The following is a 288,358-nucleotide window of genomic DNA, read 5'->3' on the forward strand; positions in this document are numbered from 1 at the left end:
ATGGAGCTATTAATAGCAAAGTTTCAACATTCTGTTGGCCTCCGTGCTAGTACTTGTTGCTCAGTGCATCATTTTACAAATGAGAACCTTCTGGTTTCTACTATGAAAGAAACTGGTGCTTCGAAGAATTCCTTGTTAACCTACAGATGATTCCACTATTCCTTGATTTTTAAAAAATGAATAAATGTGGCATGTAACACTGGTAAGTTTAAGGTGTATAGCTTACTTACTTTGATGCATTTATATATTGCAACATGACTGTGATGGATTTATAGCATAACATTATTATCTATATTCATCATACCGCACATTAGATCTCAGGTTTATTTATTACTCATTACAAGTCTGTACCCTTAAACACCACCACTCTTATCCAACACCCTGGTTAACCACCATTATATTACATACATTGGTGTTTCCTTGTTTTTCTTTTTTTTTTTTTCACCCAGTTAATTCATCCAGTCATTCAATGAAAGACTCTTCAAATCCTTTTTTGGAACCAAGTAGGATACAAATAAAGGACTAACAGAGACAAAACTTTCTGTGATCTCATATTCTTCCAAAGGCAACTTTGAAGTTGCAGAAATATCCTCCAGGGACTCTTTCTTTTACCTACTTCAGTTTTAAGAATTCAAAGATCTGGAGAAATCATAGGGTGCACACCGAGAGTATTAAGGATCCTAGGACTGTATCAAATGCCCAGATCCAGTTTTTTCCCCCTAAAATATAAGGAATTCTAAAACATGTTGAATGGGAAAGCATATGTGACACACTAGAAGCCAAAAATCAAAACCCTACATTGAATGTCACAATGAAAGAAAATTCATGTGTGAGTATAACCAATTATTATTAATTCAAGCAGGTATTTTATAGTTTTGCTACTGTTTTAGGCATCTGTATGTTTTATGCATTATTACAATTGATCACAAGGGTGGTTATTACCAACGTTATTTCTAAACTACCGCCAAACCCACACTGGTGGTAAAAACATTTTTAATTATCTTGAAGCTATGCCACATTTTCTCCTTCCCTCAAGAAAAACGTGTACCTTTTAGATGGAGATAAATATAAACAACTGGTCAATGAGCACTGTTTTTTTTCCCCCTTTATGGGAGCTTCTTCTTATATTCAAAACATACTTAAAAAACATACTTTTAACCACCAAAACTACCTGTTTGGCATCAATAATACAGAAAAACTCTGACCCAGAGTATTCACACCTATTATTTGCTTAATGCTACTTGGGAATTAGCAGGTTACTTAGAAATTGAGAAGTAATTTCAAATATTTTATTGCTGAATCCCCAACTAAAATTTTATTTCCTTGGGCTAAATAAGACATATACAGATCCATTAAAAAAAAATAGTCATCCTATTAGGCAAATTCAAATCTGCCAACCTAGTTTTAGTCCAGAACCAAATCAACAAATATAGTCAGCAACTACATAGCCCTGACCAGGTGAGCCTTCTTGATGGTTTTTTGTGGAATGAGAGAAAGAAGGTGTCTAGGTACCAGTGGAACAATTTTCTTCCTAATCCAAGTTAGCCACTGGTAGTCATCTTGTCCTAGTTGGCTCATTAGATTCCTGTGTGTTTGTCTTCTCTGAGAAAAAAATCTTACCATCAGTTCTTATTTCAGACGTGTCAGGTGACTATTTTCCCACAAATACTCATTATTACTGGGGGAAAAAAAAATTGTTCCCAAAGCTTTTAGTCATGAATGAGTACACAAACAACACTTGGATATTAATTCCATGGTGCAAGGATTTCCTGCAAGTACCTTTAATATGTTTGCATTGGCAGCAAGCATTAGGATGTGCTAATTTGGCACCGTAAGTTATATGTGTAGCACAACACATTCGATAAAGTCACCCCAACCAGTATTTATCCATATGAAGAGAAAAACTGAACAAAAACATAGTTCTGATAAAGGCTGCATTCATACACCCAATACAGTTTAATTTTTTTTCACAATCGAGGGCGCTATTTAGGACTGTTTTGTTAATGATAAATAAAGACAAGAATTATTTAGAAAATAAAGTACTTCACTGTTCTTTACTGTTATATATTAAGTGTCTTGCTATATAAAATATACCCTCAGGAAGTCAAAATATTTGAAATCAGTGTTTCAAATAAAAATCGTAGCTATGTTACTGTTCAGCAACTCCATTCAAATAAACAATGGTACTGCATTCTCAAAAAAAAAAAAAAAAAAGTAGCTGAGGCAAAAGCTTAGAAGTTTGCATTCTGGGCGTATAAAACACCTCATTCCGCATCCTTTAAGACTGCCACCCTGCTTCAGTAATTTGAATCTGCCATATCTTCAACAGGTAAAGCACTGTGCTGAGAATATAAAAAGTTATAAAAAGGCAATCATAAAAGATTAAATCTTGGTAGGCATGTCAGCTTTCTTTTAATAAAAACAAAAATAGTCATTGTTATCTAGTTAAATAAGTAAGTCTCTTTTGTATAGAGTGTTCCAGTTATTGAAAAAGGGCCCTTAAAAAACCCAACTGCCTAGATCTTAAACCCTACCCCCTCTTGCCCCATAATACATGTTTGAGGGAAGAGTCATTCAATGTGCAAATTGGCAAAAACAAATGTGGAGGAGAGGGGACTTCTTGAAATGACATGCCCGATCAAGTCTTGGTTTATTCTTTTACAATATCAACTTCCAAAAAGTAAAATAACCAAAGTAGTCCTAAAAATACACAAAACAGACCTTCATCTTTGCATTCCTTTCCCAATAAACACAAAAAGTATGTACAGCATGTTTAATATGCAATATGCAAAAGCTTTGTGTTGCTGTTAGCAACATCTATACCCACCCACCCTCCTTATTCACAAGTGTACCTCTACTAAACACAATTACATCACTAAGCCTGTTAGTTTGAAAGGGTCTTAAATTTGTTAAAACTGGAAAATCTTTGTATAGGGGCTCCACTCATTTGACTCAAGGTTATAGACTTCCACCGTATTCAGAAATTCATTGCCATCAAATCCTCCCACCGCATAAATGGTGTTCCCTACAGTTGCAATCCCAGCATTGCTCCTTGGTGAAGTCATGTTTCGCATCATCTTCCATTCATTTCTAGTTGGGTCATACATCTCCACACAACTGATGGCATGAGAACCATCGAAGCCCCCACCTACAAACAATTTTCCTAAAAGAGAAAGGAAAGGAGGTAAAGCTAGAGAGAGTAAGAGAAAAACTACTTAATCTGTTTTTCGCTAAAGTCAGTGGTTCTTAGTAGAAATGCCTGCTCATTCTATCAGAAAATACTCCTTAAATGCCTCACTAGGATGGCAAGCGCTCTCTAGGAGCTACGGATACAAACAGAATAAAACTGATAAAAACCCATTCATACCTGGAACTCAGGCAATTTGAAAGGAGAGGGGTAGCATCTAACTGAAGTGTAATTCCCACAATTCTTTGTGGTAGCTACTATTACTGCCATTTCACAGATGAAATGAGGCACAAAGAAGGTGGACAATTCACCTAAAAATGCAGCTAACTAGTGGCAAGCCAGAGTAGTTCTGTGCACTGGAAATTTTGTATTAGTCCTTCAAAAGAAGTTAAAGAAAAGCAGATTTCAGATAACTGAACATTTTCTTGAGCTTTCCAACTATATAAAATTATTTTGGTACAAAAACTTCTTGGAAACAGACCAGGAGTCATCACTTGCTTTCAAATATATATGCAGAACAGTTAATAAGTTATTTTCAAACAGATAAAAGGTTAGCATTTAAAAAAAAATTCATGGGGCGCCTGGGTGGCTCAGTTGTTAAGTGTCTGCCTTCAGCTCGGGTCGTGGTCCCAGGGTCCTGGGATCGAGCCCCACATCGGGCTCCTTGCTCCGCGGGAAGCCTGCTTCTCCCTCTCCCACTCCCCCTGCTTGTGTTCCCTCTCTCGCTGTGTCTCTCTCTGTCAAATAAATAAATAAAATCTTAAAAAAAAAAAAAATTCATTATTTCCTTATCTGTCACAACCTGTCTGCATCTATATATTTAGAGAAGAACGGACAAGGCTTGGGGGTGGGGCTGCAGGCTACAGGCCAGTAGGCTACTTGCTGGCATGTCTACACATCTGTGCTTTCAGCAGTTGAGCCACAGCTTAACTAAGATTCTGCTTTATTGCCAAGACAATGTTAACTAAACTCATTATTATAATTACATAATTAAACATGTAAATCAGTAAAATGGATGTGAAAAGAAAGCTGTGTCTATATAAAACCAAGTTTAATGCTTTGGAAAGACTTTTTAAAATAGTCTTAAGTACTGCTTCCAATTAGGTATGGAGTAGATAATTAGAAAAGACTAGATCTAGATGATCTGCACTTATTTTTGCTTTTTGCAAATCAAATTCTTCGAATTCTTGCTCTAAAGGAACAAACTCCAAGATGATACATTTTGCATATGGTTTATGGAAGGAAAAGACTTAGAACTTCATTTAGTGAACTCATCAAAAGACCAGTGTGTTGATATATTAAGTACTGAGTCTCTATTAGAAAAGACTTCTAAAAGACAAACCATCAATCCCTACTGCATCAGAAAAGATGGCTGCTTCTGAATTCTAATTATACAAGTATATAGTCTAAGTATCATTGACATTCTCTTGGAATTTTAGAAGGAACTCATCACTCCCTATTCCTCACTTTTCCAAATCCCAACACTCACCATCAAGAACAGCTACGCCAGCTCCTCGTCTAGCCACATTCATGGGAGCGATTAAAGTCCAGGTGTTATTTTCAGGATTGTAACGTTCTACCGTGTTCAGGCAATTCCAAGACTCTGCGCCTCCAATTATGTACAAATAACCACCAAGCTCACAGACTGCAGCCTGGTGTCTACCTATAAAATCAAGTCGAACCAAATTATTTTATCTCCCAAAACTCTAAGTCGTATACTACATATACTGTTGATTCAGAAGTTAAAATACACACACACACAAACCCCCAAAACAAAAAACATGACACAAAAAAACTTACGAATGTTAAGAGGAGCACAGCTTGTCCACGACTTTGTTACAGGATCAAATACGTCACAGTTTTTCAGTCCTTTTTGACCATATGGATCAGAGCCACCAACGATGTATAATTTCCCATTCAGAGCGCATACTCCTATGTGAGTATAAAATAAGGTTATATCTTGATAATTTAATTATCATACTTAACTACTGATTTATCCCAGAAGAAAAGTAATTTTACCTGCATTACAACGGTTAGTTCTCAATTCTGGAACAGGAGTCCAGTCATCTATGCTTGGATCATACATCTCTCCACAACTCAGGTCATCTGAGTGGCCATTCGATCCCCCTACCACATAGAGTTGGCCCTATATCAAAAGTGAGAGATTAGAATTTCTGCCATTCTGAAGTATGAGAAACAGTTAAATATGGATTGCTTCTTCCTGCAACATAATGCGCTTACCATGAGTACAGCCATTTGAAATCGAGCCCTTGGTGTTCTCATGGGAGCAAGAAAGGACCAGTGATCTGTATGTGGATCATAGCATTCAACTGTTCGAAGACACTCCTCTCTGTTATAGCCACCTGGTAAAAGGAACATCAAGATTTACGTTTATTAAACTGGACCAGGCTTTCTGGTCCAGAATGATTTAAGTAATCTGCACTAGGAGAAAAGGAATTTTTATCCATAAATTTAGTAAGGCCCCACTAGTTGATGTTTTAACTAACTGCTTACAATAGCCAAACAACATTAGCAGTATGAGTAAATTGCTTAGTCTTGGCTTGAAAATAAGGACAGAATAATTCAGCTACGTTATAGTTTAAGAATTAGAAACAGACATTTACTTAAAGGTTAGGCAACACAATAGTATTTACTTTTTATTTCTTAGTCTTTTTAGAATGTGGTAAAGTAGAATGCCAAGGAAGAAGGCACATTAAACCCTGTCTTCCAAAGTTCACGTGTCACTAGCAAGCACAAACGTCCATTTGAGAGGCTTAGCCAGTTGAAAGTTTCCAGTAAGAAAACACTCATTGTTCTGTTCTCACCTGCTGCTATGAGCTTGCCGTTCATCTCTGCTGTCCCCAGACCAGATCGTGCATACTGCATGGGCGACATGGGCTTTTCTATTAGCTCATCTGGTTGCACCTCAAAGCTTAAACTTTTAATTAGTTTTGGAGTACTCGTTGGTGAGCTCTGTGGGCTGTTTCGCCCGTGAAGGAAAATTACACAGAATACACCATCCAGCACAGCCAGGCACAAGTAAGTGTTATCTGTAAGCACAAAAGTTCTATGTTTAAGATGCAATTATTATTACTTTTGGTTGCTGCGTGATCCTGAACTGGACTCCAGATTCCAGAGTGGAATGATCTGCTACTCTTTTCCAAATTTAGTTGCTTCTCAGTTTTTTCTCCACAAACCGTCACTTTCAAAGTTATTAAATGGTTCCACTCAACACTCCTTTAAAAATAAAAGACAATCTGACAAATGTAATACACTTACTTGAAGTCTTTTCCGAAGCAACGATTTTCCACTCATGCTTAGGGCTTTGTACTGTAGCATTTGGAGAAGAGAGACATCCAGTGGAACTGCTACTTATCATCGGCTTATGGCCATTCTCACGTGGTGGCTTTTTCTGCAAAATCAAAAGGCAGCTACAGAAACCTAGCCAAAGACCATACCTGGTGTACCTTTGTTCCTGAGCTATTCCACAACACTGAAAAAACAGTATCTTTCACCTATGTATGACGTTTATATCATAACTAAATTTAAAACAAACCAACTTTCCAATTGACACAAATTACTGGCATGCTTCCATCTCCACTTGTAAAGAAACAACTATACCTACACAAGTAGCCTGGTCAGGAAAAGCTCCATTTAAACAATTAAAAAAACATGTTGTAGATCAAATATCAGATACCTCGGGGGGGAAGGACCCCCCCCCAAATCTACATAAGCTCACATACTCTTTATACTAAGTGTAGAATCATCTTCCAAAAGAGCTTATTAATTTAAAAGGGTGAATTATCTGAAATAATACATTTAACCCACTGTCTCCAAGAAACGGTCAAATGTAATTAAATCATATGTACTCTGATACCCTTCATACAATGCCAGCAAAGAGTGAGCAGACATTTATCCAATCCAGTCCCTCTGAGAAGTATTTTTCAAGACAAAAGTGGCAGTTAACAAGAAACACTGAAAGGTATATTTCTTCAGGACCACCTTATAGGTGTTATAGAGTGCTTTTCTAGACAAATCAAACTACATCAAAACACAAAAAATAGTAACCAGAAATGGAACAGTAATACTAAAAAAACCAAACATTCACAGAAGTAGAATACACAGGACCACTAAAAGAGGGAGAAATGGGCAAAGCTATAAATTTTCAAATGATTGTTAAGAGAATTACATTGTGTTCTTGTGTATGAGTTCCCTTTGATGGTTTTCTTCCAATTACTTTAGCCCTTGACACTTCTAAAGGCTATGATCACATGGAATTAGAGGAGTCAAAGACACCCTAAGAGGAACTACCAAATGAACAGGTACCATGCTGAGTCCCTAACCAAGTCTGCTTATCCACTTATTTCAGTCCCCAGGGCCAGAGACACATGGGTAGGTAAGATTTATAGTAGAAATTTGTCTCTTGTGGCAACAAAAAGCCACGTAACAACTCTTAGAGGAGAAGATTTTGGTAGCTACTTGAAGCTGTGAAAAGTCTGGTCTGTGCCATTCAACAAGCGTGGTTACAGCATATGAGGCTATTTTGAGAAGAGGCAGAGAATGCACCATGTTAATGGTTACCATTAAATTCTACTTAGACATTTGTTATATACCTAGGTATTACTAGGCACTTTATTCACAACATCTCTTTTAATCCAGTAAGGGCAGTACTGCCCTTTTATCCATTTTATAGGTAACAATACTCAGAGAAGATATTCATTGCCTAATGCAATACAACTAAAAGAAAGATTAGAAGTTCTGAGTATAAAGCCACTCTTTTTGTACTATGACAGACTTGTGTCCTCTGCTACTAGAAATTACAAGTTACATAAAACGCCATCCCAACCTGTGGGAAGAAGGGATCCAAAGTATCACAAGTTGATGATGCTTACATTAAGAGCTTTTATCACAATAAGAAAACTGTTCTAACATATGGACTATAATTGAGAAAAAAAAAAAAATCAACGTGAAAGAGAAAAGCATGGTAACAACGAAGACTATTTGGGTTTTTTTTTTTTAACAAGTCGTACAGAAGTGCTGGTAAACTCCTTTATACTCCTTCCGGAACATTTCAAACACAATCCTTTCCTCTCCTTTATCTTCAAACTTTCCTGTATCAACTCCTCCCACCCAGCCACCCACTGGCTCCACTTTCTTTGCCTCTGGCTTGCCAGGGGGTAATCTCTGGTGGCTGTTTCTTTTTCAACCACTATTACTTCTCACGCTAAGGGATTCTTGACCTTAATACTCTTTGGAACTTACACCCACTAAAGGTTACCAAGGGGCCTCCCAAAACTAATGTAGAAGACATGGTATCTATAACCTTCTTTTACATGACCTCCCGAAGAATGATTTGACACAGTTAACAATTTATTGTCCTCCTTCAAACTTTCTCTACCGATGTTAGCTAGCTTTTTAACATATTTTGATTCTAATTTCTTCCTTCCTTTCTAATGGCTTCTTCTCAAACTCTTTTCCTATTCCTCAAGCCTAATGTGTCCCCTCATCCTGTTTTACTTCATGATTTTTATCCAGGGAACCACCTTCTAATGAGTCACATATCAGAATCCCATTTTCTCAAATTCTTCCTTTTTCCTTAACTTTCTTACTCTAAATGATTACTAAGAACTCACTCAACCTTTGAAACTATAAATGTCTAGAGTCCACTCTTCCTCCTTCAGGCCCTTGGATCAAGTCGTCATTTTTTTTTTTTTTTAACGACTACTTCTAAAAGTCTGTAAATTGGTCCCACGAACTTTAATCTACCTTCTATACTTGGGTCATAAAAATTGAAGGGTTTAATGCAATCACTTACTAGGATAAGAAAAACAAAAGGAAACAAACCACAGATCAGTTGGGAGTCCCATGACCTAGAGACTGCCCATATGATAGTTAACCACTTGTCTTCAATATGACTAATGTGTGGATTTTTGCTGTACAGAAATACAGTAATTTAACCAATCCCCCTATTGTTGGGCTATTGCCCAGTTTTACACTATTACTAAAGTTGTGAAATATCTCTCTTCATATCACTCTCCTCCCTGGTCTAAAAATCTTTGAAAGTTCCCCACTACCTGTAGGATCAAATGTAAGCCCCCATCAGGTGGCATTTCCCTATTTTCTCAATCTTGTGACCAGCCATTCTAAGCCTATCATCCTTGCACAGGTATTGTTTGTTGACACACTTCCCTCTGCTATGCAAACTCATCTCAATCCTAGGACTGCTCAAATGTTGCCTCCATTTCCCTAGTTTCTCTCCTGTTCCACCATGCCCTCCCTTTTATGCCTTTTGCAGATACCTCTTGTAAGACTGTACCACTGCAATCTACGGCTGTAAGGTCCTGCACGCAGAAACTGTCCCTCACACACCTAACATCACGGCCTGCCACTTATTGGGCCCTCAAACTTCGCTTGTTTAAAGAGTAACTTTTAAAAAAAATGTTAACATTGGGGCGCCTGGGTGGCTCAGTCGTTAAGCTCTGCCTTCGGCTCAGGTCATGATCCCGGGGTCCTGGGATCGAGTCCCGCATCAGGCTCCCTGCTCAGCGGGAAGCCTGCTTCTCCCTCTCCCACTCCCCCCGCTTGTGTTCCCTCTCTCGCTGTGTGTGTCTCTCTCTCTCTGTCAAATAAATAAAATCTTTAAAAAAAATAAAAATAAAAAAAATGTTAACATCTTTAGAGTTATGAGGAAAAATATTCTAAATGTTCAAAATGCACAACTATGAACAAAGTTCTCAACTCAAACCCTGGCACTTTTTGTGAAAGTAAAGATCTCTGGCCACTACTGCCACAGAATACCTGAGAACTTCACCAATCAGGTTTATCATTTACTTTCTATTAAAGAAAACCATCCCTTAAAACTGGGTTAACTCAGCCTACTCTATAGTTTATCCCTCACAAATACAACGTTGAGCTGAAGGCCAAACAAAAAGAATGCATACTATATGACCACTTATGTTCACTTCAAACACAGGCAAACTAGCCTATTGTTTCAGAAGTTAGAATAATGGTTTCCCCTGGGGGATTGTGTAGGGAGGTGACTGGGAAGGGGCAAAGAAAGGCTTCCAGGATGGTAGAAATCTCTTCTTCTTCTTCTTTTTTTTTTTTTTTGGTAGAAATCTCTTCTTGACTCAAGTAGTGTTTAAATTAGTGGGTTCACTATTTGACACTTACGATTTGTATACTTTTCTCTCAATTATTTGTCCCTAGACTAAAAAAGTTTATACCTGAGATTAAAAAAAATAATAATAATAAAAAATAGGGTCTAACAACACTCTTCCTGTTGCAAAGTATTTTTTTGTAATCTAACCCCAAAAAAATCAATTTCTACTTTGCTTCATCTTACTGGCCTTTCTACCTGTAAATCCTATTTCACTGAGAAAAAAATCTAAATGTGTTGAATTCATTTCTTTTTATGTGGCAAAAACAGTAACTGTTAAGAAAGATAGGCTTGTTTTGTCCCAAAAATGTTTCTGTGCAGTTATACCAATGAAATTCTTCCACTTTCCTTTATTAAAGGAAAATTTCAGTATGCTATAAAATGCTCTAATCCCATTTTAACCTGCGGTTACCTCAGATGTGCAATGTGTACCTGCACAAACTGAATGTGGTCATCATCACTGCCAAACACCTCAGCCTGTCCATCTAGTAGGTTCCCATCAAGCAGCTTGTGATCAGCTGAGTAGTACAAGGTTTGAACCTGCAAAACAGCAACAGAACACCCATGTGGCTACCGTCTCCATGGCTACTCCACTAGTTTGCAGATCACACAAACGCCTCAAGGGAACCTCCAGTGTGCTTCGTGAACTTCTTGACATCTTGCTCTGGCAGGATCCCGAAGTAAAGAAAATACAGGTCATGGTTGTAAAAATTTAAAAAACAAAAATCAAATACAGAATCTTCTAATACTGGCCGGAAGAGTCCTTGGCTTGATTGGCTTGAAAGAAATCTTCATTTTCTCATAGCTTCTATTATATGGCATTAAGAAAAAAGGCACTAGTACAACATATAGAGGCTCTTAAAGAATATACATATTTACAATAAAATGTGGAGTATGGCTTACACCTTTGAAGTGGTCTGATTTGCATTAACATATTTCTGTCCTGTAGGCAACGCCAAGAAAAACAGATAAAAAGCAAATGCAAAACGCAAACAAGCTGTAGAGATACCTCCCTTAGCAGATGCAAACACATGGTTAATGCACCTGATTTTCAAGTGGGAAATGATATAAAACTTAGGGAGCACCTGTTGGCCTTCCTAGAACATGATAACAGTATGTTTCAAGGCCTAACAGATCTGGTAAGCCTTTAGTGGGTGTGAAAGGCTCAAGTGGAATGACAGATGCAGGGTCACTCTACTGCTCCATCTGCATATGTTTTAATTCCCATCATTTCTCCATCAAATTTTTCTTGTGTGTTTTTAAAAAGTAGCCCAAGGTAAGTGAGTGACTATATGTATGAACAACACCATTGAAAAACACAAAGCTTTAAAGAGAGAATCCTGTAAAGGAGTAAACACCATTAAATCATCATCGCTCTCTGCCCACAGCGGATTTTTCTTAGGAGAACTGGGGCAGGACTGCTGCTTCTTTACGTGTCAATACACTTGAGGTTTCTTCTTGTTTCTTCAGTCTTGGGTATCCTAGTTTTGTTAATAAACCTATGGGGAGATAAATCAATGGGGAGGAACAACCATTAGAAGCTTTTACCTACTTTCAAATTTAAAGCAAAAACCTGTGAAGAAAAACTTAGAATCTACAGAAAATTTCAGTACCACCTCCCATTTCTAAAGCAAATTACATGCTACTTTAAAGGAAGTTAACAGCACATAATAAGCGAAGAAATAAAAAAAGAAAAGCAGAAGACCAAACTGAACGGTTCATTCAGCTCACCTGGACACCCCCCCTGTTTCTCAGCTTAGGGGTACCTATAGCAAAATTTAAATTCTTTAGGGTCATGGTTATAAAATAAAAGTGAGAGGGAATCCTTCATGTTATAGCAAAATAAATTTTAAGAATTGTTGAATCCCATTTACTTTAAAACTAACCTCTTCCATCAGCTCTTCCAGACTGTCTCCATTCTCCCAGATGCTACGCTGCACCCAGTTGATTACCTTTGTATACAGTTTGCCATTGCTGGGCAAGCAAACATTATCTTCAAGCATTACCTCCAACTAGAGTTAGGAAAAAACAGTGACACATAGATCAGTGTTGAGTCTCTAATCCTCAGCTAAATGCTCAATTTCATAATAAAACGGTCATAGATGCCCAATCACATTCCATATATTTACTCTAATTTATAAGAAAATCAGTAGCCAAAAAATACACAAACGGGTAGGCAGAAAACTGTTACACTGCTAAAAATAACAGTATCATTTCGATGTACTGTCTTTTTCCCAACCATTACTTACATGCTTGAAACATGGGACAAAGATTCCGTGCCTGGAACTAAGTAGTATATATCTCTTGATAGATTTTTACTCCTTACCTTTAGCCGTGGAAGTTTAAGAAACTCTTCCTCTTCTGAAATTTGTAACAAATGCTCCTGAATATAAGCATCAACCTTATTCAACAAACGGGAGTCTCCCATACAACTTGCAAAATTTCGGTAAGAGATGCAGCTGGTAACATCCATTCTAGATAGTAAATAATCACCACAAACCTTGGAAAAGAAATACACAAGCACCAACACTTACATATATTTTATTTAACAAATATTTAATACTCAATGTGTAAGCATTATGTGAAGATATAAAGATGAATCAAAAATCACTGCCTTAATCAAACAACAATGGGAAGAACATACATATACAAACAAACATCGAAGAATGCCATTCAAATGTCTAAGTTGTTTAAGGAAAGATGCAACAAACTGAAATGCTGTGATAATGCATATGAAATGTTCAAATAAGTATTTCCAACTAGAATAATTAGGTAAGACTTCATCGTGAAGGCAGTATCTGAACTGGGATCTACACGGGAGATGATGCTGAATGCACAATAGAGGAAAGCAGGGAAGAAAGATGTTGCGAACGATTTAGTTTGGCTGGAGCAAAAGACAAGACAGGTAGGAAATAATTTTGGAAAAAGAGCAACATTAGGGAAAACCTGCACTGCAAACTTGAGGAATATGTGCTACAAATCATAGAAGGATGCAGAGACGTGACATTATAGGAGGGGCCAGGAAACGTCCTCTTAAGGCTAAATAGTATTTTAGGCTTTTGGACCATACTGTCTTTGTCACAACCACTCCACTCCATCACGACAGGTGGAAAGCAGCCAGAGACCTTATGTAAATGAAAGCTGTGTTCCAATAAAACTTTATAACAGGCAGCTGGCTTATAGTTTACTGACCCCCAAATTAGAGAATTAAATGTTTTTTGTTTTAAAGATTTTATTTATTTATTAGAGAGTGAGCATGCGAGCGCACAAGTGGAGAGTGGCGGAGGGAGAGGGAGAAGCAGGCTCCCCACTGAGCAAGGAGCCTGATGCAGGGCTCGATCCCAGGACCCTGGGATCATGACCTGAGCCGAAGGCAGACGCTTAACCAACTGAGCCACCCAGGCACCCCAAAAATTAAATGCCTTTTATTCTATGAATTATTAAGCAGCTCTCACTGGCGTTAAGGTCTAGGAGACCTTTTTTTTTTTTTTTTAAGATTTTATTTATTTATTTGACAGAGAGATAGAGAGAGAGCACAGATAAGTCAGAGTGGCAGGCAGAGGGAGAGGGAGAAGCAGGCTCTCCGCTGAGCAGTGAGTCCGATGCGGGGCTCGATCCCAGGGCCCTGGGATCACGACCTGAGCTGAAGGCAGACGCCCAACTGACTGAGCCACTCAGGCGCCCCTCTAGAAGACCTTTTAAAGAGGAACTCCAGAATGAAGAACAAATGAACTGAGAGAATATAAGTTATATGATTAATTCTTGAGAAAAACAGGAGTATTTTATTTTACATCCTGCTATCAGTGACTGATACAGCTACCCAACCAAGAAGACTACTGGAAGAGCATGGGTTTAGCTCAAATTATCTGAGTGAAATATGACTTTTCTCTATAACTATAGCTAAATGGTTAATAAATGGTTAAAATAACATTCAGTTCTCTAGGGGATGGGGCCATTTTCAAGTTCTTGAAACTAAAAAATGGCTTATGACAAATTATGCATTCTAATCATGTAAAAACAGACTTGCTAGTAATAGTCCTCCTTATATATGTTAACTTCTGGTACTCTACCTGCTTTACTCGGTCCATCTTCAGCTTTTTTGCCGCAGAATAAACATCTTTTACCAATTCTTTATCGGCTTTCAACCTTTTAAAAAAAAAGTTCTTTATCACTTAGGATACTAAGGCCTTAAAACACAAATACTTAACTGAAATAAATTCAGACAGACTTGGAATTTCCTGATGACATCCCCTAATTATACAATTTATAAAGTACTTACTGAGCAGTGTAGGCATAATTCAGTAAGACTTCAACAGCTTCTGGATTGAGATCATCAAATTTAACATGAGAAATTCCATGAGGATCACTATCACTATTAAAGATTTCAAATAAATAGGGACTGCAGCAAGCCAGGACTGCTCTGTGTGCTAACATCTCATGGCCACAGACCTGAAATTATGAGGAATTAAAATTAGAAGTACTGTGGACTATGTATAGCTAATTACCACACTGGATTCTTTAATATTTAGAAGTAAATCATTGTTTTTTAAAGTTATTTCATGAAATGCCTACCATGAAAAAGAAAATAAGCAAATCTAAGAACTTACTGCTTTTAGTAATGAAATATCAATTCTGTAGGTTTCCAATTAAGTTTTAAATACCTGAAGTCGAACATCACAGAACTGGCCACTTTTCCTCAGGGCATTTAATTTGGCAACAGAAGACTCAATAAAATTTTCGTCTTCAAACATTAAATATCCATTGGGAATCATTTTTCCTTATAAATTTGGCTAAAGGGCAGAAAGAAAGCAGTGTTATTTTACTTGTGAATGAGGATTTTTATAATTATACCTTAAAGAGTAATATGGTATCTTTATTTTCAAATTCTATCCTATCAACACAAAAATGTTATTACACAAAAAACATTGCTGAAACACTGGCACTGAATGTCCAAGTCTTTGTACCCCTGTACTTTGGTCCTAAGTCTTTGAGGATTCATACAGCGGTGAGTATCTCAACGCTTCTGTTCTAGGTTTCCATGCACATTCATTGCGAAGGGTAAGAAGTGTCAACCCAGCCCTGCACAAACCCAAACAAGGAGCAATCTAAGAACCCTGGAAGGATGTAAAGTGGTCATCACTTATAGGCTTCCATCTTCTGGGCTGCTGTCATTGCTTTACTCCCAAAGCAAAGATATACAAGACAAATGTAAATTCTGTTCCCTTTGCAAGGTTCAGATATTAGAAATCACTTATCTCCTAAGAATACATGCTAGAAACTTAATGTTCTTTAAAAAAAAGCTCCATTTCACCTTTACTTGTGAACAACTGACTAATGGCTATACAAAATCTATCATTAAAAAGCAGCAATAGGAGATTTCAGTTTGAGCTGATTAAATTCAAAATAGTTTATAGAAAGAAAAAATAGAAAAATGTTTTTTTCTACAAATGATTACTGACTTTCCCTTTAAGAAAATTATGAAAGGCTGTTAGTAGACCGGACACAGTCTTCAGAAGAACAATGTGTCTTAATGTTGCACTGAGCCCTGAATATTCACTTACCTACTGAACTGGTGAGAAATGGATTTCTGGGACGTCTTAGATAATCCAAGGACAAAGGAGTGTTAAAACTCAGCACTTCCTCAAGGTATGAAGACAGGTGGTTGAAGTGAAGGCAGAGGTGTCTTAAGCTCTAATGGTGATTCCAAAACTATCAGGCTTGAAATGATGTAATCAAGTCCTTAAAAGCTATAGACACGAATTTCTTCTGTGATAATCATGCATCATAATCTGTAATAATGACAAATTTTAGATACTCAGAATGATCAAAGACTGTCATTGATCTAAGTGCATTAGATCAAAGTCCTTATCTTGAAGACATCTTATTGTCAATGACAGAAGTACAGAAAATAACACAAATGCAATTATACATAAACATTTTTCATTTGACCTACAACTATTCAGGTGATTAAAACAAACAAACAAACAAACACTTTCCCTGGAAGACAGGAGCTAATAACGTGTATCATTTGAGTGAGATATACAAGCACAAGATTAGAGAACAAATACAAATATTGGTTAACTCTAATATTCTTTACTATTAGGTTACAACTAACATACAAACATAGGATCTGTCCATTTTCACCAGCCAGCAAGCAACCTTTGGGCATTATTCCCAGACACGTATACAATGTTACAGTCAAACCGGACACACTGTTCCCCAAAATGTGGTCTGCTCTTCCTAGCCTCTATACCTTTGTTCAAGTTCTTCTCTCTTCTTGGAATACCCTTAATGCAACCTCTGCCAGATGAAATCTTACCTCCATAGAGCCCCTGCCAAATCCCCCCAGTTGAGAGAAGTTTCTCCCTATCTTCCACATACTGAACACTCTCTGAAAGCCATGTGTAATCTTCTAGCTGGTCTGTTGAGTTGGGCTTCTGTGGACCTCCTTATCCTCCTTGATTCAAGGCCCTGTAAGGCAGAGCCTCTGTCTTGTTCATCTTTGTATCCATCCCATCTCCCCACTACCAAAACAACTAGCCTAGAAACTTAAATACAAAGATGAGTACTAAGAAGTGAACTAAATAAACAAAAAGGGAAAATACTGATGCCTGTTCTTTGTATGGTCCTTTTGCTTATATACAGTAATAAACTACCAACGGAATAATTCTAGTTCAGACCACATCTTCAAAGTAATCATATTCAGTCCTCCTACCTCCATTTCCCCCCTTCATTTTCACGTGTCATCAACTCCAAGTGTCAAATTCAGATGGTACTTATTTTTTAATCACCTGAACTGCTATGACACCACTGTCATTATAATTCAGGAAACGAGAACTAAATAAATTATTTGAAAGATGTACACACTTTAAAAAATGGACATCTTAAAATTACCTGGATTTTCCTGATACATCAATCAAACCCAGAATTCTAACAATTATGTTCAGGTGAATGAATAATGACTTAACCCAGAACCCACTGAAGGCTGGTCCAGCTCCAACTGAACAAACTGTTAAGTTCAACACATGCACAATCTGTAATGGAGCTGGATCCCACATGCCCTAACTGGTTTCTCTATAATTTAAATTCTATTCTATTTCAAGGACATCCTGAGTAATTGTGACTCAGGTTGGGGCTGTGGTCAATGCTTACCCTGCAACAAAACTGTATCATACTATTATGTAATACTGATTTCCTCTGCTCTAGAGTTGCATCTAGACCAGTTAGTTCAGCCTTTAAGAAATAAGTTCTGGGGCGCCTGGGTGGCTCAGTCGTCTGGCATCTGCCTTCGGCTCAGGTCCTGATCCCAGGGTCCTGGGATACAGCCCCACATCCGGCTCCCTGCTCAGCGGGGGGCCTGCTTCTCCCTCTCCCACTCCCCCTGCTTGTGTTCCCTCTCTCACTGTGTCTCTCTCTGTCAAATAAATAAATAAATCTTTAAAAAAAATTAAGTTCTAACAAATGATTTCCAAATACCACACAATTCTATGTACACAGAGAGAACACACCATCCTAAGAAAACCTTCAGACATTTTCAGCCAAGACCCAGCTCAAATTAAGAAAATCTTTGTATATATGATACATACTTGGGTGGCCAATCCACAGACATAGTTGGTAACTCCTCACTTCAGTTTCATAAGCTGCTCTTAAAAGGGTGAAGAGGGGAGGGAGAATCCCTCCATGCAAATTAGATTGATATAATTAAAATGTGCTTTTTGAAAAACCATACCAGTTTTAATTATTATTCATTGTTTCTCTGTAAACTAGTCTTGAGCTAACCAAAAGTAAAAATGACATCTATTTATATTTGATAAATTGGAAGTTCTACTTAAATTTTTTTTTTGGGGGGGAGATGGTTAAAATCACTTCAGTCCTTTGGAAGAAAAACTGAAAAATTTCTGGAGCAACTCTAGGTATACAAATTTGTACAATATTATTAGTTTTGCAATAAAATGAGTTCTTCTATATTTAGAACTTGAAGATTTTTCTAGTACCTCAAGGTCTTAATATGAATCTCATCTCTTCAATGATCAGTATAACCCTACTTGATTTTAAGAGCTAGCCCAAGTCCACTTGACATTTAAATTAATGCAACAAACTTACTTTACTCAATTACTGTCCTCATATTCTGTAGGTCCCTACTCTCAACTCCCCCACCCCCAAGTTGGAGGAGGTTATATCAACTCCTGCCTGCATAACCATGTCTTTGAAAGTTCACAATCACTTTCACTCAAGTAAGCATTGGGCAAATTGAGTTTCAAATGATTCTAAAAATTTGTAGATCTTAGTTTGGTCTGTGAAGCTCAAACTCAGTAACTGATGGAACAAAAATGTGGGCAGAATTTTTTTTCCTTGAAAAGCCAAACCAAAAGCCCCAACAATCTCGAGTTATACAAAAGTGTAAAACTTAAAATTTTCTTTGGTATTTAAAGAACACGAAAACACTAATCCAAAGGGATATATGCACCCCTATGTTTACTGCAGCATTATTTACAAGAGTCAAACTATGGAAGCAGCGCAAGTATCCATCCATAGATGAATGGATAAAGAAGATGTGGCATGTACACACACACACACACACACACACACACAACGGGATATTACTCAGCCATAAAAAAGAATGAAATCCTGCCATTTGCAACAACATGGATGGATCTAGAGAGTATAATGCTAAGCAGAATATACCAGAGAAAGACAAATACCACATGCTTTCACTCATATGTGAAATTTAAGAAACAAATGAACAAAAGAAAAAAGAGACAAACCAAAGAACAGACTCTTAACTATAGAGAACAAAGAGATGATTACTAGAGGGGAAGTGGGTAGAGGAATGAGTGAACTAGGTGGAGGGGATTAAAAGTACACTTGTCTTAATGAGCACTGAGTAATATATGGAACTGTCAAATCACGATATTGTACACCTGAAACTAATACAATGCTGTATGTTAACTACACAGGAATTAAAATCTAAAAAAAATTTTCTTTGCTATTTAAAATATACATTTGACTAATTCACTTTAAAAATTAAAACTGGGGGGCGCCTGGGTGGCTCAGTTGGTTAAGCGACTGCCTTCGGCTCAGGTCATGATCCTGGAGTCCCTGGATGGAGTACTGCATCAGGCTCCCTGCTCGGCAGGGAGCCTGCTTCTGCCTCTGACCCTCCCCCCTCTCATGTGCTCTCTCTCTCTCTCTCATTCTCTCTGTCTCAAATAAATAAATAAAATCTTAAAAAAAAAAAAATTGAAACTGGGGTCAAATACAATATATTCTGGTAAATACACTTCAGTTCCTTAGTATCGCCAGTGCAAGAAAATGGAGACAGAAGACTCATAAATGAGTAATTAAACTGCTTTAGTAACACCCAGAAGTTCACACGTTATGTTACCACAGGCCCCAAAAAGATTAGCTTAACTGAAATACAATTCAACAGGTCTTATCCAAGAGTTGTAAAAAAAAAAAAAAAAAAAAAGGTAGGCACAATATGGCCTCCCCTCCAAATTCTTCTCGGGCCTTCAGTAAGTGCAAGATAAAATGTTATCATCAAACTTTCAAAGCATCCTTAAAACCTCAAGGCAAATTACAAATATTATTTAAGTTTCAAGGCAATCTTTTGAGGGCAGCCAACTCACAAAATAGGAATGAACTCTATTTTTAAAGGACAGGTTTTATAATTATACAAAGGAAATCAATCTCTGTAAAACCAGAAGTTATACATTCCCAACGTCACCTTTCAAACTACCATCTCAAAACTCACCAAACTCATTCACTTCCTCCATCCTCATTGTTCTGAAATTCTTACGTTCCCATTTATGGCACCAAACATATGGCAGGCACAATTTGGAATGGGATGCTCCTAATACCAATGGAGTTAACTCCAATCCCCCAGCCCTGAAAACTTCACAGACCAACCAGAAAGACAGATAAATCAAGCAGTGAAAATAGTTCAAACAAAAGAGGAAAGGGGTATGACAGCATACATATTCCAGAAACTGCAGCTATTTCTGTTTCAATGCATTATAGTCTGCAGGATGCATATGGTAAATAGTGGGAGAGGAAGTAAGAAAGATCAATGTTAAGGTTTAAACAATGCTGGAGAGCAGAAAAAGATTATTAGCAAGAACGCTCTAGCAGAACTGTGGGGAATGGTCTGGAGGAATAAATAAAATATGGAAGCAGAAACATTAAGATATTATATACCCTTGCTTATCCTATACTTTAGCTTGGATATGTGTGGCATCATTATCAAAATCAGTATCAAAATTAGAATTCCAAAAAGCTTAACAGTTATTTTGAGTTTGCTGCATGCTCAAAGTCAGTAAAGAAGGAAAAGAGGAATTTGCTTTGGGACATTATAATGCGGAGGTACCTGCTGGGTATTCAGGTTGATACCAGAAGTGCTGGAATACTGATCTGACAAAAAAAAAAAAAAAAAAAAAAAAAAGAATACTGATCTGATAGGTAGGAATATACTAATAGGTTTAGAAATCACAAGCGGTAATTCAAGTTTACAAGTGAAGATAAGCATGTATTTTCTGTGCTTCTAACAAAAGCCCAGAGATCACCCCCTTGTTCATAATTCCTCCATTTACACTCTCTAAAGATAGGAGGATCTCCGACCTTTTAGAATTCCTTCATTGAGATCTTTGACTATAAAATCATATTGTTGAAAAGTCAATGAAATGATTTTCAGGAGTACTTTATCTTAGTATCAGCAATTAAGACATTTCCCTAATGAGAAAACATTTTACATTAAAAAACATTTGCAAAGCTACATTCAATTGCCATCTAAAATATACCTCAACTACGAAAAAGCCCCCACTCCAAAGTAAGTAGCCCCAAAGATACCAATTTAAAACTAAAACCAAAACCTGGGATCCTCTGGGGTTTTTTGGCGGGGGGGGGGGGGGGGGGGGGTGGGGGGGGTGGGGGGGTGTTTAGAAAAACGGTACAAATGAAGAGGTCAATGGTTCTAGTCCGGTTTACCACCAACTACCAAATTATAGACATTTGATAAGCAGCCTGCCAGCTAGCATTAAATGATACTATTGTTAATCCAATTTTATTTATTTTTTAAAGATTTTATTTATTTACTTGACAGAGAGAGACACAGCGAGAGAGGGAACACAAGCAGGGGGAGCGGGAGAGGGAGAAGCAGGCTTCCCGCAGAGCAGGGAGCCCGAAGCGGGGCTCGATCCCAGGACCCTGGGCTCATGACCTGAGCTGAAGGCAGACGCTTAACGACTGAGCCACCCAGATGCCCGTTAATCCAATTTTAAATAGTGTTTGCCTTATCTCCAGATATACAACTGCTCTCCTCAGCATCTTTAAGATGGAAGTTTCAGCACGATTATGCCTAAAACTATTCATCAGTATTTTGTTATCCTTAAATCAAATGCCAGTGTTAGAATTATTAAACGAAAATATGGATTCTGGTAGTTTAGTCAATGCTGTACTTGTTCAACTGTTAAGAGTAGTACTAGGCTTCCAAAGTTGTTATTACTAGACCGAAGATCACCACATAAAGTCCTTAAAGAACAGTTTGATAGCAGGGTATTCTAATCCTCCATCACTGGTTAACAGACATTAGGAAACAAAACTGCGCCCTTGAAGCATATTTCTAGTTGCTATAAGTTTTGAAACGTCAGCTGTTTCAAACAATAGCTCTGTCTACTATGTATTGAGCAACAATCTATTTCTAAAATATTTGTGGTCCAAGTCTTCTTACATTCAACTCTCAATGCGGTATTGCCTGATACTTTGTACCATCAAGAACTTACAACCAAACACCGTTTTGCAAGATGCGTTTAAGAATAGAAAAAGAGCAAACCTCTCCGCCGATTTCTTTTGTAAAAAGGAAAGTGGCGATCGCCCCAGAGTGACTGAGGAGCCCCGCAGCCCCAGGCCTTCCTCCCCGCGCGGCCGGGAGGGCGCCCACTCCCAAGGCTGGAAGGCAAGGGGCCCAGCGCCCGCACACCCCCGGCTGGGATTGGCCGGCCACGCAGTCATTCAGCGCCGACACGTCAGGGCAGCTGCTCCCTCCCTCCTCCCGCCCCCTTCTCCCCGCGCTTGGCAAGAAAAGCGGGCAACGTGGAGCGGGAACAAAGGACCCCGCGGCCCACGGCGATCCGGGACGCGGTGCCACCCCACTCCGGGCCCGAAGCACCGATGCAGCCTGGGGCCGGCTCCCCGCCCACACGCGCCGGGTCCTGGGAGGTCCCAGGGAGGAGAGTCCAGACCTCGGTTAGACCGAGACACTAGGAGTCGGTTCCTGACAGCGGGAAAGGAGATTCCCGCGTCCTCCTTCCGGCAGTCATCCTTGCCCCGTGGCGCCCTGACCCAGGCCCCCGAGGATCCCCCGGGCAAAAACTCCCGCCCTACTTCCTCTGCCCCAGCTCTCTCTGAGGCGGCCGGCACCCGCCTCGGCCGCCAACGCGACCCGGCAACCATGGCAGCGCCAGGAGCGTCCTTCCCCGGGACCAGAACGCTGCTCCGCGCCTCGCACCGTCTCCCCAGCCGCCCGCGCCATCCCTCTGCTCGGACTCCGGGCGCCCTCTTCCTCCTCCACCGTCTAGGTCCTGCGCGTATTACCTGGTTCATCTCTGAAGAGATGGAAAAACTCATGTCTGGAGCTTCGATGGGGAGCAGGAGGAAGCGGGCGGGAATCGGCCCAACGGAAAGCGCCTCGAGGCCGCGGAGGGGGGGAGCGGTCGAGCGGGAAGAAGACGAGCGGTCCGTCCGCGGAGGCTGCGAGGAGGGGGGCCGCGCCACCGAGGGTTCGCGGGGACTCGCTCGCTCGCTAGCACTGCCGCGCCGAAGCAGCAGGCGGAGAAACTGTGCCGAGCAGCTCGGAGCTCCCGACCTGCACGCGCGTCCCGGAGACACTGCCGCCGCCGCCGCCGCCCGCTCGCGCCGCACCCCCTCGCACGTCACCACGTGCGCCGCCGCCGTCGCTGCCGCCGCCGCCGCCGCCGCCGCCAGTGCCTCCCGGCAGCTTCCGGCCCGAATCCGTCGGCGAATCACAAGCGAGCACGAGAAAGCTCCCGCTCGGGGCCCCGCCCACCGCTCGCCCAGACTCTCCTTCGCCCCCTTGGGTTCCTTCCTGCTCGGCTCAACTAGGTCAAGGCAAGGTGATCCCAGGGAGAGAGGCAGTGTTTAGGGCGCGCCTCCTTTTATTTATCGCGTTGTCGTCTCCTTCCCTAGCCTCGCACCCTCGCTTCGCCCTTTCGGACTGTGCCGGAACTGGTTTCCTCCAGCCGCCCTCACCTGTTTTGCCTCCCCCTAGAGGCACAATAACCGGAGATCAGACGTGGGAGATTAGATCTCTCGACGTCAAATTTACATCTAGGCAACTGCCCTAGACTGGAGCTGGCCGCCGCGGACCTTAGAGCCCGCAGTTGGCCGTGGGCCCTCACCTTTGTTGAAGGGTGCGGGGAGGGGGCGTGAGCGTTGTGAGTGAGAAGAGAGGCACGCTGGGGGAAGGGGTGAAAGTGTTCAGTAACTGAAAAAATCATAGGCGAGGTCAGAGAAGGCCTTCTATTAGTGTTGCTGTAAAAACCTGTTTACTTCTCCTTTTGGTCCCCCGGATTTCTGTTTTGTCTGAGCGCGGCTCTCCTTTCGGAGACAGTCCTTTCTTTGCTGGTCTTGCCCTCTTTGGGAAAAAGAAAAAAGCCTGGAGAATCAGCAGTCCCTGTCCTAACCTTCTGGGGCCTCTTAGACCACATGCCAAACTTAGTTACCCACCCTGCCTCTTTGCCCCAAGAGGCAAACCTGTTCCGGGGACACACGAGGTATACTGGGCTCTGACGGCAACTTCATGTGACTGAAGGGCATGCTGGAAAGTTTCCTAGATTAAAGGTGAGGGGATTTGCCGAGGTAAAGTTTAGAGTTTGGCAGAGGCTTCCAGGCTAACGTCCTGTTCGATTATCCTGATTTGGGGAGGGCACTTTAAGCGGTCTAGGCCCGACCTTGTTTGTATTTGACCACTCAAGTTAGTTTATAGACATTTCTAGGAGCCTACCGCTCTTTATCATGAACTATTTATGCTTATGGGAGCGGGAGAAGATGAATGTTGGGGCCCTTCATCTGCAATAGAAGCTTTACAACTTTTCTTTCTAAAATCTTGAGGCAAAGAGTCTTGTTTTTTCACCCCTGTTCAGTTGTGGGAGGAAACAGGAACTAAGATATCTATTAGTATGACTGTTCTATCTTGAGGAGAAAAAGACTGACATTTGCCACTGGGCTCTTGTTTTTTGTTTTTTTTTTTTAAAGATTTTATTTATTTATTCATGAGAGACAGAGAGAGAGGCAGAGGGAGAAGCAGGCTCCCAAGGAGCAGGGAGCCCGATGCGGGACTCGATCCCAGGACCCTGGGATCATGACCTGAGCCGAAGGCAGACGCTTAACCATCTGAGCCACCCAGGCGCCCTGGGCTCTTGTTTTTGTCTTCTGATAATTAATAACGATAGCAGTGTTCACGTTTATTGCAAATGAAGCTATTAGAGTACATGCCTCTTAAGTTTTTTTTTTAATATCATGGGCTTCATTCTTTCAGTGAGAGAGTATGAATTGCCTACTTTGGAGAGGCACATGACTGTGTGGCCTGCTGGACACATGGTCCCTCTTGCTGTACTCTAAATAGTGCCTTTGTGACCTGAAACAGTCAACACTTTTCTTAAAGCTACAGTGTGATCAGTCCATGCATTTTTGCCTTGTATGGAATTTCACATTTACATATTGCCTTTTCTATAGATAATGGCATAATTAATTAATTCCATTTGTCTTCTAGTCAACTCCAGACTCAAGCATATCTATTCAAGTGCTATATAATCCAGATGAAAACTTGAAAATGGAACACTGGCAATTTTAACCTTATAAAGTCACAAATTATAAGATGTTATTCTTAATATTTAACTTAGACAAGATATATGTGGAGAGTGCTTAATAAAAATAAAAACTATCAACTTCTATTTTAAGTTAGGCACTGAGAAAGGTAAATCGGGAATTGGGGACCATCTGTAATCTTTCCATTTTTCTCTCTGATCCTGCTTCAAATGTTCCAGTGCTAAACTCTGACTTGTGTTTTATTCTTTATTTATTAGCTTGCTACGGCTTCTCTAACAAAGTACCACAAACTGGGTGGCTTAAACAACAGAAATTTATTGTCTCACAGTTCTGGAGGCTAGAAGTATTAGGTCAAGGTGTCTGCAGGGCCATGCTCCCGCCATGGAAGTTAGGGAAGAATCTGTTCCAGCCCTTTCTCCTGGCTGCTGGTAGTTCTTTGGCTTGCATGTCATTTTCCCTGTGTGCCCATCTCTTGGGTCCGAATTTTTGCTTTTTATAAGGATGCCAGTCATATTGGGTTAGGGGCCCATTCTAACCAAGTATGACCTCATCTGAACTAAATCTCAATGACTATTTCCAAATAGGATCACATTTTGTTTGAGGTATTGAAGGTTAGAACTCTAACATATGAATTTTGGAGGGGACATAATTCAACACATTAGTTCAGTGTTTCTCAAGTTTAGTCCACTGACCAAAACCACTTGGATATTCTTATTAGAAATGCAGTCCATAAGCTTCACCCTAACAAGTGATTCCCAAAGGAGGAGAGTGATTTGTGCCCCCAGGGGACATTTAGCAACATCTGAAAACAGGCCCAGGGGAAGGATGCTATGGTATCTAGTGGACCTGGAATGCTGCTCAACCACCTGCAAGGCACAGGGTGTCCCCACAGCAAGAAAATCATCTCTTAATATGTTAATAGTGCCAAGATTGAGAAACCCTCCTGTAGAACTTCTAGATCAGAATCTCTGGGAAAGGGACTTGGAAATCTACATTTTGATAAGCATCCCAACAACTTGTGCCCATGCTGAAGTTTGAAAACCACCACAGATACAAAAACCTTTTTTAGGCATATGAACATGAACCATTTTGTTCTAGATATTAGTCACCCCTCTTCTTGTTTAGCCATGTGAACTGTGATAAGTGAATCTAAGTAAATATTACTACTTAGCAATTCACACAATTTACAAGTCTCACCCTAACGTTAATCTTAAACTGGAAACTTGTTTACATTTTAATACTTTTATGCCATGTTGCATTGTTTTTGATCGACTGTCTACGTATTCTGGATGTCCTTTGCCAAATGAAAAAAACCATTGCAAATTTATGGTTTGGCAAGGCAATGCTTTGCCTCCTCCGGTCCACTAATTTCTGTTGTACTCTTGAGTGACCGACTGACTTGTCTATTTCATATATTGCTCTCATCCCTTGCAGTCTATGTTTGCTGTTCCTTCCATTTTTTTTCTCTATTGGCATTTGAAAATATTTTTGTGGTGCATTAGTGGTGCCTTAACAGCACAAACAAGAAAATGGTAGTGTCATAAAAGGCACAAGAAGCACAGGGAAAAATCCTAAAACTTCCATTAAAATAGGTCATTGGAAACTGTTATGTATTGCAGTATATAACAAATGGAGAACTTGATGCCTTTCTAAAAAATTGCTTTAAGTGTTCCCTTTTAGAATCTTCCATTTTCCTGGTAAGACTTCCATAGAGAGTTTGCATCAGAACAGATTATATAATCAGAATATTTTGATCCTGCATTAGCCTTGTTGACTATTATCTAAGCCAGCTGTTTTACTAATGACCTTTTGCTGGTTTTCTAAAGTCATCACTGATAAAATTTTGAGAACAACTCTAGCCTCCTCCTCCAGTAACCAAAACCCCCTAATAGTTTCTTTCTCTTTCAACAATTTCTTAGGAATTAAAACTTCTCATGTCATTCAGACGTTGTTCCCGTGACATTATGACCTTCAAGCCTGCTACCTTTTTGGACTATGCGGCCAACAACTGTATATTCAGCTCTTGAATTCTAATGTGTAACCTAAGCTTTACTAAGCCTTCATGCAAAACACCTTTAAAAAAAAAAAAATTAACTTAATTGTTGAAAATAAGCAAGGCATGGAATAAGCAGCCTTTATACTAAGCTGAGTTTTTAATGTAAACATTAACAATCAAATGTATAAACAAAACTGTGGTAACATAAGCGCAATCTATACAGTTCAATCCAAGAGAGATCTTTTGTTGTGTTCACATCCAAAACTTGATACCTAAATGGATGGAAGTTACACACTATAGTTCAGCTGGACTAGCTGCCAACTGTTGCTAGTGTAAACTGATCACTTAACAAATGAAGTCAAGAGACTTCTTTAGAGAAAGAAACAGACAAGACAGAACAGTGGTGTTGTAACATCAGTTCTCCCTTTTTCTATAATGTGTTCTACTTTCCGGAGGAGACCAGAATGAGGGACAATGAGATAATGATGAAATTTTACAAGATTCTAATGAATTGGGCTTTCTAAACTACTGAAGAAAGTCATAAACTTGTTATCTAAGGGTTCCCACCCTTGAGAGTGATCCCTCGAGGCTCTGGTCCTCCTAAATTGGTACCCTCAGGAACAGAACTGTCAAGTAAGAGGTTTTCGTTCTCAGTTGTCTCTTCTCTAATGTCTTACTAGAGAGAAAAATGTGAAAGAAAATCTAGTGGCAATGTGTTCTACCAATACCCTTAAGGGCGACCAGGCCTGAGACACACTTCTCTTCCTTCTGTACTTGTGTCTTCTCACTACCTTGCTCCTATCTATCTTTCAAGACCCAGTTAGCACCTCGCCACTTCCAAGAAGTGGGCTAGTGTTAATGGAAAGAGTGCTGGACTGGAAGGTCTAGGCCCATGTCTTAACTAATTAAGGAAAATCTCTTGTCTTAATAATTGTGTTTTCTAATAAAATGGGAATGATAATACCTGCTTCACAGAATTATATACTTGGCGCATGGTGGGTGATAAGTAAATATGTGTATATGTATTTATTTAAATGCCTCCCCCAGTTACTCCAGCATACATAATTTCTCTTTCATCTTCCTGAGCCTGGGCACATCACTTGTAACACACACTTAATTCACCACAGGATACTTTTATACTTGCAGACCTAAGAGATGAGTGAATTGAATTTTTGAATACATAATAGCAACTCAGATTCTTAAGTCAGTTGCTCTTCTGCCCTCAGGTATCTTTGAAGTGTTGGAAGAATGAATGTCAAAATCACATGTACCTTTCATGGCTCTTTCTGTCAAATGGATGTTTCCAAATAATGATGGTAAGTGGTGGAGGGCCAGGGTGTGCTAGAGGAGTAGGACCATGAGAAAGGGGGTGGTTATTGAGGCATATCACCTCGCAGAGGGAGTAAAGGTACTTCAAATGACTTAGAACGAGGACATTGGATCTCCTTACCTAATATCCCTTCCTCTTCTCAAAGAGATTTCAACTATGCTGAAGGGGATAGGATGTAAGATTGTCAACTCCACTTCTTCACCTAGGTTTCTTGTGGTCCAGACTCAAGAAATGTTCTATTCCATTAGTGGTGGGAACCTGAAAATCCATACTGTTATGGAGAGAGGGTAATCTGTTCCACTTTGTGCTTAGCTCTATGGGGATCAGGACCATGGTTCATTTTTTTTCTGATCGTAGCACCTAACCTAGTATTTTTGTGAATGATTTTTGTCTTCTAAAAATATCTATTGAACTTTTGGAAATTGTTTTCCTTGTGTCAGTGGAATAGGAAATTTGAGAATTTTCTCTCTGCAAAGTACTAACATTTTCTTTGCTGTTAAGGGGATTCTGTCAATTTATAAGCTTCTTTCTTCAATAACTTATAGTGTTGTAAATGATTTAAAGTCTGCTGAATCATGAAAATTTTATTGCTTTTACTCTATCGGGAATGAATTTATGGATATCTGATTTGCATATTAACCGTAAATGAAAGAGAAAAATCCTTTAGTTATATGCATTTTTTAAAAGTACTAGATTACTGGGGCACCTGGGTGGCTCAGTCGTTAAGTGTCTGGCTTCGGCTCAGGTCGTGATCCCAGGGTCCTGGGATCGAGCCCTACATTGGGCTCCCTGCTCGGTGGGAAGCCTGCTTCTCGCTCTCCCTCTGCTGCTCCCCCTGCTTGTGTTCTCTCTCACTGTGTCTCTCTCTGTCAAATAAATAAATAAAATCTTAAAAAAAAAAAAATAAAGGTACTAGATTGCCTACTGAGAAATTAGCTTCATTGATTGCCACAGTGTCACTCTGCAGAGATTTCTGGATAATCTTTTAGTGTTGCATCAATTCTTATTCATCCCATTAAGTTTATGAAATGTGATGGGCTCTCTCACCTAAAGGAATAGTAATATAGACATACCTTATAATTAGCCTAAACTTCTTTGAGGGTCTACATCAAGGAAACAAGTTAAATATGGATTTAAAAAATTTTCAAAGACACTGCAGAATCATGGTCATTTCTTTACTGTGTTATTATTTTTTTCTTAAAGATTTTATTTATTTATTAGAGAGATAGCAAGAGAGAGGGAGAGAGAGCAAGTGCACAAGCGGAGGGGAGGGGCAGAGGGAGAGATAGAGAGAGAAGCAGACTCCCCACTGAACAGGGATCCCAGGACCCTGAGACCATGACCCGAGCTGAAGGCAGATGCTTAACCGACTGAGTCACCCAGGCGCCCCTAACAGGTTATTTTTGAAGTGGTATAAAGAATGAAACCCAAGCTACTAAAAGGTTGAGCACCTGTAATGAATTGAAAAGCTGTTTAGAATATATGTACACAAACAGTATACTGCTTTTCCTGTGTTTCTTCTACATGGAAAAGTGACATTATGTAGCTGTTTCTCAGAATTTTACATAAAATTATTTTCTGCCATAACAAAATGAATCCTGTTTTGTTTGTTTGTTTTTTCTCTGCATTTCCTAGAAAATTAGGAGAAGCCTATGAACTGAATCATCACAGTGGGGATCAAGGTTCTTCACAGTATGTGTCTATGCTGGGACTGAATCCATCCCTTCCTTAATATACCATTCCCTTTGCACCTGCCCTTTGCACTGACTGAAGCGCCCTTCGCTTGGTTAATTTCTACTCATCTTCTAGGCCTCAGTGTAGAACTCACTTCCTCCAGGCAGCGTTCCCTCACTGGCCACGGCTAGGTGGGCTGTCCCCTCCCATGAACTTACATCGCACTCCGGGATATCTCTCCTCCCCATAGCACTAATCACATGGTAATGAAAATTCCACTTGTCTGTGCCCCTTCTGTATGCTACATTGTGGGAGGACAGATGCCATCCTGTTCATCTTTGCAACCCCAGTGCCCACCCTAGGCCAGGCATGTAGAGATCTTCCACACACATCTCTATAAAGGAAGTGGGGACTAGATAGTGCATCATTCCTATTGCCTTGGGCTTTGAAGACATATCAATGTAAAGAAAGTGACTTTTGCCTGAATTTTTTGTAGGGTGATGATCAATTTGTTTTAGCTTTCAAATTCTAACCTAAAGTAATATGTGATGTTCACAAAGTAGTCAAAAGAGTACCATGTAGGTACTTCTCTGTCACTTGTCAGAAAAATGTCCCAGTGGGGCCATTGCAAGCCTTTCATGTGACCCTATTTACCTAATGGGGTGGCCCACATGTCAGTGCTTGTTACTAAACAGCAAATCAAGCACACGGATCCTTAACAGATTGAATCATCCCATTTTCTGGAAGATAATGTATCTGACATTTTGATATCAGTCAAGGGAGGTGTCATTCTAATGTTGCACGTATGTAAAACCTTTCCTAATCTGCAGAGCTTGTTTCTAGGTGTCTTAAGCTCCTGCATTACACCACAAGCTTCCTGCATGTCTTCTTGAGGCTTTAAGAACCACAGTGTCAAGTATGGCACCTAACACATTGCAGGTGCTCCGGGAACAATGAACGAATTACAGAATAATAATTTTGAGTGCTATAGGTGCGTATGGTCACTTTTCATGTTATTTCATTCATTCCTCATAGCGGCTTCAGGAGGTATTTATTATATCATTCTTGTCTTATGAAGAAGGAAGTGGGAATTTAGAGATGCTGGAAGCTTACCCAAAGTTGTTATTTGAATGTTGGAGGCAGGAGTTCAGTCCAGGAGAGTCTGATCTGAAGCCCACCCTGTTCCACCACCACACTCTGCCTTTCATGACGTGCTTACTGACTCAATTTATTAATAATTTCCATAGGAGACAAATGTATCATCAGGCACAGCCAATTCATTGGTGGAGGGCTGGACAGGGAGGATGTTGATAGGTTATATAACTGAACTTTTGTCTTTGGAACTAGTAGAATTAGCTATTAAGGATAATCAGAAGTACAATATAACCAGTAAATAGAGCTGTGAACACACTAACTTAACATGCAGCCTTAAGAAAGGGGGTAACTCTTCTTGATAAAAAGCGTCCAATCTAACTTCACCCACAGGTCTTTAAGAGAAACAAGATGAGGCAGAAATGACTAGTTGACTATGTCTTCCATCCATTCTCCTTTTTCTCCTTAGAAATACAATACTAAAGGTCATGGTTCCTAACCTCCCTTGCAGCTAGTTTTGGTAAACTGAATTTTGTGAGGCCTTCATGGAAATATCCTTCAAAGGAAAGAGGAATACCCTTCTTCCTTCTTTTTTCTGCCTGGCTGGGATGCAAATGTGATGGGTTGAAATCAAGTAGCCATTGTGGATCAGGAGGTGACAGGCTCAGGACTGACCAAGGTAGTGCCATAGGAAGAGTCTAGCTTCTGCTGACCTTGGACCTGCCATTTCTGCTCTGGACTGCCAAATTCTGGACTTCTTCTATGTGAAAGGGTAACAAACTGTCATCTTGTTTAAGCCCAAAAATGGAAGTGGAAATAGCCAATTTAGTGATTTCCGTCATTTAAAAAAGTGTCGCTTCTGTGTGTTATTCTGTTTCTGTTCAATTTATTTCATCTTACAATCCTGCAGCTGTTTCTACTTCCTGGACCCTACACTGCACATTAAAACTAGCAAGCAGCAAATATCATTTCTGTGTCATAGGCTGTGCGGGTATTGATCCTCTCTAACAAGTTCACATTGAGTCCTTTGTAGGTGACTCTGATTAAAGGTCAGGAAGCCACATGTAAACCCTACAAATAATCTCAAGTTTTGAATTATACAATTTATAAAATTAGGCCCTACCTCAGCTTTCCCTGATCTGACCATTATCTAGTGCCACATCATCCCCCCCCCAAATGGAATATTATACTACTCGATACTTAGCAAATGTTTACTGAGTTTGCACATAATAATGTGTAAAACATTGTGTTGTATACGGTGAATTCACAGATAGATTGTAAGGGTTTTGATTCTTTTAGAAAGTAATCAGTTTATTGAATAAGGTAAACTCTGTGAGGTACACATAGGGAACAGCTTTATTTTTCTGTAATCCTCAAACATGCACTTACCTTCTCATTCCTGCCCTGGAGATAACCCTTCACATAGATCTCATGGCTTTCCAGCCGCTTTAATACCTGAAAAGTAAGGGTTACTTTTCTTACTTTATTTTTTTACTTTACTTTCAGGTATTAAAAGACAAATACAGGTCAGTCTAAATCCAAACATAATATCTAATTTTATAATCCAATTACATCTAATCTCACATATAATTCAAAGTTTCCCTGGCCTCCTCCAGCCCCAAGCCCAGGCCTGAGCCAAAGCTCAGGGCGCACAGCACGCAGGGTGTGGTGTGTGGTCTCTTACACTCCTCCATTACTTTCCACCCATGTAGTAAATGCAACTCCATTCTAATCTCCGCCCTTTATTCCTGCCACATTCCCTCTTGCTCACTTCTCTCCAGTCCTGTTGGCTCCTTTCCACCCCAGAAAATACTAAACATGTTCTTGCTAAGGGCCTTCCGGTTTTCTATTCTCTCTGCGTGGCTTTTTCCCTCACTTTTAGGTCTCAGCCCCAGTGTCCTCTTATCAGTGAGGTCTTCCCTGATCTCTCCATCTCAAGCAACACACAGCCACACCCATCACTTACTCTGCTTTGTTTTTGTCATCTCACCATCTGGTAAGTTACACTTCTGCTAAGAAGCAAGGCGCCTGTCTGCCCTTCTGCAGATTCCTTCCATCTTTATGGGAGAGGTTGGGAGGTAACTTAACCTTTCTCTCTGTGTGAGAAAAGAAGGAAAAACAGCCCAAACACTCTCCACTCTGAATTCCTGCTCTCCTTGAGCTTCTTCAATGATCTTTCACAATTTAGCCAGGTCCTATAAAAACTGGAAGTGAGGGTTTCATAGATACCGGACTGATTTGTTTTCTTTTTTTTTTTTAAGATTAATTTATTTTATTTTATTTTTTTTAAGATTTTATTTATTTATTTGACAGAGAGAGACGCAGTGAGAGAGGGAACACAAGCGGGGGAGTGGGAGGGGGGAAGCAGTCTTCCCGCAGAGCAGGGAGCCCAGTGCGGGGCTCGATCCCAGGGTTCTGGGATCATGACCTGAGCCGAAGGCAGACACTTAACCACTGAGCCACCCAGGTGCCCCAAGATTGATTTATTTATTTGAGAGAGAGAGTGTGTGGTGAGTGGGGGTAGGGGCTGAGGGAGAATGTGAGAGAATCCCAAGGAGACTCCCCGCTGAGCGCGAAGCCCACGCAGGACTCAATCCCACGACCCATGAGATCATGACCTGAGCTGGAATCAAGAGTTGAACGCTCAACTGACTGAGCCACCCAGGCGCCGCTGGTATGTTTTCTTTTATTAAGTCTGGCCTGGATGTTTCAGGCACTCTTTAGAATGGGACAGGGGATGGGGTGGTGGAATTGTCTCTTCTTATTCTTAGCTTTGGGACTTCAGCTACGGTGTAGAGGCAACACGCCGAGTAGATAGGAACCTTCTCACAAACTAGTGTGCTCTATTCCCACAAGACCATTTGAATTTGAGGTAATCTTATGATATGAACAGATGGCTCTAAGAATTCAAGATGTCCCAATTTTAGGAAACAGGAACCTAGGCATTTACACAGCTGAAAAGCAATATAAACTTGGTTATGCCTTACTAGGGTAGAAAGCTACTGGTTCTGTCTGTGTAGCATTCACTCTTCTTTCTGCTTGGACCAGCACCCTTTGGCTGCAGTGAATGTTCATGGGTGGGTGTGTGACCAAATTTGGTCCAATGAGAACAAATACTTGGGCATTGGCTGGATAGGAATCTGGAAGATACATGCCTAGTGCTATTCGGGCTGTCACAGGGAGAGAACTTGCCTTAGAGTGAAGGCAATAAAAAGGAAAGTGGATGTGAAAGATGGGAAGAGATCAAGGTGCAGTGAAGTTGCACTGGATCCAGCCATGCTTGAAGTCAATGCCTAGACTTTTTATATGAGTCAGTTAATTTCCTTATTTCCCCCCATAAGCCAAGTGATTTGGCTTTTCATCCCTTATAGCCCAACAGTGCTCGTTGTTATGCCATTTTTCAACTTAAATCTTTGCCTGTACATTGTCATCAGAGCTGGTACATCCCTGGCATATTTTCTCAAGATGGACTTTTTCCAGGGAGTGATGATAATTAAAAGGACCTATTAATGTCCCACTCTGGGATTCTTCTGGCCACAGGGCACACTAGAAGAACTATTGTTAATAATTGTTTTGACAACTACAATAATGTTATATTTGGATGCATAGTTGTGTTTGTGATTTGAATTTTACTGTTCTACGTATGGCTGAAGAAATTTTCTTTCCATAATAATTCAGCAGGAAAGGCTTATATTTTTATTCATCATTTTATTAATCTTTAGAGAAACTATCTAAATATCTTTAGGTTACTAATCTTTTATGTTCAGGTATAAAGTATATAATTAACTCTGAAGGTACCAAAACTCTTTAAGGAAACTAAAATTCTTTAACATTCAAAAAAATGTATTCTCTCTAGTGCCTGAGACATTCTTCTAATAAAGAGATTTAAAAGTAATATATAACCCAGGCAAAGTGGTTTCATCTTTGAGAACTCTTAGCAATGTTATTGTTGGGAGAATTAATTTTTTGGACGAAATCAGAAATTATTCCTTTTACTGTGATTTTATACACACTAAAGTTCTTTTTTTTTTTTTTTTTTTGAGAGAGAGAGAGCACAAACAGGGGAAGGGGCAGAGGGAGAGGGAGAAGCAGGCTCCCCACTGAGCAGGGAGCCTGATGTGGGCTTGATCCCAGGACCCTGGAATCATGACCTAAGCTGCAGGCAGATGCTCAACCAACTGAGCCACCTGAGAGCTCCAAGTCTGCCAATATTAAATGACAACCAGGCAATGGTTAGTTTTTAGAGCCCTTATTTTAAGGATGGATAAATCAGATAAAATATGAACATATATGTTGGCCTTAAACACAAATTAAACTAGAATCCCAAGGGTCAACTTAGTAGACAATCTGGGAAACCAAAGCTCTACTCATTTCAAAGAAATAAAATAGGGAGTAGATAATCTGTTCCTTATCTCCCCATCTGAAATTAATTCCTGATACAACTCAAAACTCAGAATGGGAGTTAAAATTCTAATGTGTAAAAACAGAGATAGAACTTTTGAGTCATCTAAAGAACATTACCACTAGGAATATGACATTAGGTGGCCAGACATAAGATTTGGGGTGTTCAAAGAAACCTCTCAAGAATAGTTAGATTTTCTAGTGATTTAATTTAATCCTGGGATTGCTAATAGATTTCCATTTAGATGTCAAGTCCAATTAGTTGACAGTGTTGTTTGCAGTGTTGGGCTGTGAAGAATTAAGACTAAGTCTCAATACAGTGGAATAAGTGTGGCAATTGATGAGCAGTATCTGCCTTGTATGGGGAAAGAGAGAGGGAAGCTCCTCTTCCTCATGGTTGCCAGCCCCCTTTTAAGTTATTTTTGGAGGTATGTTAAGTCACAAAGGGAGCTGGTGAGCTGGATAGGGTCAGAAAAAACTATTTGGGAAATATAGGTTATTAAAAAATGATTCACGGGGCACCTCAGTGGCTCAGTCAGTTAAACGTTTGCCTTCAGCTCAGTTCATGATCCCAGGGTCCTGAGATTGAGCCCCACTTCAGGCTCCCTGCTCAGCGGGGAGCCTGCTTCTCTCTCTCCTCCCCACTCATGCTCTCTCCCGCTGTCTCTGTCTCTCTCTCAAATAAATAAAATATTTTTTAAAATGATCAGAAGATCTTGTCAAATCACCCAGTGTATATAACCATATGGGTCTGAAAGGGAACCATATTACAATGATTTGGGTTAGAAATGTGAACTTTTCAGAAATATGGTACAACACCCGACCCCATAGACAGAGGTCCTTGACAAAGAAGTCTACAAATCTCTTTTAACACATAAAGTGTAAGTCTTCAAATTTAGTAAAGTGTGAGAATTTCTGTGGGGAGACTGCATAGTTGATCTTTTCTGTGAGTACATCAAATTCATGTTCATTACCTATTTTGCCACTCGGCACTGTAAATCTTTAATGGAATTCTAAATATAAAGAGGAAAGAAGTTTCTTTCCTTTAGCAAATGGGGCCTCTGTTATTCACAGGGAACCCAAAGTCCCTCCAATGGGTGACACTGTCAAATCGAGGGATACTTCACTGAGAATGGAGAAGGAAAATAGTGATGTGTCCTTGTTGATCACACTGCATCCAGACAAATCCCAGTGCACATCTCTCAGTGGGGCTCATCCTGTTGGTGGATGAGCTGCCACCCAACGAGGGTGACACACCTGGTGAGTCAGGACAGTGACTACTTCTTACCCAGCTTCCTGCCCAAACCCGAGCCAATTTTGTTTCTTAGCCAAATGACATAAAAAACAACTTGAGGAAAATACAAAGTTATGTCCTTCCGAGACAGTCAGTTTCCAGTAGTGTCTGGTCTGTGGCTAAAATTCTAGACTTGAAATTAGGAGAGCTCAGAACCTTTGACAATTCAGCTTCCTTGCGCCTTAGTTTTCTCTTATTTTTAACTGGGAAGAGGGGGAGGCTAGAGGTAGAGACAGTGAAGAAAGGGATTTCATATTTAATGAGTTCTAGACATTTTATTTAAAGAGTTCCCTGCTTTCCCCAGACTACACCCACGGGTTCCTGAGAACAGCAGTAAGGTGCTGATCCTACAGATCAGAGGAAATAGAAGGAGCCCCTCCTCACCCTCCCACCTGCTGCAGGAAGTCTCAAAGGTTTGTTGCACAAGCGATTTGACCTGTGGTCTCCCTGGCTCCCTTGTGGTTTCAGATATTTCCATGGCCCTGTGGCTCTTGAGATGGGCACAGTCATGAAGGTAGTACCTCATTCCTCACTTGTAGTCTGTCTTCCAACCTCCTTGAGCAGTTTCCCACATATGTCTGGGTGATGTGGCCCCATGTTATGATTTACCAGCACTATCGTGTCTTTTCCCTGGGAATGAGCAGAAGTTCCTGAGGATCGGGCTGAGAACAATCCAGCTGCATTCAAACTCACCTTTTCCTATAGAAGGCCTGTGCTTGTCGCTTTATCGTGCATATAAGCTAGCATAGACCTTCTTTCATTGGGTTAAATTCTTTAAACCAGTGGTCTTCAAAATTCTGTAAAACTCTATGTCTTTGCACATTTGCAAGTTAACATCTGAACACGTACAAATAATATATTTTACATTATCTTCATGCTTTAAAATCTTTTCCTCAAAATCTGGTAGTTGCTGATTTCCCTTATTCCGATCAGACATTGTTCCTAAAGTGAGAGCAAATTATTTTTTCTCCACATCCTCGCCAACACTTGTTTCTTGTATTTTTTTTTTTTAAAGATTTTATTTATTTATTTGACAGAGAAAGACACAGTGAGAGAGGGAACACAAGCAGGGGGAGTGGGAGAGGGAGAAGCAGACTCCCTGCCGAGCAGGGAGCCCGATGCGGGACTCGATCCAGGGACTCCAGGATCATGACCTGAGCCGAAGGCAGTCGCTTAACCAACTGAGCCACCCAGGCGCCCTCTTGTATTTTTTATTTTAGCCATTCTGACAGGTATGAGGTGATATCTCATTGTAGTTTTGATTTACATTTCCCTGATGCTGAGTGATGTTGAGCATCTTTTCATGTGTCAGCCATCTGTTGGTCTTCTTTGGAGAAATGTCTGTTCATGTCTTCTGCCCATTTTTAAATTGGATTATTAATTATCTTGGTGTTGAGTTGCATAAGTTCTTTATGTATTTTGGATATTAACTGCTTACTAGATATGTTGTTTGCAAATATCTTCTCTCCCATTCAGTACATTTTTGTTTTGTTGATTGTTTCCTTTTCTGTGCAGAAGCTTTTTATTTTGATGTAGTCCCAATTGTTTATTTTTGCTTTTGTTTCCCTCGCTTCAGGAGACATATCTAGAAAAATGTTGCTACAGCCAATGTCAGAGAAATTACTGCCTGTGTTCTTCTCTAGGATTTTTAGGGTTTCAAGTCTCACATTTAGGCCTTTAATCCATTTTGAGCTTATTTTTGTGTATGGTGTAAGAAAGTGGTCCAGTTTCATTCTTTTGCAGGTAGCTGTGCAGTTTTCCCAACACCATTTGTTGAAAAGACTGTCTTTTTCCCATTGCATATTCTTGAGTGCCTGGCAACTTATTGGTCCCCAGTAGACATTTGTTGAATGAGTGAAAGAAATGAAGTGTCTGCCTTTGGTTACTGAGTTCCCTTTGACAAGTTTAGAAATGAAAACTTTGAATAGTTTCAACATCCCTCTGAACATAATGATTGGCTTGGTGGACTCTTCATCTTGCCCCCTTTTTGCAAACCACATTGGCAAACAGAGCACAGGCTAGGATTCCTGCCCTCACTGAAGTTACATTAGAATCTGGGTGTTGAGGGGCACCTGAGTGGCCCAGTCAGTTAAGCATCTGACTCTTGATTTTGGCTCAGGTCATGATCTCAGGGTCGAGAGATCGAGCCCCGAGTCGGGCACCATGCTCAGCGGGTAGTCTGGTTGGGATTCCCTCTCTCCCTCTCCCTCTGCCCCTCCCCCTGCTCTCTCTCACTCTCCCTGTCTCTCTCTCTTAAATAAATAATCTTTTTTTTATATAAGATTTTGTTTATTTATTCGACAGAGAGAGACACAGCGAGAGAGGGAACACAAGCAGGGGAATGGGAGAGGGAGAAGCAGGCTCCCTGCTCCACGGGGCTCAATCCCAGGATTCTGGGACCATGACCCGAGCCGAAGGCAGACGCTCAATGAAAAAGTAATCTTTTTTTTTTTAAAAAGAACCTCGGTGCTGAAATGTAATAGGGTTAAGTAGCAGATGTCACTCATGTTTCTCTAGTCATATTTCTATTATACATCTCCTTACAGGTTTTTAAGAATGCCTTTGCAATTATAGATATATATGGTCATGGAACCCAGTCCTGCAAGAAACCAAGCAGCTGTCAGTGTGGGATCTGCTGATGTGCTTTGAGAACATGTATGTGTGTATATAATTTCTTGCTCCTTCTTTTCCGTGGAGCCCTCTGGAGTCAGAGCTCAGGGACAATGAGATCGTCAGTGTTTGCTGATAGATCAAGGCCAAGGAATTCAGTTTATAGTGTATAGTGTGTGAAATCTCAGGATGGTAGGAGCACAGCTTCCCTGAAAGAAGAAAATATTATGTATTTTGAAATAGTTTGATGTGTTAGATTTATATTTATGTCATTTTTCATTGGCTCTTTTCAAAGCCATATCACTCAAGTCATTTCAATGTATTGAAAATGTGTGTTGTTAAAAAAAAAAAAATTTCTTTCCTGAAGGAAAAGCTATATCCACAATAGCAGCCTTTCAGTTTTTGGTTTTGTGTCAAGTTCAACCCTATAAACAAGTTCTATGCAAGTGAAAATGCAGACAGAACTTTCCTCCCAATGGTTCATCCCTAAAGGTAAGTCCCTTTGGGACAGCCCAACTAGGTGCTAGCTCTTAGCTTCCTCTTTAGGTGTATGTGCTCTGTGAGATCCTGGATCCCGTAGCTGATCCACAGTAGATAGTGGGGCACACCAGGAATCTGAGCCATGCAGGTGCATATCCTGAACCCAAGCAAGGAGGATTTCTGCAGGACATTGTTGTGCTTATAATTAATCAAAGTTAATGATTCAGTTTTACATTTCAAATTTGCATTTATATTAGTCAAGCAAAGAATCCCTCGTGAAACACTAACTTTAGGGCTCCTTACCTCTTTGCCTGTGTTGTTGTCCTTGTGTCCTGACTGGTATATCTGCTTCTGTTCTCAGGGAACTTGAACACTGATTAGAATCACAGATAAAATACAGAAGGCCCTGTTAAATGTAATTTCCAGAGAAGCAAAATAATTTTTTTTTTGGTAAATGTTGTGTCCCAAAAGATGTAGTGTATTTTGCCCCCAAATATTACATGGCATCACTATGAGGTATGATGGGATTACTTGTCATGAAATCTTCAACAATTTTTTTTAAATCTATCGGTGCTGACCAGTTCCAGATCTCAGTATCTGGTCTTATCATGTGCTCTAAACTAAGTATCTCCACTGTGATGGCTTGCAGGTAGTATGTTGAAATCTAAGCTCATTATCTTCTCTACCCATAATCTCAATTTCAGCCATCCATCCTGTTGCTGAACTGCCCTGGACCATTCATTTACCCCTAGAACCCATTAGGTAGGTCCACGAGAGCTTTTGCAGGGCTCTTTGTTTCTCTCTCTCTCGTCTCAGTGACCAGAGATACCTTTAAAAAGATTCCAGCATATTCCCTCTACTGCTGTCCCTCTTTTTATGTCTTTCCTTCTAATCAAGTGACTTTCAAACTTTGGACAATGACAAACACACACACACACACACACGAATATATGTATATACAGAATCAAAAGTTCCCTGCCACTATCCTTACCCTTAAAACCTGAAGGGCATTCTGATGTTTTCTATTCTATTTCATTTTTAAAAAATTGCAATCTGGTGATCTCCTGAATTGGAGTCATGACCTGTGGTTTAAAAAACCACTACTGATTCCATTTTATGAATAACAATCTGACAGTTGTTATAAAACATTGAACGGGGGCACCTGGGTGGTTCAGTCTGTTAAGCATCTGCCTTTGGCTCAGGTCATGATCCTGGGGTCTTGGGATGGAGTCCCACATCAGGCTCCCTGCTCAGCAGGGAGTCTGCTTCTCCCTCTCCCTCTGCCTGCCACTCCCCCTGCTTGTGCTCTCTCTGTCAAATAAATTAAAAAAACAAAAACAAAAAAAACATTCAACCGATTGTGTCACTCCCTTGCTTAAAGTCTTCCAATAATTAGACTTAAGAGAAAGTAGAAGATGCTCACTGTGGCATTAAAAGCTTCCAACTGGCTGTTTTCTCTCATCAGCTGGTCCTCGTGTTGGGAGAGAGCTCCTCCCTTTTCCCTCGCGCTAACTCCCCACAGTAAACAAATTCTTCAGGCTCAAATGTTATTTGCTCAGGAGGCCTTCACTGCCCTTTTAGCCTAAGTGAATCCCTTTACTAGATGGTCTGCCATACTTGACACTTTCATAGCAGAACCAACCTTTAAAAATATTGGTTAGTCTCTCAACTGCTCAAAATCCTTCAGAGACTCTTCATTTCATTCAGACTAAAATCCAAAGTCCTTACAGTGGCCTACACTATCCAACATGATCTCTCTTCCCACCTCCCTAGACTTCTACTACCCTTTCTCCTTGTTTACTCCAGACATACTGGCTTCATTATTATTCCTCCAGGTTGGCCAGGTACCCTCCTACCTCAGGACCTTTGCATTTGCTGTTCCCTCCACTTGGAACACCTCCCACCCTGCAATATTTACTTGACACACCCTCATTTCTCAAATGATACATTGTAAATGAGGCCTTCTACAGTCACCTTATTTAAAATTGCATCTCCTATTCTGTCATTCTCTATTTTCTTCTGTTTTATATTAATTTATTTTACTTATTTATGTTGCTTGTTATATATCTCTCTCCACTAGCATGTAAACTTTAAGATGATAGGGATTGTTTTTTTACTGCTAAAATCCCAGCCCTTAGTATAGTGTTTAGTTTGTAGTAGGTGCTCAATAAATTTATTTGTGGAATAAATGAATGAGTCAATCGGTACCTCTTGTATATCCACTTTCAAATTGTTTTCTTTTTTTAATCTTTTTTTTGTTTTGTTTTGTTTTTTGTTTTTAAGATTTTATTTATTTATATGACAGAGAGAGATAGAATACAAGCAGGGGAAGCAGCAGAGGCAGAGGGAGAAGCAGGCTCCCTGCTGAGCAAGGAACTGGATGTGGGACTCGACCCCAAGACCCTTGGATCATGACCTGAGCCAAAGGCAGACACTTACCCAACTGAGCCACCCAGGCATCCTGTCAAATTGTTGTTTTCTTATAGGAGAAGATACCTGTTCTAGTCACCAGTATACCCACCGTATTGCCTAGCACATGGCAGAGTCCCAAAAAATGATTTCCTGAATTAAATTCATTATTTAAACTGGGTGTGATAACAATGGAGAGAGAATAGGGTGTGCCACTTTAAGAATAGTTACATTTGTATTCATAATGTTTGTAACCCAGACATTTCTGCTTTGTACACAATCCTTAAAAGAGAAAACTGTTAGTACAATGTATTCGCTTCTTTGCTGGAGCAAATGTTAGCCTCATACTGTTTGCAAACACTAAAATATTGGAGGAGCCCCATTTTATGTGGGAACCTGGTAGTAAAAGAAGTTTGCTGGCTTCAAAGTAGTGGCACCTGCAATCATAACCAAATGGAATGTAGGTCCTCAGTCCCTTGCTGAAAACCTTTAGGACGAGCTGGATTCAGGATTCATGTTTCCCCCCCAGGTCCCGGAAGGTAGAATGTGATCACTTATTGCATACACAGCAGGCTCTGGGGCAGGGCCCCATACTCAACCATGTTAATACTTCAGAGAAAAGTACAGTTGACTCTTGAACAACATGGGTTTCAACTACATGGGTCCACGTATATGTTGGATTTTTTTCGATAATTACAGTTCAGTACTGTAACTGTATTTTCCCTACCTTATGATTTTCTTTTTTTTTTTTTGCACTCTCTCTTTTTTTTTAAAGATTTTATTTATTTATTTGAGAGAGAGAGAATGAGAGAGCACATGAGAGGGGGGAGGGTCAGAGAGAGAAGCAGGCTCCCCGCTGAGCAGGGAGCCCGATGCGGGACTCGATCCAGGGACTCCAGGATCATGACCTGAGCCGAAGGCAGTCGCTTAACCAACTGAGCCACCCAGGCACCCTTACCTTATGATTTTCTTAACATTTTCTTTTCTCCAGTTTGATTTATTGTAAAAACATAGTATATAATACATATGACATACAAAATGTGTGTTAATCGACTATGTTATCAGTAAGGCTTCCGGTCAACAATAAGCTATTAGTAGTTAAATTTGGGGGGAGTCAAAAGTTATACGTGGGGGGCACCTGGGTGGCTCAGTTGGTTAAGTGACTGCCTTCGGCTCAGGTCATGATCCTGGAGTCCCGGGATCGAGTCCCACATCGGGCTCCCTGCTCAGCGGGGAGTCTGCTTCTCCCTCTGACCCTCCCCACTCTCATGCTCTCTCTATCTCATTCTCTCTCTCAAATAAATAAATAAAAAAAAAATCTTCAAAAAAAAAAGTTATATGTGGATTTTCCACTGTGCAGGAATTGGTATTTCTAACCCCCACGTTGGTCACAAGTCTACTATAGGACTAGTCACACTTGGTAGGATAAAGACCACAAATAGTCTACATCCATTCCATTTGAGTTATTCCACAGAAATGAGCTTCGATGCCAAAAGCATGGAAAAAATTGGTTTTCAGAACTTTCAAGTTGTTCTTCTGGCTTCGGGATATTGTTTGTTGTTGCTGGGTGGTAACACGGCTTGTGGCCAGAGGGCTGTTGGCCTCAGGAAAGGTCCTGTTCCTTCTCAGTTTCAACACGAGTGTTAGAACAAATGACACACGATTCTGATCGAATGACAGTTCGGTGTCCCATCCAATAAACCGATTGTCTAATAGTGAATGATTTCGTCTATAATAATTCAAGCAAAAAGATAGAGGAAGGAAAATGTCCTTTTCTATTCAATATCCCAGAACCATTACTAGAAAGAAGAATGTGGTCACCTCATTTGCTATGCAAAAACCAAGGTTTTGCTCTGATTGCCCCTAGAGTTTGAAATCCTTAAGGCAGAAGTTCTCAAAGGTCAGTGTTTAGACGCTATAGCAGGGGTCAGCAAACTTCTTCCCTACAGGGACAGATAGTAATATTTTGACTTTGCAGTTTACTTATCTCCTTTGTATGCGTGCATATTTTCAATACCTCCTCTGCCTCACCACCTCATTCCCCACCCAGAGAAGACTGCCTGACTTTGGAACCGTCAACATGTTTGGATAAAACTGTCAGAAGAATATCCTGTTGGCATTCGGCATTTGGATTTATAAAGTGTTTTGTAGGAGTTAGCCTTGATCATATAACCAGTTTTCTCACTCCAATAGACAGGCGGTAACCAAATCATTTCTGGCTCCTGGGAAACAGCTTCTCAATGAAAATGAAAAAGCCATTCCTTGGAAGAGATTTACCTCCAGCAGGAGGTGGCCTGAATGAAGATTGTGTTGCCATTTAAGGGCTGGCTGATATCATAATCTGCCTTGTGAGTTCTAGATTTTTTTTCCCTAAGATACTGTTTGGGTATCCCTTGTTGGATTCATATCATCTAACAAAATTCTGGTTTTTTGCTTATTATAAATTAACTGCCCGCCTGGTATATTATTATTATTATTATTATTATTATTATTATTATTATTATTATTATTATTAAAAGGTGCTTTTAACACCTAAGCACTTTACATCCATTCTTCTGGGTAATCCCTTATCACAACCCTTGGAATAAGTACTGTTAGGAAACCAAGACTTAGATCTAATGACTTGTCCATGGTCACCCAGGTAGTGTCAGGTTGAGTTTCTAGTCCAGGTCTTGCAGAGTTAGCCTCTGTACTTCTGAGTATTCTAGAGTATGACCTCATAAATATATATAATTTTTGCATGAGAAGAGGACAGTCATATTGGTTATGTCTTGATGTTTGTATAGATGACCCTACCATGAGAAATATTTAAAAAATTGTTTTTGCATATAGTATAGTGGATGCCATTCTTTTTGTCTGAAGGATGGAGACATGGACATTTTTTTTTTAGGGATATTGGCTCTTTTTTTTTTTTTTTAAAGATTTTATTTATTTATTTATGAGAGACAGAGAGAGAGAGAGAGAGAAGCAGGCTCCCAAGGAGCAGGGAGCCCGATGTGGGACTCGATCCCAGGACCCTGGGATCGTGACCTGAGCCGACGGCAGACGCTTAACCATCTGAGCCACCCAGGCGCCCGATATTGGCTCTTTTTAACATAACCTTCTGGCAGGTGGTTGTTGAGATTTTCAATGCGGTTTTTAAAAAATTAGTTTGAATTTTGTCATAAAGATGCTATTTCCAAGGGAGTGTTAAAACCCTTGTGACATTTTTCCATTTAAGTAATTAAGATGGTTTTAATAAGGTTTGAACCTTCCCTTACATGCATGAAAACAGTGAAGAAATAAAAAAATTGTTAATTTAGGACCTGTGCTGTGACTAAAGTCTTTTTTCAATTAACTTCTGATGAAAGTCTTTACATTTTTTGTTTCCTATGTTTTCTGTATCTAGAGAAGCGATATCAGTACTGATTATTTTAAGCTCATTGAAGTCTTTAGGAGTCTGTATTTTTCATTAGTGCATGGGCTGAAGACTGTTTTTCTCATTATATGAGTGAAGACTGACTGTACCTAGAAAAGCAACAAACATCCCTTTGGAGACTTTCTCCTAAGAGAGGAGGTAAGAAGCTGTATCATAAAGGTAATGCATTAATAAATACCCTGTTGGAGAAAGTGATGAAAGAGAAAGAAAGAACATCTATGCTCCTTTTGTCTTTTGTGTCAAATGCAGGGAATTCCAGGTATCAAAACCAACGGAAAGTATTTTCCGCCCAAGTCTCCTTCTGCAGAAGCAACTATTTTAAACTCTGCTTCTAATTTCTATTCTTGATATATCAATTCTGGGCAATATGTACTAACTACTTACTGTAAAGAATGGGAAGAATTCTCGTAGAAACTTCTATTTAAATTACTATCTTTTGCCTCCTGATATTTGTTGCCTCTAGTAATATATCCAGTTCTAGAGGCTGCCTTTAATGACTGGACGATATAGATGGTCCCTATTTTCTGACTGATTTTTAGATGTATCTGTTGACTCCTAGCTATGAAAGTTGAGGAAATTAGCATAGGTATCCACTGTTCTACTCTTTTCCTCCCAATTTTCCTTAATTATGTTTTTATTTTTATATTGCTATGGTTTATAATATTCATATTTAACACATGCTTCCTTATTTTCTAGCAGCTCTATCAGGTCCTGGCTGCTCTCAGGATAAAGTCCAAATTCTCTACCATAAATAAAATCCATAACCACATGGCCCGTCCTATCTCCCTAGCCTAAACTGCAGTTCAGGGTTCTCACTGGTTTTTTTTTTTTTTAAGATTTTATTTATTTATTTGACAGAGAGAGAGACAGCAAGAGAGGGAACACAAGCAGGGGGAGTGGGAGAGGGAGAAGCAGGCTTCCTGTCGAGCAGGGAGCCCGATGCAGGGCTTGATCCTAAGACTCTAGGATCAGGACCTGATCTGAATGAAGGCAGAAGTCCAATGACTGAGCCACCCAGGTGCCCCCCTCACTGTTTTTATTACACCGTGAACTTTTATCTTGCTGAGACCTTGCACATTGATTAACTCTAACTCTGGAAATCCAACTGCTTTCCTTTCTGGCAAATTCCTGCTCATGAATCCCATGTACTCTTTGACGGAAGCCTTCTGGATTCCCAGTTTTTTAGGTGGTCAACTCCATGGACTCCCGCCATCCTCTTCCTACCTCCATTATAGCATTTGCCTATTAACCTAGGATTTCAGGTTTGTGTATCTGTGTCCTGGCCTTGCAGGTAAACATTAGATTGGACATTTCATTTCTGTGTCCCTAGCATTCGGTGTCATGTAGCATATAACATAGAGTTATATTAGTTTCAGGTCTAAAATATCGTGATTCAACAATTCTATATGTTACTCAGTGCTCATAGTGATAAGTGTACTCTTAATCCTCTTCAATTATTTAATCCATCCCCCACCCCACCTCCCTGCTGGTAACCATCTCTTTGTTCTCTATAACTAGGAGTCTGTTTGGGGGGTTGTCTCTTTTTTTAATTTGTTCATTTGCTTTGTTTCTTAAGTTCCACATATGAGTCAAATCATATGGTATTTGTCTTTCTTTGACTTATTTCACTTAGCACACTTAGCATTATACCCTCTAGATCTATCTATGTTGCAAATGGCAAGATCTCATTCTTTTCTATGACTGAAAAATATTCCGTTATATATATATATATCTTCTTTATCCATTCATCTATCGATGGACACTTGGGCTGCTTCCATAATTTAGCTATTGTAAATAATACTGTAATAAACATAGGGGTGAATATATCCTTTCAAATTAGTGTTTTTGTATTCTTTGGGTAACTACCCAGTAGTGGAATTACTGGAACATATGGTAATTCTATGTTTAATTTTTTTGAGGAACCTCCATACTGTTTTCCACAGTGGCTGCACCAGTTTGCATTCCCACCAACAGTGCAGGAGGGTTTCTTTTTCTCCACATCCTTGCCAACACTTTTTGTTTCTAGTATTTTTGATTTTAACCTCTTATTCTGACAGGTGTGAGGTGATACCTCAGCTTGGTTTTGATTTGAATTTCCCTGATGATTAGTGATGTTGAGCATCTTTTCATGTGTCTGTTGGCCATCTGTATGTCTTCTTTGGAGAAATGTCTGTTCATGTCTTCTGCCCATTTTTAAATTGGATTATTTATTTTTTTGGTATAAGTGCTTTATGTATTTTGGATACTAACCCTTTACAGACATGCCATTTGCAAATATCCCCTCCCATTCAGTAGATTGTTTGTTTGTTTGTTTTGTTGGTTGTTTCCTTTGCTGTGCAGAAGCCTTTTATTTTGATGTAAACTATTGGGAAATAGTTTATTTTTTGCTTTTGTTTTCCTTGCCTCAGGAGACATATCCAGAAAAATCTTGCTATGGCTGATGTCAGAGAAATTACTGCCTGTGTTCTCTTCTAGGATTTTTATGGTTTCAGGTTTCATGTGTAGGTCCTTGATGCATTTTGAGTTTATTTTTGTGTGTGGTATAAGAAAGTGGTCCAGTTTCATTCTTTTCCATGTAGCTCTCCAGTTTTCCCAACATCATTTGTTGAAGAGATTATCTTTTTCTCAGTATATATTTATTCCTCCTTTGTTGAAGATTAATTGACTGTATAATCATGGTTTATTTCTGGGCTCTGTTCTGTTCTATTGATCTACAGGTCTATCACTGTGCCAGTACCATACTGTTTTGATTACTACAGTTTTATAGTATATCTTGAAATCTGGGATGGTGATGCCTCTAGTTTTGTTCTTCTTTCTCAAGATTGCTCTGGGTATTCGGGGTCTTTGTGGTTCCATACAAATTTTAGGATTATTTGTTCTAGTTCTGTGAAGAATACTGTTGGTATTTTGATAGGGATCATATTAAATCTGTAGATTGCTCTGAGTGGTATGGACAATATAACTATATTCTTCCAATCCATGAGCATGATGTCTTTCCATTTCTTTTTTTTTTTTTTTTTTTTTTTTTAAAGATTTTATTTATTTATTCATGAGAGACAGAGAGAGAGAGAGGCAGAGGGAGAAGCAGGCTCCCAAGGAGCAGGGAGCCCGATGTGGGACTCGATCCCAGGACCCTGGGATCATGACCTGAGCCGAAGGCAGACGCTTAACGACTGAGCCACCCAGGCGCCCGTCTTTCCATTTCTTTACAGGTCTTTCACCTCCTTGGTTAAGTTTATTCCTAGGTATTTTATTATTTTTGGTGCAACTGTAAATGGGATTATTTTCTTAATTTCTATTTCTGCTACTCCATTATTAGTTTATAGAAATGCAATGGATTTCTGTATATTGATTTTGTAACCTGCGACCTTACTGAATTCCTTTATCAGTTCTAGTAGTGTTTTGGTGTAGTCTTTAGGGTTTTCTATATATAGTATGTCATCTGCAAATAGTGAAAGTTTTGCCTCTTCTTTACCAATCTGGATGCCTTTTATTTCTTTTTCTTGTCTGATTGCTGTGGCTAGGACTTCCAGTATTATGTTGAATAAAAGTGTTGAGAGTGGACATCCTCATCTTCTTTTTTTTTTTTTTTTTTAAGATTTATCCATTCACTTGTCAGAGAGAGAGAGCGCACAAGCAGGGGGAACAGCAGGCAGAGGGAGAAGCAGGCTCCCCACCGAGCAAGGAGCCTGACATGAGACTCAATCCCAGGACCCTGGGATCATGACCCAAGCCGAAGGCAAACGCTTAACCGACTGAGCCACCCAGGCGTCCCTTCATTCTCATCTTCTTCTTGACCTTAAAGGAAAAGCTCTCAGTTTTTCACCATCGAGTATGACGTAGCTATGGGTTTTTCATATATTATGTTGAGGTATGTTCCTTCTAAACCTATTTGTTGAAGGTTTTTTTATCATGAATGGATGTTGTACTTTGTCAAATGCTTTTTCTGCATCTTGAACAGATAGTTGTTATCAAGTACTCTAAATGAAAATAATTTGTCTTTTATTTTTGCTTTTTTTTTTGGTTTACTAAGTCCATCTTTTTAAAAGTTACTAAGTATACATTTGAGAAGAAAACCAATTCCCAGAAGTAGTATTTATTTAAAGCGATTCCTTAGAAAGTTCTGTAACTGCATGATCTACTTTGAGTAAACACTGCATGAAGCCCCAAGTTCAGTTGAACTGGCACAATTTCAGTTCTCTGTTGACTAAAATCAACCCACATGTTGCTCCTCAATACACTTATTAGATTTGTTATGCTCTTAACTCCTACTGATGTGAAACTGATTCAAGCCATAGGAGGAAAGCTGCTAATGAATTGAGTACCCAGATATAATTCTGTGTGTTCTAAGATAATATAATTAAGAAAAAAAGGTATTACACGAACCACCTTATAAAAGGAAGAATAAGTGAAGTGGTGAGGACCTGGAGTCTCTCTGCCTGAATTAGAATCCTGGCTCTCTATCGCTTTCTACATGCACAGCCTTGAGAAAGTTACACTTCTTTTGAGCTCCTTTCTTATCTGCCAAAAGGGGAATACCAATGTAACAATACATAGAATGAGCTTAAACAGTGCCCAGCATTTCATAAACACCCAGCAACTACTAGCAATTATTATTTTCATTATAAAGGATACATAAAAGAAAAAGCAAATGGTTATTTCCCTCTGATAATCACTATTAGCTGGTTAGAGTATATCCTCCCAGAACATTAAATATGTAGTTTTTAAAAAGATTTTATTTATTTATTTGACAGAGGGAGAGAGAGAGAGAGAGCACAAGCAGGGGGAATGGCAGAGGGAGAGAAGCAGACTCTCTGCTGAGCAGGGAACCTAATTGCGGGGCTGAGATCATGACCTGAGCCGAAGGCAGATGCTTAACTGACTGAGCTATTCAGGTGCCCTTAAATATGTAGTTTTTTTTTTTTTTTAAGATTTTATTTATTTGCGAGAGAGAGAATGAGAGACAGAGAACATGAGAGAGAGGAGAGTCAGAGGGAGAAGCAGACTCCCCGCCGAGCAGGGAGCCTGATGCGGGACTCAATCCTGGGACTCCAGGATCAGACCTGAGCCGAAGGCAGTTGCTTAACCAACTGAGCCACCCAGGCGCCCAAATATGTAGTTTTTTAAAAAAAGATTTATTTATTTATTTTAGAGAGAGACAGAGACAGAGACAGAGAACATGAGTGGGGGGAGGGGCAGAGGGAGAGGGAGAGAGAGAGCATCTCCAGCAGACTACCCGCTGAGTGCAGAGCCAGATGTGGGGCTCAATCTCACAACCCTGAGATCATGACCTGAGTCAAAATCAAGAGTTGGACACTTAACCGAATGAGCCACCCAGGCGCCCCTAAATATGTAGTTTTAACCAAAAAAAGCAGTATTGCGACAGGAATGTTAATGCTATGTTAGCAATGACTCGGTTCAACAAAACCTAAGTGTACAGTTTACAAATAGTTTTTCTAAGGAAATTTGCTTCAAAACCTGGTTTCTGTATTACTTCATGGTTTCTCGGTATTAAGAAAGATACTGGAAGAAAATACAAGATGATATAGTTACTGAAGAATTCATGATCAAATATATTCAGAATTCACACACTGTCAGTATGAATTCAATATTCATGACAATCATTCTGGGTGAACAACCAAACTATGGGGCTGGGTTTCTCTTTAACTCCATATATATATATATATATTGTATTTTAGAGATTGCCCTTCTATGTATTCTATTTCTGGTCATTGAGAGGAAAGCTGTTGCTTAGCAACCAGTGGTTTCTGTTTGGCTGATGTGTAAAATGGAAAGCCGTGCAAATAAGAGGCAAATAATTCTGTCCATTAGGAGTGCTGACTTACTAGTTTTAACAATTAAGTTGGCTCCCAACTTAGTTTATGGTTCCTTGTGTGGAAAATATAAAATATGAGATGGAAGTTGTATCATGATATTTACTAATTATTTTTAAAGAACACAGATTGATTCACAAGATGTAAATTAATGTATAAAAAAGGAATAATTCAAGGATAGTAAAATTACCTAAGTTTTGAAGTATATGTTTAATGTTTCAAACAGAAAATATTTACATCTTAAAACAAAAAGGAAGAAAACTAAAATATATACACTGACTTCTCAAATTGCAGCCAACAAAAAAATATGTTTATACTCTTAAAAAACTTTCAGCATGATTTTATATTATTTTCTCTTTTTCTTTCTAAATATTTTATTTATTTATTTGGGAGAGAGAGAGAGAGAGCCAGAGAGAGAGCATGAGCAGAGGGGAGGGGCAGAGGGAGAAGCAGACTCCCCACTGAGCAAGGAGCCCAATGTGGGGCTTGATCCCAGGACCTGGGGATCATGACCTGAACTGAAGGCAGATGCTTAACCAACTGAGCCACCTAGGTGTCCCTCCTTCATTTATTTAGGTTTTTAGCATAGATTATGCACTAGGAAAAGAGAGGTCATGTCATATGGTGATAAGACATTAAATGGTGGTGAGAGTCCCTTGTCTGCTGCTAACAAACACTGACTCTAAAGCTAAAGAATATTTATTGGAATGAAAGGATTTGGTGGTGTTGATGGTGAACTCAGGATTGATAGGATATTGGGGAATAAGGCTTGGAAATGTCCTTAATTTTAGCTACTTCAGAATACTTCTTGTGGTGATTGCTGTTTCCTTCTGTCTTAATGTTTTATTGATTGATTGATTGATTTTTAAAGATTTTATTTATTTATTTGACAGAGAGAGAGCACAAGTAGGCAGAGTGGCAGGCAGATGGAGAGGGAGAAGCAGGCTCTCTGCTGGGCAGGGAGCCGGATGTGGGGCTCGATCCCAAGACCCCAGGATCATGACCTGAGCCAAAGGCAGCCGCTTAACAGACTGAGCCACCCAGGCACCCCTGTCTTAATGTTTTAAAAGCCCAGGTGAGAGCACCTGCTGGCTAATTCCTCATATGCCTGCTCTTTGGCTGGGCTGAGTGGGGGACCAGGAAGGATCTGGTGTTTTCAACTTCCATGGAAGTATGCAACTGGATTTATAGGACTGAATACTACTCAGGAGACTTCTCTTCCCCAAAAGTAAATCTGGGTGCTATTAGAAATGAATGTTGGAGATATATATATGGCTATAAACATATACATATTTATGGGTACATATATATATATATATATACACACAGAGAGAGAGAGAGAGAGGAAAAATGTTGTGTAAGACTCACAGTAAGTCTCTAGGGTCTACAGATCAACTCATCTATGACCTAATCGCTTCTGTCTTTTGATGTTACTCACCTCTTAAGTATATAAAAATCATCAACTTCATATATTTACTAGGTACTATAAAATTATCATTGAGTTAGTGGTATCTAGGTCATTTTAGAGAGGTAATACGTAAATACAGTTAGAATTTATAAAACAGTAATGTTTGCATATTTTTGTATGCAATTTAAGTCATTAATTTTTATGATTTGAAGTCTTATTTATCTTTATACTATCACTGAATATCAAGGACATTGAAGAAATCTGTAGAATCACAGAAATTAAAACAAGAATTAATTAAATCAAGAATAAAATTAAACCAAGGTTATTGAATGCAACTTTTTATACGATGTGGAAGTAAACTAAGAGGCAATATGCCAAATAATTCCTTTACATAACTGGATTTTTGATTCAAAGAAAAAGCTCATTAGATGGTGAAAGAGTTTGCACATATTTCTCTGGTAAAATATTTTGGCTTTGACTTACTTGACTATTAACAAAATTCCTGTCCCTTAACCTAAAAAACCCTCTATTACAATTTGATCTGTCAGTTGGATTATTTTGGTAGTGGCCAGTGAAAATAGTTAAGCTCCCCAAATCTTCCGTATGTGTTAGGATACCAGGTCAGCTCCTAAAACAAAGGTCCAAATAATGGTCTCAAACAAAATAGAACTTTGTTTCTTTCCCACAAAATAATCAAGCTTAGGTAGACTAGGTCTGATTTGGCAGTTTCATGGTACAAGGAACTAGGCTTTTTCTGTTTAATTGCTCTATCATCTTCAACATAAAGTTGCCATCTGTGGTCTAATACGGCTGCCCTCGCAACTGCCATATCTGCATTCCAACAAGTGGAAAGTGGAGAAGGGCAGGGGGAGGGCACATAACCCTTTAGCTTACATACCATTGGCCAGAACCTAGTCACATGGCCACACCTACAGCGCTGAGAAACAGAGCTCTTAGTTGGTGGGTAAGTTCTATTGTTATAGAGCTTACTATAGGGTAGAGTGGAGGTTTTCTGGCATATCATCTCATCACGAACTTATTGCTATCTTATTGTGCTAAAATAGAAAATGTCTACTTATTTAAAAAATAACAGTAGCAACCCAAATGTCTACTCAAAGAAACAAGCCCTGGAGGAAATTAAGTAATGTTATAAAATGATGAGTAAAATTCCTACGGAGTGTGTTATCTACACATAAACTGTTGTCTTTCAAACTATTAGGATAATATATATTGTACCAAAGAATTAATTAACCTACTGGCACCCCAGACGGAGTTCTAATATCCTTAGAGAGCAAGTGATTAAGGGCATCTTAGGTATGGTTCTGCTACTTTCAGACTCCTCATATCATTGGCATGTTCCAGAAATTCTATATAAATGTTCCAAATGGTCCTCAGAAAAAGACATGGTCTTATATCAAAACCCTTAAAAATATATATTCCCTGTGATCCAGAAATTCTACTTTTAGGAGTTTATCCTAAGGAGAACACTGAGGATGCAGAAAAAGATTCATCTATAAGGATATTTATTGCAAAACTTTTTGTTGTAAAAAAAAAAAAATCAGAATAACCTAAATGTCCCCAAAAAGGAAAGTGTGTACACAAGTTGTTATGTCCATACAATAGAATAGCACACCACCTTTACAAATGATAGATGAGAAAAAAAATGATAGATGAGAAATATGTTTATTGACATGGAAATTTGCTTACAACAAATTGTTAAGTGAAATATGCAGATTAGAAAACAGTATGCACGGTGCTATCCAAATTAAAGGTATACATTTTTATAAAGTGTTATAAATTAAAACTGTAAATATTTTTTTTTAAAGATTTTATTTATTTATTTGACAGAGAGAGACACAGTGAGAGAGGGAACACAAGGAGGGGGAGTGGGAGAGGGAGAAGTAGGCTTCCCATGGAGCAGGGAGCGCGATGAGGGGCTCGATCCCAGGACCCTGGGATCATGACCTGAGCCGAAGGTGGACGCTTAATGACTGAGCCACCCAGGCACCCCAAAACTGTAAATATTCTTGAAGAAGGCTCACCAAAATACAAAAAATGGTTATTTCTGGGTGGTGGTATGATAGGTCATCGTTGTTTAATTCTTTTTGCTTCTTCAAATTTTTGAAAATTAGAAAAAAAAGAACACATATCATTTGTATAATCATATGTTTTGTTTTGTTCTGTTTTTAACATAGGAAGAAATTAAAAGCTGTGTTCTCTTAACTCTCAGCCAGACTCAGAATGGCGCAGGAAGACAAACCTTCTCCCAGCCTGATCTCCAGGGAGTCTCTTGTTATGGAAACAGTCCTTCCCCAAACCTCTTTGGCAGTTTGGTCACCCCAGGAATAATCACATGTCCCACAGACAGGGCCAGATTTTAGATGACCTTAAAATCCAAGAGCATGGGTTTTATTCTGTAAGTAAATAAACACTGAAAGTTTTTAATAAGGATATATTTCCTCCCTCTATCTGTCTCAAGATTTTCTACATCATAGGTACTTAGAAAACCATTGCTGAGTGAATAAAGGAGTGATCAGATGAGTGAGATAATGAAGAGAAGAGAAACTATTTTGATGGCCTAGAGCAGAAGATCCATGGAAGTACACTGGCAGGATATGGCCAGAGACAGTATGGAAGAGAGTTGGCGTCTAAGACAACTTTGGATTTGGTGTTTAGGGGCCAGAAATGAATGACCAAGAGAAATTGGAAGTCAGAAGCATTAGTTTTTACTTCTTAAAGGTAATGTTATTTGGTTATCTATGAATAAGGATACATGGAGCATGGAGTTGGAAATGAAAGATTGGAAATCCAGTAAGAGGACTGAGATCTTTATGGAGCATTAAGAATTATGCCACAGGCAGGCTGGTTGAAATCTGGGAGTGGATGCTTAGAGAGAAGGATCTGGGGGGATTAAGCTCACCTGCATTTAGGAGGGAAGGACCATAAATGGGGAGCTGATGAAGCAAACAGGGAGACTGGCCAGTGAAAAGGACCCTTCTCTTCCTTCCTCCAGGCCTGAGATGGCTGTGCTCAGGTGCTTTTATAGCATCTTGTACACTATCACCAAATTCTCCCACAGAGAACTTAAAATACTAATGGGGAAAATTTCAAACATATCCAAAAAGTTGAGAATAAGATCATGAACTCAGTGTACGAATCGCCCAGTATATCAGAACTCAATAAATAAAGCAGAACCACCCGGATGTGTGTGTGTGTGTGGTGTGTGAGTGTGTGTCTAAATATAGGTTTCCCTAGCTATCCAAAAGTAGAGCATTCCTATGAAACGATTCGCAAGGCAAAATGGTGTAAAGTGACAAAGCCATTACCTTTCATTTATATGGAAAATTTTTGGAGTGTTCCCAGACCAAAAAAAAATAACCTCTCTTAGGCTTTTCTGATACCTCTGGCCACATCTTGCCAAAGGATGCACAAAATAAATCAAGATAAATCACAGGTGCTCACAGACACAGTTCAAAGCTATGGCGGCTTGATGAGATGCTGAGTGTAGTTCCCCAGGGAAGGAGCTTGGGGACGCCACTCTGGCTGCCTGGGGTGCGTACTGCCTCTGTAATGGCTCACTGCAAGACAAACCCTGAACGTTATTTTTGCTTTTTGCCTTTTTTTTTTTTTTTTTTGCCAAAAGCGAAAATCTTCTTAGGATTTCTTTCCGTTAACCAAAACAGGTACTGTTGTAGGTCTTTCGTCAAAGCAAAGTGGCACAACGTGAACTTTCAAAAGTGGGGGATACCTGTATACATATATATGTGTGTGTGTGTGTGTGTACAGTCTTGTAACTATGGGACCATAGCATCTGTAAGGCTGTTGTCCTTGCACCTGCTACTGGAATTTGAAGTGCCCGGGACGGGCAATCAGGAAGGGAAGATGGGTGCAAAGTGGAGGAGAGCAAGAACAAGCTGGAGCTGGGAACTTGGAGGATGGACTGAAACTCGTCTTGCCTCTGACCTTGGTGGTGTGGGTGTCCTGCTGAACTCAGGTCCCTTCATCAAAGAGCTAGATACCCACACCTTGCCCTGGAGTTGGAGAAGCTGAAGAAAGTTCAAAGAGTAGTTGGAACAGAGGTAGGCCTGTCCACGGTCTCCTGCCAAGTTGGTGAGTGAGCAGATAAACAATATGTATGGCTATAAAAATAGCTGCAGCTTGACTTCTATTCCCCACATTCCACATAAGAATGGCCCTGGTGGACCACCCTAACCAGAAACATAGAGGGAAGAGAGTTCTGGGAAGTAAAGTTCAGTCTAGCCAGGCTGACGCATTGCGAAGCCGCCACACCTCATTGCAACAATTATCATCCCACGGTGAGCCTTATTTCATCAGTTCCTCCACCGCCTTCCTGTCCCCCATCCATTTTGTGGGGAGAAAATCCTAGGCACCATATCATTTTATCTTCTAATCATGTTGTACTTTAAAGTTGAGATTTTCTGCCTATAAACCATGAGCTTCTTAAGAAAAGGATCCTTGTCTTATTTAACTTGCACCTCACATGTATAGGTATTTATAAATGCTTGTTGACTGAGTGATAAATGCTTTTCGTGTGAATGAGTGGAAGTCTAGCAAGAACAAGTTTGATGTTGTAAGGCAGTCTTTGCCCCGAGGAATTGGATTCATGTGTTGCTACCTCCATAAACTCGGTCCTTCTCTCTAATGCCTCCAGGTTGAAATAGGCACTTTTCTGTGCCCCATGGTGTACCTTGTTCATACTTCTACCACAGTACTCATATACTTTGTTTTTAATTTGTTTACATGTCTTCCCCTTCTATTAGATCTAAGCGTCTTAAAAGAGAGAACCAGGCTATTTGACCTCTCTGGCTTTTATTTTTTTTAATTTTCAAACATAAAACTGATAATATTGGCCTCCCTCACCAGGATTCCTGTGAAAATTTCTCATGAAGGGAAAGAGTTGGACTTTTCTGTTTTTATTTTTCTACTGCTTTGGGTTCATAACAATTACTTATATATAATTTTCCATTATGCCTGGTATCTTCAAGGTCAGTGCATGGGGTAATATACATAGGGAGTTAGAAACTCTCATCAGGACAATGGAGGTGTTGCTTTTCTCACAAGAATTTAAGGATCATGAGTCCTTCTACCTTTCACAGTAGTCAGGACTCTTGACTGCAAGTGACAGAATCTAACTTGCACCAGAGTAGACAAAATGGCAACCATATTAGCTCATATAATGAAACCACAGAGCCCAGGGATTTGATGCCATAAGGACTCATGTCTCCCTTCTACTCATCCTTATATACCTTTGTATGCTAACCTCATTCTCTCAAGCCTGCTTTCCTCACAAGGTTGACATAGCCCCAGCTTCTCTATCTGAGAGGAAAAGCCTCATTCCTCTAGACCTTAGTTAAAAAATCCTGAGAAAGGTGCTCATTTCTGTGGGAAAGGTAGGGAGAAGTATGGGTTATATGAGAAGGTACTGTGATTAGCAATCATCATCAGAACCACAGAGTTGGGGTGAGGTTGGCGCAGTTCCCCCAAAGAAGTGTAGTATGGGGTCCCCAAAGCAAAAGACAGCTGCTACACCTGTGCACCTTTTAAGTGCAAAGAGATATGAAGTGCTAAACAGCAAATAAAATTCTGTTGCTAATTTTACAAACATTTATCCCTGTGCTAGGTGCCACAAAATAAATGAAAGTGAACAAGAAATAATCTTTATCCTTAAGAAGTTTATAATACATGGAGGGATTAAAAATGCATAGGTAATCATGATTCAAAGGAGAATACTGTTATCGCCAAAAGTACATGAAGTGTTATAGAAAGTTCTGTGTAGAGGGAGAGACCATATTGACTTGAGCAAGGTAGTTGGTTTGGACTTCATGGAACATCAGAGTTCTGATAAGCATAGATGGAACTTTGGACAGGTGATGAGCAGATACTTCATCTCGCTGAAGCTGCATGTGGAAGTCTCCTACTTGGGAGAGGTGTGCAGAGGGTGTTTGGGGGACCTGCAGGGAATCCAGCTGCAAGCTGGAGGATTGATTTAAAGTCATATTATGGTGGCCCTTGACTGCCGAGCTAAGGAATGTGTACTAATAAATCCTATGCTTTCTCTCCCTGAAACCAATGGGAGCACTGAATGAGTCCATGGAAGAAAAAATCTGGTCTCTGGATATATCTCACTGCAGAGCTCTAATAGTGAGAAGAGAGCATGGCAGTAACTAAAGGAGAAACAGGTGTCAACTGTACTGTTATTGTCAACATGTCTGATGTTAGAATACATGCAAAAGGCCTACAAAATTGGATGACCTACAGCTTGAGGTGGGAAGATTAAACCAGAAGATAATTTTCAAAGCACGGGATAACATAAGCTAGTGGTTCTCAGAGCGTGAGCTTGGGACCAGCCTCAGCAGTATCACCTGGGAATTTGCTAGCAATTCAAAATCTTAGGCCCCATTCCCCGCTTACTGAACAGAAACTCTGGGGAGCAGGTTTCAGCAATATGTGTTTTAATAAGCCTTCCAGATGATTCTGATAAATGTTGAAGTTTGAGACCTTCTGTGTACTAGGCTGAAAATGATACCCCAAAAGATCCACGTTCTAATCCCTAGGACCTGTAAATGTTACCTTATGTGTGTGATTAAAGATCTTGAGACAAGAGATTACCCTGGATTATCCGGGGCGGGGGCGGAGAGGGGTGGTGCTAAATGCCCTCACAAGTGTCCTCATAAGAGACAGGTAGATTATACAAAAGAGGAGGAGGTCCTGGGCCCAGGAGGCAGAGACTGGAGTGAAGCAGCCAGGAGCAAAGTAATGCCCACAACTACACAGAAGCTGTCAGAGGCAAGGAATGGATTTTCCCTCAGAGCCTGTGGGTGGAGTGCTGGGTGGCCTTGCAGACACTTTGATTTCAGCTTGATGACATAGATTTCAAACTTCTGGTGTCTAGAACAGTGAGGCAACAAATTTCTGTTGTTTTGGGCTACCGAGTTGTGGTAATTTGTTAAAGAGCAGCCACAGGAACTCATACACACCAAAATGAGAAAAAAACGTTCGGATAAAGTACTTAGAAATTCGCTGGATTCTTATAATAAGAAAACGTACTTGCTATGACTTTTAAAATTCTAAAAATAGTTGATTCTTTCGTGTTTAGTAAAATTTGCCACATCTAAACCATTTTCCTAACACAGTTTGCTATTGATTGTTAAAGTGTAATAGTTTTCATAATGTTAGCATCAAAGATGGCCTTTATATACCTTGATTTCCCTGTGATAGCTAATCCTGCAGGAAACCAAACAAATTCTGTTGGGTTGAAGGAAAAAAAACAAACAGGAGACATTTTGCTTATATGTACGATTTGCATGAGTTACAGAGCTGTAATAAATCTTCCTTCATGGATAAGACAATGTTCTTGGAAAATAATAGTGACATTTATTTATGGAAAATGCTTCAGAATAAATATGAGAAGATTTTCTATCTATAATTATGCTACTTGATAAAATATTCAAGCTCTCTTTAAAATACCTGGAACATTGTAATACTTGTAATAACATTTTTCTTGTGCACAATGCTTCTCAGATCACTTTCATATATATATACATATACATATGTATATATATATGCAGAAAGCCCCCCCTTATCCACTGTTTTGCTTCCACAGTTTTGTTACCCACCATCAATCGCGGTCAGGAAGCCGATGATCCTCCCCCTGACAAATCATTGGAAGGTCAATAGTAGCCTAACTTTACATCACAACGCCTGCGTCATTCAGTCTTTTTGCTTCATCTCATCCCATAGGCATTTTATCATCTCACATCATCACAAGAAGGGTGAGTACAGTACAATAAGATATTTTGAGAGAGAGAGAGCACTTTACATAACTTTTATTACATTTATTGTTATAATTGTTCTGTTTTATTATTAGTTATTGTTAATCTCTCACTGTGCCTAATTTATAAATTAAACTTTATCATAAGTGTGTCTGTGTATAGGAAAACATATCATATATAAGATTTGGTATTATCCATGGTTTCAGGCATCCACTAGGGGTCTTGGAATGTGTCCCCTGCAGATAAGCGGGGGACTACTGTATTCTCGTTTAATCCTTGCAACTACTAGGTGAGCTGTGCAGAGCAGGAGTTTTATTTTTCTTATTTTACAAATAGGAAACAATGATGCTCACAAAAGTTAAATGACTGGCACAAGGTCACAAAAAAAAGGATGCTATTGGATTTGAGATTAGAAACTACCAAAATCTGTACAATGCTATTTCTGGGGATCTGGGTTTCCTTAGCTGCCCTCAACAAGGTGTATTAGTATTTGTGGTTAATTATGCTATGGCTGATTACACCGTGGTTCTTGTGGTCTGTTTAATTCCATCCAATAGGCATTTGCTGAGCATCTATTGCATGTCTAGAACTGTGCTAGTTAATATGGGGTCCTTTGTAGAAAGTGCTGGATACAGTCCTTGCTCTCAGAGAATGCATGTTATTAGGGAGGAATACCTATGTAAGTGGAATGGATAGTCGGAGAAAGAATAAAATCAAAGGCCACAATCTGGGAGACTTTATACAGAAAACCTTAAAGAATGGATCTGATTCAGAGAGGTGAAATGTGGAAAAGCATTCCGAGAGGCAACAGGATGTGTGTGTGTGTGGTGGGGGTGAGAGTGAATGAACAGAAGTGTAGAGGCTGAAACAGCACGTGGACCTGGGGAAAGTGATAACCTGAGCTGTCAGAAGCACAAGGTGTGTGTGCTGAATAATGGGAGTAGGCTTCGTGGTGCCCACCTGGCCTCAGACTTAACACAGTGGCTGAAATCTTTAATATTTCCAGTGAGCACTGCACCCTAGAAAAGTAAGGAAAAAGCCGTCCTCATATCTAGACATTAAAACACAACTTAAAAACCTCTCTTTCTGTTCAATTCTCCTATTCTAGTCCTATGGACATAGCTCCTCAGAACTTACAGTTCCGATTCTGTGTTTTCTGAGGATCACAGGGTGTGTGTGTGTGTGTGTGTGTGTGTGTGTGCGCGCGCGCGCGCGCGCGCGCACGCAGGCTCATCCATGTCTGTAGGTGTGTATAAATGTATTTGAATACTGGGTCATAAAGTTCCTCTTAGGGAGATGTTTTCAGAATGCAAGGTGAAGACACAGTCTGCAAATAGACAGGGAAATCAGACTTACATAATAAAGTGACAATTTAGGAGATGGCGTTAGCAGGAGAAAGAGGGCAAGGGAGGAAGTAGAGAAGGGAAGGGAAGAGCAGAGGAGGGCAGAGCCTGAGGAGAAAGGACAGCAGGTAAGAAAACTTCGAGGCCGGGGCGGTTGAAGGACTCTCAAGAACAGGGCTTAAAAAAAAAAAAAAGAACAGGGCTATTTAATTTTTACTTTTAAATTATTTTTGATGCTTCCATTTAAATCTTTGCTATTGCCTCGAATCTTCCACAAAAGTTAGTTATACCCAGAGCCTTGAGTCAGTGATACTTGGGAAAGCACATAGAGGGAGGTGTGTGTGTGAAGGAATCAGGGTCCTGTCTAGCATGAGGCAGCAGGAGTGTAGCTCTCAGGCAAAGCCAAAGTGGATGGCAGACCAAAATAAGTCGGAGCCATTGGTGCCGAAGAGAAATCTAGGTACGTTGTTCTCCTTGCCCCAGTCCCTGGAGAAACTGGGAAGGATATGGAGTTTTCCATTTCATGGAGCTTGGGGTTCCAGCCAATTTCATCTGAGCTATACAGGACTTGGTTACCCCTGCGTATATGTGGGTTACACCAGCTTGTGGTCAGTCACAGCGACGCTTCAGTCTCTGCTTCACTGGGCTCCTCTGTCACCAAGGAAAGGCCTTTCTGTTTGCTGAAAATCACCAGGTGAGTTAGCCAGCTCCTGGAGGAGGAGGTAGAGTTAAATGGGCTAAGGGTAGAGTCTTCAGAGAGTGTCTCAGGTTTGGCTTCTCTTGGCTCCACAGCCTATTTTCTGTTTACCAGGGGATTAATCATGGTTTCCAAATTGGTCTGCCAGGATGCCAGCAGGACTGGTTAAAGAAAGCAGAGGTGCTGAATTTGGGATTTTTCCATGCTCCGATCAGTGATTTTCAGCAGGAAAATGAAGGGATGAGAGTCTTCCTTTTTAGCCTCACAATGAATTATTGAGGGTCCTATAACTCCTCTGCTTCTGGTCACTTGTCCCAGAGTAAACTCACCAGATTTATAGCAACTGAGGTGAGATGCCTGACTTCTTTCTTTTTTGGTCAGCGTAAGAGTGAATTTATAGTGTTTATTAACCAGATTTGGTAGATATTTGATTTAATTCACCCTAGCAACTATTTAATAAATAGCCAGCATGTGCTAGGCTATAGAAGGCTAAAGCTGGTATTTACAAGGATCAGGGAGGGTTTGGAAATACATAGAAAATAAAAAAATAAAAAGTAAATAAAGGAATGAATGAATGAACACTTATATACATACATACATACATACATACATACATACATCTTTAGTACTTAGAAGGGTTTGAGCCTTTTTGCTATATTCACTAGAACACTTTTAGGATATGCTTTTTCATATATTTATATATAAGCAATATGTCAACAAAACATCTTTTTGCACTTGATGATGATATCATGGAAGAAGTCTTTTTAGAAGCAATAATGATCTTTCTCTCATTTGTTGGGTTGTTTACCATAGGAGGTGGTTTGATTGCTTTGCACTGTTACTACTTCCACAGATACCAAGAGAGATCCCATTTTCCCAACGAGGGCAAAGAAGCTCTTGAAAACACCAGAGATCATTTTTAAATGGAGAACTTATTTTTCAATTAGCTGAAATGACTTTAAGTAATTTGTGATAATGTGCTTCCAAATTTAATATATAGGTGTTTATCCTTATATTGGCAAGAATAATCTCTAGCTGGGGAAAGTTGTATTAATCTCACAAAAAGATTTATATTGTGAAGTAGATTGGTAAAAAGAAACCTGTGACAGATTCTGTTATGGTATTTTTTGCTTTATCAGTTTTTTCTTTCAAAGTAGTAAAAAAATTAGGATAAAGAAACAGGTTGCAGTATTATAACATTGCTATTTGGGTCCTGATTAACCTGCATCCCTTTGACTGCTTGCTTTATATAAATTTGCATTTGTAAAACATAGGTATTATGATATATATGCTGTGATTAGAACAAAGACAGACAGATAGATAGGTAGACAGATGGACAGACAGCAAAGAAGTACTCTTGCTAACTTAGTCTCCAAACCCTACTGATGCCTGAAATCCCCCTTCCTCCATAATGTTGAGCATAGTCCCTTTCCCCAGTGTTTTGTGCATGTGCTTCAGACAGTGATGCTACCTTAAGGAGCACTAATCATCAGGAAGTGTGGCATATTCAAGGAGCATGTTTTCACCTTTTCTGACACCTTTCCTCTGTGCCGTTAATCTGGCACTTCTTATTAGGCAAGAATGATGATAACCAAAAGTCTGTTCAATATTCCCAACTGACGAGATAGAGAAGAAAGAGCAACAATGGTAAATATCGGGATAACCATTCTCACACTCTCTTCTGGATCTGACCTACGCTTGCAGAGATCAAGCACACAGAGCAAGTGAGGACAAAAATGGCACAGCAACTTGAATTCCTGAATCTGGGGTTGAGAATTAAGGAGTCTAGCTTCCAACGACTCTGTGGACTTGCTGAACCCTGGGGCTCTGTGATGACCAAGTGAAGGGAGGATGGGATGACATCAAAGTTAGAAGGCTCCTGGAGTGCTTTCCTTAGGAACTGTAAACTGGGGTGTTTTAATCAGGCTGTTCGGAAAAGCTTCAAGAGTTGCCTGCTGTAGTGACAGTGCCATGGAAGCAATAGTTAAACAGGAGTATTCATTTAAGGCAAAGCCTTTTAAAAATCATTTTGAAATCTAGAGTTGGAAGGGCTTTGAAGGTCATCTGATCTACCTCCCCATCTGCTGTAAGAATTCCTCTACAGCATCTCTCAAGGGTTATCATCCACTTTCTGCTTGAACACCTATCATGACATGGAATATACTTAAATACCCATTTTGGTAGTAGCCTTTCTAGGCATATTTACATATTCCCCTCACATAATTATAATCATCCAGAAACATCCCCTTCAGTGTGGTAGCCAAATAACCTTTTCCTTCTAGATTTCCTTATCTTTGTGCAAAAGCACATGCTAGATACTATGGAGAGTGGGCAGGATTGAATAACATAGAATAGGATCCTGGCTTTAAGGACATTTCAGTCTAGTGGATGAATTTAGGCACAAGATGCACTTTGCCTGAGAGGAATAATCAGGGAAATTTCAAAGAAGAGATAATATGTGAACTTAGCCTTAAAGTGTGGGTAAAATTTGGAAAGACTTTTCCAAGAATGGCCTAGAAAATAAGCAAAATTTTATCATATGGGAAAATAATGCAGTAGAATTCAGGTTACTTGCTTAAGGACTCTATTTCCCAGAAGACAACAGCGGGAAGCTTTCCATTAAAGGACTTGCTTTTGGAGATGTAGATTATTGCACCCTTTGATTTTTCAAAGATGATGTTAGTTGTTCTCTTTTTCAACAGAAGTTTCCTACTAAAACATATTTCCTATCCCCAGAGTGATCTTATACTGAATAGAAGAAAGGAAGTAAGTAGAGTTCCAGAAAGCAACCTTAAACCATATTTATTTTGAAGAAATATCCAAAGGAGACATTTTTAAAGGTACTTTTATTCAGAATTTAGAAAAAAAAGGAACAAAAAGGCAAGTAGCCCAGATATTGTCCTATAGAATACAAATGTCAGCTAAGAGGGAGAGCCTTGGCATACTTATATGGCAGAAGTTTGAAGTATGTTTTTTGATTTGCATTCCCTGGATGTGCCATATGGGTTACTCACGGCCTGAATGTAAACTCTTTTGTTCATTGCCCCCTTCCCTGGGCTAGTCCAGACCCAGATCTACTATGTCTCTTTGGGTTTGCTTACTGGGCACAGAGGAGGGATATGGTCAGTGGCTAAGCCACGGGATAGAACGCTGCCTCTTTCACCACTGACTCACAAGATGAGTGGGCCAGCTCACTTCCTTTTCTGATGTTTCTGTTCCTTTGTGTATAATGGACGATCTTCACTTCACTTCATTCCACAGAAATAAATGTGTATATTTGTGAGTGTTTTTTGAGACAAGAATGGAAAGGAGAGTAGTAGCAAAGCACAGAATCACTTTCAATTCTATTACTGTTGCACCAGCAACAGCCATGGGATATTCCATCAAAGATAAATAGCAGCTTTCTCAATGTTGGCTTGTTTATTGCAGGGTAAGAATGAAATCTTGGGCTAACCAACTTATATTCCCAGGTTGACTCACTTCCTTACCTTCTTCCTAGCTGCTAGAGCAATAGGGTCAGTTGCCAAAGGGCTTATTTTGCCTTCCCCAAACAGGGTTGGTGTTTCATCCTTGAGTTCAGTCCACAAGATAGAGTCTTATTCTTCTACAGATACAGAGGTACATTGCTTTCTGATGAGTTTCGTGAATAGTAAATATTTGCAAAGAAATCAAATCTCTCCCCTAGTTGGAGTTATTATTTCAGAAGAGTTTCTTCTTTGTTTTGGGTTGGCTTCTCAGCCTGGTAAAGTGGGAAGAGCATAGGAATAAGAAGTAGATTAAGCTACCTATTCTAATTGTGCCCTTAAGTAACCATGTGACTTTGGGCAAATGGCACTCTAAAGTCCCACTAGTTTATGACCTGGCCATGTAGGGCCTCAGTTTTGCCATGTCTAATATTTTGGATTCAGATTAGGTGATTTTTATAGTCTAAATATGGAATTCTGTAGCAATTTCAGTCATCTATGTTACTGTTGCTATGAATGTCTTGTTTTTAGTCTTAAGGAATTTGTAACAATAATTATTTACTTTTGAGAATTAAGTTGAAAGATGAACATATGGAAGTTAAACAGCAGTAATACATTTTACAAGCAGGCTTCCTATTGAAAATTATAACTTGTCCTTTTTTTAAGATTTTATGTATTTATTTTATTTGAGAGACAGAGAGAGAGAGAGCAGGAGCATGAGCGGGGTTAGGGGCAGAGGGAAAGGGAGAGAGAGAATCAAAGACTCCGAGCTGAGCAGAGCTCGATCTCACAACCCCGAGATCATGACCTGAACGCAAGAGTGGGTCACTTAACCGACTGAGCCACCCAGGCGCCCTGTAACTTGTCTTTTCTTTTTCTTTTTTTAAAGATTTTATTTATTTATTTGAGAGAGAAAGAATGAGACAGAGAGAGCATGAGAGGGGGCAGGGTCAGAGGGAGAAGCAGACTCCCCTCCGAGCGGGGAGTCCGATGCAGGACTCGATCCCAGGACTCCAGGATCCTGACCTGAGCTGAAGGCAGTTGCTTAACCAACTGAGCCACCCAGGCACCCTAACCTGTCTTTTCTAACAAAATATTTGACCATATACTTTTAGCAGTTTGATGCATGTTCTGCATAACGTGGGCCACCTGCTTAGTTCTCCAGTCCTCAACCAACTGAGCCACCCAGGCACCCTAACCTGTCTTTTCTAACAAAATATTTGACCATATATTTTTAGCATGTTCTGCATAACGTGGGCCACCTGCTTAGCTCTCCAGTCCTCAGACTTTTCTCCATACTCAGTTCCATAGTGATTTGTATACCTGTGGCTTTAGATACCAACTATTCATCGATTAGATACCAACTATTCATCGATTCCAATAGATTTACATATCCAGCCCAGGCTTCTCTCCTAAAATCCAGACTCATATTCTACCATTGGTGACATCCTCATTTGGATTTCTGGTAGGGATCTCAGACTGAACGTGTCCAACACAGAATGCCTGATCTCCACTGCCTCCCAAATTGCCCTCCACACTCCTGCTTCTCCCCATCACGGTGCATGGCAACTCAGACCTTCCACATGCTCACGCCACAGTTTGGTTGTCATCCTTACCACCTCTCCTTCTCTCACAATCTACTAACTGTCTCCCAGTTGGTCTCCCTGCTTTCCGCCCGCGTTCTTTTTATGAATCATTTTCCAAATAGCAGCCAGTGCGTTCCATTTACAAACGAAGTCAGAAATTGTGTCACTGCTCTGCCCAAAGCTCCTTAACTGATCTGAGTTAGTAAATGATTCTTGATCACTCAGAGCACAAGCAGACACTCTGGCCACGGTGTCCTTTTCGATTTCATCTCTGTTCCTCTCCCCTTGCTCCCTAGGCCCTGCCACATCACTCTCCCTGGAGCTTGCCAGACGTGTCCATCCCTGAGGCCTTTCCATTTGCTGTTTCCTGTCCTGCAATGTTCTTCCTCTATATATCCTCATGGCCCACTGCCTTGCCTCATTCAGGTTTTTGTTCAGGTGTTATATTCTTACCGTGTTCTTCCCAGAGCTGCTTCCCTGCCCTGTCCTCATCCCCCCATGCCCTGCCCCTGTTTTCTCCTATCACCTTTCTCTACTTTTTTCTCCATAATTCTTGTCACCACAAAATGCTTCGTTTCTCCACCTTGGCACTGTTTTTTTTTTTTTTTTTTTTTTCCCAAGGTTTTATTTATTCATTTGAGAGGGAGAGAAAGCAGTAGGCAGAGGGAGAGGGAGAAGCTCCCCGCTGAGCAGGGAGCCCGATGCGGGACTTGATCCCAGGACCCTGGGATCATGACCTGAGCCAAAGGCAGACACTTAATTGACTGAACAACCCAGGCACCCCACCACTTTGGCACTATTCTTTTGGAATAATTCTTTGTTGTTGGGGATTACTCTGTGCTTTGTAGGATGTTTAGAAGCATCCCTGACTTCTTACCCACTAAATACTAGCAACTCTTTTCTTCTTCCCTATTGTGACAACCACAAATATCTCCAGACATTGTTAAATGTCTCCTGGGGAGAAAAATCATCCCTGGTTGAGGACCACTGCTCTAATACAATATGTGTTTTACCTATTTATTTACCTCCCTTCCCCACTGCTAGAATATAACTTCCATGAGAATAGGAATTTTTGTGTGTTGTTCACTGCTCTACTGTGAGTCCCCAGAATAGAGCCCAGTGCATAGTAAGTGCTTAGCAAATATCTAATGAATGAATGAATAAATGAAATGGGCTCCTACCTTGTGCCTCTGTCCTCATTAAGCTGTAGTCATCCTAGCCTTTCTTCTGCCTCTTGTACATCCTGAACTCATTCTCACCTTCCTGTCTTTTTCTTTCAGTTCCTGCTTCTGGAAAGCTCTATCCACACGTCATCACATGGTGGACCCCAGCTTGTTACTCAGTTCCCTACTCAAATGTAACTTGCTCAGAGAGGCCTTCCCTGATAACTCTCCCTGCCTGCCAGAGATACTCTGTATCATGTTACTTCACTACATTTATCTCTGCAATTATTTGTTTCATGTATGTCGAATTATTCTTTGTTTACATGGTGAATTTCTGTCTTTCTTAAAAGAATGCTCTCTGAGCCCTCAACCTTATCTGCTTTATTTATCATGGCAGCCCCATAATTAGAACAGTTCCAGGCCCATAGTTTGTGGGCTGATTGAATGAATAAGCCTATCTCCTAAGCAATTTCAATGTGGAAGAGATTCTCAGTAGTTAGGAGTTAAGGATTGTGTCTGTCAGGGTTCAGTTGCAAAGAATAGAATCCATTTTAGCCGGCTTAAGCAGAAAAGGATTAACTATTGCATGTGGCTTACGGAATCCCTGAGAGGTCTGAAGAAACAGCCTCCAGGTTGAGCTTTCAAGAACAACCTGGAAAGCCACACACTGACTGGACCACCAAGGGAGAGACTAGATTTTGTTAAGGAGACCTCTCTCCTGCTAAACCAGGAAGCTGAGGTGCCAGCTACTGGCTCTGAGACCAAACCACCACTGTCAGGACCACAAAGCTAGCATGAAAAGGTCAGCAGGAAACTGCCCCAGAAAAACCAGGTACCATCACCTCAGCGTTGGCCAGAAGAAAGAGCAAAACAACCAAAGCTTGTCCTTCAGCTTACTTGATCTTTCAGCTCTCGTGCTTCTGATTAGTGGAACAAATTAAAACTAAAACCCTGGCTGCTAACAGGTCTGGGAGATGTGGCTTTTTGCTCTCCAGTCTCTGCAGCACAAGAAGGCACTTTGCAAGGTGGTTAGAGTGAACGCTGAGGGCCAGTCCACCTAGAACACAGGTGTGGTGGTAAGGCAGGATGGAGAGACGAATGATAAAAAAGTAAATGAATCTTCAAGTTGATATCTGCCAGGCAATAAGTATTCATACTAAAAAACCAGTCAAATCGTCGAGAGTCTCTTGTACACAGTAGTATTCACACAACTTCAGAAATAATTACTTTTCCCCAAAGATGCGGTGGCATGTCTGTGACCGTGAGTAGCATCATGGCCCTAAAACATCAGTCGCAGACAAACCAAGCTCAATAAAACCATGATCTGAGATCTCCTGGAGGGCAGAACTGTTTATACCTTACAGCTCGAAAAGTGTGAGATTCCTCAGCCTGAGCACTGTTTTTCATAGCTGGCCATGTACATTTATTTCCAGTTTAGAGCAGTGGTTAAAGGGAAGTCTTAGAAAAGGCTTATATCGCACAGAATCGCAGATTGGCAATTTTGGTATTGGCTAAGCAAGAAATCCATTACTTGATTTCTTTTTATTATTTGAAATCTATAAAGGTTTATTTATTTGAATGAATCTATTTTTTATTTTTATTTTTATTTTTTTAAGATTTTATTTATTTATTTGACAGAGAGAGAGAGATAGCGAGAGCAGGAACACAAGCAGGGGGAACAGCAGAGGGAGAGGGAGAAGCAGGCTTCCTGCCGAGCAGGGACCCCAGTGCAGGGCTCGATCCCAGGACCCTGGGATCATGGCCTGAGCCGAAGGCAGACACTTAATGACTGAGCCACCCAGGTGCCCGAATGAATCTATTTTTATAAAATATATTGTGTACATCAGTCATCTCTCACCATGTGGTGGATATATATGTATTATTTAATTCATTTTATTGGAAGAATAAAACCCACAAATTCTTTCTCATCTTAACTCTACATCTGCATGCTTTTCAGTATTTAAGACCTCATTGCAATGATAGATGTCATTGGTTTTCACCTGTTTTACACACTTAAAAATCTAACTTTAAATAGAATTAGTATGAGGTCGGATAACTGGGGAGCCCTTGCTCAATTAAAAATACAGAGATACAGAAAAACCTGAGCAAGATTTTAGAATATGCTTTATCACATTATATTTTATTTTATTTATCACATTTAGGAAACTTAAAACTCTCTACAACTTTTAAATTCTTCCTTTTAAGTACTTCACACTTAAAGATAGCTTAAGAATTTCTTCCATTCTTTCTCTCCAATTTTCCTGTGAAGGACTTTTTAAACAGCTACTCTTTTTGAGTACGTGCTGTGAACTAGGCCTTGGACATTCTCTCATTTAATCCCCATGGCTTCCCTTTGAGGTGTAGATATTATTTCTGTTATGCGAACGTGGACCCCGAGGCTCAGAGAAATTGCTTGTTCAAAGACACCTGGCTACAAAGAGCCAGAGCTGGGATCACAAACTGGAATTTGACAGCATATCCTCCCAACTTCAAAGCTCACTCCTTCTTCTGCAACATTTCTTTATTTATTCGTGCATTTATTCATTTATGCAGTTAACGCTGCCCTAGTGCTTACTATGGGCCAGACATGTACTGTTTGCTGAGATTAAAATGATGAACCCAAAAAGGGGCACCATCCCTGCCTGTGTGAAGCCGAGAACCTCTACTCCCTCCAGGTTAGTTGCTCATTCAGGATTTATAGATGAGGATTAACTTTCTGCAAAAACAGTCAAGAATGTAAAGATTGCCCTTTTGGTTTTATGGGGGAGATGACCATTTTATAAAATATTCCCAAGTGAAAGAATATTAAAATTGATTGCAAGCCCCAGGTTACATGTGTTTGCCTAGAGTCCTTGATGACTTCAAGATTAATGAAGCACAGAAATTAATTAGAGAGGCTGAAACTCAAGAAATCCCTGGTGAGGAAAATAAGGTTTATCTGATTTTTATATGAGACAGAAGCAATGACAGAAAATGAGTTCCTGTCACAATGGATCAAGAATACAAGACGTGGTTTAATAATGTTTCTGGGGTGCTAGTGGCCTGAGCATGTAGGAAAACACTGCTGAATTCCTGAGTAAAAGTACTAAACTCACCAGCCATCAACTAGAAATGACAGAACCTATTATGCATGTCAGGACGTCAGCGCCTAGAGGGTCCAGTTGGTCCTGTACTGGGTGTGGAGGGCCAGGTCTATTAACAGGTGGGAGTATTCTTCACTTCCACACACAAGAATGTGTTTTCTCCTATTGGGAGGTCTTTCATTTTGCCCCTTCTGAGAGAGACATAGATATAGGGAACATTTCACTTTCTACTTTACCATAAGAAAAGCAATGGCCCCAGGGCAGTGATGACTGGCTGGTGTTCAGCCTCTGGGGAAATAGCGTGGAGTGCCAAGGCCTGTGGCACCCTGGAAATAACATGACTTATCTGATGGGGCAGCAGTTACTCAGCTTCTGCTGATTGTTGCCCGGGAAGAGGGCCCAATGGTGCCAGACATTTTATTTTCTTAAAGAGAAATCTGGATTTTTCTATGAAACCACCTGATAATTACATCTTGGCAACTAATTAAAAAAAAAAAAAACCCAACTTCTCAGGCAAACACTTTTATTTTTTATAAAGATTTTATTTATTTGTTTAGGGAGAGGGGGAGGAGGGGCAAAGGGAGAGGGAGAGAGAATCTCAAGCAGACTCCATGCTGAGCATTGAGCCCAATAGGCAGCTTGATCCCACAACCCTGAAATCGTGATCCAAGCTGAAATCAAGAGTCAGACACCCAAATGACTGAGCCACCCAGGCGCCCCTTGGGCCAACATTTCTAATTAGGTGATCAACCATCCTGGTTTGTCGGGGACTGAGGGGGTCTCCTGGGATGTGGGTTTTTCAGTGCTAGAACAGGGAGCATTCTGGACAAACTGGGATGGTTGGTCCTTCTAGAATGCAGAAGTTAATGGAAACATTTTGTAGGCTGAACCAAGTCTGTGGGTGGTCAGTTTATAATCTCTGATGAATAGGACAGGGAGCTAGAATAGGGTTCATACAGTCACATTTTCAAAGGAGGGGAAGATATTTGATGAACAGAGAAGGACCACATATACAGGAACCAGAGCACGTCCCACCGTTCACTTCTGTTCTCCTGACGGTTCATATAGGATGGCCATGACCAGAGGAGAAACTACTGTAATAAATGATTGCAGTGCTATAGTGTTCCATTTTTTTTTTCAGCTGTTCATCTTGAACTTTGTTCAACCAAGAAACCCACTGGTGAGAAAGCCCTTCCTTGGAGAGTGGGAGATCCAGAGGGTGGGAGGAAGAGGTTGTGTTCTCCAAAAGGACGCAGACAATCAAAGGGCATGTTGGAAGGTTATCTATAGAAGTGTCTTGGGCTAGACTATTTTTATTCTACCTAAGTTTTGTAACTGTAACTTCAAGGGTTAATTTTTCACAAGCTTTTCTTTAGAAAAACAAACAAACATTTTTTTGGGGGGGGGGTGCGGATTGGAGAATATTACCATGGAAAGGAAACCTAAACACCATGTAATCCAAAACTTCCAGTATTGGAGAAGTTGAGAGACAGTGTCCCATAGCTAGTTAGTGGCAGAATGGTTCAACCTGGATCTGTTTGGAATGCTGTAGATGAGTGCCAGTAGCATGGTAAGGGGAGGCAACACAGCTTCTCTACGTTGCATTGCCAGCTGTGAAGGAAGTTCTATGGCACAAAGAAACATAACCATCAAAATCTAAAAACAACAAAAGTTATCTCATACTCTGCCTTTTGTTTAGGAAATTAAATGATACTGAATCACTAAATGCTCATATTTTTGAAACTCAGTGCAAATTGTTTAAGATGAAGGGCAGTAAATAGGAGGCTCCCCCATCAAAAGAGCTACTAGGTTGTATCTGGGTCATTTCATGTGGGCAGCACACATTTCAAAGTAAAAACCTATGATTTGAAAAACACAGTCAAGGAAGTTTAAAGAAAAGGTCTTTCCAACCCTCATTATATACTAGTATATATTTAGCTTCATTCTTCAGTTCCAAAGGCATCACTTCTTCACAACAGAATTTGCTTTGAAGTCTGAGAATGAACTCTGTGGTGAGGATATGCCCCCAGGCCTATATGGAGCAAGTGAAAACAAGACTGATTTTTATCTTATTACACTGGCATCCTGGACCAGCCAAAGAACTGACTGCTCATATTTAGAGTCACAAAGAGTTATCATTAAGGTCCAAAGGTTCACAGATTTCTTGTTTGAATAATTAGAATACTCCTTGCTTCATTCTGGGCCAAAATGACATACATGGTTTGTCTTTGGCACCTGTTTTTGTAAATTCCTAGAAAACTTAACAGAGTAGGATAGAAACAATGGCCCAATAGCATGAATGTCACGCCAACAGACCATATAGGCCAACCTAAATTCCTTGCAGACTCTAAGAATCTTCTAGAGACTAGAAATCAGTGGTCACACTGTCTTTATTGTGGGTAGATTCCATGTAGCTATAGGCCACTTTAATATAAGCTTGGTGAATAGAACAGGGTCAGAAGATTTGATTTGAGAGGCCAACACTCAACAATGAGTTTATGGTTAAAAACCAGACCCCTAGCTGTCCCAGCACTTAGCACTTATCATTCCCCTCCTGATTAGATCCAGGAGGGCAGTGAGAAGGAAGAGGTATGTTAGTTCTTGATAACCATTTAGGGGTTGATGAAATAGGGACAGGAGTCAACAAGACACAACTATAAAACACTGTTTTAGTGTCCAGATCAGATTTCTTTCCAGGGCAAATCTCTGAGGGGGTGGTTTGGGCATTCATTCTAATTTCAGGGGCAAGTCCTAGTAGTGTTATTGCTGGTGTGTGTGTGTGTGTGTTTAAGCTCAACACAACAAACATTACTATCTCACATGATTTCTTTTTTTTTTTTTTAAAGATTTTATTTATTTATTTGAGAGAGAGAATGAGAGACAGAGAGCATGAGAGGGAGGAGGGTCAGAGGGAGAAGCAGACTCCTCGCTGAGCAAGGAGCCCGATGCGGGACTCGATCCCGGGACTCCAGGATCATGACCTGAGCCGAAGGCAGTTGCTTAACCAACTGAGCCACCCAAGCGCCCACTTCAATGCAGTTTTGAGAACCAAAGGGATAAAAGTTCTCCCAGGTAGGAATAAGTGCACATCGATTGCGAGCTTAATGCCTTGAAGAAAAATTATAATGGCAACAACAATAATAGTAACAACAATAGAATCAGCTACCACTTACTGAGTTTAACGTAGGGTTATTTCTAATCATCACAATAATCTCACAAGGTTGCTATCAACAGCCTCACTTGACAGAGAGGAAATGGGTCTCAATATAGATAGGAGGTATTTTGGAGCCTTTGTGGGGCTCACAGAGGGCAAGGCAACTGAACTGATCTTAATCAGAAGTTTCCAAAATTTTTTTATTATGTACCCCCATTACTAAAACCTTTTATATAATGTAATACTAATATTATGTGTTTATATTTATACATTTATTCATAAATTATTTACATGTACCTCCATGTTAAATATCATATATATTATAATACAAAATAGAAATTTTAAAAAGATCATAAAAATTTTAGTATTTGCTTCTCATAACCTACTGGATCATATGATATACCCTTTGGGATTCATACTCCCTAATCTGGAGACCACTGGCCAAACCATAAATGATCGCTATGGTTGTGTTTATTCAATTACCTATTAAGCAAACATTTACAGAGTTCCTTGCAAAGACGCCAAGGCCTCACTGTGAATGATCATCTCCTGTCGTATTGAAGCGCTAATAACATCACTACCTCATTGTGTGCAAACACTTTGTCACTTCTGGGTTCTGTGGGTAGGAGGGTTTAGTTCATCTCCTCCAGGCAGGAGAGTGGTGCTGCATCTAGTTCAAGGCTATATTCAAAGTCACAAAAATGTAACTTAACAGAATATTTGGGATTGGGAGAAAGTCCCAGATAGTCTTGGTACATCATTAAGAATCTAAGCAACAAACTAAAACAGGTAAATGGCCCTCCTGAATTAGATAGAGTACCGTGTTTGGCAAGGTTGTGTGGCACTGTGTGAAGAACACTGGACTTGGTTTTGGAAGACCTACGTTGGTGTCTGTGCTTCTTTCCTTACTGGCTGTGTGCCCTTCTATAAATTATTTACCCTCACTGAGCTTCTGTAAATACTCCTTTTTTTTTTTTTTTAAAAAGATTTTATTTATTTATTTGAGACAGAGAGAATGAGAGACAGAGAGCATGAGAGGGAGGAGTGTCAGAGGGAGAAGCAGACTCCCTGCCGAGCAGGGAGCCCGATGCGGGACTCGATCCCGGGACTCCAGGATCATGACCTGAGCCGAAGGCAGTCGCTTAACCAACTGAGCCACCCAGGCACCCCTGTAAATACTCCTTTTTTTAAAGATTTTACTTATTTACTTGAGAGAGAGAGAGTGAGTGAGAGAGAGTACAAGCTGGCGGGGGGGGGGGGAGAGGCAGAGGGAGAGGGAGAAGCAGGCTTCCCGCTAAGCAGGGAGCCTGATGTGGGGCTCAATCCCAGAACCCCAGGATCGGGACCTGATCCGAAGGCAGACACCTTTTTTTTTTTTTTTTAAAGATTTTATTTATTTGACAGAGAGAGAGAGAAAGAAACAGGGAGAGAGGCAACACAAGCAGGGAGAGTGGGAGAGGGAGAAGCAGGCTTCTGCGAAGCAGGAAGCCTGATTCGGGGCTCGATCCCAGGACCCTGGGATCACGACCTGAGCCGAAGGCAGACGCTTAACGACTGAGCCACCCAGGTGCCCCTGTAAATGCTCCTTTGTAAGATAAGGATCATCACACCTTCTCTGCCTATCTGACCCAATTGCTATCACAACCAAACCCTCCTCAAATTTGATGATGATCTCATAGAATTCCAGGCTTGATCAATCAGCTGTCAATCACTACACATGTATTGAGTGCCTGATGGATATTCCAAAGTGCCATCAGGTAAGTAGAGTTTCACTGGTCTTGATTTTGCAAGAACAAGCAAGTTTTTATTCCCCTGAATTCAACAACTTCGCACCTTCTATCTGTGACACTTCTACTCCCACAGAGGTTAAGAGAAGTGACTTCAGAGCCTGGCTTTGCCTCTTTGACATTCCATTTCCTTAAGCCTTTGTTCCCTCAGCTGTGAAATAAGGATAATGATATTTACCTCCCAAGTTACTGGGAGGATTATATGAGATAGTTATGTGAAATGCTTAGTGCAATTGAAACAGTGAAAACTGAATGATGATTATTACTTAAATGGCAAATAGGGCAAGGTACTCTTTCAACATCAACATTTTGGTCAATGAAAACGGCAACTTAATATATCTGTTCAGAACTGGATTTCACTTGGTGATTCCAAAAAACCAAGTGGTTTGACCTTTTATCTTTCATATAATTAACCTTTTTATAGTGGTCTTCGAGAATGAGTTAAAAGATTTAACATTCAGGTAGGGAATGAATAATGACTGGCTTGACAGAATGGAACTTTCTACGAGACTGTTTTAGACGGCTGTAGATTTACAACTGTCCCCAAATGAAGACTTAATATTTACCAGACATAAAAATAAAAGGAAAAAATATTTTTAAGGTAATAACATATAATCATGAAGTAATGAGCTGGTAGTTTGCATGCGTCACAACAAAGTTGCGATCTTGACTTTTAAACTATGTGGCAGAAGTCTTACCCTAATATTTAACAACAATGGATTTTTTTTTTCTTGTTACACAAGCTATTGACATAGCTTAAGTGACTCACTTAATGACTCATGATGCAATGGACTGGCATTTCCTTCTCCTTACTTGTACAAGGATGATTTGATCGTACAGGCACATTTCAGTTGACCATAGCTTACCTTCGTAATAGCCCTGCAGCTTAAGAAAGGCCCCAAAGACTGACCAGTATTTGTTTCTGAGTGAACTTAAATGCAGTTTTCCTAAATGTCCTAAGTACAAACTTCATCTTTAAAACAGGGGCTCTTCTCCTGTTGCCTGAGTTTGAGGCTGATCTTCTGTGTTGTAATTTCTCTTGGTATCTTACTCTGCTTTTTCTATCATGGTAGACTCATAGTGGCCTAGCATATAACAGGAAAGAACCTTAGAGATCTTCTAACTCTACTCCCTCATTTTTTTACATGTGAAAACTATGATCCAGGCAAGTCAATCATTTTCATCAGCTTCAGAGTGGAGAATAGACTAGGTCATAACTCTGAGCTCTCTGTTCATGGTTTATATTTCTACCCAACTCAACTTCTTTCAATTTCTCTGACTCCTGATTAATTTTTTTTTTTTTTTTGCTTCAGATGTATAAAAGTGTGGGAAAATTAGATTAATCTGAAACATTATGTTCAATCCTTTCTCTAGAACAAGTCTTGATATGTGAGTGGGAACACTGGTATTTCAAGATTCTCACCACTGAGGTGTGGCAATTTGGCCATGGACATGCTGTTGGATTTGGCTGTACTCATCCTATTAGATGTCTGGCATTGCAACTCTTACAAACTGTGTGCAAAATTGTCTCCAATTTTAGTGAATATTCACATTGAGAAATCATGTTTATTTCTCCTTTTGCATTGCAGTATGACTTAGATAAAGTAATCCTTAGTGAATTAATTTACACTGTAGTACCTGACCCAAATTCAGGATTTATATATATTCTAAAAGGATTTTTAAAGACCTAAAATATTGATTAATAAGTTAGATATTGGAGACCCAAACTCTTTATTGAACTTCAGTTGAAGAGAGCTAATCTGATATCCTGGGAGTTGTAAATATTTTATAGTAATGGCATATTTCATATTATTGAAACAGAAGATGATATTTAGCAAAAATAGAAGTAAAAAATTTAGCAAAAAAGACAAAGTAGGTATATGAGTGTAACATCAGAATGGCATAAGACAGGCTCCTAGAATTATGGGTTAGAGAAAAATGGTATCATGGAGATTTGGATACACCAGATGAACACAGCCTAGACATTGCAATTTCAGGGTAGATAGTTGTGAATAAAGAAATCATCCCAGAACCAAATACACATTTTTATATATTAGGAGCAGCGTGAAGTGTGAGGATCTGAGATTTCTAGAAAAATGTTGATTGTATCCAATTCCTTATTTTTTTTTTAGCCTCGGTACTTAAGTTTCTACTCCTTCACTCTCCTGAAACTGCTTTCAGGAAAGTCACTAATGAACTGCAATTTGCCAAACGTCCTTCTTCAAGGAATTTGACATTTGACACATCGTCTACTTCTTCCTGTATACTCTCTTCCTTTTAGTGTCTCTGATATTGCTGTTGCTGTGGAATAGTTTTCTGCTGCTTTTTTTCTTTCTTTCACTCCCATCATCAATATTGAGATCCAGTATTCCATACTTGGTCCTTTTTTTCCTGCAAAAAGAAATCATGAACATACGGTATGAACCAAATAACACGCGCCCAATAGCAGACACTACAAATTGATTTTGGCAATTTCCTCTCATCCCTGATGCTGTCCTAGAATTCTCAAAAACCCTTCAGGAAACCACCAAATGATCAGAGTTCACATATGAGAAGAAAATTTTTCCCCATGCCTGTTTTACATACCCATCTCGGAAGAGCTCATCTGTAGTCATGACTTTAATTCCAGAAATCCCTGGGCTTATTCATTAGGGTCTCCAGCACCTTGCCCAGTGCCTGGAGAGCATGGTTTGGGCTAGATAAATATTTGAAGAATAAATGATGCAATGTTTGATTAGTTAACAATGTCTAAGTATATTCTGACATATTTTTGGTGCTTGAATGCAATTAAAATTGAAATGTAGTGATCATAGAGAATATACAAAATAGTGACAATATTACAGTGATGTATGTGCATGTTGAGACATTTTATTTCTGAACAAAAATTACTTTCTATATGAGATTTTATAATTATTTTCAAATAAGTAAACTTAAGATCTGTTCAGTAATAAGAAATGCAGGGGAGCTGTGAAAGCTTAAATTGGGGTTTAAAGAGATAGTAGTAGGCTAGTTCAGTGGGATATTATCCTCAAATTTGTAAATTTCAATCCAATGGCCAGTGAGAATAAAATGTGCTATTTATTTCTAATCAAGGTTAAAGTAGTAACATATAATTTTGCACTGTACTTTATAACCTTTTGAAAGAATTCTAAATCTTCAATTAATCAGGGTTGCAGCCTGATACCTTTTTCTGAACATTAATAATGTAAATGAATCACTAAAATGTTTACTACAAAGATGCTTCCAATACAACATGTTTAAAGAAGTAAAGTATTATAAACATGGAGCCTAATTTTTCTGCTTCCTCATTTTCTCATTTTTAGATTGATCAATAAAAGAGAATTATTATACAATAGGGAGTATTATCCACTGAGGTAATATCACCTAAATTTATTTTTTTGTATTTCACCTTTATCATTTTTTTTCTGTTTTATGCAAGCACAATAGTACCTAGCATATAGTGCTAAATAAATGTTGGATATTACAATTGCATATTATCAAAGATGTTTGGCTCAAGTTGGGGGTGGGAAGTGTATGTTTTTCAAAGCATGTAATAATGTGGTAGTTCTCAGGGGCTGGGTTTGGAGGCCGGAAGTGTGAGCTACCAACTCATATTGCATTTACACTAGTGTGCCTTCAGTTTCTAGGGTATAACCAGAAAGTGGAAGCACAGAGGTGGGGTAGAAGAGCCCAGGACGGGAGGGCCAGCTTGTTTGTGATGTATTAATTTTCTAATGCAGGTGTGGGCAAACTTTTTCTGTAAAGGGCCCCTTGGTAAATATTTGACACTGATAGGCCATATGATTTCCGCTGTAATTACTCAACACTGCTGTTGAGACAATACATGTTCCAATAAAGTTTTATAAAAATAAGTGGTGTCCTAGGTTTGTTCCAGGGGTCATAGTTTGTGGACTCCTATTCCAGTGGTGAGGTTTTGGTGCTCAATTAGTTTTCTTAACTCAACAAGTTATTTCTGAATCTTATTTTATTTTTTGATCCTCTGTGTGTGTGTATGTGTTTGTCATTGCTAACCTGTGAATTTTTATCTTTCAATGTGGTGAACTTTAGTTTGCTCTGATGTAGGTGCATTCTTCTGGACACTTTCCACCTCATCTGAGATTTGTTTCTCTTCATTCAGAATACGGTTTATGAGCTACATAATGAGATTAGAACTACATGCAGTCTTTATTGGAAGACCTGAGCCCCGTTCTCTCATCTGAGATTTTGTTAAATATTCTGTACTAAAGATTAGTTAAACTGTTTGGGAGTGCATTTTATTCTTGGACAGATTCTCTCAGGCATTAGTTCATTTTCCAGTTCTTTATGGAGTCCTCGAAAATGGTAAAGCCTGGAGTGTTAACCAAGCCTATGCACTCCTTCGGTTTACATGTGTCTGAATTTGGGGGTGGGTGGGGTGGGGAGAGAGGAGAAAGGTGTTAGCAAGAATTTTCTGGATTTGTTTGACTCAAAATATTTAATATTGTTTCTGGTAACTAGAAACAGGACTAGTAGACACTCTCAATTCCTTTTATTTCTATTTCTTTTTAGATTTATCTTTTCACAGTTTATGACATAAGCTTGGACTCTTTCCTTGTCTGGTACCTGAGGGCTTTTTTTTTTTTTTTCCTTCTTGCTTTCACATTGCTTACATGCCTATTTTGTCTATTTGAGAGCAGAGTAGTATATAAGTTAAAGATCTAAGCTCTGGATTTATATATATATATATAAGTAATATATAAGTTAAAGATATAAGTTCTGGATTTAGACTGCTTGGGATCAAATCTCAGGTCTACCAGTTACTACACCTAGGATCTGTGCTTCAGTTTCTACATCTGTAAAATGGGGATGATGGTAGTATTGGTTTTCACAAAGATATATTATCAAATGAGTTAATATGTATAAAGTCCTTAGAATAATGCCAGGTAATGCATAGTAAACACTATTTACATTTTAAGTATTATTGATACATATTTTTGATTTTTTTTTTTCTCAAATACTGAGATGGGTGATTGTGCTATTTGGTTCCCTCTGCCATATTGGCCTTCAAATTTACTATTCTTGAAGCTCTATAGTCATTCTTTATCAGAAATTAAACCTAAAAAGCTGATAACAAACTGTATTATAAGCACTTATGGACAGTAGAAGAAGCAGAAAGAAAAGAGGGCATTTAACATATTTAATAGATAAGTAAATTGGAAAGGGTTAGTCCTACAACTCTGTTTATAAATGAGATTGCTTCCTTTTCAGCTCTGGGTTAGCCTTGATTTATTCTGCTGGCCTGGCTTGTGTGTGACTTGACTTGCCACAGAGCATACACTTCCTACTTTGTTTTGTCTGTCTGTCTCACCTCAGGCTCTTTCAGATCCCCTCCCTGACCTTTGTCTTTTGGCTACAAATGCCTTTTCTCATCTCTTGCCACCTGGAATGATACTGTTTTCACTCTACCCATTACTTTCCATGTAAAGGAAGTGTTTGTATTCTTGGCTCTAAATGGCAGAGAGATTGGTCATTGCTTGCTATGTTTTCACCCAACATGTTAGGACAGACTGGGTTTTTCATTTAATTAGATTGTGGGGTTTAGGGTGAAAGGATCCTATCAAAACCAGGAACACTAGCTCCTTAGAAATCTCTTGGCATGTAAAAATTAGTGGAACTTTTTCAGCAGGTTGCACTAGGGACTTGGGATTTATGGATGGTTTTTTTTTTTTTTAAGTAATAGTAAAGATTTTAATTTTAATTTTTTAATTTTGTATAGTTGACACACAATGGATAGATCTAGTTTTGCATAGATTCTTTATAAGTTCTCCCAATCCTCTTACAGTATGAAATTTTTTAATCTTGGAATTATATTGCAGCAAAATTGAAATAAACAACTCTATTTTTTTCTGATAATTAACTTCATTCAAAAGTTTTCAAAAATTTACACCTGACAGAAGTCAATGCAGAAGTTCAAATCTTCCAGATACTTATATTGACTATAGGTGAACTCAGTCTTAATTTAGCTAAGCAATGCCCATGGTCAACTGTGAGGGCCTCACATGCATTCTTTCATCTTCACCAAAACCCTCTTCCTTGTGATTCAGCAAATATGCCTGTCTGTGTGAAGCTTACATTCTAGCAAGAACCAGGGGAAAAAAAGAAAGAACAGAAAGAAACAACTCTTTCAATAAAAGGAGCATGACCACGTGGGATGCCCAGTGAAATTAATTTTTTGGTAAAATGATGATCAAAGAGAAACCCATTTTTATCTCAGCCTTTGATGAAAATATTTCTCAGTAGTGTACTGCTACTCTCCTACCTCAATACTGAGCATGAGAAGATTAGGTTGACTCAGTACTGACGCTGGTACTTAATCTGAAAATCAAAGAATATCTTTGATAACATCTTGTCTTTGTTTCCTCTCAAAATAGATTTCTTTTTTCATGAAAGAAAATATGTTTCTTGAGTTCTTTTTTTTTAAATTTTTTTTTAAAGATTTTATTTATTTGAGAGAGAGAGAATGAGATAGAGAGAGCATGAGAGGGGGGAGGGTCAGAGGGAGAAGCAGACTCCCTGCTGAGCAGGGAGCCCGATGCAGGACTCAATCCAGGGACTCCAGGATCATGACCTGAGCTGAAGGCAGTCGCTTAACCAACTGAGCCACCCAGGCGCCCTGTTTCTTGAGTTTTGATTAATTGAGGGTTTGATATTTTTCTCATAGCTTGTTTATGTGCCACCACAGAACAGAATGGGATGTGACCATAATAGTCTGAGTCATGGTGGCTCATGAGGTCAGGAACATAAGTCAAGGTTTAACATCTCCAAGTTTCTGTGTAGCTAAGTCTACATGAGATCCCAGTGATGAAACAAATCTTGTAGTCATGTCTTGTTCTACTCTATTCATATGAATATGTCAAAAATTGAAAGAATAGTAATGTGCTTCTTTAAACAAATTAGGCAACGTTTCAAGCATTCAGAGTAATTCTGAAAATAATATAACAGACTCTCAAGTTACTGCCATCCAGATTTTACACAGGATTGAGGATTTTAGATCCTTAAACAATTCAGTGTAAAAGGTAAAGGTGTCTGCCTCTCCTTAATACTCTTTCCTTCCCTTTCTCCTAAGAGGTCATTGTTCTGAAGATAGTGTATGCAGCATTTAAGCTATTGCTGTGTGTGAAAATTACTGCAAGCACTTAATGGCTTAACACAACAGCCAGTTATTATTTATTGCTCATGAGTCTACAGGTCAGCTGGGTGGTTGGTTGTACTGATATGAGATAGGGTGGGCTGATCTTAGTGAGTCGTGCTCATGTGTCCATGGTCAACTGGCAGGTCAGCAGGGAGCTGGCTTCTTGTGATACGGTCTTAATCATGTGTCTAGTGGTTAGCTGATTGTAGGCTGAAGCAATAGAATTGGCTGGCCTTGGGTTGCTCATTAATCATCAGCCTAGCTCAGGCTTATTCTAAGGTTCTAAGAGGGAAAGTGGAATGTAAATGTGTAGGGCCTCTGGCAAAACATTGCTTCTATTGCAGTCTGTTGGTGAAAGTGAGTGTCAACAAAGACACCAGAATGAAGAGATGGGAAAATAGACTTTGCTTCTTGGTGGAAGCAGTGGTAAATATTATGGGGGGGGGGTGGATTTCTAGGAGGGGAGGAAGATTGTGTCTGTTTCTGTAATCTTCTACAAAGCATATGTATTTTTTCCATGTATGTGGCTTACATTTTTAGATGTTTATATTTATAAGTAATATTTTGTATTATAAAAATTAGCAAATGTATATTCTATTCAATATATTGTTTTGCACATTGTTTTTTTTTAAATTCACAGTGATGTTTTTGAAATTTACTGTTATGATGAGTTTAATGCATATCTCACATCACAATTTATCTATACATTCTCTTGATGGCCATTTAAATTATTTCCCATTATTTTTTGCAATCACAAGTAAAGCTGCAATGAACATGCTTGTATGAAATTTTGTGTGTATACATTGAGAGTTTCTCCAGGTACATTTCTAAAAATGAACCTATAGGTTATACCTTACATACATTTTCAGCTTTATTAAATATTGCCAAATTATTCTCCAAAGCTGTTAGACCAATTTACGTACCCCATCATGGTGTATAAGTTTCACTTACCCCTACATCTTTATGAGTTATACTTTGCATTATTAGATTTACTTTTATTTTATGTGGAGCCAGTTAAATATCATTATCATTTTAATTACATATCATTTAGTAAGATTGAACATATTTCATATGTACACTGGCCAGATAAATTTCCTCTTCTGTAAATTAATTGCCTATTCATATATATCAACATTTAAATTTTATTTATTTATTTATTTATTTCGAGAGAATGCATGAGCGTGGGGGGAGAGGGGCAGAGGGACAGGGACAGAGAATCCCAAGCAGCCTCCATGTCCAGCATGGTCGCGGGGTTAATCTCATGACCCTGAGATCATGATCTGAGCCAAAATCAAGAGTCAGACACTTAACTGACTGGGCCACCCAGGTGCCCCTAAATTTTGTTTTATTTTATTTAAATTCAATTAATTAACATATAGTGTTATTAGTGTAAGAGGTAGAATTTAGTGATTCATCAGTTGCATATAACATCCAGTGCTCATTACATTAAGTGTCCTCCTTAATGTCCATCACCCAGTTACCCCATCCCCCCACCCACCTCCCCTCCAGCAACCCTCAGTTTGTTTCCTATAGTTAAGGGTCTCTTATGGTTTGTTTCCCTCTCTGATTTCATCTTATTTTATTTTTCCCTCCCTTCCCCTATGATCCTTTGTTTTGTTTCTTAAATTTCACATATGAATAGCATCATATGGTATTTGTCTTTCTCTGACTGACTTATTTTGCTCAGCATTATACTCTGTAGCTCTATCCATGTCCTTACAAATGGCAAGATTTCATTCTTTTTTATGGCTGAGTAATATTCCATTATATATATCTCTCTCATCTCTATCTATCTATCTATCTATCTATCTATCTATCTATCATCTATCTATACCACTTCTTCTTTAGCCATTCATCAATCGATGGACACTTGAGCTGTTTCTATATCTTGGCTATTGTAGATAATGCTGCTATAAACATAGGGGTGCATGTATCCCTTTGAATTAGTATTCTTGTATTCTTTGGGTAAATTCTTTGGGTAAATCTTTGTGTATTTACCCACAAAGTGCATAGTGATTATAAGATAGTTCTACTTTTAACTTTTTTTTTTTTTAAGATTTTATTTATTTATTTGACAGAGACAGACACAGCGAGAGAGGGAACACAAGCAGGGGGAGTGAGAGAGGGAGAAGCAGGCTTCCCGCTGAGCAGGGAGCCCAATGTGGGGCTCGATCCCAGGACTCCAGGATCACGACCTGAGCTGAAGGCAGACACTTAATGACTGAGCCACCCAGGCACCCCTATTTTTAACTTTTTGAGGAACCTCTATACTGTTTTCCACAGTGGCTACACAGTTTGCAATCCCACCAACAATGCCTGAGTGTTCCTTTTCTCCACATCCTCGCCCAAACCTGTTGTTTCTTGTGCTGTTGATTTTAGCCATTCTGACAAGTGTGAGGTGATATCTCATTGTAGTTTTGATTTGCATTTCCCTGAATTGAATGATGTTGACCATCTTTTCATGTGTCTATTGGCCATCTGTATGTCTTCTTTGGAGTAATGTCTGCTCATGTCTTCTGTCCATCTTTTAATTGGAATTTTTTGTTCTTTTAGGTGTTGAGTTTGATAAGTTCTTTATATATTTTGGATACTAACCCTTTGTTGGATATGTCATTTGCAAATATCTTCTCCCATTCCATAGGTTGCCTTTTAGTTTGCATTTTTTATCTTTTTGAGAAAACTTTCCCTACCAGGATGTCATAAATATATTTTCCTATATTTTATTCTAAGGTTTGAAAGTTTTTCTTTTTGTGTTTAGCCTCTTAATCCCTCTGGAATCTACTTTGTGTATGATGTAAAATAGACATCTAATTTTATCTTTTTCCAGATAGAAAACCAATTGTCCTGGCACAAATTATTAAAGAATCTTTTCTTTCTCAATGATTTGTGATGATAAAATGTCATATCCCAAGTTCCTATGTAGGCATGGGTTTATTTCTGGGCCCTTATCCTATTTGATTGGTCCTGTTTTTTCCATCTCTGCACCATTGCTGTACCCTTTTAATGACTTCAGCTTTATAGTAAGTTTTATATCTGGCAGGGATAATATCCTTCCTCATTCTCCTTCAAAATTATTGTGGCTCTTCTGTGCCCTTTGCTTTTTCCTATTAAATTTAAGAGCAGCTTATCAAGTTAAAGAGTGGAAAATGCTATGCAATGAGAAAAGTAGAATGAGGTAAGGGGGATTGAGAGTGCAGGGGGGAAAATCTAATCCTAATCTAATCTAATCTAATCTAGTCTAATCTAATCTAAACAGGGTGATGTAGGTAGGCTTCACTGAGAAGTAAGACTTGAGGAAAGGCTTCCAGGAGATAAAGAAATTAGGCAGTTTCCTGGGGAAGAGTTTTGCAGGCAGAAGGAACAATCAGTACTGAGGTTCTGAGCCACGTGTATTTGAGGAAGAGCAAGGAGGCTAGTGAAACTGAAGCAGAGTGAACAAGGGGAATAGCACTTGGAAATGAGGTCTTATGGGAACCACAAATGCTCCTGGGGAGCACATATGGGGACCAGTGAGCCACTGTCAGGATATTGGCTTTTGTTTTGAGTGAGATGGGAAGCCATTGCAGGGTTTTGAGTGGAGTCATGACATAGTCTGGTTTAAAACGTAAAAGAATCACTCAGGCTCCTGTGTTGAGGACTGAAAGTAGGGAGGAAGTATAGGAGCAGGAGAGAAGTAATGGGACTATGGCAGTTATCCAGGGGGCAGATGTGGTGGCTTGAACCCAGCTGCTAGCAGTGTCGGCATGAGAAGTAGCTGGATTCTGGTTGTAGTTTACAGGTAGGGCCAATAGGATTTCTTGGTGGATTGGGTGTTGGGGTGTGAAGAAAGAGAGGCGTCAGGATGGCTCCCAGGGTTTTGGCATTGGCAACTGGAATAAAGAATTACTATTAACTGGGTAGGATTGTGGGAGGAGCAGTTTTAGTGAAAGATCAAAACTCAGTTTTGGGCATGCTGAGTTTGAGATGCCTATTAGACATCTAAGAGGAGATGAGTCTAGAGTTTAGGGGAGAGGTTCAGCGTGGGGATATAGATTTGGGAGTCATCAGTATACATCTGGTATTTAAAATGTGGAGACCAGATGAGATCATCTAGGATGTGAGTATAAAGAGCAGTGGTCCAAGACTAAGCTCCTGGCTAAGAAAGACATGCACACAAGGGACCTTTTTGGAGTGATGGAAATGTTCCAAAACTGGATTGTGGTAGCGTGGAAAAATCACTGAATTGGACACTTAAAACATGTCAAGTTTATGGTATGTAAATTATGTCTCAATTTAACAGCATTAGCTATTAAAAAATACATTAGAAAAGGGAGTCAAAGAGAGGAACTAGTAAAGGATATTTGAGAAATGGCCAGGATTGAGGGAAAAATAACAAAGAATCATGGAATTCCAGCAAATGACTCAGTATAATCTTCATTCTTTTTGTTAGTCCTTCCTGGTATTTTTCCTAGCTAAAGTTGGGTAAAAGAAATGAAAAATCATGTAACTTGCATTTGCTTGAATATGTTCTTAATCCAGGTTGACATCCTTGTTTTGAGAGCTTTTTTTGGAGCTAGTAAAAAACTGAAGTTTTGCTAGACAGATTTCTCTCAGACTAAAAAAAAGAGTGGTTATGAGAAGAAGAGGTGACTTCACCCAGAAGCCTCTTTGCTAAGATGCTCTCTCACAGGTGCGGAAGTAATAACGGAGGGTAGAGTGATCTGGGTCTGAGTCCTAGGGCCCCAGGAGATCTCTGTAGAGGTGGTGGGCGGTTTTGTAAGTAGAGAAGCAAAGCTGACAACAGTTTACAATGGCATTAAATGTAGCTGATTCCATGGCAGTGGTCTTCCTGCATTTATAGAGAGCCCACAACATGTAGGTCATGCTTTGTACCTTTGGGAACTGATAGGATAAGAGGCACTGGCAGATGCCTATCTTCTTTCTAATATAAGGGCTCGGGGAGCATTGTGCAAAGAAGCACAGGGCTTTAGTCAGCACTCCAACGAAGCCTCCACTTTATTTTTTTTATTTTTATTTTTTTTAAAGATTTTATTTATTTATTTTAGAGACAGAGCACAAGAGGGGGGAGCGGGAGAGGGAGAAGCAGACTCCCTGCTGAGCAGGGAGCCCGATGCGGGACTCGATCCTGGGACTCCAGGATCATGACCTGAGCCGAAGGCAGTTGCTTAACCAACTGAGCCACCCAGGCGCCCCGAAGCCTCCACTTTAAAGGGTGCGGTGTGTTGCAAGATGCATGAAGTCACTTCTTAGAAGTATACTTAATAAGGGAGGATTAAAGAGAAGCAAATACAATTCTCAGGATCAGAATAACCTGTGAGCAAGCATATATTTTAATTGTTTTTTTTTTCTTTTTCTCCATGCCAAGAAATTATGTCAAAATCTGAGGCCCAAATCGGGAAACTCAAAAATGAACTCCATATATTTGAACAGAAAATGTAACAGGTGAAGAAGCAACCATGTGATAAGTGACAAAGTCAATCAGAAAAATTCATGCCAACCTTCTATATCTTTTACTAGGTAATGTGAATATGTTTCTTGAGGATGAACATAAAGGAGATCTAGAAAATAAAGATCTAGAGCAGGGCCCGGATAAAATACCTATGTTTTAATAGATCCGTGTTGGGAGCATTTCACCTTCGCTGCTGCATTAGCATGAAAGAGACTATTTATTTTAGTGCATCTCATCCAGGAACCTCAAAACTAATATGGGGTGGATTATTTTGGCTAGAAAAACATTTACTGTTTTTGCTATTAGAAATCACTATAAGTCACAGAATCCTTTTAAAATTAATTTGAACATACTGCCATTTCCTTTTATCTGAAGAGGACCTGCTACCACAGGGGAGTAGGAGAGCCGGCCTGCTGGCCTCTCACGCAGGGTTTGTCTGCATGGGGGGCAGGCCGGAAGGAGTGGATGGTTGAAAATGCTTGGAGGTGTTTCTAGTAGGGAGGTGGTAGTTGAAGGGTGGGGGAGGTTCCTTTTGAAGAGTAGTGGTTTATTCCTATTCTTGCGGTCCAGGGAGGTGCAGTTGCATAGTGGCAGCATAGGAACCCTCCGAGAGAAGTGGCTGCTTTGTTTCCTAAGGGAGTAGTCAGTCCTTCTGGGGGCACTCAACTCCTAAGTAGATTTCTCCTCTGCACCACGCCCTAGGGACAATAAACAAACCCGCCCGGGGTACAGGCTGCACCTGACCATGAGTGGGCTGCCTGAGACAGTCAGCAGGGTCAGGCAGCCATTTGCTCATCCATCCATTTAAAAGATGTTATTGAGTGCCATCTATGTGCCAAGAACAGTATTAGGAGCTACAATGTGGTAATGAACCCCGGAGACATGGATCCGGCCTCCATTATGTAGTAAACTAATATATAATTGGAACTTGTGCTAAGTGCTATAAAGGAAAGACACAGGAGTCTGTGATAGAGCACATGGGGTGGGGCAGGGCAGGGCAGGACCTAGCTAGGGAATAGGGTGGCTAGGGGTATAAAGGGGAAGAAAAAAGGCACAGTGAAGGGGCCGTGGGGCCAGGCAGTTATGGTGGCATTGCCCAATTTCCCAAGAAGTGTTGAGGCCTGCTCTGAAGGAGCAAGAATCTAAGAGGAAGGGCCACTGTGGTGGCAGAAATTGCCTGGGTCCCTACCAGAAGGAACATGGGGTGGGGGTGTCTTACATTTTCTTATTTTTCATCATTTGTCTCAAATTCCTTTGATACCTCAGGCCACTGAGTCCTCTCACCCATTCTTCTTCCTTTTTACGTTTTGAATTTCCACACGAGAGTTCGTGACCCACTCCTCCCTCCTCCACAGGCGGTTGTGGCCGAGCAGAGATTTTCATCACGGACTGGAAGAATTTATCCGTGCCTGAGTGGCGGCTCTCCTAATGGACCATGGCCCTCTTGTGCGGTTCTCCTATCTCTGAAATGCAGGGTGAGGCCATAGTTTTTCCCATATTTTATTGACAGATAAATTAAAGTGATAAAGATTAAATAGCGTTCCCAGGAGCAAACAGTAAGTCAATGATAAGTGTTTCTCCCAACTACCTACCCATTAGAAGTTGGTCCACTGACAATATTCTTCTTGTATAATTCTCAAACATAATAAATACTCTTCTAAATGCAAATGACAGCTTCTTGAAGACCCCAATGCAGGTTCTCAGGAGGATTCCCTGTTTCTCTGCCCTCCACGCCCCCAGAAGCATCCTCTTTTATCTCAACAGGCTCAGATGCTTAGCCTCCTCTCCTTTCTAAGCTGAGATCCTATGACCTACTTTCTCCTTCCCTTTAATAAAAGGAGTGTCAGACATTAGAGTTTCCCAAAGATTACTGAGCACTTAATTTGTTTATGCACACTTTGCTGATGCTCTCTATTATCTCCGATTTATACATGTTTAATATCCTATGTTTAAGGCCAGTATCAAGCCCTGGAACGGTATCTCTTGGTTCTCCCTGTTCTGTCTTTTAAAATCCCATAGAATATACCTCTGGGTTCACCTGTTCCTAGTTTAGATGTCTTGGCTGTTCTGATGGTGCAGTCAGCGTGGTTGTGTCTGGACGCTGGGTATTTCTGTGTGACCAGACAGGAGTGTTGCCTGCGGAATGGACAGGTCTATTTTCCCCATCCCTGGCTAGTTCGTTGCTGTAAACGTTTCGCCCTTCCACTCCAGAAGTTTCACGAAGAATGGTCCCCTCTCTGTTCACAATGCAGGATCTATTTCTGCCGTGCGCGTCAGTGGAGGTTGTTTTATAAACTTAAAAATAGCCTCCACCTTTTATTCTCATTCTTCTCTTACTCCAGCCCTCTACTCTGTTTATTCTCTTTTCCTCTCTTAGCAAGTTATTGTATTTGCTAAAGGATAGAGAAGTCCCAGCATAGGGGGCGGTGAGGAGGTGAGACTATAAATTAGAAACACAGCAACAGAATAGAGGGAGGTGAGGACAATGATTTCCTTTATTTAAAAAGGCAAAACTGTTTCAAGTTTTCAAAACTGATGAGATAGCCATGCTTATTGCTCATTATAATGATACAACTATTAGTTAGCAAAGCACCATGTGCTTTACACATCTTAAATCCTAGATTTAAGACGTATCTTTCACTTTTTAAATCTCCATTTTACAGGTGAGAAAACTGAGGTTAGAGAATTTATATAGCTTGTCCAAAGCCACACAGCCAATAAAAGGTGCAGCAGGTTTCAGACCCAGATGAGGAGGCACCCAAGCCCATACCGTGCCACTTCTCTGCACTCAAATGTGGTCTGAGAGGTCCAATGGGAAGAACTTGTTGCTATAAAATAAAGCATATATAATAAATGCACAAAATCTGTGCAATCTGATATCATGTACAATAAATGTAGATGCAAGCACACAGATAGTTTTAATTAATATTACTCTTATGCAGTCAAATCAATTTTTTACTGTTTCTTTTCTCATTTTGTTAGTTTTCAAATATCTTCAATCACTGTTAAAGTGAATATTTTCCCTGATGCCTGGAAGGTCATTTCAAGGTCTTCCACATAATAGGCATGTTGTGACAAGTCAAAGGCTTCCCCCCCCCCACCGATGTTGCCAGGCAGTTCTCAGTTCATCCTTTCCAAGATCAAACTGTAAAAAAATCACCATCCCAATACAAACGTATTGAAGGTTTATCATGCTACTAGATTTTTACAGTGCATTGATTCAGAGGTTGAATTTTGGCATTTCATAGGTTGCTTGCAATTCCTTCGCTGCCATTTTCTAGTTCTGGGAACTTAGCTGTCTGTGTTCTAAACTTTGTTTTTCCATCTGTAAAATGGGTATAACTAAGGTACTTAGTAGAGTTATTAGGATTAAATGAGCTAAAGCTGAAAAGCACTTAGTACAATCCTTGATATAGTAAGTGCTCAATAAATGTTAGCTGTTACTATCAAGAGTAAAATACTAATCTTGAACTTTCCTCTATATACAATGAAAGAAGATAAGAAATAGCTGAATGAATTCCCTGAATTGTGTGATATTAATTTAAATTTTTTTCAGGGACAGTGTTATGTTCCATAAATCCCATAATGTAATAGAGGTATCTATTCTGAATGGATCCTTCTGAATTAGGACATTGAAAATATCAGCAAATGGCTTTCAGATAGATTCAATTCATTTTGTTTTCACTTTTATTTCTATTTTCTCCTATTATTTATTTTTCCCCAGCTATTGACATATAATTGACAAATAAAATTGCATTATTTAAGTACACAGTATGATGATTTCTTCATAACCATATATTCACTACCATTGGCAAATAAAATTGTAAGATAAAGTGCACGTTGTGATGATTTGATATATGTACGTATTTTGAAATGATTACTACAATAAGGCTAATTAATACATCTGTCACTTCACGTGGTTACCTGTTTTGTGTGTGTGTGGTGAGAATGCTTACATAAGATCTATTCTTTTTTTTTCTTAAGATTTTATTTATTTATTTGAGAGAGAGAATGAGAGAGAGAGAGAGAGAGAGAGCATGAGAGGGGGAGGGTCAGAGGGAGAAGCAGACTCCCCGCTGAGCAGGTAGCCCGATGCGGGACTCGATCCCAGGACTCCAGGATCATGACCTGAGCTGAAGGCAGTTGCTTAACCAACTGAGCCACCTAGGTGCCCCCATAAGATCTATTCTTTTAGCAACTTTTAAGTATACAATACAGTATTATCAACTATAGTCACTATGCTGTGCATTAGATCCCCAATACTTATAACTGAAGGCTTGTATCCTTTTACCAACATCTCCCCATTTCCCCTTCCCCTCTAGCCCCTGGTAACCACCATTCTAGTCTCTGTAACTATGAGTTCAACTTTTTTTTTTTTTTTTTAGCTTCCTCATATCAATGAGGTCATACAGTGTCTGTCTTTGTCTGGCTTATTTCACTTGGCATAATGCCCTCTAGGTTCATCCATGTAAAGGGCAGGATTTCCTACCTTCTTATGGATGAATAATATTCCATTGTGTGTATATACCACATTTTCTCTCGCCTTCCATCTGTCAGTGGACATTCATGTTTTTTCATTACTTGGCTATTGTGAGTAATTTGCAATGAACGTGGGGTGCACATAGTGCTTTGAAATCCTGATTTCATGTGGATAGATACCCAGAAGTGGCATTGCTGGATCATCTGGTAATTTTATTCTTAAATTTTTGAGGAGCCTCTATACTGTTTTCCATAGTGGCTGCACCAATTTACATACCCACCAACAGTGTGCTTTTTTGTGTCTGTGAGTGCCAAGTATTTTGATGTGGATATGAGAGGATTTCAAACTTAAGTTTTAAGTCTTGCCAAGCACCGCTCTTTCTCCTCAGAGTTTAGGGTTAACATGAAGAGAAACTTTATTCTCTATTCTGGATAGTTTTTTGGGAAATGTTTCCAGGCTTGTTTCTATGTTTCAGAACCAGCCACAAAGTTTGTCTTTCCATTCTCACAAACCAGCAGACGTCATCTCCAACGTCATCTCTAAACAGAGACCTAGGGGACAATTTTGGTGAACAGCTAAACCCAAATATGTATGAGAGGCGTGTGGAAACATGCATGAAACTTTCAGGAAGCTATAGGAGGAACTTAAAACACAAGGCTGGATGTCTAATGCAATCAGAAGGCTGTGCCTTAAGCAGAAAAGAGAAATCTCTGTTTTAAAGTGAACTGACTGAGGGGTGCCTGGCTGGCTCCGTCTGTGGAGCGTGTGACTCTTGATCTCGGGGTTGTGGGTTTGAACCCCACGTTGGGTGCCAGAGATTGCTTAAAAATAAAATCTTTAAAAAATAATAAATAGATAAGTTGTACTGATTGTTTTCAGTGTTCTTTTAATTTTACCATCCCATTCCTTGTGTCATCTGTTAAGTTCTGCCAGTCTGATATCTGAAAACAGTTGCTCTAGGGCTATTTGTGTCTGGTAAGAGATCATAAGGTCCTTGGAAGTATCAGGAGGGCCTTATTCATGATAAATCCTTTTGAAATTTTCATTCAGAATTCAATTGATTACTTTAAAGATTTTTTTTTTTAAGGGAGCATGGATAAAAGTACCCTGTAAACTGCAGAGTTATGAATAACCCTTAAAATAAACGATAGAAGGGTCTTAGCCTTAAAGGAATGATTAAACTTATTCTGAATCACCAGACTAATGGGAGAGCAAAGGGAGGGTGACAGAGGGAGGATCTTTCCAATCCCAGTGATGTTTTGGGGGAGTGGTAGGATTTCTGGGGAACTAGGAGTTTCTAGTCACTGGGCATGCTCCCGTGTGATCTGAGCATCTACTAGTCATGGGTGTTGTAGAGAGCCTTGATGAGATCTGTGACCTTTTTCACTGTCTTACAAGTGTATCATGGAGTTTCTCAGAAGCTACCTGATTTGTGATTTCACAAGTGATTAAATGCAGACATATATATGAGAATCCATTTATCTACCATTAAATTAGGCATTAAAAAGATTTGTAAAAATATAAAATGATGCCATTCTTGTAACTAATTTTTGTTTTGCGAAGTTGTTATTTTTGATAAAAATGTTATCTACCTTAACACGTACTATATATATTTATCACTGCTGTTTTCAATGAACTAATACACAAATATTTTTAACATTCTTCAGTTTTAATTTCTAATAGGGTAAATACAAACAGTTATCATTCCCATCAATGCAAATTGTTTGAGGCCTCCTATTTATTATCTATTGCTGTGTAACAAATCACCCCCAAATTTAGTGGCTTAAAACAACAAACATTTATTATCTTACAGTTTCTATTTGTGTGGAATTCTGGGTCTCATGAGGTTGCAGCCAAGGTGCTGACTCCGGAGGGCCCAACTGGGCTGGAGAATCTATCTCTAGAAAGGCTCACTGGCTGTGGGCAAGAGGCCTCCGTACTTTTCCTTGTGTGTCCTCACAAACTGGCTTCCTCTAGAATGAGTGATCCGAGAGAGAGAGAGAGAGAGAGAGAGAGAGAGAAATGGAAGCCACATTTTTATGACCTTTCATGACCTAGCCTCAGAGGTCACACCTCACCATTTTGCCACATTCTCTTGGTTAGAAATGAATCACTAAGTACAGCCCACACTCAGGGAGAGGGGAATTAGGCTCCACTGAAGGGATGAGTATCAGAGAATTTGTGGACATCTTTTAAAAATGTAAAGTCCTCCTTAAGAACCATTGAACTAGATGATCTTCAAGGGTATTTTTAACCCTGAGTTTCCATGGGGAAGGGAAATGAGGTCAATGTTTAGGTCAGAATAGAGATCCAAGAGGCCCTCTTGAAAGGATTTCCCTCATTACCTACCTGGCAGATTTCCACTAATTCTTTGAAACTAAGTTCAGAAATCACTTCCTTCAGAAAATGTCTAGGTCCCCTTCCTCTGTGCCATCTCTTTTCCTACGTATACATCTGTGATTATGCTTTTCACACTGTATTGCAATTCTTTTGTTTTTTGTTTTTTTCTCTCTTCTTATTAGACTGCGAGCTTTGGAGGTCAGGGATGTTTTTTCTTTCTCCAGTACCTCGTGCTGTGTCATACTTATCCATCTTCTGTAGCCACATTTAGTCTACATTCATTTATTCTTTCACATCGTTCCATCTTTAGTGTCTGTCACACACTGTGTTAGCATTGGGCAAGATTCCTGCTCTCATGGTGGATTTTAGTAGGAAGACACACAATAAGCAAGTAAACCAACAAAAAAGATCATTTCAGCAAGGGATCCACGCCATGGAGTAAATAAACCCACAGTACTGAGTTATGTGGTTTGTGGTAAGTGCTCAGTATTGTCACCTTCAGGCGCCAGAAACTGTTACATCCCAGGTGCCACGTCCAAGTGAGAAATAGATCTGAGGTGAAGAATCTGTAGGTCAGTGTGGCCAGAAGTGGTGCATCTGTCACTTGCCTGTGACCATATCTATAGACACAGAGAGAGTCAGGCTGTTTGGGTAGAAGTGTGTCCACAAAAGAGGCTGGGAATTACCCAGGGTCATACAGAACCCACAGTCAGTAATGGAGTTGGGCCTCAAACCCAGGCCAGGGGTTCAGTAGTTATATCATTGTTCTCCACTGAATGCCAGAACTTGCTGGAGGGAGATGAAGCACACCTATTTTAAAGAACCAGAGAACACAGGTAGTAGGTGTCCCTGTGGTGCACGTGGGACATGGAAACGCAAAGCAAGGTGTTGGTGAGTGTGGGAGTAGCAGAGCTCGGTCTGGCCTTTCAGGTTTGCACTTGTTCCTGGCTTCCTTGTTGTCCCATCCCTTCAGGCCCAGGTGCCCTCATGCAATACCCGCCCCCCCCCCCCCCCCACCGCCCCCATCCAGATCTGCTCTCAGGGAATGTCCCCAGTACTGGAAACCCTCAGCTGGTGCATAATAAAGGCGTGGTCCAACTGGTTTCCACGGAACAGAGGTGCTGTGTTTGGGAAATCTAGTTGGGGTAAGATTCCTGTACGTTTCTCTTGACTTGGCAAACATTTGCAAAATTAAGTCTTAATATCCTAAAAATAAGCAATTGACAAACAAACAATAAAAGCCCCCAAATCCTCAAATATTGACTCCTCCGTGAAACCTTCTCTCTCTATTGTCATATATTGTGCAGTTGTTTACAGGTCTCTCTCTTTTGAGGGCAGGAACTGATTTTTATTCATTTTTAATGTATTTTACATGGGTAGATGCTCAATAAAGTTTTTTAAAAAAGAATCTAAAACCATGTACACTGGGGTATAGGGGCTGGTGTTTGCTTGAGATACTGGCCCTTCCCCAGATAATATAAATATAGAGTAATAGGAGGGTGGTTGAGTGCATGATGACATATCTTTCTTACAAAGAGTTTCTAATAAGGGAAATGCTTATGTTATAATGTTAAGTAGAAATAGAGCTGATCAAATATAATGTAATATATAATCATACATAGGAGAAAGATCTGGAAGGAAATGAACTAAAATGTTTAAATGATGATCTCTAATTATAGCGTTATCAATTATTTTAATTTTTACCTAATTTTCTGTATTGTCTGAAATTTCTAGAATGAACCTTTATTAACATATATCAGATAAGGAAATTTGGTTTTCTCCCAAAATATTTCCCTCAGAAAGGGGGAATTGCCTTACATTCTGATCCTTCCAGAGTGTTCTGCGTTTTGGGATGCTCTCTGACTTTTTTTGAACTACAAAGTACTATTTGGAGAAAACACATTAGCTTGAAATGACATCAAGAAATCATGAAATTGGGTGCCTGGGTGGCTCAGGCAGTTAAGTGTCTAACTCTTGATTTCGGCTCAGGTCATGATCTCAGGGTTGTGAGATCAAGCCCTGTGTCGGGCTGGGTGTGGAGCCTGCTTAAGATTCTCTCTCTCCTTCTCCCTCTGCCCTTCCCCACCCCTCTCTGTCTTTCCCTCTCTAAAAAAAAAGAAAAGAAATCATGAACTTTTAGATGAATATGGTGGCCTTTTGGTTAAAAAAAAAAAGAGCAAAGAAATATAACATGAATTTAATGAATTTGTTCTTTGGAATAAGATCCCTAAATTGCAAGCCTTAGATGTCATCATAAACCAGCTTTCTGAAAGTCCTTTACATAGTGGTACTGTAAGTGATTCCCTGTGAAGATCATGAATATACACTTGTAGGGTGAATAAGACAAATCATTGTCTTAGTGTTTTTTGAATGGGTACTTGTGGCTTGAGATAAAAACTTCAATGGCAGCATTATAGTTTAAAAAAAATACAAATTAGATGTGAGGGAGGATGATGTTTTCCGACTGGAAAACTCAGATGGCTCAAAAAGTGACTCTAGTGATATGGAGAGTACTTGCCACTAGACACATATGGCTAATGTGAATCAAATACATTCACGGAACGCAAGAGTAGAAGAAAGAAAGACTTCTAAATCAAAAGTTGTTTTATATAATGTTATTTTAAATATGTATGCTTAATTGAATTAATCAATTAAACATTTGAAATTAGATACATAACTGTTTCATTGGTGTCCCTCCTCAAAGGCTTATATTCAAACTGGTCAAAACCATTAAAGACATTTTTTTTCTCTTTGGGAAAGTGACCTGATGTTAGGGTCACTTTCTATTCCTGTATACTTTTATAATAAGAGCAAAATCAAAAGCACAGAAGTTGTTATCCCTTCCAGGGACTCTTAAAATTTAACAGACATTTATGCTTTTATGTAAGTAATTAAACTTTAATGGCATCAGCCAGTGGATGGGGGAAGTACTTAGGGAGGCAGCTAGGTCTTTGTACCCTTAGAGGGCATCATCTTTTTTTTTTTTTTTTAAAGATTTTATTTATTTATTTGAGAGAGAGAATGAGATAGAGAGAGCATGAGAGGGGGGAGGGTCAGAGGGCGAAGCAGGCTCCCTGCTAAGCAGGGAGCCCAATGCGGGACTCGATCCCAGGACTCCAGGATCATGACCTGAGCTGAAGGCAGTGGCTTAACCAACTGAGCCCCCCAGGCACCCTAGAGGGCATCATCTTAAACCTGAGTGAGGCTGGCTTTGCAGGGCAAGTTTTCATCAGGGAAAATTTCTTGGAGGAGTGACTTTGAAGTTCAGTCTACAAGAAGGTGGTAGACATATTAGGAAGAAAGGAATAAAAAAGCATGTGTTAGCATATCTACTGCTGCATTACAAACCACTCAAAACTTAAGGGCTTAAGATGTCACTCATTTGTCACTGTTCTTTGGCTTGGCAATTTAGGCAGAGCTCAGCTAGGATGGTTCATCTCACTCTGCATGTGTTTGCAGTTGTTGGTGGGTCAACTGGCCATGGATGGCTTTGCTCACAGTCTGGAGCCTCAGTAAAAGGTTCTGTAATGGCTGGACTGCTGGGCTTCTTCATGTGGTCTCTCTCATCCTCACAGATGGGCTTGTTCTCATGACCGCAGTCTTCAAAGAGAGTGAAAGCAGAGGGTTCAGGGCTTCTGGAAGCCAAGGCTTGGAAATCGTAGGATGTCACTTCTGCCACGTCCTGTTGGTCAAAGCAAGTGACAAAGTCAGCCCAGATTCAAGGCAGTGGGGAAATAGCTTCCACCTTTTTATGGGAATTGCTGTAAAAAAATCTGTGGCCATATTTAACTTCTTGCATGGTATTTCAGATGGGGAGGACAGCTTCTGGAAGGGAAGAGAGAAAAGAAAATGTAAACTCCATAGTAGGAATTTTAAGGAGTTCAACCTGATTAAAATAGAGAAGGCCTGTTGGTGAGCATCTGGAAATCAACCAGGGGGGCTGCCCGAGAGGCCCAAGGGTTGAAAGCCTAGAATCAGAACTTTGATGTGAGGGTTAGTAAACCTCAGTGCACGTACCCTGGCCACTGCCTCAAAGGGTTCATTTTCATTCATTTTCATTCTAGTTTCTACTTTTTTTTTAAAGGTGGTTTTGTTTTGTTTTTGAGAGAGAGAAAGGGAGAGAGAGAGTGCAAGCAGGAGGAGGGGCAGAGAGAAAATCTCAAGCAGACTTCCTGCTGCGCATGGAGCCAGTCACAGGGCTCCATCTCATGACCTCGAGACTGGGACCTGAGCTGCAATCAAGAGTCAGGGGCTTAACCGACTGAGCCACCCAGGCATCCCTTGTTTCTACTCATTAAAGAATTTTTGCCTTGAGATCTTAGAAGACCCTGTATCATGAAACTGCCAATTCCAGAAATGGACATTACCAAAGACCTTTGTGACTCTCAGAAGACAAGAGAGCACAGAGACAGTGAAGGACAGTGGTTAAGCACCTAAGCTCTGGAGCTGGACAGACCTTAGTTTAAATCCTGTCTTCATCATTTGAAGTCATGTGACATCTGATCAGTCACTTAGCCTCTCTGGGCCTCAGTTTCCTCCAGTATCATATGGGGCTAAATTCGCACCTTCCTCACAAAATCAGGGTGAGGACTGGTTACACACTTACGGATTTACCTTAGGGTCTTGAGCATTAAATACATAATGTCAATTAATATCAGTTATAATTATAGCCTTTGGATTTTAATTCTTCATCTGTAAAATGAGGTACTACTGCTGAAATTCCAGGGTCTCATTTTTAAAATAGCTTATTTTTAGGGTGCCTGGGTGGCTCAGATGGTTAAGCGTCTGCCTTCGGCTCAGGTCATGATCCCAGGGTCCTGGGATCGAGTCCTGCATCGGGCTCCCTGCTCCTTGGGAGCCTTCTTCTCTCTCTCTCTCTCTGTCTCTCATGAATAAGTAAATAAAAATCTAAAAAAAAAAAAAAAGATTTAAAATAGCTTATTTTTAAAATGGAGCATCAGGAAATTTGCAAATGAAAGGCCTACTCCCATTCCCAGGGATAGAATTCTGTCTTGTGATTTGTATCCAAGAAGGTCTTCTTCAAAGCTAATGGCTTCTCTTCTCTGAAAAGAAACTGACCCCTTGGCAAGCATATCTTACAAGCAGTTGATGCTTTGAAGAATAAATGCATTTATTCTCTATTTGAATGTATTATATAAGATAAATCAGGATGCTGGAAACTGTTCACTTTTTTTTTTTTTTAAGATTTTATTTATTTATTTGAGAGAGAGAGACTGAGAGAGAGAGAGAGCACATGAGAGGGGGGAGGGTTGGGAGGGTCAGAGGGAGAAGCAGACTCCCTGCAGAGCAGGGAGCCCGATGCAGGACTCGATCCAGGGACTCCAGGATCATGACCTGAGCCGAAGGCAGTCGCTTAACCAACTGAGCCACCCAGGCGCCTGGAAACTGTTCACTTTTAAACACATATTTTTTGCCTATTTAACACATACTGTAAATCTACTGTGTTAATAGATTCTATGCTAGGTATTGGAGACATAATGATGAGTGAAACCAACATCGTGGCTCTCAACAGCTTCTTTTAATAGTCTGCACTAAATAAGGCCTAAGTAAAAATATCCATAATTTTTTTCCCAGGGAATGTTGACAAATAGGTTGCCTAATTTTTTGTCCTTAATCCCAGGCCATTATTCATATTAACTTAATAGAAATAATTTCATCTGTTTGGAAAAAAAAGTTATTTTGATAGATAATTCTAGAGCCAACCCTAAGTCAGATGGTCCATCTGTCTGGCAAGTAGAGTGAAAACCACATTGACTAATAGTGTAGGGCTTCCCTGAACCCCTCATCCAGAGAAAGAGGTTTTCCCAAGGCTGGTTGGACCCCTTTATTGAACAACATCAAGTAAGGGAAACCTTTAAACACAGTACATTCAAAAAATATATTAATATGTTCTAATGTGGGGAGAATTAGTGCCTGTCAGACTATGTTATTTTGGATTTATACTTCATTGTATTCACATTTTTCATATCTCTACAAATGAATAACTCTTTTGACTCAGTAAATAGAATGCATCATAGTCATATGTAAGGAGGCCCACTTTAGGTCTTAAGAGACTTCAGATTCAGGCTAAATGTAAATAAAACAGAAACCGTTTGATAGATTATGGAAGTAGGTTCAGCAGAAAAACATGCCATGTTCTGGCTTCATTTCTGTTCCAGGAAGTAGGAGATATGTAAGTGGAGAATGCATCTTGGCCCCACACAGGAGGTCACAACCGGAGAAAAGTGCCCCACATCTTTTAAATTATACCATTCAGAGCATCCACTTGAGGCACAAGAAGGATCCTGGCCTTCCCACTGTGTCCCACTCTTGCGTAGCTTTCTAAGACCCTATTTGGAAGAATAGATTTTCCACTCTGCATCTCTTTTTCCCACTCCTGATTCACACCTGTAATTTTCCCTTCAGCCATTTCCCAGGAAATAGTTGAATCAGTCACATTGTCTTATATCATATGCTTTAATTACAATCCAAAAAGCAGGTAATGGAAAGTATTGGCACACAACTAATTATCAGACAAAAAAAAAAAAAAAGCAATGTTTCTTCAAATGTGGTGAGTAAAGTAGCATGTAACCTACTGTCAATTAACTATGAATGTGCCCATCCCAGCACTTTTAAAGAGAATCCCTCAAGAAAACTGAGAAATACATTTTTAATGGAGCCACCTGTGCCTTCAGGCCTTGAGAACTTTAACAAGGATCAGTCCATGAAAAGAGTTGCTGTAAGCCTGTATAATAAATTAAACATGAATTTTAAATTATTCATTGAGTCTTCCTAAGAGATTGAGATGCTGTAGGGATAATGAAAATGCAATTTAATAAGCAATCCATAGTGATTTTAAAAGGGAGGTAAAAAAGAAGGGTCCATTAAAATTTCACCTTTGCTGAAGAATGAGCTAAAAGGATAAGTTTAAATTAGTAGTACTAATTAATGTGAACTTGCAATGCAAGACATTATTTTTAATTTTATTCTATTATTTTATTTTTTATTTTTATTTTTTTTTAAAGATTTTATTTATTTGACAGGGAGAGACAAAGCAAGAGAAGGAGCACAAGCAGGGGAGTGGGAGAGGGAGAAGCAGGCTTCCTGCTGAGCAGGGAGCCCTTTGCGGGGCTCGATCCCAGGACCCTGGGATCATGACCTGAGCCGAAGGGAGACACTTAACGATTGAGCCACCCAGGCGCCCAAACTATTATTTTACTTTTAATTAAAATATATTTGCCACATAACATTGTATAAGGTGAAGGTCTACGACATGTTGATTTGATACATTTACATATTGCAGTATGATTGACACAGTTGACATTAGCTAATGCCTCTATTATGTCACACAGTTATTTCCTTCTTTGTGGTAGGAGAAATTAAGATCTAGTTTCTTAGCAAGTTTGATGGTAATAATACAGTATTATTGTTTATAATCACTATACTGTGCATTAGATCTCTAGGACTTATTTATCTGCTAATTGCAAGTTGTACCTTTAGACAATATCTTTCCTATTCCCCTACCTCGAGCCCCTGGAAGCCCCAGTGTACTACTTTATTTCATATTTTAATGCCATTTTATCAGTTTATAGTATTACCAATTTAATCACAGAATAGAGCTGGGGAGGAAATAATAATAGTAATAATAAAAATGACGGATACTCTTTATGAGTTACTTTGATTGGACTTTTTCATAAGTTATTCCCAGGTCATATAGGAGGTAACTGAGTATAGAGAAATTAAATAACTTGCCCATGGTCACAGAACTAGGATTTGAACACTGCCTTTTGTGAGGCTAACACCTGTGTTACTCCACTATACTGTTCTAGTCAAACTGTATTGCCTCATGAAGATGGATCAATGAAGAGAAGTAGCTAAGAGCTCTAGAGTCAGAGTTCAGGTTCAAACACCAACTGTTCCTCTTACAAGCTGTGGCACCTTGGATAATTAATCTAACTCCTCTGTGCTTCAGTATCTTCTCATTAATAGTCCTCTTAATGGTTCTTCCCTTAATAGTTTCTTCTTATTAGTAGAGATAATAATGTGAGAATTAAATGAAAAATGTATAAAAAGCAATTAACCCAACGCCGGCTCTGCAGCAAAAGTTCAATACGTGGTACCATTATTGCTAGTATTGTTGCTGTTACTGAAAGTAAAGAAAAGAAAAAAGAATGTGTTAGATGACAAACAGCCCTAAGTAGTGCCATATGTTCTTGCTGGGTCAGATTACTCTTTCAAGTCATCAAACCTGGGTGATCCCAGTTGGTCTCATTCATGGTCTGCTGTCCAGAGCATCTAATGCATCCAGCTTAGTGGTGCTCCCCATCCTGTACCACCTATTGACAACATAGGAGACCCCTCAGCTTCTTTTGAGTACTGTCATGGCAGGTTCATGGTCAAGTTGGTTTCTTTCCTTTGTGTATGTCCTCCTTGAGCTAACCTCAACAGGGAAATCTCTGACAGGTTTCTCCATTTTGAAACATCTCTTCCACACTTCAGATGATAGGACTTTTTCTCTTCAAAGAAAACCTGATTTAACTTTTCTAGCTAAATCACAAAACAACAGTTTTACCCTTCTGTGGCTTTTGAAATTCCTTTCTGAAGATGGGAGGATAGTGTGATGGGTTGAATTGTGTCCTTCCAAAATGCATATGTTGAAGCCCTGACCCTGGCACCTCAGGATGTCACTGTGCTTAGATATAAGCCCTTAAGTAGATAATTAAGTTAAAATGAGGTCATATGAATGAGCCCTAATGCAATATGACTGGTGTCCTTATAAGAAGAGGAGATTAGGAAATATGACTATGTGAGGACACATGACTATGTGAGGACACAGTGAGAAGGCAGTCATCCAAAAGGAGAGAGGCCTCAGAAGAAAACAAACCTGCCAAGACCTTGATCTAGCCTCTAGAACAGTAGGACATTTCTGTTGTTTAAGCCACCCAGTCTGTAGTGTTTGGTAATGGCAGCCCTAGCCAGCTACTGCAGGTAAAATGGTCTTCAGGTGGTCTTGAAGTAGAAGATACTGTGCTCAAAGCACTCTCTAGGTAAGCCTGGGTCAGAGGAAGAGCCCTCACTGCCAGGCCCCTCAGGGTGTCAGGTTTGTGAGGGTCAGTGGAAGGACAAAAGCTCTGGGTACTTTGAAGGCACCCTCTTGAACAGGTCTTCCATCTTAAATACCTTTCTCCGCAGATCAGAAATCCTATCATTAGCAATTTATAGGGAAGTATTGAAGCCTTTTTTTAGTGTTGTCAACCTTTAAAAGAAAAAGGTAAGCGATTCAACCGGGAAAATCGAGTTTATTTAGGGAGCAGAGAAATGTCAATTTGGGATAAGCACACGATGGTGAACCACGGGTGAGTCCAGAGAACCATGGAGGAAAGGGGGGAGTTGAGAGGGGTTGTTTTGAACAAAAGTTAATTGGAAGAAAATGAGAGTTTGAAGTGGTTGTGGCTTCTCTTGAGCTGCAGGCGAGGGAAGCTTGCTGTTACTGGGTGGAGAAAATCTCCCTTCTTCATGCTAGACGGTGCAAACTGTGTTGAGCAGTGCATGTGAGAGCCCTCCCTTCGTGGCTTTCCAACTCCAATTCTGGGTGAGGTTTCCTTAGCACATTTCCCCAATGTTCAATATCTCATGGTAAAGTGAGACTGTACTAGGTCATGGAGATGCTGTTGGTAGACTGTGAGTGTGGGATGTGGGTTTTGAGAGATTCCAGGAAAGGGGCAGTGAAGGAGAGGATGGAAAGGCACAGATCATCAGATCCTTTCCCTCCTGGGTCTGCTCAACACCAGCCTGGAAAGAGCCTCTGACTGGTTTGCGGGAAGAAGGGTGGAGTGTTGTTTCTTCCTTGGTGGTGCCTCCTTCCCAGAATGGGAGCCTCTCTGTGCTTTGGGGGCACAGGCTCTGGTGATTACTTCATGGTTCAATGGTTGAGATGGCTGTTCTTTGAGGCCCTTCTTTTGGCCTTTTAGGTGCTGCAACATTCTGATCAGAAATTTCTGCTTTAAGCGTAAGGGATGTGGTGCAATTGGGGAAGGAAGTTTGAAGAACAATCAAAACAAAACACCCTGGCCAGAGTTCAGTAAAACAGAACCCATTCCTGCCTCCTGCCCTCCACCGAAGTGTTTAACTTTTCCTGTTTTTCTTACTTCTGACTCTAGTGTGGTGTAGTTTACAACTTTTGTATTTTTATTTGTAATCATTTTATTTTAAACATGAACACAAAGGAGTCTTCAACAGCAGTAGAAAAACTGTGTAGCTTGTATAAATGCTTTTGTATGTGAAGTCAGATGCAATCTGTCCTCCAGTAAGATTTCTGCTCCTGCCTACTCTCTCTCTGTCCTTCCTTCCCTGGGCTCCTTCCCCCAAAACTGCACCCCGTCCCCACACCCTCAAGATGTGAGTAGTTTTAGGGAACAGGATTTACTCTTTTTTTTTGGCGAGATTGTTGAAGCCTGAAAAGAAGCCTTTAAGACTCCCCAAAATGAATTTTCTAAGGACATAACTTCTGAGCAGTGGGGGGAGATTTTGTGAGGCAGAAGACCCTCCCAAAGTTTTTAGTAGGTTAGTCTCTATAATCAGTGAGGGTTCTGTATATGAATGAAATAGAGAATGCTGGGAGGGAGAATCATGGTAATAGCATATGGATGAGTGGAACTAGATAAGAAACCTGCCTCCCACTTTATTCTGGGTCAAATAGAATGTTACATATTATAGGAAAGAAATTATCTAGGTAATTATTTTTATTCCATTTCACTTAAAGTTTCATTTGATTGGAATGATAATCATTTCTTTTTTTCTTCTTATTTCTAGGCATGGGAGTGGAATGTATGTCAATGTATGGCCCCTAGATGTTAAAATTGCCCATCTCAGCCTCAGTGTCTGTACTCATGGGTGGGAGAGAAATAGCCATTAATGATGTGGAAGAAAACAAATACCTTAACTAAATTGCATGTCATTTCTTCTGATGTTGCAATTCTCTTTAAATACATAACCTCAACACGTCCCCAAAGAAACTGAATGTATATCTGTGAAGGGTAATTAAGACTGTGGATCAAACACAAAAATAACACTTTGAAAGAAAATCTTTTTAGAATATGCACCATATTCTTTTTAGTCTCTGGCCCAAATGACAAAGATGAACTTTGTAAATGCATGTATGTGGGCCTTATGTATTGGCCGTCAACTTGTCGGAGAGGCCACCTAAACTAGGCACAGTAAAAGAATTGCAAATAATACCCTCATACAGGAGTATAAAGGAGAGTCTATAGGGAGCTCTGGTTAAGAAAAGTCCATTGCATATTTTTATTTGGATAGTTTCTTCTGTAGCACATTTTAGACACTATAATAAAGTAGATCAACATGGAGTAGATTGTATTTTCTCTATAGAAACAAGATTAGAATTAAACTTTGAAACAAATAAGTCACTGATATGGTCAATAGTATGTTATAAAAGCAAACACATAGTATTCAAATAAGTAAATGTATTTTTAAAATCCTAATAAAATAGATGTAAGTGTAGCATATATATTGATTACAGAAGAGGATATGATATATAGATATACTTTTACTGTATCAAAAATTTATTTGGCAACTAGAATTAAACATTTTATTAAGGGCTGAATTGGTTATCTAGAAATTTACAAAGTCCCTTTTGGATTCCTTGAATCTTTTGAAAAATAACTTTAAGCAATTTTCTGCAGAAGATGACTTCCCCCACCTGCTTATTATACTCTCCATAGCAAGCAAAATCATTCCACCAACATTAGCATTGCTCTTCAATGATCCCAAAAACATGCTTGTTGTCAGGAAGGTTAGCGATGTTTTGTCTACCAAAGGTTTTTATTTTAAAGGTATATTACAAAACTAATACATGTTTATTGTATGCAATTTAAAATAAGCAAATAAGCAGAAAAAAGAAAAGTAATGCCTCATAATTTTACACATCAGAGATAATCACTGTTTCCTAACGTGTATGTTCACAGTCTTATAGCAACCAATCTTTTCATCTAAAAAAAATATCTTATTGAATATTCATAGCATCATTTAAAATGGATGCATATTATTTCATTCTATATACCTTGCTTTATTTAACCAACCTCCATTTCTGGGCATTTCGAGTTGCTTTCACTGGTTTTGCCATTATGCTTGTAGGACCCACACCAGTGGTTTCATGGGTGTTGGCTTCATTCAGGCACAGGGGAGAAGCTTGAGTGTGGTTTACAGATGGCTCTGCTGTCACCCTTTGGGCATGGGCTGTTGCGGTCCCAGCACAGCCATCTGCTCTGGAGGTTGGAGGAGGAGGGAAATCCTCGCAATGGGCAGCATTTTAAACAATCCACCTTGTGTTCCATTTTGCCTGGAAGGAGAGAAGACTTGAAGACTGATGGCAAGGAAGTTTGGGAAGAGTCCAGTAGGTGATTCTCTTGCACTGGGCTCTAGGATAGGTCTTGTAAGAGTACTGGTCAAAGAGCATCTACTGCAGAGGTGACTCCACAAAAGGGTGTGCATGGTGAGCTGTTCTTTGGCTGTCACTCAGCCTCCTCCCCAGCAATGTTGGTGCTTGTCCAATGTTTTGTGAACAAAGTAAGAGTCAGGGCTGGAGGCTGTGGGTGCATTCAGTAACAAAATTTTCCCTTACAAAGACTGGCTTGGCCATTAGTGTTTCTGAATGCCAAGTTTTCTAAGCAATGCCCGATCCTGGACATTTCATATGGTAACATATGCCAAGTGAGGTGTGGAGGGATGAGCCACTTGTTTGGACCTCTTCTGACCCAGCAGCACCAGTTGTGGAATACTGAACTACCAGGATCTGTATCACTTTTTGGAAACAACAGCAGGACTCAGTGAATGCAGTGAATTGTCTTTCTAGGAGAAGTTACCTGTTGCCCTGATTGATTCTGCTCCAAAGAACCATTCACAAAGCACCTAGAGCACTTTGAATAATCCATGGTGGGTTCCAATATCATTCTCTAGGTCTTCTGCACTAAGTGAACCTTGAGTAGTAAGACTAAGAGATGAGTGTTCACCAGCATCTCCTCTGGGTTTTTATTGACTCTTGTCCAGGTCCACCTGTTTGGGAGCAACCATGTGCTGCTATAGAGCATGGGTGACTGATTGTAGAGATGTCTTCGGCTACTCATATGCTTTTCTTCAAAGAATAGGCTTGGAGAGCAGATAACGAGTTGGTTTCTATGGAAGGCTTTGTTCTTTTCTAATATGCCATATACAGTGCTGGTTCCATTGCACAGTAATGACTTCTTAATCCAGGAGATGGTTGCATATTCTGTGGCTTAAAATTATTTTTTGTAGTAATATATATAAAACAAAAAATGATCTTTTAACAATTTTTTAAGTGTACAGTTTTATGGTATTAAGTCTGTGGTTTTTGCCTCTAAACTTGAGCCCACCTTTATTGTCCACTGACACTCCATTTTTTTCTAATGCCATGACTGTATTTCCTTCAGGCCAAGATGCCATTAATTATAAAACAAACTACTATATTAATAGCAACATTTTATTTAGAAGGCTATTCCTGACAGACTTCCTTGGATGTCATTTATAAACCACATTCCTACTTCAGAAGTATTAATATGTAGAAAATGTGCGTCATAGAATTGAGGAAATATGTAGCTTCTCTGTGTCCTGTGGCAATGGCAGGAATTAAAATGTTCCTTTTTTAAAAAAAAAGATTTTATTTTATTTATTTTTTAAAGGAGGCTCCATGCCCAATATGGGGCTCAAACTCACAACCCTGAGGTCAAGAGTCACATGCTCTACCGACTGAGCCAGCCAGGCCCCCTTGGAATTGAGTTTCTGAAGGGAGAGTCACTTTCTGTGTGGTGTCCATGATGACGAACCTATAAACCCATACCTCATTGGATAGTCACAAAATCTCATGACACTATCTGTGCAGGAGACTTCTGAAATAAATTGTATATATTTAGGAGAATAACAGGGTGTCATGACAATTTCAGAAAAAATTTTTGTTGAGGACCAAACAACTCCTGCCCCAGGGAAGGTTTTAATATTTTTGAGCATCTACTATCTGCTGAGAACTTTATATACATTCTCACTTTAACCTCAGTACAATCTTGGGGGGTAGGTTTGATCCACATTTTGCAGAGGAAGATAAGCAGGCTCAGAGTGTTGAAGTAATTGCCCAGATCTGATGCCTGGCAAGTAGCGGAACTGGGGTGTGATACTTGGTCTGTATGACTCCAATGTCTGCATCCCTCTCCATCATACCAGTTACTCACTATGCTTTAGCCACACCATAACATGATAGAAACAACTGAATTCCCTAGTCTCCTAGCCTTGCTGTTTTAATCCAATTTCCTTCTCCTTAAATCTCAATGGTGGCCTTTGTCGATAGAATCATGTGTTGTCTACCCATGTACTACATTGTGATGGGTTTCTATTTTCACCCAATATTTAAAACTTTGTCATTTAATATTTTACATACTTATGTTCTTTCTCCTTAGTAGATTATAAGCCGTGAGACGGTACTGACTTTGACTGCCGTATCTGTCACAGAAATTCATGGATCACTGATGTTCAATTACTACCTATTGATTTGATATAAATGAGTGTTAGGGAGACATTTTCTGATAGGGTTCATCTGAAATAGTCAGGATCATTTTAAAACATTAAGTACAGTTCATGGGACTTGACAATTCTTATACCCACCATGTCAGAAATTGAGGGAGACTGATGAAGGAATAAATAGAATTTTAAAATTTGAGAACAGATTATTCACTAAGGATTTCTATAAAATATTTTTACTACTTTAAGTCTTTTCTATTAAAATTCCTTTAGATTTCCATCATATTTCTCATTATGTTTATGTTTTGTCCTCAGTCAGAAAAACTTGCCTTACCACACAAACTTACTGTTTATACCTCTGAGCTTTACCTGTTTAAATATTTCAGACTAAAACTGAAAATTTTTCGTGCAGAAATATCCATCAACATCAAAAGGGGGCAGGAAAACAAAAGCTAATTTCATTCAGAAGATTCTCCTTTCTCCTGGCCATAGTGGTGGTTTCCTGCTCGAGGCACTTCCCCTGAGAGGGTAACACTGGACAGCAGCCTCAAGAGCCAGTGAGAATTGTCTCAATGAACAACAGAAGATATAAACATTTTGCATTGGAAAGTATGTGTAATTCAAACTACTATAATTCCATTTTTATGCCAAATGTAATCCTGGAGGAGGCTATTGCTGGCATGAGGTCTGGAGTTTGTACTGCATCAAAGCCCGTGGCTTGTTTTTCCATCTGGGCTAGGCACAGAGTTTGCAAGCTTTTTTTCTGAGTTACTCATTCTCTGGTAAATTCCAGTCCTAGGCTACTGTAGAACATACGCAAGGCTTTGCCCCAAGAGTTGGAAATGTAATATGGCCCTTGTTGGAAAGTGTTTTGCTACTGGAAGTACAACTAGTTCTACTGAGGTTTGTGTTGGCCACCTCAGGCTTGTGGGTTCAGTTCAAATTTTTTATTTAGTTCTACAGGTCTTATGGCTTGGCTACCTGAGAGACTGGCACTCACACCATTCCGTCCTTTCAGCTGGGAATATCTCCTGGAGCACTTGGCTAAAGAATTCCAGATTTTACTTTGGAATAGTCATAATGATGGCTCAAGTGTTCTTGGAGGGTGTTCATATTTGGAACTTCCCTATCTGGTCTGACATGGCTCCAGTTGTTGGCTTTTCCTGATGGGGCAGTGTTGCAGGACTTGGTTTTAAGAATGTACTGAGTATTTGTTGCACTGAATTGATTTATATAGGTTTTAAGTTTGGAGCCTGTATTCGTTTTCTGTTGCTGCCGCAACAAATCCCCCAAATGTAAAACAAAGCAAATTTATTTTCCTGTATTCTGGAAATCGGAAGTCCAAAGGAAGTCTTAAGAGACTAACATCTAGGTGGTCAACAGGGCTGGTTCTTTCTGGAGATTAGAGGGGAGAATCTGTTCCTTACCTCTTCCACTTCCACAGTACCCCAGCAGTCCTTGGATGCATCACTCTGATCTCTGCTTTCATGGTCACACTGCCTTCTCCTCTGCTGGAGTCAAAATTTCTCTTCTTCCCTCCTACAAGGACTCTGTGATTAGATGTAGGGCCTCCCAGATAATCCAGAATAATCTCCCTATCTCAAGATCCTTAATCACATCTGGTAAGTCGATTTTGCCATATAAGGTAATATCCACAGGTTCTGGGGATGCGGTTATGGACATCTTGGGGGATCATTAGTCAGCATACCACAGAGCCTGAGGCATCTGAATTTGAATCCTGGCTCTAACATTGTTTTATACTTTCTAAGCCTTAGATTGCTCATGTCTAAATGTTGATAATAATGCTTATCTCTCACTAGGTTGATGTAAGATTTTGATGAATAAAGTATGTAAAGCATCAAGGACCCCACAGGAGTTCAGTTAATGTTAGTTTTCCCCCCCTGCCTTCTCTTATAATATCTGAGAAGTTAAAGATTTCAGTTTGAAGGCAAGTGAGCCTTTGAAATTTATAAATATTGTATTACAAATACAAAATATGAAAAACATTTCTGCTGAAGTGATTATCACACAGACAAAATACTGGTTAAGATCCAGTTAGGGATCAGTCAGTATGAAACTGTAATGTAATGCAACAAAGAATGCATTATTGTGTTTAGAGATACAGGTATTGTAATATGAATGGAATTAGAGACTTTCCAAATTAAATATGGTATTGAGGATTGTCTGCTTTCATTATCTACTCTGATTTGTTTCAATAAATCAGGTCACTGTGTGTTTGGGGGAAAGGAAGTGAGAGAGGAAGGCATATCATTCTTCAAGTACCAGTATGGTTTTTATTTAAGCATTGACTATATTAAAGCAATGACAATTTACAAATTAACAAATATTAGTTGAGCTTCTCTGATATATCAGATAGTGCCCAATATGTTGATAACATAAGGATAAAATGCCATGGTTCTTACCTTTAAATGGTTTATAATCTAATGGAGAGACAGAAAATAAGCAGATAAGTACCAGAAATTAGGATAAGAATTATCATGGGTATAATGGACGCACAGGGGAATAAGTACTTAAGTCTGCAGGGAGAATTGGGTAAGATTGTGTGGAGAAGAGGTAGTCATTCTTGAGCCAGCTTTTGAGGGAGGGGAAGTCATGTGGGGATAGGGTAATCCAGGCAGCGAAAGCTGTATCTGCAAATGTGTGAAGGACCACAATATTATATGCTCACAGAACCATGACTTGCTTAATATGGAGGGGGCAGACAGACATAGAAATTTATCTTGAGAAACAAACATACCTGAGATTGAATTCAGGTTCATTTTGTATAAGGAACCCTGGATAACATAATCCCCCATTCATTTAATCAACAAACACTTCTGGGACAGCTTTTACGTGCGGGAGAGAGTGCAAGGTTCTGGGCATACAAAGTTCAGAAGAGTCAGTTCTTGCCTTCCAAGTCCTTAGAGCCTAATGCAAGAGCTTATTATCAATATGTTCAAACTCTAGAAATTTGAAGAGTTTGCAGTTAAATACAGGTGGATATTTCTTGTGCTGAACCTTTATGAAAGTTGAGGGCCATGAAAATTGGAGTTAAAACAGTACTTAAATCCCATTCATTTTATTATCCAATGGCAGTAGCACTGATGGGCTCTTCACCAAAGATTTGCACTCCTCTTCCGTAGTGAGGAGTAGTTACTGGGCAGTGGCTTCTTGGCAGTGGCCAATGACTGCATTTCCCGATTCCCCTTATCCTTCAGTGGGGATATATGACTAGCTCTCACCTTTGGAATCTGGCGCACATAACTTGTTGCCTGAGGTGGTTAAGAAGCATCTTCTCGTTATTATCTCATTTCTGGCTGGATTAAACAAACCAACCAACCTCCATGTTCCTGAGGATGGTGGAGGCACAAGGTAGAAGGGAACTGGATCCTTGAATCACCACATGCAGGAAAGCTACCAGTCAAATAGAAATATCCTCATTGATCAATACAAGAGTGTGACATACTATTATATTGTTTAAAGCTACCAAAAATTTGGTATTTATTTCAGCACCTTGTGCTACCTGAGTTATTACATAATGAGGATTCTACTATGCAGCATACACACCATGCTTCCTGGGATGTATCTTCATTATACCATGAAGCACCAGTGCTTTTATTCACATGTCTAATTATTAGAAATATCTCCTCTTTAACAAGGCAAAATATGAAAAAAATCCGGTCAGTTTTAGCCATTGATCTCTGGAGCAAGGCCAGGTAAGAAAAGGCATGTTTGTGGTATGGAGGGGCTTCCTTATTATGGCATTGTAGAGAGAAGAGGGAAGTGTTTGAGGCCAGCTCAATCTGGTTGGCATGTTACCTGGAAAGGAACTTAAGAAAATATCATGCTGAAGATAGTGTGGTCAGAGGCAGAGATGGTCTTGGGAGGGGTCATCTAGAAGTTCTAGGTGAGCCTACAAAGACTAAGAAGACTCTTGTGTGATAAAGACCATGAGGACTGAGAGTTCAACATAAATCCAATAATAGGCATGAGAGGCTAGATGTATCTTTCCATGAGTGGTGGTGGGAAGCTTGTTCCCTAGAGGAACCAGAGTAGATGAGACAGGAATGAGAAAATAATTTACCCCTCTCTTTGTGTCCTTCATGAATTTTATCTTCTTCAACCTAAACCAACGTTTCTTTTTCTTGTTTTTCTTAGTTCGTAGACTTTATAGAATTCTTTTCACTTTCCTCTGGATTCATTTTAAATTGTGTAGAATTAAATACAGTGCTTCATATATGGCCAGTTTATTGCAGAGCTTGGTGAGGTGATTATTCTAATATCTGAAGGTTATACATAGAGTAGAGTGTTAGGAGGTTGGGCTTTGAAATAAAATAGATTGAGTTTGATTTCCTAGTTTGACTTAGAAATCTACAAAATATATTGAGTTTGATTTCCCAGTTTGATTTGGGGTACAAACTTTCAGTTATAAGATGAATAAATTCTGAGGATCTAATGTACAGTATGGTGACTATAGGTAATACTGTATTGTATATTTGAGAATTGGTAAGACAGTAGATCTTAAATGTTCTCACCGACACACACACACACACACACACAAATATGTGAAGTGATGGATATGTTAACTAACCTTTTTGGGCTAATCATTTCATAATGTATATGTATATAAAATCATGTTATATACCTTAAACTTACACACTGTTATATGTCAAATATATTTCAATAAAGCTAGAAAAAAATAAAAAGTTGCTCAAATTTCCATTACCTAGAGTAAACTACTATTAATATACTGGTGTTTTCTCCTTTCTTCCTTTCTTCCTTCCTTCCTCCTGTCTTCCCTTCTTTCTTTTCTTCCTTCCTTTTTTCCTCCCTCCCTCCCTCCTTTCCTTCCTTCTTTCCTTCCCTCCTTCCTTCCTTCCATCCCTCCATGCTTTCCTTCCTTAATAGAATGCTACCCATACTGTTTCATAGCTTTCTTTTTTACATCATCAATTCTTAAGATGTTTCCATGTTATTAAATAACCTTCTAAAAAATAAATTGAATATTCTTCTTCAACATCATTTTTGACGGTTGCATACAACTTTGTTGTATGAATGTAACCTAATTTAATTTGCAATTCTCTATTTTGGGGCCCAAGTCAGAAATACCATTGTTTTGACTAGTGTGGTGTTTACCATGTACTTATCAGTGAAGCCAGAGGAACATTTTGATAGAATTTGTGTTTGCTCTGATCTCATCTTATTTTCTTCTGCATTTTCAACATCATTGTTTTGTTTTGTTTTTCAGTTGAGATAACCACTTCCTTCTCTTTGCTCTGAACCATATACTTTAGTGAACTCAGTGGTTATTACAAACTGACTAAATTTAGTTTTAAAAAAATCTAGCTGGGCCCACAGGTATTATTTTCTTTCATAAATGCCTTCATATCTTTATTATTTTAACTCAATAGCATTTGTAAGTGACGAATTCTATTCATGAAATGGGTCATTGGATGGAAGTCATCAGATGGTTTTATATTGAACTCCAAAGCCCTAAAAATCTTTTTGTCTCTAGAGGCAGCATATAGGCAAATACTCTAGGAATACCTAAGCAAATCAGTTAGCAATTCTGATATGATGGAGTCGGCCATTGATTTTCAATGTAAAATTGTTCAAGGGAAAGAAACTAACATTTATTGAGAACCAGATACTGTACCTACATTTATATCATTAAATCCAAACTACAATTTTGTTAAGGTTACATGTTAGCACTCTGATATTTACAAGATATTGAAGCTAAGGGATAAATCAATTTGCCTAAAGTTACATAGCTAGTACAAGGTAGAGCTGAGATTGAAATACAGGTCTGCCTGGCCTCAAAATATTTAGGCCACTCAGAATCATTCCTGCCCTATTAATAGTTCACTAATCAATTGAACTTTTGGTTCAAGAATATACCTTAAATGCCAAGATCAAGTAACAAATGAATGTGCTATTAGATAATCTCTGAGCTATTAGATAATCTCTGAGCATTAAGGTAACCAATGTTGGAATATAGTTGCTTTGTGTTTCCTTCCTATGTACCAGGATTAATGATGGTCAGTAAGGCTCAGGAATCTGACTGCTTCAGTAATTCTTCTTATGGAGTGTCAAAATTTCTGATAAAAATAAATTAATACTTGCTAGCCATAGATTTATAGTCCTAGAAACACTGGTCTGAACAAGTCACCTAATAATTCTACTGTTAATTTTTAACACACATGCCACACTAATGGGGAAAAATAGACCTTACCAGAATTCATTGCAAGACATAGTTCTTAGATGAGACAGTAATGAGGCAATGTCTGGTTCTTATCAAAGGTCATAAATAAGTGATTCATAACCCAAGCAAAAGTATAGACTTTGTCATAAACATCATTATTAACCAATGCATTGTCAGTGGAATATGCTTTGAGAAACATATCTTCCTTCATATCTTACTTTGCTTTAGTTGTCACTTGACTCTTTCCTGACAGTTTGCAATCCAACCAATTTTAAAAATCTAGAGAAGGAGATACATTACTCACACTGTAAAGAGTTGCAGAAGAAATTTATCCAAGGATCACACCAGGAAGGGACCAATGTATTGTTTTTTTAAGTAGATATATGGTTTTATCTCCATAGAAGTTTGAATTTCATGCTCAAGATTAAAAGTAGTAAAGTGCCAGCAAACATCAGTGTCTTTGGAAAAACTATGTAAGATTTCAAATCTAAACCTTGTGAACATTACTCCTTTCTTCATTGTTTGACTTAATCTGTTTTTCTTTCCTATGGAAACTAGCTTTCGTTTTGAAATATGACATAGTAAATTGTTGCAAAGGAAAACAATAGAAAATACATATGTTATTTTTGATGTTTTTTATATGCATGAGTATAAAGTGTTTTTTTTATTTTTAAGCTAAGCTTTTTGTCTTACTTGTTTGGAAAAATAAACTCTGTGCCACAGTGAATTGCCTGCTAGTATTTTATGGAGCCATATATATGGATGCTCAATTATTTTGGGGAGGTGGTGGCATGGATGAAGGATAACAATCTCATGCAAAACACGTATGCAGGGTAGCATAAAATGAAACTTCATTTTACTTGTCTATAAGTAAGGAACTGAGGGGCAGCCTGACATGGTGGAAAAAATCCTGGACGCAAAGTCAGAGGATCAGGGTAAATGAGAGATGGTTGTGTTGGATTCATTCTGGAATATTCTGTGACAGGAAGTGGACTCAGGAGAGGAACAAGAGGAACTTCAGGAGCTTCAAAGCAAGACAGTGGAGGTAAAACAGAAAGGATTGTTCTAGATAAGTAGAAATAGATGATGTAGGAGAGAGGGAGCACAACTGCAAGGTAATAAGAGGACATGGATCAGGACATCCCAGTGGAGCAGGTGGGCCTTTTTAGAAGAAGGGACACAACTCCTTAGTATCTGTAGGAAAGAAGATAGAATGAATAGGTACAGAAGAAAGTAAATTTATAGAAAGATAAGGGCACTCCTTTTAAGCTGCTTCTAATTTCTCAGGAAAATACAAGGTGAGGTCAAGGGCTAAGGTGATGCTCTCTCCTGGGGAAAGACTACCACCTGGAGAGAAGTGAGTATATGACAACCTCAGGCTGTGACCTTGGAACCCTGTCTGGTTTTGGTGGGGAGTACACTTGGTTAAGTGCAACCTAATTTCTGTCTGGAATCATCCTTGCTTTTCTCTTTAAAGCCTGTGAAGCCTAGTCAGGGGCCTATACTCTGCTGCTGGTAGCAACTGGAACCCAAGCCTCAGGTAAGATCACCTGGGAAATAAATGTAGGTAAGAAAAAGAGAGAATTCTAGACCACTTCAAAGTTCAGACTGGGTAGAAAAAGAGGAGCTTAAAAGTGAGGAGGAAAAAAAAAGATAAAAGGTAAGAAGAAAACTAGGAGAGTGGATGACACTAAGGTCACGAGAGGAAAGTGTTTCAGAAAGTAGGATGTTACTAACTGGTTCAGTAGGATGAGGGCACATATGTTTCCATTGGATAGACAATATTAGATTACTGGGGATCATGACAAGAAAATGGAAGAATCAGAAGCTTGATTGGAGTGGTTGAGATGAAGTCACAGATGAGGTTGAAAGGATGGACAAGGAACTGTGGGATCCAGATTGGAGGGAGACAGATGGATGAGTGATAGTCTGAGAGTTCAGAGAGTGGTTGACTAGAAAGGGAAACATGTATGAGAGGTTAGTCTTGATGGCCTCTTACGAGGTAAGAAAGTTGGGATATAGTTACTCTTTTGAGGTTTTTGCTATACAAAGAGGAAAGAAATGGGTTGAAAACCACAGGCTACCTAGTGGGTAAAGAGGGGGAGGTGATTTTTACGGTCAAATAAACTAGATCAGATGAGACCAATTCAGAAGAGTGGGAGAAATAGATGATGTAGGAGAGAGGGAGCACAACTGCAAGGTAATAAGAGGACATGGATCAGGACATCCCAGTGGAGCAGGTGGGCCTTTTTAGAAGAAGGGACACAACTCCTTAGTATCTGTAGGAAAGAAGATAGAATGAATAGGTACAGAAGAAAGTAAATTTATAGAAAGATAAGGGCACTCCTTTTAAGCTGCTTCTAATTTCTCAGGAAAATACAAGGCGAGGTCAAGGGCTAAGGTGAGACAGGGATGTTTGAGGGGAGAGCAGAAAGGGTGGGATGGTCATCTAAGAGAGTGAGACAGCAAATGTTCTGGGGACATGTAAGTAGTTGTCAGGAAATGTCAGATACCCATTTGTGACTCTGAGTTATAAATTTATTGTGGATCTAGTTAGGAGTATTAAATGGTTTTATCAAACTTTAGTTACTGGAATATGGCTAGAATTGAGTTTAATCTGGTGTGGAGATTTTTCAGGTAAGTAGGAAGGAGGGAGAGAGAAGGAAAGTAATTAAAGGAGTTTGCACATGAGTGATTTTCTGGGCATAGAAGGTAGTGAGGACATGAAGGGTGATAGGCTGAGAAAAAAGTCATCAGGAGGTTGACTTATGTGACCTGTAAGCAGGTGGAAGTGAGTGAAGTGAGAAGTCTGATGATATGGGCTTCAAATGAGCTGCGTATTTTAAAGAAGGGAAGGCAAATAAAAGCCTTGAAAGTCACACTGGAAGATAGGGGGACAATAATCAGGCTCTCAAGTTCATGAACTATAAAGAAAAAAGCAAACTTTTCTTGTGTCCTTAGGAAGAACAAGGTTTCAGTTAGAGAAAGGGGGTTAAGGAATCATTCAGAGAAGGGTCAGACTGGAAGTTCTGTATGGCTCAGTGAGGAGGAGGGTGGAGAAGGATGAAAAGGATGGATGTAGGATTACGGGATTCAGACTGGAGGGAGACAGATGGACAAATGATAGGGGGTTAATGGATGGATGAATGAGAGTGGTGGAGTAGAAGGGGATATAAGTCATGATAGCCTCGATGGCCTGTACGTGAAAGGTCCAGCAGTTCAGATCTCCATCTTATAAAACAACTAGAAGGAATGGGGAACTGCAGACAGAAGGTGCTAGATGGGCTTCCTTGAGGTTTCTGGACTCTCTTCAGGTTCTTCTTGTCACTGACTAGCTGCATGTCCTTGGGCAAATTCTTGTCTGACTCTCTCTTTCCTCATGTATAAAGTAATTCACTCCCAGTGCTCATGTGCTGTTTTGGTTCTCTGAAATCCCTTGCCGACCTGTTGAAATCCTAGCCATTCTTTAAGAATCTTCTCAGAAGCCATCTCTTAGGCTTTTCTTATTTCATCACCCAACCCAGGCAAGGGTGACCTTTCTGTTCTCAGAATCACTGTAGCACTGAATCACCCTGGCGGCCATTATCAGTCTTCCAAGTGATACAGTTATTTGTGTTTATCTCTCATCCTTCTTAAAAAATCCATGAGAACAGGAAATGTGATACATCTTTTTGCTCAAGTAGATGCTCAGTAAGTGACTTTTGAATGAACCAGTAAATCATACTTCTGGAAGACAGAGTAGTAATGAAAGAATAGATACTATTAGAAAGAAAAGGTGAAAAATACCTTGTATTATATTTTAAATTTGCATGGGACATTCAGGTAAGTGGAAAATGTGATTTTATCAGGCCTAAGCATTGTTTGTATGGCTCTTGGTACAAACTTGAAGCAGTTACAGATATAATAAAGGTATTAGTAGAGGCTTGATTGCTCCAAGGAATAACTTTATTGAGTTTAAGAAATCCTGCTATCATGGGGCGCCTGGGTGGCTCAGTCGTTAAGTGTCTACCTTCAGCTTACGTCATGATCCCAGGGTCCTGGGATTGAGTCCCACATCGGGCTCCCTGCTGAGCGGGAAGCCTGCTTCTCCCTCTCCCTTGTGTTCCTTCTCTCACTGTGTCTCTCTCTGTCAAATGAATAAATAAAATCTTAAAAAAAAAAAAAAGAAATCCTGCCATCTTGAATGGAAAATAGCAGAGGAAGAAAGGAAGATGTGAAAATGAATGTATCTGAATGAATATTAGATAAGGAAAGCAAACTGAAAGAAATAATATAATTTCTAGGTTTTAAAAAATGCAAACAGAATTTGTCCTAACTACTCAAAGGGTAAAGAATTTATCTAGGCTAATAGTTGACTAAAAATGTATCTCTATTGGAAAGTGTATTCGTTATTGGGCTGTGGAAATTGCATGCCATGATTTGGAATGTGATGTTGCTTTGTCTGAAGTGGAGTATTTTAGTGGTTGCATTTTTTGAATCAAGCATTGAATGACATGATCGGACAAGAAAGAATGTGTTTGTTGTGATCAATAAGAATATTGGAAGAGTATTGAAAAATTCCAGAAGTTTATGTTATGTAACAATACCAACACCACTACCACTGACGGAAAATATAGTAACAAAGACTTTCTGAGCCCTTACTCTGTGTCAATCTCTAATCCACAGCTTTATATATCATATCAGTTAGTGTTCAGTCAGAGACGCAGAACCAGTAGGAGATATATATCAAGAGGTTGATTGCAAGGAATTGGCATATGCGGTTGTGGGGCTCCATAGGCTAGGTGGTTAAGAAGGACAAGCTGGAGCTCTTGGCCATGAACTGAAGCTCTACTCTTAAGGCCTTTCAACTGACTGAATCAGGCCCATCCAGGTTATTGAGAATAATTTCTCTGAAAATCAGTTGATTATGGACTTTAATTATATATATAAAATGCTTCCAAAGCAGCACTTAGATTAATATTTGCTTAAATAGCCAGGAACGAGAACCTAGCCAAACTGACATATAAAACATGTATTATCTCAGGGCATCTGGGTGACATGCAGTCAGTTGAGTGTCCAACTCTTGGTTTTGGCTCAGGTCATGATCTCAGGGTCGTGAGATCGAGCCCTGCATTGGGCTCTGTGCTCAGTGTGGAGTCTTCTTAGAACTCTTTCTCCCTCTCTCTCAGCCCCTTCCCCACTCTCTCTCTCTCTCTCAAATAAATAAAAATAAATCTTTAGAAAAAAAAAAGAAAAAAGAAAAAAACATGTGTTATCTCATTTAACCCTCAAAACAATCCCTGTGAAGCAATTCACACAAATGATAAATTTTGGAGTAGGGGTTTTAACAGAGGTGGTCTGAGGCTGGACCCAGGGATTATGCACCATGCTGCAGAGCATTGTAGGAGAGAAATGAAAGCCATGCATAATTTCTCCTCTGAAACATCTCCTGGGACAGGCCTCTTGTATTTCCTAGAGAAAAAACAATCCTTTACAACCAGGATTGATGACTTCTCTGAGACTGTCACATGGAAGATATTATCTGGCACCCATGTTATAGTGATAAAAAAAAACACAAAAACTTAAAGTCATTAGGTCCCTGGAAAATTCTAGTTTCCTTAGTTTCATTCAAAAGGAATAAGGAAAACAAAGCGGTTTGTTTTTGTCGTCCTGTTCACCCCTTCCCTCACCCCTCAGCACATTTTTTTAAGACCACAAATGGAAAAATTGGTATTGAGACAAGTGTTAAGCTTAAGTTAAAACTTAAGTGATGACTACATTAATAAAAGAAAGGATAAGAACAATGATCCTTTCAATCGATGTGGAAAACACATTTGACAAAGTACAACAACCATTCATGATAAAAACCTTCAACAAAGTAGGGTTAGAGGGAACATCCCTCAACATAATAAGGACCCTATACAAAACACCCACAGCTAATATCATTCTCAATGGGGAAACACTCAGAGCTTTTCGTCTATGATCAGGAACAAGACAAGGATGTCCACTCTCACCACTGTTATTTATTTATTTATTTATTTATTTATTTATTTATTTATTTATTTATTTATTTATTTATTTATTTAAATTTTATTTATTTATTTGACAGAGAGAGACACAGCGAGAGAGGGAACACAAGCAGGGGGAGTGGGAGAGGGAGAAGCAGGCTTCCCGCGGAGCAGGGAGCCCGATGTGGGGCTCGATCCCAGGATCCTGGGATCATGACCTGAGCCGAAGGCAGACGCTTAACGGCTGAGCCACCCAGGCGCCCCTCACCACTGTTATTTAACATAGTACTAGAAGTCCTAGCCACAGCAATTAGACAACAAAAAGAAATAAAAGGCTTCCAAATCAGCAAGGAAGAAGTCAAACTTTCACTATTTGCAGATGACATGATACTCTATGTAGAAAACCTGAAAGACTCCACCAAAAAATTGCTAGAACTAATACATGAATTCAGTAAAGTCACAGGATACAAAATCAATGTACAGAAATCTGTTGCATTTCTATACACCAATAAAAGCAGCAGAAAGAGAAATCAAGGAATCGATCCCACTTACAATTGCACCAAAAACCATACAAGACCTAGGAATAAACCTAACCAAACAGGCAAAAGATCTGTACTCTGAGAACTATGCAACACTGATGAAAGAAATTGAATATAACACAAGGAAATGGAAAGACATTCCGTGCTCATGGATTAGAAGAACAAATATTGTTAAAATGTCTATATTACCCAATGCAATCTACATATTTAATGCAATCCCTATCAAAATATCAATAGTATTTTTCACAGAGCTAGGACAAACAATCCTAAGATTTGTATGGAACCGCAAAAGACCCCGAATAGCCAAAGCAATCTTGAAAAAGAAAAGTAAAGCTGGAGGCATCACAATTCCAGATTTCAAGTTCTATTACAAAGCTATAGTGATCTTTTTTCCTTTATCCATTCGTCTGTTGAAGGGCATCTCGGCTCTTTCCACAGTTTGGCTATTGTGGACATTGCTGCTATGAACATTGGGGTGCATGTGGCCCTTCTTTTTTTAGATGTGGTCCATATATACAATGGAATATTACTCAGCCATCAGAAAGGATGAATACCCAAATTTTGCATCAACATGGATGGAACTGGAGGAGATTATGCTAAGTGAAATAAGTCAAGCAGAGAAAGTCAATTATCATATGGTTTCACTTATTTGTGGAACATAAGGAATAACATGGAGGACATTAGGAGAAGGAAGGGAAAAATGAAGGGGGGGTAATCAGAGGGGGAGATGAACCACGAGAGACTATGGACTCTGAGAAACAAACTGAGGGTTTCAGAGGGGAGGGGTGGGGGGATGGTTTAGCCTGGTGATGGGTATTAAGGAGGGCACATATTGCATGGAGCACTGGGTATTATACACAAACAATGAATCATGGAACACTATATAAAAAACTAATGATGTACTGTATGGTGACTAATATAACATAATTAAAAAAAAAGAAAAAGAAAAGATAAATCTATTCCCACAAAACAAACAAACAAACAAAAACAAAGCTATAGTGATCAAGAGATTATGGTACTGGCACAAAAATAGACAAATCAATAGAACAGAATAGAAAACCCAGAAATGAACCCACAACTGTATGGTTAATTAATCTTCGACAAAGCAGGAAGGAATATCCAATGGGAAAAAGGCAGCCTCTTCAACAAATAAACTGGACGGCTACATGCAGAAGAATGAAACTGGACTACTTTCTTACACCATACACAAAAATAAATTCAAAATAGATTAATGACCTAAATGTGAGGCAGGAAACCATTAAAATCATAGAGGAGAACACAGACAGTAACCTCTTTGACATCAGCTGTAGTGACTTCTTGCTAAATATGTCTCCTGAAGCAACAGAAATGAAAGTAAAAATAAACATTGGGACTACATCAAAATAAAAAGCTTCTTCACAGTGAAGGAAATAATCAACAAAACTAAAAGGCAACCTACAGAATGGGAGAAGATATTTGAAAATGACATATCTGATAAGGAGTTAATATCCAAAATATATAAAGAACACCCAAAAAACAAATAATCCAGTTAAAAGATAGGCAGAAGACATAAATAGACATTTCTCCAAAGAAGAAATATAGATGGCCAACAGACACATGAAAAGATGCTCAACATCACTCATCATCAGGGAAATTCAAATCAAAACTACAATGAGATATCACCTCACACTGTCAGAATGGCTAAAATTAACAACGCAGGAAACAGCAGGTATTGGTGAGAATGCAGAGAAAGGGGTAACAATGTAAGAGTACACTGTTGGTGGGAAAGCAAAGTGGTGCAGTCACTCTGGAAAACAGTATGGAGATTCCTCAAAAAGTTAAAAATAGAACTACCCTATAATCCCACAATTGCACTATTAGGTATTTACCCCCGAAATACAAAAACACTAATTAAAAGGTATACATGCATCCTTATGTTCATAGCAGCATTATCAACAATAGTCAAATTATGGAAAGAGCCCAAATGTTCATCAACTGATGAATGGATAAAGAAGAGGTGGTGTATGTATGTACAATGGAATATTACTCAGCCATAAAAAAGAATGAAATCTTGGGGCACCTGGGTGGCTCAGTCGTTAAGCATCTGCCTTCGGCTCAGGTCATGATCCCAGGGTCCTGGGATCGAGCCCCACATCGGGATCCTTGCTCGTCAGGAAGCCTGCTTCTCCCTCTCCCACTCCCTCTGCTTGTGTTCCCTCTCTCGCTGTGTCTCTCTCTGTCAAATACATAAATAAAATCTTAAAAAAAAAAGAATGAAATCTTGCCATTTGCAACAATGTGGATGGAGCTAGAGAGTATTATGCTAAGCAAAATAAGTCAGTCAGAGAAAGACAAATACCATATGATTTCACTCATATGTGGAATTTAAGAAACAGAACAAATGAACATAGGAGGTAAAAAGAGGCAAACCAGGAAACAGACTCTTAACTATAGAGAACAAACTGAGGTTACCAGAGGGGAGGTGGGTGGGGGGATGGGTGAAATAGGTGATGGGGATGAAGGAGTGCACTTGCTATGATGAGCACTGGGTGTTGTATCTAAGTGTTGAATCACTAAATTCTACACCTGAAACTAACATTAGACTCTATGTTAATAACTGGAATTTAAATAAAAACTTGGAAAAAAACCCTTAGGTGATGACTATAGAGGGTTTATTTTAATCTAAATCCTTCTGAGCTATAAGAGGAAAGAGTAGACCATCTGGTGGAAAGAGTAGTATGAGACAGACATGCAGAGTTGTGAAAGAAAGGGCATTCCAGGAACTAGAACTGGATGGAGACAGGGGAGGGTGTGGAGGGGTGTGTTGTCATGACTGTCTCTGCTGGACCCTCTGACATGTGAGAGTCCTGGGGGTCCTGGTGGGAGGCTAAGATCTAATAAAAGCCATAAGTAGGCAAAAATAGTGTTAGCTCCTAGCCCAGTGTTCTGCTGAGCCTGGGTCCTGCCATCCCTGGACTTCCCTTGGTGACCACATTGTTTCTCTCTTCCAGATCCCCTGATGTTTGTATTTTACCTCAGTGAGTGCATTCTCCACCAGGATCTCAGGTACTCTGATGAACAAGGGCAACAAAACCACACAGTCTTCACTCTTGTTCCATGACAGACTCTACCCCTTTGATCACAAGCTTTCTTGAACACCGCTGTCCAGAAAAGGGAAGATCCTCAGGAGTAAGCTGGACATTGGCCACCAAAGATATCAGATCCGGTCTCTGGAACCTGTGAATGTTATCATATATGGAAAAAGGGTCTTTGCAGATGTGATTAAGTACAAGATCTTGAAATGGGAGATTATGCTGGATTTTCTGTTTGTGCCCCAAAAGAGAGGCTAAGGGAGATCTGACACAAACAGAAAAGGAGAAGGCTATGTGAACACAGAGACAGATTGGAATGATGTGGTCGCAGGCCAAGGAATGAATGCCAGCCGCTGCCAGAAGCTGGAAGAGAGAACTGATTCTCCTCTGGAACCTCTGGGGGCTCTCTATGGCAGATTTTTGCTCAGTGATACTGATTTTGGACTTCTGGCTTCCAGAACTGTGAGACAATAAATGCCTGTTGTTTTAACCTGCCAAATCTGTGGGACTTTGTTACAGCAGCCACTGGAAACTAATACAGCCTCCCAACTGTTCCTTCAGGTGACTCCTAATATCTTACCTCTATTAAGTACTCTGCAAATAAAGAGAGTTCCTAATAGCATTTCCCCATATCATCCACTGCTCTATTTACTTGATCTTCGGGACAAAACCCAAATGTTTATTGGTTTTCTGTATCACAGTTGCTTTTGGTTTGTTATAGGCTAAAAAGTAGAAGGGAATTGTTCAATTCACTCTGTGAAATACCCCACCTAATGCACTATAGATGCTGTTTGAATGGCAAAGAATATGGAAGACTTTAAAGGAGAAAGAATTATGAGAATAACAATTTCCACAAAGATCTCTCCTCTTTCATTAAGTATGAACTTGAGATTAGGATGCCCTCCTTTTTAATGTAAGTCAAAGTCACAAATGGAAAGTAAGCAAGTTTATGTTTTTAGTACAGGAAGGAGAAGAGAGAGATAATGTATTCTATCAATTCTGGTTCTTTGACATTCAGAGTTTTCTGCTTATCAATACAAACTTTCTTGCAGATAAATGTACTTTATCATTTTATTATATTTAGGGTTTACTTAGATCCTTTTAATTATCAAGTTAGTCTTAAATTCTTGTCTACACTTTGGGATGCAGATCTTTTAAACAACTGATTTGTATCCCGAAGATTTGGTTAGTCTTAATTCTTAGAGAAGATAGATACATTTTCATTTCTAATTTAGGATATAATTTCATCTTTAAAAAAACACTTTAATTGGTAAAATTTATAATAATTTGGCTTTTTTTGTACCCCTAAATCAATTTAGGAGAAAAGGGAAAGTCAAAGAATATGTATTCAATATACAAGACAACTTTTAAAAAAATCAGTTCATTTTAACAGCAACATTGAGAATTCATAGGATCAGCAAATGAGATGTGTTCTTTTTCTCAAATCTGGGTTTGATAAATGGCTTGACCACATCCATTACTCCGGTAATGCTGGTGAACTCCTCCCAGCATGAATTCTAACTCTTACAGGAAGGGAGCCATTGGTTTATTGTACATTTAGAGTGGCCTTACCACATATACAAGAAGTCTTGCATAAAAGAATGTTAACTTCGAGTGCTAGGAAACAGCCCGAGTGCCTATTAATAGGAAATGGTCAAATATATTATAAATTCATAAAATGGAACATTTCACATCTGTTAAAAATTCAGTATCTATACTTACGTAGAATGATCCTCAAGACATATTTTTAAGTGAGAAATGGAAGATGGAGAATGGTACATAGAGAATACTACCATTTGTGTTTTTAATTAAAAAATATTACTGTTAAAGTAAACTTAAAAGTTAACACTTTACATAACTAGAGTATAATGATCAAAACTAGGAAATTAACATCGATGCAATTCTACTAATTAATCTACATACTGTCTTCAAATTCTTTTTCAATTGTCCCACAAATGTCCTTGAACATACTTTAATCTGGGGCAGCTCCTCCAATTCATTAGTCTTTGCCTTTTATGACCTTGACACTTTTGAAGAGTATTCACTAGATATTTTGTAGAATGTCCCTCAGCTGGGTCTTTCTAATGTTTCTTCATGATTAGATTCAGATTATATTTTTTTTGGCAAGAATATCACAGAAGTGCTGTTGTGCACTTCACAGTACATATCACGAGATACATGATGTCGATATGTCTCACTGCTGGAGACGTCAACTAAATCACGTGGTTAAGGTGGTGTCTGGGTTCTCCATGGTCCTTATTATCTTTTCCTTTGATAATTAATAAGTATCTTGTGGGGAGTTAATTTGAGACTATATAAATATCTTGCTGACATCATGCTTTCTTGTCTACTAATTTGAGCATCCATTAATGATTTTTGCCTGAACTGTTATTACTGTGGTGTTTTCATTTGTGTCTTAAAAAGTGATACAGACACCTATGATGTTACTGTGTAGAATATCTTGAGGATGGTTTATCAGAAACTGGAAAAAGTGATTAGCTCTGGGGAAGGAAATCAGGGAAGAAGGTAGCTGGACAGCCAAGTCAGGGAGATGTTTCACCATGTGAGCTTTTATGCAGCATAAATGTACCTGGTTCATATCTTATAATTTAGTGAGGGGCAGTGGTGGGGTGAAATCTGTTGACTTAAAAAATAAAATAATCTTTTCAAATGACACAAGAAAAAATTTTCCTAAAAGAAATAAATTTATGATGAAAAAATATTGGGAGAGGAGAGAAGCTAACTTACACCAAACAAAAAGGATTTTGCTGTTTCTTTAAATACACATCAGGGACTATTTCATTATATTATCTGAAAGCACAGCTACTTGGGTTTGTGATCCAGAACTGTAGCTAGCTGGTTAATTTTATCTTTAAAATATAATTAAGTATTAAAGTTTTACTTGTAATTTGTGATAGCTTTCCAAGCAAGGTCTGCATTTTATAATGTGTCTTTTGGCATAAACATTAAATTCTTTTTTTTTTTTTTAAGATTTTTATTTATTTATTTGACAGAGAAAGACACAGCGAGAGAGGGAACACAAACGGGGAGTGGGAGAGGGAGAAGCAGACTCCCTGCCGAGCAGGGAGCCCGATGCGGGACTCGATCCAGGGACTCCAGGATCATGACCTGAGCAGAAGGCAGTCGCTTAACCAACTGAGCCACCCAGGCGCCCATAAACATTAAATTCTAAAGAAACATCAGGTCAGCAAGAGAGTATGGAACGCTTACTATTGAAAGAAACCATGTCAATCAAGTGTACTAGAATTTTATTTTGAAACATTACATTACTTTTCACAACTAAGAAAAAATAGTTTCTTTAAAAATTTCAGGTCTTACATAACTATGATTTCTGATGATAAGCATTATTCTAAGAGATGTTTTAGAACCATTCAGAATGTTTTCAAAGCACCGACTCTACCTGAGCTGCACTTGTCAAACACGACATGTCTGTGCTACTCGTAGAGCGGATGGGATGTCATTCTTCCCAGCTTGTGAGCACGGTGGGTCCCATTTATATTTGTAACATGAAGGTCTATCCGTTTTGTCATCAGAGGTTCCCTCCTTTAACATGGGAAAGTAAGTAGGAGGCTTAATCTTACAGATCTCTGGAGTATCCACATAGAAGTTTCTTCAGCGTCTTGTGGGATTTCCCACTGCTCCAAGTTTCTCCCTGAACCCCAGTGGTGATACTGTTGACCCTTGTTCTATTTCTCTGCTACCATCCATGGATGAGATGATGCTCCCCTCATGAGAACCACTGGAGAGAAGGTGAGGGGGAAGTTTGTGTGTGTGTGTGTGTGTGTAGCTTTAAAGTAGTTTCTTTAATTTTCGTGGGACTTGTGTAGGTTAAAATTGCTGTCAAATAGAACTTTCTGCAGTGAAGGAAGTGTTCTCTAGTTGGCACTATCCAGAAACACTAGCAGTCACTAGCTATCGGTGGCTATCGAACACTTGAAATACGGCCAGTGCAACTGAGAAACTGAATTTTAGTAAAAAAATTTTTTTTAAAGATTTTATTTATTATTTTATTTATTTATTTGACAGAGAGAGAGATAGTGAGAGCAGGAACACAAGCAGGGGGAGTGGGAGAGGGAGAAGCAGGCTTCCTGCCGAGCAGAGAGCCCGATGTGGGACTCGATCCCAGGACCCTGGGATCACGACCTGAGCCGAAGGCAGACGCTTAGCGACTGAGCCACCCAGGCACCCGAATTTTAGTAAAAATTTAAGTGGTCACATGTGGTGAGTGTTTACTGAATTGGACAGCATGGGCGGAAAGCATGGTTTTTGGAATCTGATTCTTGCCAGCTGTGTGATCTTGAGTAAGTCCCTTCATTGCTCTAGGCCTACTTTTCCTCATCTGTGGGATGGAGATGATGATGTACCTACTTCATAGGCTTGGTGTGAGGAGGAGATGATGCACAGTAGTCCCCTTCAGCCACAATTCCCGTTCCCATTTCACTTTCTTTGTTTCAGTTACCAGCCATCAACTGTGGTGGGAATTGGACATTCTCCTTCTGATGAATCCTCAGAAGGTCAATAGCAGCCTAACGCAATGTTCCAAGGCTGGGTCGTTCACCTCACTTCATCTCATCACACAGGCATTTTATCACCTCACATCATCACAAGAAGGCTGAGGACAGTACAATAAGAGATTTTGAGAGAGAGAGAGAGAATAACTTACTTTTACTTTTTACTACAGTGTATTGTTAGAGTTCTATTTTATTAGTTATTGTTGTTAATCTCTTACTGTGTCTAGTTCATAAATTAAACTTTTTATCATAGGTATGTGTGGGAAAAAAACAGTATCTGTAGGGTTTGGTACTATTTCAGGTATGCATTGGGGGTCTTGGAATGTATTCCCCATGGATAAGGGGAAGACTACTGTATGTAGAATACAATGCTTATGAACCCTTTATTAGAAAGGCTGGGTGTTATACACAATGAATCATGGAACACTACATCAAAAACTAATGATGTAATGTATGGTGATTAACATAACATAATTAAAAAAAAAAAAAAAAAGAAAGGCTCAGTAACTCCTAGCTGCTATTTAGTATACAAATACATGGCTCCAATCCACTTTATTGGCAGGAAAGTCTCTCTCTCTTTTTTTTTTTTGAGACTAGTGCTCTAAGTATTCTAAGGTTTCTTTTGATGCACATGGTGGCTATGAGTTAATGCTTTTTTTTTAAAAAAAAAAGTTTTTGTTTAAATTCCAGTTAACATACAGTGTAATATTAGTTTCAGGTATACAATATAGTGATTCAGCACTATTAGGTATTTACCCAAAGAATTAAAAAATACTCATCCCTGAATAACTTAGAACAAAATGGACGAGTGGGAAGAAGGTAGCATCTGAGGCCCAAATGCAAATGGCTGTATTGGGAAAAGATGGAGAGCCTTAGACTCCTCACATCCTCTAACATTTGACCTCTCCTAACTTAGTCTCTGGAAATCTTAGCCCCATTCTTATGTGATGTGTTCCAAAAGCAATGAACTTTCCTAAACAATCACCAAATATGAAGGTATTGACCTCACAGTAAATTCTTCCTGATTTAAGGGTTTATTGATTCTAGAGAGAATATTTGTTCTAAAGGACAGTTGTGAAATATTGAGTATGAACTTACTGTGTTAGTTCAGTGGCTGCCTATTCAGAAGAGAGAGGTGTACATGTTTAAACAATTTTTTTTAAAAGATTTTATTTATTTATTTGACAGAGAGAGACACAACGGAAAGGGAACACAAGCAGGGGGAGTGGGAGAGGGAGAAGCAGGCTTCCCGCCGAGCAGGGAGCCCAATGCGGGGCTCGATCCCAGGACCTTGGGATCACGACCTGAGCCGAAGGCAGACGCTTCACGACTGAGCCGCCCAGGTGCCCCTAAACAATTTTTTAAAAAGTGATGTTTTGTGTGTTTCCACCAAATGTTTTCTGAGGCTTTTCCCTCCAAGTGCTCATTTGAACAAAGAAGTAATTAGGAGCTCTTATTTTGTATAGGAGGGTAAGAAATTCAATCCTTTGTGATACGTCATAGGGAGAAGCATTCTGAAACTGCACAGTATTTTTAATGCAATGAATATCTAATAAGAATGAATCACTGAACTAAAATCACATGAATTTAAACCTCTGGGTTACGTGTACATGCTTTAAACACTGCTTCAAGGGGCGCCTGGGTGGCACAGTCGGTTGGGCATCCGACTCGTAGTTTCAGCTCAGGTCATGATCTCGGGGTTGTGGGATCCAGCCCTCTGGGGCTCCGTGCTCAGTGCCCAGTCTGCTTGAGATTCTCTCTCCCTCTCCCTCTGCCCCTTCTGCTTGTGCTCTCTCTCTCAAATAAATAAGTCTTTAAAACAAAAAACGAAACACCACTTCAACAATAAGATAAGAAATTTAAAAAAATTCTGCTTGCAAAATACCCCTACTACGAAAGTGAACTATACTGAAGGAGAACATTGATGATTCCTTACTTTTTGGCTTGACATTCTTTGGAAATTTTCTTTATGTATTTTGATGTTTTGATTTCATATGTAGTATTCACAATTCTTGAGTGTATGAGAAGGAGGAAGATTTTACGAATATAAGGTAATATTGCTGTTTCAAGTGAGAAGAATCATTAAATTTTAAAAATATTGCTTAACCAAAATTACCTTTAGTTATAGAGGAATATATGGTCGAAGCTAGAATATGGATGGTAAAATATTTGCCATTATAAACCTGCTGATACCTGGTGATTATTTTTTTTTAAAGATTTTATTTATTTATTTGAGACAGAGAGAATGAGAGAGAGAGAGAGAGCACATGAGAGGGGGGAGGGTCAGAGGGAGAAGCAGACTCCCCACTGAGCAGGGAGCCTGATGCGGGACTCGATCCCGGGACTCCAGGATCATGACCTGAGCCGAAGGCAGTCACTTAACCAACTGAGCCACCCAGGCGCCCTGTAGTAGTGTTTCATTATCATAATTTGGATTGCCTTAATGACTGATGACATTGAACATATTTCCATGTGCTTATTTTCTCATTTGCATATCTTCTATAAAATGTTCTAATCTTTTGCTCATTTTTCTCTTGTTTGTCTTATATATGCTGGATACAAGTCTTGTCAGTCCTACATATTGTGATGTTTTCTCCTGGTCTGTTGCTTACCTTTTTGTTTTTTTAACAGTGTCTTTTTTTCTTTTTTAAGATTTTATTTATTTATTTGAGACAGAATGAGAGAGAGAGAGAGCTCATGAGAGGGGGGAGGGTCAGAGGGAGAAGCAGACTCCCCGCCGAGCAGGGAGCCCGATGCGGGACTCGATCCAGGGACTCCAGGATCATGACCTGAGCCGAAGGCAGTCGCTTAACCAACTGAGCCACCCAGGCACCCGATACCTGGTGATTATTAATTAATTGTGATTAGTTGACATAATGTTCAGAAAGTCATAGCCCCTGATATGTGACAACACTTTTGTTCATTGTATCACAAAGACACTTGTCTTCATTGCCATAGTCATAATCTGACTCAAAAGCAAAATTAGCAATATTAATTTTGTTTATTATTTTAATAAAATATATTGTTCCATGTGAGTGAATTTTCTAGATAGGAGAAGTTCGCCACTTCAAGCACTGATATTGTCTTCAATATGACTGTAAGTTTCATGAGGACAGGGACTAAGGCTTATTTACTATATTTAAAGTATATTTCCTAGTACAAGTACTATTAGGCACGGGCACTTAAAATACACCTTTTGACTTTTACATAGTTTATTTTTCACATCCTCATAAAAGCAGCAGGGTTGGGTGGAAGAAAACCCATATGCATACTCTGGTACAATGATTTGTTTATATGTTTTCATGCTTTTGTAGACACTTAACTTCTGTTTGGTTCACCTCTGCATCCTTGGCAACCATCGTGGTGCCAGCTCAGTGGCTCTCACTAAATGTCAAGTGGCTTGACCTGAACTGCTTTAGAGTTAGAATTTCTGGGTGTATGCTTTCACTTTGCCAATTACTAGCTGAGTGACTTTTTGCCAGTTATTCTCCTTTTTTTTTTTTTAAAGATTTTATTTATTTATTTGACAGAGAGAGACACAGCGAGAGAGGGAACACAAGCAGGGGGAGTGGGAGAGGGAGAAGCAGGCTCCCCGCAGAGCAGGGAGCCCGATGCGGGACTCGATCCCAGGACCCTGGGATCATGACCTGAGCTGAAGGCAGTCACTTAACCAACTGAGCCACCCAGGCGCCCAGTTATTCTCCTTGAGTCTCAAATTTCTCATCTGTAATGCTGGGAAACTAAAGCAGAATTGTTATGAGACTTGTATAAGGTGAGTCATATGTGTGCACATAACCCAGTTTCTGGCATAAAATAGGCACCCAATACAGGTCTCCTTCTTCCCTTGTTTCTTTGCAGACCAGGTATTCTTGTTCCTCCTTTTACAGATGAGGTAGCTGAGGTATAGAAAAGTTATGTGACTTACCAAAGTTCACTTTTACATTTTATTAAAAGCACCAGAATTAGACTCGTATTTCCTGACTTTTTCTTTTTTTTACCCATGCTTCTGCTATTAGATCATGCTGTCTCCTGTGTATTTATCAAAGTCCATAGATAATTATTGGATTAGGGGGCTCAAACCCAAATGAAGAAATAGATAAGAGAATAAAATTCAGACTAAAAGACAATGAGAAATTTATTAATTTATACAACAAATGTAAAAAGCACTGTTTTGTCTTATGTGAGGTTCAAAAACCTTATTTGAAGTTGTATGTGGTAAAGTCATTGCCTTAAAGAATCTCACCCTTGTAGAAATCAAAATGCATGAATCCAAAGGATGATAATCCAATGCATTACATAATAAGAGCCTCATGAGTGGTATAAAGTGCTAAGGGAATTCTGAGAGGTGAGAGGGATTACATTTGAAGGTAGCATGTTTGGAGAGGTGTAACAATCCCTCCTCTACCCTAGTGGTGTAGGGTTTAAGGGGGCTTGAGTAGTGCTTATTCTCAGTTCTTCTGCCAATGTTACTTATTCCTTGTTTTAGGTACTGCCATCATAGGAAAACACCTAAATTTAGATTCAAAGACAAAGCTCCTTGTAAAACCAGTTGTGCAAGCGTTCCTGCTGCATTGTCCCTATCTATAATAGCTGTCTGGATGAATGGATAAAGAAGATGTGGTATATATATACAATGGAATATTATGCAGCCATCAAAAGGAATGAGATCTTGCCATTTGCAACGACGTGGATGGAACTGGAGGGTATTATGTTGAGTGAAATAAGTCAAACAGAGAAAGACATGTATCATATGACCTCACTGATACGAGGAATTCTTAATCTCAGGAAACAAACTGAGGGTTGCTGGAGTGGGGGGTGGGGTGGGAGGGATGGGGTGACTGGGTGATAGACACTGGGGAGGGTATGTACTCTGGTAAGTGCTGTGAATTGTGCAAGACTGTTGAATCTCAGATCTGTACCTCTGAAACAAATAATGCAATATATGTTAAGAAAAAAAAAAAAGAAGAAGAAGAAGGTAGCGGGAGGGGAAGAATGAAGCGAGGGAAATCTGAGGGGTAGGCGAACCATGAGAGACGATGGACTCTGAAAAACAAACAGGGTTCTAGAGGGGAGGGGGGTGGGAGGATGGGTTAGCCTGGTGGTGGGTATTGAGGAGGGCACATTCTGCATGGAGTACTGGGTGTTATGCACAAACAATGAATCATGGAACACTTCATCTAAAATTAATGATGTAATGTATGGGGATTAACATAAGAATAAAAATATATATATATATAATAGCTGTCTGGAAAGTATTGCACTTGCTTTCCACATTTAATTAGTCACTAATGACCAATATGGCCTATAAACCATTTCTTTGCTTATTGTTGATGATTCAGGTCAAACATGGCAGATGGTTCCTTATGCTGGATTCTCCAACATGCATTTATTGTAAGATGGATACATCAAGTTTAATAGAACAGCCCAGGGCAAACAGTTTGCAAATGGCCAGGTTCCTAGCATGGGAATATTTCACCACAGGATTCTTTATCACAAAGTTCAGAGTCTCTTTAGAGGCAGACCTTCCTGTCTGCTTTCTTCTTATTCCTTCCCTCCTCCCTGTCTCCTTCCTTCTTTTTTTTTTTTTCTTTCCTTTTTATTTCTTGTGTTCCTACCCAAGGGGAGTATACAAAAGAAATAGAAATTACAACTTCCTCCCAGGTGAAATTGACAATAAATTTTAGGAGATAAATCTGAAAACATAAAATGATATGTGGATATAGATAAGTGTAGGGTGTGACAGCTCAGCCTGTATATTTAAGGGTGTAGAGAATTTACAGTAAGTAAGTAATCTGTTCAAGGTAGGGTTTGCCAGGAAAATTTTGGGAGGCCAGTTTGCTTTTCTCTTCTGCTTGCACCAAAGCAAGTTACTTCAGGTTCTAGTCCTTTGATTCCATATAGATGCTGTTCTTTATTTGCATTATCAGCACAGCTACTTTTTAACAATCATCCAGTCCAAGCTAGGTTTCTGATCTCATTTCCCAATGTTTATATAGCGTTCAAACTTAAGGCCAGTTTGTAATGAGCATGGCCTCTTTACCCTCCATATATCCTTATGTTAATGTGACCACAGCTTCCAGTGGGATTGCAATAGTGATGTACAAGTAATGGTAATAATGAGAGAGTTTGTTCTGATCACAACTTAATTCCATGCTCCAAATTAAAACGTCCCATTGGCCAAACATTGCCAGGGAAATCCTTGGGAGTGTAAAGGAACAGACTTCACAGTTACTGAGCACATGCTCTGCTGGAGACTGTGCTACATATTTTGGACAAAGCCACTCAATTGTTGCCCACAGTAACTTAGGTTACAGTTGAAGGAACTGAGGTTCATAGTGTTAAGTCCACTTGCTTAAAATCATATAACTGGTATATGGTGAAGCTAGGATTCAAACCTAGGTCTCTCACTCCCAAATCCATACCTGTTCCACCCTGCTAAAGAGCTTGCTTAATACAGGGTTTGTGAAGGATTCCCAGATGCTGGGAATGCAACAGAATCCCAGACATGCCACAGCCCCCAAAACCACTGCCCCACATGGGAAGAACTGGAGTCAAGGACCCCTGATGCTCTAGGAACTACTGTGGAAACCTAGTGATGTGTGTAAGGAGGGGGCTAGGGAAAAGGGGAAGGTCAATGTGTAAGAGATGTTCCTCTGTCATCAGTTTTGTGTTCAGCTGTGGACACTGCACTAGAGAAGGTCTATGTTCACAAAGTTACAGCTCAGTAGCAATATTGGTCTCTCAGCTTGCCTGCTTGTTCACAGCCACTTTGGGGAGAGTGCCAGTGCTGCCTCCATGGAGTCTAGTGGTGTCATGCACCTTGTGGATTCAGAACTGATGTCCCCTCTGACCATCTTAGGGCAGGGACCAGCCATCTGGTGCAGTCTTACTTAAGTGTTAAGTTGTCTTTTCCCTTCAGGAATCTCACTGCCTTTTTTGTCATCCAAGCTTGGACAAGGTCAGTTCAGTACATCCCATCAACTCTCACAACTTTAAATATTGGGAGAACTACATAGTAATCCTGGTTCCTTTCCCCGAGAAGGCTTTGGGTTCTATGGAAATTGCATGCCCATTTCCAGAAACCTTCCTACTTACTTCTCAGTGGTATGAGAGAGAGAGGGGACTTGCCCTTATCTGCTAAATCCTGGAGCCCAGTCTCTAAGTCACTCAAAAAGTGACCTCTGTCTAATCTCAGAACCGGAGTAACCAAATGCATGCCCCTTTCTAAACAAGATGGCAGTACTCTCTGGGCCTGGGTACTTCTCGAGCTCAACCCTAGTTTTGCATTTCCTAACTTGCCCATCCTGTTACCATGCATGAACCAGAACCAACCAGGGGACAATAGGCAATAGCAGGACATTTAGAACAAAATACAGACAAACAGGAGCTGAAAGAGGGGGTGCATGAAGAGGGATGGAAGTGAAGGAGTGAATTTCCATTACCGAAGTGTTGATTTAAGGCAATTTTTTGCTTGTGCCAGAGGCAGACAGACTAGTTGAAGTTAATGAAGCTTGAGCTTCAGTCCCCTCAATTGAATGGGACTCTTCCAAGGCCCTGGGAGAGACTACAAATTTTTATCTATAATTTTACACACTTTTTCTTAAAGGGGATTCTCCACCTCCAAATTGTATGAACTTTAGGCTCCACAAAACCGGAATCCATTACAGCTCTTTAAAAATGGTTCTTGCTAACACAGAGACCAATCCTAGCTTGGCCACTCAAGACTTAAGACTGAATTGGTAACTGGAAACCCCTGGCTGAAGGGGCTGTTTATTGGAAAGTGGTAAGCAGTAACTTCTGGCAGCCAACTTTGTTTGGGCCAGGGATGCTAACTGATGTCAATCTCAATTATAGTCATGGTAGTGGCTGTGTTGAGAAGGATTCTGAAGCCAGGCCCAGGTTCATGAGAATCCAGAATTAGGGATGGCTGCCATGGATACCTACCCAATACTAGCCCTGATTTGGGTTTGGACTCCATGTTTCTGGCCTGACTGGGAAGCTGCAGTTTTACAGATGTAGCAAGAAAACGTAAAGAGCAAAGGGATGACTTTTACTTTGGTAAATTTTCTTTCAGAAAACACAAAGCAATTCTTTTTTATCTGGCTTCATGAATTATGCAATGAGTTGGGACATGTGACAAAGAAAGATTCTTCATAGCACACTGAGCCTGGCTAGTGGCTGTCCCCTGAATGCAGAGCTGGATGCTGAACAGAAACTGGGCGAGACTCCAGTGCCTCTGAGCACTTTCTGCCTCTGCCATGGGTCTGATGGATCACACAAAGACCTACTGGTCATTCTCTACATGGACAGTGAATGGTCAAATGCTATATTCTTAGCACATTCTCGGTGTTCAAAGAATCAAAAATCACGGTTCATTAAATAGTTAATAGGTGACAACAGATTTATACTGTGTACTTTTCCTAAGTAGTGTGTGTTATGGGCTGAACTGTGCCCCCCAAAAACTTATTCAGTACCTCAGATTGTGACTGTATTTGGTGATATGGTCTTTAAAGAGGTAAATAAATTAAAATGAGGTCATTATGTAATCCAGTATGATTTGTGTCCTTACAAGAAGAGGAGATTAGACACAGACATACATAGATACATAGAGGGAGAATGGCATGTGAACATGAAGATGGCCTTCTACAAACCAGAAAGGGAGGCCTCAGAAGAAACCAAACCTGCTGACACCTCGATCTTTTATTTCTACCTTCCTGAACTGCCAGAAATAAATTTCTCTTGTTTCAGCCACCCGGTCTGTGGCACTTTGTTATGGCAGCCCTAGAAAACAAATATAGTGGGTATACAATATTCCTTTGGAATTTTGTTCTTATCCCTATCTTGTGACATTTCACATGTTTTCTGGTTTCTGTTTTATTCATAGTTTTTGAAAAGTTCTCGCCTCATCTTGCCATTTTCCCCCTTTAACCATGTATGCTCTCGGCAGAACATTTAACAGTGGTGATTTTTGCCACAAGCCAGTCTGTCTTGATGATATTTCTATTTAAACTGCCAGGAAGATTTATTGAGAAGCTGGTAAGAGAGGAGGATAGCTCAAGTTAATTTCCCTGAAATGTACTGGAGGGTGTAAATAACCCATGGCTCGAAAATCTGATTAACAGTGCTGTCAGTCCAGAAAAATATTGCTGGAGAAAGAATAACAGGGAAGGCTATAAAAGTACAAGCTTATCATGGAAGAGCGTTTTTTGATCTGTATTTCGAATAATATGGTTGGGGTTAGTCATATGTTTATTTCAGGAACAAGATGATGAATTTCAGTAATTCTTTGGTGTGTATCATAATCAGCTGCAGAGTCATCAAGTGATGTGCACTATAGCCCTCAAAGTCTGGGATCAAGGAAACCACGTCTTGATTAGCCATAATTCATTAGCCAGAGTTCATCTGCGATCTTCTCTTGGGAGAAAAAAGTGTGATAACAAAACACAAACACGTAAGGCATTTGAAAAAATAATCAAATTTCTTTTCTTTTTAATTTTTTAAAGATTTCATTTATTTATTTGACAGAGAGAGAGAGAGATAGCGAGAGAGGGAACACAAGCCGGGGGAGTGGGAGAGGGAGAAGCAGGCTTCCTGCCGAGCAGGGAGCCCAATGCGGGGCTCGATCCCAGGATCCTGGGATCATGATCTGAGCCGAAGGCAGACGCTTAGCGACTGAGCCACCCAGGCACCCCAAATAATCAAATTTCTTAAGTGTACCCTGAGATTCAGTATAAATTCAGGCCAATCTCATATATCATTTACATCTATATCCAAATGTCCACTTAATATGAATTATTGGCAAGAATTAGGATACTGAACTAATGCAAATCTTCAATAATCAAAACATAAGTTAATTTTATTCACTGTATAACATCTACTAAGTCAAGGACATGATCTGGTTATATTAAGAAAGTATTTTCCATAGCAAGAGTAGAAACAAATGAGAATTCTTATTTATCATCTAAGCAGAAACTCCAGTGAATAAACCTCAGCCCTTAAAAAGAGATATGGTCGTGGTGTGAGTTTCATTGGCAATAGCTCTTCATACCACTCTCCATGTGTAAACGTTGACTTACTGGCACCAAAACTTTCTGATACTTTTATTAAAGATAAATGAACATTTTAAAAAAAGTTCTTATGACTGCCAACCCCTGGCCACCAGGCCAGAAATTGCTGGATGGGCAGCCATCTGCAGGGGGTCTTTTTTTTTTTTTTTTTTTTACCATGGATGCCACAACCCCCTGGCCTGAGCCTCCATTCTGTCTTGCCTGAAACATTGTAGTGGCTTCTGATAGAGGCTACTGGTTTCTCCCCTTGATCCTCTGTAGTCTGTGCTCAATGCAACAGCCAGCGTGAGAATTTAAAATACATCTGTCATTTCATGGTTCTCCTTAGTTCAAACCTCTCATGACTTCCTGTCTGTCTCAGAGTGAAAAACAAAATACTAACAATGGCTTCCAAAGCCTGCATGATCTGCCCTGCCCCTCTGTCCCTTCTGTCATGGGCTTGACTCATCCCCCTATTCTGGCTGCACTGGTCTTTGCTATTTCTCACTGCTGCCCAGCCTGTTCCCTCCGTCTGGAATCCTCTTTCCTACAGTGGTTTGTATGACTCCTTTTCTCACACCTTGTAGGTTTTGGTTCAAATGTCATTCTCTCATGGAGACTTTTCTTTCTTTGAAACTATCACCCCACCTCAGCAGTCCTTCCTTTTCCCTTTCCCTGATTCGTTTTTCTTTAGCACCCTTCCCACTATTTGACATAGTCTCTACTTACTTGTTTTATTATCCACTAGGATGTAAACTCCACAGTGGCAGGAATTTTAGTCTATTTTTTTCACTGTTCAGAATCCTGTTTGGCCCATTAGAGAGCCAACCAATATTAGTTTAATGAATGAATGGCTGATGGGGACTTTTTCCAGTAACTTAGTTACTTATTTGCAAAAGAGCCAGCAAGAGAACTCAGAAGTAAATGAAATTCTAACAGTGGGTTAGGGCTCTGAAAACAGAATGGAACCCAGGGAAATAGCCAAGCATTCTAATGCCATCTTGCTTTCTGTGGGATTTGACAATAACACAAAAGCCAAAAGAGATAGACTGATATTTCCATAGTAATGTCTCTTTCTATAATTTATGCCACAAAAGAAACAGCGAGGCAATATCAAGGTAATGATATTTCTTTCTTTCTTCATTTTCATTTTTTGTTTGTTTGCCTAATCATATACACTGTAAGAATGACAATCCATTTAGAGATAGGCCATTTTCTAGACGTTTGATGAGTAAAAATTTACAGATTCTTTTTTTGTTGTTGCTGTTGAACAGACTTTTTAAAAGATTTTACTTGTTTATTTGAGAGAGAGTGTGGAGGAGGGGCAGAGGGAGAGGGAGAGAGGGAATCTCAAGCAGACTCCACACTGAGCGTGGAGCCCGATGCAGGGCTCAATCTCACCACCCTGAGATCATGACCTGAATTGAAATCAAGAGTCAGCTGCTTAACTGACTGAGCCACCCAGGCACCCCTCTTGAACAGATTTTTAAATGAAGATGTTTAATTACTTGAGTTTTGTCATTACAAGCATGTGCTGATTACAGCTGTTCCTAGGAAGTAGATTAGAATATACGTTTTTTTCTTTCTCCTCAAATCAAAACCTGACATAGAAATAGCCATTGCTAATTTGAAGATGGTGATTTCAGCATTTCACTATTTTTGACTCCCAGTTATTTAGACTTTCACCAAAGAGCACTTGTTTGTTCATTTAACCGGTGTAAAATGGTGGGGTAGAATCTACATCTGCTTTCAAAGGAGTAACCTATTTTTGGGGTGAGGATGACGTTCACAATACTTGTTTATTTCAAAAATATATGATTCCTCCTTCAGATAGTGATATAGAATACCTGAATTTCCTCACAGTGTATATTCTTTCTTTCCCCCTCTGTCAGCTGTAATACCTTTCAAAAACCTGGCTGAGGTAAGTAATATTTAAAGACATGTAGGAGAAGGCAGTGAGTATTTGTGCATTAATAACTTTTTTCCCTAACACAAAGCACAGTTTCTTACAAATTGTGTTTCCCTTTTTTGCTATGGCTGCCAGGAAGCTCCAAGTCATGTTTATTAATAATTATAGTAACCAAATTAGCACTTGAGGCTAGCATATTTGCTTCTTCTAGATATTCATGGCTTTGCTTTTTTTCCATTTCCATTTTGATTATTCTGTATTAACATTATTGTGTATGTCTATGGTGAACACCTTAACATCCTTTTGTAAAAGATATGGATTACAAAAAAAAAATAGAAACTTATTTCAGCCCTCATGGCTTCTTTGTCCCCTTTTCTCCTTTTTTCCTATCCCAATTCCAGCAGCTTGATAAAATATGACAAAATGAAAAATTGCAAAATTGCTTCGTTTGCAGTGCCTTATGAGGTAGGCCTATGTAGCTAAGAGTTCTGACAATATTTAGAGGCCTTTTATTAACTGGATTATTGTATTGAATTACTGAATCATGAAGACAATTGAAACAACCAAATTGAAATTTTTGCATTCCGGAGGGAATTACTACAGAAATAAAACATATTGGAAATTACATATCAGAAACTACAGAAATAAAATAATATCAGCCAGTTGCAGTGTGACTATCATATTGTGTTCTCATGTTCATGAATCAGAAAATCAGATGCAGGAATGTGAGCTCAATGAGCTTGTTAAAGGGGCTTCTCTGTTTTGGTCAGTTTATCCCCAGTGTCTGAAATACAGAGTAGTCTCAAGGCATATTTGTTGATGACTATTGATAAATGTAAATTACTATAGGTGGTGAGTATATAAATTGTACATATGAAATTAAGCCTTGCTCAGTTGTATTTCTGAGTGGGACATGGACTGAGTGGTGAGGGGAGGGAGGAAAAAGTGGAGAAGTTTCTAGACCCACATAGTTACCACTTTTGGTACTCTCATTCCTTTGATAGATCTAGATTTCCATTTGGTATTATTTTTCTTCTGCCTGAAGGATTTCCCTTAACATTTCTTGCACAGAAGCTTTGCTATTAATAAATTCTTTCAGCTTTTGTATGCCTGAAAATGTCTTTCTTTCACCTTCATTTTTGAAAGCTATTTTTACTGAGTATAGAATTCAAGGTTGACGTCCGGAATTGTGATGCCACCAACTTTGCTTTTCTTTATCAACATTCCTCTGGCTATTCAGGGTCTTTTCTGGTTCCATATAAATTTTAGGATTATTTGCTCCATTTCTTTGAAAAAAGTTGATGGTGTTTTGATAGGGATTGCATTGAATGTGCCGATTGCTCTAGGTAGCATTGACATCTTCACAATATTTGTTCTTCCAATCCATGAGCATGGAACATTTTTCCATTTCTTTCATGAGTATTTTATAGTTTTCTGAGTACAGATTCTTTGCCTCTTTGGTTAGATTTACTCCTAGATATCTTATGGTCTTGGGTGCAATTATAAATGGGATCGACTCCTTAATTTCTCTTTCTTCTGTCTTGTTGTTGGTGTATAGGAATGCCACTGATTTCTGTGCACTGATTTTATATCCTGCCACTTGACTGAATTCCTGTAGGAGTTCTAGCAGTTTTGGGGTGGAGTCTTTTAGGTTTTCCACATAAAGTATCATATCATCTGCAAAGAGTGAGAGTTTGACTTCTTCTTTGCCGATTCGGATGCCTTTTCTTTCTTTTTGTTGTCTGCTTGCTGTGGCTAGGACTTCTAGTACTATGTTGAATAGCAGTGGTGATAGTGGACATCCCTGCCGTGTTCCTGACCTTAGGGGGAAAGATCTGTTTTTCCCCATTAAGTATGATATTCGCTGTGGGTTTTTCATAGATGGCTTTTATGATATTGAGGTATGTACCCTCTATCCATACACTGTGAAGAGTTTTAATCAAGAAAGGATGCTGTACTTTGTCAAAAGCTTTTTCTGCATCTATTGAGAGGATCATATGGTTCTTGTTCTTTCTTTTATTAATATATTGTATCACATTGATTGGTTTGTGGATGTTGAACCAAACTTGCAGTCCAGGAATAAATCCCACTTGGTCATGGTGAATAATTCTTTTAATGTACTGTGGGATCCTATTGGCTAGTATTTTGGTGAGAATTTTTGTATCCATGTTCATCAGGGATATAGGTCTGTAATTCTCTTTTTTGATGGGGTCTTTGTCTGGTTTTGGGATCAATGTAATGGTGGCCTCATAAAAAGAGTTTGGAAGTTTTCCTTCCATTTCAATTTTTTGGAACAGTTTCAGAAGAATAGGTATTAATTCTTCTTTCAATGTTTGGTAGAATTCCCCTGGAAGCCATCTGCCCCTGGGCTCTTGTTTGTTGGGAGATTTTTGATTACTGCTTCAATTTCCTTAGTGGTTATAGGTCTGTTCAGATTTTCTATTTCTTCCTGGTTCAGTTTTGGTAAGCTCTAAAACAAAGCTGTAATCATCAAGACAGTATGATACTGGCACAAAAAACAGACACATAGATCAATGGAACAGAATAGAGAGTCCAGAAATGGACCCTCAACTCTATGGGCAACTCATCTTCGACAAAGCAGGAAAGAATGTCCAATGGAAAAAAAGACAGTCTCTTCAGCCAATGGTGTTGGGAAAATTGGACAGCCACAAGCAGAAGAATGAAACTGGACAATTTCCTTACACCACACACAAAAATAGACTCCAAATGGATGAAAGACCTCAATGTGAGACAGGAGTCCATCAAAATCCTAAAGGAGAACGCAGGCAGCAACCTCTTCGACCTCAGCCGCAGCAACTTCTTCCTAGAAACATCGCCAAAGGCAAGGGAAACAAGGGTAAAAATGAACTACTGGGACTTCATCAAGATAAAAAGCTTTTGCACAGCAAAGGAAACAGTCAACAAAACCAAAGACAACCGACAGAATGGGAGAAGATATTTGCAAATGACATATCAGATAAAGGGCTAGTATCCAAAATCTATAAAGAACTTATCAAACTCAACACCCAAAGAACAAATAATCTAATCAAGAAATGGGCAGAAGACATGAACAGACATTTTTCCAAAGAAGACATCCAAATGACCAACAGACACATGAAAAAGTGCTCAACATCGCTTGGCATCAGGGAAATCCAAATCAAAACCTCAAAGAGATACCACCCCACACCAGTCCAAATGGCTAAAATTAACAAGTCAGGAAACGACAGATGTTGGCGGGGATGCAGAGAAAAGAGAACCCTCCTACACTGTTGGTAGGAATGCAAGCTGGGGCAGCCACTCTGGAAAACAGTATGGAGGTTCCTCAGAAAGTTGAAAATAGAGCTATCATACGACCCAGCAATTGCACTACTGAGTATTTACCCAAAAATACAAATGTAATGATCCGAAGGGGTACATGCACCCCGATGTTTATAGCAACAATGTCCACAGTAGCCAAACTATGGAAAGAGCCAAGCTGTCCATTGACAGATGAATGGATAAAGAAGAGGTGGTATATATATACAATGGAATATTATGCACCCATCAAAAGGAATGAGATCTTGCCATTTGCAACGACGTGGATGGGACTGGAGGGTATTATGCTGAGCAAAATAAGCCAATCAGAGAAAGATATGTATCATATGATCTCACTGATATGAGGAATTCTTAATCTCAGGAAACAAACTGGGGGTTGCTGGAGTGGTGGGGGGTGGGAGGGATGGGGTGGCTGGGTGATAGACATTGGGGAGGGTATGTGCTATGGTGAGCGCTGTGAATTGTGTAAGACTCCTGAATCACAGACCTGTACCTCTGAAACAAATAATACATTATATGTTAAAAAAAAGAAGAAGATAGTAGGAAGGGTAAAATGAAGGGGGGGGAATCGGAGGGGGAGACGAACCATGAGAGACTACGGACTCTGAGAAACAAACTGAGGGTTCTGGAGGGAAGGGGAGTGGGGGCATGGGTTAGCCTGGTGATGGGTATTAAAGAGGGCACATATTGAATGGAGCACTGGGTGTTATACGCAAACAATGAATCATGGAACACTACATCAAAAACTAATGATGTAATGTATGGTGATTAACATAACAATAAAATTTAAAAAAAAATTCAAGGTTGACATATTTTTTCTTTTCATAATTTAAAGATGTTGCTCCATTGTCTCTTGATTTTGTTCTTCGTGACAAGAAGTTTGCTATCGTTCTTATCTTTGGTCTCTGTACTTCATGTGTCTTTTTTTCTGCTGGCTTCTTTTTAAGAAGTTCTCTTTATCATTGGTCTCAAGCAGTTTGAAAACAACATGGCTTGCTGTAGTTTTATTCATGGTCCTCATACTTGGAGTTTGTGGAACTTCTTGGCTCTGTAGTTTTAGTTTTCATCATCTTTGGAAAATTTCAGCTATCATTTCTTCAAATAATTTTTCAGTCCCTCACCCTTTCTTAGACACTTTATTTACCTAACTATAAGCTTCTTGAAGTCATCTCATAGCTTACTGATGTTCTGCTCATTTTCCCTCAGTCTTTTTCCTCTGAGTCTCATTTCTGATAATTTCTATTGCTATGTTTTCAAGTTTACTAATTATTACTGCAGTGTTTAATCTGTTATTATTTTTCATCTCGGACATTACATTTTTATATCTCTAGAAGTTTCACTTGAGTCCTTTTATGTCTTCCAAGTCTCTATAAACATCAATCATACCACTTTCCTCTAACATCTTGCTTGAACAAGTGGGATACAGTTTTAATAGCTGTTCTAGGGTCTTTGTCAAATTCTAATTCTTTTTAATTTTTATTTTTGGTTTTTGTTTTGTTTTTTAAATTAATTTATTTTTTATTATTTATTTCTTTATTATATTTAGTTAGCCAACATATAGTACATCATTAGTTTTTGATGTAGTCAAATTCTAATTCTATGATCCATGTCATTTCAGTCGATTGATTTTTCACAACATGGGCCATATTTTCCTGTGTATTTGCATGCTTGGTGTAATGGGTTGAATTGTGTTCCTCTAGAAACTCATATGTTGAAGTCTTAATCTATAGTACCGCAGAATGAACCTTATTTAGACACAGGGCTAATACAGAGTTGATCAAGTTAAAATGAGTTCATTAAGAGAAGCCCTAATCCAATGACTAGTGTCCTTATGAAAAGGAAAAATTTAGAGGCAGACACACACACACAGAATTTAGCCATGTGAAATGACACAGGGCCATCTACAAGCCAAGGAGGAAGTCCTGGAACAGACCCTTCCCTCACATCTCTCTATTCCTTGAAGGAACTAACCCTTCCACCATCTTGATCTCAGACTTCTACTCTCCAGAACTGTGATGCAACCAGTTTCTGTTAGGTCACGCAGTTTGTGGTATTTTGTTATAGCAGCCCTAGCAAACTTAATTACTTGGTAGGTTTTGGTTGGATGCAGAAATGGTGAATTCTACCTTGTTGGGAACTAGATATTTTGTGTTTCTAGAAGTATTCTTGATATTGGTCCTGGGATCCAGTTAAGTTACTTGGAAGCTGTTTGACCCTTTCAGTCTTGCCTTTATTGCTTGGTGGGAGCAGAGCCGTATTTTGTCTAGGGCAGATTTTGCCCCACTGCACAGGCCAAGCCCTTTTGATTGCTCAGTCTGATGCCTTTTTAATTATTACTTTTTCCACTCCAGCTGGCAGGAAGAGGAACTATTCTAGCTTTTTGTGAGCTCTGGGAGAATTATTTTTTATAATCTTTTTGAGTGGTTGTTTCTCAGACCATGGATGGTTTCCTCATACATGTGTGCTGACTCTTACTTAGCTGAAGACTCAAGGGGGACCCACTGCAGATCTCTAGAGCTCTCTGTTCTCTGGTATTTTTTTCCTTGAAAATTCTAGCTGTTTTAGCCTTCCTGAATTCCCAGCTCCAGCTTCTTAGCTCAGGGGAACAGCCAGTCCCCTGCTGGAAAGTCTTGACTTTCCTCCATGTGTCTCCTACATTCACCCATCAGGCTAACCTGGGCATATTCTCATGGTTACGGCAAAGGGGCATGATTGGAAAGAAAGCAAGTTCATTGGTCAAAGAAAATTACATGGATGAGCCCAGAAGGACTATTTCTGTGATTAATTTCCACAACCAGTTTTATGATTCTTGTTATATATTGTCAAATTATTCTTTAGAAAGCATATACAGTATTACCATATATATATATACACATATATATATGTGTATATATATATATATGCTTATTTTTTTATATTATCTAGCCAGCTTTGGGTTTTACATTTTTTGTTTGTATTTTCAGTGCTTGGTTTTATACTTAGTTTTTCTTCTTGAGGAAATTGGTTCTGAGCCATCTATAACATATTACTCTTTTCTGACTCTTGTTTCTGAATATATAGAGTATAATTTCTTTATTGATTATTTTCACAAATAATCATCTAGACTCCAGAAGTATTGATTACTGTATATATATTTTCTCTCTCAATGAAATTATATTAATGAACTAGGAGATATAAGCAGTACTAGCCTTTATTTTAAAGATTTATTTTTTCATTTGAGAGAGAGAGAGAGAGAGCGTGTGAGTGGAGGGAGGGGCAGAGGGAAAGAATCCCAAGCAGGCTCCCTGTGGAGCCCTACATGGGGCTCAATTTCAGGACTCTGAGATCATTACCTGAGCCAAAATCAAGAGTTGGGCACTCAACTGACTGAGCCACCCAGGCACCCCGAGTATTACCCTTTTTTTTTTTTTGACAGAGAGAGAGCGCAAGAGCAGGAACACAAGCAGGGGGAGTGGGAGAGGGAGAAGCAGGCTTCCCGCTGAGTAGGGAGCCCTATGCGGGGCTCGATCCCAGTACCCTAGGATCATGACCTGAGCTGAAGGCAGACATTTAACGACTGAGCCACCCAGGCGCCCGGAAGTACCAGCCTTTATTTTAATAGGACATTTCCCAAAGTCAATTTACTTAGAAACAAGTGTGATTGAGAAACAATATGGAGGTTAGAATTGGACTTAGACGTAAAGGCAGAACTACAAAGAAGTAAAGATAATCTGGTACAATGTGCTCTTTAGAGATATCTACAAATAAGAACAGGGGTGCATAGAGCAAGTTAGTTACTTGGCAAAGTGAAAAACCTATCAGTGATGCAGAGTCTGGTATATAATAGGTATCTAGTAAGCATTCTTTGAATGAATAAATAAACATAGGACTGGAATTTAGGTCTCCTGATTGTGTTTGCCACTCTCAAAGGTATCAAATGTTTGTACGGAGGTATACTATTTCTAGGATTGAAAATAACCTAAACTATAGGACAGAAACAAGCAAATTAGATCAATTTAAGGGAACACAAATTTGGGGGGTATTAAAAAAATTCTTAATAAGATGGCTTTCTGAAAACATAAAAATAGAAGAGATTATACCATTCTCCAGAGGTATGCAGACTAATGAGTGAAGATGGGAAGGAGGGAGAATATCACACCCTAATGTTAGTAAGGATAATACAGTTTCGCAAAGCCTTGGGAATGTGGAAACTTAGACTGGGTTAGGGGAAAATAGTCTAAGACAATGGTGCAGTTCAGGCCCAATGAATTCATCTATGTAAATAATAAATAGATTGAATGTAAAGAAAGTATATCCATTCCCACTGTGAGGATATAATTATCACTAATATGGAAAATGGTCTATTTTAAACTTTATGATGCTTTTTAAACCCAGGGCATAGGCTTATCAGGAATGTCTAGTAAATCCTAGGACATAGGCTAGGAATGTCTAGTAAAGCTTTTTGTAAATTATCTCTTTATCAAGTTAAGTCTTAGAATTTTTACTAAATGACTTATCTGGTATGAGTTACCAGCCTGAGGTCTTAGCAGTATTTCAACATGAAGTGATGAGAAAGATACTCCTCAGTTGTTAACGACTGGCATCCCATAGGTTGAGAAAGTTATCACTTGACATAGCTATCAGGCTCCTGGGGACAGGGAGAGATGGGGTGAGGGATTGGGCAAGATGGTGGTTATGCAGGAATGAATGGCCCAGCTCCTCAGGAACTGGACTAAATCTCCTGCAGCCTTATTCAGTAAGAATTTTATGGCTGACTGACTTGCAAAATCTGTTTTCCGTGGTCTGTTGGTGTTAATCATCAACAGGTATTACTAGGCAGCTGGCCCTGATAAGTGTTCAGAGAGAACCAAGACACAATAGTCCTGGGAATTTGGCAACTGTGATGTTAAGAGGGATAGAAACTCATTTATGGATGTGATGTGCATTCTTTAGTCTACAACAATTTAAGGTTGACAGGATTTACGTATAAAGTTTATAAAGTCATGAAGAAGTACACACAGTGTGGAGCTGTTTAAGGGAAGGGGTTCCTTCGTTTTGTTCCCACCTGAAGACTTTGCATTTTTATTTCCTCTTCCTGGAACGTGCATGCTTGCTTCAGGTCTTAGCTAAATGTTACCTCCTCAGAGAGGCCTTCCTTGATAACTCAATTTAAACTAATTTCCCCTATACCCACTTCACTCTCTCTCTCGCATCATCCTGTCTGATTTTCTTCATGGCACTCATCATCGTCTGTAGTCAAGTGTTTGCTTATTGCCTATGTCCCATGCTGGCAGGAAGCAGCCCCAAGAGAAGAAATGTCACCTACCTTGCTCACCGTGGTATTCCAGAGCTCAATAAATGCTTGTTGAATGATTGAATGGAGTAAACATGGCAGATTTGGTGAATCACAGAATAGAGTCGGAAGTACAGGAGACATCTTGACACTAAAAGTGAGTTTTCATGTTCATTAGAGATATTATTAAAAATCTATAAGCCTTCTACCTTGAGGGCATTACTTGGTTCACAAGGGCATGATATATTTGTGAATGATCTATTAAAGTTTATTAAAAGGCAGTAAGGATTGTGGTTTGCAGCTGTCGATGTCTTTTACAAAATAACTTGTTTTTTCCTGTCAGAAGGCAAAATACTACAGAGTTGTTTGCAGTCTGATCCAGAGTAGTGTTTTGTTTTGGTCTGTTTTCTGTATCACATCTTCATTGTTGACCTCAGAGAGAGGGCATGTCTCTCAGCTAGAGATGGGATAAGGCAGGGAGAGACTTTGGGATATGACATGGAGGCATCTACCCAGCCGTGGGGACATCTTGGGGCTCTGATTTTATAAAAGCAACATTTATTTGACATCAGAAAGTGTAGAGAAGAAGAAAGAGAGGGAGGAAGTAGAGGACAGGAGGGAGAAGGGGGACAGGGGGAGGGAGAAGGGGGACAAGGTGAGGGAGAAGGAAACAGGCAGTGATTTTGGAAGGATTTATTTCACCTGAACATAGACCTTTTATTATTATTATTATTTTTAAAGGTTTAATTAATTAATTTATTTGAGAGAGAGAGAGAGTGAGGGGAGAAACAGAGGGAAAGGGACAAGCAGACTCTGCAATGAGGGCGGAGCCGGATGCGGGGCTTGATCTCATGACCCTGAGATCAAGACCTGAGCCTAAACCAAGAGTTGGATGCTCAACTGACTGAATCACCCAGGCACCCCCACCTGAATATACTACTTGTATGAAACCAAAAATAGATGCCATGTATCCTGAGGTTTCAGTTTGAGCAAGGAATTGTGGAGATTTGGCTGCTGGAACCACACACTGCTCAAGTTTGCATCCTGGCTCTACCTCTTATAACCTTCTGAGCCTCAGTTTCCCCACCTGTAAAATGGGGATAGTGCTAGGAGCTACCTCCTAATTTTGGTGTGAATGTTAAATGCGTTAATATATTGGAAGTGCTGAGGCTGGGATGGGGCCTGGCACATAAATGTTAGTTTTTGGTTTTGAAAGTGAGGTAGCCAAGGATATAGTAACTGGAGGTGGAGGAGTCAAGTGTTCAGTGCCTTAGAAAAGGGTATTAGGGAAGAGAGTTAAGGAGAAGGCAGAATAGGACTAATCTTACTGATCATGAAGCCCAAAGGAGGCTAACAGAGGAGGCTGACAAAAGGTCTGTTTCAGACTGTGAAACTACAGCCTTGGGTTTGGGGGGGTTCAGAAGCCTTTGGGCATGAGGTTCTCATGGACCCAGGAAAGCCACATGGACCTGAGTCCCGGGAAGTGGGATTGTAGAAGGCCTATTTAGCACTATACAGTGGTTTATGAGAGTTTATCTAAAGAGCTTTTCCTCTCAAGCAGCTATGTGCTTCCCTGTTTAGGAGACCATGTTGGAACTTGAGACTCGGGGAGTTAACAGTCCTGAGCCATGAGATCAGATAGGCATCAAACACTTGGATGCAGATAAAACATACCTTCTGGCAGTATGTAGATTATTTGCCTCAAAGCCAGATGAATTTATGAGCAGCTTTATAAATTACAGGGCAGGAAACTCTTTAGAAGTTTTCTAATGAGCATGGAATACTAAATGGAAAATACTACTACAGTAATCATAATTGCTCTTTTAAGAGATCTAAATGTCATCGATACTGTTTTCATTTAGCAAGCTAGGTTATGGTTTCATTTTATGAATTCAAAACAGGTCAGGTGGAATGCTGCCCTCAGTTTCCTAATCCTGCTTTCCCCATAATGTCTAAATTTCCTAACTGCAGATTTTCTTCCCCTGGAGGCTTTCAGAAACTGGGGAAGCACTGCTATGTTATTATAGAGATGGATCCTAAGTGGGTAAGCTGAGAGCTTCTTGGCAGACATTTCAGTTGGGTTTTAAGAAAGGAAAGCATGTATTGTATACTAAGGGGCTGCTTGACACCAAAGCATACCAGGAACTTTATACATATCTCAGTTTTTCCTTCACAAGAACACTAGATAGTGGGAATTATTTTCATTTTATAGGAGAAACTGGAGGTCATAGATACTAAGTGACTTAATAAGGTGATATCATCAGGGTTTGAGTCAGAGATGTTGATTTTCAGAATCCTTGTTCTTCCTTCTACACCATATTCCTTCAAATATTACTCTAACCGATGGGTATAATGAGAAGGGTGAGTGGAGAATTATGGTGGGAGAGGAAGAAAGGGGAGACCTAGAAACAGCATCTGACATAGAAGGAACAACTTGATAAAATAAAGAGAAGTAGTAAAACTCATCCATTCACAAATCCAAGTGAGCTCTTACATGCAAGACACTATATAAAAGTTAGTTGACTTGTGAGTTAGATACCAGTTGAGGAATGTTGAGTCTCTGGCTAGAGGATGACCCATGAAAGAATGGGAGATTAGGTAACTCTGGCCTGGAAAAGTAGGTGAGAAGGTCAACTTTGAGGGTTTTGGGAGTGCTGAGAACTCTAGCTGTGTCCTAGGTTGCTTTTGCAATTGATTTGGTCTTCTCTTGCTTTTCTGATCTTTTCTGGGGTAGTTTCAGGGAGTTTGAAACTTCTACACTCAAACTGAAGTTTACCTGGAGAGGTAGGTGGATTACCTGGAGATGGTGAAGTTTGTACTTCTCTCTCTCTTTTTAAATTTTTGGGTGTTATGACCAATGAATGAGCGAATCACTACATTTCCTGATAGAAAAATAAGTGGTTTTAAAATGTGTTTTTCAAGTAAGCAATTAAAGAATGTTTGCAGTGACCTCACTTACTTTGTTGTTAGCACGGCTGGTGCCCCTTCTAGCTGTCTAACATTCGCTAGAATGAATAGTATTCTTCGGTGCTTCTCTTGAGCCCACTATTTTCTCCTCTCACGTTTATTATAGCCATCATCACTCTTTAGCAAAATTATCTGTTTTACAAGCTTATCTCCACCACTTGATTGTTAGTCCTGGATGGCAAGGGGATTTTAGTCACCCCTGCCCCAGCTCAATGCTGGGAACATAGTAGGTGCTTAATAAGTGTTTAGTGAGTTAATAATTTTTTTTAACTCTCAGAGGCAGTGTATTAATAATAGTGAGTAGTGCAGGACAGTCTAAACTTCTAAACTTCCACTATACCTAAGTCTGCTTTAAGTCCTAAGTGGCAAAATCTGTACCTGGTTACATCAGGCAAATGCTAATTACTACCTGCTGCCCCTTGACCCTGCTAGATAATCCTCAGCTTTGGAAGTGCATCTCTGGCTTATCCCTTCATCAGTACTAGTATGCTGATATGGTAGAACCCTTGTTACTTTTAGTGGAATTTTCCATTTAATGAAAAGACACCTATGAGCCTTGGAGTGGATATTTTCACTACTGGGCATCTCACACCGGGAACCGGAGCCTGTTTTGAACTATACGCATCCACAACTTTGTAAACTAGTGAACTGAATAAATGCACAAAGTCCTTTGATGTTGCCTCTAGGAAAATAATCTTTTTTTTAAAAAAGATTTTATTTATTTATTAGAGAGAGTGAGAGAGAGGACAAGAGTGGGGTGAGGAGCAGAGAGGAGAAGCAGACTCCCCACCTAGCAGGGAGCCCTATGCCAGGCTCAATCCTGGGACTCCGGGATCATGACCTGAGCAGAAGGCAGCCACCCAACTGACTGAACCACCCAGGCACCCCTCTAGGAAAATAATCTTCCTCAAAGTTCAAACTCGATTTATTTGTTTGTTTGGTTTTTGCTTGTTTGGGTTTTATTTATTTATTTACTTATTTGGTCTCAAAAATCTTATTTAAGGGAGTCAGCTAGATGTATCCTTTTATTATGACTAGACATTTTGCTTCCATTTTCTGGCCACCAGTCTTTTGGAAATTCACGGCCACAGGCCTCAAGTATGTCTCTTTTTTCAAGTGGTAATTGAAGAGACTTCTTTTTCTCTGTGGAAATTTCAGAGATCCTGGAGATTGAGGTGTCAGCAGCATCTCAGCCAAGAGGATGAATATCCAACTGAAAGCCTGAATTATTCTTGACATAAAAATGGTTTTAATATCATGCTGACCTGACTATTTGAACCCCTAAGTCCAAATTGATCATGTTTATTGAACAGAAACCACCTAGGTAATTTTTCATCAGAATAGATCCCTACACGGGCACCTGGGTGGCTCAGTTGTTAAGCATCTGCCTTCAGCTCAAGTCATGATCCCAGGGTCCTGTGTCTCTCTCTGTCAAATAAATTAAATCTTAAAAAAAAAAAAAACAGATCCCTACATAGATCCACTGAAAGTGACACCAAGAAAATCTAGTGTTTTCCATTTCTCCCTTGGGAAGAGTCAGGAACCTTGATGACTAGGTAGTTTTGTTCTTTTTTGCTCACTTAAACCATGTAACTAAACAATTAATAAACAGCAAGCATTTGCTCTGGTAAAGTACTGTACTAGAAAGAAAGACACAGACACTTGGATGATCTTTTTTTTTTTTAAAGATTTTATTTATTTGACAGAGAGACAGTGAGAGAGGGAACACAAGCAGGGGGAGTGGGAGAGGGAGAAGCAGGTTCCCCACTGAGCAGGGAGCCCGATGTGGGGCTCGATCCCAGGACCCTGGGATCATGACCTGAGCCAAAGGCAGAACTTAACCAACTGAGCCACCCAGGTGCCCCTTGGATGCTCTTCTTAAGCAACTATTTACAATCTAGTTGAGGAGAAAGGACATTTGAAACGGTACAGATATCACAAGCATTGACAAGGGACATATGTGACAACTATTTGAAAGATGAAAAGATCCCATATAAATGTCAGATTTTGAGGCAAGTTGTGCCTTGAAAGAAGTGTAGGACAAAGGGCAAGATGAGAAGGATATTCCCATGTGGCCTCTGGTGAGGAGACAGAAAAGCACTGTGACTGTTTAGAAAATGTTCAGTTTGCCTGATTTATATAAAGCAAAGGTCCTATCCAGAAAGATGTCCTCTGAATTTTAACCCATCAGCTCAGGACCTTCACACAGCTAGTTACCTCTAATTTTGAACCATGTCCTTACCTATTCCCTACTTTTCCATTTGGCCAACCTTGCTCAGGTTCATATTCCATCTTGGACCTTCCTTTCTCTCACCAGCAGTCTTCTAACCACTTAAATTAAGCAGTTTTCTTGAACTCTTAACCAACATGAACTTCCTTTAAATTTCATATGTCCTTTATCCTCAATTGGATTAAGCTCTAATGGTAGGCCACGTGTCTCCAGAGCCCCAAATATGTCTCTTTGTATTGGAACTGGCTGTTTCCTCATTTCTATTCCTGCAAAGACTCTAAACAGCCTGAAGATGGGACCAAGTATATCTTCTTGATTTTTTTTTTTTTTTTGCCTTTAGACTAAGCGCAGCATCTGACACCTACTGAGCTCGATAACTTGCTGTTGTGTGAATTAAGTGATGAATGAATAGCGGAACAGACTCGGTGGACTGAAGGTGTAAATATCACTAGGATAAAGAGAGTGGAGGGCCTTTGCCTCTCTGGAAACTGTAGCAAACATTTTAGGGGCCAGGGATTAGGGAAGCATGGGATGGAAGAATAGGGAGAGAAATGATTAGAGGGTGAGAATGTGAGGAAAAGGAAAGAGGAAGGATATTGAATCACACCCAGTTCCTAGTCGCTTACCTTCTTTTTTTATTTTTTTATTTTTTTTAAATGTTTATTTATTCATGAGAGTCAGAGAGAAAGAGAGAGAGACAGAGGCAGAGGGAGAAGCAGGCTCCCTGCCTAGCAGGGAGCCCGATCGGAACTCGATTCCAGGACCCTGGGATCATGACCTGAGGCAAAGGCAGACGCTTAACCATCTGAGCCACCTAGGCGCCCCCCCTAGTTGCTTACCTTCTTAACAGTTTCATTGAGACCACAGTTGATTTTATACCAGTCATCTCCTGAGCATCAGTTATTTGGATGCTGATTTTGAATTAAATTGTATTTAATGTCTAATACTCAAAGCATATTCATACCTTGCTAATTCTTGCAGTAGGATTCCCTTCCCTCTCTTCCTTTCACCTATGGATTCTCCTTCCCTGGTTAACTCATTTAATGAATATTTGAGGACCTATTCTATACAAAGTTCATAAAAACTCTAGTAACTATGTATGTCTTGTGAAACATCTCATCGGTTTTCCTAGCCAGGCATAAGGATTTAGATGGAAAGTCTTAGCTGTTGTGAATAGTTTAGCTATGGTAATTTGAGGAAGGCCCTTTAAATTTTTATTTATTTATTTTTATTTTTAATTTTTTTTTAAAGTTTTTATTTATTTATTTGACAGAGAGAGACACAGCGCGAGAGGGAACACAAGCAGGGGGAGTGAGAGAGGGAGAAGCAGGCTCCCCACTGAGCAGGGAGCCCGATGCGGGGCTCGGCCCCAGGACCCCGGGATCATGACCTAAGCCGAAGGCAGACAGACACTTAACGACTGAGCCACCCAGGTGCCCTGCCCTTTAAATTTTTATACTAGGTTACAGGGTGATAAAAAAAAAAAATCTTGGTCAGATTCTCCCTTACCCCCACCTCCTTTACCTATTACCAGGAAGTAAATGTTTGAGAATTCAGAGTACCAAAGATTGTTTTCACATTGCACTAAACTCTAACAATAAAAAAAAAAAGATTTTATTTATTTATTTGAGAGAAAGAGAATGGCAGCGAGAGAGAAAGAGAGAGCGAGCATGAGCAGGGGGAGGGGCAGAGGGAGAAGGAGAAGCAGAATTTCTGCTGAGCAGGGAGCCCAAAGTGGATCTGATCCCAGGATCCTGGGATCATGACCTGAGTGCAAGGCAGATGCTTAACCAACTGAGCCACTCAAGCGCCCATAATCTCTAACAATTTTTAAACAGGAAGAGGAAAGGCAAGGTGAAAAAAGGAACTTTCTTCCCCCTCATCATTTTCCAGTTCTATATTAGAGACAAACAAAGTGTTACTCTTACATTTAAGCCATTTCAGGTGCTCTCCTAGGCATTAAATGATGCTCAGTGAGTGCGTGGATGCTGCGCAAAAGCCCGCTGGGGTCTGCTCAGGTGCTCCCGCGCCGTCTGAGGCGGATCGTCTGGACCCAAATAAGCAGCTGGGGTGACGTCAGAGTTTGCTCTTTCCTCGTTCACTGCTACACCTCAGTAACTGATGCTACCTGATATAACAGCAACGGATGTTGTTCTAGTAACGGTGGTATTATCTGGGACTCAGGAAGTCACTAGGAAATCCAGTTAGTCACTACTGGATGATGGCCAGTGTTTCAGATTATCAGACAGATCAAGTTGGCATCATTCAAAGTAGTAGGTTACCTGTTAAGTATGAGTACACTGATGGAAAGACACCTTGGAAGAGATTTTAAAATGATTCTGAGGGGCACGTGGGTGGCTCAGTCGTTAAGCGTCTGCCTTCGGCTCAGGTCATGATCCCAGAGTCCTGGGATGGAGTCCCACATCAGGCTCCCTGCTAAGCAGGAAGCCTGCTTCTCCCTCTCCCACTCCCCCTGCTTGTGTTCCTTCTCTCGCTGTGTGTCTCTCTGTCAAATAAATAAATAAAAAATCTTAAAAAAAAATGATTCTGACATGCTTAACATACTTCCATGGTCGTTCCTGATCTGGCCCTGGAGCACTCTCTCTCATTCTCTTCTGGCACATTCTGCTATCACTAGGTCTCAGATAAACAAATTCTGCTGAGACGTCTTCCCTGACTCTCTGCTGCTTCTTCTGCTTCCATCTATCGTAATTCATTTTTTTTTTGAGTGTCAATATCTTTATTGTATTTCAATACTTGAACAAATTTGTGAGACAATGCTTTTAGGATTTTATATTCTTTGGAGCTTTCAATCTTCCCATCATTGATGAAAATATGCATTTCAGTATTTGCTCTAATTCTAATTTCATTGCATTATTCTTTCCAGACTTCCCCCCCTTTCCTCCCTTCCTTTCATTCTCCTAGCTCCTTTTTTCATAAGTCAATAAAGCATAGATATACTATATCTTTAGATATAATATGAATGTATATTAATCTAGTTTTCTTCTTTTCACTCCTTTTGGAACTAACCATCTAATGGCCAGGTAAAATGGCCTCTATATTTTCATCCTATTTGACCACTTGGTGGGAGTCCCTTGGTCTCATCAAGTTGGCCTTCCTATCTAATCTGCTTCCCTGGTTCTTTTATTAACTTGAAAAACACCTTTTTTGTTTTATTTGTTTACTTCATTGCCTCTCTTCTTTTTTTTTTTTCTTAAAGATTTTATTTATTTATTCATGAGAGACAGAGAGAGGCAGAGACAGAGGGAGAATCAGGCTCCCCACTGAGCAGGGAGCCTGATGCACGACTCGATCCTAGGACCCTGGGATCATGATCTGAGCTGAAGGCAGACGCTTAACCGGCTGAACCACTCAGGTGCCCCGCCCCTCTTCTTTTGTCCACCCTTTGAATGCTCTATCAGCTAGAATTGTTTGTGGCTGTACATATAGAAAGCCTTATAATAGTGCTTAATGGATTGGGATTTATTCACATCAAGTTGACAAGAAGCCCTGTTGCAGTTCTTTTCCACCTAGCAAGGACATGCCTTAATTTTTTAACCCCTTCCCTCCCCCCAATATATGTAAAGAAACACCCACAAAATACAAACATGCAGGTTATTGAATTATAAAATGAATACCTGTGTAATCATCATCCAAGTCAAGAAATAAAGTATTGTCAATATCCCCCAGAGACATCCGATGTTACACATTCCAATCCCTAAGCCCTTTCTCGATCCCAAAGATTAATACTCTCCCAATTTTTATGATAATTGCTTCCTTACATTTTCTTAAGTTTTTACCACCTCTGTATTCTTTGAATTATACTAACTGTATTGAGTATACTAACTATAGTTGAGTTTTGCCCATTTCTGACCCTTTTATATATAGATGTGAAAGTGTGTTTTGTGGGTTTAGTTTCTTTTGTTCAACATTTATTTGTAAAATTTGTTCATATTATGTATGGTATTCATTGCTACATGAATTCGATTGCATGAATATACCAAAATTTATGAATCTATTCTACTTTGCAGTCAAATGCTCTACCCCTGAGCTATACCCCCTAATCTATTCTACTTTGGATGAACATTGGGGAGTTTCCAATTTTTGGATATTATGAATAAAGCTGATAGGAACATTCTCATCTGTCTCCTGAGGTACATGTGCATACATTTCTGTGAATATGTACATTGGAGTGGAATTGTTGGGCTTTATGTTTTTATTTGGAAAGAGAAGTCCTCTCCAGCGATGGACAGAACCAGGAGGAGCACACCCAGTGCAACCCATAGAATCACATTCGAAAACTGATTCCATCTTGGAGCAGGAGAGCAAAAGCGAGGTTGACTTGCATGTGTGGAGGGGGATGCAGTTGTCTGGCTCATTTGGCTATTGAGGAAAGTATCTAATCAGAGAGTGAGTTGGGGGGGTCAGTTAGATGCTAGTGGAGAAACTCATCTACCTCTTGGGGATGCAGGGGATGGAAGGAGAGGTTTGGGCTTAGCTCTATTTGGAGATCTCTTAGTTGTTTACCCATGACTAAATAGCATCAGTGGTCATTTAGAATTAGAAATTTGGGCAGATTGTCATGGAAAACTTCTCTCAGAAGGTGACATTTGAAGAGAAAACTGAATCTTGAGAAAGAGTCCATCATTTTGGGGAAGAACATTCCAGTGAGGGAAGAGCATGTACAAGTGAGGACACATTTGGAGACATTAAGAAACCACAAAATGGCCAGTGAGGCTGGAGTGCAGTGGGCAGGAGGGAAGTGGGATATGATGCAAGATGGGGAAAGGTAGATTGAAGGCAGGGCGCGTTAACGCTGGTGGCTCATGGTAGGGGGTCAGTGGACCTTCGTATAATGGAAGGAATGTTAAGTTAGGTAGGAAACTGATTTGGCTCATGTTTGAAAGGGATTACTCTGCCTCGATTGTGGTCGTAGCAAGAGTGGCAGCAGGGAGACCAGTGGAGGCTGTGCCTCTGGGGGAGATGACAGTGGCGGAATCATGGTGGAGAGATGATGGGACTGAATGTAGAAGAGAAGTTGACTACGTTATTGTGGCTCGAACAATCAAGTGGATGGCAGTATCATTAACTGAGACAGGAAAGGCAAGTGTAGAAATAATTTGGGGTAAAGGGAAGAGAAGGCAGCTGTGGAAAAAAGTTCTGGTTTGTCCATGTCAAGTTTGAGAAGCCTATTAGATATTTCAAGGAAGCACTCAGATATATGAATTTGGAACTGACAAGAGTGTTCTTTATAGACTGTGAGCAAATCTTTGTATCTCTGGGCCCTATCACATGGCCTGGCACATGGGAAGTACTCAATACCTATCTGATGAATGAATTTATTCAACAAATATTTATGGCAGTCTTTTTTTTAGATGATGGTGTTTATTTTTTTTTATTTTTAATTTAAATTCAATTTAGTTAATGTATACTGTATTATTAGTTTCAGGGGTAGAATTTAGTGATTCGTCAGTTTCATATAACACCCAGTGCTCATTATATCAAGTGCCCTTCTTAATGCCCATCACCCAGTTACCCCATCCCCCCACCCACCACCCTTCCAACAACCCTCAGTTTGTTTCCTATAGTTAAGAGTCTCTTATGGTTTGCCTCTCTCTCTGTTTTTATCTTATTTTAATTTTCCTTCTCTGGAGGTCTTACTCTATGCCAGGTACTGTTCTAGGAGCTGGGGATACAGCTATGAACAAAACAGACAAAAATTCCTGTTTTCCTAGAATTTAAAATGTAAGCCTGCATGCATGAATGAAATGTGTATCCAGCACTAGATATTTAATAAAGGATTCCTTATTTTATTTTTTCTTCTATGTCTTTAAAAATCTTTGAAAATATTAATTAAAAATGGAACTCTCCAATGGGATTAATTATAATAGTGTCTAATGAGACTTCATTATAATAACCTGTTTTTCTTTTTCTTTTTTCTTTTACTTGATTTTCATTATATTTATGTATAGCCTGAGACCTTTATGTCAGTTGGTGGTACAGTAATTATGGTAGATGGGTGTTGTTTACAGGTGCTTTGAAGTCGATTTCTAATTTTCTCTTGAAAAATGTTATTTACAGGCACACTGTTTTCGCTAGCAGGTGTGAAATGGCTGTATGCCACATGGAGGAGGAGCAAAATGCCGCTTCCGAGGTTTGTGATAAAATTTCCTGATAGATTCCTCAGGTGGAGTGAGAGGTCGTTCTTGGTGCTGTAACACTGTATTGCCAAGGCTGAGAAGCTGAAGGGAAAATCCGTGTGCTTTAGTGGGGAGTGCCTGTGGTCTCACCACTGTGCTAAATATAGTTCCAAGAAGTTTTGTGTTAGTTAATATTCTGTAAATGTAATTAGTGTCTTCTGAGCTTTCAGGGAGTTTGTAACTTGGAACAACCTGCAGTGATTCTGTTTTGTCCAGAGAGTTACCTATTAAATAATACAAATAACTAGTTTCAGTGAATCATTCTTAGGCATTTAGATCCTTATGTATTAAATATCAATGTTAATACCCAGAACAGATTATTCACTTTCTATACTGAGCCCTACTAGTCATGATGCTAATAAATCTATTTTCTAGGGCACCTGGGTGGCTCAGTTGGTTAAGTGTCAGACTCTTGATTTCAGCTCAGGGCATGATCTCAGGGTTGGGAGATTGAGCCCAATGTCAGGCTCTGTGCTTGAGCACGAAGAGGCTCTTCTGTGACAATTCCTTTTTTATCCGAAGTCTAACAAAGGCAATATGCTTCAAGAACTTGACCGTGCTCCCCTAGCAGGTGAAACTGCCCTCATCTCCTGGTGGTGCCCTCACGGGCTCCCTGGGGAGGGCCTTAGGGGGCTTGGCCTGGTGCATAAGGGTGTTGAGTCTCTCTCCCAGGGTCAGCTGGCTCTTTTCTTGGGGTGGAAAAGAAATGGAATTTTTGGTATATGAAATTCTTAAGCATGTCCATATCACTAGGGATTTGTCTTCTTATTTGAGGATTAAGTCTAATTTCAGTGTGAATGTGTTGGGGGGCAGATGATATTTGAAGTCAGATTTCTTCCCTAATTGATGCTTCAGGTAGGAAGGAAATTGGGTTGGGAATCTAGACAGCTAAGTTTTAAGTGCACTCCATTACTAATTTAAATAAAAATTAAATAAAATTTTATAGCACATAATTTTTATACTCATTTTTGCAGCTGATTTTATTTTAATAAAATACAAATTTTTATATTTTAAAATAAAATATTTATTTTGTTATCAAATAATTCTTTGATTTCTCTTTTGATTTTAATATAGAGACCTAGCTCAGAAAATCTTCCTATCAACCTATCCATGTCCATCTATTTTTTTTCTCCCCACAATGTCCCTAGCTTGAATGTCTTCAAGCTTTTTTTGACCACTCTTTCTTAAAAATGGCTTGAGACCCCACCTCATACACTGACAGAACTCTAGAGCTGTCTCACATCTCTGAGGCACTAGTGGACTGGCAGTCTACTTTGATGATTTAATGTAGGCTGCTACTAACAGATGTTAGGGCCAGATCACCTGGGATTGAATCCTGATTCTGCCACTTCTTGTGTGATCTTGGTCAAGTTACTTCTCTGTTCCACCTTAAAAATAGAGTAGTTATTCTTTTTGCCTTATAAACTTGTTTCGAAGACTAAATGAGTCAATAACTTAAAGGCTCATTAGGAGGATTGAGTAAATTAATAGACATGAAATGCTTAGCACCGTGCCTGGCATTCAGTGAACATTATATAGATGTTCATTCTTTTTTCACAGCTCATTTTCCCATGATTCACTGGCTCCCACCCCCTACAGGCTAGCCTGCTGTTCCTACCACGCCCTGTTCTGTACAGTTGTGCCTTCTTCCTTTATTCTCCTGAAGGCATTGCATGTATAAGGTTGTTGTGAGTAATAATAGCCCTTCATAATAATAGCTAACATCTACTGAGTGCTAACCCTGTGCCAGCACTGTTGTAAGTATTTAGTATCTATTAACTCATTTAATTCTCATACCGGCTCTATGAGAGAAATATGATCAGCATCCTCATTTTACAGATGGAAAAACTGAGGCACAGATAGGTTAAATAACTCATCCAAGGTTACCCAGTTAGTAAAGAGTGAAGCTAGGTTTTCAAGCATTGTGTACTTACCATTCCCCTGGTCCTTGGATGTATAAGGAAGCATCTTTTTTTTTCTTCCCGTGAATGATATCCTTATATTATTCTCATTTGGGACGTCAAATTCCTTATCACTGCTATTACTGCTAAAGGGGGTGGGGCACAGAAGGAGGGAGAAGGATTCTCAGTATGTAAGGAGAAGCCTAAAGAGATGTCTGGAGTAGACTGAGCCCCAGTTGTGTGCCCGCATTGTGTGAGGCCCTCCGCGTATATTCTCTCTGGAGTTCTCACAACCACACTTAATTACTATTATTGTCATTTTATAGGGGAAGAGGCCAAGTGTCAGGGAGGAAAGTACTTGACCTCAGCTTACACTGCTCATGAGCTGTGAAGAAACAGTTTGAGACCAGGTCCATCTGGCCCCAGAGTATTCTAGAGCATGCTCTTTTCACGATACCAGCCTGGCTTCCTCAGAGTCAACCCTGAGCCTTTATGCCCTCAGGCACTCCATGCTGTGAATTAGTTCGACTGGTGACTTTTCTTTTGGTCGTCCTCTTCTCCTTTTTAACCTCTCTGATTCAGCTTTTCTTTTAAACTGCTTCAAATATATGAACAAATATTTGAGTGTCTATAATGTTAACGTTAGGTAGGTGTAGCTAATGGATTAAGGACTCTTACTGAAATAGTTAACCTTATCATCCCAAGGGCCATAAATGTGATGCCAGTATTGTATTGTTAAACTTTGTTCATCCCAAAACATCTTATAGTATTATTAGATGTTAAAGCATAGCCTTTAACACCTCGGTTGGGAGGAGTGTGTGTGTGTGTGTGTGTGTTGCATGTAAGTCCCATTTCTCACGAAGTTCTCCATGAAGTAGGACTATGAGGACCCTGTCTACGTCAACTCAAAGCAGCTACACTGTCGAGCTGCTGTACCTGCTGTCCCAGATTATTCTGGCAATGTATTTTAAGGGTTTGTATCCAGTAAGGATTTGTATCATACAATGAAGATAGTCTATAAGCTTGAATTTTTTTTTTCACGGCTGATCAGCTTAATTGTAAGGCAGTTATTAGATTCACATTCACATTGTTGGTGATGGGATGTTACTGGAGAACTTTGGACTGTCTGCCTTTAAGCCAAACACTTACCCGTTGGGTTTCCAGAACTCACTGGTTGGCAATGGTCAGCTTCCAGAAACTGATGGATTGTAGTCGTTACTTTTATGTTAATATGCTCTAAAGGTAACTTTCTTTAAGCTTTTTGATTTCTATGTGGAAAAGAAAGTTTGGAGGCAAACTGCTGTGTACAAATTACCACAGATTTCATGGCTTAAAACAATACCCATTCATTATCTCACAGTTCTGTAGTCTGAGCACGCTTGACTGGATTCTGTGCTCAGGGTCTCACAAGGCTAAAATCAAGGTTTCCTGAGAGATTGTACATGGGAAATATTTTCACCTCTCTAAGCTAGAGATTATATGTCCATTTTAAGGACAATCCAAGACCACTTGATCTTCATATCGAAAAATGTAGCTACAGAGATTTGAGAGGACAAGCATTTTGATATTCCATTTAATTTAATTTAATACTATTGAGTTTCAGTATTTATTCACACAACATAATTTCTTCTTATTGTCAACCAGCAGGCCATCTTTTCCCGGACTAAAGCGCTGTACTGAGAGTGTATCTGCATTGGGTTTTCAGTTCTGCCACTTGAACAAATGATTTTTCCTTTTCTCCATTTCTCCCTCTAAAGATGATGCTGATGCTACTTTTTTACTCTTTATGTATATTTCATTTTGCAAAACGCATGCTCAGCAGAGGCCCAGTGGATGGTATAGAGCTTTTGATCTCACTTTTTTTCTTCTGAAGCCAGTGTTCATCTCAGATTTTCACACTAGGAGAAGTAAGCTCTTTGCAAGGTGGCTGTGCATTACCTCATCTCTTCCTTCCATCAGTCCTTTGGATACCTGGTACAGTAATATGTGACATGTGACATTTGCATTGCACGTTACAGTTTACAAAGGGAACATGACCCATTCAGTACCTGTAATGGACTGAAAGTTTATGTCTCCCCCACACCCCCCCATCAAATTTATATGTTGAAATCCTAACCCCCCAGGTGATGCATTAGGAAGAGGGGGCCTTTGGAAAGTGATTGGGTCATGAGGGAGAGCTTTCATAAATGGAATTTCCGTCTTTATAAAAGAGACCCCAGAGAGATCTCTTGCCCCTTCTGCTACGTATGGTTTACCTTGGGGACATGGCCGCCAATGAGGAAGCCGGTTCTCGCCAGACATGAATCTGCCTGAGCCGTGGTCTTGGACTTCCCAGCCTCCAGAACTGTGAGAAATAAATTTCTGTGGTTTATAAGCCACCCAGTCTGTGGGATTCTCTTATGGAATCCCAAATAGATTAAGACAGTACCTTATTTGATTCTTTCTAAAATTCCGTGGGGTAGGGAGGCACCTGGGTGGCTCAGTCGGTTAAGAGCCTGACTCTTGATTTTGGCTCAGGTTTTGATCTCAGGCTCGTGAGTTCAAGCCCCGTGCTGGGCTCCACGCTGGGCATGGAGCCTACTCAAAAAGAGAAGAAAGAATAAAATCCCGTGAGGTGGATATTGTTATTTTATTTTACTGATATGATGAGTAAGATTCAGGAATTAAATGATTTGTTCAAATTCACCTAAGAAACAGAGCCAGGACTGGCACTGAAGTTTCTGACTTCAAATGCATTGCTAGTTCTACCTCATCTCAGCTAAGCAATAAGAGGACATGGAAGCATAGAAGGACCCCGCTGCAATGTAAAAACAATTTCAGATATGAGGAATGGCTTCAATTTGGGGTCATTGTCCTTCTTGCGCTGTTTGAACTCTAAATTTTGGCCCTTTTGATTTTTCTTCTCACACTTGTTTTTCCAGAACCCAAATCAGCATGCTGGCATTGTCCTGCATGATTGTTAATATCTAGCCTGGGGCACAGCCATGCCCAGTGTGGAAGAAAGTGACTGGCGCCAAAGGGCTATCTATAATGCTGCCTCCTTGCCAAAAGGCAGTTGTGCTATTTTCATATTGGCCTCAAATGTTTATAATTCACATGTTTCAATTGAAGTGTGAATAAGGAGGGGACAGGTCTATGGAGTTCTCTAAGATTTGTATCTCTGAGACTCTGTGGATCCCTTTACAGAATGATTAACATAAGAACTTATGCACAAAATTTTCTAAATAAATCCAGGAATGTACTCATCCTTAGCATTGTCTCCTAATCCCATACCTAATACAATTATTCATGTATCCATACATTCCAGAAATAGTAAATTGAGTAACAATGTAGAATAGTGGATAGGAGGTGGGACTCTAAATCCAGGCTGGCTGAGTTGAAATCCAGACCCTGCCACTTATTAGCTGGGTGACTTTGGCAAATAACTTAATTTCTCAGTACCGCATCTATAAAATGGGGATGATAATAGAGCCTACTTCTTAGGGATGCTGTGAAGATTGATGAATTATTAAATGTAAAACCCTTGGAACAGTGTCTGTGGCCACGTCTCAAGTGGCCCTCAAAGATGTCCCGCCTGCCCTAATCCCTGGAACCTGTGGCTATGATGAGACATCACTCCCATGATCATGTTATGTAAGCATAGTTGACCTTAGATAAGGACATTATCCAGTGGCCCTAAACTAATCATACAGGCCCCTTCAAAAGCAGAGAGCTTTCTCCAGCTGATGGTGGAAGAGGAAGTCGGAGAGATTCCAAGTGTGAGAAAGACGTGATGTGCCATTGGTAGCTTTGACAATGGAGCAGGCCAGGTGAGAAGGAAGATGTTCAGCTTTAAGGAGCTAATAGAGACCCCTGGCTGACGGCCAGCAAGGAAATGGGGACCTCAGTCCTACAGCTGCAGGGATGAATTCGGCCAACAACGTGAATGAGCTTAGAAGCCGATTCTTCCCAGAGCCTTCCAATAAGCTCATATGACTGATAGGACTTCAGCCTCATGAGACCCTGCACAGAGAACCCAGTGAAACAAATCTGGACTTGTGAACTACAGAATTGTGAGACAATGGATGGGTGTTGTTTTTAGCCACTAAGTTTGTGGCAATTGGTTATGCAGCAATAGGAAACTAATACAGTTACCAAAGTGCATAATAAATATTAGCTGTCATTAGTACATTTGTTTTTTTAACATGTTCAGTGAATGATGTACTGCGTGCAGCACTGGGGAAACACTGCTGAATGAAATATGGGACTGGCTCGCAAGGATTTAGAGTCAGGAAGATAAACCATTTCGTATTTTTTTCTGATGTCCAGGCTCTATGAATATCAACCATTATTATCTTACATACATTTCTTCTTTTCTTCCTTGCTTTGGCTCCTGTCTTTTATTATACATATTCATTTTTTTCATTTCTCTTATTTTTAGCCAGTGGCTAGATGATATTTAGCCACCAACAGCAACTGTTTGCCAGGAGAGAGTTGTGACCAGGATTTATTGGTTGTCTCCTGTGCGGAACCGTTAGGAGCTGTGGGAATCTCCTAGCATTTGTGCTCGGATGTTGTAAGGCATACAATGGGGACGTCTGTTTCTAACAAAGGATCTATATAATCCTTTATCTCTAGAATCCACCACCTGGTGTTCTCAACAGCCCTGGGCACAGAACAATTCCCAGTTTAATCAAACTGGAATACAAAAGGAGCAATGGGGGCTGCAGTGTGTGATCCCCTTGAAGTTGTTCCAAGGGAAAGGGACCTTTTGTTACAGAGACAGCTCATTTTAGAGTTCAGTGGCCTGTGACACTTCCCCAGCTGGCAACTCAGCGGGGACCTTCTGATACTTCCCTACACTCAAAAGCCATTTTTGGTGGGCAGAACAGTGAAACGGCCATTAAAGGCTGCTTGGTGGGAGGGTTGGGGGTGGGGGGAGAAGGACAACAATAAGAGAACAGTGGTTTGAGTGAATGTGCCTGCAGTGATTTTATGATTTTTATTCAAATATGAGCTGTCTTCATTTTCTGAGCCTTTGCTTTATGATGAGGTTGGGGGTGTTTGTATATATTTGCTAAGGGCTGGGGTGATAATGTCACTGGATTTTTGTTTACATTCATTTTAAAGGCCCTTGGATTGGAGCTGGGGTGGGAAGGGGGATGGAACCTAATCTGTTCGTTGCCCATAATAATTTTGAAGCATCGAGTTCCTTTCCTGAACTAGAAACTAGTTTCTTCCTACTGAGACTTTTGAGAAGTAAGAAATGAATGAAAAGAATGAATGAAAAATTCCAAAAGCCATTCCAATATCAAAATACATTTTCTAGAAACCTAGAGTTATAAAGCTACAAAGTGTCTTGTAGTCATCTGGTCTCACTCCACCAAACTGCCCATGTGGGCAGGAGTCTCAACCCCACATCCCCACGGGAGATCATCCAGCATTTGAACAGCGAGGCACTTTAACGAGCAGGAGCCTGGGGACAGACAGAGTTGTTTTTAGATCGTTATTCTATTACTTTCTGGCTATGTGATCTTGAGCAAATTATTTGTCTTCCCTAAGTCTCAGTTTCCTTACTGGATAATGGGGATAATGATATCTAACCTTTAGTCTAATTGTGAGGATTAAAACAAATAACCAATGTAAAGTGATGCCTAGTAATTTTCATCCAGTAATATTTTTTAAATTTCCTGCGGTATAAATTATTACAAGAAATGACTTGGGCGACTGTAGGTCTAGTCTGGAAAGGCTGGAGGATGGGGAGGAAGGCCAACTAAGTCCCTGAACTTCACACACTATGTCCAACTGGTTACTTGGTATCCCCTCTCAGGTGTATGACAGGCATTTCAGACTTTACATATTCAAAACCAAGATCCTATTTTTTTTTTCTTTATAAAGTGACACCTAAGCTTTCCATGTCAGTTAATGACCATTCCATCCCTTCTTCCCATTGCAATGACCAAAACTTTGATGTCATCCTTGACTCCTCTTTTTCTCTCACCCATTCAGCCTGTCAGGAAATTCTGTTTGCTCTATCTTCAGATTATGTCTAGAGTCCAACCACTTTACACCATGGCTGCTATTTCTGACTTTGGTTCAAGTCATCAGCATTTTTCAATGCAAGAGTCAAGAGTGATTCTGTTCAAATATCTCAGGGCAGATAATTCTTTGGCTTAGGACTGTTTACTGGGCTCTCTATGTCCCTAACTAAAAGCCAAAGACCTTATAGTGGCCTACAACAATGCTACTGAAGTATGGGACATAGACCTGAGTTTGTCTGCAAACTGTTTGTCACTATTTCTTGGGGATATTAGGAGCTTGTGTCATAATGTAAATCAATGATATCACTAAACATAGTGCATAATTTGCCTGTCATTTTGTTCTTACAAGACTTTCTCAATGAAGGAAGCAGCGCCCTGATTGACATTTTGGTGCAAACTCCTCACCTGCCCCTAATGTTCTTTCTTTGACCTCATCTCCCACTCTTGGGACCCCCTTGTGTTTCTCTTCTTAGTCAGGCTGGCCTGCTTGTTGTTCTTTAAATACACTGCTGCACTCCTGCCTCTGCACAAGCCACTTTCTCTGCCTGAAATGCTTTTCCTCTCAGATGCCCAAGGCTTCTTCCCTGGCCACCTTCAGGTCTTTAGTCAAATGTCACTGCTTCAGTGAAGTCTTCCCTGATTACCCTGACATTCCCTCTCTCACCTTGCTGCTTTATTTTTCTCTAAAACCCTTGTCTTCTTTCAAATTGCTAATGTAACCTACATATTCATTAGAAAAATTATCATCCTAGTTCTACTGCAATGTAGACTCCATGAAATGAGAGACTTTTTGAAACATTTTGGTTCCATTTACCTCTGGCATCAAGAAAAATGCTGGTAAATAGTAAATACCTGGAAAATATTTAGGAGATTGATGAATGAATTTGAAAGTAAATAATGAAATGGCTTGACAGAAGCTACATTTTGGTTTGTTTTATGGGACCATATTTTTAAAGCTTTAAAAAAATTGTCCAAAGGTAGTAGGGTTTGAGCCAGGAGTATGTCCTGTCAGGCTGGGATGGAACTTTGGATATCCAGGAAGGCAATTAAAAGATTTATACAAATCAGGGATGCCTGGCTGGCTCAGTTGGAAGGGCATGCAACTCTTGATCTCAGGGTTCTGAGCTTGAGCCCCATGTTGGGTGTAGAGATTACTTAAAAAAAAATCTTAAAAAAAAAAAAAACTTATGCAAATCAAAGAGTTGGTCAAATAGGTGGTATTGACAGTGAAATTTATGAGTACTGTTTTATTATTTTTTTTCTGGGTGCTCATCATTATTTGGTGTTTCTATTCCTGCCATTTTGCTAATGGTTAGGCAAAATGATATTAGCTTATTGTTTTAATTTTTGCTAATGTTTAGGCCAAATGATATTATCTTATTGTTTAAGTTGAATTTAATTAATTTTCTTTAATCACAAATAAGAAGGAGTATTAGTTCCATATTTTTGCTCCTCTTAAAATTTTGTTTTGTGGAGTGTCAGCATTCATTTTTCTTTTATTTAATGATTGGTCTTCTAATATTTTAACAGTCTGTATCAACTTATATAGAAGTTTCTCTCTATATATAAAGATATTAAGCAGCCTAGGCTTTTGTATTTGTTCATATTTTTCTGTCAGACATTTGCTTTTTTATCTCTAATGTTTGCACCATCAAAGTTTTGAAATTTTACTTAGTTAAATATGTTGATCTTTTACATTTTTAATATCTTCTCTATCACTTTTGGGTTTAGAATTCAGCCCTCCTCTAGACTTTTAATTTCCAATTTTTGTACTTTTATTTTGAAATGCTTTTTGATTTACACAAAAGTTCAAATATAGCATAGAGAGTTCCTGTATACTCTCATCCTGCTTCTCCAGATGTTAACATCCTGCTCAACCATAGCACAATTGTCAAAACTAAAGCATTAACATTGGTGAAATGCTGTTAACTAAACTTTTGACTCTATTTGCATTTCACCATTTTCTGGTAGTCTTCTGTTTCTGTTCCAGAATCGAATTTGGGATCCCATATCTCATCTCATTTAGCTGTCATGTCTCCTTAGTCCTCTCTTTTAGCTGTCATGTCTCCTTAGCTGTTAACATTGTTCCTCAGTCTTTCCTTGTCCTTTCACGATGTTGACACTTTTGAAGACAACTGGTCAGTTATTCTGAAGAATGTCCCTCTGGTTTGTCTAACTTTTATCATTCAGCAGATTGAGGTTATGTGTTTTTGGCAAGAATACAATAGACTTAATGTCAGTGCCCTTCTCCGTGGATCATAACATGGGATTCATGATGTCAGTATGTCTTATTACTACTTTTTCTTATTTTTTAAATTTTATTATGTTATGTTAGTCACCATACAATACATCATTAGTTTTTGATGTAGTGATCCATGATTCCTTGTTTTCATATAACACCCAGTGCTTCATGCAGTATGTGCCCTCCTTAATACCCACCATTGGACCAACCCATCACCCCACCTCCCTCCCCTCCAAAACCCTCAGTCTGTTTCTCAGAGTCCATAGTCTCTCATGGTTCGTCTCCCCCTCTGAGTCCCCCCGCCTTCATTTTTCCCTTCCTTCTCCTAATGTCCTCCATGCTATTCCTTATGTTCCACAAATAAGTGAAACCATATGATAATTGACTTTCTCTGCTTGACTTATTTCGCTTAGCATAATCTCCTCTAGTCCCATCCATGTTGATGTAAAAGTTGGGTATTCATCCTTTCTGATGGCTGAGTAATATTCCATTGTATATATGGACCACATCTTCTTTATCCATTCATCTGTTGAAGGGCATCTCGGCTCTTTCCACAGTTTGGCTATTGCAGACATTGCTGCTATGAACATTGGGGTGAACACTCATGAAAGAAATTGAAGAAGACACAAAAAGATGGAAAAGTATTCCATGCTCATGGATCAGAAGAATAAACATTGTTAAGATGTCTATGCTACCCAGAGCAATCTATACCTTCTATGCCATCCCGATCAAAATTCCAATCACATTTTTCAAAGTGCTGGAACAAACAATCCTAAAATTTGTATGGAATCAGAAAAGACCTCGAATCACCAAGGAAATGTTGAAAAGAGAAACAAAGCTGGGGGCATCATGTTGCCCAATTTCAAGCTATATTATAAAGCTGTGATCACCAAGACAGCATGGTACTGGCACAAAAACAGACATATAGCCTAATGGAACAGAATAGAGAGCCCAGATATGGACCCTCAACTCAGTGGTCAAATAATCTTCGACAAAGCAGGAAAAAACATGCAATGGAAAAAAGTCTCTTCAATAAATGGTGCTTGGAAAATTGGACAGCCACATGCAGAAGAATGAAACTCAACCATTCTCTAACACCATACACAAAGATAAACTCAAAATGGATGAAAGACCTCAATGTGAGACAGGAACCCATCAAAATCCTAGAGGAGAACATAGTCAGTAACCTCTTTGACATCGGCCACAGCAACTTCTTTCAAGATACATCTCCAAAAGCTAGTGAAACAAAAGCAAAAATGAACTTTTGGGACTTCATCAAGATAAAAAGCTTCTGCACAGCAAAGGAAACAGTCAACAAAACAAAGAGGCAACCCACAGAATGGGAGAAGATATTTGCAAATGACACTATAGATAAAGGGCTGGTATCCAAGATCTGTAAAGAACTTCTCAAACTCAATACCCAAAAAACAAATAATCAAGTCAAAAAGTGGGCAGAAGATATGAAAAGACACTTCTCTGAAGAAGACATACAAATGGCTAACAGACACATGAAAAAATGTTCATCATCATTAGTCATCAGGGAAATTCAAATCAAAACCACATTGAGATACCACCTTACACCAGTTAGAATGCCAAAAATGGACAGGGAAAGAAACAACAAATGTTGGAGAGGTTGTGGAGAAAGGGGAACCCTCTTACACTGTTGGTGGGAATGCAAATTGGTACAGCCACTTTGGAAAACAGTGTGGAGGTTTCTCAAAAAATTAAAAATAGAGCTACCCTATGACCCAGCAATTGCACTACTGGATATTTACCCCAAAGACACAGATGTATTGAAAAGAAGGGCCATATGCACCCCTATGTCTTATTACTACTTATTACTGTTGATGTTAACCGTGATCGTTTGGTTAAGGTGGTATCTGCTGCATGTCTCTTCTGCAAAGTTACTGTTTTCTTCTTTGTAATTAATAAATATCTTGGCAGGGGAGGATATTTGGAGACCTTGCAAATATCTTATTTCTCCTCAAACTTCTGCCCACTAATTTTAGGATCCATCTGTGGATCTTGCTTGTAATGATTATTACAGTGGTGTTCTAGGTGATTTTCTATTTCCCTTGTTTCTTCTACTTTCATTAAATGGAATTCTTCTGTAAGAAAGAGCTATCTCTTCACCTGTATGTATGTATGTATGTATGTATGTATGTATTTACTTATTCATTCATTCATTCATTACAGTGTGGACTCATGGATATTTACTTTGTTCTTCTGAGTTGTAATTTAATACTATTACTATCTGTTTTGCTGCTCAAACTGTTCTAGCTTAGTAGCACTGGCTCATTTCTACATGTCTCCATCCTTTTTAAAAAAAAAAAAATTATTTGAGGGCGCCTGGGTGGCTCAGTTGGTTAAGCGACTGCCTTTGGCTCAGGTCATGATCCTGGAGTCCCAGGATCGAGTCCCACATCGGGCTCCCTGCTCGGCAGAGAGTCTGCTTCTCCCTCTGACCCTCCCCACTCTCATGTGCTCTCTCTCTCATTCTCTCTGTCTCAAATAAATAAATAAAATCTTTAAAAAAATTATTTGAGTTCTTTTCCTTCCTCTAATTTTACTTTATTTTTTTAAAGATTTTATTTATTTATTTGACAGAGAGACAGCAAGGGAGGGAACACAAGCAGGGGGAGTGGGAGAGGGAGAAGCAGGCTTCCCGCCAAGCAGGGAGCCCGATGCAGGGCTCTAATTTTACTTTAAAAGTATATCTGTTTTGGGGGCACTTGGATGGCTCAGTCGGTTAAGTGTGTGACTTTTGATTTTGGCTCAGGTCATGATCTCATGGTCATGAGTTCGAGCCCTGCGTCTGTGCTGGGCATGGAGCCTGCTTGAGATTCTCTGTCTCCCTTTCCCTCTGCCCCTCCCCTCCACTCTCTCTCTATCTGAAAAGAATTAATTAATTAATTTTAAAAAGTATATCTATTTTTACTGGGGATATGAGGAGAAGTGGATGTAAGTTGGTAAGGTCTCATGGAGGCTCAAGTGTCCTGTTGGGTCTTGTGGCTTTCCAAGACTCCCTTAGGGTAGAAGGATCCTTGGATAGAGGGAAGCTGAGTGCCCAGAGTCATATGGTTGTTGCTGTTTAAATCATTTGCTGTGAGTATGGTCTCAAATGTAGCCTTGATTCCAGCTGTGGACAACAGGTCTGACACGTGTCATCTTAATGATTCTGAAATTAATACTGATAGCAGAGATAGAAATCCCAACTTCTTATTTCCAGCCCAGTATTATTTCTGTGTTCTTAAGAAAGCGTAAGGCTGACTCTGCCACTTCTGAGGATATGCCATCTGATTGTCTCAGCTCTGTGGATTTTGAAACATGAGGAAAGACGGAGAGAGTGGTAGCTTCCTGGGCGTGTGTAAACTTCATTAAACTGATAATTTTCATTCCTCTTTTCATGGGAGAAGTCAGTGATACTGCCAAGTTATGAGTGCTTGATGCCTCAGATAAAAATGGATGTTCGCATTAAGTAAGAATCTTGGTGTTGGATTGCCTTCTTGGCATCCTAGCACTCAGCTGCTTTCTTCTAGTGGTCACCTGATACATCTGGCTGAACAGTGTCTAATCCCTGTGCTCTTGTCCATGACTGACCAGCGCTTCTCTTGCCGGATTAGTCTCTAGGGATCACAGGACAGCTTGGCTTCTTCCTTCCTGGAGCAATGTGCTGTTAATGCCAACCGTGGGGAACTGGGTGTAATGTAATACAGATACTTGGAATTGCTGAGTCACTTCACAGTGATGGTCATGCCCGTGAATGTGAGTGAGCAGCATGGAAGTAAAACAGTCTTTAAAGACATTATTAGACTTTTCAGACACTCTCATCTTTCCCACAATTTGTGTTAAACGTTCGGCCATCTAATGAATTCAGGTTAAGTCAAGAAAATTTTTCTGATACTAAAAATTGAGATAAGTGAAAGAGATTACCCCTGAGATCATATTTGTGAAAGTGGCTTAGATCAAATGAATAGCCCTTTAATCCTTTATTGCCATATAGATTTTTTTCTTTATTATTTTCTGTTTTGGCAGCCTGTTCATAATTTGAAAACTACATCTACTTGTTCACCAGTTGTAGATTGAGAAGCTATCAGTTTGAACCAGTGATAATCTGTCTCAGTTTGACAGTTTCGACACTATCTCATAACTATAATATGTAAGGTCGAGAGACGCTCTGGTGCCCAGGGCATGTAGAAAACATGGGGGACTGGAGAGGTGAGCTGCTAAACTCCCTTATCTCAAGTTCTTTATCTTTGGTTCCTCTTTTTCTGCAAAGAAGAATCCTAGGCTTAAACCCCAATTGTCTAGAAAAACTTATTTTTTCAAACTATATTCACTAAGCTAGTTACTGTGTACCAGCCACTGTGCTAACATAGCTGGGAATACACTCATAAACAAGATGGCCTTGACTTCATGGACCTTAAGGTCTACAGCAGTGTTGCCCGATAGAAATACAACATGCATACATGTAACTTAAAATTTTCTGGTAGCTACATAAAAAAAAGCAAAAAGAAGCAGGTAAAATAAATTTTTAAAATATATTTCACCTAACGTAATTAAAATATTATATATATTTAAAATATAAACATATAACCAATATAAAAATAATTAGTGGGATAGTTTACATTCTTTTTACTGCATTCAGTCTTCAAAATTTGGTATTTTATACTTCTAACACTTTTGACCTGCTGGCTTTCCTTTCCCTTCTTATTTCTGCTTCCCACTCCATTCCCCCTCTCCCAGCTTCCATCCCTGTGATTTCATCCTCCATTCCTTTTCCTCTTGGCCCCAAGACTTCATCACGACAGCAGTGCACCTCTCAATTTGGATGAGCCACATGTTAAGTGCTCAACAGCCTTAGATGCCAGGGGCCACTGGACTGGGCGATGCAGGTTTGACTGACACCCTATACATAATCACACAAGTAAAAATATTCAGATTATAGTGGTAATAAGTGTCATAGTGAGAGAGGAAATTCTGCTTACTCAGCACCTGGGAAGAGTCTGGGGTACTATAGGTGAGACTTGAAGGATGAGCTGGAGGGGACCAGGTGTGAAGGAAGTTATAAGAGTACTCCAAGCAGGGGCGCCTGGGTGGCTCAGTCGGTTAAGCGTCTGCCTTCGCCTCAGGTCATGATCTCAGGGTCCTGGGATTGAGCCCCGCATCAGGCTCCCTGCTCAGCGGAGAGCCTGCTTCTCCCTCTCTCTGTCTGCCGCTCTGCCTACTTGTGCACTCTCTCTATCTCTCTATCAAGTAAGTAAATACAATCTTTAAAAAAAAAAAAAAGGTAAGCGTATTCCAGGCAAAGGGAACAGTGTCATGTGATGTCTTTGAGTTGAGAAAGGAGTAAAAAGGAAGCCAGTATGTGGAAATTTGTGATTGAGGGGGAAAATGATGGTACTAAGGACAGGAAAAGAGAAATCATCCAGACCAGAAGAAATCTAGAGGAAGGATACGTTTGATTTTAAAATGTTGACTTTCAGGTGCAAAAAAGCAGAGGTGTGGGACAGGCAATGGGAGAGTGGCGGGACTGGAGTTTTAGCCTTCACAGTTGATGGAGCTGGAAAGATGTCTTTTGTTGAAGTCCTAATGTCTGAACTTCTTTTCAGGGGCCACTTGTTAGGTGGGCTGGAGACCACAATGGGGAGGGGATCAGGTTACGTAGTTCAGGAGGGCAAAGAGGCAGTGAACATAAAATTGTGTTCTAGAGAAGGCCAAAGGTCATGATGGGGAGATTGAAGTGATGAAGTCTTGGGGCCAAGAGAAAAGGAATGGAAGATTAAATCACAGGGGTGGAAGCTGGGAGAGGGGGAATGGAGTGGGAAGCAGAAATAAGAAGGGAAAGGAAAGTCAGCAGGTCAAAAGTGTTTGGTGATTCTTTAGTTGGCTTCTTGTGGCTCGGTGGATGGTGGGCAAGCCAGATTTAGGGTGAAGGCGAAGGGATAACTATCATGTTACTAATATTTCTACAAATTGGCGGTTTCAGAGGAAATGACCCAAAGACTGAAGAGAGGCCCTGGAAAATGGGCTAATCCCTTTAAGAGCCAAAATACGATTGTAAGCCTGGACAGAAAGCTTCCTTGCTTGGGCACTGTGGGAACCCTGCTCTGACTATTGCCTCCTATGCTCTTATAATCTGGCAAGTGAAGTGTCTGCTGTTCTCAGCAAATCTTAATGAGATGGTGGTGATGGAAAGTGGTATTTGTCTTTCAGATGGAGAGGTCTCTCCTCCACCCATCACCAGGAGCCGGCAGGGCATTCCTAGATCACTAGGCCCCTGGTCAACCACCACTAATCTGAAAGCCTCAACTTCATGGTAAGTCACTTGGAGCTTGCTGTGTCCATGCAGAGATCACATGAAAAAGTTTGATTTGATCCCTAAGCTCCCAGAGTTTGTGTTACCGACTCTTGAACCTGGAATACTGAATCAGCAGTGTTCTCTTGGCAGCTGTGAGAGAGAGAGAAGGTAGCAGTTGGTAAGATGGGCAATGAGCCTGTTTGAAGACCCAGTTGTGAGCTGGGCACCGACTGCAAGTGCTGTAACTAAAAAACCAAACCAAACCATTCTGCAGACCAAGTCCCTTTCAGCAGGGAAAAAAAGCTGTGCTGTGTTAGAATAATGTGATGATGTTCTGCTGTGGGAGTGATCCTGGTTTTCAAGGGCAGATGTTTGCTCAGTGATGTTTGTGGAAATGTTAATGTCTACTCTCTAGGTCTTAATTCTGACAATACCCTCCCCTCATAATCATAGACAGTTAAGAATGACAGGTGCATGAATAATAAGGGGTAACAATGTATAGGATAGAGTAATCATAAACCAAGAATGGAAGAGTAATTTTTAATCTAGGCTTGTCAAAATAACTGTGTGTCTACATTTATTGATGATGTTGCTTAAACAGTGATTAAGAGCTATGTTAAATTATTCTGGAACAGTGGAGACTTAAAAAGAATTTAGTAAATTAAGAAAATAGGATTAGGGGGGCGCCTGGGTGGCTCAGTTGTTAAGCATCTGCCTTCGGCTCAGGTCATGGTCCCAGGGTCCTGGGATCGAGCCCCGCATTGGGCTCCCTGCTCAGCGGGAAGCCTGCTTCTCCCTCTCCTACTCCCCCTGCTTGTGTTCCCTCTCTCGCTGTGTCTCTCTCTGTCAAATAAATAAAATCTTTAAAAAAAAAAAAAAAAGAAAATAGGATTAGGTCTTTGACTGTAAGCCAACCTCTTGGATGACAATTCTTTCAGGCTTTTGTGAATGGGAAGGGAGAGAGAAAAGGAGGTGGTAGAGGAGTTTGGAAGCTATATAGGACCAGATTGTTCAGGGTTTGGAGGTCATCACAAGGAGTTTGCACTTTATTCTAGGAGTAATAAGAAGCTGGGGAAGTGTTTTACATAGAGGAGTGTTCATAAGATCTGATTTGTGTTTTTAGAACCTTACTCTGGCTGCCTTGGGGTCTAGCCATATTGGATCTAGAAGGAGAGTAAAGTTCCCATTCTAATTCTGGTCATGTAGCTGGTCAAAGGCCTGATTCCCAAGTGACAGTGGAAAGAAGCAGAAATAATGCACAGAGGCAAGAAAGGAGCAGGACAGATGGTACTGGAGCAGGAGGTTCCCACTGCCCACATTCCTTCCCGGCTTGCCAATGCAGCCAGCGTCAAAGGAAATCCAGCATATGAAAGGCACCTTAAAGTTTTGTTTGAAGAGAAGCCGTGCTTAGGAACATGTTTGAAAAACTTGAAAATAGGACGATAAATGTCTAGTTTGCTATGCTCAGGGGGGCTGGCCCACATCAGGTGTGCCGAACAGACTGCCCAGAGCAGGCCCCGCACAGAAGCTCCCCGGTGGGGTTGCTCAGTCCTGCTTCTCCCGGGACACTCGCACCCTACAGAGGAGTCAGAGGGGATTTGCCTCCAGAAAGACCATCTGAGATTCGAAGTCCACCTCTTTCACTCCCTATCGTGACGGACTACTTCCACCTCTGGCCATTTGCCCTTCATCCCAGTGGACCAGCATCTGTTCTCCCCGTAGTGAGGCCCCTGTGAGGCCTGGGCGCACCCTGCCCTCTCACGGTTTATTGTGCCCAGGGGAGACAAAAAGCTCATCTCTGTCAGCTAATTTTAGTGCAAACGTTTCTTAATTAGTAAGAGGAAATTTCAGGGCACGGGTTGCAAGCAATCCTTCTTCTCCTTCTTTGCTTGGAGGCAGTTAACGATGAAGAAGCCCCTAATTTTGCCCCTCTGCCTTAGCTGAAGGAAGTCAGGGCACATTCTAGTAACCGCTCTGCATAAGGCTGCAAGGCTGCATTCCTGAACCCTTCCTTTCTGTTCAGTCCTGACTCCCAAACCTTCCAGAGCAGGACTGGACTGGTTCAGCTGACCTGTCTCTCTCTCTCTCTCTCTCTGCCTTTGAGGTTTCTGGAGAGGCAAAGTCCATTTAGATGTGGGCTCAGACTTATCTCTTCAGCTGCAGGCTGGGGGGTTTCTCTTGAAGCCAAACAAACCCCCAGGTGCTTAGCAGTCTCTGGATTTTGCCCTTGGACCTTGCCGGGCTTGGGCTCACTTTTTCTTTGCCATAAGCCTTCGGCTCCCTGGCCTGCTCTGCTTGATTGAGACCTCTGTGTCTGTCTGCAAAGCCTCGGCTTTCTCGTCTGCCTTTCTCTGTTGAACCTCATCTCTCTGACAAGCCTTCCAGACGTAGCTTAGCCCAGCCCCTCCTGTCATCTTTTCATGTGAAGCCAACTTGCTCTCGTGTAAAATCCCAGGGCTCCTATGCTGGACATTTTACAACTTTAACAGATTTTGAGAATGCAGCTCAGTCATTTTGTAAAGGTCATATCTGTGGAGTTTTATTAATCAGATTTCTTTTTCAAGGTTTTTCTAAAAGTTATTGGTTTTATTTCAAAATTTTTACACTCTATATACATTTTCTAAGTATCTGAGCCCCTGAATGTATTAGTATCTCTCTTTAAAGATCTACTGTTTTTGTTAAAGAATATTGTGGGCTCTCTCTCTCTTTCTCTCTCCATCTCTCTCTCTATATATATGTATATAAGGTTAAATGATTTTTATAAAAAGCACTCAGAATAATTTTGAATGTACATTTTGAACTTTAAATTGAGATGTGTCAGGTCTTTTTATTTAAGTGATTACATTTGAAAGTAGTTTTAGCTCTAATTTTTACAAGAGGTAAATTCTAATAATTATGTCCCTGTGTGCATTAGTAAAGATGGATATTTTTATTATTATAAAACAAAGGTGCATTAGAATTGCCTTGTGCCAGGTTCTGGCTTCGTTGCAGGTGCATGGAGGATTAAGGTAATGAGTGGGGAAGCGTCCATATGCTACGTGTTTCACAGGTGCAGGCTTAATGCGCTGGGTAGGTGAGAAAACAGTATTTGCTTTCAATCTTGCTTGAGTCAAACTTTGGGAACTATACTGACTTTTTAGAACTTAGGGAGGGCACCCCACTGACCATTCTTGGATCTTTTTTCCCCCAGTTATAAATTCCCTTGAGGCTTAATTATATATGAAAATGTAAACATAGAAGGGTTATTAAGCAGCCTATAACAAGGCCAAAGTGCCTGTAGACTCTCGTCCCGCCTTTTGTTGGATTACCTATTAGTGTTTCCTGGTAATGCACAATGAACTAGGCGTTCAGAACCTTTCAGGACTCAAACAGAAAAGTTTTTGCAAAGAATTCAATATGATTGGCTTTGAAGTGGGCCCATATGGACATCTCCCCCCTTTCCTTCTCTGACTCCTGACTTAGGAAGGCAGGTGCCTCTACAGTGATCTTTGTCTTTGCCAGATGCCATGTCTGCACGCTTTGCTTCACCTTGATCTATGGCTTTTAACAAGTAATGCATCAGGGGAGCCTGTTACGGCAGTCTTTTCTTTTTAAAAAATCAAGAACAAAGGGAATACATTTTAGAGATCATTTTTTTCCTTCTTTCTATTCATATGCCTCCCACTTGTCACTGTTTCCATCAAGATGATTTTTAAAAAGATTTATACAAGCACTCCACGTGCATTGTGGAAAAATTAGAAAATATAGAATAGCTAAAGAAAAAAAAAGTGACCCCCAAATTTCACCACACAGCGGCAACCAGTTTGGTTTATAACAATCTTCTCAGTGGGATCCATTGGCACATCAGTTTCTAAGAACTCTTCATGGGGCTCCTGTCTACTGTGGGTCTGTGGATAAAATTTACAGTTACTAGAACCACGGAGAGACAAACTCTTCCTGACACTAAGTATAGCAGGATAATTAGAAAGCCGTACCCCCAGAGTGTAATGTACAATTTGCCCAGGGAAGATGGCCCCAGTTGCATGTTTGCCATCCTGGGGGACCACTTGGCTTTGTGAGAACAGAGGAGGTCCCTGTCAGAGCAGTGAACAGTTTGGCTCACATAGACTGAATTGCAGCATGACAAACCAGTGTGGGATGACTGTGGGCTCGCTTAGGGCTTTTTTTTTTCTTTTCTTCTTCTTCAAAAAGTCTTTGAATTCTTTTCAGTGTCCGGCCGAACTTAAAATTAAAGAAAAATTCATGAAAACACCTCTGAGCTCTACTATTACTTATTAAATTAATCAAAAGATGAGTCACAGTGGCAACATCCCAATGCTAGTGTAGGTGTGGGAGAATAGATGCATTCATTTGTTGTTGGTGACTTTCAAATTGCTCCAGTAATTCTGGAATGCATTTTGTCCAATTATAGTAAGAGCCATAAAACTGATTTTGTGCCCTTTTACTCAGTATCACTCACATTATGGGATATAGCTTGAGGAAATAATCTAAAAAAAGAAAGCAATTTATATAAAGATGGTTATAGTTTAAATTATGGGTAATCAGGAAAGCTGTCATCCAGAGATTTCCCTTATATTTTACCATCCTCAGAAATGTGTTTTATCCACTTGGGAGAGCTTTTCTAAGTAATGAAGACTTTGAATGTGACTGCCACTGAAGACGAGAGAAGCCTCTCTTGTTGAAGTGGAAGGATTCAGTGGGTGACTTTCCTTCCTCTCTTTCTCTCTTTCTTTCTTTCTTTCTAAAGATTTTATTTATTTATTTGACAGAGAGAGAGAGAGGGTGCGAGAGAGAGCACAAGCAGGGGGAGAGGGAGAGGGAGAGGGAGAAGCAGGCTCCCTGCTGAGCAGAGAGCCCGATGTGGGGCTCGATCCCAGGACCCTGGGATCATGACCTGAGCTGAAGGCAGACGCTTAACTGACTGAGCCACCCAGGCATCCCAGTTGGTGACTTTCTGCACAGAATATGCAGCTCATGGATTTTCTTTAGTCCTACCAAATTTTCCCAAGATAGACACGAATGTTGATTTGAAAGATACTAGAATACAGAATGAGCATAGAGGACATCTTCTTGAACTCTCTAGCTGAGACTGGTACCTTCTCTCAGTATATGGACAGATGTCTGGTCACTGCTTGATCAGCCTATTACCTCTTGGGGCAATTTGTTCGCAGCTCTACTATTTAGAAGGCTCTTCCTTATGTTAGAACAAAAATCAGCCTACTTGCAACTTCCACCTATTAATTTCATTTCAGCCTTCTGAGGACATGTAGAAGAAATCCGGCTTTCCTATAAGTCTTTTCTTTTTCCTCCCCAGGCTAAAAAGCCTTAGCTCTTTTAGACTTTCCTCAGATGTTCAACATATGTTCAACATAGGGTTATTTTTTTCTGTAGGCATACCAATTGGTTGATGTGCTCCTTAAAGAATTCAGAAGAAAATGACCGCAATACCCTGAGTGTAGTCTAAACATTGCTGAGAAGGCCTAGTAGGATTGTTCATTCTTTTTTTTTTTTATTTTTATTTATTTTATTTATTTATTTATTTATTTATTTATTTTTTGGGGGGGATTTTTTTTTATTCTTATGTTAATCCCCATACATTACAACATTAGTTTTAGATGAAGTGTTCCATGATTCATTGTTTGTGCACAACACCCAGTGCTCCATGCAGAATGTGCCCTCCTCAATACCCGCCACCAGGCTAACCCATCTTCCCACCCCCCTCCCCTCTAAAACCCTGTTTGTTTTTCAGAGTCCATCGTCTCTCATGGTTCGTCTACCCCTCCGATTTCCCCCGCTTCATTCTTCCCCTCCCGCTACCTTCTTCTTCTTCTTCTTCTTCTTTTTTTTTTTTCTTAACATATATTGCATTATTTGTTTCAGAGGTACAGATCTGAGATTCAACAGTCTTGCACAATTCACAGCGCTTACCAGAGCACATACCCTCCCCAGTGTCCATCACCCAGTACCCCCATCCCTCCCACCCCACCCCCCACTCCAACAACACTCAGTTTGTTTCCTGCGATTAAGAATTCCTCATATCAGTGAGGTCATATGATACATGTCTTTCTCTTTTTGACTTATTTCACTCAACATAATACCCTCCAGTTCCATCCACGTCATTGCAAATGGCAAGATCTCATTCCTTTTGATGGCTGCATAATATTCCATTGTATATATATACCACATCTTCTTTATCCATTCATCTGTCGATGGACATCTTGGCTCTTTCCACAGTTTGGCTATTGTGGACATTGCTGCTATAAACATCGGGGTGCACGTACCCCTTCGGATCCCTACTTTTGTATCTTTGGGGTAAATACCCAGTAGTGCAATTGCTGGATCATATGGTAGCTCTATTTTCAACTTTTTGAGGAACCTCCATACAGTTTTCCAGAGTGGCTGCACCAGTTTGCATTCCCACCAACAGTGTAAGAGGGTTCCCCTTTCTCCGCATCCCTGCCAACATCTGTCGTTTCCTGACTTGTTAATTTTAGCCATTCTGACTGGTGTGAGGTGGTATCTCATTGAGGTTTTGATTTGGATTTCCCTGATGCTGAGCGATATTGAGCACTTTTTCATGTGTCTGTTGGCCATTTGGATGTCTTCTTTGGAAAAATGTCTGTTCATGTCTTCTGCCCATTTCTTGATTGGATTCTTTGTTCTTTGGGTGTTGAGTTTGATAAGTTCTTTATAGATTTTGGATACTAGCCCTTTATCTGATATGTCATTTGCAAATATCTTCTCCCATTCTGTCGGTTGTCTTTTGGTTTTGTTAACTGTTTCCTTTGCTTTGCAAAAGCTTTTTATCTTGATGAAGTCCCAATAGTTCATTTTTGCCCTTGCTTCCCTTGCCTTTGGCGATGTTTCTAGGAAGAAGTTGCTTCGGCTGAGGTCAAAGAGGTTGCTGCCTGTGTTCTCCTTTAGGATTTTGATGGACTCCTGTCTCACATTGAGGTCTTTCAACCATTTGGAGTCTATTTTTGTGTGTGGTGTAAGGAAATGGTCCAGTTTCATTCTTCTGCATGTGGCTATCCAATTTTCCCAACACCATTTGTTGAAGAGACTGTCTTTGTTCCATTGGACATTCTTTCCTGCTTTGTCGAAGATTAGTTGACCATAGAGTTGAGGGTCCATTTCTGGGCTCTCTATTCTGTTCCATTGATCTATGTGTCTGTTTTTGTGCCAGTACCATGCTGTCTTGATGATGACAGCTTTGTAATAGAGCTTGAAGTCCGGAATTGTGATGCCACCAGCTTTGCTTTTCTTTTTCAATATTCCTCTGGCTATGCGGGGTCTTTTCTGGTTCCATACAAACTTTAGGATTATTTGTTCCATTTCTTTGAAAAAAGTGGATGGTATTTTGATGGGGATTGCATTGAATGTGTAGATTGCTCTAGGTAGCATTGACATCTTCACAATATTTGTTCTTCCAATCCATGAGCATGGAACGTTTTTCCATTTCTTTGTGTCTTCCTCAATTTCTTTCATGAATATTTTATAGTTTTCTGAGTACAGATCCTTTGTTTCTTTGGTTAGATTTATTCCTAGGTATCTTATGGTTTTGGGTGCAATTGTAAATGGGATCGACTCCTTAATTTCTCTTTCTTCTGTCTTGTTGTTGGTGTATAGGAATGCCACTGACTTCTGTGCATTGATTTTATATCCTGCCACTTTGCTGAATTCCTGTATGAGTTCTAGCAGTTTTGGGGTGGAGTCTTTTGGGTTTTCCACATAAAGTATCATATCATCTGCAAAGAGTGAGAGTTTGACTTCTTCTTTGCCAATTTGGATGCCTTTGATTTCTTTTTGTTGTCTGATTGCTGTGGCTAGGACTTCCAATACTATGTTGAATAGCAGTGGTGATAGTGGACATCCCTGCCGCGTTCCTGACCTTAGTGGGAAAGCTCTCAGTTTTTCCCCATTGAGAATAATATTTGCTGTAGGTTTTTCATAGATGGCTTTTATGATATTGAGGTATGTACCCTCTATCCCTATACTCTGAAGAGTTTTGATCAAGAAAGGATGCTGTACTTTGTCAAAAGCTTTTTCTGCATCTATTGAGAGGATCATATGATTCTTGTTCTTTCTTTTGTTAATGTACTGTATCACATTGATTGATTTGCAGATGTTGAACCAACCTTGCAGCCCAGGGATAAATCCCACTTGGTCATGGTGAATAATCCTTTTAATGTACTGTTGGATCCTATTGGCTAGTATTTTGGTGAGAATTTTTGCATCCATGTTCATCAGGGATATTGGTCTGTAATTCTCCTTTTTGATGGGGTCTTTGTCTGGTTTTGGGATCAAGGTAATGCTGGCCTCATAAAATGAGTTTGGAAGTTTTCCTTCCGTTTCTATTTTTTGGAACAGTTTCAGAAGAATAGGTATTAATTCTTCTTGAAATGTTTGGTAGAATTCCCCTGGGAAGCCATCTGGCCCTGGGCTTTTGTTTTTTGGGAGATTTTTGATGACTGCTTCAATTTCCTTAGTGGTTATAGGTCTGTTCAGGTTTTCTATTTCATCCTGGTTCAGTTTTGGTAGTTGATACATCTCTAGGAATGCATCCATCTCTTCCAGGTTATCTAATTTGCTGGCATAGAGTTGCTCATAATATGTTCTTATAATTGTTTGTATTTCTTTGGTGTTGGTTGTGATCTCTCCTCTTTCATTCATGATTTTGTTGATTTGGGTCATTTCTCTTCTCTTTTTGATAAGTCTGGCCAGGGGTTTATCAGTCTTGTTAATTCTTTCAAAGAACCAGCTCCTAGTTTCGTTGATCTGTTCTACTGTTCTTTTAGTTTCTATTTCATTGATTTCTGCTCTGATCTTTATTATTTCTCTTCTCCTGCTGGGTTTAGGCTTTCTTTGCTGTTCTTTCTCCAGCTCCTTTAGGTGGAGGGTTAGGTTGTGTATTTGAGACCTTTCTTGTTTCTTGAGAAAGGCTTGTATTGCTATATACTTTCCTCTTAGGACTGCCTTTGCTGCATCCCAAAGATTTTGAACAGTTGTGTTTTCATTTTCATTGGTTTCCATGTATTTTTTTAATTCTTCTTTAATTTCCTGGTTGACCCATTCATTCTTCAGTAGGATGCTCTTTAGCCTCCATGTATTTGAGTTCTTTCCGACTTTCCTCTTGTGATTGAGTTCTAGTTTCAAAGCATTGTGGTCTGAAAATAGGCAGGGAATGATCCCAATCTTTTGGTACCGGTTGAGACCTGATTTATGACCTAGGATGTGATCTATTCTGGAGAATGTTCCATGGGCACTAGAGAAGAATGTGTATTCCGTTGCTTTGGGGTGGAATGTTCTGAATATGTCTGTGAAGTCCATTTGGTCCAGTGTGTCATTTAAAGTCTTTATTTCCTTGTTGATCTTTTGCTTAGACGATCTGTCCATTTCAGTGAGGGGGATGTTAAAGTCCCCCACTATTATTGTATTGTTGTCAATGTGTTTCTTTGCTTTTGTTATTAATTGCCTTATATAATTGGCTGCTCCCATGTTAGGGGCATAGATATTTACAATTGTTAGATCTTCTTGTTGGATAGATCCTTTAAGTATGATATAGTGTCCTTCCTCATCTCTTATTACAGTCTTTGGTTTAAAATCTAATTTGTCTGATATAAGGATTGCCACCCCAGCTTTCTTTTGATGTCCATTAGCATGGTAAATGGTTTTCCACCCCCTCACTTTCAATCTGGGGGTGTCTTTGGGTCTAAAATGAGTCTCTTGCAGACAGCATATCGATGGGTCTTGTTTTTTAATCCAGTCTGTTAGCCTGTGTCTTTTGATTGGGGCATTTAGCCCATTTACATTCAAGGTAACTATTGAAAGATAGGAATTTAGTGCCATTGTATTGCCTGTAAGGTGACTGTTACCGTATATTGTCTGTGTTCCTTTCTGGTCTATGTTGCTTTTAGGGTCTCTCTTTGCTTAGAGGACCCCTTTCAAGATTTCCTGTAGGGCTGGTTTTGTGTTTGCAAATTCCTTTAGTTTTTGTTTGTCCTGGAAGCTTTTTATCTCTCCTTCAATTTTCAATGACAGCCTAGCTGGATAGAGTATTCTTGGCTGCATATTTTTCTCATTTAGTGCTCTGAATATATCCTGCCAGTCCTTTCTGGCCTGCCAGGTCTCTGTGGATAGGTCTGTTGCCAATCTAATGTTTCTACCATTGTAGGTTACATATCTCTTCTCCCGAGCTGCTTTCAGGATTTTCTCTTTGTCTATGAGACTCGTAAGTTTTACTATTAGATGTCGGGGAGTTGACCTATTTTTATTTATTTTGAGAGGGGTTCTCTGTGCTTCCTGGATTTTGATGCCTGTTTCCTTCCCCAAATTAGGGAAGTTCTCTGCTATAATTTGCTCCATTATACCTTCTGGCCCTCTCTCTCTTTCTTCTTCTTCTGGGATCCCAATTATTCTAATGTTGTTTCGTCTTATGGTATCGCTTATCTCTCGAATTCTGCCCTCATGATCCAGTAGTTGTTTATCTCTCTTTTTCTCAGCTTCTTTATTTTCCATCATTTCATCTTCTATATTACTGATTCTCTCTTCTGCCTCATTTATTCTAGCAGTTAGCGCCCCCATTTTTGATTGCACCTCATTAATAGCCTTTTTGATTTCTACTTGGTTGGATTTTAGCTCTTTTACTTCTCCAGAAAGAGTTTCTCTAATAACTTCCATATTTTTTTCAAGCCCAGCTAGTATCTTTAAAGTGATGATTCTGAACTCTAGATCTGACATCGTACTAATGTCCGTATTGAGTAGGTCCCTGGCAGTCGGTACTGCCTCTTGTTCTTTTTGTTGAGGTGATTTTTTCCGTCTTGTCATTTTGTGCAGAGGAGAATAGATTAATGAGAGAACAAAATGCTAGCAGAGTAACCACGTCCCCAGAAAATATACTCTAAACAAATCAGAAAAGACCTTCCAGAAAGTGGTCGTTCTTCTGATGAGAGAGTTGTTGCTCTTCTTTTCTTTGATCTCCTGTTGGGTTTGTAGGTGTTCAGAATGGTTTGATCCCTATCCAGCTGAATTCCTGAGACCAGACGAAATCCAGGTCTCCTACTCCTCCGCCATCTTGCTCCGCCCCTTCGGATTGTTCATTCTTACGGCACAATTTCAGGAATATTAAGACCTCTTTAGCTTTTATCTATGCCATGTACCTAGATAGTGTGTGTATACAGCTAAAACCTGCTGGTATTTTCATGTGCGTGGCTTGGGCTCTTCTCTATCCTGTAGAATTGCTTATTTGAATCTAAGTGCAGTTTCTCATTTATTCTTAGGTATGATGTTTTTGATGAGGAATAATTTAGACATAGTAATAAGCACTAATCTAAATTTTTGTATATATAAATGCCCATCTAACCACCACTCAGGTCAGCATATAGAATTTTTCCAGAATTCTAAGAAGTTTTCTCATGCCCTCTCACAGCCAACAGCTCCCCAATTGTAATCACTACTCCGGCTTCTATTACCATGAATTAATTTTGCCTGATTGAACTTCATATAAATGGAATTGTGCAATTTCAATTCTCACCTTGGTGTCTGTGAGATTTATTTATATTGTTGAATAAGGTAGAAGCTTACTCTTTTTATTGTTATGTAACTTCCCATAGTATAAATTATACCACAATTTACCTATCTAGTCAACTGTTTGGTTTTTTGAATAAAGCTACCATGACAATTATAGTACATGTCTTTTGGAAGATATAAGTACTCATACCTGTTGATTATATACCTAGGGGTAAAACTGATGGGTCCTAGGATATATAGCTGTTTTGCTTAATACATACTGCCAAACAGTTTCCTCAACTGGAGGTACCAGTTTATGCTCTCATTAGTAATGTATAGAGTTCCAGTTTTCTGTATCTTCTTCAGCACTAGTTACCATAAAGTCCTTTAAGTTTTAGTCATTTTAAAGAGGTATAAGGTATTATCTCACTCTTTTTTTTACTATTGTTTGACTTCGCATTTAAAAAAATTTTTTTTAATTTTTAATTTTTTAAAGATTTTATTTATTTATTAGAGAGAGATACAGCGAGAGAGGGAACACAAGCAGGGGGAGTGGGAGAGGGAGAAGCAGGCTTCCCGCCGAGCGGAGAGCCCGATGCGGGGCTCGATCCCAGGACCCTGGGATCATGACCTGAGCCGAAGGCAGATGCTTAACGACTGAGCCACCCAGGCACCCCACTTTGCATTTTTCTGATGACTGATTATCCATATAGTTTTTCTGTAAAATTAATTGCATGATTTAGCTCTATTGAATTCATTTTGGATTGCTCCTTGGTTATCCCATGAATTCACTACTCCTTCTAGCTATTTCCTACCCACTCATTTATTTATGTCATTTTTATCCTCCAAGTCTCCATAACACAGGATGTGGACAAAATGTGGTATCAAGCCCCTCTAAGTTGATGTCAGTGCTTTGACTGGCATCCTTGGGTAAGCCATTCAGCCAGTTCTGAAATCAACCTAACTATATGATTACCAGCTCACATTTCACCATGCTTTCAATAAAGTTATCTAGAAATACTAAAATTCAGATCCTTGCATGCCTATAATATTCTTCTGATCTATCAGTCTCGTTGGTACGCCTATCAAAAAATGAAGTTAGTTTAAGTTGGTATTCTTTGTGAATCCAAAATGGCCCCCATTAATCATTTATTCCTTCTCTATGAGCCCACAGATCATCCTTTTGATTTCCTAAAGGTGTATCTTTCACTTTATAAATGTAGGACAGCATTTGCAACTTCTGTTTTTTATAGTTCTGTTGTTTTATTAACACAAATATGATGTGCACATAAGCTGTCTATTTATTTTCTTCGCTGCATAGCCTGGCATTGGGACTGGTGACTCCGATGGCCAGCTGGGCTGCTTTTTCCACAATGGCTTCGTGGTTCTTGGAGGAGACATTCTGAGCAATCTCTGCACAGTAAGATTTGTTGCACATCAGCAGCACTTCAAGCTCCTTGACGTTGTAGACAAGGAACTTCCGGAAGACACTGAGCACTATGTGCTTTGTTTTCTTGTTGCTCCCATAACCAGTGTTGGGTGTCAAGATCTGGCCCTTGAATCTTCTGTGCACCCTATTGTCAATGCTTCTGGGTTTCCATCAGTTGCACTGAATTTTGACATATTGGTTGGAGTGGTGCCGGATGAACTTCTTGGTCCTCTTTTAACAATCTTGAACTTCACCAGAGGTCTGAGGGTGGCCATGATGCTGAGTAGGAGACAGCTGCCACCTCTGCAGGCGGCATGGAAGAAGAGAGAATATTTGCAACTTCTTACTTGAAGCAGAAGTATGGTTTACAATGGTCTCCTGGTTTAATTTGATTGCTGTGTTTAAACTGATTTTCTTTTTTATGAATGGAATCCTTACTTAAAGATTTTAAGATAGTTCATGAGTTGACAACTATACAATAAATATTTTTGGGGGAGGATGAGCATTAAGAAGTATTTTACAATGTAAGTAATCACTCACTAATTAATCTCTAAACTTGGATTTCTAATTATCTGATTTTCCTAGTCACATGGACACTAACAGTTTACTTTTGCAAATGGGCAGAATGATGAAAATGATCGATAGTGGGAAAGATTTTAAAAGAAAGAAGAAACTAATTCAAAACTACAGACCACTGGAGATCATTTAATGAATTTAACTTGGTCTATTAAGTAGGAGCTCAATGGGCTTAAAAAGATAGTCAACTTTCAAAGTGTCTCAGGCATTAAGAGAATCTGGTTTAGCTTTGAGAAATCTAGAAGCAACAACAGAAATAACCAATCTATATGATAGGACTAGTTGCTGGTTATATTTCTTTGCGCTTTAAGCAGGAAAAGTAAACATTTCACGGAACATATCCAGTTGGCTAGAATAGCTGCCCTAATCAACTAAAGATTTTTTGGCCACCATAAACCCCAATTAGCCTTGTCTTTTATGCTCCTCATTATATTGTATAAATAATAAAATTGTTGAATTAAAGAGAAACTAGAGGTTATCCAGTTTAGTCTTTAAAATTTACCTATGAGGAAACTAATACTCAAGGAAGCTAAATGATTTACTTAAGTTTTACCACCCAAGGACTGTTGAAGAAGCAGACAGACGATGTTCCTGCTCTCATGAAGATCACATTTTAGTCAAAAGGGGATACAGAAGAAGCAAAGCACACGTACTTGAAGAACAAAGTAGATGGTGGTAAGTGTTAGAGAGAGTGGGATGCATTATATCAAGTGGCCAGATCCTTCCCAATTTAGTTCTCTTTCTGCTTTACCAAAGTGCTTTCTAAATGACTGTTTCAGAGAAATAGAGGAGTTAAATGACACAGTACTCTGGGTATATTGAATGTCACAAATAAAATTTATTTTCTTTCAATCAACTTATCCCCCTTTGTTTTTTAAGAAATCAAAATTCAGACAGTATTTCCAGAATAAAGATATATGTAAATGAAAAATATACTCAAGAAGATCAGAAAGTCCAGCAGTGTTGCCTAGGGCAAGTGAATCATATATTTTCATCTTCAAAACTATTTTTTCAGATATATTGATTAAAGAGAATTTTCTTTTCTCAGAGGAGTTTGATGAAATGATATGAGAGTATATGACTGATCTTGAGACTATTTCTGTAACTTTTCTAAGGAAGACTGGAAAGCTGTTCCTAGAGGCTTACTCCAATCCTAATTTTTGAATTCAAGTTGTCATGTGTAGACTTCATCTAATTTGGCTGTCCTTTACTTTCCTGTCACCAAACAGGGAAAACATTTAGCAACCAGCAATGTATTAGACTTGAGGGAGATTAAAAAGAAAAAACAAAACAAAACATCTGAGATAGGACCTTGACCCTCAGGAATGCCATACTCTAATTAAAGAGAAAAGATAATAGTACCAGGTGGTAAGAGTGTTGAGCAACTGGTACAGATAAGAGGCTTGGTAGAGATCCAGAGGAGGGAGAAATGCCTTTCTGTGGGTGGAAGGTGTCTTTGAAGGAGTTAGAAGTTGGGCTGGACTCTGGAGAATGCATGCTTTGAAAAAGAGAGCTGTGATTATAGCAGTACTTGAGGAAGATTTTCCAAATAAAGCTTTTGCAGGGAGCAGGGCAGAGGCAGAGGCTATTACAGTTCCCCAATGACATAGATAAAAAGTCTATTGATGACTGGCAAACCTGGGTGGCTGGATGATGTGAATGGGGTAGGACAGAGCAAATGAGGAGGTGAAAGATGACTTCACAGTCTGAGTCTGGGTAATAGATGACTTCATTCATAGAACTGAGGAAGTCTGAAGGGAGAGCTGGTTTGGGGGTAAAGTGATATTTGATTGCAGGCGTATCAAGAGGTTGGCAGCAAATCTGATTTAAAATGTCCATCAGATAGTACCAGGGGCTAAGACTAAGGTAACGGTAGAGTTAAAGATTCATATGTGTGAGCTCTGGTAAATGAGAGGAGAGGATGTGGGAACTCTAAAGTGAAACATTGACCAAGAATCACTGATTCTTTTCATTGGGACATTTCTAATTGATCTCCTAGAGTTAAATGATTCCCTGGCTGCTGAAGGGAGCTGATAGTTATTGATCTGATACTTACCACACTCAACACTTGATGTTAATGACAGTAAGTTGGATAATCTATATTTGTATCTACCTAATCCCACTCCTGCTTATTGATAGGATTAAAATATGTATGCTATCTATATTCTTTATCTATATAGATATAAAGATAGATAAATAAACAAACATATGTCTATATACTTATCTATATATTTATTTATCTATGTCATGTAGTTTATCATCCAGAGCAGGATATATTTGTGGGTGAAAGGAGGGTACAGTTAAATCATGCCAGGACAACGTGTAAGCCAGGACTGACCCAGGTAAAGCAGTTAAGTATGGGCCTCCTATGTATAGAGAAAGTATAACACAATGGTGAAAGGTATAAGGTAAAAAAGAAGAGCCTCTAACGTTTTATTAGGTATGTGATCCTGAACAAACAACCTGTCTAAGCTTTGGTTTTCTCAACTGTAAAATTTAAGATAATATCTTTGTTCCTCTCTAGCTCTTTTTAACACAACAACCAGAGTGATCCGTCCAGAATGCATTCGAGTTCTGAGTACATGGGTGAAAGCAGGGAGACCAGTCAGAAAACTGTACTTTGTCCAGACCAAAGGTGATTTTAGTTTGGACCAGAGTGGTAGTAATAGACGTTATGAGAAAAGGTTAGATTCTGGATATAATTTGAAGGTAGGGCCTGTAAGATTTTTTGGTGAGAGAATGAGATGTTAAGGATGAATTTAAGTTTTTTGGGCTAAGTAACTGAAAGAATAAACCCGGTATTCCTCAGGTTGGGAAGATTATGAGCAGAACAGGTTTTGGAGGAAGATCAGGAGTTCCACTTTGGAAATGTTAAGTTTGAGATGTCTATTAAACACACAAATAGAGGTATTGAGTAAGATACTGAAGTCTGTAGCTTAGGAGAGAGTTTGAACTGGAGATGTACACTTGGAAGTCATCAGGTGAAAGATATGAGACCAGATAACATCACCAAAGAGTGGTGGTAGATGGAGAAGAGGAGAAATCCAAGGGCTGAGGCCTGCACATTATGGATGAAAGAGAAGGTAAAAGAGAAGGAAGGAAGCAGCAAAGGATATTAAGAAGGAGCAGCTGGAGTGGTAGAAGGAAAACTAAAGTGCCTTGGTAGAAAACAAATTAATATTTATTAACGGGAAGAGGATGATCAACTATCTCATATACTTCTAATAGATCAAGTCAGATGAAGACTTGGAATTGATCATTGGGTTTAGCGACATGGAGTTCTTTGGGGGAGTGGCAGGTACAAAGTTTAAAATAGAAGGGTTTAAGAGAAGATGCGAGGAGAGAAATAGGTGATAGCAAACCTAGGTAACTCTTAAGATTTTCTCTAACAGGGAGAAAAGAAATGAAGTGAGAAGTGGAAAGGAAAGTGAAATCAAGAGCATTTTTTCCCCAAGATGGACAATGATCAAGTAGAAAAGAGAAAAATTGAGAATATAGCAGTGAGAAATGAGATTTGTGGAGTAATGTCAAGAAGGAATAGAACTAGCACACAAATTGGAGTGGGTGGTCTTTGCTTATAACTCAGGCGGTTCACCTATAATAATAAGAGCACATATCAGTAGGTATGTGGGGGGTAATGTGAAGAGAGGTCATAGTCCCTGGCTTGTTCTGAGTATGAGCCTGGTCTTTCCTCAAGTGAGTTACTGTTTGCCCAGGGGTGTAGTAGCAGAGAGCTGCATGTCCACTATGGACCTTTTAATAAGACTTGCTAATGTCTAATATATTAGTGTGAGTTTGGTGTTTCCAGTGTGTGAGACATTGAACGTCTGGGGTTTTATCTCACTTCCATATAAATTTCCCAAAGTCAAGTTATTTCTCTAAATTTCAGTTTCTTCATCTGTTGAGGAAAAGAGAGAGAGAGAGAAAGTACTTACCTCAGTCTCATTGCTCTTTCTAGAGGTGACTACTGTTATCAGCTTGGTATGTCTCTCCCTTTCAAAAACTGGCCTCTGGTGTTGTTTTTATCAGGTTAGCAAAGTAATATGTTATCACTGTAAAAGGAAAAAGAAGAAGAAAAATCAACCATTTGTTATCTCACTACACAGAGATAGATATTTTAGTGTATCTCCTACCAGTCCTTTATGCATATGTTTATAATAAACATATTTTACATAATTGTAATTTTAGTGCATGCAGTTGCCTGTCTTAAAAAAATGTAACATTATATCATAGACATTTCCCCGTATTACTGATAATTTTTTAGAAACATCTTGTTTTTAATGACAGCATATTTCTTTAGTTAGGCATGTTCCCATAATTTAGTTAACCATTCACTATAATCTAGCTGTGTTTGAGGGACGAGATAAGCCCAGGGTCCCCCTACTACTCTGCCATCTTAACTCCCTTGGACAACCATTTACTATAATATTGAAAATTTCCAATGTTATTGAAATTATAAATAATGTTGGGATAAATTATCTCTTTTATAAGGTGAGAATATTTCTTTCTCTCTTAAATAATATGTATCTTCCTTTATTGACCCCACTGAGTTTTTTTGTAGGGAGAGAGACTAGGTACCATGTTAATTATTGAATCTGATCATCTGAGTAAGTGCCTCACATCTACTGAGCCATTTATATCAAAGGAATAATGGTGGGGACGATAATAATGAACATGCATCTTTGGTTACTTATTAATGCCATCTGCATGGTAAAACATTAATGAGCTTACACTTTTGACCTGTGAAAAGTTCTTTTTTTTTTTTTTTAAGATTTTATTTATTTATTTGAGAGAGAGAATGAGACACAGAGAGAGAACATGAGAGGGGGGAGAATCAGAGGGAGAAGCAGACTCCCTGCCGAGCAGGGAGTCCGATGCGGGACTCGATCCCGAGACTCCAGGATCATGACCTGAGCTGAAGGCAGTCGCTTAACCAACTGAGCCACCCAGGCGCCCCGAAAAGTTCTTTTAATTAGAGTTCTTTTCTTTGACTTTTTGCTGTTTGATTCTACCAGACTGCTGGATCCTTTGAACATATTGTCCATTGTTTGGAGTACTAAATGAGCTCTTTGGTTTTGAACTGATTTAAACATGATGATAGAAAAACAATGATTAAAAACAAATACCCCTCTAAACTTTGGACATTGCACTGAATATAGAATGAGTGATATAGGAATTAAGAGTTCCCACAGTCTATTTTATTAATAAAAAAAAAACTTTTGAATAATAGAAAAATCACTCAGGATTAAAATGAAAACAAAAACATAAAAATGATCCACCTAAATAGTAATCAAGTAAATAAAAATAACTACTAAAATTAGATGACCTACAAATCTATGAAATTAACAAAGATTTTTAAAAATGAAATATCCAGTTTTGTCAAGAATACAGAAAAATAAGTATTCAAAAAAGCTTATTGGCCAGTGAGCATGTAAACTGATTCCATTTGGTCCACTTGGAAATAAACATTAATGCCTTAAAATCTGCTTTTCTTTGAGCCAGAATTTCTACTTAGAGAAATGTATCCTAAATAAATAATTATTACTGTGGATTCTGGTAGAATTTAACAACAAAAGTGTCCATTCAGCATTTTAATACTAAGAAATAAAAAGAAATAGTCTCAATATTAATTTATTCAATACATATTTCTTGAGTCCTAGTATATGCCAAATTCCATCATTCCTCAGAATCTTTGGGTACAATGGTGAACAAGGTATGGTTTTTCCCATCAAATACCTATAGCCCAGATGATACATCCATTCCGTGGAATTCTAGGCATGCATTAAGAATGATGCTGTATACTCTGGAAAATAGTATGGAGGTTCCTCAAAAAGTTGAAAATAGAGCTACACTATGACCCAGCAATTGCACATTTACCCCAAAGATACAGATGTAGTAATCCAAAGGGGCACATGCACCCCCAATATTTATAGCAGCAATGTCCACAATAGCCAAACTATGGAAAGAGCCAAGATGTCCATCGACAGATGAATGGATAAAGATGTGGTATATATATATATATATACACAATGGAATATTATGCAACCATCAAAAAATGAAATCTTGCCATTTTCAATGACGTAGATGGAACTAGAGGGTATTATGCTAAGCAAAATAAATCAGAGACAGACAAGTATCATATGATCTCACTGATATGTGGAATTTGAGAAACAAGGCAGAGGATCATAGGGGAAGGGAGGAAAAAAATGAAACAAGACGAAACCAGAGAGGGGGACAAACCATAAGAGACTCTTAAGCTCAGGAAACAAACTGAGGGTTGCTGGAGGGGAGGGGGGGTGGGAGCGATGGGGTGGCTGGGTGATGGACATTGGGGAGGGTATGTGCTATGGTGAGCGCTGTGAATTGTGTAAGACTGATGAATCATAGAACTGTACCCCTGAAACAAATAATACATTATATGTTAATAATAAAAGTAAATAAATAAACAAAAGAAAAAAAGAAAGAAAAAAAGAAAGAAAAAAAAAAAAACAGAATGATGCTGTAGACTTCTGCTTCAGCCAGGATGGAGTTACAGGGTTTGGATTTACTGTACTACGTTAACTGAAAAGTACCAGAGAAATTATATAAAGTGATGGTTTTCAGGCATCGGACAATAGGCAGTGTAGGACTGACAGAAAGGAAATAAACCAGATGAGTACTAAGATTATACCAGGTTATTATCTAGAGGAAATGAGATGGGGGTGGGGGGTGGGGACAGGGGAAGTCTCTGCTAGTCTTGCTGAATTGAAGAGATGGAAATCAGAGTTTGGGGAAGTCAAGCCTGTCAGAATTTTTAGAGTGGACTATTAAGGAGAAAGGACTCTAAAAGGAGAGAACTCCACAGATCTCTAGAGGGATCCCTTTGAATCTTTGAGTATTGATCTGTGCACATGTGAGAGGGAACTGAGGCCAGGGAAGTAACTGTAGAAGGAGGAGTAGAACAAAATTCAGGGCACACAGGGTTGGTAAATATTCATGTTTCTACTAGCTAGAGCACAAAGATTTCACAGAGCAGAATACTAGGAAAGTTATCACTTTAATAATGGAGATAAATTGGACTTGATTAAAGGCTGCTCTGGACCTTCTCTAACAAAGCTTAAAAGCAAGACTCAGAAGATTGCAGCTGGTTGCAAATAATTGTACATCAGAACAAAAATCCAACAACCAGTGATGTAAAGTTTACTCTTCCTGTCAATCAATAAAAAATTATTGGTCATGCAAAGAAGTAGGAATATACAACCCACAGTAAGGATAAAAACCAGCCAATAGAAAGAAATTCAGAAATGACAAAGTGCAGGAACCAGCAAAAAGAGGACATCAAAACAGCTACTATAACTATATTTGATATGTTCAAAGAGATAAAGGAAAACATGATGATGAGAGGAACTTAAGATATAAGACATTTAGAGATGCGAAATAAAATATTAGAAATGACAAATTCATTGGATTAGATTAGCAGCAAATTAGACACTATAGAAGAAGAGAACAATTTGAAGATACAGCAATACAAACTATCCAAAATGAAGCCATGATAAAACAAATTTGTAAGGGAAAAAAGCATTAGTGATGTGTGAGCCAAAAGAAGGCAGTCTAACACGTGTTACTAGAAATACGGAATCCTAGGAAAAAGTAGGTAGAAAGAATAGAAAATAATTATTTTGGGGAATGGGCAAAAGTTCAGAAGCTGATTGCAAAGGAGAAAGTAACTTTTTTGATGATGGATTCTATATTGTGACTGAGGTGGTGGTTATACAACGTTATTCATATGTCAAAGCTCATCAATTTATACTTAAAATTGGTAAATTTTACTGTAAATTTACTTCCATAAAAAGTAAAAGTATGGTGTCCTTCCAAAAAATGATGTGAAGAAACATGAAATGGTGTTCAAGAGGTAGTATTTTTAAAAAATCTTAAACTTTTTTTTTTTAAGATTTTATTTATTTACTCATGACAGACAGAGAGAGAGAGAGAGAGAGAGAGGCAGAGGGAGAAGCAGGCTCCCCGCAGAGCAGGGAGCCCGATGCAGGACTCGATCCCGGGACCCTGGGATCATGACCTGAGCCGAAGGCAGACGCTTAACCATCTGAGCCACCCAGGCGCCCCGTATTTTTTAAAAATCTTATAAAATATACTTAATTAGGGTTCCATTTTTGAAAAAAAAATGTAGAAAAAGACTTAAGTGATATATGACAAAATATTAGCAACACTAATTACTGCATAATAAAAAGTTAAAAAAGTAAATTATTGTTTGTTCTTTTTATATTTATTTTTACTTTTTATTTAATTTTTTCCCCATCAAGAACATGCATTATTGATGTACCAAAGAAAAAATTTGCCAAACATGTTTTTTATTTTAAAGATTTTATTTATTTATTTGATAGAGAGATAGAGAGAGAGCACAAGTAGGCAGAGAGGCAGGCAGAGGGAGAAGGAGAAGCAGACTCTCCACTGAGCAGGGAGCCCGACGTGGGGCTCGATCCCAGGACCCTGGGATCATGACCTGAGCCGAAGGCAGGCGCTTAACCGACTGAGCCACCCAGGCGCCCTGAAACATGTTTTGTTTTACTTCAAGAAATCTCAGAATTTGGGTGATGCTTAGCACGGGCACCCGCTAATGGTTCCTGAGAGAGAGGAAAATATCAATAGTGTCCCTCTGAAATGCAAGACACCAGCATCTTTGTAGTACCTCTGTTCCCCAAATTAGTTGAGTATGGTAATTCAACGTCATGGCTTGTATAAAAGAGTATTTTTTGGTAATGTGTGTTGGAAAACTAATTCGATCAGTGAAATCTGAGAAGAGAATTTATTGGCTCCTATAACTGAAAAATCTGGACTTCAGGTATAGCTGGATCTAGAGTTTCAAGCATCAAGGTTTTCCTTCTATCTCACAGCTTTCAGCTCTGTTTTTGTTTTTGATTACTTCCTTCTTTAGTTGCCAGGTAGCCTTGATAAGTGTTAAGTTCATGTCATGGAGTCCATGTATAGTTTTCATTTCTGCCAACATCACCACATTGCTCATGAGCTTAATCAGCAAACACTGGGGAGACAGTGGGAAGACATGGCCTGTTGATCTTGTCCAATTTCTTAGTGGGGTCTTTTGATGAACATTCATGTGGCCCACGGATATTCTCACAATCTGGGTCCATTCAGATATTTACAAACCTTTCTGCGAACTTCACCTTTAATCCTCCAATCTCCAGATATCTGAATGTCTGTCCAAACCATTAGCAGAACTCAATGCATCTGTATAGATCTAATGTCAGGTCATTGCTATTGACAAGAAAACTGGACAAGAGATCTCAAGTTTCTACTCATAGGGGGGTTTCCCTTCTTCACTGTCTGTTAGGGGCACCCTTAAATGGGTGTGAACCATTTCAGCAACTTTTTAAGCTGGTGCCCGAAAATCATGCAGAGCCTTCTCTAAACCCAGTTCTAGATTTTTCCTCTGTAGTCAGTCATTCACAGGCCACTCTCCAGAATCCTAACTATGAACTGAAGAGGGCTGGCATTAGGTCAGAGGTAGGCATGCTGGAAGTATGAACCACTTGCTCATGCAACTTACGCCTTTAGAATGTGTTTGTGCTTTGAAACCTATAGAAAAACACTTCCACTTGATAATATGCTCCAGGGTGAACTCAATTTATGATGAGGCAGATGAGATAACCCAGTCACAATGGTCATCTGATTTCTCATGATTTGACGATTAGTCTCTGTCAGAGTTCAGCAGCAAGCTGTTTTTCGCAAGGGAAATAATGACATGCAGAAAAGGGCATGACCTTCACCCAAACCCCTAGGGGCCGCCACATGACTCTTGCTTTGGGATTTGCCATTGGCTCTATTCAGCATCCTTGTTTGCCTCATTTGATATTTTAAACACTTTGGATCTGATGAGTCATAAAGGCCAAGGAGCAGAGCTGCTTGAGCTATGGTTCATACGAGATAGAAAGCTCTCTACTGATTTGTGCCCCACTCAAAGTGAGCAGCTTTTAGGTCCAGTCAATGTGTCAGAGAAACACGTTAATGGGAATGTTGCCTCCCAATTCCAGAAATCTGTTGCTTTTTTTTTTTTCTGTGAGAAGGGGTAACTTTACCTGCACTTTGAGGGTGCTATCTCAACCTGTCCCAAATCAGTGGACTCCCAGAAACTTTACTGAAGTTGCAGATCCTGATACCATCTTGTTTTCTTCATTCTTTTTATATACATTGTCTTACCAAGTGTAACATGCTTCTTTTTGTCATATGGAGGATCAGTGAGATATGAGATGGTGTTATTAAGGGATCCATTGACTAGGTTTTAGCACAGATCCAGGAAATTGGCCACTGAGGGAACATGAAGATAGGGATTTTGATGTCTGCATACTGAAGAACAGAAAAAAAGAATTTTCTTGATTAATAGCTATATATCAGATCCTAAGGACCATGTTGATTTACTTAAGCAAAGTGACTACTTCCAGAAGAGCAGGTACAATTAGAGATGGTACTTGATAATGTTTATAATAATCCACTGTTTATTTTGTAAGACCCATCTTCCTGCTACAATGATCAAAAGGTAAGGTAAATGGAAATGTGATAAGAATCATGACCCTTGCATCTTTTATCTTTGATGGTGGAACTAGTTTTTATATTAGCAGTTGGGAGTTCAAAGAGTTTTTAATTGTCCATTTCTATCACTCCACAGTTCAGGGAACTAATGTGCAGATTCTGCCCACTTCTGGGTCTACCTATTCCAACCATACACTCAACTTGGAATATAATCACATGATGGCTTTATGGTTACACTGGGCCTATGAGTAGTTGGGCTTCTCTGATAATATAATCCCTAACTATGAATGGTGTATCGCAGGATGGGTCTTTAGGAATTAGCACATAGCTCATCAAGTAAAATTCAAAGTAATGGATATTTCCCTTTTTGACAAGTTATCTTGTCAAATGGCATACTTCTCATATCTTCCATAGGAAAAGCTAGAAGGAGGATGGATGATACTTGCTTTTCCATGGTTGCAAGTCTTTTCCCCAAAGGTGCCTTTTTTTTTTTTAAGATTTTATTTGTTTATTTGACAGAGAGAGAGGAGTGCACACAAGCAGGAGGAGCAGCAGAGGGAGAGAGAGCAGCAGGCTCTCTGCTGAGCGCAGAGCCCAATGCGGGACTCGATCCCAGGACCCTGAGATCATGACCTGAGCTGAAGACAGATGCTTAACCGACTGAGCCACCCAGGCGCCCCAAAAGTGACTTTCTTTTCCTCTGTGTCTATGAAATGATCACAGAATTGGATGAGGAGAGTGGCTTATTATAGTGGCTTGAATCAGCTTTTTGTTTGCCACATCATTAATATCTAGTGGATTTTTATTGTATTCAGCCGCAGTCAGGTCAGATGATAGTTTCCAGATTGCCCCCGTTTCCTTAAGCATCTGTCACCTGTAAACATACCTGATAGAGATATCTGTGTCATTTACATTCTGTGATAGGCAGAACAATGCCTCCAAAGATGTCCACATTTAATCCCTGGAACTTGTGAATGTTACATGGCAAAGAAAAATTAATGCAGATGGAATGAATGTTGCTAATCAGCTGACCTTAAAATAGGGAGAGCCTGGATTCTCCCTGTGGACCCAATATAATTACAAGGTTTCTTAGAAGTGGGAGAGGAAGGTAGAAGGGAGGGAGTATCAGAGGAAGATGGGACAAGGGAAGAATAGTCAGAGAGCTGCAATGTTACTGGCTTTGAAGATGGAAGAAAGAAGCCTCTAAAAGCTGAGAAAGGCAAGGCAATGCATTATTCTCTAGAGACTCCAGAAAGGAATGCAACCCTGCTGATACCCTGATTTTAGGGCTTTTGACTTCCAGAAGCATAATAGAATTTTGTATTCTTTTTGTTTTTAAAGGTTTATTTTATTTATTATTTTAGAGAGAGAGAGAGCATGAGCAGGGGGAGGGGCAGAGGGAGAGAAAGAATCCTCAAGTAGACTCCCTGCTGAGTGGGGAGCCCAACACAGGTGATCCCAGGACCTGAGATCATGACCAGAGCCAAAATCAAGGGTTGGCTGCTCAACCGACTGAGCCACCCAGGCACCCCAGAATTGTGTGTTGTCTTAAGCCACAACGTTTGTGGTAACTTATTACAGCAGCAATAGAAAACTAAAGCAGATTCCTAGTTTTAAGCACAAGAAACTAAAGGACTATTTTAAGTAGTAGAAACTTACCAGAAGAGATTTATCAAGTAGCTCGCAGAACCTTCAGGAGGGCTGGAGGGCAAGCCCCAGAGGCTCCCTGTCAGAAGCCCTAACACAGTCTTCCTGCAGACATGCTTCGCCGACCTGGGGCAGCGCCCTGGGGGGTATTGTATCGTTGACAGCAACGCTGGACACCGAGCCTCAACCGCTGTTGCTAGAACTGCAGCCTCTCTGGAAATGGGATGTAGATGCTGCCATGTATCCTCCTCTCTAGAAATAGATTTGTGCAGTCTCCACTTCTTTAGGTCATTAACTTCTAATCAAAACCTGGAGTCTGTATGTCTGATTGCTCTGGCTTGGCTGTTATGTGGGCACCTTAGCTGCAAGGGAGGCTGGAAAAGTGAATATCTGGTACATTTGGCTTCTCTGATCTGCTGCCAAGGTGGTGGATTCCTCATATAAGAAGGTGATTCATATGCTGGTTACTAAAACGAATGAATACCATCCACCAGAGCACCTACAATCCCAGAAGAGGAGAGATCGTCTCTGTCTCCCAGAGTCTATCTCAATCTCTGAGAAGGATTTTGACTGGCCTGGCGTGGGTCTTTTGCTGTCTCCTGTAACCAATTATTCTTTAAGGTGAGTAGAGGTTCACTGATCTGCTGGTTTTGGTGGGGATGCTTGTGGAAAGGTGCAGATACTCAAAGGAAAAGTGGTTCTCTCATCCGAAGAAGGGGAAAAGGAAAAAAGCAATAGTATGGTGAAAAGAGCTTATGATTATAGCTAGGCCACCAGAGTTGAATCCCAGCTGTGCTGCTTGCTAGTTTGCAAAGTCATATTTACTCACACGTACCTGCAGTTTACCAGAGGAGTTAAGAGTCCTGACTCTGGTGTCAGGTTGCCTGCTCTGAGTCCAGGTCCTGTCACTTAATAGCTGTGTGATTCTGTGTTTCCATTTTCTCATTTGTAGAACAGGTATACGAATAGTACCTACTTCATAGAAGAGTTGTCATTAACACGTGAGTTAATAACTATTCTCATGTAGTGAGCTTAGAATAGCACCTGGTACATAATAATAGCCGTCATTAAGTATTATTATTTTAATATAACTCAGACACATAAAGAAAGGGACTTAAAATTATTTTTATCTAGCTGATTTATCTAGCTTTCAAACTTTTATTTCTGCTAATGTGGTAGGGGTGTGGGTTGTGGGAGGGGAACTAAAAATTGCTAGTAAGAGGTAATTTAAATAGTGTCTTTTAGAAATAAATGCAATCAGTTTAAAATTGAAACTCCTTATGCAGCTGTCTCCTCTCTGTCACGGGGTCTCACTCACTCCCCTCCTCTTTCCTTCCCCAGTATGACTAGATGTAGGGACAAATTGTAGATTATCATGGTGGCAGGATAGCACTTAGGCTGTCACTTGGGTCTTCTCTGATGCTCAGTGGGTGTGGCTGGTCATATCTTGTGCCCGGGTGTCTTGAGTTGGTGGTCACGAAAGTATGGCTGGAACTGCCTGGTTTGGGGCATCAAACTGTTGTATCTTCCCCTGAAGAATTTGGGTCCTGCCACAGCCTCTAGACATGAAGTCCCTGCTCACTGTGGCCATTCATCCTAACCTCCAGGGCTGCTTGGCTTCAATTTTCCTGGAATACCCAGGATTTCCATCTTTTTGCTCTCTACATATTAGGGGTGAAATACTACCCTCACCATTCCTACACTATTAGCTCGGTGTCATGTGAAATGGGATGTAAAATGCTAATCTTCTTTAAGCAGTTTGCATTTTTAAAAAGTTATTCTCTTGAGAAATAAGGAATGAGTCCCTCCATACTTGGATTCCTCTAGTCCTATTTGAGTGTTTCTATTCCCACTTGCATCCCCGCCCGGGGTCTTGACCCTTAGAGGACAGCCAGGATGCCTGAGTCTGAACTCCTTCATTTTTTCTCTCACTATCTTCTCTCATCCCCAGCTCCCCCAGGGACTGAAAGGTTTTTTTTCCTCCTTCCTTTGAGTTGAGAGTTCTATCCTATCCTGAGTTCTTTCTCGCTTCATCTCTCTGCATTGTCTTTCAGGCTCTAGTTCTTAGTATTTCAAGGAAAGCCTTTGGAGTTGGCAAATTTCCATTCCTTCTTAACAAAACCTGGGGATCAAAATTAAAAATGGAACTAACAAATATAATTTGCCAGTTGAAACCGAACAATAACTTCTTCTTTAAACAAAGAAAACGTGTTAAAGGCTCTTGATCTTATTGGGTGGGGAGCCATGAGGTAGGTATACCAGTACAATATTTTCAAAAAAGTATCCCCGCTCCACCAGCTCTGGGTGGATACTTGAAAATAAGCTATTCTTATTATTTAATGTAAATATACCTATTCAAATGAAACCAATAAGTAATGCTTAACTTTATGCATAAATAGTGGAGTTGCTTAGCAATATACTAGAGCCCTATACCATTCATTCATTCATCCATCCATCCATTCATTCATTCAACAAATATATATTAATAGCCCACTCTATACTAGGACTAAATGTTCCATAACTTCTTTTTTTAGAGTTTAGGCCAAAATAGGTGTTACTGCTTTTAATAGTGAAATTTTCTACAAATTTACTACAAGTTCTTTAGTATCTAAGTTGGACATGGCTCCAAATGGATTAGGTATATGCCAGATCTTCCCATTAACGAATAGTAATTTTCAACGTAGTGTCCCAGTTCAATGAGGCTAAATCTCTTCCTCTGTCATGCATTCAGTATTAGCTAAGTATGGCACGAATGATCAAGTTGTTGCTGAGAGTGGTACTGCAGATATTTCTGTTTGACCAAACCCAGCCAGCGTGACCCACACATTCATGGATCTGTTGGTTTCTTTTTCCTTTTTGTCCAACCATGGCCACAAGCTCTGACATTGGCCGTGGCGGTGCTAAGTTGTACTGAATCCAAGAGGTGCCTCTTAGCTCACTGATTTGTGGAAGGGGAAGTCATTGGTAGGATTGGATTGGTGTCTGTCTGTTACTGAGGAGAAAAGGCATTATGCCAAGCAGCGCAGTTCTGACCACATCTTTCTGACCCTCTGTTTTCTATTTTTATGTAAATTATGATATGATTAGACTTTACATAGTGAGGTCATTGAGGAAGCAAGTGGTTATCCTATAGATCGTATGAAGATCATATTACCAATAGCTAGTTAATAAGATAGTATGTTAGGCTTATATAAACTTATATAACTTAATTTTAACCAGTTCTCAGTAATAGATAAAAATATAACCAATTTTCCAGAGACCATATGACTTTTTTTGTATGTGTGAGGGAGATTTTAAGTGTTTTGCTGTATGTGAAATGGCAATTTTTCATGTGCAAAATCAGCTTTTAGAAAGATAACAGTAGATATGTCAAGATAAAACTGAAGATGCTTGCCCATGCAGGAAAATGTCATATGTAGCTAGATTGACTTGTAAGTGCAAAAGCTTCTTACAGCTTTTTTAATCCCCCCAAACATGTGTTTTTCCTGTGTGTTCAGAACACACACGTGGGTAGCTTACAGTTGTGACATGCCTACTAGGAGGACTATTTCTATGGAAAATGAACTCAAGTTACCTGTATTTCTGGAACTATTAAGTCAAATGCCTGAGAGATTCTTTGGAACCAAGATGACTGAGATACTTTCTAATTTTTGAGCTGAATCTATGCAGCATATATGTTCCTAGAAAGCTATTTTAAACTATATATTTGCAAATCTCATCATTTTCAGTGTAGTAAAGAATCTTATTATTTAGACGAACTCCCAGGCAACTATCCAGAGCAAAAATCATCTTGCATTCTGACTAATCATAATTTAGCTCTTTTGTAATTTTTTTCTTAAAAGCAGGGTGTACCTACTTTATATTTAACATAGATTAAGGTATTTGAAGATGCTAGATTTTTATTTGTTAATGTACAAAGTGCACAGATCTTAACTATACATTTTGATAGTTTTGACAATGTATCTACCAATGTGACCAACATCCCAATAAAGATTTAGAACCATTCCACAACTTGTGAAATTGCTTTACATGCCTTTGCAGTCAGTCTCCTCCCTCTTTTCCTCTCCCCCCAAAATTGTTCTGATCTCTATTATCATAGTTTAGTCTATTCTTGAAACTTCTATAAATAGAATACCCTCTTGCATCTAGATTCTTTTCTCAACAAAATGTTTTTGAAATTTGAGATTCATGTTGATATGGATATCAGTAGTTCATTCTTTTTTATGACTGTGCAGCTTTCCATTTTATGACTGTATCACAATTTGACCATTCTTTTATTGATGGCCATTTTAGTTTCCAGTTTTGGGTTATTATGAATAAAGCTGCAATGAACGTTCTTATAAAAAAAAGTCTTTTTTTTGCCTAGGGTAGAATTCTTGGGTCATAGAGTAAGGATATGTATCACTTATAAAGAACCAAAATTTTCTGGAATGGTTGCTGCATTTTTCTCTCCTACCAGTAATATGAGATTTCCAATTGTTTCATATCTGTGCCAATATTCATATTTTAAGTTTTTAAACTTTAGTTATTTGAGTGGTATATAGTCATATCTTGTGGTTTTAAGTTGAATTTCCCTGATGACTAATGATGTTGAGCATTTTTTAAAATTTTGATTATAAATTGTTTTATTTATTTTATTTTTATTAAAAAAATTTTTTTATTATGTTATGTTAGTCGCCATACAGTACATCATTAGTTTTTGAGTAATGTTCCATGATTCATTGTGTATTACACCCAGTGCTCCACGCAATACATGCCTTCCTTAATACCCATCACCAGGCTAACCCATCCCCCCGCCCTCCTCCCCTCTAGAACCCTCAGTTTGTTTCCCGGAGTCCATAGTCTCTCATGGTTCTTCTCCCCCTCTGATTTCCCCCTCTTCATTTGAGCATTCTTCACTTGCTTCTTGGTCATTTATGTGCCTTCTGTTTTCTTTCTTTCTTTCTTTCTTTCTTTCTTTCTTTCTTTCTTTCTTTCTTTCTTTCCTTTTTAAAGATATTTATTTATTAGAGAGAGAGAGAGCGAGAGTGAGCACAAGCAGGAGGAGCGGCAGAGGGAGAAGCAGGCTCCCCGCTGAGCAGGGAGCCTGATGTGGGGCGCCACCCAGGACCCTGGGATCATGACCCAAGCTGAAGGCAGACGCTTAACCGAATGAGCCAACCAGGCGCCCTTTGTGTTTCTTTTTTTAAGTATATTTTCAGGTTTTGCCTATTTAAAAAATCGTATTGTATTTATTGTTGATTTATAGTAGTAGTTTATATATTCTGGATACCAGTCCTTTATCAGATATGTGTAACAAATATTTCTCAGTTTCTGGATTGTTTATTCATTTTCTTAATGTGTTGCTGATGAGCAAAAGTTTTTAATTTTGATGAAGTTCACTTGATTATTTTTCATTTGTGATTAGCACTTTTCTTTTTGTCTTGTCTACAAAATCTTTGCCTATCCCAAGGTCATAAAGATAGTCTCTGAAATTTTCTTCTAGGGGCTTCATAGTTTTAAGTGTTACGTTCAATCTCTAACTTTTTGTATGGCGTAAGATAGAAGTTCAGACTGTTCTTTCCCATATGGATATACATCTTTTTCAGCACCATATGTTGAAAAGACATTCCCCCCCCCACACTCAATTGCATTGATACCTTTGTCAACAATCAATTTTCCATCTAGAATGGATCTATTTTTAGACTCTATTTTATTCCACCAATCTAGTGATATCTGTACACTAATATTAAACCATCTTGGTTATTGTGGCTTATAGTAAACCTTGAAATCAAGTAGTATAAGTACTTTAACTTTGTTACACGGACCTCGTAACCTGAAACCTTGTAAAATTGTCTATTTTTGTTTCTTTATAGCTTTCTTAGGACTTTCTATGTACAAAATCAAGTCATCAACAAATAAGGACAATTAAAAATTTTCTTTTCAATATTTATGTTCTTTTAAATTTTTTTTTTTTTTTTTGCCTCATTGCACTGGCTAAGATTTCCAGTTCAAACTTAAATAGAAGAGCCATTCTAGGAGAAATTGCTTCTAATCTTAGGAGAAATATGTTAGTCTTTCACTGCTAAGTATAATGCTGGCTGTGTTTTTTTATAGATGTCCTGGGTAAGTAATAAGATGTATATTATTATATAATCTGCCACCAAATCCTCTCACAGAACTTTTAGAACCCTTGTAATCTCCTGAGTGAACCCTGTACTCTCCTGAGGGGATGCTAAGAGCATCTTGTGTTCTAATATTTGGTCTTTCTCAGTTCCTGACACTGAGTTCCTAAATCCCTTGGAATTTCCGGAGTGATAGGAGACTCTTTTGTTCTAATGAGGTGATGATTGGTGGGCTCATTGTCATCTGGATAATTATCCAGATAACTTTAGGATGGGGACTGGTCACCAGACAGACCAAGCCATGATTAGTAGCTTGGAACTTTTAAGCCTCCTCTCCCATCCTCCAAGGAGAGGATAGGAGTTAGAGATTTAATTAATACTTCATTATGCCTACATGATGAAGCCTCCATAAAAATCTCTAAAGTACAGCACTTGGAGAATCTCTGGGTTGGTGAGCACAGCCATATGGTTAGAGGGTGGTACATCTTAACTCCACAGGGATAGAAACTCCTTAAACTGCGGACACTTCTAGACCTCACCCTATGTACCTCTTCATCTGGCTGTTCATCTGTATCCTTTATCATATCCTTTATTATATAAACTGGCAAATATAAGTGTTTCCCTGAGTTCTGCAAGCCATTCCAGAAAATTATTGATCCTGAGGAGAGGGTCATGGGAACCTTTAGCTTATAGCTGCTCGGTTATAGGGATGGGAGTTCCAGAGTTACACCTGGCATCTGAAATGGGTAAAGTCTGTGAGACCTTAACTTGTGTGATTTAATACTAACTCCAAGTAGATAGTGTCAGAATTGAATTGTAGGACACTTAACTGGTATCAGATGGGTTGGTGTTGGGGAAAACCCCATACATTTAGTGTCAGAAGTGTTGGTGAGAGCAGAGGAAAGAAAACCATAGTTTCTTTTATGATTTTTTAATTAGATTTAAGATATTCCCTTTCTATTCCCAGTTTTCCAAACTTATAGATTTGAATTTTGTCATATCTTATGCTTTTAATGAAAGACTATTATACTAAATTACACTGAATGGCTAATCTTATATTCACAGGAAAGAGTCTATTGGTAATGATATGTTATACTCTTTATATAGTACTAGATTTGATTTACTAATATTTTGTCAAGAATTTTTGCATTTATATTCAGTAGAGTTATTGGTATGTACTTTTCTTGAAATGTTCTTGTCAGGTTTTACTATTGGGTTTATCCTGGCCTCATAAAATACATTGGGAAGTTTCCTCCTTTATTTTTTGAGTTTGCATAGAATTAGTATTAGTTCTGCCTTAAATGTTTGATAGAAGTCACTAATGAAACTACCTAAGCCTTGAGGTATCTTTGTGGGAAAGTTTAAACATTCATATAAAGGGGGCACCTGTGTGGCTCAGTCGTTAAGCATCTGCCTTTAGCTCAGGTCATGATCCCAGGGTCCTGGGATCGAGCCCCGCATCGGACTCCCTGCTCGGCGGAGAGCCTTCTTCTCCCTCTCCCACTCCCCCTGCTTGTGTTCTTTCTCTCGCTGTGTGTCTCTCTGTCAAATAAATAAATAAAATCTTAAAAAAAAAAGGTTCCCATGAAGTTAAATATTTTTAACAGTTATAGGAATGTCCATATTTTTTTTACTTCTTGTGTCAGTTTTCATAATATTTGTTTTCAATGGACTTTTCCCATTTCATCTAAGATGGAAAATTTATTGACATAAAGTTTTTCATGATACTCCCTTATTCTCTTAAGGTCTATAATGTCTTTCTTCCATTCCTGATATTGGTAATTTGTGACTTTTCTTTCTTCCTTTTTTTTTTTTTCTTGATCAGTCTTGACAGAGTTTATCACTAAAAAAAATCTTTTCAAAGATTTAACTTTTGGCTTTTTTATTTTATCTATTGCCTTTTAAAAAATATTTTATTTATTTGAGAGAGAGTGAATGAGAGAGAGAGAGAGCATGAGTTGGGGAGGAGCAGAGGGAGAGGGAGAAGCAGACTCCCCGTTGAGCATGGAGCCTGACGGGGGACTTGACCCCATGACCCTGGGATCATGACCCCAGCCGAAGGCAGACGCTTAACTGACTGAGCCATTGTTTTCCATTTTTTAATGTTTTCTTTCTTTTATTTAATTTGAGTTTAATTAGCTCATCTTTTTCCAGCTTCTTTATGTAGAAGCATAGGTCATTATTTTAAAATATTTCTTGAGACGCCTGTGTGGCTCAGTTGTTAAGCGTCTGCCTTCGGCTCAGGTAATGATCTCAGGGTCCTGGGATCGAGCCCTGTGTCAGGCTCCCTGCTCTTTGGGAAGCCTGCTTCTCCCTCTCCTACTCCCCCTGCTTGTGTTCCCTCTCTCGCTGTGTCTCTCTCTGTCAAATAAATAAATAAAATCTTAAAAAAAAGTTTCTTCTTTTTTAATATAAAGCTAGAAATTGCCCTCAAAGCACAATTTTAGCTACATCCCACAAATTTTGACTTCTTCAGCATTTTGCTTGAGATATTTTCTAACTTACATTTAAATTGCTTTTTGACTTACGGATTATTTAGAAATCGGTTTGTTAATTTCCAGATGCTAGAGTTTTTTCATATATCTATTGATAACTGATTTCTAATTTAATTCTGTTTTAGTCAGAGAAGTACCCTGTATAATTAAGTTCTTCAAAAAATTTTGAGATTTGATTTATGCCCTATCATGGCCCTTCTAGATATTTGTTCCATGTGCATTTGAAGAAAAAGTATTTTATGTAGCTTTTGGTTGTGCTCTATAAATATCAAGTACATCAACTTGGTTTTTAGTGTTGGTTAAAAATTCACTATCCTTATTGATTTTTCTCTATTTTATACATTAATGTAATGACTGGAAGAAAAAAAAAGTATATTCCATCTCTGTCTATAGATTTATCTCTTTTCCCCTTCAGTGTTTGCTTCACATATTTTGAAGCTCTGTCATTAGGTGCTTATGCATTTAAGGTTACCATATGTTCTTAATGAGTTGACCTTTTTACCATTATGGAGTATCCCTCTTTATCTCTGGTAATATTTCTTGTCTTGAAGTCAATTTTGTCTTATATTAACATAATCAATAAGAAAATAGTAGACCTTAAAATGCTTTATGTTTATTTCTTTTGCCTGCCAACCTCTTGTCCCTCCTGCTGTCCTTTGCCATGTTAATACACTAGTCGGGCACAAGGGGTGTCAGGTACTGCTGGTCACTGCAGTTTTCTTAAAATTGGGCAATATTGAGACGAGTGCAGGGAAGCAGCACAAGTTGTTTCTTGGTCTTAGGCTATATAAAAAGGAGGACTTGGCTTTCTCTACTTTTGGAAATGTTTTTGATTTTTGCTTCTGTTAAGTTAGTAGAGGTATTACTTTGCCTGAGAGATTAAAACTGAAAAGTATTTTCAGGTGGTATCAGGTTGCTAAGAATTGTAGAGTTTGTTTTTCTTCAGTTGTCTTTATTTTCAACATTTTTACATAGTAGAGGAATTCTATGGCATTTTGATTCGAAAAGTTTGAGATTCGCTGCACTGTGAGTTCCAGTCTGAGAGCCAGGAGAATGGTATTTTTGCTTGTTTAAAATTCCAAATGTATGACTTAAGGCAAGTCCTTTAAAATCTATCCCAACAAAAAACAAAGATAGTGATGTTTATCCTAACCTACAACTCATGGAATTTTATAATTGGATATGACCTTAGAGATTATCTGCTCCTACCTGGTAATTTTATGTGTAAGGAGACTGAGACTTTGTAAAGCTCAACGATTTGCCTAAAGACATTCAGTTTGTTCATAGCCGACTGGAATTTGAACCCTGGATTCTTGTTACCAGTCTAATGTGATTTGTTTTTTAGCTCAAATATGGTGAATTTAGAGAACATTTAGAAAAGACTGCAAGATTCCAAAATAATGAGTCTACACAAATTGTGACTAATATAATGTGCTAAGTGATATAAAACATTTTAAAAAATGCTGTTACATGAATTTCAAAAAGCAGTGTTTATTTTTACAGCTGAGTTTAAGCTCAAGCAAATATGTTAGAAGAGCCCCATAAATTCTTGTCAAGTACCAAATAATCTGATTTAAAGAAAGTTTCACTTTCTTCTTTATTCTTGACTAAAACATCAATTTGTATAGCTTTCAAAGATTACAGATGTTTCATTTGGTCCTCACAAACAGCACTATAAAAATAATTGCTAATATTAACTGTTTACTATGTGCCAGGAACTCTTCTAAGTGTTTTCTACCTATTAACTTCATCCTTGAAATAACCCTTATTACTATTATAGTCCTCACTTTATAGATGGGGAAGCCAAGGCACAGAGACAAAGTAACTTGTTCTGCTTTGAGGCTAAGCCAGGACTGGCCCTAGAATGGATGGATGCCTTAGCCACTTTGCTATAGACCTTCTTAGGTGAGCAGAACAAAGGTACAGATTGTTCTTTATCTCTTTCCCATGGTTTGGTTTTGTTTTCCCAATGCTGCTATTTACACAGAACACTTTATCTAAGTACCCCTTCCAAGGCCATATGATGCATTGTACAATTTGGCACTGGCCATGTTTAGGGCATTAGAGAGAATGTTTCTCAAGATATTAAAAAATTATGATAATTTTTCTTATAATGAGATGAAATAAAATCCTTAGTTCTTTTTTTTTTTACTTTGTTATATTTGAGCCTTCAATTAAAGCGATTAAACCCTTAGACAATATATCCTGTTTTCTGCTTCAACTCTTTTTTTTTTTTTTAAAGATTTTATTTATTTATTTGACAGAGAGAGACACAGCAAGAGAGGGAATACAAGCAGTGGGAGTGGGAGAGGGAGAAGCAGGCCTCCCACCGAGCAGGGAGCCCTATGCGGGGCTCAATCCCAGGACCTGGAATCATGACCCGAGCCGAAGGCAGACACTTAACGACTGAGCCACGCAGGCGCCCCTCTGCTTCAACTCTTATTACAAATAGGTCTTTCCTCTGTTACACTATTCAGTTGGCAAAATCTATTTCAGAAAAAAATTGTAATTTCATATAATTATTTTTCTATATTCTAAAAAAAGAAGAAAATCAACAGAACGAGAGGACAAATAATCACAAACTGGGAGAAAATATTTGTAAAAGACATGTTTGATAAAGAACTATTATCCAAAATATACAAGGAACGCTTAAAGCTGAACAATAAGAAAACAACTCATAAAAAATAAGCCAAAGGTGATATACAGATGGCCAGTAAGCATATGAAAAGATGCTCCATGTCACATGTCATCAGGGAAGTACAAATTAAGGTGGCAATGAGGTACCCATACACATCTATTAGAATGGCCAGAATCTAGAACACTGACAATACCCAGGGCTAAGGGGGGTGTGCAGCAACAGGAATTCTCCTTCATTGCTGGTACAACCACTTTGGAAGACAATTTGGACGGTTTCTTACAAATCTAAGCATACTCTTACTATATGTTCCACCAGTCACATTCCTTGGTATTTACTCAAAGGGGATGAAAACATGTCCACACCTGCACATGGATGGTGGTAGCACGTAAAGCTTGGAAACAGCCAAGATGTCCTTCAATAGTAAATGGATAGATAAACTGTGGTACATCCAGACAATGGAATATTATTCAGCATGAAAGAGAAATGAGCTATCAGTCCACAAAAAGATATGGAGGAAACCTAAATGCATGTTACTAAGGGAAAGATGACAATCTGAAAAGGCCACATACTGTATGAGTCCAGCTTATGACATTCTGGAAAAGACAAAACTATGGAGACAGTAAAAAAGATCAATGATTCCTAGGGGAAGTGATAAATAGGTGAGGCACAGAGGGTTTTTAGGGCAGTGAAAATATTCTATATGATACTGTAATGATGGATACATGTCATTATACATTCGTCCAAACACAGAATGTACAGCAACAAGAGTGAACCATAATGTAAACTATGGACTTGAGTGGTTATGGTATGTCAAGATAGGTTCACTAATTGTAACAAATGGACCTTTCTGGGGATGTCGATAATGGGGCAGGCTGTGCGTGTGTGGGGCCAGGGAGTATATGGGAAATCTCTATACTCCCTCTTGATTTTGCTGAGCATCTAAAATTGATCTAGAAAAATAAAGGCCTTTTAAAAAAGATTTTATTTATATATTTAATAGAGAGAACTTGAGAGAGCACAAGCAGGGGGAGTGGCAGAGGGAGAGGAAGAAGTAGGCTCCCTGTGGACCAAGGAGCCCATGGGGGTTCAAATCTCCATCCCAGGACCTGGGATCATGACCTGAGCATTTAGCATTAAGCAGATGCTTAACCAACTGAGCCACCCAGGCACCCTGCAAAATAAAGTCTTTAAAAGAAAAAGAAGGGGCACTGGGGTGGCTCAGTTGGTTGAGCATCTGACTCTTGATTTTGGCTCAGGTCACCATCTCAGGGTCATGGGATTGAGGCCTGAGGTGGGTGCCATGCTCAGCAGGGAGTCTGCTTCTCTTCCTCTCTCTCTGCCCCTCCCCCCCAAATAAATAAATAAATCTTAAAAAGAAAAAGAAGGTAGAAGAACAGAAATGAATGGAACTAAGTGACCTATAGGATATAGTAGATGTGGAAAGAAACAAATTTAGGAGGATGGGACTGCATGAGAGACACAGACTTATAAGTGGAGATAGTGAGTGCAGTTTTACATTTTATAATGTTTATTTATGGAGCACTTACCATGAACAGGTACTATGTGAATATTTTATAAATTAATTCTCACAACCTAATGAAGTAGATGCCATATTGTTCCCATCCTATAGATGTGGGAACAGAAGCTTCAGAAGCAACTGAAGTCTCATTACAAGCAATAAACAGAGCTGGGACCCGAATCCAGGTGGATCTGGCTCTAAGGGATGCGCTTCTAATCACCCTGCTATACGTCTTGTGAGATGCTTATGGGACTACCTTGTAGATATATCCACTAGACAGTTTAAAATAGAAGCCTGAAATCCAGGATTAACAATGAATGCATAGGTAACTGTAGAATGGAAGTGGCCATTGAGGTGGAAATTAACTGAAGATGAAGGAGATGATTTGCCACTTTCCATGAGTTTAGGTGAGAAATAACTTCATGATAGAGAAGGCAAGGAAACGCTGAGCATGTTATTGGTGTACAGGCCTAGGAACACGTTAATCATCTGTTATGGGTGAGTTTATTATGGTCAGGTCTAGAGTCAGGGGATTGATGAGATTGATTGGATTCACAATTTAGGCCTTTTAGGAAAATCAACATTAAGCAAATTATCAGCATCAACCACTGGTTAAGATTTATGACATGAAGTAATTTCAGAATACCCTTAATAAGCTACTCCACTGAAGAAAGCCAACTTTAAAAAGACTTATCTTACTTTCTAATCAGGTATTTATGACAACTGTCACAACAGAAGAAATGGCTTTATTTAGGAAGATTTCATCATACCCAATAAACTCAGACTGTCCCTACAAATTTATCCATCTCCAATCAGATGACCCACTCAAAGGCAAATATAACAGGTGGGATTGTTTTTCTTTTCTATTTACGGTTGTCCATACATTGAAGATTGAACCTGTAGTGATCCTCCAAGCCATCTTCTCTCCTTTGAGGATAATGCTGTGGCCAAATACTGTGGATGCTGGACTTTGAAATGGACAAGCACTCACTATGCGCCCATGCTGTGTAGAAGATACAACATCACGGTCCTGTCCTATTGAAAGTTCAGTCTATATCCAGCTGAGATCAGGGCTCTGTAACCTTGATTTTAAGATGGATTAAAAATGAAGTGTGAACAATAGCCAAACTGTGGAAAGAGCCAAGATGTCCATCAACAGATGACTGGATAAAGAAGAGGTGGTATATATATACAATGGAATATTATGCAGCCATCAAAAGGAATGAGATCTTGCCATTTGCAACGACGTGGATGGAACTGGAGGGTCTTATGTTGAGTGAAATAAGTCAAACAGAGAAAGACATGTATCATATGATCTCACTGATATGAGGAATTCTTAATCGCAGGAAACAAACTGAGGGTTGTTGGAGTGGGGGGGGGTGGGAGGGATGGGGTGACTGGGTGATAGACACTGGGGAGGGTATGTGCTCTGGTAAGTGCTGTGAATTGTGCAAGACTGTTGAATCTCAGATCTGAAACAAATAATGCAATATATGTTAAGAAAAAAAAAAAAGAAGAAGAAGAAGGTAGCGGGAGGGGAAGAATGAAGCGGGGGAAATCGGAGGGGTGGACGAACCATGAGAGACGATGGACTCTGAATAACAAACTGAGGGTTCTAGAGGGGAGGGGGGTGGGAGGATGGGTTAGCCTGGTGGTGGGTATTGAGGAGGGCACGTTCTGCATGGAGCACTGGGTGTTATGCACAAACAATGAATCATGGAACACATCATCTAAAACTAATGATGTAATGTATGGGGATTAACATAAGAATAAAAAAATTAAAAAATTAAAAAAAAATAAAAAAAAATGAAGTGTGAAAATAATGTGTCTCTTGCGTGGTTATGTTCTGCTACTTTAAAATTATTTAGTCTTGAAGCACCACATGGTTTTTCATCCTCCTACCCCCCATTAAACGGACCTAAAGATAGTTTTCATTTTTCTATACTGTTGGCTTCTTATACAGGGATTCAAGACATTCATCAAAAGCAGTATCCAAATCACATTTTTTCATCTAATTTTTGCTCTCAAGAAAATGTTTATATCCAAAAGCATGTGAATTTTCTGTTTCTAAGAAACAATCTGAAAGGAAGACTTTGGCCTTCTTTGTTTCCACTTTTCTTCTTGGGAAGAGCTGCCTCGGATCAGGGATTTCTAGATTTCATTGTAGTTGCATCAGGGACAGGCATTGTGACAATGGGCAAAGTATTCAGATACACTGATCCTCACTTTCCTCATCTGTGAAATGAGGATAACACCCTAATGCTTTAGAATGTGAAGAATGCAATGAGATTTATCTTCCATATCTAGCAAGTTTCTTGGTCTAAAGTAGGCATCTGATACAGACTTGTGTCTGTCTTGTCCTCTCTTCCTCCTTATCTTTCTAACTTATACTTCTTTCTTTTCCTCCTGCTGGAAGGGAGAGGACTGAGGGCAATAATTTTGTGTCTAGATAGGTCTTCAGTAGTGCATTGGAAAGATTTTCCTTTGATTCTGCCTCTTTCACATTTTCTGTGCTCTCCATTGCAGCCTGCCCTGGCTAAGCATCCTGGTTTGAGGTTGTACTCTACTTTGCTACCCTGCCATTTGATATTTCTCTCAAATCCTCTTTTCTCTTGCTTCCCCCATTTCCCTGTTTTTTTTAGAGCAGGCTCAAGGATTGCTACATCTAAGAAAGGAAAAACAACATATAAAGACATCTAAAAGGGTGGGATAAAACTGCCCTTGAAATGCTCTACTGCAATTATGTGTGTGTCTAGAAACCGGGAAGTACACAGGTATATCACACAATATTTGCCTGGTAAAGTAGTTGTATAGAATGGAAGTCTTCAACCTGCTTTGTACTGGGGTATACATCTGAATGACATTCTCCTGTTCAACATACTTCTTTGGAGGCAGAGATAAGATGGGTTGTGGGTTATGGACAACTAGAGCCTCTAGCTGTATCCGTAACTTCTTCCTCCGCCTCTCTCCTACAGAAGAAATGCAAGTGAATATGGGTGAGATGATTGTGGGCACAGCCTTTAATCTATCCTTGTGTATGAGAAAAGTGAATCATTTTTACTACTTAGTGCTTTCTATTAGTAACAGTTTACTGCCCCTGGGCACCTGGGTGGCTCATTCTGTTAAACGTCTGACTCTTGATTTTAGCTCAGGTCTTGATCTCAGGGTTGGGACTTCAAGCCCTGCATTGGGCTCCATGCCGGGCATGGAGCCTACTTTAAAAAAAAAATTAAAAATTAAAATAAAAAAAAGTAACAGTTTGCTCAGTCTTCACAACTGCTTGTCCCCTGGGTCTCAAAAATTATAGTTGGCTGGAAATTGCTGCTTTTGAAAGATCTGTTAATCCTCTATAAAGTAAGGTGGTTGGGTTTGGTGATTTTGAAGGTTACTTTGAGTTTTTAACATTCTAATTCCTCACATTGTGCCACAAGTTCCCAGATCATATTGGTAATGGATGGCCAGGTTGCTTCTGTGATGTAATACATTTCTGCTGTTTTAAACCAGTTTGTGGTAATTTGTTATGGCAGCTCTAGGGAACTCATATACCTGGCAAACCTTGGCTTTAGTTAATCCTGACCTATGTTTCAAGTTTTGCGTTCAGCTGTCCCTGTCATGTGCTCCGTGACAGGACATGTCTCTTCAGCAGGCACGTGCATTGAGAACCTGGACTGTGGGGCTTCTTTTCCTGCTTTCTTCCCAGGGAAACCCTGCAGTCTTTCTGGCCTAAGGCGCTTGCTTTTTGGTTTACCTGGCAGTTGATTCCTATGGATTCTCTTGACCGGTTCCTACTGTGGTCCTTCCGTGGGAATGACTTCAAGCCTAGACTGGAACTGAGAAGAGATTTTAGAAAAACAATTCTTGACCTCTTTTCGCTGCTGTGATTTTAATTGATAATTTTCATGTCAGGGTGATCACCAGGACATTTTTTTTTTTAAAGACATTATCCAACAATTTCACAAGAGTGTCATTTTATGTTGATGGGGTAATTTGTCCCCTTAGAAAGAGTTATTTCTTGAGTAATTATTTTGGGTACTAAGTGACAGGCTCAGACTATTTTAGGTCTCCGTGGCCTTGTCTCATGACATGCATTTACCTTGAGGATAATGCATGTGGCAGGTATTGCCTGTGACTCATTGCTCTTTCAAGAGCTCACTGCACAGTTCATGTCTTCGGCAGACAACAGCATATGACAAGGATGGCTGGGAAGATTTGCTGCCAATGTGCTTCTTATGTAAGATTGGCCTAAAAGATTGTCCTTGTTCCTTACTAAGCATCTTTTCACTCTGAGTAGACTTTCTGGTGACAGCCCAAGATATTCAGTAGATATGAGAAAATATGGGATAGCCAAATATTACATTTTATAGTTTTATGTAAGTCTTCTAATTTGAAGCTGTCTCACTTAAACTAATATGGGTTTCCATAAAGTTATGCTTATTTATGGTTCCTAAAATGCAGACTTATTAAGCCATATGTTAATTTGTACTAAAAGGCATAAAGAGACATGGGCTGTTTAAATTAATTTGAAAATATTTAGGAAAAAAAACCCTTCCAAAGTTTATAAAATGCAATGTATTTTCAGGGTGAAGACTTGTATTAAAATAACATTCAAATCTTTCAACTTCCATCTTGCCCCCAATTTTCCTTAATGTGACCAACATTAAGGGTCTGTTGTATGTCCCATCTTATCTTTTCATGGCTGGGGTTGTAATTAGTTTTTACACAGATGCTCTGTTTCAAACCCATAGCTAAAATCTGAGTGCCAAAGTTTTCCAATGACTGAGAGAAAAAAATGCTATCTCAATAATACTGCCTTTTGAATATCCAAAACTCTATGAAGACAAGGGTGAAATGTCCATTGCCTACCGTTGTCCAACAAAGGTATGAATGTTCAGATTTATAAGATAATTCTTATTATCTCAATTTTATATATGAAGAAATTGAGATTCAGATAGGTTCAATTACCTGCTCCCAAATATATAAAACAGCAACAGAACAGGAAGATTGTTCCATTGGTTTCATAGCAAGAGTTTGAGAATCTGCACTCAACAAAAATATTCAGACAAAATCACAGAGTGTAATGCAATCTCACTACTTAATGGATTTTATTTAATTTTGCCTATACACAATTTAATTACTAGCCATTAGCTATAAACTTTTTAGCTCCTTAATGGTTTTTAAAATATCAAGAAAACCTCAAGCCAAAGACCCTAAAGCAAAACACATAATTTTTTTTCCTGTTGATGACATTTTTGCAGGTTTTTCCTGCTATCAGAGTGTGATAAAAGGCATGGGTTTATAACTTGATCTAAGCCTTACCTGGGTCTTGCCCAGCAGAAATATGTGTTTCACTAAATTAACAACAGATCCCAAAGCACAAAGAAAAATCAAGCGAATCCCCAGAGTCAGTATTTTGTCCCGGTAACCGCAGGTGTATGAGGACCACAGAAATCAACTTAACATAATTTCCCATTTTTCTCTGTTCAACTTCTGAGATGGTAACTGTTGGTTTCAATTTGTCTGGGGATTTCATCTTACAGAGCTGTCAAGAATTCTAGTAGCTACAAAGAGAGAACCCTGAAGATAAAGTTCATTGATTCATGACTACATTCATATAAAATAGGAATGGAATGTTGAATGGCAAGAAACGTAAGTATTTTTTTACATTCCAAAAGTTAGAATTTCTGTATAATGAAAAAAAATAACACCTAATATTTGTATGGTACTTTTCAGTTCATAATATGCTTTCATTTAATTCTTATAATAATCCTATAAGGTAGAATATGTCGTGAACTGGACTGAATGATTTTCTTAACCAACTTCGGCCCATTGAACTGTCCCTCCAATTTTTTTTTTAAATTTTATGTTATTATGTTAACCACCATACTTACATCATTAGTTTTTGATGTAGTGTTCCATGATTCATTGTTTGCATATAACACCCAGCGCTCCATGTAATACGTGCCCTCTTTAATACCCATCACCAGGCTAACCCATCCCCCTCTCCCCCTCCCCTCTAGAACCCTCAGTTTGTTTCTCAGAGTCCATAGTCTCTCGTGGTTCATCTCCCCCTCCAATTTAGAGGGTATTATGCTAAGTGAAATAAGTCAATCAGAGAAGGACAAGTATCATATGATCTCACTGATATGAGGAATTTGAGAGACAAGACAGAGGATCCTAGGGGAAGGGAGGAAAAAATGAAACAAGATGAAACCAGAGAGGGAGACAAACCGTAAGAGACTCTTAATCTCAGGAAACAAACTGAGGGTTGCTGGAGTGGTGGGGGGTGGGAGGGCTGGGGTGGCTGGGTGATGGACATTGGCGGGGGGTATGTGCTATGGTGAGCGCTGTGAATTGTGTAAGACTGATGAATCACAGACCTGTACCTCTGGAACAAATAATACATTATATGTTAAAAAAAAAAAAGAAGATAGTATTGATAACTTTCTTGTTGCCAAATCTAGTGGATTTTTCTATTTATCATCCAAAGCTCTTTGCAGTTTTGGATTTTTTGGATCAACTCCATCTTTTCCCCATTTGGTCTTTCTTTTGAGTGTTCCTTACCATAGTTTCTACAGCAATAGAGTAGTTTTACTCCCACTACTATGTCCATTCTCTCTTGGATGTCTTTGCCAGTGCCTCTTTCCTTTCTTCTGGAAAACATGTACATTACCTATGATTGTGCCTGTGATTCTTTTCTTTCTTTCTGGCTCTCCTCTCTCAGGGCCTCAGGAGTCTGCCCCCAACCCACTCCCCAGCAGTAGTTTTACCTGTTTCTGTTCATTCCCCCTCTTCTACTTTCTAATATAGCCATCCATGTTCCTCCCTGGCCCCTTCCCTCCTGGCTGATGACTGTGCCCCTCCTGTATTGAGAAAGCAGGCTGTAGGGTGTGAGTGCCTTGGCTTTTTGCCCACAAGTTGACCTCTAAATGCACTCACTGTGACCTCCTCTCCTCCAGTTTATGAGGGAAAAGTGTGACTTTTTCTGTTCAAGACCAATCCTTGTTCATGATCCTGTTCCATTCTGTCCTTTCTGGAAATAGAACCTTACTGTTGATTATTTCCTCCCTATATGATCCTTTCAACTTCTCCCTCTTCATTGTTTGGAGCCTATACACATCCTCAGGTCTCTCCAATCCTTAAGAATGCCTGTCTCTACTTGGCGTTCTCTCTAGCTACCATCCTATCTTGCTCTTTCTCTGTAAGGCCAAGCTTCAGTAAGGAAGAGGCTGTAGATACTCTATTTCTTCTCCTTTAACTCTTCAGTTCAGGTTCTAATGTCAGCCTTCTGCTCCTACTGAGGTTTCCAGAGACATTTAATTGCCTCCCATCACCAGTGTTACTTAATTTCTCAGGAGCAATTGACACTGCCCACTTCACCCCCTTTCTCGAGACTTTGCTCCCTTGGTCTCCATTAAGCCACTCTCTTGGGTTTCCTGATCATTCTTTCTTTGTTTCCTTTGGGCTCTCCTCCTTGCTCATTCCTCAAGTTGTTTTTCTTCCCTTCCTTCGCTCCCTCAATCCCCCTCTACTTCCTCCTCCTCCTCCTTTTTCCTCTTTCTGCATTGATTCTCTCCTTTTGTCTACAAATTTAAAACCATTCGTACAGCACGGGACAAACGGCAGATATTGTCCACAAGCCAGACACCTCCTACAGGATTGTCCATGTTGCTGCCCTTACTGTCTTCTTTCTGGCCCATTCAGCAACATGTATTAAAAAGCAGGTGAGTGGGACTGGTTCTTATAGAGATAGCTTTGAATTGGTTTAAGTTTCTGAAAAAAGTAAATAACTTGCAAACTTCAGTACTTCAACCTTTATTAGTGACAGATTACTGGAGACACACCTCACGATTGATTGGAACCCGGTAATGTTATCATGGTAACATGATTGGGTAAAGGCTGATAGGTCAGGTGTTTAAATGATGGTTGAATTGATTTGAATTTAATGTTTGTAAGTGTGGAGTTACTTCCTGGAAAATTCAGAACCAAAAAAAGGTTTTTATTTTAATCTTCCAAAAGACTTGTTAATTTACATATTTATCTTACAAATTGGTAAAGGCCTTATTCTGTAAATATACTGGAATTGGAGGGCCCCTCTTCGTAGATTCTTGAAAATGAGCAATGAGACAAATCATTTGTCAGGTCTTAATGGTTTTAAGTACCCAAGAATCCTGTATTATGATGAACAGCCTCTAAGGGAACTATGATATTAACATTCAGGTATTAAAGAGAACTTTCAAGGATAGGGTCCCTGGAAAAGTAAGTGTCTGGGGGCTGGAAATGATGAACTGAATGGAATACCACACATTAACTTGAATTGTTCTGTCAAGTTACAATATCTTGAAACTTGGAAGGAATAGATGAGAGATTTATGTGACTCAGGGCAGCTTAGGTCTTGAGATATTACACATCTTCTCATAGTGGCTTTTAGGATAACTTTAAATTTTATGACCTTAGTGAGTATAAAATTTGAATGGAAAGATAATGTTTTCCAGAGACTTATAGCAAGCACATTTCCTCGTTTATTTTTATAATCATTTGAAGTAAATACTTCAGTCATGGTCAACTGTTAAATCTGCTTTTCCTTTAATATTTAAGGCTTTGAAGGCCAAAATTTAACCTAGAATTTACATTGACCCAGCTCATATTTTCTAATACTACCTTTTTTCCACTCTAGCTGTCCCTATCCACTCCTATTTTTAGCCTGCTTCAGTAACTATACAACAACCCTCCTACAGCAAACACACCAATTTTCTTCAGCAACATTAGGTTAGAAGCTTTTTCAAAGGCAGGAACCAGGTCTTATTTTCTATTCCTCAAGGGCTTTGTACACAATTTATGTGTAATAAAGAATATTTAGAGGTTTTTGTTCCATCAGCAAGTAAAACATTTATAGGAGATATAGATTTTTAAAAAAAGTAGTTCATTATCCTATTAACCAGAGATACTTACTATCAATAGTGTAGCATAAATCAGAGGTTGGCAAACTTTTTTTGTAAACAGACCAAGAGTAAAGATTTGAGGCTTTTCCAGCCTTATGGTCTCTGTTGTGACCACTGAATTCTGCTGTTGGGGTGTGAAAGCAGTCATTGTCAAAGGAGACAAGACACTCTATAAACAATGTGTGTGGCTGTGTGCCAATAAAACTTTATTTACAAAAACAGGCAGTTTGGATTTGGCCTCCAGCCTATAGTTTGCTGACCCCTGTATAAAGCTATCCTTTAAGCCCACATATATGTAATACGTATAATAATATATGTGTATAATAATATAAACATGTAACATATAATTTATATTATCTCATATATAATGGTTTTTAAAAATGAAATCACAAAGAGATTGCTAGATATCCTTTCAGGAATATTGAAGCCTCTGGGGATTGTCTGTCCCATAGGGCATAGATTGTCAATCACCCAAAGGAGGCAAAAATTGGTCCTTTATGGATGGAAAAAGAATTCTTAGTTATTGGAATGGTTTGTGACTTTCCAAAATTCAGCTTTACTAAACAAAATCTTGTTCTTTAGTATTTAATTTGGTGGTGGGGAGAGGCTGAGGTAGAAATATACAAAAAGTCTGCTTTGGAAAGTAATAGTGAAAAGGGGACTGAGAAACACTATTGTAGGGATATGAACCTTTGTCTTTGATTAGGCTCGTTTTCAACTCTATAGTTTGTAAATAACTGAAAAATTAGTTATGCAAATAATTCTTGTCTATAGACTTGGAAATGATATCTGCACAGTGGAAAGATATCCCCGCCTCAGACACCCATCACCACGAAAAAGCCAGTTTTGTGTCCATTTGTAAATTTATTTCAACATTCATTTCTTCCATGTAAATTTGTGGTGCTTTAATTTCTTCTTTGAATTGGTTGAGACATTTGCCTCCTTCCCTCATTTAATAAATGATAATAAAATAAATAAAAATCTTTGAGAAGTGTTTTCTTTTAATATCAGTCATGATCTTACCTCTGCAAAAAAGATATAATTTAATAGTTTTCATTGGTTTGTACAGTCCTTGACATGATATTAAAAATATTTTTATATCATTATATATTTTAAAGGTCATCAGTGTTCTAAGAAATGAGTATATCATTTTTTAAAAAATGTACATCTTATTGTTGGGAAACAATTTTTTTTAAATTTTATTTTATTATGTTATGTTAGTCACCATACATTACATCATTAGTTTTTGATGTAGTGTTCCATGATTCATTGTTTTCGTATAACACCCAGTGCTCCATGCAGAATGTGCCCTCCTTAATACCCATCACTGGGCTAACCCATCCCTCACCCCCATCCCCTCTAGAACCCTCAGTTTGTTTCTCAGAGTCTGTAGTCTTCTCATGGTTCGTCAGTTGGGAAACAATTTTTTTATGAATAAGCATTGATTTCTTTCTTAAAAACATGCTGAATGTTGAAAGTCATTAAGTGTGTCAAAAGTCCGTTACTGAATTTTTTGGGCACAGTGCTTGTTTGCTTTTAGCTCCCCGCTGACTTTTTCGAGGACATAGGCCACTGGACGTGAAGGCCAGGGCTATTTTCATGGCTCTGTTGACAGAAGGTTGCATGGGTTGCCACTGTGAATCTATGATCATTTTGGGGAGAGCGCTGGGCCCTCGCCTCATGAGAGGGACACACTGAGCATACTTTGACACTTGCCTTGGCTCAATGTGCCTGGTCAAGATTCTGGTTTGGCTGGCGATTTATTTCAGGAGCATGGAAAGTCTACTGTTTGTCTGAGCTTTACATTTATATTGCCAACTCCTCCTGCCCTTCTCTTTACCCTCTTGGTGCACTAACTCTAACTTCCTGCCTCTACATGAGTATTTTATATTCTTTAAAACTGCAAAATGGAAGCCAGAATTTTATAAATGAATTTTCCCAGCTTATCCATCCTGAAAATTGTGTTTAACTCTTTTGTTAAGCCTTCCATCCCTTTGTTACTTCCTCTTGTCCTCTCCCTCAGCTTCTCTCTTTGTAGTTGGTAAGTGAATGACTCTGGGTGACAAGTACCAATTCTCAGAATAATGTTTTTAACTTTCGTTCAGGAAACCAAATAAATGTTTCATGCACAAAGGGGAAGACAGAAGATAAAGTGAATTTTTCAAAGTGGATACTAGTTTCAGGATCAGAGTAATGAGATGAAAGTCACCTCACCTAACATCCTATAAAGCAAGCCCACTGTTATAAATCTATGTGTACCCAATTTATCAATATTTTTCTTGTTCTGTTAAAAAAATATAAAAAGCAACACTTGCAAGATCAGCCAGCATTTTATAAAGTAATGCTAAATTAAATCCAGTGGCAAGACGATGATCTAGATCTCTGATTTTTAAACCAAAGAGCATTCTAAATTTGAACTTTTGGTAAAATCTATTTAACAATTGGGGAAGCAATCTGTGGTAAGTGTCTGCAGTTCTTAAGTAATCTCTCTGCCTACAGCAGTGTCTAAATTAAGCAATTGCTTTTTAAAAAAAATATGATAATGGGTTTTATCTTTGTTACATACATGCATTTGAAAACTAATAACAAAATGGCAATACCAGTGTTAAAAATGAGCAAAGAAACCCTAAGGTAAAAATGCAACCCTAAAGTCAATATTATAAGCATAACCAACCTCACTAACAAAATAATTGCCATTAAAAGTGTGTGTGTGTATTTTAACATCTTAACCATTTTTAGGTGACAGCTCAGTGACATAAAATACCTTTACATTGTTGTGCAACCATCACCTCCATCCATCTCCCAGAGCCCTTTTCATCTTCTCTCCATCCCCCAGCAATAAATGACTTTCTGTCTCCAGGAATTTGACTCCTCTAAATACCTCATCTAAATGAACTCATACAGTATTTGTGTTTCTGTGACTGGCTTATTTCATTTAGCATAATGTCCTCAATGTCCATCCATGAAGTAGCATGAGTCAGAATTTCCCTCCTTTTTAAAGCGGAATAATATTCCATTGTATGTACTTTGCTTAACCATTCATCTGTTGATGGATACCTGAGTAGCTTCCACTTCTTGGCTCTTTTGAATAATACTGCCATGAACCTGGGTCTACAAATACCTATTCAAGTTCCTGATTTTAATTATTTTGGGTAAGCTGCAAGTGGAATTGCTGGATCATATAGTAATTCTATTTTTAATTTTTTGAGGAACCGCTACACTGTTTTCTGTAGTGACCATGCCATTTTACATTTCTGCTGAAAGCACACGTGGGTTCCAGTTTCTCTACATCCTTGTCAATACTTGTTATTTTCCATGTTTTTTTTAAAAAGATTTTATTTATTTATTTGACAGAGAGAGACACAGAGAGAGAGGGAACACAAGCAGGGGGAGTGGGAGAGGGAGAAGCAGGCTCTCCACTGATCAGGGAGCCTGATGTGGAGCTCGATGCCAGGACCCTGGGATCATGATCTGAGCTGAAGGCAGACGCCTAATGACTGAGCCACCCAGGTGCCCCTATTTTCCATGTTTTTGATAGTATCTATCCAAAGCATTTCCCTAATGATTAATGATGTTGAACATCTTTCCATGTGCTTATTGGCCATTTGTATCTTTTTTGGAGGAATGTCTATTCAGTCTTTTGCCCCTTTTAAAATTAAGTTTAATGAACAATGGCCATAGGAATTTTTTTTTCATACCATATCCAGATAAATCTTTGGGATGGTTTAGAGAATTATCCAGCTAAGGATTGGGAGAACTTTCTTGAAAATATAAAAATAATGCATGCTTTTTGTCTGAAGATAAGACTCATTTATTTCCGGGGGCACCTGGGTGGCTCGGTCGTTAAGCATCTGCCTTCGGCTCAGGTCATGATCCCGGGGTCCTGGGATCAAGCCCCGCGTCAGGCTCCCTGATCAGCGGGAAACCTGCTTTTCCCTCTCCCACTCCCCCTGCTTGTGTTCCCTCTCTCGCTGTGTCTCTCTCTGTCAAATAAATAAACAAAATCTTAAAAAAAAAAAAGACTCATTTATTTCCATTAAGGTCACCCATCTACAAAATTCCTCTGGCATCAACCAAAAGAAGATCAGCCACTTAAAAATATATAGGCTAATTTATAACTAACTAATGGGTGATAGTTGACTAAAATAATTCTGTAACACATCAGGTAAGTATTACCAGGTGTCAAATGAAGGGCAAGTTCTTGATTGGTAAAGAGATGAGACCTCCTTTTCAGTTTAGATTTCAGCCAAGGGTCAATGGTTTGTTAGTGTACCACTGAAGAATGCTAAAAGTGCTAGCTTGTCCTTAAGTCATGGGAAAAAAAGTTGAGGAATGGGTACTAGAAATCTGAGCAGCCTTCAAGGTGACCCTACAGGCCAGATAGCTTTGCCTTTAACCACAGGATCTTAAAACCTCTCCATCAAAGTCTGTATATTCTGGTGTCACCTTGCTTACCTCACCTAATTTCTCATTCTCTTTCCAAATTATTCTCCTCAACCGGGTTAGCCTGGTTGAGAATTCACCTACTCCTGTAGCAGGTGCATCCCAGAGCATGAGGTGTGCAGTTAATGTGACAGTTTTTCTAATAGTTTCACTTCATTTCAAGCCATTATCCTGAGAGTTTATGAAAACAATTCAGTAAAATCAGAATTTTCTTGTATCCAGGTCCCAGAGGCTTCAGCTGAGTCAAGGCATCAAATAGGAAGCCCATATTACCTTGGAGTCTTCTGTCTGCTAGGTCCTCATCTCCTTCTTTCCCCCAAACCTGGAGAATCATTTTCTAACTCTGGGATGGAGACAGTTTGCTTTCACTCACCCTAGTCCTTTTTTCCATGGTCCTTCCTCTTCTATTAAGAGCCTAAACTTTGGAAAGTCAAAAAGCAGGAGACTTTTTTTCTCTCTGTTCCTACATACTTTTCCCACAGCAAGGCATGCAGACCAGCCTGCTGACCGCATGAGGGAAACGGTGAAGGAGGGCTGGGGTGGAGTGTGTGTAGGGATGAAACAGTGCCAAAAAAATGATCAGTTAATATTTAAAAATGTATTTCACTATACTAACTTCAACCCTTTTCCATCTGATCAGGTTGTTCTTCCTCTTTTTCGCCTATTTTGCTCGACTTTCCCTTCAAGCTTTGGTTTAATTCCTTCCCTCCTCAATGTACTTGTTTATTTTCCTTTACTATAACCCTTATAATTTATATCACACATTTTGATGTTGAATGTCTTATAATTGCTGCAGGGCTGAAAGAAAAGTCATCTTGCCCAAACTCTTGTTCTAGGCTAGCATTTCTAAGGCACCGCCAAGTGTTTGTTTAACCCAGTCATTTTCAAAGTGATTCTCTGGACCAGCAGCATGAAGTGGGAACTTGTTAAAATGCAAATTCTCAAATCTCTCTCTAGATCTATTGAGTCAGAAACTCCGAGGTCGGGTCTAGAATCTGTGCTTTAACAAGCCATCCAGGGGATACTGATAAACACTATTTGAGAACCACTGATTTAACCTACATTAGCCAGTGGAAAGAGGAGTTAGCTAATAGTAGTGATCCCAATGTTTGAATGCCTATTGTCTGTGCTTGAGTACTTCTAAGTGACGGGGCACTCATAACCTCGGAGAGCAGCCCAGTCATCTTTGGAAAACATTGACCTATACTGGTCTGAAATCTATATTGGTCTGATATGTCTTATCAATAGCTAATATTGTTTATATATAGCTTCCTAGAGCCATAGGGAAGAAGTCAAATCTCCCATCTCCACAACAGACTAAAATATCTCAATATTCCATCACTTGCCTCTCCCAGCTCTTCTCTTATCTAGGCTCAAAGTGGCATGAGTTTTGAGTCCCTCAAGCTGTCTTTTTGGCACACTGTTGAACACAATCCCATTTGTTTATAATTCTCTTTAATGAGCTCTGCACAGAATTGAATCCTGTAGTTTAGGGTCTGAAGCTAGAGTGGAGTGGTTATCAATTACTTGCTTCCAATACTATACTCCTAGTACAGTAGGCCAATATGGTCTAAGTTGTTTTGTTTTGTTTTATTTTTTGGTTTTTTGATGGCCACATTGTTAATTCATACAAAGCATATTGTCAGCTGAAATTTTTTGCTGTTCTCTACTCTCATCTTGGTCTGTTTTACAGGTACCAATGCTATATTATATCTCCTCTATACTTTTATACTTGTAGGGGAAGTTCCTCGGATGCAAGTGTATAGTTACGTCTATTATATGTTTTCTGATTAGTTCTTTGATGATTAACTGACACAATTAACTTTTGGAGGAGATATGTATCTCCTATCCCTTGAAGTATGTCCCTGATGGCATAGTAGGTACTCAGTAAATACTTTAGAAATGTGTAATTAATGTACTAATAGAAATTTTCAATGCAAAAGAAGGTCACCTTTTTCTTGAGTTTTATAAAAGGTATTCATTTGACACTAGGTTTATTGCTTCAGGACCTACAACTTATGACTACACATAAAGTAAAAACACCACTTGCTTTCAGTAGCAAACATCTAGAATTTATATATAGTGGTCTTTGAAGTGCCCTATTGGATGATTATATTATCAGTCAGGCTATAATCTGTCAACATAATTTTGTAGTTTTGTTTTTAGAATTACTTCCAGAAGCTACTTTATGAACCACATAAGAAAAGTCATTTTATATTGAATTTTTAAAAATTCAAGTTGGAGTTCTTCATATTGGTACCCACCTGAGCCTCTGGTATCATATTCCAAAACCTGTGTGTGTGTGTGTGTCTATATAAAGTTAGTATCTCACAGAAATTCCAATGAAGACTTTTCAAAAAGGTTTCCAACAAAGGCTGGGAGGTGCAACTAACACAAAATTAGACATATACCCTTGTGTGTTTTCCTCTTACGGTGACTTTGCCTCACATATTTATTGCATCAAATGTCTCCACCCTAACAGTAGAAACAAACAAACAAACAAACAAACAAAAAACAGATTTGGCCTCATAAAACAGAATTGAAAGATTTGTGGATCAAAGTATCCAGGCTCCCTAAAATACTAGAAAATAAAAATATATTCAGTAAATATTATAAAATGTACTCAACTTGGTAAGACTAAGAACTCAATCATCAAGTGGAAAAGACATGAGCTTGCTTATCCCTTATATATAATGTGTGGGAAGAGAACTAATATTTATTTGGTTCCTGGAATATGCCAGTCATTTTATACTGAGTCCACATGAAGTAGAAGAGCCAATTATACCATTTCATAGTAGAGAAAACTGAGGCTTTGAGAGGATAAGTTGCCCAAGGTCACAAATCAGATAAGTAGCAAAATAGGTACCTGGACCCAGATCTTTCAGGCTCTAAATTCTGTTCCCTTTCTACTACATTATATGAGAAATACCAAAACGAAAGATATAGTTTCTGTCCCCATAGAGCTCAGGGAACTTTATGTAAAAATATATAAAGATATGGATTTTTTTTCATTCTCTGTACAAATCAAAGAAGGCCAAGTTAAAATTAAATATTAATTGATTGAACAAAAATAATTTAAAAATGGCAATGTTGAGTTTTTATGAATCGATTAAAATCAAAACTTTTTCTGTAATATGGTTATTGATTTTGAAAGAAATTTAGCAATATAGGGCAAGAACCATACAAATGTTTATACCGTTTTGTATATAGCCATTACCATTAATCTGTTTTTGGAACTTCAGCCTAAATTCTAAATTCAGAAAAATGGAGTAAATGTATTACTGTCTGAGTTGGAAAAAAATCCTCCTGTGTTTCTCCTTTACTCCCACATTATTACTACACTCACAACACTGCTGATACCAGATCTGTGGGTTTTCCACACATAAGTGATTCTGCATTATACCAGCTGCGTGTCCTATGATTCAATTCAATTCTGACACTGTCTACCTAGAGTTAGTGTCAGATTCCATAAGTTAAGTGCTCAGCCCCACAAGACTGCCCCCACTTCAGATGCAAATCACAAGTCCCACGTTGTCACCCAGGCTCCTGACCAGCCCGCTACAAATCAGGGTTCTTATAACTCCTCCTTAGGTTTGAAAATTTGCTAGAATGGCTCATGAAACTCAGAGAAACAGTTTCCTAGTTTATTGTAGAGGATATAATAAAGGGTAGGAGTGAAGAACCAGATGAAGAGATATATAGGACAAGGTTCAGAAAGGTCCCCAGGTGAGGAATTCTGTTCCCATGGGGTTGAGTTACATTACCTCCTGGCATGTTGATATGTTCGCCAACCTAGAAGTTCTCTGAACCCCACACTTTTGGGATTTTTATGGAAGATTCATCATGTACGTGTGATGATCTTTAACTCAGTCTCCAGCCCCTCTCCTATTATTTGGAGAGGGTGTGGGGCTGTAAGTTCTGAGCTTTTAACCATGGCTTGGTCTTTCTGGTGACCAGCCACCATCTTGAAGCTATCCAGGAGACTACTAAGAGTTGTCTCAATAAAACAGAAGATACTCTTATCACCCAGGAAATTCCAAGGGATTTATGAGCTCTGTATCAAGAATGCAGCATCAAAGACCAGCTATTAAAACACCACGCTTCTTCTAGTGCTCTTGTCACTTAGACAATTACAAGGGGTTTTTTTTTTTTAAACAATATTCAAGTTTATTAAACAAATTAAAAAAAAAGTATTATAAAATGTTTAACTGTCATCAGCTTCGAGGTTTATGTTGCTCCCGAATTTTGCATATAACTGAACTTTCAGATCCGCTAACACTCGCTGAATTGATTCCACTCTGGCTTCTAAGGCGTCAATTTCTTCTTGCAAATTTTTCTTTGCTGCTTCTAACATTTCCTGTGTTTCTTCTTGAGAATGGCTAATGAAAACATCACCAATTTGATAAGGTATCATTAAGCAATCATCATCTGCAAGCATGATGTCCTCACAAGCATCTTCTAAATTCTGGAGTTGTTTCTTTTTTACTTCTATTTCCTCCTTCAGCTCTGTAATTCTACTTGTATTCCGTGCAAATTTGTTTATCTTTTGTTGATCTTCAAAAGTAACGTTGACATCTTCTGCAGCCACCTTCTTCATGGTGGCCGCCATCTTGGGACTTGACAATTACAAGGGTTTTAAGAGCTCTGTGCCAGGACCTGGGGGCAGAGACCAATAAATGCATATTTTCTATTATTTTACACTAACAGTATTAAAAAACAGGAAATAATTAGAAACAACCTATATATCCAATTTATTACTTAAATGGTTAGGTAAAAATTTGATGGGTCTATTATGTAACCAGTAACATAATAATTATAACACTATGTAGCATTAAAAAATGCTCATATTGTAATAAAGTCACATTTGAGTATATAACAAATCAATTACTTATGATTTATGTCGTAAGAAACAAAAATATAGTCTAATGATGATGTAAATATGAAATAATGATGTATTATGGTGATGGGATAGTTTTAAAAACTGCATTTTAAAAAATTTTTCTATTCATCTCTATTAATCTCATAATGAAGGGATAAATCTCCAAACTTTCCAGTATTCTTTGCTGTTGCAAGACAAGTCACGCTCTTTGTTTTTCTAAACTTCCAATAAAACTAAGTTTTTGGAAACCAGTTTTATTTATGGGATAATTTTTAATCAAATATTTGTAGCTCAATCTTCAATAGTTGTCAGTAAGGGGAAAATGACACATTTGACATTTAAATATAATTGTCACAGCCTCTCCATTCATTGTGAATCTGTACAACTAAAATTTTGAAGCTTAAAATTATGTCTTCTAAGATTAGTGGTTGAAATTGGGATGCACGTTCAGTCTATAGATTTCCAAAGAAAGTACTTCCTTTCATTGACCCTGGGTGTAGACACAGGATTTAGAGAGCTTGGCTATTGAGATGCAAATTCTCTTTCTGGAGAAGGCTGTTGGGACTTTGTTACACATTTTTAAAAGAAGTATTTTGAAAGAGGAATGGTCCCTTAGCTCTGCTGGGACCTCAGCCTGGGACTTGGTGACTCTCTGGCTGTACATAATGAGGTGGGGGAGCTGAACCAGCATGGATGGCTGGACAGTAGCAAGGAGCTCATGTCAGATGTGGGCAGGCATGAACTCAAGGCCTGGAGAAGGGATAAGTGGGATGTGTGTTTGGTGGGTGGTGGATGGGTTGGAGAGGGTTGGGTGCTAGACAGGGGACAGGGTAGAGTTGGGAACAAAGGCAAAGCCAGGGCAAAGGACAGGGTAGAGTTGGGAACAAAGGCAAAATAAAAGACATGCTCACAGAACCAAAGGGTGCGCACAGACTTGAGCATTAAGCCTCATCAAAGAAAGCAAAGGCAAGAAACAGGAGCCAGGGATGAAGCTGGGCTGAAGGACAGGGGAAGACTGGTGCTGCAAATAGGAGCAAGGGAAGGGAGGTGCCCAGGTGGAATCGAAATTCTTTCCAAATCCAGCTGTCTCTTATTACTACTCACACTCTCCAGGTGCCTGGGTCCAGAGTTCCCCAAAGGAACTCAATAACTTCTGACTAAATGCCAGATGGCTTTCTGGATAAGGTATCTCAACCAACATCCTCCTTGAGGCACTACCACTGTTCCAGTGTCTGTAGCCTGGACTAAAAGTCCTCCTGAATTCTGGGAAGCTCCTTCTCTCAAGAACTACGGCCTACTTAGAAAAGCGGGATTCTTTCATAACTGCCCAGATAAGTGGTCCAGAGTTCAAGTAGTTTCAATGCTATACTTCGTAAAGCATTTCTCATTTCAAACAATCAGGGATAGATTCTCTGATCTTTACAAATGATTTTTAATCTCAGAGGATATATGTGTATACACACACATCTCGTTCCTCATGTAGATATTTATAATATGTATATATCCATATAAATATATAGATATGTATATTTATATAGACATATACACACATACATATTGCTTCTCTTGTTTTTGTTTGAAAAAAGTATTTTATTTTTTAAATACTTTTTTTGGAAATATATTTGACATATAACATCGTGCAAATTTAAGGTGTACATGTTATGATACATTTTTATATTGTAATATTGATTACCGTTGTAGTGATAGTTAACACCTCTATCATATCATATAATTATCTTTGTGTGTGTGTGTGTGTGTGTGGTGTAAGTAACTAAGATCTAGTCTCTTAGCAAGTTTGAATGATGTCTATATTCAGTGTACTGTGTATTAGCTCTCTAGAACTTATTTATCTCTTCTCCCACCCCCAGCTTCTGGCAACCACCATTCTACTCTTTGATTTTTATGAGTTCAGCTTGTTTAGATTCCATATATAAGTGATATCATATAGTATTTATCTCTTTCTGTCTGATTTATGTCACTAAGCAGAATGTCCTCTGGATACATCCATGCTGTTGCAAATGGTAAGATTTCTTTCTGTGGATAGTATTCCATTACACCTAGATAGATAATAGATAGATAGAGGTATATAGAGATGTATATCTCCATTGCATCTCAATTAACATTTTTTGAAAAATGGGCATAAAGAACTGAACTATTAAGATTATGAGGAATAAATGAAATAACACTTGCAAAAATCCTTAGGATGTTATAGAAACATAAATAGTATTATTATCATTTTGGTGGAGTTACCCAATGAGAAGAAATGTTGGAATACTTTACAAGATTAACTGCTATTTAGAAGTGTGTTTCTGGTTTTGGAGATAGTGGCTCTTCTCAGAAATGTGAATGTTTGTATAGTAACAACCATACCTGTTTATGTAGCAATATGGACACGCTTACATTGCAATCAACAAAAAGAATAACAATTGAATAGACGATAGAGGCAAATATTTATGATCTGTGTTCTAAGATACAGTATAAAGATGAAGGAAATGCATGAAATACAGATATATTATGGTGGTGGAATAGGATTCTATTTGGCTGAACTATGACCACCCCTCTTTATGCTCTTGGTATTCAGTGGTTGCTGGTTGGTGTATGTGGGGTGGGGAGAGTGAAAGCATATTTCTACAAGGTGCCAAGAAACTTTTAGGAATAAAAAGGTGAGATCTTCATTCTTCCCTTTTGAGGTTCAATTTTGTTAGAACATCTCTGACCTCATGGGTTAAGGGGATTCCAACCAAAGTAATTAGTCAGAGAAGGAGACCAGATTTCTCCCACCAAGGAAGGAAATCCCTGTGAGAAGGGGAAGGTTCTAGGCTTGTGATACATGTTATATACAAGGACTAAATGGTGATAGGGGAGGGCTGGTTGCGAATTGCTCATCTAACCCTCACAAAAACTCTATAATATAGAAACTGGTGTCACCTTATTTTTCCCACTACAAAATTTAGGCTTAAAAGAGGGTAAGCAGGGCGTCTGGGTGGCTCAGTTGGTTAAGCGACTGCCTTCGGCTCAGATCATGATCCTGGAGTCCCTGGATCGAGTCCCGCATCGGGCTACCTGCTCAGCAGGGAGTCTGCTTCTCCCTCTCCCGCTCCCCCCTCTTGTGCTCTTTCTCTCTCAAATAAATAAAATCTTAAAAAAAAAAAAAAAAGAGGGTAAGCAATTTGCTGCAAGTATGAGTGCTAGGAGGTGACTCAGAGTTGGGGCTGGAACCCCATCTGTCTCGAGGGTCCTCGCATCTCACTGCTGCACTCTCCCTGCTACTGGGATCTTTACATGGCTTTTCTCCTCCTTGGCTGGCAAAATAAAGAGATGCAAGTCAGGGTTAAGGATTAGGACAAATACTTCAGTGAGGAAGGTACTGGTAATTACAGAAAGGGAAGCTAAAAGGGCTTTGAGGTTTCCTGGCCGCCTGCAGGAGGGTGATGATTATCTGATGTAATCCACATTCTTCCCTGACTTTTGGAAATAAAAACCAAGAATTTTCAAGATGATTGCCTAAGATTAAAGGTCATTTTGTGGCCACATAGAGATGTGTTTTTTTTTTTATGCAAACTTGGTCTTTCTGAACCTTAATGATCTCATCTATAAAATAAGAGGGTTGCACTAAGTCATTGTTAAGGTTCTTTTCATGCTGTAATGTTTGTGAGTCCAGGAATTTATAAGCTTTTTCTGGTATTTAACCTTTGCCCTTAGTGTCTTCAGCACTATGATCAAAACTAATGGACTCAATTTAAAGTTTATGTGACAGGTAAGGAAACCAGGATAAAGGACTTAAGGAAGGTTATGAAGCAGGGAATATGGCAGCAAAAGGTTTTACAGCTATGAATTAAATGGAGTTGAAAGGATAGAATTCAGGATCTCAGAAACCAGTGGGTAAAGCAAAAAAGACTGAAGTTCAGACAAGTCTTTCAGAGGATTGATTACATGGAGAAATGGTTAAGATTCGGTCATGCCCTGATGTTAGCAGGCTCTAATTAGATTGGCCAGTTTGAGTTAGAAGAATGGATGAGCCATCACATGGGTATGTTGGCTGTCTGGTTCCCCATCACACGGCCCCAGCTCCATCTCTCTGGAGCTGGTGTAGTTCTGACACCATCACCAACAGTTCTACTCCCAACTGCACAAAGCTTTCTTAGTCTTCATTCAGGTGAACCAGAGAATGGATATTAATTAAGTAAAAGAAGAGTTAAAAAAAACAAACAAACACAAAAACTTAGAGGGGAGCAAACTTTACAGAATATAAATTTCTGATTCTTTGAGAGAGTAACCACCTTCTTGTCCTCTTCTTCCTTCCTTCTTTCTTCTCATTTTCCTTCTCTCTGGTTCATTTCCCTCCCTCTTCATTCTTTCCTTCCATTCCCCCCCCCCCACCCCCCTGCACTTCCTGAATACCATGTTTCATAGTCTGTGCTGGGCACTTTGACCAACACAAGATAGAGGAAATGCAGTTCCAGCTTCTCAGGTTGCTCTCTCAAGCAACAAGGAAGACAGACACAGATAAGGCACTGTGGTAAACCAAACTTAAACGAATCCACCTCAGGTGACTTTCTCTCACCTCCAGCCCTGTCCTGCTGCCCCACCTCACCTCACGTCAGTCAGTCAGCTGGTGTTCTCTCCCCCTCCTCCCCGCCTCCTGTCTGCTCTCAGGATTAGCTGCCTGATGGCTAACAGATTTCCCCTCAATTGCCGGGGCGGTGGGGGGGGGGGACACACACACACACACATAACCTCTTAAATTTCACTGTGCCATATCAAGCAGATTCCAGATGTCTGCTCACTCAACAGCTGGGTCTTCCTCTTCTTTTTTTTTTTTTTTTTTTTAAAGATTTTATTTATTTATTTATTTGACAGAGACAGCGAGAGAGGGAACACAAGCAGGGAGAGGGGGAGAGGGGGAAGCAGGCTTCCCACTGAGCAGGGAGCCCGATGCGGGGCTCGATCCCAGGACCTGGGATCATGACCTGAGCTGAAGACAGATGCTTAACGGCTGAGCCACCCTGGTGCCCCTCTTCTTCCTCTTTTTATTAAGACAGGTTCACAGAGGGTTTTGAAAAATGACTTAGCATTTGCTCTTTTTATTGGTGTTTTTAGGACTTAATTGAGGGCTTACTTTGTGTTAAGTACTTGTACGTTATTTCTAATCCTTGTATTATTACTCCTCCTACTATCATTTCATAGATGAGATAACTCAGAGTGGTTGAGTGACCAGTCAAAAGTGAAACAGCTAGAGATGGAATTTGAACATGGCTAACTCAAAAACCCAAGCTCTTTTCACTACCTCTATGTTTCAGTGACAAAGGCATGTTCTTTTTATTCCTCTCCAGAGGAATTCTACTTCCAGGCTTTCTTGTTTGTTTCAGTTGTTGTTTTGTTTCTTGAACCTACCCACAAGGTAGAGCATATGTTTAAAGCTAGTCTATTAGCCTAAGATACAAATTGGACCCCTTCTAGCTTACACAATGAATATGGGATCTGTTTTTGCCATCAATTATAATCTCTACTATGATATTCAATTAAAAATTTAATAATTAGAAAAATTCCCTGAGTGGAATTATTTTTTAAAGAAATTTTAGAAGATTTATTTATTTATTTGAGAGAGAGAGAGACAGAGGGAGGAGCAGAGGGAGAGAGAATCTTAAGCAGATCCTATGCTGAGTGTGGAGCCTGATGCAGGGCTTGATCTCACGACCCTGAGCTCATGACCTGAGCTGAAACCAAGAGTGGGGCACTTAACTGGCTGAGCCACACAGATGCCCCTGAGTGGAATAATTTTTTAAAGTAAGACCTTTTCCTCTTAAAAATGAATTAAAGCTTATTTATAAAAAAACACATATAGTCTTATATGCATTAAGGTTCATTGTGCAAAACACATGTGGACTTACAGGCATTAACAAAAGCAAAAGGCAATTATAAATGTGCTCTTACTGATTGGTGTTATATACAAATCCAATGTACATTCACTAGACTTGTAGAAGCTGCCAGAAAAAAAAAATCTCACTTTAATATTGTAAAGCTTAAGAGTAACATTGTGAATTTTATAGCTGATTTGGTTCAAAAGACTGTAAGAGAAACCTAATGGATTATTAATTGTTTGTATCTCAGCATTGATTATATCATTCTTGCTGCATTAATATTAATTTGCCATAAGAATATTATGCCAATATACTTCTGTTGTTACACAATAATAATCAATAGGGGAAAATATAGCATTGACTTGAGATGCACTTTAATAGATTGTGACATTAATTTGTGCTCATTCTGTCATAGTGGAATTTTTATTGAATTGGTGATGCAGTTTGTGTCCATATTACAATAGTATCTCATGCCATGTCTCTATGGGGCACAGATATTCGCGGCAGTGTTCAAACATAAGGGGTTCCTTTAACCTCCCTGGGTGTCAACCTTTTTATCTGCCGGCACAATTATATTGTATCAAAAGAGTGCCTGGCACATAACTAACATTTGGTGTGGGTTTACTATTATAATTGATGAACCCCTTTTTAAAAGCAGGTACATTATTAGTAATGTTGCCTGTAGCACCTGTGATTGAATCTCAACCCACCAGGGTCAGAGATATTAAACCTGCTTAAATGTGGACCTCTGGTTTCTTACCTAATGTAGCTTACAATCCATGAGGGAGATTTGGAGAGGACTTTGGCAACATTTGAGGGATGGGATCTTTTAAGAGGGGAGATGTAGGAACAACATTTCAGATATCAGTCATCAATGAAGTTCTTAATTTTCAAGTTTTTCCAAACTGTGATTTCAGTGCATGTTCATGCAGAAACATCAGTCCTTCGCCCCGACAAGCTTTAAAAACACCGCATAGCATAGCTTTCATCTTGGAGACTCATAGTACTCATTTACACTGTAAAGGTCTAGGAGATGTCATGAAAAGAAGGAGCCCATTTTAACTTCATTTCACCCAACTTTTCTCAAACTTACTTGATGATGGAACCCCTTTAAAATATACCACCCTAAATAACTGGTATAATTAGTCTTCTGTGGAATACATGTAGAGAAATGCTGATTTGGAGAATACTTAAAACTAAGCTACTTTTTCCTTTTTAAAATGCATGGGTTTAAAACAAATCGTGTGGATAAGTAGCCTCCCAAATTTACCTTTTCATACATATTTAGGTGTAACAAAAGCTTATCTAACATGTGGTAGGTAGTGAATTCATAAAACCCAGACAAGGAGCTCAAAAGCCATGTACAAGCCAGATATGTCTCTGTTTATTTATTTTTTATTTTTTAAAAAAGATTTTATTTATTTGAGAGAAAGAGAGAGAGGAAGCAAGCACGAATGGCGGGGAGGGGCAGAGGGTTAGGGAAAAGCAGGACTTCATCCCAGGACCCTGAGATCATGACCAGAGCTGAAGGCAAATGCTTAACTGACTGAGCCACCCAGGTGCCCTGATTTCTGAAAAAAACATTTTAAGACTGTGTAACTGTGTTTATATTCCCATTCCAATTTCTTGAGGACCACAAGGATGAATTTGGGGGAAATTGCCATAGGGAAAAAAAATCATACCAGGATAAATTTGCATCCAATAATCCAGGCTTTGGTAATCCTAAGTTTTACTCAAATATTGTTTAGTGCTTTGTGCGAACAGTGCTAGGTTTGCTCTTGAAACACTTGATAGTCATGTGCTTTATAATTTAGATTTTAAAGCTCATTATTTTTCCGCATTATATTAGGTATCTAGTTCTGCACAACAAATTACTCCCAAATTTAGCCTCTTAAACAACAAACATTATCTTACACTCTTGGGGACCAGGCTGCAACCAAAGTGCTGACTAGGACTGTAGTTATCTAGTGATCTCGAGGTTGGATGAGGGGAGAATCTGCATCCAAGCTCACCAGTTTAATTGTTGGTAGGATTTAGCTCCTTGTGAGCTGTTGGACTGAGGGTCTCAGTTGTTCACTGACTGTTGGCTGGAGATCTCCCTCAGTTCCTTCCCACAGGGTGGCTTACAGCATGGCAGATGGCTTTCATCAGAGTAAGCAAGTGAGAGAACAGGAGAGAGTAAACAAGATGGAAGCCAGTCTTTTTGTAACTTCATCTCTGAAGTGATATCCCATCACTTTTGTCACATTCTGTTTGTTCCTGGACCTAGCCTACACTCAAGGGGAAGGGATTATACAAGGGTATGAAAACCAGGCAGTAGGGATCACTGGGGGCCATTTTAGAAGCTGCCTATCACACACATTAAAAATTGGTGGCATGAGGGGGGTGCCTGAGTGGCTCAGTCGGTTAAGCGGCCGACTCTTGATTTTGGTTCAGGTCATGATCTGAGGGTCCTGGGATCAAGCTCCGTGTCAAGCTCCGCTCAGCAGGGAGTCAGCTTGCAGTTCTCTCTCTCCCTCTCCCTCTGCTCCTCCCCCCACTCACGCACTCATTCTCTCTTTCAAATAAATAATCTTAAAAAAAAGAACTTCTAATTCAGCAGTATTTATAATAGTTCTTTTTTTTTTAAGATTTTATTTATTTATTTGAGAGAGAGAGACAGCGCAAGCAGGGGGAGCAGCAGAGGGAGAGGGAGAAGCAGGCTCCCCGCCGAACAGGGAGACCAATGTGGGGCTTGATCCCAGGACCCTGGGATCATGACCTGAGCCTAAAGCAGATGCCCAACTGACTGAGCCACCCAGGCGCCCCTATAATAAACAGTTCTTAATAATTAAATGAATCAACATGATTTACAATATAGTATTTTAGAAGTCTAGATCCTCAAACTTTTACTTCAGTTCCAAAGCACCATTCTGTTACACTGTTTTGCCACAGAGCACCTAAGACTCACTGCAAATAAACAGAGGTAGCAAACAAGCAAATACAAATCCCAAGCAGAATTTAGATTAATCTGCCATTTCACTACTTTATAGGAGTTCCTAGCCTGGAGGTTGGTCGTTTTGCCCTTTCTCTCAATTCCTAGGATGAAGCACCAAGGCAGAATGAGTAAGAAATGATAATAAATGCTGAGTAACTTTGGTATTAAAACCCTTCCTTTCTTTTAGGGGTCAACCTCTTTAGGACTGCTGCTGAATTCTTAGGTAGTCTTGAATTTGGGACACCTTCCCAAATGGGGAAGTTCGTATCTTGCACAGAGAGCTTCTTTCCTTCATCTGAGCACTTTGAAGACATCTCCTACCCCCAGAGGTCTGGAAATGTAGAGAGATGTTTCTGGTTATCACCATTGAACTAGGATTATTCTTGGCTTTTAGTGGTAATGTGCAGGATGGTCTCACCCCATAAATAATTGTCTGGCTCAAATGCCAGTAGAGTCTCCAGTGAGGAAGCATTTCTCCCTCCTCTCTTCAGTCCTGCCTCCAGTTTAAGGTGTAAGCTCTGGGAGAGAAGTGATATGGTGGACCCTGTTTTCTACCCTAACCTCGCTGCCTAGAAGAGCACCTTATAAGTAGTGACTGCTCAGTAAATATTTGTTGAAGGAAGTGCTACTTAAAAAGACAATGATTGATTGGTGGACAATTAGATATAAAAACCTGCTGCCCGAATTTCAATTTCCTTAGGCCTTAAATTGAAATACCTGGTTTTGGGATCCTGGATATGCATATTTTTCAAGAAAAGTCTCATAGATTTTGTGTATGTCAACTTTGAATTTATCATTTTAGGGGTGCTCACCCTGGATTGTGAAATTAATCTCAGAGAGCTGTGAGGAATCATGGGCTTAATTTTATTCTACATATTTGTATTTAGATGAAGTAAGATATAATATATTCTTTTTGTGTACCAGTTTAACACTGAATTTATAAAGATATTAACTTGAAAATATGGTTCCCTAGATTTCCTGAAAAAGTGCGGAAATCTTATAATGAAGCTCTGGGAAGTCATAGTCTATTTTCAGTTTGTAAAGTATGATATTCAAGGTTAAAGGGGTAAAAACAGATTTGTAAGGCTGTGGATAACATGATTCTTCTTTCAGTAAGATTTTCCAAAAAGCAAATCTTCTATAAATATGTTTCCTAAAATATACAAAAATACATCAATGATCAGAAATATTGTTTCAATGTAATTTGTATCTTATAGCAACTATATTAAAAGACTTTCTCTTCAATATTTCAATGAAAAATTTTCATATTTACTTAATTCATCCTTTCTCTTCTTTCTTCTCAATGTTAATTTTATTATTATTATTAAGCATATTATATGCAAATTGCTCTCTTGATTGGCATTTAAAAAGTCTGTTCTCTGGGAATGTCTTTGCTTTGCATTTCTAGTTATTTATACCATCAGAGAACAATCTTTAAAAACATTAGCTTGATCACAAAACAAATACTTACAAATTATTTTTCTGATGGCATCAAGTGTGCATTTCACCTTTTCACCTCCTTCTGTATTTATAGTATATTCACACATTGAGCATTTATATTTTCTTTATGATTCCACAACCAAGCATCTTTTCCCCCAGACATCTAATTAGTGTTTTTGTCACAGCAGCATATTTTTTTGTGGCATAGAATTGTGCTTTTTTTTTTTTTTTTTTTTTACTGGAAAGGGGTGTTTTAACCAGGGGAGCTGACTGACTCTGGGGACCTATCTTCAAGGCTGAGTTCAGATCAGCCATTTCCATAATGGTCCCTGATCATTTCTGGCTTTTAATTTGTTTTTTAAATGTAGTACCAAGTCTCGGAAAATAATGGTCACCAAATAAAGAAAACCACTCCTCCTACAGAAGCACCACTTTCCTGGGAGAATTCACCATTATTTCTAGGCTGGTATTTGTCTGGTTAAGTTACTTTTGCCTGTGCACACAGCAGTAAATCTCACCAGAATCTGTTCTCCCAGGCATTTCTTCTCTCCCTCGATATGCAGAATCATTTCCTTTTAGCAAATACTTGGATGTTCTGAAGCAAGCTCATTCAACTGTGCTCTATTTTTGAATTTGCAATAGTTGAGCAGTGTTGTGTGTCTGTGTATGGTTAGGTTGTTCTGCTCTCTTCTTTTCTCTGAAACTACTTTTTGGAAAAAAAAAAAACCCAAAAAACTTTATAGAGAAAAGATTTGGAGGAGGAAAGTATACTTAGTGTGTCATTTCTGTTTTAACCAGAAAAAAAGATTTCAAGGCAGAATCTGTGGTGGGAAAACAGAGGATGGTTCTGAGAAATGGCCACAGAAGAACGTGGAGTTGGGACACGTTCTTGCTGAGATGGCCATTGACATATCGGCCCAAGTCTCCATAAAGTATTTTTCTGATTTTATAGGAAAGAAAGGCACATACCAAAATTAAAAATCTAGACTCTCATCCCTTCGTATTACAAAGGCCTGAGAAATCGGAAATATGGGATTAGTTCTGCTTTTTTTTCCTGAGCTAGAGTTATCTCAGAAACAAAGATTAGAGTGGAACGGGCTCTTTACTGTTCTCGAATTGAGGGGCTCTGGATGAGCCCCTGGGGGTGGGACGAATGACTCCTCTGTCTGAATGGCTTCCTCGTCCCCCTTGGCCCCTATTTATTTCTTTGCCTCTTGGTCCTCATTGCTTCAGGGTCAGAGCGCTGCTTCATCAGGGGTTGAGGGGGGCTCATGGCAGGAGAATCATGAGCCTCCAGCCCTCATTGACTGGTCTAAGGGGCAAATCTTCTTCACTAGAAAGATCAAAATAAATGCTTCTTGGCTTGAATCAACCAGCCTAAGGGGGAAGGAAACAAGTTGAAGGACTAGGAATAAGCTGATAAAACATAAAAGCAGTAAGTCATAAAAGGTCTTTTATCTGATTTCGGCTTATGAGTTCAGTTGGGTTTCTTGACATTCCAGCAGCACTGGGAAGTTCCTAAAACCGTCATGCAGTCTTTTATCTCTTTGGGTAGGAAGGAACAGAGCCTTAAGTCTCTTGCAGTATTGCATAAAAATGGAAGTTATCTTGGTCCTACTAGCATTCTCACCCATTACTAAAGCCCTACTGACTATTGGGTGGCTTTCAGGAGGTTTCTCTTTTCCCTGCACCAAGGAAGACATGCCTCCCTATAGAAGTTTGGACCAAAGCTCTACTTTTCAAATTGTGGTTTCCAGATAGGTGCTTCAGGGGTTCTGTAAACATTTGATTCATATATTATTTCCATATTTACCATAACCATTATATTAATAAGGGTAAATAATGCTAGGTGTCATGACAGAATGCCACCCTTAATTGCTTAACACAGTAGAAGTGTTCTTCTTGCCATTCCAAATCTATTAAAGATATTCCTGGTCTGCCGGTGGCCTTCTACATGGACCTTTGGGAACATGGGCTTCTTCCATCTTGTGGCCCTGTCCTCTTGTCTGGATCCTCAGAATCCATTCCAGACCCCAGGCTGTTGAGGAAAGGGGGTGGGGGGGTGCGTGTGGCAGGTCTGTGAGTGGAGCATGCCCCTTCTCATGTTTCACTGGCTAGATCTCAGACAAATGGCTACGAAGAAAGCTGGGTAAATTGTGGTCGAGTTTTGTACCGGGGTGGAAAAGGAAAAAAAGAGCTGCTTTTTTGTTAAGAACACAGCTGTCTTTAGCAGAACTTTTTTAAAAAGGATCTTTTAATTCTTTGGAGACCACAGCTTCTTAATATGTTGCCAATTTTAACTTGTTTTAGTGCAGACTTTGGAATTAAGCATATTTTGCTCTATTTAATTAAAGAATAGCCTAAAGTTGCAAGAGAAGCTGTTACAAAAACATCTATCGCCATGTGCGGCAATTTATCTGTAGGAATCACTGTCATCACCCTTAAAAGTAGTTGCAAAGAAAATACAAAAATAAATGAGATCCTAAAACTGATGTAAGTCTGCAAGTCATCTATAAATCCTGATCTCATTCATCCAAAAAAGCTTCCTTGTTCTCAGTGACTGACTTTATAGCCTTTAACAGAAATGTGAACTTATAAAATAAATTTATATCGATAAAATATTTCTTTCATCTGTTCTAGCTCTTTTGGGACTGTATATAAGATTTATCTTTAAAAAAAGATTTCTATTGCTTAAATTAAAAAGCAGTGATGTCTACAGTCTTTTCCAGCTCTAACATTTATAATGCTTTCTATTTTTATGTGTTATTGAAAGGAAGAGTAACTCTTGATTGCATATAAATGGTGCAATGCAAATTACTCAAGTTGTTCTTCTTAGTAAAAAAGTTAAGTTGCACTTTGGAAACTATTGCACAAAGTGCTTCCCCAAATTGTCTTAAATCAATTATTTAAAAAATTCCTAGAGGCTTGAAATCTCCAGAAGTGCTTACCAACTGATAATCGATGTTAATAGTTTCCACAGTTTATTTGATGTTTTGCAATTGAAACATGCTTTTCCTCATCCATAACCAAGCTCATCTCTCTCAGTAACTATAATGTTGAGTCAGAGGTCTGTTTAATTAAAGAACCACAGGCCTGCCAAAACCCAGCATTGATTCTCTTCTCCCTTGGATTTCTTCTTGATTAGGTTTGGACATTTGCTTTGGGACTTATGGGCTCCCCTGCTGTCCCTTTAATGGAGTAGCCCCCTGCCTAACTCACTCAGGGCTGCCTTGGCCTGAAATAGATAGCCAGGCAACTCAGCCATAAATTAGATGCTGCTGAGGCTGGAGGTGCTGTAGCTTTTGTTTTCAGGGTTGCAGTTTGAGGCGAAGGTCATAATTCCTGTTCTCATGACTGGTGGCAGCCGCTGCAGGGTTGCTAAGGGAGCAGAGTGGATGGGAGAAATGAACTCTGGTGACCCCGCCTGCCTTGCTTAGATGAAGCCATATTGAGCTTGTCCTCCATTGGGGGAGTCCTTGCATAGGGCCAGGCTCCTAGATCTAGCACTGCCCTCTACTGGATCAGCGTAGGTGTCCTAGATGCACAGCGCGGACTTTTTATGAGCAATGTTAGCTTTATAGAACTGAGCTCTGAGGAAGTGGAGACCACAAAACTTATTTCTGATTCCACCTGCATGCCATCAGCCAGTGACTATGGTTTGCTTGGTTTGACATCTGCTTGTACTGAAACTAGTCACATCTGTAAGATCTGCTAGATGTGGATTCTACTTGATCTGGCACACTGGCAAAAAAAAAACACAAAAACCCATTTGGGGTTTGAAAGCAGATGCATTTAGATCAGACACAGGGAAGATAAAATGGCTTCAGAATGCTGAAAAGAGCCCAGCACTTTGAAATAGTGTTTTCATTCAGGGCTGATTGTGTATGCCAAAGCCGACCCGGGGAAGTCCCTTTAAAAAATTCCCTTAGAAATTACTATTATTTTTTTTTTTGGTAAAGATTTTTTAAAATTTATTTATTTGACACACACACAGAGAGAGAACACAAGCAGGGAGAGCGGCAGGCAGAGGGAGAGGGAGAAGCAGGCTCCCGGTGGAGCAGGGAGCCCAATGCAGGGCTCAATCCCATGACCCTAGGATCATGACCTGAGCCGAAGGCAGACGCTTAACCGACTGGGCCACCCAAGCGCCCCTCCTATTATTTCTATTACTCTTAATCTTTCATACGCAGAACAGTGTGGAGCCCATTTTCTTTAGCTCCCAAGTGTGTCCTATATATGGGAATGTATGAGGGACCAATCACTCCTCATGATATTCTTTCCATAATTTTTCATTTTCTCATTTTCCTGTTTATTTTCAGTCTTTTTTTTTTTTTTGACCCACACCCCTGTTTTATCTTTCATCCATCCCACTGCAAAGACTGAAAAAAGAATGGAATGCCACAGGGGGAAGAAAAATCAAAGCTATGAAATACATGTTTGTTCTACATGCTCCTTTCTGGAAAAAAAAAAAATTCAGATAAGAAAAAAACAGAAATTAAATCAGCCTGCTTGTTCCTCTAGATACTACCCTTCTCTACCCTGTTTATGGCCTGAGAGGCTGACTGGTACCCGAAGGCTGTCTTGCCTTCTGCCTTCCCCTTGAGTTCTGCCAGTGGGAGTGAGGTCAGGCTGTTTATTTCCCTAGCATCCTCCCTGTGAGGTTGCTGCCAACTGGTGGTGGGTCTGGAGTGTAGGACACAGCTCCTGTCCAGCAGTCCTCTCAACCTAGTTTTCTCTACAGGTTCAGGAAACCACTCCCTGCCCCAAACCCTGCTGGTAATGGGGTTTACCAAGCAACCTGTAACATCCTTCCCCTGTATCTTACAAATAGTTCCTTGAGGGCACCTGGGTGGCTCAGTTGGTTAAGCGACTGCCTTCGGCTCAGGTCATGATCCTGGAGTCCCGGGATCGAGTCCCGCATCAGGGTCCCTGCTCGGCGGGGAGTCTGCTTCTCCCTCTGGCCCTCCTCCCTCTCATACTCTCTGTCTCTCATTCTCTCTCTCTCAAAATAAATAAATAAAATCTTTAAAAACAAAACAAAACAAATAGTCCCTTGATACACTCCCCTCAAATTACTCGGTTTAGGAGTTTCATCTCTTGCTGAAAACCCGGGTAATACAATTATCATTACTACTCAGAGATAAGCACTGATAAGCATTTTGGTGTATGTTGTATATCCTTCCCTGCCTTTATTTATGATGCCACATATTGGCAACAGAGTTAGGGTAATTTGTGTATACATCTTTATATCTTATATTTTCCCACTTATAATTACTTATGAGAGTGATCCCCTATCAGTAAAATCTTCCATACTCCAAATCATGATTTTTATTGGCTACATTTTGTTCCACTGCATGGCTATAACTTAAATTTATTTTAGGATTCATGAGCGGGCTTATCATCTATCGACCTTCTCTTCATCTCCTCAAACGTAGTTGCTCCCTATTTCTTATGTGTGTTTATTTCACAGTTCTGCTTCTCAAGAGAGAACATTTGACTGGGTCAGGGTGTCACCACCCATTTGGGAGGACCCAGAGTGGGCACAATCTTAAGCCATGTTTCCTTATGGACAATGAGTCTCTTTAATGATCAGTCTTCACTCATGTCAGTGGTTGAGTGACTTCTCCAAGGTTTCATTCTAGTAAATTACAGAGGTGAAACTTGAACCCATGCCTACTGTCTCTAAATTTGGGGCTTACCAGCTCCAATATGTTGTGTTTACTGATTTGCAAAACTCAAACTCTACCTCTAACCATGGAAACCACTGTTTTAAGTTAAGGAAAAATGTTAATTAAAAAATAATGTGTGGTTCTAAATAAATGAGCTATGAAGCCATGAAAAGACATGGACAAAATTTAAATGCATATTACAAAGAGGAAGAAGCCAGTCTGAAAAGTCTACTGTATGATTTCAACTACATTACATTCTGGGAAAAGACAAAAGTGTGGAAACAGTAAAAGTATCAGTGTTTACCAGGGCCCGGGGTGGGAGCAAATAGGTAGAAACTATTCCTGATGATATTACAATGGTGGATACATGTCACTGTACATTTGTCCAACCCACAGAATGTACAACACCAAGAGTGAACCATAATGTAAACTATGGACTTTGGGCGATGTTGGTGTGTCAATGTAGGTTCATCAACGGTAACAAGTGTATAATTCTGGTGTGAGATGATAGGAGAGATTAAACAGGTAGGGGCAGAAAGTATATGGGAACTCTCTCTTTTTCTTTAAAAATTTAAACCTACTCTAAAAAGTCAAGTCTATTTTAGAAAATACATTAAATAGGTATAGTATTAATTTTCAGTGCCAACAGACTTGCCGTGTCTGACTAGTTTTCCTTTAAGAAAAATGACCAGCTTTCCTCTTGTATCACAAATATCTACAATAATTGACATTCCCATCACTGGGGCATTCTCAGTGGAAATTGATTTTCCTATTGTTATTTTAGAGCAGCATGAGCATTGGTCTCCTGTATTCAGATAGTGTGGACACATAATCAATTATAAGATTTATCTAGCTCTGAGGATGTTTTCCTGCTGGAGAGTTTTATACCCAAGTCTTATAGGGAAGATATAAGAGATAATTTTTATTTAAAGCTATGGAGATTTAGAGGAATAAACTAGAAGCTTAATTTGAGACTTTCAAAATCCTAAAATCTATCCAAGCATCCATCATATAGGACAGAATGATTATATTACCTCCAGAATTAGATGCACAATGGTATATATGCTGCATTGAGTTAATCTGACTCTATTCTAATGTACACTATATATATCTTTTCTTCAATATACCAAGTACAAAAAACTTAAAGGTCAGAGCTTTGAAATGCCAATGCATTAATTTCTTTTTGTTTAAACAGTATAAGGAAATATTCTTCAATAGAAAGGACCATGATGAGCATATGTGGATAGGTTGCCCTGTCAGTTGCTCAGAAACTAACAACTGAGACCAGAACGTAAACAAGAGTCTCTATACACACACATTTTCTGAGATTGGGGGATTTGAGAAATGTGTAAAGGATTAATGACTAATTAGTGTTGTGTGAGTCATTGTGTGTACTGACCATTCATGCTTCCAGAGTCTCCTTCCTGTTGGTCATGGGTTATGGCAACGATGTTTTGGAAATCTAGTCACTGCCTGGTTTGTAAAATCTGGACACCCTGGACACAGAGTTTTGTTTTTCCTTTTGAGTTCTGAGATAGATTCATAGGCAGCTCTTATTATTTATACTAAAGGGGGAAGAGAGAGCTGTAGATCTGATAAAATTTGACCATACTAAGATGACTTCTATTTGGGTTTAGAATTCATTGTTTAATTTTAGATAGCAGATATACTTTCTTAATCTCATTTTCTTTAGGCTAATCTTAAAAATTATATGACTTGAACATACAGTGATAAAAGGCAGCCGGGGCATTTCTGAGACATGCAGGGTGACAGGGGAAGGGAAGAAGACTTAAATTTTACAATGGATATCACCATGTGGTTCATCTACACGTAGATAACTTAGTTCTGTGATATTTGCTCACAATGCCGTCTCTTTAAAAGTTGTATACTAATTAAAGAATAAAATTAATAAGATTGTGATTCTGCCATTAATTTGTTACATGATCAGTATGGGCTGGGAGTAGAGTGACCAACCATCCATCCCTGTTTGCCTAGGACTGAGGCGTTTTCAGGGATGTGAGATTTTTCAGTTTTAAAATCAGGATGAATTATTCATTTTAGCTCAGGGGAGTAGCTGTGTCCAGGGAAAGGGTGGGTTCTCCTGGCAACTTGGGCAAGGCATGTATTACAAAGTATACAGCCCTGGGGACAGTGAGCAAAAATAATGGATCAAGGAAAGGGCCAGAGCAGAGTTAAGTAGAGAGGCTGAAGATAATGGCCAAGTCAAAGTGTTAGGCAGTGAGGGGGTGTCCTTGTATGGAGCCAAATAAAATTACGACAAGCTAGGTCCATTCTAGGTGGATAATGAGGAGTGGTTCCTCTAAGAATTCCAGAAGAGCTGGATGCTATTAGGGCCTTCTATTTATTTTCTTCTGATACAAGGACAGCTTGTGTGGGCACTTACAGAGCCCATAGAGGAAGCCAGCACTGTCCTTCAGGGGGTAGGCTGTTTCCATCTTATACAAGGGATAAAGTAAATGTTTCATTCTAGTAATGAATTCTTGTTTCTTTTTTTCATTGAAAAAAAGTACTGAGTATTTTATTTTATGAATGTACAGGAGAATTGGGTGGTATTATATGATACTCCAAAATGCATTCCTAAAAGTTACTCCCCAAACCCCACTCCCGTGGATGAGGTGGTCTGACAGGTCGTGATGGTCTGTGATTATAGAGTACTTTTTCCCTACAAGGAGGAATTTCTTCCTGAATCTAAATTGGTAGGATTTTTGTCCAGCTTCAATTTGGTATGCTTGCTTCTCTCCATCTATGGGCAGGAGAGTGCTGCCCTGAACTCATGGTACTTTTACTCAGTCAACAATATGCATTAAGTATTCCAAAAAAATTTCTAAATGGGAATATTTGAATGCACAGAAAATAGAGGTAGGGAAGTAATGATGAATCCCGGAGTGAATTCACAAAATGCATACTGAGAAGGTCTTTGATGGATGGACAAAGGCCATAAATTGGTTCTGTGCCCAGAGAGAAACATGGTCTATTACATGAGTCAGTGTCTATGAGATAAGAAGAAGCCAGTGACAGAAGAGAAACATAGGGCTTCTTTGTACCAAGGCAAGAAGGCATTTTTTTCAGTGGGTCTTCATAAGGATACTTTGAAATTAATGAGCAACATTCTCAATAGTACCTTGATAGGAGTTCAGAGAAGTGTTTCCTATAATGTTTCTCAAAGGCTAATGGTGTTGTTTCATAGCTCAATGCCAACAAAAAAATCCTATCTTAAATTTTTTACAAAACAAAGTATAGATATATGTATATTTTTAAACAAAAATAAATAAAAGTCATCAGAAGATAGGAAGAACTAAATGAGGCAGGCTAGATATGAAGATCTCTACTGGCTTGGATCATTCCAAGGATAGATTATAAAGTATGCAGGGGAATGTCTGTATTTTCTATGCAGGGCAATTCTCCATAATGATGTTTCCCAATAAGCATTTGAAGTATTGAAAGCAATGAGCTTGATGAGATTCTGCCTGACAAATACTTCCTGGAATTCATTCTGCTATGTGGTCTATTATGTCTAGAACCCATGGGATAGAATTCCTCAGGCAAATGTTGAGAATCCAAACATGGATGCCAACTGACGAGAGGCCCTTTATTTAGGGTGGGCCAAGGAGTGGTTGTGGCCGTGCCAAAGCTCTCCTTACAATTCTGGTTCTCCTCCAACACATGGATGAATGGAAGAGCCCCAACATTCTGCATTTGTAGAACACTATGATAAGAATTTAAGGATGCAAAAAAAGTTAAGCTCTTTTTGAATCTGGTTCCATGGAGAACTGAGATCCTTTTATGACTAGGCTTCAGATACATCTCTTTGACTTTATTTTGACTCTGTTCCAAACACCACCTCAGAATGGTACTTGGGATCTCTGCTTAACTCACTTTTTGACTTTTTCTTTGGTTCTCAGAATATTGTTGGATGTCTCCAACACTGAGTAGCTTGGCCTATGTTTTGACCAGATTTCTCTGTTGTCTTTCTTTCTTCTCTCCCTTTTCTTTTCCCTCCATCTGTCCTTTTCTTCCTTCCTGTCTGCCTTCCTGCTACCCCCCACGCATCTAACCTTAATTCATATCTAAATTCACAGACTCTTAGAGCTTTTAAGTAAAACCCTGTCTTCTCCACCTGCTGTTCAACCATCTGGTGACCCTGAGCTCCAATTCTTCATAGAGTTTCCGCTACTCTCCTTAATTAAATTTCCAGGCCCATATTTTTGCACAATTGTTTTTTAATAAACACACATGAACACAAATATGATTGTTTCTGTAATTTATTTTAGTCCAATTACTTTGTTAACAGCCAGTTTGAAGACATCCCCAAATTAATAATGTTTCCTTTAGCAGGGGTAAAACTGTTTATTATTATATCATGTCCTAACAGTGTGGGAATTATATGATCTTGCTAGTAATTTTATCTTGGGATGCTAATCAGATTGTGCACAATGTCCTCTTGATATTTCTAATGTTTTTATAATCTATGCAAGCTGTATATTTCCTTATTATTCATGAAAAACTGATACTTGGGAAAATATTTTTATTTGAGGGGTTCTCAGAGATAGAGATCCTTTGAGTCTTATGAGTCATGAGACATGTTCTTTACCATTGCAGTTTTTCGGTAACCATTTTGATACTCCATATTTTTTTTCTAATTTTGTCAAGAGACATATTCTTTTTTTTATTTTTTATTTTTTTTATTCTTATGTTAATCCCCATACATTACATCATTAGTTTTAGATGAAGTGTTCCATGATTCATTGTTTGTGCATAACACCCAGTGCTCCATGCAGAATGTGCCCTCCTCAATACCCACCACCAGGCTAACCCATCCTCCCACCCCCCTCCCCTCTAGAACCCTGTTTGTTTTTCAGAGTCCATCGTCTCTCATGGTTCGAAGAGACATATTCTTAAGAGCACTTTTGACCAATTTCTACTGTTCTATCAATAGCCATGAAACTAATCTTTCTTATTATGGAATTAGCATTTGGCACCTATTTGTGAATTAATAAAACCAAGATGCCACTTTCTATGTTAAGCAATATTTTTCACTTCTTTGGCATTTCTAGCTACTCTTTATTTATTTATTTTTTAAAGTGTGTCCTTGGGGTAGTCATTAAATTTGGATCTTAAATATCAAGCTTTCATCATTTGTCCTTTTAAAGACTATGTCATGAGGCTGAACTCAAAGACTTGAAAATGATTAGTGTTTATCACTTTACAACTGTTTGGATAGTTTATCACCTGCTCTGCTTCTGGCTTGTTCTATAAATTCAGGTATTTAGTACCTGAATGCATCAAAATGTTTTGAAGTATTTTAGCAACTAAGCAATCCATGCAATGAGGAAGAGGTTCAAACAACTTGCTGTGGTTATGGTTGTCAGGGAAACCATGTCCTTATATAATGTTTGACAGTGGCTCTTTTTTAAAAATACCATAAAAACAAAGCTTGTCTAGTACTATTGGAGAAGAAAGTGTACAATAAAATGCACAAGCCAACTGAAAATTGCACAAGCCTGCATTAGATGCAAAATGCTAGCTATTAACTGATGTGTTATTTTATAATATAGAGGGTTAATGTGTTGAAAGGTGTGGCAGGATGGGAGCGGGAGTAAAATTTCCTTTTTGAAGCAAGTCCAAGCTCACACTATATTCTCAAAATATACTGTGTGCACTGGGTTTGGGGGAGGGTGTCCAGAATTGTTTCATTAAACAAACAGACCTCGTCTTTGCTATACACAAGCTCATGGGATGGAATTTTGAACAGATATGATATCATAATCAGTCAGAGGTTTGAATACATTGTCCAATAATAAACTCCACTACTAGAGGCTATAGGAGCTGCAGGAAATGAAAAGCCTATCTTTTGGGTTTGTTCAGTTTATGCTTTAAGAGGGAAGGAGTGAGATGTGGTGCATGTTGATACTAAAGCTCCCTATAGAGGAAAAAAGATCCTAAAATGTTGATAATGAATGAAGTCTTTCTTTTTTCTTATCTCTTTCTCAAGGTGTGTACATGTAGAACAAGACTTCAAGGAGGGGAAAAAATGATGTTGTTTTGGACACGGTAGCATTTGATTCTGAAATTTGGGGTTTCCATTTATAAAATATGAGCTTAAAGTGTGACAAGATAAGGTGAAAGTTGCATTGCATGGTGAATGATTTTACAGAGAAAAGGGGGAAAGTGAGCCCTTTTGAAGCTATCCAACTTACGCAAAAGGACTATATTACTTAAGAGATACATGATTTGAGGGGCGTTTGGGTGGCTTAGTCAGTTAAGCGTCTGCCTTCGGCTCAGGTCATGATCCCAGGGTCCTGGGATTGAGTCCTTCATTGGGCTCCCTGCTCAGCGGGGAGCCTGCTTCTCCCTCTCCCTCTGCTTGTGCTCTCTCTCTGTCAAATAAATAAATAAAATCTTTTAAAAAAAAGAGAGATAAATGATTTGAAATGTGGGAAATCAGATGAAAGTCCAACTGGAAGAGATGATTTCTGAATAGATCCTAATGTTTAGAAGGAATTGTTTCTTCCTTGATTGAGCAGTTTCTTTCCTTATTTTATAAATTATTAGACTAATTATTTATGTAACAAAAAATTGAGTTTATACCTCTCCCTTCCTTTACCTTCAATGTATATAAATAGTTGTAGCCAGATGACATAGTAAAATGTTCACATTTTTTTTTCTTTACAATTTGCTACAAAGGAAATGTTTGGAGGACTTAAGATGTCCAAAGATAGAGCCAGCTCATCATTGTCTCTGGCCTCACATTTAAGTATATTTGATTTCTAAAAGACTATGGAACACTTTTCTCATCCCACTGCCAGTACACATTATTTTAATAAATATTTTAGTGCAGAAGAATAGGAATAGCAAAACAGAATTAATATATTTTAATAACAAGATGACTGACCTCACAAAAGAGAATGCTATATGAAAGTAAACAGGAAATGAACAGGAGGAGGATAATAAGGCACCATAGAATTAAATGCAGATCCCTGTGGCATTTGAGTTTGTATAAAAGGGGATTGATGTAGTTATTTTTTAAAAAGATTTATTTATTTATTTATTTTTTAGAGAGAAGGAGAAAGCACAAGCAGGAGGGACAGAGGGAGAGGGAGAGAATCTCAAGCAGGGTCTACACTAAGCACAGAGTCCGACACGGGCCTCGATCTCACGACCCTGAGATCATGACCCCGATGAGATCACCCCTGAGCCAAAACCGGGAGTCAGACATTTAATCAACTGCACCACCCAGGCGCCCTGGGCCTGATTTGGTTCTTAACATGTAGGTGATTAATTTTTCCCCTTCCATGACCCACAGCCTACCTCCCAGTCCTGCCAACCATATTTTTTAGATTTCTTATCCTTTAGGTTCTCGTAGAGTTTCCATTTTCCCATTAGTCAATCTAAAAGCATGAGAATGACAAAAATGGTGAAAAGTCTGGAAATCATATTGTATGAAGCTTGGTTAAAAGAAAAGGAGGGCATGCATTTGAAAGGCTGTCATACAGAAGAGGAATTTAAGCTGTTCTGTGTGGTTTTCATAGATGGGACTAAGATCAGTGGGAAGAAAATATGTCAAAGTAGACATTCAGTTTCTCAGAGTTGCCAAAAATGGGCTAGGCTGCTTGAAGATGCAGAGAACTCATGATTATTGGAGGTGTACTTAGCTTATTACCTATGCTGTCTTGTACTTTAGGTCTCATTTTGGGGGGGGTCACCTCTAGGGTTTTCACTGCACCAGCTACCTCCTTTCTTTCAAATGGCCTTCCCTCTTAGACTAGATATTCTCAAGTCTATCCCTCTAATCTGAGCTCTTTTCTTCCTAATTTTCTTATCATCCATATATTCCATCTAAGTGATAAGCAGGCACCAAGACCTATGGATTTGATCTCCCTGCTGTCCCTTGAGCCTGCCCTCTTCTTCCCACCCTGCTGCCATTCCATTGTAGTTCTTGTCTTCCCCTTGAGAGGTAAGTTTTTGAGGGCATGGGTTGCCTTTTATTTATTAATTTTATCCCAAGTTAGTTAGCACAATAGCTGAACACTCAGAAAATATATTTAGAATGAATACATGACCATCAACAATTTATGGTGAGGCTACTTTTGCTTTAAGTGGCAGGTTGATCAACTCATTCAATAAATATTTTTAAACATCTACTATGTGCATTGGGGATATACGAATGAGTAAGACCACAGTGGTATTCCCCCAAAAGATCATAGCCTAGTTCAGAGGAAAATACATAAACAAAATTTGACTTTGCTCAGGCAATGTTATAAAAAGAAATGTACCTGATAAATTTAACCGATCAGAATATCCAGTTGCCACCACTCTGCAGGAGCCTGCCACCAGCTCTGGCAAGTGTTCTTTGAGAAGTCACTGGCAGTTGTGGGTTTCACAGGGCTGAAGGTAGATCCTTCCAGAGTAACAGAGGACACTAATATCAGAATGGGTGAACTAACAAGTTCAGGAGGGCAAGCCATGGGTTTGGTTCTGACTACCAGTCTCTCTTTGCTAGGAACTATCCTCCCTTAGTCTAGGGATTCTCATGTTTTCATTTTTCTACTTGGGCTTCATCTGTTTCCATATCACATCCATGCTGGTTCACCGTCAAACTGCTCACTGCTTAGAATAAGAGTGTACATAGAGCTAGAGAGCTTTTGATTTTTCAGTCCGCAGGTGTTTAAAGCTCAGACTTTCTGCTTGGCTTCACAAACTTATTTAGCTGTTTTATGGTCACCCTGATTATTTATTCTCCTGTTTTCACTTTTATGGATCCAAGCAAATGCATGAAATTTTAGACATAAGAAGCCCCTCCAAAGTTATATATTCTGTTAACCAGTTCATTGGAAATGCTTGTAAATGTCTGTGTCCTTCCCTCCTTAGTTAAAATGTCTTCTGCAGCTTCAGTGAGAGTGGTTTTATAGACCACCTGGATTTAAGAAGGAAAAAAAAATTCTTGACTGAGTGTGGCCTGGAAGACTTTCCCTCATTACTCGCATGCATTTTCCCCTACTTATTTCTGGTCTCCAACTGATAAATGTCCCCAGGCTACAGTCTTTCTGCAACAAAATGTGATTTGGTTACTTTATCTGTTTCATGCTCTTCCCACATAAGCAGCACTGGTTTTACAATTTTAATAAAGGAAGAAAATAAATACAGGAATGTGTGTGTATGTGTATGTATATAAATATGTTTGCATATGTGGGTATACAAGAAACAGATGAGTCAAGGAAGGAAGATCAAAAGAGGCAATAAGACAAATAAGTACAAGAAATAAAATTTGGTATTCTGGGTTTGTGACCTCAAACTTTACTTTCCTTTTTTGGGTGGGCTCAAATTTCCTCCCATTTAGTCTCTAATTGTTCTGACATTCAAAATGCCAGACATTTGAATGAATTTTGTCTCCTGAACTCTGATTCCTGTAGTCCGACTGACTGACTCCATGTTGCAACCTATGACATACCTAAGTCACGTGATGCCATCACATCAGAGTCAAATGAGGAACAGGTGAAGTTTAAAGTGTATGAGTGGAATCATGAAAGATACCCTCAGGTTACTTTCCAAAAGAATTTGACTTTTTAAAATGGCAATATTCTGATTTTATTATCTAGCCAGTTATTCATTAACCAAAAATGTGTTATATGCCAGTGATGCAAAGCTTATTTACTTTATCAAGTTATTCCATTTTTGCCTTGTGATGATTGGGGGAGGGTGGGGTAGTAGGAGAAAACCAAAAATAACATGTTCAGTTCTTTCTAACTCATTTATGTTCCAATTAGTCTAACAGGCATTTGTTTTGGTTATTACTTTCTAACTCTTGAAATCCTCTATCCATATCCGATTTTGTGTTTGTCTTTCATCTTTTTCTTTTCAGTCAGAATTAGAGAATCAAATTCTGCCATTATTTATTGATCATCCTCTGCATATCGAACTCAACATCTCTACTGGTTTCTGGAGTCACAGGAATGGAAGTGCCTTGGAAAAAAAATATCACCTTCAAACGTTTTGTTCATGGAAGTCTTAAAACCACAGCTTATTTAGACCTCTTGGGCTCAAGATTGAATAGGTCTTTTTTCCTCCGTAGTTCATTCCAGAATTGGATAATGAAGAATTGCATGTTTTAGACAATGTAATATACCCAACTCCAGACTAAGAAAAAGAAGATTTTGGCATGGATAATCTCAAACTTAAAATATGTCAACCATATAATGAAAATTAGAACATTTAAGTCAAGCACGAACTAATCATCTTTCTAAACTTATCCAACGCTCTCTGCCAACTCCTGATTATGTGGGAGTTGCTGATCTGTTTTTCAGATTCTCTAGGGTCTCCTGAGGTCATGTTCTGTCCTAGGATTCAGGTTTCTATGCTTAAATAGAGGCCCAAATTCTAGGCTGCTGCTTCTAAAGAGGGGAGGGAAGAAATCCCCACCCACCTCCCCTTTCTGAATCTTGAGAGCCTGGTGAGGGGTAGGGCCAGCTCTACTTTCGGTCAGATTAACGGGCAGCTAAACTGCCTGACTTTGGGAATCTTCCCCAAAGTACCACCTTACCTTGGTCTGAAAATCTCCTTTAGTGTGTTTTATGCAGAGACTATTGTTTCCAGAAGACCATTGTTAAAACAGTTGAGGCAGGACCAGGGCTGGTCATTGTTACGTAGTATATATTGAGCAACGGATCAGAGCTTTTCTGTATTTGTCCAATGGATGGAGATTTTTTTGTGGGGGGAGGGGGGAAAGAGAAGTCCTGATTTAGTTGATCTGATCAGCTAAATTCGTTACTATGAATAGACGAAGATTGTGACCAGAGAGAGTATCACTGGAGGAAAACACTGATGAGAGGCAAATGCACATCTGAATACAGAAGCTGAAAACCCTCTAGAAATACTGCATCAGATCTTTGGAGAGTTAGGCCCAGGAATATGTATTCCCCTCCACCCCAACCCCTCCCCCCCAAAATGCAGGAAATTTAGACAGAGCCATGGTTGGGAATTATTCCAACAAATGGTTGTTTCCTAAAATGGGTTTGAATGTAGTGCTTTGTGGACACATGGAGACATAATAGATGCATATGAAATGCTTAATTGATTGAATGAACCAGGGACTGTGGAGAAGCTTAATTACACTTATAGCTTTGCTACCTTGATTGCATCCAAGGCCCACTACCAGCTTCTCAGCTATAATCCGAGGATACAGAGAAGACAGGAAGAGCAATGAGGAGACAAGCAAAAGAAGATGATTCAGATAGTTTCTTGGGATGTTTTGGGTTACATCTGGTCTCCCTTGCTCCCCCCAAAAGAGGCAGATTGACATCCCATCTCCTCTAGCCAGCTTATGGCATATGCATGATTGAAAGTGATTTACGGCACCTTTCCAGACTCAGCCTCCAAGCAGGAAAGCTGACATTAAAATGGTGCATGTGACAGAAATGTGGCCTTGTGGAGCCCCAGAGGAGCTCCAAATCAGATCAGCTGTCCTTCATCAATCAAAAGTTGGCTGTAGCTCACTCCTCTATTTGGAACAAGTCTAGTCTTCCATCATTATGGCAGAATGGTGGGTTCATGAATAAGGTTTTAGCACAAAACTCAGTACGCACTTGTTATTGTAATCTCAGCCTGTAAAACGAAATGTCTCAAGGGTGAATCAGCCTCATCATCTGCAGTACCACATTTAGAATGTCTTTGTGCATTTTTTTTTAATTCTTGAATTTCTCCCTCCTTCTTCCAATGCAGACCTGTGGCTGGTGCTCAGTGAGGGTGTCCTTATGCATTCAGCTGGAATCTCCAACTATAAATAGGGACTGCAGGCAGTCTTCAACGAAGAAGCACTGGCTGGGGAGAAAATTTGATCTCTGTGCCATTTAGGTAAGCACTGTGGTAATCACCCTGCAGCACAAATTCACTGTGACATGATATTACCTCCACTCCATGGATGAGGAAACAGATTCCATGAGGTTGAGAAATTTGCCTAAACTTATATATGTAATAATGTAGGCTGATAGTCAGGAATGGAGGGTCAGATGGGAGAGGTGGAGGGAAAGGCACAAAAAAGAGAGGATGTGAAAGTTCCAGTCATAAAGCAAGAGGAAGAGAAGATGTGGAAAGAAACGGGAAGAGGGGTCAAATGGGTGCACTGTTTTTTTGCCAAACGCTATTCACCTGGAGTTCAGTTATAAAGCATTTGAAATATGATCAGTTATCTGTGCACTCACTGCTGGTCTAGAGTCTCTTCGCTAATAGCATAGCCAAAGAAGCCCAGTAGGGGAAATTCTTGGGGCAGAGCTGGCTAACAGGTCCAGTGCCAGATCAAGCACACTGGGGATTAGATTTGACCAGTGGACATGGCATTCTCTACCGCTGGTATCAAGTAAATGTGACCCAGTCGGCTAGAGCTCTTACCTGCCCCAGCTCTCCCCTCATATGGTCAGCGGGCACGAGGCATACGTGCTCCAGGAAACAAGTGGTCTGTGTCCTCAGCTAGTCATTGCTCTGTGCCTCTCACATCTCAGTGGCAGCAAGTTGTACCCTGAGTCATATCACATCACATGATGCAGTCAGGAAATATGCGATCTGACAAACGTTCCTGCAGCACTCAGCATGCTCACCTATAGATAAAATAAATGTGGCAGAAAAGTAGTTGAAATATTAATGGTATTTTTCTTCTTGGTGTTTTCTTATACTCTTTGAACATTAAAAGCAACATTAAAATAGCTGCATTTCTTATACTCTTGGACTGAGAGTCACTACCTATTAAATGATCCTTAGCCCTTGAGCAGAACTTGGTGTTACACCTGTAAAATTTTTAAAAATGAACAAGTCTAATAATTTCAGAAGCCTGATAGTTATGCAAACATTAGAGAGGATTGTAGTGTGTTTGTGGTATCTTTACAACTCCCTGGAAAGTAAATATTAAATCCATGTTTTCCATGAGGAACCTTGTTTTCGTTAACCCAGTCCTTGAAGAGATCACCAGGGATATCACTGTACATTTAATGAAAGTTTGGGAATTGCCATAGCTTGCACTTACAGAGAAATTTTTGTCATCTGGGAGCACAACAGTGACAAGAGACTAATACATGTTCTTAAGAACCAGGCACTTGAATCTACCTGCATTATGATTACCTTTCTTTTTCCCTTCCCTTCCCTTCCCTTCCCTTCCCTTCCCTTCCCTTCCCTTCCCTTCCCTTCCTTTCCCTTCCCTTCCCTTCCCTTTTTTCCTCCTCCTCCTCTTCCTCCTCCTTCTTCTTCTTGTAGCAGGGAAGACTCATCAATAGCTCTTCTAGGAATAGGAGTTTGTACTTTTCTTTCTTTTCTTTTTTTAATGATTGAATTGTTGATTAAAACAATGCTCTCTGTCTGTCTCCTCAAAGCTGCCATCAATCCTGGAAACTATTTACTTTGATGAGAGCCAGTTAAGGCACAAACTGAGTTAGAATTCTGGAGGTTATGAAAAGCACAGCAAAAGCTGTGTAATGCAATACACCCTAAATAAAATGGGATTGGACTTCATCCTGTTGTGGGGTTTGGAGTGGGGAAGCCACATGATTAGATTTCTGTTTTACAGGATTATCTTGGCTGCAGCATAGAGAAGAGGCAAGGCGGAGGAAGGGAGACCACTTGGTCATAGTAGTCTTGACAAAAGACAGAGGTAGCCTGGGCTGGTGTAGCAAGAGAATGGAGATATGCAAGAAGCAAAATAACACAGTATTTAGTGGCAGACTCTATGTGGGAGATTAAGGGACATGCTACATCCTTATTGATGATAAACATGGATTCTCAGGGGGAAGGATGTGCAGAGAATGAAGTGGGGGAGTTTTCTAGAGCTTGGAACTGATTGTTACTCTAACTCTATATGTGATCTTTTCCTTACTAGATGAGAAAGTCCAGGAGGATAGAATCACACAGTGTAGTTTCTCTCTACCAGTTTGGTATCATGAAAGAACTCACAGAATAACTGGGGTTTAATACCAGCTCTGCAATTTAGTAACTTTGAAGTATTAGGCACAAATACTTAATGTCTAATCAGAGCCCACTTCAGGCACCAGGAAAATAGCAGTGAACAAAAATGAAAAATCTCTACTTTTATTAAGCTCTGTCTGGGAAGACAAACAACAAACAACTAAACAAAAAACTAGAGAATCACAAACTGTGTTAACTGCTATGGAGGGAAATAAAAAAGGATGATGAGATGTAGATAAAGAATGAGAATCGATCAGTTGCTCAAGAGTTGGGGGGAATACATTACAGGCAGAAGGGACAGCAAGTGCAAAGCCTGCCCATGGGAAAGGGTCTGGTAGGTCACATAACACGTGCTCCATGGAAGTAGACCTTGAAGGCTCTATGGAGATTGAATTTTATTCAAAGAGCAAGAGAAACCATAGATGAATTTTAAGCAAGAAAGTCAACATGCTCAGATTTACATTTATACAATGTCATTCTGGCTAATGAATGGAGAATCAGAGAGGGAGAAAGTGAAGAGAGATTAGCTAAGAGACTATTAGAGTTCTCCAGAAAGGATAAAGTGATTAAAATAATAATAATGCATCTATAGCCTTACACTCTTATAAGCATTTTTTCATAATTTATATATTTATTTTGTCTAAGTTTAAGACAAAAAACCCCACTGAAAATATATTACTCAACTTATAATTTTCCTTCATTTTATTATAAAAATCCAGAAAACTTTAAAAAGTTTTACACTATACGCCTACCACCAAGATGCTAGAATTAACCTTTTCCTATTCTTGCTTTGTTGTATATGTAACCCCCTAATCATTCCTCCATCAGGCCATCTTGTTTTTTGGATGCATTTCAAAGTATAGGTATCAGCACACTTCACTCCTAAACACTACAGCATGAATATAATTAACTAGGAATCTGTATTTTTTTAATTCCTTTTTTTGGTCATAAGACATACATATTTGAAATGCATAAATTTAAATGACTATTCAATGAGTTTGCCAATTTCTTTCTTCTCTCCTTTTGGGACCCTGATGACATTTTATGAGACTTATTGATATTATCCCACAGGTCCATAAGTCTGTAAATTTTTTTCAATCTTTTTCTGCTATTCAAGTTGGATAATCTATTGATCTCTCTTCAAATTCACTTTCTTCTGTCATCTCCAGTCTGTTAATCTCAGTTCTATAACTTCTTTTGGTTCTTTGTTATAGTTTATGTTTCTCTGCCAAATTTTCCTTTTTTTCATTATGTATATATTTTTCTTTATAATATTGTGCTTTAAATCCTTGTCTGCTCATTGGAACATCTGGATCATTTTAGGTTTAGTTCATTTTTTCATTTAGGTTTAGATCATTTTATCATTTTAGTCTCCATTGATTGTCTTTTCTTTCTTTCCTTTCTTTTCTTTTTTTTTTTTTGAGTGGGAAGGGACAGAGAGGGATAGGAGAACCAGGATCATGACCTGAGCTGAAACCAAGAGTGGGATGCTTAACCAACTGAGCCACCCAGGTGTCCCAGGAGAGAAAGAATCTTAAGCAGGCTCCACGATCAGTGCAGAACCCCATGTTCAGGCTCGATCTCATGACACTGAGATTATGACCTGAGCTGAAGTCAAGAGTCACAGCTTAACCAACTGAGCTGTCCACGTGCCCCAATTGTTTTTTCTTTTGAATTTGGTTCATATTTTTCTGTTTCTTTGTGTATAAAGTAATTATAGAGGGTTGTATCCTGGACATGTGGATGATTTCTGTGTAGATTCTGGATTCTGTCAAGTTCTTCAGAAGAGTGTTGATTTTTTTCAACTTAAAATAAAACAACAGCTCTGATCATAACCTAAAAACTCCAGTTTCTGTTGTTAGTCATTTATATATGTTGACTGATTACTTTTCACAACCCTATCGATTTTATAAGGTAGACCATTTTATAGAAGAGGAAATTGAGGCACAAAGAAGTTAAGTAACTTGCCAAAGATCATACAGCTAGTAAGTGGAGAATCTTCAGAGTCTGACCTTCAAACACTTCTTGAAGTGGAGTGCTAAAAGTGGGTATAGAAATAGGTGGACAAATCTGAAAACTATTAAGAACTTAGAATTTCTCTAAGACTTGGAGAGATATAAGCAGGTGGTGGGAAGGGAAGAATCTAAGAGTATTCTGGGGTTTTGGCTTGAGCAATGGGATGTGCTGATAAAATTTACTGATATAATGAAAACAAGAGAAATACCTAGATTTTGCTTGGTTGTTGTTGTTGTTGCTTTTGTGGGGGGAGTATATTTTAGGTTTGTTGAATTTGAAATTCTACTAGATATTTGAATGGAATTGTCCAGTGGGCACTTGGGAATATGAGTCTGGAGCTTGAGGGGTGTTTGGATTAGGGCTGGAGACACAACTTTGGTAGTCATCAGAGTATGGGTATCTTTTAAAAACCATTGGATTAGATGAGGTAGCTAAGGCAAAAGTATAGAGAAGAGCTGATGGCTCAGGAAAAATTCCCAAGGCACATAAGCACTAAGAATTTGGGTAGAATTTGGCAAAAGAAAATAAGAAAAAGCAGCTAGTAATTGTGAAGGAGACCAAGGAGAACATAGTGCCATGGAAGTGAAGAGAAGAGAAAGTTTTTAGGAGGTAATAATGTGTATGAAATGCTGTTGGAAGGTTTAGAAAGATGAGGACAAAAGAGTCTCTGTTGGATTTAGCAAAGTGGAAGTCAATAGAGTAATAAGGTTGGGATATGTACTGGAATGAAGAATCAATATTTGAATGAGGAAGTAGAGACAGCAAGTTCTGAACCACTGGTTAATAAGGTCTATTGTGAGTGAAGAGCAGAGGAATGAAGAGAAATTTTTTATGCAAGTGGAGATGATACAGTAGAAAGGGAGACATTTATCAACATTAGCCATTAATCAAGTAGCTGATTTAGCCAATTCGTTGGATTGTTTTGAAAAATCAAATGATTTCTGCACAACTGCTCTGTAGACTATAAATTACTTTAAGAAGAATTTTAGGACTTTATTATTTCTAGGCTTTGTAATTCCTGTGGGTGTTTCTGTTTATCTTATACAGTAAGTATCTATTGATCAAGGCCCCCATTGTTTTTAAGTTCTTTTATGTTGTGTTAATAAAAATTGATCTTTAAATGAGTGCTTTTTCTAAATTATCTCTTTTTGGAGTTTTGACTAGTTGTTTTACTCCTCTGGACTTCATTATTCTATTTTGAAAATGCATGGTAAATGATGAAGAACTATATTTATTGTTATAGAGAGAAGTCCAAACATATTGCTGAGTGAGGAAGAGGGGGGTTTGAAAACAACATATGATATATAATTTCATTTTTTGCAAAACTGTATACATCAATGTATTTATTTCATTCAATTCATTTATTTCATATGTCAACATCTGGACATATTATTAACAGAATATCAAAATGGAACTGTTTATCAAAATTTAAAAATATGAAATAGTAGAACTAAAGAGAATAAAGAAGACAAAACCAGGCAAAAATAGATAATATTTTCTTTCCAAGGTAGGTCAATTTTATCATTTGCAAAGAGATAAGTCTCAAAATCAAGGTGGATTGCATGGAGAGAAATCCAGCTCGGTTTATGTGAGCATGAGCCCACAGAAAAGGACCATGTTAATTTTGAACTTACTACTACTCCTACGTGGAAAAAAAAAAAATCAGCCTGAATCCAGGTGTCTTTTGATCCTTATCCTTTCCCATTTTCTATAAGCCATTCCTTCAACAAAGCTCGCCTCCACCTATGCTTCACTAACAACACCAGCTCCACTTCCTGACCCAGTTCTGTATGACTTCTTTGGGTTCTGGCTTTGAAGATTTTGTCGGTTGAATCCTGCATCCTTCCTTTTATTCTTGGCTTTATCCAGAGAATGCTGAGTTCCAGCTCAGTGTCAATTTTGGAACACAGATTTCCTGCCTGGCTCTGCAGGACAAATGCTACTCTGCCAGGTTTTTTTTTGTGGCTTTGTTCCACTCTATCTGCAGTGGGCAATAGTAGGCGTCATGTTCTGGTGCCCTCTGATGCAGTCTGCCACTCGCCCAACTACACCTTGGCTTACATCCCTGTGTACCAGTGTTTTTTGTGATTGCCCTTTTTGAATTAGACACACTTTATAAGAAATTGGTAATTGTGCTTATTTTTGGCTGCTGGGAAATGAGTCTTAAAAATCTCGATCCTAAAAAAAAAAATCTTATAATTTTTCCAATAGTTTTCTTTGCTTTGAAAAGTTATCTGAAGGTGAGGGAGTTGAAGGACATATTCTTGGCTGTTTACTCTGCCTTAGAGGCCCTTTTTTCTTCTTTCTCCTTATCTAGTACAGCCCTACTTCAAGGTCCAGCTGAAATCCCAGGCACTCAGAAACCTTCTTCATCATCCCTGCTTTGGGGATCTGCCCTTTCTCTGTGTTTTGGTATCACAGAATATCTGCACTGTTTTGTTTGGTTTTCCTTTCCAACTTAAGCTGTGCTGCCTCACCTTTCCAGTTAACAATCAGCTTTGTTCTTCCACTCACTCATTTTTTCCAGGTATAGTCTCTGGAATAAGAGTGCCGGGAATTCTGGCTCTGCCTCTGGTTAGCTGCACTATCTTGTTAAAGACACTTACCATTTCTATGCCTTAGGCTCCTTCTCTGTTCAGTGTGGTAATAATATCCATATTTTGAGGCTGTTGGGATAACATGGAACATGTTTAATACAGTGCCTGGACATAGCTGGTATCCAATAATTTGTATCTTTTGTATTCTTATTTTTATTTAACTACTCTGTAGTTAGAAGAACTGGAGAAATAGTTATAAAACAGACAGTATTCTACAGAACTGGTTTCTGCCCCAATAGAACTTCCATTCTAGTTCTTAATAAGTAATTACTCAATTATTTCTTTTAAATTCTACTCTTTTAAGAAGTACAGGGTGCTATGAGCATGTCTTCTGACTTCCTCTGGAGGGTTTGGGAAGGCCCTCCTAAGGAAGCAATAAATGACTTTAAATTAGAAAAAGGGATAGATATGAATCAGGTTAATGTCAGGAAGAATATCAGGAATGAGAGAATCCAGAAGGCAAAGAGAACAGCATGAGTGGGAACTCTGAACCCAGGAAAACATGAAGCATCTGAGACACTGAAAGGCATTCAATGTGGCTGGAACTCAGTGATCAAATGAGGTGATAGTTCCTAGACAGCCACCCCTGGGTTTTATGTCTCATCATTTTCCTAATATCTTGAGCCTACATATTAAGGAGCCTAATCAATACTTGTAAATAATTAAGTCTACGTGGATAAAGCTGGCTCATCTGATTCCTTTAGGCACCAAAAGAAAATGGTTTTCTGGGTCAGTGATGTATAAGCGAGGGTCCAGCCAGGAAAACAGAAATATGTTGGGCATTTCAACATTGAGAATTTAACATGAGGAGGTAGTTACTTTGGCATCAGAGAAATGAAAAACCAAAGCATGACACTGAAGTAACAAAGAAGGAGTAACTCCAGGAAGCCACCACTTCTCCAGACCAGAACCTCAAGCTTGTCTTCCTTGCATCTCTTCCCTACATCCAGTCTGTCACAAAATCCTATCTTTATAGCCCAGAGGAGCTGGAACTCAGGACTGGGGTGGGGGTAGGAGGAGGTACGTGGTGGAAGGAAACAGTCTCTCTGGCTGCTACTTAGCAGGTGCTGGGAGGACATTCCATGTAATGCTAGTACCTGTATCTCTAAGAGTGAACCATTCAGGTTAGTTCTAAGAATACTGAAATAAAGCAGGAGACTGAGGCCAGTTGTCCATCCCAGGCTGGAGGGCCATTGCTAAGACAACAGTGATAGGAACAGGAAGAAAGCAGAAAGGATCCTGCCTTCTAGTCTTTCTCTAGTAGCCACGATTGGTGGAAACCAATAGGGAGTCAGAGGGCAAAAAGGACACATGATTTGCAGAGCCCCAGCACCAGCGTCACATAGCATAGTATAGAAGGACACATTGAAGTTTTTATCTTTATGATAGGTTTATAGAAAAGATACAGGGGTTGGGCATTGACTCTTGGTTCGGATGTTTATTTGTTTTCTATTAACATATAATGTATCATTTGTTTCAGGGGTACAGGTCTGTGATTCATCAATCTTACAAAATTCACAGTGCTCACCATAGTATATACCCTCCCCAATGTCCATCACATGGCCTCCCCATCCCTCCCACCTCCCTCCCAACCCTTCCACTCCAGCAACCCTCAGTTTGTTTCCTGAGCTTAAGAGTCTCTTATGGTTTGTCTCCCTCTCTGGTTTTGTCTTGTTTCATTTTTCCCTCCCTTCCCCTATGATCCTCTGTCTTGTTTCTCAAATTCCTCATATCAGTGAGATCATATGATACTTGTCTTTCTCTGATTGACTTATTTCACTTAGTATAATATGTTGTTGCAAATGGCAAGATTTAATTTTTTTGATGGCTGCATAATATTCCATTGTATATATATATACCACATCTTATTTATCCATTAATCTGTTGATGGACATCTAGGCTCTTTCCATAGTTTGGCTATTGTGGACATTGTTAATATAAACATTGGGGTGCACATGCCCCTTCGGATCACTACATTTGTATCTTTGGGGTAAATAGTGCAATTGCTGGGTTGTAGGGTAGCTCTATTTTCAACTTTTTGAGGAAACTCCATACTGTTTTCTGGAGTGGCTGCACCAGCTTGCATTCCCACCAATAGTGTAAGAGGGTTCCTCTTTCTCCGCACTGGATGGGGTCTTGATCTTGGGGTTGTGGGATCGAGCCCCTCGTCGCCCCCCCTTCTGCTCAGTGTGGAGTTTGCTTGGGATTCTCACTCTACTTCTCCCCTTCCCGCTGCTCTCTTTCTCTCTCTAAAATAAATAAATAAGTCTTTAGATAAAAAAAAAAAAGATACAGGGGATAGGAAGGTAAGAACAAAGGAGAAGGTAAGCATTGTTCATTGGATATCAAGGGTGACATAGTCTTGCTTTGGATAGCATCCGATTTTCTGATTTCTGACCTTCAACATATAATAAGTTACTTTTAAAAACTTCGCAGTAAAAAGATTCCATTGACCCTTTCTTTGGTAGTAATAAGATGAATTCCTCCACTAATGTAGAACCACAGTGAAAACATCTATGTAAGTTTATGCCACTCTCGTCTGAGTTGGAAATATATATGCATATGTATATATATATATCTATGCACATATATGTAAAAATATATAATACCTACATGTACACACACATATACACATCCATATTTAAGTATACAATGTGTATTTAAGTATATATTTTAAATGATTGAAAAAGAACAAACTTTGCAAGCTCTCACTCTTGGACTTAAAGCTGTTGAAAACCAGCACATATTTCATTAAAAGAAGACTGCAGGTGCTTACACAGGCCTAAAAGGGTCTTGCCATATACCATATCTATTGCTTGTGCATTCCAGGGAAAGCTCTGCTTCCCTGCCTTTTCCTTGCTGGTTGATTGTAGACTCCCTGGGATCTGGAGAATCATGTGTGCCTTTTCTCCCAGCTTATGGCCTAAGTTTCAACTACCTAGTGAAGCTGAGCAGGCACCACCCAGAGAGCTTTTTATTACTCCCCTTGCCCTGAGTCCCATGGTATGGAAGATTTCATCACCTAAACCACAAATCAGAGGTTACAAATCATTTCTCAATATTTATGAATAAAAACTTCTTAAAAGTTAGGCACTATTTCAACACTAAGTTGATTCAATTCCAATCACAAGCAAATGGATGTTTGGGCCATCCCAAATAGTTCCAACAAAGACAAAAATGTGATGTGGTTTAGCTATTTTGGAATATTAAAAGTAATGATTGGATCCCTAACACTACCTTTAAGTACCTAAGAGACACAGATTTAGGCCTAATTAATTTTTTCCCACGTGTACTGTATTAAAAGATGTGTTTGCATGGAAGGTCTACTTAGTACAGAAGTGTGACTTGACCGATTCCTCAATATGACAATACTTGAATTAAGTACTTTAGTTCCTTTATTTCAACTCAATTAGTGAAATAAGTACTTTGGTGTGGAAGGAACTGATGCTACAACATTTTCATATAAAAGGAGCTTTGAAAATGTTATTATATCATTCAAATTGACTCATCTGTCTCAAACATTCATTTCCTAGAAATAATCCAAATAATCCTTTGTAATAATTGAAACCTTCTTGTTTTATTTCACCTGCTTTTCTTGCTCTGATTTTCAACATTAGAAAGCAATAATAACCTTGGTAAAGATAATTCCTGTGGATCATTATAGCATGGCTAGTCCTAGCTGGCCATTAATTCCTCAGTAATGCCAAATACTTTGATTCCGTTAAGTCAACACAACCCAGAATTACTGACAGTCACAAACCAAGGTCTGACAATTCAGTGTTCAAATGTAAAACAAAATACAGTTTTTATCAGAAATATGAAATACAGTAAACAGATAAATATATTTTTCAAAAATATGGACTTGTTACAGAGACCTAAATAATTACCCAGGTATCAATTTTTAAAAATAAAGTATGCATTATTTATGTGTTTGTTTTCCTGCTGGTAACGATATTTATGTGAGAAACAGAGAAAAAAATTCACAGTGCAAGCATGGCATAAATCTTTGATGGGGTTTAGAATTCTTGGCACCTTTAATCTGCATGATATTTGCTGCCTCTTCATAGGACCCATTATGGGTTTGAAAGACCAGTCATCAAAAGTTAGCTCATTTATTCCGGATGCTTTGCTTTTCTTTCGAATACGTTACCACAAAGTGCTGCATAGTGCCTTGATTATGTTGTAGAGTTGCGTACTTTAACATTAATGCATTAAAATGTAATCTTAGTCACATAGTAAAGCATAAACATTGGACAGAATTATGAAATACAATTATTATTTTTAAAGTAAATGACAAATTGAAAACAAGATTAAACCCGAAGACTGAGGTCCATTTCTGTACCTTTGTTAAGGATCCTTCGCCGTTGTCAGTCGAACCTCAGCTCCTGTCTCTTTCTACTCTGGAAAGAAACTGCTCATCCCCAACTTGGCCAAAGACCTCTTTTGGAGCTTTTCCACCATACAGAGATTTTTAATGGCTTCACTAGATAGTCGTTTACTACTACTATAAAATTTAACTTCCTTATTGGTGCAGTCTTTTGTCTTTAGATTCTTCACTTAGCAATACTTAGTTCTCTCACTACCTAAGTTCCAGGTACCCAGTCTCTTACTTTCCCCTAAATAGGGTAGAAAATTGTCCCTCTGATTCACAAGGCTGCTGTTGATGGAGAGAAATTACAGATATGATGTGCTTCTCCCAGGCAATAGCACACCTAACAATCACATTTTTCCCTTCAACTATACAAAGACTTATTAGCTTCATTTGCCTTTCTTTAAAAAAGCTACTCTGAGCTACTTTTCTCCTTTCTTGGCCAATTGCTTAGTTGAGTGCCTTTAAAATGAGATGTATATCACATCAATTCTATAACAACCCTCATACCTGAGATCTAATATGTTTTCTTCCTGGTCTTATGGAGACCATATATGCTAAGTTAACAATCTAAGTAATATTAGAGTGTAACTTTGAAAACCACATTGAAATTCTTCCAGAGAACAAACAAAAAATACATAGTAATTTTAAGACAAATTCAAATGTTATGGAAAATAATAACTATGTGTAATGAAACTTGTAGCTAAATTAAAACAGGTCCCCACAATAGCTCTTGGTAGGCAGAGCCCATATTTGTGGAGGAGGTAGGAAAATTTGCATAAGAGCCAAGGAGATTTCTGAGACTGAAGAATCAAGAACCTGACCCATCTCTTTTGAGTTTCAATGTTATTAGAATATCTTCAGTAGACAGAGTTGATACTAACTGAAGTCTGCTGGCAGGAAGGACTCCAGACTCTCCTAAGAAATGTGCAAAATTGGTATCTCAGTTTTGACACCAAGGTTTGCATGTTAGAACTACTTTTGGTCAAGCCAGAAACCTGCTTGGGTCATGTTTTAGATGGAGTGACTGAAGATTTGATCATGACCTAAAAGAAGTGTATCAAGGACCAGCAAAGAAATCATTACAAGTGGACAAACATTCTTTGGACATCCAATGCACAGTAGCTATGGGATGTAGCTACTATTGAGCAATTATACTAGTGGTCTGGTTAGACCTCCTGGTTCTCTTCACTTGGAATCAGGAAGTAGGACTGACCACTTTGGATTGAATAAACCTGAAGAAACTTGTATAGTTCAAAGCAAGTATGGTTCCTAAAGGCAAATATAGGACTTCAGCTGATGAAGTAATTAGTGGTATTATAAAGGAGTTATAAATCACCTTTGTATTCTAAGCTTGATTTAAAAAGTAGTGTCAGTAATGTAGGTTTGAAAATGTTAAGATACTCAAAATTTATTCTCAACTTCCAAAGAATTTGGAATAACATCACGTTTGTTACATTAAAATTTTTTTTGGACGGGCACCTGGGTGGCTCCATTGGTTAAGCATCTGACTCTTGATTTTGGCTCAGGTCATGCAGGGTTGTGGGATCTGCCCTGTGACGGGCTCCATGCTCAGTGCAGAGTCTGCTTGAGAGTCTCTCCCTTTCCCTCTGCTCCTCCCCCAGCTCACACTCTAAATAAATAAACAAACAAATAAATAAATAAATAAATAAATAAATAAAATCTTTAAAAAATATTTTTGCAAAGGTCTTATCTCTCTCTCTAACTTTTGTTTATCAAAGGGCATGACTTTATCTTCATTCTTGCTTCACCTCCCATGGAGTACCACAAAGTACTCTATGTAAAATAAATGTTTAATTATCTAAATCAGTATTAAATTATGGAATGAAGGCATAAATTTGGAACATCCAGAATATTTCAAATAGCTAAAGATACACACATTTTTAATGAATAATATTTATTTTATTTGAGAGAATGATTTTTTTTACAACTAAGGTTAAAAATAGTGGCTATGGTGTTATGATGCACAGAGAGTTGGGTTGAGAAGGTGAGTTTAAGTAAAAAGAAGAATTAGCTCTCAGGTGTGCAGCCAGAAATTCTGATTTGTATTTGGAATTTGCCGTTATATATTTTTGGAAAGCCTTTTGATCTCAATTTTCTAATTTCTTTGTCAATCTTATTTGTCATTATATATTTTATATATTGTATTAAAGTGTGTTCCAGTGAGTTTATTCTCAGTATTTAATTTTTAAAGGTTTACATCCTATTCTCTTAAAAAGTCCGTATCTTGTTTGTAATGGTTGTTTATGTGTCAGCTTGGCTGGTCCACAATACCCAGATATGTGCTCAGACATTATCCTAGATCTTTCTGTGAGGGTGTTTTTGGATAAGATTAACATCTAAATTGGTGGACTTTTAGTAAAGTAGATTGCCCCCATATTGTGGCTGGGCCTCATCTAATCAGCTGAAGGCCTGAATAGAACAAAAGACTGACCTCCACAAGGAAGAGGAAATTCTGCCAGCAGATGGCTTTTAGACTTGAATTGTGGCATCAGCTCTTCCTTGGTCTCTAGCCTGTTGGCCTACCCTTGCCAGGTGCCACAATCATGTGAGCCAATTTTTTAAAGTAAATCCATCCATCTATCTATCTATGTACCTATCTATCTATCTATATCTATCTATCTCTCTCCTTTTGGTACCGTTTCTCTGAAGAACCTTAACCAATAGAAAGTTAATGAAAGAAAAAAACACAGAAACCATGGTATAGCAGGATTGTCATATACAGTAGTTTCGAAATGAATTATCTGGTATTCTCTTTAATTTTGAGGAAATGTAGAGAAGAGGAGAATATATTCAGTGACAGATGTAGGGAACAGAGTAAGGCATTAGACTGATACTATCACTAGTTACCCCTCATATCAATTCTTCTTTAAGTGATAGGTTCCCCTTTCACATCTTCATTTGCAGCCATGTGTGGTCTTGTGTCTAAGCTCTGTCCAATGTTATATGCAATAGACTGGATGTTTATTGAGCTCCCAAATATTTATGTTGAAATTCTAAGCCACAGTATGATGGTATTTGAAGATAGGGCCTTTTGGAAATGACTAAGTCATGAGGGTAGGGCCCTCATGAAATAGATTAGTACTCTTATAAAAGACCCCAGACAGCTCCCTTGCCCCTTCTATCATGTGAGCAACAGAGGGAAGATGATCATTTATGAACCATGAGGCAGACCCTCACAAGACACTGAATCCTCTGGTGCTTTGATCTTGGACTTCCCTTGGACTACCCTTGCCAGGTGCCACAGTGAGAAATAAACATCTGTTGTTTATAAGCAACCCAGTCTAGGGTACTTTGTTGTAGAAGTCTGAATGGACTGTGATAGAATGTAAATGAAAATGTCTTTCATTTTCAGCAAGTGTACCTAAAAAGAGGGGTCAGGTCCTTCTTCCTTTCTTTTTCTAACAATGGTTAGAACCATCTTGGACAAAGAACTGATTATGAGAACAGAAGCCTAGTTTTTGGCACTGCAAGTCTCCAAAGGAGCCCTGGGCTATCTACCTCTAGATTTTTTTTTACATGAAGAAGAAATAAACTCTTAATTTGTTTAAGCTACTATTACATTGGATAGCCTTATTTCTTGCAGCAGAATGTAATCTCAATTGACATATAGTTATTAGGAATTTGGAGGTTGATGCTCATATTTTCTCTCAAAATGATATTGTTAATTCTGCAATTTGGGATTCTCTTTTGTAGACCTCAACCTCCAGACAGAGACATAGTATTCTAGTGGACAGAACTGAAAATTTCTCACCTTATTACTTAATATTCTTCATCCACACTGTAAGAGAAGAGTAGCAAATATAAAAATGATGATAATTATTTGACTTCTCATTTCTGAACAGAAGTCTCTGTTCAAATTACATCTGTGCCCCAATCCATTTCAAACTGAAGAGGTTCTCAAGCTAATTTAGATTTTGTATTTTCTATGTCTTAGGAAGATATAATATTGGTTTTGCTTAGATTCACTTAGAATTGAATTTAAATTCACTCTAACTAACATATTGCTTTGGGACCATTCCTTTTTTTTTTTTTTTTCCAACCTCTACCTCAAACATCCATTAGCCTAGTAATCAACCAATAAAGACTAGCTGTGGATGCCCCAAAGGTGCTTGAGCCAATTGCTTCAGACTTTCTACTTGTTAACAGCATGCTTTGGTACTGACCTCAAGTGTTGTTTTTATGGCTGTAACTTCAACTTTAGCGCTGCTATTGGCCCTTTGGATTGGGTGTTCATAATTGGTTTTCATGGCATCTTATCATTGGTTTGCCTTAAATGATATTTAGCTTGTTTTTACTTTCTACCATTTACATCCTGAGTTAGCTTGATCAAAGTTTTCCTTAGTATCCTAGTTGTTGATGAGGCAGGAATAGTCATGCTGAGAAGTGGGAAAGGAGTTGGAAATATGGAGAAGGTTGGCCATTTTGTCACAAGATTCATTTTTTCTTTTGAGAGAATATTAATAGCTTCCATTAGTTGGGGGACAGTGAAAGATTTTAGGTAAGGAGTGAGCTGATCAGATCTATATCTAAAAATATGATTTTGGTGGCCATATGGAGGGCGGCATCAGGAGATGATATCTAAGAGAGTAATAATGGTTAAGTGGTGATTATAACAGTCTGGATGAAAGACAGTAAAGCCTAAATGTAAGCACTTAGCAGTGATTATGGATAAAAGGGAAATTTAAAGAACTATTTAGGAGTAGAGATCAAAGTACATAGAAATCAGATGTGTTACGGAAGGGAAGTCAAAAGAAATCTAGAATGAGCCCTGTATGTTGCTTGAGAAACCATTTTGAGATTGGTCTGTTCCCAGAAATGGCAAAAGAGAAAAACAAGGGTATAATTTAGAAGGAAGATACTAAAGTCATCTTGGTTTATGCTCAATTTGAGAGCCTCTGAGCCATTTTTTTGGGCCTAGTTTGCATTTGAAAATACAAATCAGCAGGTCACAGGAGACATATGGATGGTAGAAATGGAGGTGGAAATCCCCAGCAGTTGAAGCCAGGGAAATGAACAAGTTACTGAGGGAGAACACAAGCTGAGAAGAGATGAGTTCTTGATTAAGGATAGAGTCACAGAGAATACCAAATCATGAGGTAAAAGAAGGGAATCTTAAAAAAAAAAAAAAAGTGAGAGTGAGTAGTAAGAAAAATTATGAAGGAAGAAAGAATTATGTTGAAATCTATCTTCATTTCAGGAAAACAGTTTAAGCAGCTGTGGCAGACGCAAAGCTCTGTGTTCAATAATCTGTTTTGCTCTGGGCCAGAAAGACTGCATTTTCCAGTTCTCACGGCACCTCCATGGGACCGTGGGACTGAACACTGGCTGATGGAAAGGAGGCAGATGTGGAAGTAATGTAGTCTACTTCCAAGCCCCATCCCTAAAACATTGCAGGTGATCACATGCATGCTCTCTCCTTCCCATCCATGGGACTGGATGGAGAGTCATGCAAGAGAGCTTTCTGATTAGAAATACCTATATCAGGGCGCCTGGGTGGCTCAGTCGTTAAGCGTCTGCCTTCAGCTCAGGTCATGATCCCAGGGTCCTGGGATCGAGTCCCACATCGGGCTCCCTGCTCCGCGGGAAGCCTGCTTCTCCCTCTCCCACTCCCCCTGTTTGTGTTCCTGCTCTTGCTATGTCTCTCTCTGTCAAATAAATAAATAAAATCTTTAAAAAAAAAGAAAAGAAAAGAAATACCTATATCAGACTTCACTTGACTGAGAGATAGACCTTTATTGTGTTAACCTACTGAAATGTGGAGGTTATTTATTATAGCAGTTAACCACCTTAATGGATACAGTTTAAAAAAGTATCTTCAAATGGAGGTAGGCAAAATAGGTGAAGGAGATTGAGAGGTACAAACTTCCAGTTATAAAATAAATAACTCATGGTGATGAAAAGTGCTGCATAGGGAATATAGTCAATAATATTAAAAACAATAATGGGGATATGTAATTTTAAGTTGTACTTTTGGTATTGCTGACACACTTTAAAAACACAGCCATCTTAACAATATGCATCTTTCAAGATACTTTATTTGCTGTCTTTTGAAGCAAGGATGTAAGTTTCAGGGTCATTGGAATGGCACCAAATCTTAAATTTATGTTTAAAACAGACTAATAATAGAGGAACAGAAGGTTAGTACACACATATACACTCAATGATTGTGTCCTGATTATGTTATAGCCTGTCAAGGACACTAGCAAGCCTTTTCTCAACCACTCTCCTTGGGGTCATCAAACCAAGGGTAGGTCTAACAACTAAAATTCCTAGTGTCAAGGGGTCATGACATTTGCATGTGATTTCCTTGAATAGAATGTCTAAGCAATGGTTTACTACCATGATGGAAACATCCTGGTCCCTGAATTATGAATCAAATATAATATAATATGTACCTAAGTGTAAGAAGTAACAAGGACACAGAAGGAGTTTTTCCCAAGTCAGTCTTTTAGACTAAAAGAAAAGGCCTCAAAGGCAGCCTCAGGAATTATGAGTTCCTCAGGGGGGTATGTTCAAGAAAGTAAATTCAACCACATGAAGGAATTTAGACAACAAAATTCATAACCTTGGGATTATAACCCCAAATAAAAAATGTACCCAATACTCATTTAAATGATTAAAATGGGGGAGAAAAGACAAATCTCCCATTTAAAAAAAAATCCAAATAATTTAGGTTGATACTGCCCCTTCAAGGAGGTGTGGACTGCACTTCGTGGCTTGCTTCCAAAGAATATAGGAAAAAAAAAAAAGGAAGAAATAACTTCATAGTGGAGAAATCTGGCAAATGCTGCTTTAGCCAGGCCATCAAGGTTAACACCATCAGCATATACCCTTGACATGATGTGATAAGAATGACACTTCAGGGCGCCTGGGTGGCTCAGTCGGTTAAGCGACTGCCTTCAGCTCAGGTCATGATCCTGGAGTCCCTGGATTGAGTCCCGCATCGGGCTCCCTGCTCAGCAGGGAGTCTGCTTCTCCCTCTGACCCTCCTCCCTCTCATGCTCTCTCTCATTCTCTCTCTCTCAAATAAATAAATAAAATCTTAAAAAAAAAAAAAAAAAAAGAATGACACTTCACCTCTGTGGTCTTTCTCTCCAAACCTATAATCTCAGTGAAATCATGAGGACAACATCAGACTGAAAAACCAGAGTGGATGACATTCTACAAAATACCCGACCAGCACTCCTCAAAACTGTTGAGGTCATCAAAAACGAGGAAAGTCTGAGAAACTATCACAGCTAAGAGGAGTCTAAGGAGACATGACAACTATGTGCAATGTATCCTACATGGGATTCTGAAATAGGTGAAGGCTATTCAGAAAAACTAGAGAAATTTTAACAAAGCATGGTTTAGTTAATAATAACGTATCAATATTGGTTCATTAGTTGTGACAAATGTATCACAACAATCTAGGACGTTAACAGAAGAAACTGGGTGTGGGATACATGCCAACTCTCTGTACTATTTTTGCAACTGTTCTAAAAATCTAAAACTATTCTAACATGAAAAAAAGTTTGTTTTTAAGAAAAAGAAATTCAGAAATAAAACATTTGCTTTTTTTCCTTAAAGAATAAATCTAAACATATAGTTCACAGCAAAACTGACCACAATCCCCTTTCTTTCTTTTCTGATTCTTTAGCTCTCTGAAACTCACTGGTGGACTCTCTCTCTCCCCAAATCCACATTGGTTGCTCATTTTCATCTGTCTCCCTGGTCACCTTGATTATACGCTTCCCTAAGCTCCATCTTCCTCAATACAAGATGTTCCCCACCAGACATAGCCCAGTAGAAATTTAGTTTGTCCCCTGTGGTTACTGTTTTTCTTGGAGAAGTTAGGTGACCAGGCTCTTGTCCTCTGCGCTCTTTCTCATCTTTGTTTCATTTCTGACAGAGGGCTGGGGTGAACTGTGGACCTGTTGATCATTCTCAGTCCATTACATGCACAGATGATGATAAATTAGCAAATTAAGGGGAGGGGGTAAGCAAATCTCTTTATTTTAGAAAAGTTACTGCTAAATTAGCATAGGAGGAAGTAAAGGTAGGCCTTAACTACCATGCTGTTTACATTTACCCCCAAATATCATATATTTAATTAAAATCACTGACTATGAAATTTGAAGGGAATTCAATGAATATCTAATTCTACATTCTCAAGTTACACATTAGGAAAATAAGGATCAGATAGTTTTTGTGACCAGCCCAACATAATGCAGTTAGTGATCAGAAGATCCATGACTATTCTCCTCCTCTTCATTTTTCATGTTCTTCAAACACTGAATTCAAAATTTTGTCATGATTGAGGAGAGTTGCAGGCTTTGATGTGGTAATTCTTCTTTCTTGTCAAGCAGGGAACATGGAAAGAAATGAAATAGGAAATGAATACACTAAAAGGATGAGACTGATCAAATACTGTTTTATTCCTTTTGACTTAAAGACCTATCTAGAGATCTGCATCCTGTAAGAAGGCTTGCATGAGCAGCGTGACAACCTGCTTGATGATCCAGTCACTACTACTTTACGGTGCTTGGTCTCCAGAACCATGGGGCTTCTGAGCACCAACTGTCAAGTAGATTCCTCATTAAATAACTTGCAACCATTGTTTTTATTTAAGCCTTTGAGAGCATCAGAAGGCAAACATCTCGTTTAATTACTCCTGTCTTTATCACTTCATTCAGGTGAGTAGTCATTCACTCATCCGCTCAGGAATCCATTCATCCATCTCCAATGTGCCAGACACTGAGCTAGGTGCTAGAAACACAGACATGAAGAGGCATCATCCCTAAATTCAAGGTGCATACTGTCTACTAATTTAAGTGTTGGTGAAGAAAGCCTAACAGTGTTTCATGTAAAATCTCTACAGAACTTCTACCTTAACTGTACTCATTAAATATTGAACCCTATTTCACAACCTATTAGATAAAGACTCAAATGGTATCTGTAGTAAATACAAGTGAAGAATTCTTAAAAACCACAGAATTCAAGAAAAGAAATTTAAATTGTACATCGTTTCTTCTTTTTACGTGCAAATGTGTATACACACACATACAAGTGTAACAGTTTCCATGTTGATCAACAAAAATTCAATATTGGAAAGACCAGAAACATTAGCCTACCAATAATTATTTTAAATATTTATAAATAAAATTGTATATATTTATCAAGTCCTCTGGTTCCCTAGGCCTCTGTGACTTCTGGATTATCCAGTGATGATTTCAGTGTCTGTATGTCCTATGTGGGCCCATGGATGCCAGAGCTATCTCAAGGGTTAAATCCAGCCCAGACACTTTAGCTTCCCTTTACAATAGAAATCAAGAAATATTTTCTCACTTGGTTATGCATAAGGGAAGGGATTGAATACACAGCCCAGGTTGTTGAGATGGATTTATTAAAGAAGTTATTTTACTAACTTAGACAACAAAGTATAACTACAATGTTTTGACACGTAGTGACAAGTCTCACAACACATTTCTTTTGTTCACTACATACTGACTTTTACCTATAAAGTTCAGTGTCATTGCATAAATTAGAAATAGTAGCTCTGTTTGGCACAGTCCCTGAGAATAAAGAATGTTATTGTCCCACCAAAGAAGAAAGACTTCAAAATTATATTACATCATTCCCACAGCTAATCAGTGTGTTCCCATGCCACACTCTGTTCATGGTTGCCTTTGAAAATTACAATTCCTTGCATAGTCTTTGGTGCCAGTCATGTTATTCAGTCAAGGTATAATGAAAACAAATTCGTCTATTGTCAGTTACTGTTCAAAGGCAAAGGCAGAAAAAAGTTGCTGCAGAAACGTTCCAAACCAGCTAACTGCCTGAGTTCTAAGAGACATTCTAGGAGAAACTCTTCACAAAAATAACAATAGCAATAGTGAAAGTGGCTAGCATTGTGACATTTCCTTTGCGTGCATCATCTTATTTAAACCTCACAAAACCCCTATGAAGCAAGTGGAATTTCTCTCCCCTTTTTATAGATGAGGATATTGAAGGTCTGAGAGAGAACTTGCTGAAGCTCACACACCTTATAAACGGTGGAGTTGAAACTAAAACACAGAGCATGCTGTGTTTGTAACCATTAGTTTTTAAGGAATTTATATTTCAAAAAGAATTACTTAAACACTTTTTTAAAAGCTACTGTTTAGTTTTGGAGCAAGATCTGGACTGGTCAGACTTCAAAGGGGAGCTACAAATAAGAACGACTCATTGGAATATGCCCCGAGTTTTGTTCTTATTTCTGCCATTGATCATGATATAAGTAACTTATGTGTGTCTCCACACATACATACATGTATCATTTCATTTACCAGGCTCCCATCTTAACATTTTAAGGGTCAGTTTGTGATTCATATGTATGCTGAGCTTTCTTGTTTTCCTGATTTTGTTCATGGTCTTCTCCTTATTTGGAACATTCTTTCTCCCATGTCTACCTAGTTAACTCCTTCTAAAACCTCCAGCTTTGATCAGTTACCTCACCTAATCCTCATAAGCAGTATTTTAAACTTTTACCACTATCTACTGAACCCTCTCCTTGTATTTAGCTTCCTATTGCTGCTCTAACAAATTACCACAAACCCAGTGACTTAAAACGACAGGAACACATTATCTTGCAGTTGCGGGGGTCTGAAGTTGGAAATGAGTATTACTGGGCTAAAAGCAAGGTGTCAACAGGGCTGTATCTTTCTGGAGGCTCAGGGGAGAATATGCTTTGTTACCTTCTTCAACTTCTGGAGACCAGCTACATTCTTTGGCTTGTAGCCCTTTCCTTCATCTTTAAAGCTAAGAGTATAGCATCTTGAAATCTCTCTGTGATTCTGACCTGCCTCCCTTCCTCTTTTACTTATAAGGACCCTTGTGACTTCACTGAGCTCACCTAGGTCATCCAGGATAATCCTCTCTATCTTAAGGTCAGCTGATTAGCAACATTAATTCTATATGCTACCTTAATTCCTCCTTGCCATGTAAAATAGTTTTTGGGAATTAGGACATGGGCATTTTTTATCTCAAAGAGATATCTGTACTCCCGTGTTCATAGCGGCATTATTCACAATAGCCAAAGTATGGAAACAACCTAAGTGTCCATAAAATACCCACACACAAACACACTGGAATATGATTCAACCTTAACAAAGAAGGAAATCCTGTCATTTGTGACAACACGGATAAACCTGAAGGTCATTATGCTAAGTAAAACAAACCAGAAAATGAAAGATAAATACTGCATAGTATCTCTTATATGTAGAATATATATATTAAAAAAAAAAAAGTTAGACTTACAGTTACGGAGAGTAGAAAAGTGGTTGCCAGGGTCTGGGGAGTGAGGAAATAGGCTGTCCTATTTCCTATGAGGAAATAGGGTAGAGAGAATGTTAAGCAGGCTTCATGCCCAGCAGGGAGCCCAACATGGGGTTCAATTTCATAACCTTGAGATCATGATTGAGTAGAAATCAAGAGGCGGATGCTTAACCAACTGAGCCATCCAGGTGCCCCTGGGGGATGGGGATATAGGGAGAGGTTGGTAAAATGGTGCAAACTTTCAGTTATAAAATGAGTGGGATAAATAAAGTCTGAAGATCTAATGTACAACATGGTTACCATAGTTAATAACACTATATTGTACAATTGAAATTTGCTAAGAGAGTAGAATTTACTCTCTACCCCAATAAATAAATAAATAAGGCAGATATGTGAGGTGATGGATGTGTTAATTAACTCAGTGGAGGTAATCCTTTTAATATATATGTGTATATATATATATATATATCACAATAATCACATTGTATACTTTAACCATCTTGCAATTTTATTAGTCATTTATACCTCGATAAAGCTGGGGGGAAAAAAGAAAGAAAAGAACCCTCCCTTGATTCTATGGCCTGCTCCAGTCACTATTCTGTCATTCCTTTCTTGAAAGACCATTACTATATAGGTTTTGATTAGTTATATCTAGTCTATTTTAGGAGTGTTGATTTTGTTCCATCAAAATGTATATGTCTATTCTCAACACCAATATCATACTTTCTTTATTATTATAGCTTTAGAGTAAGTCCTGAAGTCAGGCAGTGTAAATCCTCTAATTTTTCCTTTTCTATGTAAAATTGCTTTGGCTAGAAAAAGAATACACTAAACCTGAGAATGTGGAGTATAGAAATAAAAAAATAAGAGCAGATAATAACTAATAGAAAAGTAGATATAGAAGTGAGGAACAACAAATCAAAAGTTTGTTCTTCAAAAAGACCAATAAAATTGATAAGCCTTTGAAGTCCTTGATCAAGAAGAGAAAAGAAATAAAAGCAATATTAGGAACAAAAATGGGGACCTATTAGATACAATGTAAGTTATAAGAATATTAGAGAATATTAATAAGCACATGGAAAAACATTGAAAAGTTATTTGAATTAGTTTCTTAGATAAAAACACAACACTGAAACTAATTTAAGAAGAAATAAAAAAACTTGAATGGTTTAATAAATATCAAAGAAATGAAATTATGCATACAAATAAGTTTAGGTCATTTTAAAACTGAATTCTTCCAAACATTCAAAGAATTTCATAGTAAATTTTTAGCACATAAGTAAAAAAGAAAAAAAAATCATAAAGGACAAAAAGGTATATTTGGGTAAGAGGAACAATAGATTAAGAAGATACTGAACTAAGAGGGATAGATACCAAACAACAAATACACTTAAAACATGGAAAGCAACAGCAACAGTTGCTTGAAGTAGGTAAATCACCAACTGTAATTAGAGATTTTATTATACTTACCTCAGAAATGGAAAATAAAGCACATAAAAGTAAGCAAA

At 39.1% G+C, this 288,358-nt stretch overlaps 3 protein-coding genes and 2 long non-coding RNA genes across 18 annotated transcripts; 3 read left to right on the top strand and 2 right to left on the bottom strand.

Annotated features, from left to right (window-relative positions):
* Positions 1-310: 310 nt before the first annotated feature.
* Positions 311-23,076, bottom strand: IVNS1ABP (influenza virus NS1A binding protein). 4 transcript variants are annotated; one of them, XM_045877342.3, is made up of 15 exons: positions 22,935-23,076; positions 15,908-16,135; positions 15,008-15,136; positions 14,626-14,795; positions 14,417-14,492; positions 12,673-12,846; positions 12,233-12,358; positions 10,779-10,886; positions 6,467-6,599; positions 6,013-6,237; positions 5,429-5,550; positions 5,207-5,333; positions 4,988-5,119; positions 4,677-4,850; positions 311-3,163 (listed from the first exon to the last, which is right to left on the bottom strand). In XM_045877342.3, exons 3-15 carry the CDS (start codon positions 15,116-15,118, stop codon positions 2,910-2,912), a joined length of 1,932 nt encoding a protein of 643 aa, XP_045733298.1. In that variant the 5' UTR covers positions 15,119-15,136; positions 15,908-16,135; positions 22,935-23,076; the 3' UTR covers positions 311-2,909. The 4 variants fall into 4 exon arrangements, with proteins under 4 accessions (XP_045733298.1, XP_045733299.1, XP_045733300.1 ...); XM_045877343.3 differs by lacking the exon at positions 22,935-23,076 and adding an exon at positions 22,174-22,319; XM_045877344.3 differs by lacking the exon at positions 12,673-12,846.
* On the top strand, positions 22,431-129,660 carry LOC123846181 (uncharacterized). Of its 9 annotated transcripts, XR_010412316.1 has the most exons (9): positions 43,710-44,821; positions 45,862-46,029; positions 49,490-49,762; positions 55,329-55,549; positions 55,629-55,872; positions 60,758-60,926; positions 89,740-89,891; positions 91,179-91,298; positions 126,906-129,660. XR_010412316.1 is itself a non-coding variant. In XM_064594229.1 (2 exons), exons 1-2 carry the CDS (start codon positions 22,792-22,794, stop codon positions 28,433-28,435), a joined length of 708 nt encoding a protein of 235 aa, XP_064450299.1. In that variant the 5' UTR covers positions 22,431-22,791; the 3' UTR covers positions 28,436-30,107. The 9 variants fall into 9 exon arrangements, 2 of the variants coding, with proteins under 2 accessions (XP_064450299.1, XP_064450300.1); XR_010412310.1 differs by lacking the exons at positions 55,329-55,549; positions 55,629-55,872; positions 60,758-60,926; ... (1 more) ...; positions 91,179-91,298; positions 126,906-129,660 and adding exons at positions 22,431-28,499; positions 30,149-33,953; positions 36,755-36,940; positions 37,279-40,826 and having other exon boundaries at positions 44,667-44,821; positions 49,490-49,763; XR_010412312.1 differs by lacking the exons at positions 43,710-44,821; positions 45,862-46,029; positions 49,490-49,762; ... (4 more) ...; positions 91,179-91,298; positions 126,906-129,660 and adding exons at positions 22,431-23,473; positions 28,410-28,499; positions 30,149-30,205; ... (1 more) ...; positions 36,755-36,940; positions 37,279-39,221.
* A 538-nt stretch (positions 129,661-130,198) lies between these two features.
* On the top strand, positions 130,199-136,316 carry LOC135364726 (uncharacterized). Its single transcript, XR_010412317.1, has 4 exons — positions 130,199-130,489; positions 130,591-130,757; positions 132,707-135,290; positions 136,005-136,316. It is a non-coding gene; the product is annotated as an uncharacterized LOC135364726 (long non-coding RNA).
* A 43,171-nt stretch (positions 136,317-179,487) lies between these two features.
* LOC135364727 (uncharacterized) lies at positions 179,488-219,860 on the top strand. 3 transcript variants are annotated; one of them, XR_010412319.1, is made up of 5 exons: positions 179,488-179,939; positions 192,751-192,849; positions 193,996-194,109; positions 204,496-206,244; positions 219,090-219,860. It is a non-coding gene; the product is annotated as an uncharacterized LOC135364727 (long non-coding RNA). The 3 variants fall into 3 exon arrangements; XR_010412318.1 differs by having other exon boundaries at positions 192,751-194,109; XR_010412320.1 differs by having other exon boundaries at positions 192,751-194,109; positions 206,118-206,244.
* Positions 219,861-235,908: 16,048 nt separating this feature from the next.
* LOC123845387 (prefoldin subunit 4-like) lies at positions 235,909-237,879 on the bottom strand. The gene is made up of 2 exons (XM_045876157.3): positions 237,745-237,879; positions 235,909-236,417 (listed from the first exon to the last, which is right to left on the bottom strand). The coding sequence occupies exon 2, from the start codon at positions 236,368-236,370 to the stop codon at positions 235,966-235,968; it is 405 nt and encodes a 134-aa protein (XP_045732113.1). The 5' UTR covers positions 236,371-236,417; positions 237,745-237,879; the 3' UTR covers positions 235,909-235,965.
* Positions 237,880-288,358: the final 50,479 nt, after the last annotated feature.

Source organism: Mirounga angustirostris, unplaced genomic scaffold, assembly GCF_029215605.1.
Source record: "Mirounga angustirostris isolate CCGP_5_RB_7025 unplaced genomic scaffold, mMirAng1.0.hap1 SCAF_6, whole genome shotgun sequence".
Taxonomy (NCBI): Eukaryota; Metazoa; Chordata; class Mammalia; order Carnivora; family Phocidae; genus Mirounga; species Mirounga angustirostris.

What these genes read in the sequence shown, in the direction of transcription:
- IVNS1ABP (XM_045877342.3), bottom strand. Translation starts at nt 15,118, where the DNA reads ATGATTCCCAATGGATATTTAATGTTTGAAGACGAAAATTTTATTGAG. An exon ending in AATTATGCCTACACTGCTCA is followed by an intron (nt 14,493 to 14,625) that starts GTAAGTACTTTA and finishes TTTTTTTAAAAG; the next exon opens with GTTGAAAGCCGATAAAGAAT. An exon ending in CGGCAAGCTCATAGCAGCAG is followed by an intron (nt 5,551 to 6,012) that starts GTGAGAACAGAA and finishes TCCTTTTACCAG; the next exon opens with GTGGCTATAACAGAGAGGAG.
- LOC123846181 (XM_064594229.1), top strand. Translation starts at nt 22,792, where the DNA reads ATGGCAGCGCCAGGAGCGTCCTTCCCCGGGACCAGAACGCTGCTCCGC. An exon ending in CTCAACTAGGTCAAGGCAAG is followed by an intron (nt 23,474 to 28,409) that starts GTGATCCCAGGG and finishes TTCTGCCCTCAG; the next exon opens with GTATCTTTGAAGTGTTGGAA.
- LOC123845387 (XM_045876157.3), bottom strand. Translation starts at nt 236,370, where the DNA reads ATGGCGGCCACCATGAAGAAGGTGGCTGCAGAAGATGTCAACGTTACT.